The 288358-nt window shown below is 41.6% G+C and overlaps 6 protein-coding genes and 1 long non-coding RNA gene across 13 annotated transcripts in view; 5 read left to right on the forward strand and 2 right to left on the reverse strand.

The window, feature by feature from the left end:
• The first annotated feature begins 3444 nt into the window (after positions 1 to 3444).
• On the forward strand, positions 3445 to 6664 carry LOC117522556. Its single transcript, XR_004564242.1, has 2 exons — positions 3445 to 3490; positions 6543 to 6664. It is a non-coding gene; the product is annotated as an uncharacterized LOC117522556 (long non-coding RNA).
• A 12206-nt stretch (positions 6665 to 18870) lies between these two features.
• LOC117522555 lies at positions 18871 to 20854 on the forward strand. The gene is made up of 2 exons (XM_034183993.1): positions 18871 to 19388; positions 20374 to 20854. The coding sequence occupies exons 1-2, from the start codon at positions 19178 to 19180 to the stop codon at positions 20613 to 20615; spliced, it is 453 nt and encodes a 150-aa protein (XP_034039884.1). The 5' UTR covers positions 18871 to 19177; the 3' UTR covers positions 20616 to 20854.
• A 10565-nt stretch (positions 20855 to 31419) lies between these two features.
• Positions 31420 to 182221, forward strand: LOC117521821 (myomegalin-like). The gene is made up of 49 exons (XM_034183170.1): positions 31420 to 31649; positions 38494 to 38540; positions 38739 to 38806; positions 50041 to 50151; positions 86366 to 86442; positions 92892 to 93015; positions 93100 to 93257; positions 93340 to 93496; positions 95983 to 96036; positions 120494 to 120631; positions 121584 to 121703; positions 121796 to 121888; positions 121980 to 122204; positions 122279 to 122437; positions 122526 to 122627; positions 124256 to 124393; positions 124672 to 124851; positions 125037 to 125231; positions 125323 to 125514; positions 142290 to 142401; positions 142883 to 142968; positions 143063 to 143169; positions 146358 to 146500; positions 149859 to 149980; positions 150069 to 150244; positions 155910 to 156210; positions 156961 to 157174; positions 157260 to 157376; positions 158561 to 158826; positions 158917 to 159131; positions 159254 to 159371; positions 159482 to 159599; positions 159693 to 159747; positions 160395 to 160633; positions 160703 to 160798; positions 160920 to 161081; positions 162090 to 162257; positions 164134 to 164265; positions 164430 to 164546; positions 164622 to 164811; positions 164913 to 165034; positions 167319 to 167555; positions 167679 to 167780; positions 167939 to 168156; positions 169319 to 169462; positions 169567 to 169705; positions 171967 to 172013; positions 172303 to 172357; positions 181690 to 182221. Exons 1-49 carry the CDS (start codon positions 31615 to 31617, stop codon positions 181827 to 181829), a joined length of 6831 nt encoding a protein of 2276 aa, XP_034039061.1. The 5' UTR covers positions 31420 to 31614; the 3' UTR covers positions 181830 to 182221.
• A 7982-nt stretch (positions 182222 to 190203) lies between these two features.
• Positions 190204 to 214843, reverse strand: prkab2 (protein kinase, AMP-activated, beta 2 non-catalytic subunit). 3 transcript variants are annotated; one of them, XM_034182475.1, is made up of 8 exons: positions 214601 to 214843; positions 207957 to 208149; positions 207063 to 207227; positions 206767 to 206860; positions 198683 to 198797; positions 197308 to 197441; positions 195555 to 195623; positions 190204 to 191490 (listed from the first exon to the last, which is right to left on the reverse strand). In XM_034182475.1, the coding sequence occupies exons 2-8, from the start codon at positions 208127 to 208129 to the stop codon at positions 191413 to 191415; spliced, it is 828 nt and encodes a 275-aa protein (XP_034038366.1). In that variant the 5' UTR covers positions 208130 to 208149; positions 214601 to 214843; the 3' UTR covers positions 190204 to 191412. The 3 variants fall into 3 exon arrangements, with proteins under 3 accessions (XP_034038366.1, XP_034038367.1, XP_034038365.1); XM_034182476.1 differs by having other exon boundaries at positions 207063 to 207220; positions 207971 to 208146; positions 214601 to 214841; XM_034182474.1 differs by having other exon boundaries at positions 207957 to 208146; positions 214601 to 214841.
• A 4255-nt stretch (positions 214844 to 219098) lies between these two features.
• On the reverse strand, positions 219099 to 237779 carry LOC117521139 (calcium-binding mitochondrial carrier protein SCaMC-1-like). The gene is made up of 10 exons (XM_034182473.1): positions 237222 to 237779; positions 237012 to 237138; positions 231308 to 231395; positions 231083 to 231194; positions 226976 to 227134; positions 226742 to 226894; positions 226557 to 226664; positions 226274 to 226441; positions 222085 to 222235; positions 219099 to 219967 (listed from the first exon to the last, which is right to left on the reverse strand). The coding sequence occupies exons 1-10, from the start codon at positions 237396 to 237398 to the stop codon at positions 219786 to 219788; spliced, it is 1425 nt and encodes a 474-aa protein (XP_034038364.1). The 5' UTR covers positions 237399 to 237779; the 3' UTR covers positions 219099 to 219785.
• Positions 237780 to 241575: 3796 nt separating this feature from the next.
• Positions 241576 to 279421, forward strand: LOC117521152 (protein FAM102B-like). Of its 3 annotated transcripts, none has more exons than XM_034182495.1 (14): positions 241576 to 241766; positions 251385 to 251505; positions 251829 to 251858; positions 252258 to 252371; positions 252929 to 252975; positions 255080 to 255183; positions 263824 to 263919; positions 264156 to 264251; positions 273041 to 273136; positions 275261 to 275347; positions 276362 to 276563; positions 276682 to 276818; positions 278966 to 279029; positions 279227 to 279421. In XM_034182495.1, the coding sequence occupies exons 1-14, from the start codon at positions 241624 to 241626 to the stop codon at positions 279270 to 279272; spliced, it is 1383 nt and encodes a 460-aa protein (XP_034038386.1). In that variant the 5' UTR covers positions 241576 to 241623; the 3' UTR covers positions 279273 to 279421. The 3 variants fall into 3 exon arrangements, with proteins under 3 accessions (XP_034038386.1, XP_034038387.1, XP_034038388.1); XM_034182496.1 differs by having other exon boundaries at positions 241624 to 241766; positions 275264 to 275347; XM_034182497.1 differs by lacking the exon at positions 273041 to 273136 and having other exon boundaries at positions 241624 to 241766.
• A 3579-nt stretch (positions 279422 to 283000) lies between these two features.
• The window catches only part of prpf38b (pre-mRNA processing factor 38B), a 6778-nt gene continuing 1420 nt past the window's right edge, over positions 283001 to 288358 (forward strand). Inside the window, exons 1-6 of one of the 3 annotated variants that reach the window (XM_034182491.1) lie at positions 283001 to 283404; positions 284624 to 284692; positions 284913 to 285064; positions 285306 to 285379; positions 285913 to 285971; positions 287790 to 288025. In XM_034182491.1, the coding sequence (XP_034038382.1) occupies positions 283198 to 283404; positions 284624 to 284692; positions 284913 to 285064; positions 285306 to 285379; positions 285913 to 285971; positions 287790 to 288025 (797 nt within the window). In that variant the 5' untranslated portion in view covers positions 283001 to 283197. The remainder of the gene's footprint in view (positions 283405 to 284623; positions 284693 to 284912; positions 285065 to 285305; positions 285380 to 285912; positions 285972 to 287789; positions 288026 to 288358) is intronic. The other 2 variants (XM_034182493.1, XM_034182494.1) reach the window with 2 other exon arrangements.

Consider the following 288358-nt stretch of genomic DNA (forward strand, 5'->3'; position numbering starts at 1 on the left):
AATATATATTTTATGGCTTTATTTTGACACAAAATGCGCTCCTCTCAAAACATGATCCTGTGGATATAAACAAGAGCACCTTTTCTTCTTCTATGGCGTTTACTGGCAGCCAGGATCGTTATTGCTGCATTGCTGCCACCTTCTGCATAAGTCCGTTATAGCAGTATCTTTTCAATGAATCCAGTGTCTTTCACGTATTTAAAAAGCCAACACTTCCCCCTCTCACTTGACATTATAAATTAAATACTTCCTACATAAACTTCTTTCAGGCCTTACAATTGAGTTCCTTCAGTTTTTAATCTTTAACAGATAAACCATTAAAAAAATGATGAGATATCGTTTGTAAAATAAAATATTTTGAGGCAAAATTAAAGTACTATGCTAAATACTGTACAGCTATATTCACTGGTTATGATTTTTATTATTTATATTACAACTGGTGGCATTTGAAAGTGCTGCATTCTGGTGATGGCATTTCACAAGATGGCGTCTGTGTGGCGGCGTGCCGAATATCGACCCTTCGTCATGAAATTACATTATTCCTTTTGATGGCTTTAATTTTGTCATATCATCATTAAAATTGATACATAGGTCAAGCATGACAACCTCTTACAGGTCATAGGGGCATCGCCCATGGGCAGTGCAAAATGCCTCTATAGCACCCCCTTGAAAAATTCAAAAACCCCTCCCCATAGGGTTTTTTTTTTGGAGTAGGGAGATTAAAATTGGTACACATGTGTATCTTGCATAGACGTACAAAAAAGTCTCTTGCACCATTGGTCTACTCCAAACAGGAAGTCAGCCATTTTGAATTTTTGTGTAATTTTGGCATAATTTCCACACATTGTATTTGAACAAACTCCTCCTTGGGATTTTGTACAATGCACTTCAAATTTGTTTCAGATCATCCAGAGACCATACTGATCAAAAGTTATCAAATGCTTTTTTCTGTGTCAAAGGGTGTGGCCGCTATGGTGCTGCCATTTTGACCCATCGCTATGGAACATCAAGTCATGATAACTCCTTCATGCTTTGCCTGATTGACTTGAAAGTTCACATGTGTGATGAGGGTGGGCCCCTGTACGCACCTGCCCACATCTGGTCACAAGGGGATGTGTTGGCCCATGGAGGCGGTGGCGCGGACACGAGGGCCCGTATATGACTGCTTGCAGTCCTAGTTTAGAATTAAATCTGATGATGGTATTTTGCATTATTATGCGGTATTGATCTGGTGATGATCTTTTTTTACTTAAATTTTTAAGCTCCCAATTTTCTATAGGAATTCAAACTTCCTACGGGCACTGCAGTAGTCTTTATAAAACTCTTTAAAACCCTTTTGTCCTTTATGTGTTTATATGTTGTGGCTGAGCAGCATTTTTAAAGCAGGCGTAGGCCTGCTGATGTAACATTATCTTCTGTAACAAAGCAACTGAAGAGGATTATGGTGCTGTTCCCAAAGACACATGGAGACTAGTGGGAAGAGAGACAGAGAGGGAGGGGAGGACGATGTTAGTGAGTAGGCGCAGACTGAGTGGTGGATCACATACAGAGACCTGTCATCTACAGGGCAAACACGTTCTGATCGATTTTTGAACAACCCAGTCTGGCACCATGTGGCACCCCTTAATAATCGCCATTATGACTGTAAATACGTCTCTAACTCTTATCTACTGGACCTTTATTCTGGGTGATGCCTACTTAAGGTGGATGGCAGAGCCGGAAGACAAGCCAAAGAAGGTTGTCGCTCCAGCCTGAGGGGGTCAACGTCAACATGCACCAACCTCACCGAACGACTGGGTGGTGTTTTTGCTTATAGTAAAGGCAGTTCCTCTGGTAGTACTTTCTTCCTCTTCTTTTTGAGTCAGATTTTGCAATCTGAGCCACTTGAAAAATTTTAAACATTATTTATTTTATTTAAACCTTCAAACCAATGGATTGACAGCAGAGTCATTCTGACAGGTAACGGCTTCACTTTAGTGCATTCTAAGCTACTACATGTTTCATAATTTTATAATTAAACATTTTATAATTAAACTTATAAAAGTTTAATTTATCACTGAAGTGATAAAAGTTATTGTTTACTACTTAGTTTTAAAAAGAATAATTGTGTATATTTAAAAGTTTAAATGTTTATGCAAATGCTCACAAAATGTTAAAATATGTACTTAAACATGCAATCAAATATTGATTTTTTTTTTACTTGAATTTTTATCTAATTTCCAATATGTTTAAATATTTAGCAAGCTATTTATATAAATATTTAGGAAAATGTATAAATACAATGAAAACTGATGTGTCTAAATATTTAACTAGATATTTAGATTAATGTTAAATTGACTATTTAGCTAAACATTTACTTAAACAATCTGGTTTATAGATGTTCAGCAATGTTTTCAAGCCCAAATTGTCAATATTCACTTTTCTGACATTAACTATTTTAGCATGAAATATTAAGTACAATGTAAAAAAGTGATCTAAAAACATACTAGATGAGTATTTGCTAATTTATTAATTTTTTTATTTATTCATTTATTTAGCTTTTACAGTTATAGTATGGCATGGTTATGGTTAAATGTGAAAAAATTAACTATTATTATTATTATTATCATCATTATCATCATCATTAGTATTATGGAACATAATTTGAATATGTTAATTTACACATGGTGTCCCATAATTAAATGTGTTCAAATAAATTATGTATTTATCTGTGGCGACAGTTGAGATTATGAAAAATGAACACTATTTTGCTGACATGGCATAATGGTATTGCTGTAGTGACACAGTCATGTGCCAATCAAATCCTGTCAAGGATTACCAAAGAACACCTTGAAATTGACACTGTCAGGACATTTCCTCTCCTGACACACGTCACGAGACACGTTCAGGGATTTTTGTCTGCATCTATTTTGCTGTCACACTCTTCTCTTCTCTCTCTCTCTCTCTCTCTCTCTCTCTCTCTCTCTCTCTCTCTCTCTCTCTCTCTCTCTCTCTCTCTGTTTATCTATCTATCTACATCATCTTCGTAGATCTTTTGACATCTTTTTCCTCCTCTGAAGAGCATGGCACACGCCGCCTTCTACGGTCTCCATCCAGTTTCTTGGTTCATTCTTGTGATGAATGTTGCCATCACAGTCATGGAATGGAAGTTTCTGATTAAACAGTTTATCAACCTTCAGACTTCATCTAAAGAAACTGAATCCAGTGCCGAGAAGCAGTCGACACCCTGATCAAAACCTTAAAAATTATTATTGTTGCCTGACGTTTTGCATTTTTGAATAATCTGACGGCAGAATTTTCTTTTTTGTCTGCCAATTTGTAGCGAAAAACGCTGACGGTGGGTTATTGATTGCTCCAATTCTTTATTGGGAAAAGGAAATATTTTTGTATGAAACTGACTTTCTGCATGTGTTTTAGGATGATTCCAGAACTATGTGCACATCGTTGGAACCTGTGTATCAAAGGAATCATTTCAGATCTTGATTCTAAGGTAGGTAACGTTTTTTATGCTGTGTTCTAACAGTTCTTTGTGTGTGTCTGCAACGTCTTCATTATTTGACTGAGAAGTCAGAAAATGAGTTAGTTAATTAAAAGTAATGACTGAGAAATAAAAGGTTTAAGCTTAATCGTTAGGTAGACTTTGGGACACGGTTAACAGCAGACCATGTTACCATGCACAAAGGAAGAAAGAGACATGAAATGACATAAAATCTAGGGTAGAGATTGCCAGAAGGCACATGAGAGACTTTCAATACAGTTTAAGAGTTTTTTCTTACATTTTACATGCAGGACCTGAAGTCAAGTTGCTCGATGACCTCTCAGTGAAGCAGTGAGAGAATAACACCTGGACATGAACCAGTTCTGCATTTGCTTTTCTAATTACTTTTAGTCCATTAAAATAATGACCATCCCCTTGAAAGCAAATGTGCAGTGATGGACAGCTGAAATAACAAAAATGTTGACATCCAAACATATGGACCTGAATGTATGACATGACATTTGTAAAATATTTAAATAAACATTAACAACAGCTAAGTTTAATTCAAAGCCTGGGTAATATGTGAAACAACACCAGTTTAAATCCAGCAAGATCTGGTTTTACTGTAATATTTGTTTAACAAACAGAAGCAACCTGGTCACGGACCACTTTAAGCCTCTTTGGCGTATTATTCTCCTCATATCCTCACTCATATGTCTAATCCCTGCAGATGGAAAGCTGATAGAGGTCTGTGGCACACTCAATCCTATTAACTCTGTCTGTCCTATTTTCTGCCTTCCTCTGTCTCTCTCTACACCAAATGAGAAATGTGACCAAGAGCTCCAAGTTGAGACTAAAGATGAGGAGAAACTACACGTTTTTGGTGTCAGATGCTCTTTGTCCCATGAATTACATTTCTGAACCTTTATTCTATGGTTTCTCCTAAGACAGTTAAAAAATAACATAAAATAAATCCTTCATTACATTCCAGATATTGGTATTATCTTAAAGTACACCTGGTCTTTGAGCTTGTGTTAAACAAATTGGAACCCAGAGTCATTGTGGATTGTATAGCAGACAAGCTCAGGCTTTACATGTGTGAAATCACCCTACCCACAATGCACCTGCATAGTTGAAGACAATACCAAGAACAATTCAGGCAAGCCAATATTCATTAAAAAGGCGGGGGGAGGGGGGGTAAAACATACCTATGCTAGTGTCCAACACTCCTCTATTTACATCTCTGTTAACATTATTTTCTATCTTTCTTTTTAATTTTGATACACTTAAAAAAAAGAACCACTGTCTGAACAAGAAAAGTGATGTAACAATTTGCATAGATTTTTAAAAGTTATTTCAACTTAACCAGAGAAGTCTTGTGGCATTAACTCAGTAATGGCTAAGTTGAAATAACTTTTTAAAAAATCTATGCAAATTGTTATATCAATTTTTTTTTTCTCATTGAGACAGCAGTTCCTTTTTTAGAGTGTAGGTTTATTCCTTTGATTGCCTTCTTAACTCCTGACTGCTGGTCTTTATCTTCATCAATAACCTTTGTTTCTGTTTTACTACTGTGATCCAAATCCTGAACTTTGATCCTGACCACTCCTCTTTGATCACTGATCTTTGATCTTGAGCTTTCATCTTAATTGTCAATCTGTGATCATTCTCATGAGCTTTAATCCTGGTTTCTCTCTGTGATCTTGATATTTTATGCTGGTAACTTAACTTTGGCTGTTAACCTTTGATACTGAGCTTTGATCCTGATTGCAAATCTTTGAGCCCGATCACATATGTCTTATCTTTAAACCTCTCCAAGAAGTTCATGTCTGGCTGTCTTACTTTGAACTTGTAATGAGGATCACAAGAGTCAGGATTAAAGATAAAAAAAAAATCAAAGACAGGGTTTGAATCAAAGCAGTCAGGAACAAAGATCAAAGCTCTAACATTAAGAATCAAAGACAGGGCCTGCTCCTTGATCGGGATCAAAAGTGTCATGATAGACAGACACTCAAACAGCAAAATCTGTTTAGTAATATTTGGTATAGTAACATCTTAAGTTAGCATTTTCAACATTGTATTTTCATTGGATTTCAGTATACTGTTGGTCTTATCACTGTGGTGGAATGGAAACACGTCCAATGGGGCCTGGGTATAGGTTTAACACCCCCCTACACACACACACACACACACACACACACACACACACACACACACACACACACACACACACACACACACACACACACACACACACACACACACACACACACACACACACACACACACACAGTGGAGATCCTCAGTAGGATAAATAAAGAATGAATGAAAAGAAAACAACAAAATTTCAATGCCTTCTAATGTCCACTTACTCTCCCTCCTCCTCTTCGATGAACCTCTGTTACACCTCTTAGCAGTAACGTGTGTCATCGCCTGGTTATCAAAGAAACCTCCCAAAGTTACACTCCTCACACTCCAAACCCTGAGGAGAAACACACAGGTATGTCCCTCAGCAAGACGTCCAGAGAAGGAGATCTAGTTCGGAACTTCACACTGTTACTGTTTCAACACCGCAAGCTCCTCCAGCTGACCAAAAGGACCGAGAATGAGGCCTATTTTGTGGACTACGCCCCCCCTGCTCAAGATACCATCACTGTGCGGCATGACGTCTGCTATATCTTAATCGGAGTGGTGTTGGTTATAGCTGCAACTTACGCCATAGTGGGACACCTGATTAAAGATCTGATGCATGACCTCGCAGGTACCCACAGATTGGTGTTGTGAAGGAGCCGCTGTCTTGTTCTTGTCCCTCCCTTTTCTCATATTGTTGTGTCATGTTGGTGTTTCATCCGGTCATGTTTTCCATTTTGGGTGAATGTGCTGCATGACAGTATTTCCTTCACTTTTACCTGCTGCTCAGGTGACTCAACCTCCCCAACAGTGCCCCTGTTCACGTGAAAGTCATCAGCAGCCAGTGCATGTTACACAGCTGAAAAACACACAACGCAACACCACATTTTATTGAATTTCAATCTCATATTGTGTGTACTTATTTTCCTCACAGATTGGATTTTCGGTCCTAAATCAGTGGAGGATGATTTTGAGGAAGAGTTGGCAGGAAAAGAGCATCAAGTAAGTTTTTCCAGTAAATTGATGGACAGAGACAGCCTGAAGATGGAGAAAGAAGATAAAGGGCCACTGCCCGGGTTCCACTATGACGACAGTATCCGCTGTCCATCAACTCCTCCTCCACTGAGAAGCGCCATCTTTTCACATCAAAGAGAAAAGAGAACATCAGTTCATAGTGTGACCTTTTCTTGCCCTTACAGCACTTCTGTTTGACTTCTGCAGCATCAGAGGTTGTATATTTAAATTTAATTTAGTCACACCAGAAATCTGTGCATTTATTTATCCTATGTCTAATTTCAGGGCACTGATAAAGATCTTTTGCTGTAGTGATGCTTAAGTAAGGCATTTTTTTGTTTGTTTGTTTTATATGAAAAACAGTAGAAATGTTGCTCTGCATATGTGTACATTGCACATGTACAGTAGTGTAAAATCAGTTTTTATCTATTGTTTCTAATTAAAAATGAGATTTCTTCTTAAACAGCCCCACAGCTGCAAAGTAGGTGACTGTACATGTAAAAACTTGGACATGAAACAGCTTGTTTTAAATGGTTCTGACCTAAAGCTGCATTCACATGTCGGCAGTAAGCGGCAGACACTAAACCGGATGTTCCATTTTTTTCAATAAGAGGTTGATGGACAAATTCCTGGCTTTGACTGCGGCAGCTGTGCACTGCCACAGCACTTGCCATCAGAAGTTTAAATTTTCAACTTTTTCCGCTTACCTCAGAGACAAGGACAATCTGGACAATTTTTCAATGCTAACAATATAGAGAATCATCTCCACTCTAAGAAATGAAACACAAGGGTGTTAAATGTAATTAATACTCTTATTTTCAATATACTTGCAATTGTTAATTTTAGGGATTTAAGTAATAATGCTTCAATTGATGTAATTAATTTCAACTACAATACTGTTTTGCACTTAATTGACAGTGTTATGTGGAAAAAGTTACCTTAACTTTATCAATTCAATTCAACGTTTTATTTCTTAGAGTGTACAACAGAGTTTGTGTGATATTACAGAAAGGCCCTAATTTATAACATCATAAAAACTTAACTTTTTAAGCTGCCATCAGAGTCAGGGTTGTTTTAATATAACACCGTGATTAACACTAAAATGCTGTTGCATCTTTCAATTAAGCAAATTATTGTCCGTACTGTTAGAATCCTGTCTGATGTCCCCTGCTGGAGCTGTTGCCCCCGCGACCCGTTCCCAGATAAGCGGTTGAAGATGAATTATGAGTTACTGTTAGCATTGAAAAATGACATAAATTAACTTTCAGTATGTGTTGAAATGTGCCACCCTGACACTGGGACAGAAAGGTTTGATAGCTGAGGGTTCAGGTTCAGTCATTGAGTTGTGCACATGTTCAAAATTCAAGAGTCATTGTTTCATGCTGACTATGTTTTTCTGGAAAATAAGTTGTTCAGGTACCTTTAATTATGTAGTTGTTGCTGTATGCCACATCCTGTTTCAGTTGTTTGTAATGTCCATAGTCTTCACGACAAGAAATCCTTTTTTTTTGTTTGTTTTTGTTTTTTTGCTTGTTTTTTTGTTGCAGCTTACACCTCTAGTGAATGATAAATGCTGGTATGATTAACGCTGCACACAGCAAAATGTCACAGAAGCAGCATCTATCGTGGTGACTTCCACACTGTTAAAGTTGCACATTACTGTGACGACTGCACATAGATACTGAAAGCATCCGATCCAAACAAACACATCCTGATCACGACGTGATGTGTCGCTCCATGTGTGTTAGAATCATTGTGACATGGCATTGGCCTGTACAAATATGTATCAGCTTTAAACTGTCGGAACCACGAAACAACGTGTCTTTGCTTTGCTTGCATTGCTCAACATTGTGAGCATTAGCGATGTCACCAGCTTGTCCACATTGCACTTATTTTGAATTTCAGACAATATTTGTAGCAAATCAAACAGCTGAAAAGTAACAACTGCCTCTGCAGAGTTTTTTTAAATTTGAACTCAATATGAAATGAATTTGCATTAATAGCGTTTTCTCCATTATGAGCACAGCCACCACCCTACTCTTCACTGGGGGCACATACAAATTAATTATGGTGCAATTTCAAAGTTAAAAAACTGATGCTTTCTGTGTTCCACAACCTCCATGGTGTGCATCACATCCCTCCAAAAACACTGTCACAATACACCACATACACAATCAAGGGAGATATGTGCAAATATATTTTACCACAGACATTAAAATTTATGTCTTTGTAATATTTTGGCAACAAAGTGTGAAATCTGTTTTTAAGATACCCACTGGCTTAGTGGCATACATTATCTTACCAAAAAGGTGCATGACTGTGACACTTTTAACTGTTTGTGTTATTACTGGAACATGAACATGCCCATGTTGTCTGTCATTTAAATTAAAATCTGGTTGTTTTTTCCATTTCACACAGTCTCTCACAGTAATAGAAAACACCTTACAATAAATAAATCAGCATTACAGTGACAGAGAGCACTTTAATGTAATTAGAAATGACAGTGAGAGTACTGTCACAGTAAATCTGTGTATAATCTTTAAGATGAAATATTTATGAATAATGTATGAAAATGTCAATACTTTTACCACATTTTAATGTCCAACAGTCAAATCCTAAAGTGGCATAAGTTGAAATAACGTTTTGTAAAATTGCAGATGAATTGCAATTTCCATGAATTTCCCTCTTGCAATGGTTCATTTGTAACAGTTGTGTTCCTGTAGTGTGGAAAACAAAAAATATCTGCTCTGGTTTTGGATTAATCTTATTTTCCAGTAAACAACTGAGTACATGTGTCCTGTTGTGCCTTGTTTGCTTTCCTTAATCCATTTGACCTTTTCCTAATACCCGGTTATATCAGGGTCACTGACCCTTATGCGTAATCCCACAGTTTACTGTACATCAGACATATTACATCCAGCCCAACACTGATGGAAGGAGATTAGAAGTGCTTTTACAAAGCCTTCCATGCATCACAGGAGTTCAGCACATATTTATTTTAATTGAAGCTTTTAATGTTAAATATATGTGATTTAAATACGTACATTTGTTGCACATTATCAGAATGTGTCCAAATTACATAATATTCTTGTGCCACTCCCAATGAAACGCAGCCTCGTCCTCTGCACAGTTGGACTGGGCTTTCCTCCTTCACAGTAGTTTCTAACTGAGACACACAAGAAAATTATGTTATTTGGACATATTCTGATCATGTGCAACAGATGTACATATTTGTCCTATTTCCTTTTTGTGGACAAACAACACTGTGAATGCTTCAGTCAAATAAAAGCAATAGCTCAAATTAAAAAAATTTTACATGTTAATTTTTGTGCCATGAATTTAAATAAATCAGACCAATTGGTAACGCTTATGATGGACTGGAAAAATTAAAGCAGCAAAATGCAAGAAAACTATATGAGATTTGCTTTCCAGACAGGCAAAACTGTAAGTATAAAGTCAAATCTGAGAGTTTAACAATCCTGGAAGAGCCAAGTCTCAGACTCTCAGATCAAGTAAAATTGATTTGTGGAATCTGCAAAAGATTCTTCATTTACAATGTCCAGATATGTAAATTTGATTAAATCTGATCTCTTACAAAGACAACAAAGATGTTGCTATATAGAGGATGAATACTTGTGGAAATAATTTTATTTCCACTTCACTTTCACTTTGACATTCAAGTTTTTTGGGAGATTAGATTTCCAATTAAAGAATGTGAACAACAAAAGTTAAAATATAACACAATGCTGCAGCTGTTCAATTAATTATCAAGATCCTATTGTCTTACTTACAATTTGTACATTCAACTCAATTTAATTTTCATTTATTTTCACTTTATATAGCACCAAATCACAACAAAGTTGCCTCATGGCGCTAATGAATTTATTTAATCATTTATTTATTTAAAGGCATCTGCAGCTATACAGTCTTGGCAGAAGGGCATGCGTGTGTGTCTACATGAGCTTTTGACAAGAGCAGAAGTTAGCTTTGAGTTAGCGGACGTTAGTGTGCACGCTAACGTCAGCGAAATGTCTTCTAAATCACTTCAGAGGTGTTATTAGGTTCCAAAAACTGCGTTTCCAGTTTTAGAAGTGTTTATTTCTCTCTAGCGTTTACATAATATATTGTTGTGGGATGTGTCTAATGTGCTGTGTTTAGCTCAGTGAGTGTGTGTGTGTGTGTGTGTGTGTGTGTGTGTGTGTGTGTGTGTGTGTGTGTGTGTGTGTGTGTGTGTGTGTGTGTGTGTGTGTGTGTGTGTGTGTGAACGCGAGTGAGAGAGAACGAGTGCGTGCGCATGACCGTGGTGCACGCCGCTGAGAGTGGGACTCTGCAGAGCAGATGTGATGCATGTAACAGTGTATGTCTGTGGAGACGTTTGGTGACGGCGGTCGGGCAGGTAGCAGGGCTCATGCTGTATACAGTACAGTTCATAATTAAAGCAGCAACTCTTCAGCACAATACTGCCTGCTTTGTTTGTGCTGCACCACACAATAGCAGCGTGGAACGTTCGAGGGAGTTAACCCCGGAGGAAGAGCTGCCTTCGGCCCTGGAGGACGGATCTCCCGTGTCCCCCAACTAAAAGAGTTAGGAGACAGAAGCAGGAATGGTTAACAGTGGCGACCACGAAGGGACCCTCGTGCTGTTATGAGTGGTGAGCTTTAAAAAAAAAAAAAAAAAAACGACGATTAAAAGCCAAAGACAAGTGACTGAAATAGCTGTGTGGCTAAGCTAACAACAACATGGCGGCCACATGCTATCCTCCCGATGTTTACGGACAAGAAACCAACTTCTCAAACTTGTTCATGTCATTTACCAACGGTCAGGACAATGTACAAGGTACTGTGGAAGCTTATGAACGCACGACTGAGAGCAAATGTGAACATTATAACCCATTTCTGTGTGCTGAAAACGGCGCTAACACACATGCTAATGGAGAAGATTTGTTCGCACCGTCTGACAGTCCCGCTCAGTGTTCCCCCACTAATACCTTCTTCGAAGCTAACAGTCACCGCCACGGCCTTGTGGGAGTACCAGATGTCAATATGCCACTGTTTCCTCCTCCAGACATGTCATTAAAGGTGCATTATGCAGACACTAACCCTTTTGCTACTGCACACATGGACAGTTTTATACATAGTACACCAGCTACATCCAAACCAGAAGCAAAAGCAGTGCCCGTGTCCTATCCATGCATCTATCCAGCAAAGACTGTTAACTATGGACATTCTTCAGTAAGCCACCCCCGTCACTCAGCTCTACCTAAGAGCCGGCCCACGCCCTGTTTGCCTCCATTATCAGACAGCGATGAGGACTACGACCCCAAAGAGAGAGTCCCCACGCTACGCCCTGGCCAGTACGACGGCAGTACACCATGGAGAGAGTTTCTTCACAGATTTGAGAGCTGCGCTGAGGCAAACCACTGGTCAGCAAAGACAAAGGCCACCCAGCTAAAGTTCTGTCTTACTGGAGCTGCAGGCGCTATTGTCCACAGAAACCCTCGTTCATCCAAGTGGGACTACCGCTGCCTGCTGGAGGAACTCGAGACTGCATACGGCCCTTCTTCAGGTCATGCAGCGGCTGTGGCAGTGGAGCTGAGGCAAAGAGTATGTAAATCTGGCGAGGCTCTTCATGTTTTCAGAGATGACATTTATGGAAAAGTTGCTGTAGCTTATGGAGATTGGTCAGAGTCTGAACAAGATGCTATAGCTGTTGAGGTTTTCACAAATGGCTTGGGCGATGCAGAGCTAGTCCAAAGACTATTAGAAAAGCATCCAGCTACACTAGCCAGAGCATATGAAATAGCACACCGTCATGAAACCACAAAAAGGGCCGCATCCTATGTCACCAGCATGATGCAGCCAGGGGCCCGCAACACCCTTGAACGCAGACCTCGTGCTGCTGTTGTCAGAGAAATAGACAAAAATGAGACTGTACTTGCTTTTACACCTGCAGCCAGCCCCTCAACCAACCGCTTTGTCCCAAGCATCCCTGCTAAAACTCCAAAGCCACACAAAAACTTTTAAAAGGGCGAGATCCGCTGTCACAACTGTAAGGGTTGGGGTCACAAGCAGAGCCAGTGACCCACCTCTCCGAGAAACGTAAAGACTTTTGTTCCATGCACCAACCAAGAAAACTCCCAGACCGTTGTGCTCCACCTTAAAGAACAGAACTGTGAAATGAGCATCCACCTGCACATGTACGAGCTGGAGGTGTGTGCAGTCTTGGACAGTGGGGCGCGGAGGAGCGTGTTGCCCCTTCATCATTACAACGCCATTCATCCAGAGATGAGGCCTCCGCTTCAGTTATCCATCGTTGAGACCTTGGTCGGCGTGGGACCCGGAGATGTACCAGTACTTGGCGAAGCCAAAGTACCTGTCAGCATCAACAACCGTCAAATCGAAGTGGACTTTCTAGTGGCAGACACTGCGGGTCACGAAGTGCTGCTTGGTCACCCTTTCCTCACCCAAGCAGAGGCCCGTCTTGATTTCAGTAAGCACCGCATAGTTCTGTTTGGAGAGGAAGTGCCCTACTTTCACCCTGAGGCCATCCCAAAGTCGCACGCTGTGAGAGTAGCCAGGACTGTTGTGGTTGAGCCCGGACAAGAGTACCTCGTCAAGGACACTGTGCATTGTAACAAAGCTGCTCAGGGAGACATGATGCTTAGCCCCACAAAAGGTTTTGTTGAGAAGCATAAAGTGCTCATTGCCAGAGCCCTAGTTGACAATAAGCCCACTAATGTTGTTCCACTATGCCTCTTTAACCCTGGCAACAAGACTGTGACTATTAAAGAAGATGCTATTGCAGGCCTCCTCCAACCGGCTGAAATTGTGCCGCCACCCCGTGTCCCCACGGCGGCAGACCGTCCAGCCAGCTCCCTTGCAGTGCCAGAGCACCTCCAAGAACTTTATGCTCAGAGCTCCATTGACCTTAATGACTGTGAAAAACTTCAACTGTCTAACCTGTTATGTGCATATGAAAGTGTCTTTTCCAGGGGACCTGGGGACTTGGGCCAAACCAGCCTTGTGCAGCACGATATCATCACCCGGCCTGGGGCTCCAGTGAAGCAACGACCTCGTCGGATGGCTGGGGACAAGCAGCAGGATGCAGACCAGCAGATCCGTGAGAGCCTCCAAAGCGGCCTCGCCTCCTGCAGCCACAGCAGTTGGGCCTCACCGATCGTTATGGTTCATAAGTATGTATCACCTGTGTATTGATTAGAGGGCCCTCAACGACCGCAACATCACCGACGCGTACCCACTGCCCCGCATCCAAGACACCCTGGACACACTTGGCACTGCCAAATGGTTCAGCACCCTGGATCTTGCCTCAGGCTACTGGCAAGTCGAACTAACAACCAGAGCCCGGCGTGCTGCTGCCTTCTGTACGCAAAATGGACTATTTGAATGGAACATCATGCCATTTGGCTTATGTAACGCACCGGCGACGTTTCAACGCCTCATGGACCGCGTCCTAGCTGGCATGCAATGGGAGACCTGCCTCGTCTATCTGGATGACATCATCGTGCTGGCCAAGGACATGCCCCAGATGCTGCAGATGTTGCACCAAGTGTTCCAGAGACTTAAACAAGCAAACCTCAAACTTAAGCCAACCAAATGCTGCCTGTTTCGCTGCCAAGTCGCCTATCTAGGTCACATTGTGTCCGAGCGTGGTGTAGCCACCGACCCCAATAAGGTCCACAAAGTCCACACTTGGCCTACTCCCATGTCTGTCCAGCAGGTCAGACGTTTCGTTGGCCTCGCCTCCTACTACCGCAGGTTTGTGAAAGACTTTGCCTCGATTGCTGAACCGTTACACAACCTGACAAAGAAAAATGCACACTTTCAGTGGCACACAGAACACCAAGAAGCCTTTGACACACTCAAACACCGCCTTACCACCGCCCCTGTCTTAGGCTATCCGCTGGACCATGGTGAGATGATCCTGGACACCAACGCTAGTGACGCAGGCATCGGCGCCATCCTATCGCAAATGCAAGATGGTGCTGAACATGTGTTGGCATATGGCAGCCGCACACTCTAAGACTGAACAGAACTATTGCACTACAAGACAAGAGCTGCTCGCCATTGTAAATTTTACGTCACATTTCCGTCAGTATCTGCTTGGGCGATCCTTCAAGGTGTGTACTGACCACAGCAGTCTCCGTTGGCTAACCAAAATGAAAGAGCCAGAAGGTCAGTTAGCCCGGTGGCTTGAGAAGCCGGCGGAGTACGAGTTTGACATCCTTCACCGCCCAGGTCGTTTACACACTAATGCTGACAGCCTTTCTTGCAGGCCCTGCCGCCAATCCTGCCCTTGTAGCCTGCAGGAGCCCTCCTCACAGCAAAATGCTAAGAGTCACCAAGCAATTCAGTGTGATTTGGACTGCAACACCAGCTCCCTGTCATTGAGTCCGGTGGGGTTAGTGGCATGCCCTACAATCGCAGCTTTGAGTCCAGTGGGGGTAAGCGAAAACATTATTGCTACTGACACTTTAAAACAAACAGAGACAATCTATGTGACTGATACAAACGAGACTACACTGTTTCCCAGCTGGACTATGGATGAGTTGTGCCAGGCCCAAGCATCTGATCCAGACATTTCCCCTGTCAGATCCTGGTTAGAGGCCAGCAGTGAGCACCCCCCTTGGACTACCGTCACCCCATGCAGCCCAGCCACCAAAATGTACTGGAGTCAATGGAAAAGACTGTACTTCCGAGATGGAGTCCTGGTCCGTCGTTTTCATTGTTTGGACGACACACAGTTCGATCCACAAATTGTCCTGCCACGCAAAATGCAACCCGATGTTATGCGCCAATTGCATGAGGGGCCAGTAGGTGGACATTTTGGTATTGAACGGACTGTGGCCAGACTTCAAACCCGATACTACTGGTACCACATGAGGGAAGATGTCGCCCTCTGGTGCCAGACTTGTGCAAACTGTGCATGCAGAGCCCGACCCCACAAAACCCCTCAAGCGCCCATGGGAACTGTTAGGGTTGGAGCCCCCATGGAGCGCATTGCACTGGACATTATGGGCTGACTTAACGAGACATAACGCAAAAATTGTTATGTCCTTGTCATACAGGAATACTTCACTAAATGGACTGAAGTTTTTGCCATCCCTGATGAAAAAGCTGTGACAGTGGCACAGGTCGTTGCAACCGAATGGGTGTGTCATTTCGGAATGCCTCACTTGCTACACAGCGACCAAGGATGCAATTTTGAATCCGAGGTTTTTCAGGAAATGTGCCGTCTGTTTGGCATTGAGAAAACCCACACAACACCTTTCAGACCGCAGTCCAGCGGCCAAGTTGAACGTTTCATTGCCACTCTATAAAAGATTCTGGCCTCCACTGCGGAACGTTGTCACTGGGATTGGGACTTGATGATCCCATATGCAGTTATGGCCTACAGAGCGACCAAGCACAGTTCTACTGGCTTCATCCCTAACTACATGATGTTCGGATGCGAAATAAATGAGCCTGTGGACCTGGTTGCTGGTTTGCCCCCGGACTCTGACTGTGCACTTTCAGCCCCAGAGTTTGTACAACAAATGCGTGACTGGCTGGAACTGGCTCACAACATCACTCATGAAGCCCTGGGTGAGTCAGTCACACAGTGCTAAAAGACAATATGACAAAAACGCTTGCCACGCACAGTATAAAGTCGGAGATGCTGTGTGGTATCTGATCAAAGGAACTCGTCATGTCAGAAACAAAGTCAAAACGTTTCTCCCCTCCTATGAAGGACCTTTCTTTGTCATGGGACAGCTGGACGATCTGGTCTACAGGATCCAAAAGAGCCCAAGATCCAAAGTCAAAGTAGTCCACCATGACCAACTGAAATACTACCACAGCCATGAGCCCCTGGACAACACCTGGGTACTGGACCAAGCAAAAAACTGGACACCTTCTGAGATCCAGCCACCAGCCTTGGATGAAGACCCAGCATTCCAGGACCTCGGCCTGCACCACCTCTACTCTACTGCCTCCAGTGATGGCCCCAACAGTTCCCAGCCGTCTACTCCACCTGCCAATGACTCCAATGTCATCGGGTTGCTTTCATCCACTCCTTCCCATGTGATATTTGACCATGGTGGGGGTGTGGTGGAGGAGCCAGACCACCAGAGTCAGCCCGTGTTGCGTCCTGAACGTCAGCACAGGAGACCAAATCGGTATGGAGACTGAGTCACTGAGTAAGTCACTTTTGAAGTTAATATTTGCACTAGAGACGTTATAGTTTTATTGAGACTCTAGTCTTGTTTACAATGTTTTGCATTTTTGCTACAAAGCACTTTTTCATTGTAAAAAAAACAAAAAAAAACTGAAGAGACAATGTTTTATATTCTTGCAGTTCGTAACATTTGAATGCATTGTGATTATAAGACCAGTCAGTTATTCCCGATCGTCGTAGAAATGTAGCTTAATATGTAATGTACTCTTTTCCTAACAAGGTCATTGCATTTTTATATATATACTCACTTGTTCACTGTGTAATGAGCTAAAATTTATCACTGCTTAGACACTTGTGCTTACAGTTAAACCTACCTACTTTAATACTTACATTAGAATGTACTGGTTGGACACAGTTATCTCTTCACATATTTAGGCCTACATTAATAGAGATTGTGTGGTAACTTTTCTTTATAATATGGAATGGAATTATTGCTAATTGCCAGTCCATGGTGGGGGTAGTGTTGTGGGATGTGTCTAATGTGTTGTGTTTAGCTCAGTGAGTGTGTGTGTGTGTGAACGCGAGTGAGAGAGAGCGAGTGCGTGAGCGTGACTGTGGTGCGCGCCGCTGAGAGCGGGACTCGGCAGAGCAGATGTGATGCATGTAGCAGTGTGTCTGTGGAGAAGTTTGGTGACGGCGGTCGGGCAAGTAGCAGGGCTCATGATGTTGTGCCGCACCACACAATAGCAGCGTGGAACGTTCGAGGGAGTTAACCCCGGAGGAAGACCTGCCTTCGGCCCTGAAGGACGGATCTCCCCTGTGTCCCCCAACTAAAAGAGTTAGGAGACTGAAGCAGGAATGGTTAACAATGCGAGGTCTGTTAGAAAAGTATCGGACCTTTTTATTTTTTTCAAAAACCTGATGGATTTGAATCAGGTGTGCTTGCATGAGCAAACCTTGAACCTTCGTGCACATGCGTGATTTTTTTCACGCCTGTCGGTTGCGTCATTTGCTTGTAAGCAGCCTTTGTGTGAGGATGGGTGGAGTCTTTCGTCATTTTTTCTTTGCAAGGAAATGGCGGAACAACTGGAGCAGTGCGACTTCATCAAATTTTGCCAGAAACTGGGCCACAGCCAGGTGGAAACCATTCAGATTATTCAGACGGCTTTCAGTGACGATCCTCTGGGCATCACACAGATTAAGGAGTGGTACAACCGGTTTAAAGACGGCCGTACAACGGTGGAGAGCGAGCCGCGCTCCTGTCGGCCATCAACATGCTGAAATGACCAGATCATTTCCAAAGTGAACGCTGTGGACATGTGGGACCGTCGTGTGATTATCCGAGAAATTGCGGAAGAGGTGGACATCAGCACTTTTTCAGCACATTCCACTGTGAAAGAAAATTTTGCCATGAAAAGAGTGGCGGCGAAATTCATCGGCCGACCGACAGGCGTGAAAAAAATCACGCATGCGCACGAAGGTTCAAGGTTGGCTCATGCAAGCACATGTGATTCAAATCCATCAGGTTTTTGAAAAAAATAAAAAGGTCTGATACTTTTCTAACAGACCTCGTATGATAAAGGTGTTATATTTAGCCAAAAACGAAGCAAAGTTAGCAGCTAGCGACACCAGGAAGTGGCGTCACCATGCAAACGTCCGTGAGATCATAATATAAAAAAAGGAACAGAATGTGACATTTTAACCTGTTAAAATACCTTTTAAAATTGGTCAAGGTTAGCCAACTTTGAACTTGTCCAAGAATGCCCAAGAATGTTCCCTGTGAATTTGAAGACTCTGGCAACAAAAGGACTGGACTTATGCTGAGCACAGATGGACAGACGGATGGACACAAAGCCTTCACAATGGCCATATTTGATGGCCTCGGGTAAAAATGGAAGGCTTTGACAGATGGGTTTACACACAGACTGTAAAATACATACACAATGTACTGTGCATGCTGCACTATGCACCAGTTAAATACTCCCTCCCTGTCTGACCTTGACCTTGGGAAAGCTGCTGCAGCTAATCTGGTTTCCATCTGCGTAACACTTCAAGCAGACAAATATGAAGTTGTTGCAAGGAACCAAAATAAAACATTCAACAGTGAGAGAGCTCATTTAGGTTTGGAGTCTAAAGGCACCACTTATCTGCAGGATTTCTATCTTCTTGATGTAGGTAAAGTTACTGACATTTAATTTGCCAACTCAGAAGTTTTATTGAAGGTGTAAAATGTAGTCATTGTCTCATTTTTTAAATTTTTTTGCAGGATTTAAGACATTGAAATATTCAGTTTCGATGTTGCACAGTGTAGCCACCTGATGCTTTTGGGATTTGTACATAAAGGACTGTTAGAACATTCGGCAGACATCTGAAGACTCCCACATGGCAATGGACACACCAGTGGATCCTTTAAATGTGCGTTACAAAGAGGAAGATGGGACAGTCTTCTTTGAGAGCTATGTACCTCCTGCACGGGATGCAGTCCACCTGCCGACCTATGTCCTCTACCTGCTCATGGCTGTCTTCATCGTGCTGTTAGTTCTTTACGCCATCATCGGTCATCTTATCAAAGACCTCATCCATGACTTTGCAGGTGAGTTTCTGTGGCTTTTCACACATTTATACCAGGTAGACTGTAGAAATCTGTGTTGTAAATCATAATAGGTATGCGCCATTCCAATGTCACTATGGGTATGGATGCTGATGTGGATTTTGATACTGGTGATGATACTAATGTTATTTGGTATGATGGTGATCAGGCATAATACTCAAAGCTGTGTGCATATTGTAACACAACAATAAAATGCTGGGTTGATTTTAAACAGCCACATGGGAAAAAAAAAAGTTGAATAAAGCTGCTGACAGTATCTGCAAACTTTCTCAGTTTGCTCAACAATAAAAGCATTTTAAATTGTAGATGTTGTTGTGAAAATGTAGGCTTGTGAAAGTAAAGAATATAAAGAAAATACAGCTTCCTAAAGCTGTTTTCCCTTAAAAACCTTGTAAAAATTATTAAGCATGTCCCCAATTTTCTTAAGTGTTGCCACAGCAAAGCCAGTACGCCGGATCCCCTTCCTGATTATATACACGTCACACTATATTATTATAATGCATATGTTTATGACACACACACACACACAGGCTGCTGTTTGGATCCCAGTAACAATGCACAGAGATATAAATATTAAAATTAAAACTTGCACCAAAATCCCAGTGCGGCTCTGTGCTGCAGCGTCTGCGGTGACCTTGAACAAACAGGAGCCACTGAAAATCAAACAGTTATAACATTTTATGCGTCAGTTCCCTCCAGGTGCTCCGGCTTCTTCCCACTTCGACATGCAGGTTTGGTGAACTGGTGACTGAATTGTCCGTCGGTGTGAATGTGTTTGTCTGTGTATACCTGTAAGCCCTGTGACACACTGCCCGTCCAGGGTGTACCCAGCCTTTTGCCCATTGACCACTGGGACAGGCTCAACCCCTGTGACCCTTAAATGGAAGAACCAGGTTTAGAAAATGGGTAGATGGATGGCTACAGAGTTTAAAATGTTTTATTACTCACACTGTTTCTTGTATTGCAGACTGGTTGCTTGGAGAGCAACCCGAGGAGATAAAAGTGAATCTTTGCGAGGCCAAAGATAAGTTTGTAGCAGACTGGTGCCCAGAGACCTCCCCTGAATTAGAGGAGATGGCCCGAGTGGTGGAGAACAAGATGGCTGCTGAGGGACACATGAGGTCCCCGACCATATGGATCATCTCTGATGGCCTTGATCCACGGGCAATCAGGACAGGACCTCGTGTCGTATTTGGAAAGAGGACTTAGATGCATGAACAATAACAAAATGAAGAGAATCCACACTAAAGATTTCTTTCAGACCTCATATATCCTGTATGAACACTGAAATAACTGAAAGGACAGCAGCTAGAGTCACTCATAATGGTTCAGGGGTGAAGACATCTGAAACTACACTGTAACAATCATAGTTTTTTATAAGTGTATGTGAGAGAGGCAAAGACACAATGGTTTTATGACCACATCTAGTGTGTGTTGAGGTCATTACAACTCACAATCACAGCAGGATACAGTTAAAAAAAAAGATTGTGGCCCCTAAAACGTTTACACATTTTATTTTTTTATGACATCAGATTTTAAAAGTATTACAGTTTCTTAACATTACAATGCTACTTGTGTGCTACATTATAGTCCACCCTCCCCCCTTCTTTGTACATCCAAATAAAACAGCATTTATTTTTTTATAAGTTTTGATTATTTTGTTTGTCAATTAAGTGTGTTTTATTTAAGATGTGAACTTCTAATTTTGACAGCTTCAGAGCTGAAAATAAACCTCGTGTTGCCGTGTTTGATCTTTGGCGCCCCCTGATGGAGAACTAGCATCATCTCAGATTGACTCAACAGCAACAAACGTTTAATTTTAATTTAACCAGGTTAGTCCCATTGAGATCAAGACCTCTTTTGCAAGGGAGACCTGGACAGTAATAAAGTTTCCTATTGACCTAACCTGCAAACAAGGGGAGTGGGAAACGAACCCATGATATACTGTACTTGCTGTGAGGCAACAGTACTAACCACTAATCCACCGTTGTCACTCTGCAAATGAAGCTCAGACACCTTTCAGACTGATATCAAGGAAATACCTTTAAATTTAAAGGTCACAGCCTTCAATCATCATCAGTTCTGATCTACAACCTTTATTTATGTCAAAGCTGTTGTGTGGGCCATTATTTAATGCTTCGATCTTAAATATGATCAATCTATCTTTGTTAGTTGGCTATGTACCACAGGCTTTTAAGGTGGCAGTAATTAAACCATTACTTAAAAAGCCATCACTTGACCCAGCTATCTTAGCTAATTATAGGCCAATCTCCAACCTTCCTTTTCTCTCAAAAATTCTTGAAAGGGTAGTTGTAAAACAGCTAACTGATCATCTGCAGAGGAATGGTCTATTTGAAGAGTTTCAGTCAGGTTTTAGAATTCATCATAGTACAGAAACAGCATTAGTGAAGGTTACAAATGATCTTCTTATGGCCTCGGACAGTGGACTCATCTCTGTGCTTGTTCTGTTAGACCTCAGTGCTGCTTTTGATACTGTTGACCATAAAATTTTATTACAGAGATTAGAGCATGCCATAGGTATTAAAGGCACTGCGCTGCAGTGGTTTGAATCATATTTGTCTAATAGATTACAATTTGTTCATGTAAATGGGGAATCTTCTTCACAGACTAAAGTTAATTATGGAGTTCCACAAGGTTCTGTGCTAGGACCAATTTTATTCACTTTATACATGCTTCCTTTAGGCAGTATTATTAGACGGTATTGTTTAAATTTTCATTGTTACGCAGATGATATCCAGCTTTATCTATCCATGAAGCCAGAGGACACACACCAATTAGCTAAACTGCAGGATTGTCTTACAGACATAAAGATATGGATGACCTCTAATTTCCTGCTTTTAAACTCAGATAAAACTGAAGTTATTGTACTTGGCCCCACAAATCTTAGAAACATGGTGTCTAATCAGATCCTTACTCTGGATGGCATTACCCTGACCTCTAGTAATACTGTGAGAAATCTTGGAGTCATTTTTGATCAGGATATGTCATTCAAAGCGCATATTAAACAAATATGTAGGACTGCTTTTTTGCATTTACGCAATATCTCTAAAATTAGAAAGGTCTTGTCTCAGAGTGATGCTGAAAAACTAATTCATGCATTTATTTCCTCTAGGCTGGACTATTGTAATTCATTATTATCAGGTTGTCCTAAAAGTTCCCTAAAAAGCCTTCAGTTAATTCAAAATGCTGCAGCTAGAGTACTAACGGGTGTTGTGAAAGTGTATTGACACGGACCCACAACAGGGGGCGCAAATGAACGGCCAATAGATGAGCCAAAAAGTAACAATTTAATGTTGTGAAACGTGCACAACGAATATACAGACAATCTCAGAATATAATTACAGTCAAATCACAAAGGTGACGTGTGGGCAGGCTCGAGGATAGAAGACGTCTGTCCTGAGATGAACCGGAACCACACGATTTCCTCCGCCACCGAACCCAGAGAATACTGGAGCCGCCAAGTCCCGAATTCCCAGGTGATCACCGTCCCCGACTGTCGGATCTGGTACTGCTGGCGAGAACAAAGACAGTCAAGTGTGGGTGTGTATACACCCAGTAACAACAACGGTGGGAATGCCACCTCCACCTCTCACTCAATATGCTGATGTGTTTGCAGTGATCCCTCAGAGAAAAAGAGTGCCGTCCTGCACTCACTCAGCTTCCACAAAACAAGGGACCGGTACGCCTGCAAACACAATGTACAGATTACAGATAAACACAAAAAGGCTGAGGATATTACCTACAATGAAGTACGATATCTCGGCAACGAGGTGGAGATGACGTCTGGTCTTTATGGAGTGTGATGATGAAGAATGTGTGACAGCTGCCAGGAATTAATGAGTGACAGCTGTCACTCCCGGCTGTGTCCGTGGCGGCAGCGCCCTCTCGTGCCTGAAGCCCGCACTTCAGGCAGGGCGCCCTTTGGTGGTGGGCCAGCAGTACCTCTTCTGGCGGCCCACACAACAGGGACTAGAAGGAGAGAGCATATCTCACCCATATTGGCCTCTCTTCATTGGCTTCCTGTTAACTCTAGAATAGAATTTAAAATTCTTCTTCTTACTTATAAGGTTTTGAATAATCAGGTCCCATCTTATCTTAGGGACCTCATAGTACCATATCACCCCAATAGAGCGCTTTGCTCTCAGACTGCAGGCTTACTTGTAGTTCCTAGGGTTTGTAAGAGTAGAATGGGAGACAGAGCCTTCAGCTTTCAGGCTCCTCTCCTGTGGAACCAGCTCCCAATTCAGATCAGGGAGACAGACACCCTCTCTACTTTTAAGATTAGGCTTAAAACTTTCCTTTTTGCTAAAGCTTATAGTTAGGGCTGGATCAGGTGACCCTGAACCATCCCTTAGTTATGCTGCTATAGACGTAGACTGCTGGGGGGTTCCCACGATGCACTGTTTCTTTCTCTTTTGCTCTGTATGCACCACTCTGCATTTAATCATTAGTGATCGATCTCTGCTCCCCTCCACAGCATGTCTTTTTCCCGGTTCTCTCCCTCAGCCCCAACCAGTCCCAGCAGAAGACTGCCCCTCCCTGAGCCTGGTTCAGCTGGAGGTTTCTTCCTGTTAAAAGGGAGTTTTTCCTTCCCACTGTAGCCAAGTGCTTGCTCACAGGGGGTCGTTTTGACCGTTGGGGTTTTACATAATTATTGTATGGCTTTGCCTTACAATATAAGGCGCCTTGGGGCAACTGTTTGTTGTGATTTGGCGCTATATAAAAAAAAAATTGATTGAATTGATTGATTGGGCCGCCAGAAGAGGAGGTACTGCTGGCCCACCACCACCAGATGGCGCCCTGCTTGGAGTGCGGGCTTCAAGCACGAGAGGGCGTCGGAGCAACGGAGAGTGACAGCTGTCATTCATCATCAGCACCAGCTGTCACTCATTCACCACATCACCATAAAAGCCGGACTACAACTCCACCTCCCCGCCGAGAAATCAGCAACCAAGAGGTACTCTTCTCTGTGGTAATTTTCTCTGCTAACATAACTCTTCCTTGCAGCCGCTTGCCCTGTGGTGTTCTTATCGGAGCTGGAGAAGGGCGTGACCGCGACGACTTCGCATCACGCTCCATAGCAGATAAGTGGTTACACAGGAGCTGCATGAGTGTGTGATTGGAGGTGGAGGTGCTCCCTCCCAAAAAGAACATTGACTGTGAGTGGACTACTGAGTGTGCGGATTCACACTCACCTGGATTTTCTCTGTTCTCTGCCAGCAGTACCAGGGTCGACAGCCGAAGGCAGAGGCCACCTGGGGACTCGGGACTTGGCGGCTCCGGTGTTCTTCAGGCCCGCTGGTGGTGGAAGCTGTGTGGGAATCGGCTCTTCTCTCGCCAGAGGTCTTCTATCTTTGAGCCTGCCCACACGTCACCTGGTGTCTCATTGGCAATCCATATCTCTGTCTGTATTCCGTTGTGTGTTTTCACAACATTAAATTGTTACTGGTTGGCTTATCCATTGTCCGTTCCTTAGCGCCCCCTGTTGTGGGTCCGTGTCACGACACCTTCCCAATAGGATTTCTCGGCCAAGCGTCATGGATCCTGAGGGGCGTCAACCAGAGCTTGAACAGCCTATGGAAGAGCAAGAGGCGCAGGCATCAGCGGGAGGTGTGTTGAGTGATCTGCAGCATATCCTAACCGCCTTCACGGCTCGGTTGGATTTGGTGACCGAGCAGAATGTACTCCTTAATCGGAGGATGGAGGCTCTCACCGCCAGGGTGGAAGCGCGCGATCAAGGTGCTGCTGCAGTCCCTCCTCTCGCTGGTCCTGGGCCCGACACAGACATTCCACTGGTCGTTCAACGACCCCCCCCCCACCGTCCCCTGAAGCATACATAAGCCCTCCGGAACCGTACGGGGGCTGTGTCGAGACGTGCGCAGACTTCCTTATGCAGTGTTCGCTCGTTTTTGCACAGCGTCCAATCATGTACGCGACGGACGCTAGCCGGGTGGCTTATGTGATCAATTTGCTTCGAGGAGAGGCACGCACCTGGGCTACGGCACTCTGGGAGCAGAACTCACGGCTCCTAACATCTTACGCTGGGTTTGTGCGGGAGTTCAAACAGGTTTTTGATCATCCCAACAGGCGAGACTGCTTCGAGCGTGCTGCTGTCGATGAGACAGGGGTGCCGGAGTGCAGCTGCGTATGCAGTCAACTTCCGCATCGCGGCAGCGAGGTCCGGCTGGAATAACGTTGCGCTCAGCGCCGCCTTCATTAACGGACTGTCTCCAGTCCTGAAGGAGCATTTGCTGGCTAAGGAGGAACCGCGGGATTTCGATGGGCTTGTCGATTTGGTTATACGCTTAGACAATCGTTTGAATGAACACCGTCGGGAGCAGGCCGGGGGGCGTGGCCAGGCCCGAGCCGCCCCTCTCCCTTCTGGTTCCGAAAGGGTGTCGTCGTCCCCACGCTTCACTGCCAGAGAGCTCCGTGTGGCAACAGCTCCCCCTGCTGACGAAGCTATGGACACGAGCAGGGCCAAAATGAAAGTAAACATCAGACAAAGGAGGCTGGTCCGTGGGGAGTGTTTTTTTTGTGGCTCATGTGAGCACATGCAAAAGGACTGCCCCAAACGGTCAAACTACAACGCCCGTCCTTAGAAACTGGGCTAAGGGTGGGCCATAACACACACGCGTGAAAGCCCCGCAAATCTGCACGAATCCCAGTAACGATCCTGAGTGGGGATTTAACCCTTCACGCCCCAGCATTGGTAGACACGGGATCGGAAGGGAATCTGCTGGACAGCAGATGGGCAAAGGAAGTGGGGCTCCCTCTGGTGGCTCTGCCTTCACCTTTGAAGGTGCGGGCACTAGATGGCACCCTACTTCCATTAATCACACATCAGACACAGCCAGTGACCTTGGTTGTGTCTGGGAATCACAGGGAGGAGATCGTGTTTCACGTAACACCTTCTACCTCCCGAGTGATTTTAGGGTTCCCATGGATGGTGAAGCACAATCCCCGGATTGATTGGCCGTCTGGGGTTGTGACGCAGTGGAGCGAAACCTGCCACCGGGAGTGCTTAGGATCCTCGGTTCCACCCGGCATGACGGCTACTGAGGAGGTCAAAGTTCCCCCCAATCTGTCGGAGTACCACGATTTAGCTGACGTCTTCAGCAAAGATCTGGCACTCGCTCTTCCCCCGCACCGACCGTACGATTGTGCCATCGATTTGATCCCGGGCGTTGAGTACCCGTCCAGCAGGCTGTACAACCTCTCACGTCCGGAACGCGAATCAATGGAGACCTACATCCGGGACTCCTTAGCCGCCGGGCTGATCCGGAACTCCACATCCCCGATGGGTGCAGGTTTCTTTTTCGTGGGCAAAAAAGATGGCGGACTCTGTCCATGCATCGATTACAGAGGGCTGAACAAGATCACGGTTCGCAACCGATACCCGTTACCTCTGTTGGATTCAGTGTTCATGCCCCTGCATGGAGCCAAAATCTTCACTAAACTTGATCTTAGGAATGCGTACCACCTAGTTCGGATCCGGAAGGGAGACGAATGGAAGACGGCATTTAACACCCCGTTAGGTCACTTTGAGTACCTGGTCATGCCGTTCGGCCTCACTAACGCCCCCGCGACGTTCCAAGCTTTGGTAAATGACGTCTTGCAGGACTTCCTGCATCGGTTTGTCTTCGTATATCTGGATGATATACTCATCTTTTCTCCGGACCCTGAGACTCATGTCCAACATGTACGTCAGGTCCTACAGTGGTTGTTAGAGAACCGGTTGTTCGTGAAGGGCGAGAAGTGTGAGTTCCACCGCACTTCTTTGTCCTTCCTGGGGTTCATCATCTCCTCCAACTCCGTCGCCCCTGATCCGGCCAAGGTCGTGGCGGTGAGAGATTGGCCCCAACCAACAAGCCGAAGGAAGCTGCAACAGTTCCTCGGCTTTGCAAATTTTTACCGGAGGTTCATTAAGGGGTACAGTCAGGTAGTTAGCCCCCTGACTGCCCTGACCTCCACTAAAGTCCCCTTCACCTGGTCGGATCGGTGCGAAGCCGCGTTTAAGGAGTTGAAATGTCGGTTCTCGACTGCACCAGTTCTGGTGCAGCCTGACCCTGATTGCCAGTTTATTGTCGAAGTGGATGCCTCTGACTCGGGGATAGGAGCCGTGCTGTCCCAGGGCGGGGAGTCCAATAAGGTTCTCCATCCTTGTGCCTATTTTTCCCGCAGGTTGACCCCAGCTGAGCGCAACTATGACGTGGGCAATCGGGAACTCCTCGCGGTGAAGGAGGCTCTTGAAGAGTGGAGACACCTGTTGGAGGGAGCAGCGTTGCCCTTCACAGTTTTCACGGACCATCGGAACCTGGAGTACATCCGGACCGCCAAGCGGCTGAACCCCAGGCAAGCCCGCTGGTCTCTGTTCTTCGGGCGCTTTGACTTCCAGATAACATACCGCCCCAGGACTAAGAACCAACGATCGGACGCACTGTCCCGGGTGCACGAAGAGGAAGCCGAGGCTGAGCTGTCGGATCCAACCAAGACCATCATCCCCGAGTCCACTGTCATGGCCACCCTCACCTGGGACATGGAGAAGACCGTCCAGGAGGCCCTGGCAAGAAACCCGGAACCGGGGATCGGCCCTAAGAACTGATTGTACGTCCCACCAGAAGCCAGAGCTGCCGTCTTGGACTTCTGTCACGGATCCAAGCTCTCCTGTCATCCCGGGGTGCGTAGGACCGTGGCAGTTGTCCAGCAGCGCTTCTGGTGGGCGTCCCTGGAAGCCGACGTCCGGGACTACGTCCAGGCCTGTACCACCTGTGCCAGGGGCAAGGTGGACCATAGGAGGACCACGGGCCTCCTCCAGCCCCTGCCGGTGCCTCATCGCCCCTGGTCCCACATCGGTCTGGACTTCATCACGGGCCTCCCGCCGTCCCAGGGCAACACTGTCATCCTCACGATAGTGGACCGGTTCTCCAAGGTGGCCCACTTCGTGGCCCTCCCGAAGCTCCCGACGGCCCAGGAGACGGCAGACCTCCTGGTCCACCACGTCGTGCGTCTGCATGGGATACCGTCGGACGTCGTATCAGATCGTGGTCCCCAGTTCTCCTCGCAGGTCTGGAGGAGTTTCTGTAAGGAGCTGGGGGCCACCGTGAGTCTCTCGTCCGGGTACCACCCCCAGACAAACGGCCAGGCAGAACGGGCTAACCAGGAGCTGGAGCAGGCCCTTCGCTGCGTGACCTCCGTGCACCCGGCGGCCTGGAGTAACCATCTGGCCTGGATCGAGTATGCCCATAACAGCCAGGTCTCGTCTGCTACCGACCTCTCCCCGTTTGAGGCGTGTTTGGGGTACCAGCCCCCATTGTTCCCGCTTGTGGAGGGAGAGGTCGGAGTGCCCTCGGTCCAGGCCCACCTCAGGAGGTGCCGCCGGGTGTGGCGGACCGCCCGTTCTGCCCTGTTGAAGGCTCGGACGAGGGCCAAGGCCCATGCAGATCGCCGGCGTTCCCCGGCCCCTGCGTACGAGCCCGTGCAGGAGGTGTGGCTTTCTACCAAGGACATACCGCTCCACGTCGACTCACCAAAACTCAAGGACCGCTACATCGGACCGTTCCCCATCATCAAGGTCCTCAGCCCGTCCTCAGTGAAGCTGCAGCTGCCAGCTTCACTGCGGATCCACCCTGTCTTCCATGTGTCCTGTTTGAAACCCCGTCACACCTCTCCACTTTTCACCCCTGGACCTGCACCGCCTCCTGCCCGGATCATCGACGGGGAGCCGGCGTGGACCGTGCGTCGGCTCCTGGACGTCCGTCGGAAGGGCCGGGGGTTCCAATACCTGGTGGACTGGGAGGGGTACGGACCCGAAGAATGCTCCTGGGTGAAGAGGAGCTTCATCCTGGACCCGGACCTCCTGGCCGACTTCTACCGACGTCACCCGGATAAACCTGGTTGGGCGTCAGGAGGCGCCCGTTGAGGGGGGGGTCCTGTTGTGTGGGCCGCCAGAAGAGGAGGTACTGCTGGCCCACCACCACCAGATGGCGCCCTGCTTGGAGTGCGGGCTTCAAGCACGAGAGGGTGTCGGAGCAACGGAGAGTGACAGCTGTCATTCATCATCAGCACCAGCTGTCACTCATTCACCACATCACCATAAAAGCCGGACTACAACTCCACCTCCCCGCCGAGAAATCAGCAACCAAGAGGTACTCTTCTCTGTGGTAATTTTCTCTGCTAACATAACTCTTCCTTGCAGCCGCTTGCCCTGTGGTGTTCTTATCGGAGCTGGAGAAGGGCGTGACCGCGACGACTTCGCATCACGCTCCGTAGCAGATAAGTGGTTACACAGGAGCTGCACGAGTGTGTGATTGGAGGTGGAGGTGCTCCCTCCCAAAAAGAACATTGACTGTGAATGGACTACTGAGTGTGCGGATTCACACTCACCTGGATTTTCTCTGTTCTCTGCCAGCAGTACCAGGGTCGACAGCTGAAGGCAGAGGCCACCTGGGGACTCGGGACTTGGCGGCTCTGGTGTTCTTCAGGCCCACTGGTGGTGGAAGCTGTGTGGGAATCGGCTCTTCTCTCGCCAGAGGTCTTCTATCTTCGAGCCTGCCCACACGTCACCTGGTGTCTCATTGGCAATCCATATCTCTGTCTGTATTCCGTTGTGTGTTTTCACAACATTAAATTGTTACTGGTTGGCTTATCCATTGTCCGTTCCTTAGCGCCCCCTGTTGTGGGTCCGTGTCACGACACCTTCCCAACAAAAGCTTTGCTTTTAACACCTCCACTTGGTGTTTTCACTCGTGTGTGTTGTGTTGGTTGGATTATTTGGTTGATTGCCTCAGCCAAGGAGGTTATCTTTTCGGTCGCGTCCATTTGTTGGTTGGTTGATTGGTTGTTTGGTTGGTTTGTTAGCAAGATTACTCAAAAAAAATCCTCAACGGATTTCAATGAAATTCTTACCAGGGGTGTATCTTGGCCTAACTTAGAAGTCATTAAATTTTGGTAATGATCCGGAACACGATCTGGATCCAATAATTTTTTAAAGGATTCTTTATCATTGCAGGATAGGGCCAATTTCAACATTTTTGCATCTAACTTCATGAAGTCGGGTCACAAAGGCTGAACAAAAATTAAATTATGACACAACAATAATCTAGCATTTGTTTCTCCTCAATGAATAAACTTATTAGAAAATAAAAAAAACTTGTGTAGTTCATGCAGTTTCTCTTTATAAATACATTTGCAGAAGATCTAAGGGTTTAACCACTGAATCTGAAACATGACGGTAGATGCTTGAAACGATGTAGAATAAGTCTCTTTGCCAAAGGGTATTCCATGTGACGTCAGTGACCCTATGGCATTGGCGGAGGTTTGCGCTCTCCGAGTGCTTCTAGTTCTCATCTGTATTACTCAAAAAGCTAGGGCAAAGAAGGACCGAATTAAATGTTGGTGCTCAACCTCAATCCAGGGTGAGATAAAAGATTTAATACTGGGTTTATTTATCTGTCTAATTTATTTGCTTACTAAATTTTATTTATTTATTTTGCAATTTGCATGAACCTCAAAGTTACATGCATTGGAGCTCAAGTGACTGGCGGAGGTGTGTGCACTTTACGCAGTGCTCCTGTACTCTCCGTGAATGAATAACACGTGGTGATGACATTCTGAGTGTCTGCTCTGTTGCAAGCTCTGCTGTCTGAGGACACAAGCAGTGAGTCAACACACCACTATCTTTGTCATGTGATAAAATAACCAGAAGCCTGTGAAGCTCTGAATTCCAGGACCTCTCCGTGTGAATATAAACAGCCGCTGGAACACTGAAAATGCGCTCAAAAGTTAAAACAAAGGCAGGTGACGGTGAAATCACGTGATGTGCCGTAGGCTTACGTGATCAGTTTGATGCAGGACGCTGGAATATACATTTTCTTCCCTGAAAACTTTTATTTTGAAAATATTACGAATCTGATTGAGGTTTTGCGGAGCATTATTGTGAAGGAATGCGCGTATTGCCGTGGAGACAGCGTTATTATGGGGCTTTCCCTCTGTCCTCCTGCATTCATTCATTTATTTATTTATTTATTTCAAGGCGCGCACACTCACGCACCCTCTCCGATTCGCAGGCGCGCGATGCGTAACGGCGCAAACGAGATATCACTGTAGCTGGTAACGTGAAGAGGAAAGAAAAAAATGGACGGTTGATGTGGAAGCAGGATGCTCGTCTCCTGAAGGAACAGTCTATATGGATCGGAGCTCAACGTCACCGGAGCAAATCTGGTAAGGCAGCGGTACCGAACCGGGATGCGCACGTCGGACATCTGTGGGGGGAAAAAACGCAGCCAGCTGGTGCTGTCCGCGGTTTGAGTGCACGACAGCTTTTGCTGATGCGGTTATTTTAAATGCATGTCATAAAAAAAACCCTGCGCAGAGGGCTTTTTCACCACACGAGTGTTGGGGGTTTTTTAGCATCTATATTCCAGATTAAATTCGGACAAAGGAGATCAGCACACAAACTGTGATGGGCCTACACAATGGCAACTATTACAGGGACTAAATGTGGGACAGCAGGTCCAAGGAGAGTTTATAGGTCAACTAATTCACTATGCTATTTTGTATTTATGGTACAAGATGAAATTACCTGGGGGTTTTTTCAGTCAGAAGAGATAAGAGATGTCATCATTCTGAATAAATAAATAACAGGAAAAATGAGTTTGTTTAATATGAATGTGTTTGTTTGTTTTTTCCACCGTGCTGCTCAAAATTATCGGCATGCCTGATTTTTAAGTTCAGATTTTAAAAGATGATCAGACATAAGTTGCAGGGTTCTCACCAGGATTTTTTCACAGCATAGGGGGGAACATAGCCGCGCAGCGAGCGCTGCAGGCGCTATGCAGGAGGATCTGGGGGCACCTCTCAGAGAAAATTTTGAAATTTATAACCATTTGAAACACTATTATCTGCATTTTGAGCGCAACTTTGTGTTGCTAACTGGGATGTTAAATAATGTGCGACATGTCCTTTTAAAAAGGAAAAAAAACACACAAAAGTCCCCCTATGTAGGTTAAATCACAGCATAGGGATCCAAATCACAGCATAGGGGCCCACTATGCTCAATTGCGCTAGCGAGAACCCTGAGTTGTAAATGGAATATTACAATTAGAGTTAAGATGCATTTACACATAGGCAAGACACGTTACAAATGAAATATTTGCATCATTCTTGGCACATTCCTGACATTCTTAACGTGACTTAACGCATCTGAATAGGTTTCTTAATAGTGCATGTTGGTGCGTGATATTCGTGATTTTCGTGGAGCATGTTTTTGGCTGTCAAAAAATTTTCCATGAATGTCACGCACCACCCCATTTCGCCTCATGTCGTGGAGGTCGCAACTGAGCGTGTTGATCCATCTTGATTAGTGGTGATCCTTAACAGAGCATGTCAGCGTTCTTCTCTGATGTGCGCACAATTAAACCCTGCTGCACCGCATTCAGTTTCATTGCTGCAGTATGCTGAAGAAGGACAGTAATGCGAAGTTGGCAAAAAGGTTCATTCCAATGCTCCTCAGCACGCTCCTGCAGGTGTTCCACCTGCTGCATGTGCCTAATGTTTGGGAAAACAAGCGAGATAAGAGCCGTGTGAAGCCAAACGTGGCTCTCTACGTCTCCTCCTCCTCTCTGCGCTACTCCATGGCACAGAGCCCAACTAAGCATGCAATCACAAAGTTCTTCTGCTGCGGATTTTGAGGAGCAAACTGGAGTAATCTGAATTGTTCAGCAACTGACAGTTGGATAAATATGGGGGTGTGTGTAGAGACAATTCACCTCATTCAAACATGACAGAACTTAAGGATATGCTGTTACGCACGATAGCGCGCAATAGCACCCCACAACGCGGAACATTATTCTTGACCATGCCTAATGGTTCCTGATAATTCTCCAGCAACACGTCATTAATCGTAACGCGTGGTAATAGGTTGCAGCAATTCCTGAGGACACCTGCCACCTCTGTCCCGAATCATCACATTTGTGATCAGTGGCCAAGAATGTATACTTCGTGGCATTCATGGCTTGCCATCGTCATGTGTAAATGCAGCTTAACCGAGTGTCAGTCCGTGTGGGCGTTTGCCCCTGTTCACTGCCCGAAAAACAGCACACCATACCCGTTACTCTCTCCCTGCGGGTGGTGAGTCCACATGGAGGTGAGACCGTGTTGTTTCTTTGGACTGAGCCCAACCAAGTCCCATGGTTGTAGAACCAGCCACTCGGCACTCACCTGTGTGCTCCCGGCCCCCCAGGCCTGGCTCCAGGAGGATGCCCTGGTCTCCCGAAGCCTGGTGATGTGACTGAAACCCTGTGCATGTCCATTCATCATCGTTTGTCCCCTCTGGGTCAGAGGAGAGTTATTGCCCCAGATAGAGGAGTTCAGATATTCTGGGATCTTGTTCACCAGTGGGTGTAAGTTGGAGTGTGAGATCGATAGAAGGATTGGGGCAATATCTGATGTTTTACGGATGCTGTACCAGACCATCGTGGTGAAGAAGGAGCTGACCCAGAAGGTGAGGCTCTCAATTTACCAGTCAATCTATGTTCCTGTCCTCACCTATAGTCATGAATTTTGGGTCATGACCAAAAGAATAAGGTTACAGATACAAGTTGTGGAAATGAGATTCCTCCATCGGGTATCTGGGTTTAGACTCCTTAACTGGGTGAGAAGCTTGACTATCTGGGATGGACTCAAAGTACAGCGGAAAAGATGGTTTCACAGCAGTTCATGGACAACCTTACTGAGAATAATCTTTTTGAGCCACTGCAGTCTGCTTTTAGAAAATATCATTCCACAGAGACAGTTCTCACTAAAGTGGTAAATGATCTTCTGCTTGCAATGGATGCAGACACCACTACGGTTCTGGTGCTGTTAGATCTTAGTGCTGCATTTGATACCGTAGATCATCATATTCTACTCCATAGGCTGGAGAATCATTTTGGGATTACTGGAAATGTCCTTGCATGGTTGACATCATATGCGACCAGTTGACACTGTGTTTTGTACAATAACACTACCTCTAACCTTAATAACATGAAATGTGGGGTTCCACATGGGTCTGTCTTAGGCCCCCTGTTTTTCTCCATTTATATAGCACCCCTTGGGCACATATTACGGTGTTTTGGCATTACCTTTCATTGATATGTTGATGATACTCAGTTATACATGCCGATAACTGCTGGTAATCTCATCCACATAAAATCCTTAGAAGATTGCCTTGCATCAGTGAGAAGCTGGATGTCTAGCAACTTCCTACTTTTAAAGTCTGATAAGACTGAAATGATGGTTCTTGGTCCAATGAGGCATCTGCATCAATTTTACCAGCTGACGCTTAGCCTAGGCTTGTGTGTCATACATCACACTGACAAAGTGAGGAATCTTGGGGTAATTTTTGATCCTACATTGTCCTTTGACCTCTACATTAGAGATATTACGAGGACTGCTTTCTTCCACCTGCGAAATATAGCGAAGATTCATCCCATCCTGTCTGTGTCTGATGCTGAGGCCCTGATTCATGCATTTGTTTCTTCTAGACTGGACTACTGCAATGCTGTATTTTCTGGTTTACCGCAGTCCAGCATTAGGGGTCTCCAAATGGTTCAGAATGCTGCTGCTAGACTTTTGACAGGAAGCAGAAAGTTTGACCACATTCCACCCATTTTGGCATCGCTTCACTGGCTTCCTGTCCCTGTGAGATCAGATTTCAAGGTTCTGTTACTAACCTATAAATGTATTCACGGACTAGCCCCTCCCTACTTAGCTGACTTACTTAAACCCTACTTACCAACCCGGGCTTTGCATTATCAGGGTGCAGGACTACTTTGTGTCCCTAGGGTGAATAAAAAGTATGCAGGTCATAGAGCTTTCTCTTATCGTGCCCCTGTTGTGTGGAATGATCTCCCTGCATCAATAAAATAGTCAGACTTCCAAGTCCAGACTTAAGACGCACTTATTTTCCCTTTCGTATGGCTAGCATACTGGCATAGTATGTTACTATGCTTTTTACCCTTTTAAATTCATTTTATTAGTAAACGGAGCGGGCCGTGGCCTCAACTTTCTCTAAAGTCTGGGTCTTTTAGTGAAGCTTAGGGCTAGTGGCTGGTGATCACCTTAGTATTTCTTCTGCTTTTGTTGTTGCTAAATGCTGATAAATTATATTGTATTTGTTGTCTTTATGCAGCCCGATTCTGTTTTTTCTCTCTGTTTAAGGTGCAGCTCCATCCAGAGATGGGAGTGGGTGTTTTTCTTTTGCAGGCCTCCCGTCTTGTGCACCAGCATGGACTCCCAAAATCTCCCAAAATTTCCTGTATAATTTCCTGTATTGTCTATTGTGTCAGTAGCATGGCCCAAGCAGAGGGTCACCCCTTTGAGTCTGATCTACAGTAGTGTTCAGAATAATAGTAGTGCTATGTGACTAAAAAGATTAATCCAGGTTTTGAGTATATTTCTTATTATTACATGGGAAACAAGGTACCAGTAGATTCAGTAGATTCTCACAAATCCAACAAGACCAAGCATTCATGATATGCACACTCTTAAGGCTATGAAATTGGGCTATTAGTAAAAAAAAGTAGAAAAGGGGGTGTTCACAATAATAGTAGCATCTGCTGTTGACGCTACAAACTCAAAACTATTATGTTCAAACTGCTTTTTTAGCAATCCTGTGAATCGGGAGAAGACAGCCTTGACGTCTTTCACGGGCATCTCTCCCAGTCACTGGTTCAGATATATTGATGACACATGGGTTAAAATCAAGCAACAGGAAGTTGAGGACTTTACAGAACACAAAAACTCAGTGGACGCCAATATCAAGTTCACACGTGAGGATGCCAGAAACAACCATTTAGCCTTCTTGGACTGTGATGTTACGATTGGAAAGAATAGGCAGCTCCAGACAGGGGTTTACAGAAAACCAACTCACACTGACCAATATCTGCTCTTTGGCTCAAACCACCCCCTTGAACACAAGCTCGGGGTGATCAGGACGCTTCAACACAGAGCCCTACAGGTGCCCACAACTGCAGAGGGAAGGGCTAAAGAACAACAACTTGTCTGGAAAGCCCTCACAGTATGTACCCACGATGGTCCCTGGCCAAAGTGCAGAAGTCCCAGAGAACAAAGAGACCAGATAGACAGGAGACGGAGACAAGAAGAAGAGGAGTGTCTCTCCCTTATTTAGCAGGAGTAGAGGAAAAACTACAGAGGATCTTCAGACAGCACAAAATCCCAGTTTACTTTAAACCGGTCAACACCTTGAGACAGAAATTAGTTCACCCTAAGGACAGGATCCCTAGTTACAAACAGAGCAATGTAGTGTATTCTATCAGATGTCAGGAAAACTGTAACGAACACTACATAGGTGAGACTAAGCAACCTTTACACAAAAGGCTATACCAGCACCGCAGAGAGGGTGCCAGTGGACCTCAGTCTGCAGTTCATCTCCACCTTAAAGACACTAACCACACATTTGAGGACAAGGAAGTTAAAATATTAGCCAGAGAGAAGAAATGGTTTGAGAGGGGTCAAGGAGGCATTCTTTGTGAAACGTTTGAAACCCAGCCTTAACCGGGGAGGGGGTCTGAGACACGCTTTATCCCCTGTTTACAATGGGGTACTCAGGTCAAAGCAGTTTCAGTCTTTTGTTCATGTTAATGAGTCATTCACGTCATCAGCAGAGTCGTCAAGGGAGCCATCAGGAGAGGGACAGCTGCCCTGTCATTAGGAGGGTCCTAACTAGAGCACAATAGGTGCTAATTAGAGCTATTGTTTAGTCACTAGCCTATGTTTCTGTGTAGGCTCTCAGTTGTCCAGGTGGTTTCCATAGTAGAGAAGCTTGAATCTTCGACTGGACTGGGTTGCTTGACGCGAGGACGTTTCACTTCAAATCGCAGAAGCTTCCTCAGCTAAAATTCTTGCTCTGGTGGTCTGACTTCTGTCTTGACTCTTGTAGAGAAGAAAGTGATGGTTTACATAAAGGGGGTACTTACTTATTCACACAATCATTTTGGCTTTTAGATTTTTATTCCTTTTAATTCGTGATGTAGAGATTACACTGTGAGTTTAAGGGCATAATTTTAGAAATTTGAATATAGAAAGCCTGGGGGGGGGGGGGGGGGGGTTGTTTTGTTTTGTTTTTTGATGTCCTAAAAAATATCTGACATGTAAAAGCTCAAGCTCATATATATATATATATATATATATATATATATATATATATATATATATATATATATATATATATATATGAAAAATCTGTTTCTGCTCATTTTAGTTGGCAGTGTGAACACAGTGTTTATGAAATGTGTTGATCAAATGTGAACAGAATCATTCACACAAACATAACTGCAGCTTAGAAATATATATATATATATATATCTCAGGTCACTTCAAGTGGCAATGAGAATGTAGTTTTTATGAAATAAATTTCATCGTTGTCTGATTTCTGTCTGTGTCTTTACAGATCAGATACAGGTCACTTATATAAATGGAGCAAACACATGTATAAAAAAAAGAGCTACAAAAAAAGGAATCCAGGTAACATCAGCCTAAATTGTGAATGCAGCCTTAAATGCTGCTACAGTGTACACATATACATAAATCAAGAGCTGTGTGTGCACACAAATACAGTGTTCGCTTGAAACATGACCAAACCTGAGCGCCCACTCCCATGTGGTGCACTGTGATCACCACAGTACTGCAGCATGGGGACTGTTTGTCCACCTGGTGAACTTTAAAAGCTCTGGTATGCAGCAACTGTTTGTGAGCCAGCAGTAGCAGCTGCCAGGATCAGAATAACAAACACTGCAGCGTGCGTGACGCCCCGTGGCAGTGAGCAAAAGCTGAATCCGGCTGTGCTTTGTGTCATCATTATTGTAATTTGAAGTTCAATGAGCCTGTGAGGCTTTGACCCTTTGGAGCTCCTCCTATGGGACCCCCGATTCTCCTACAGAGGTGCAAATGAGATTATGGCTGTTTTTGTGAAAAAGCTTGTAGGGTCTTTTTCATCTCTATAAAGGCACTCAGGATTGCAAACAGTGACATGCTGATTGTGATTTATTTCTGTTTCATGGAACAGTGCTGCGGAAGAACAAACTCCAGCAAAGATCCCAGATCACATGACAGGTAGTCATCATTTTTTAGAGTACTTATATGATGCATGCTTTGTGGCATCTGCTTCTGAGTTGATAGCTTGCATTGTTAAGGATTTGTGTGTGTGTGTGTGTGGTGTGTGTGTGTGTGTGTGTGGTGTGTGTGTGTGTGTGTGTGTTGTGTGTGTGTGTGTGTGTGTGTGTGTGTGTGTGTGTGTGTGTTTCCTTTTAGATTTGTGTAGTGATGAAGAAGACAGCTCTCCTCCTCTTCAGCTTCACACACTCAAGCAGTTTGAACAGGTGATAGCTTTAATTTTACATTAAGAATAAACCTGGAGTGACCTAAATTACATATTATTCTTCACTATGACCAATAAATAATGTGAATAAATTAATATGCTCGTTTTTTCTTTAAAATAGGAGTGCAACAGTGACATCCTGTGCATCACAGCTGATTACACGATGGATACTTGAAACTTAGTGTCCTCTGTTGTGTATTAATTCATAAAATACTGCAGAGTGAAAGACGATGCTAGAAAATACCCTGGACCTTTCATGTGGTTAATGTCTGCCTCCAGCTTTTACTGCACATGTGCCTGAGTCACATTTCACAAGTACGAGGTCTGTCCATAAAGTATAGGTCCTTTTTATTTTTTTCAAAAACTATATGGATTTCATTCATATGTTTTTACGTCAGACATGCATGAACCCTCGTGCGCATGCGTGGGTTTTTCCACGCCTGTCGGTGACGTCATTCACCTGTGAGCACTCCTTGTGGGAGGAGTCGTCCAGCCCCTCGTCGGAATTCCTTTGTCTGAGAAGTTGCTGAGAGACTGGCGCTTTGTTTGATCAAAATTTTTTCTAAACTTGTGAGACACATCGAAGTGGACATGGTTCGAAAAATTAAGCTGGTTTTCAGTGAAAATTTTAACGGCTGATGAGAGATTTTGAGGTGATACTGTCGCTTTAAGGACTTCCCACGGTGCGAGACGTCGTGCAGCGCTCTCAGGCGGCGTCATCAGCCTGTTTCAAGCTGAAAACCTCCACATTTCAGGCTCTATTGATCCAGGACGTCGTGAGAGAACAGAGAAGTTTCAGAAGAAGTTGGTTTCAGCATTTTATCTGGATATTCCACTGTTAAAGGAGATTTTTTTAATGAAAGACGTGCGGACGGGTCCGCGTGTCGGAACGCAGCCGGCGTGGTGCGGCGGCACAGGAAAAACACCTCCGTGTTGATAACCATTTGTAAAATCCAGGCGGCTTTTGATGGCTTTCAGTGGAGTGAGTATATGAGAAATTGTTTAACAGCTGGACATGTTCCAACTTGTCCTTAAGGCTTCCAACAGAGGTGTTTTTAGAGCCACATATAGACAGACAAACACAACCTACACGCACCTACAGTCAATTTAAAGTTTCCAATCCACCTAACCTGCGTGTCTTTGCACCTGGTGGGAACCCACGCAAACACAGAAGGGCCCCAGGCGAGAAGCGACCCCATGATCTTCTTGCTGTGAGCCAACAATGCTAACTACTAAGCCACCTTGCTGCCGCAATGCAAAAATATGTGGGTAAGCATGTCAGATGACAAGTAATCAACATCCACAATTTGGTCCTGACATAGTTAAAACCCATATCTATAATAAACATTATATATTTTTTAAAGGGTTCAATGTTTTACCCATTTAAAGACTATCATCAAATTATTATTATTCATCAGTAAATGATTGGTCCTTGGCAGAAGTACACACTCTTTAACAGGGGTATTTAACTTGTCCCAGAAAGGGCCAAGAGGGTTACAACCACCCACTCCACCAGGTGATTTCGCTGATTAACTGATCAACAAAATCAAAATCAGCAACAGATGCAATATATTTAAAAAAGATAAGCAGTATTACTTTTAATTAATACTGTATTTCAAATCAATTTCAAATCAATTTTATTTATATAGCGCCAAATCACAACAAACAGTTGCCCCAAGGCGCTTTATATTGTAAGGCAAAGCCATACAATAATTATGGAAAAACCCCAACGGTCAAAACGACCCCCTGTGAGCAAGCATTTGGCAACAGTGGGAAGGAAAAACTCCCTTTTAACAGGAAGAAACCTCCAGCAGAACCAGGCTCAGGGAGGGGCAGTCTTCTGCTGGGACTGGTTGGGGCTGAGGGAGAGAACCGGGAAAAAGACATGCTGTGGAGGGGAGCAGAGATCAATCACTAATGATTAAATGCAGAGTGGTGCATACAGAGCAAAAAGAGAAAGAAACACTCAATGCATTATGGGAACCCCCCAGCAGTCTAAGTCTATAGCAGCATAACTAAGGGATGGTTCAGGGTCACCCGATCCAGCCCTAACTATAAGCTTTAGCAAAAAGGAAAGTTTTAAGCCTAATCTTAAAAGTAGAGAGGGTGTCTGTCTCCCTGATCCGAATTGGGAGCTGGTTCCACAGGAGAGGAGCCTGAAAGCTGAAGGCTCTGCCTCCCATTCTACTCTTACAAACCCTAGGAACTACAAGTAAGCCTGCAGTCTGAGAGCGAAGCGCTCTATTGGGGTGATATGGTACTATGAGGTCCCTAAGATAAGAAGGGACCTGACTATTCAAAACCTTATAAGTAAGAAGAAGAATTTTAAATTCTATTCTAGAATTAACAGGAAGCCAATGAAGAGAGGCCAATATGGGTGAGATATGCTCTCTCCTTCTAGTCCCCGTCAGTACTCTAGCTGCAGCATTTTGAATTAACTGAAGGCTTTTCAGGGAACTTTTAGGACAACCTGATAATAATGAATTACAATAGTCCAGCCTAGAGGAAATAAATGCATGAATTAGTTTTTCAGCATCACTCTGAGACAAGACCTTTCTAATTTTAGAGATATTGCGTAAATGCAAAAAAGCAGTCTTACATATTTGTTTAATATGCGCTTTTAATGACATATCCTGATCAAAAATGACTCCAAGATTTCTCACAGTATTACTAGAGGTCAGGGTAATGCCATCCAGAGTAAGGATCTGGTTAGACACCATGTTTCTAAGATTTGTGGGGCCAAGTACAATAACTTCAGTTTTATCTGAGTTTAAAAGCAGGAAATTAGAGGTCATCCATGTCCTTATGTCTGTAAGATAATCCTGCAGTTTAGCTAATTGGTGTGTGTCCTCTGGCTTCATGGATAGATAAAGCTGGGTATCATCTGCGTAACAATGAAAATTTAAGCAATGCTGTCTAATAATACTGCCTAAGGGAAGCATGTATAAAGTGAATAAAATTGGTCCTAGCACAGAACCTTGTGGAACTCCATAATTAACCTTAGTCTGTGAAGAAGATTCCCCATTTACATGAACAAATTGTAATCTGTTAGATAAATATGATTCAAACCACCGCAGCACAGTGCCTTTAATACCTATGGCATGCTCTAATCTCTGTAATAAAATTTTATGGTCAACAGTATCAAAAGCAGCACTGAGGTCTAACAGAACAAGCACAGAGATGAGTCCACTGTCTGAGGCCATAAGAAGATCATTTGTAACCTTCACTAATGCTGTTTCTGTACTATGATGAATTCTAAAACCTGACTGAAACTCTTCAAATAGACCATTCCTCTGCAGATGATCAGCTAGCTGTTTAACAACTACCCTTTCAAGAATTTTTGAGAGAAAAGGAAGGTTGGAGATTGGCCTATAATTAGCTAAGATAGCTGGGTCAAGTGATGGCTTTTTAAGTAATGGTTTAATTCCTGCCTACTTAAAAGCCTGTGGTACATAGCCAACTAATAAAGATAGATTGATCATATTTAAGATTGAAGCATTAAATAATGGTAGGGCTTCTTTGAGCAGACTGGTAGGAATGGGGTCTAATAGACATGTTGATGGTTTGGATGAAGTAACTAATGAAAATAACCCAGACAGAACAATCTGAGAGAAAGAGTCTAACCAAATACCGGCATCACTGAAAGCAGCCAAAGATAACGATACGTCTTTGGGATGGTTATGAGTAATTTTTTCTCTAATAGTTAAAATTTTATTAGCAAAGAAAGTCATGAAGTCATTACTAGTTAAAGTTAAAGGAATACTCGGCTCAATAGAGCTCTGACTCTTTGTCAGCCTGGCTACAGTGCTGAAAAGAAACCTGGGGTTGTTCTTATTTTCTTCAATTAGTGATGAGTAGTAAGATGTCCTAGCTTTACGGAGGGCTTTTTTTATAGAGCAACAGACTCTTTTTCCAGGCTTAGTGAAGATCTTCTAAATTAGTGAGACGCCATTTCCTCTCCAACTTACGGGTTATCTGCTTTAAGCTGCGAGTTTGTGAGTTATACCACAGAGTCAGGCACTTCTGATTTAAAGCTCTCTTTTTCAGAGGAGCTACAGCATCCAAAGTTGTCTTCAATGAGGATGTAAAACTATTGACGAGATACTCTATCTCACTTACAGAGTTTAGGTAGCTACTCTGCACTGTGTTGGTATATGGCATTAGGGAACATAAAGAAGGAAACATATCCTTAAACCTAGTTACAGCGCTTTCTGAAAGACTTCTAGTGTAATGAAACTTATTCCCCACTGCTGGGTAGTCCATCAGAGTAAATGTAAATGTTATTAAGAAATGATAAGACAGAAGGGAGTTTTCAGGGAATACTGTTAAGTCTTCAATTTCCATACCATAAGTCAGAACAAGATCTAAGATATGATTAAAGTGGTGGGTGGACTCATTTACATTTTGAGCAAAGCCAATTGAGTCTAATAATAGATTAAATGCAGTGTTGAGGCTGTCATTCTCAGCATCTGTGTGGATGTTAAAATCGCCTACTATAATTATCTTATCTGAGCTAAGCACTAAGTCAGACAAAAGTTCTGAAAATTCACAGAGAAACTCACAGTAGCGACCAGGTGGACGATAGATAACAACAAATAAAACTGGTTTTTGGGACTTCCAATTTGGATGGACAAGACTAAGAGTCAAGCTTTCAAATGAATTAAAGCTCTGTCTGGGTTTTTGATTAATTAATAAGCTGGAATGGAAGATTGCTGCTAATCCTCCGCCTCGGCCCGTGCTACGAGCGTTCTGGCAGTTAGTGTGACTCGGGGGTGTTGACTCATTTAAATTAACATAATCATCCTGCTGTAACCAGGTTTCTGTAAGGCAGAATAAATCAATATGTTGATCAATTATTATATCATTTACTAACAGGGACTTAGAAGAGAGAGACCTAATGTTTAATAGACCACATTTAACTGTTTTAGTCTGTGGTGCAGTTGAAGGTGCTATATTATTTTTTCTTTTTGAATTTTTATGCTTAAATAGATTTTTGCTGGTTATTGGTAGTCTGGGAGCAGGCACCGTCTCTACGGGGATGGGGTAATGAGGGGATGGCAGGAGGGAGAGAAGCTGCAGAGAGTTGTAAGACTACCAACTCGGCTTCCTGTCCCAACCCTGATAGTCACGGTTTGGAGGATTTAAGAAAATTGGGCCAGATTTCGAGAAATGAGAGCTGCTCCATCCAAAGTGGGATGGATGCCGTCTCTCCTAACAAGACCAGGTTTTCCCCAGCAGCTTTGCCAATTATCTATGAAGCCCACCTCATTTTTTGGACACCACTCAGACAGCCAGCAATTCAAGGAGAACATGCGGCTAAACAGTCACTCCCGGTCCGATTGGGGGAGGCCCAGAGAAAACTACAGAGTCCGACATTGTTTTTGCAAAGTTACACACTGAGTCAATGTGATTTTAGGGACCTCCGATTGGCGTAACCGGGTGTCATTACTGCCGACCGTGAATTACAATCTTAGCCAAATTTACGCTTAGCCTTAGCCGCAGTTTCAAATATTCCTTCAATGTCGCCTGCTCTGGCCGCCCGGAAGACAAGGGACTATGGTGCTGGTGTCGCTAACTTCACATTTCTCAAAACAGAGTTGCCAATAACCAGAGTTTGTTCCTCGGTGGGTGTGTCGCCGAGTTGGGAAAAACGGTTAGAAATGTGAACGGGTTGGCGGTGTACACGGGGCTTCTGTTTAGGGCTACGCTTCCTCTTCACAGTCACCCAGTCGGCCTGCTTTCCCAGCTGCTCAGGATCTGCCAGAGGGAAACTAATGGCGGCTAAGCTACCTTGGTCTGCACCGACTACAGGGGCCTGGCTAGCTGTAGAATTTTCCACGGTGCGGAGCCGAGTCTCCAATTCGCCCAGCCTGGCCTCCAAAGCTACGAATAGCTACACTTATTACAAGTACCATTACTGCTAAAGGAGGCCGAGGAATAACTAAACATTTCACACCCAGAGCAGAAAAGTGCGGGAGAGACAGGAGAAGCTGCCATGCTAAACCGGCTAAGAGCTAGTAGCTGCGCTAAGGTAGCGGATTCCTAAAAACACGCAAAGTAAATTACGTGTAAATAATTTAGAGGTGATTCAGCAAAGGGAGTGCTTTAGTTAAGGCACGATTTATACAGGTAATCTCATTGAGACACAAAGTCTCATCCTCAACAGAGACCTGAACTTGTTTTTGTCATAGTCACACACCAAATTCTTCAGAATTAGTTTTCTTCACAACCTCTAAATAATTGACATCAACACATCATGTGTACACATACAGTGGGGGAAATAAGTATTTGATCCACTGCCAATTTTGCAGGTTTTCCCACCAGAAAGAATGTAGAGATCTGTAATTTTTATCGTAGGTACACTTCAACTGTGAGAAACAGAATCTAAAAAAAACAAATCCAGAAAAATCACATTGTATGATTTTTAAATAATTAATTCGCAATTCATTGCATGAAATAAGTATTTGATCCCCCACCAACCAGCAAGAATTCTGGCTCACACAGACCTGTTAATTTTTCTTTAAGAAGCCCTCTTATTCTGCACTCTTTACCTGTATTAATTGCACCTGTTTGACCTTGTTACTTGCTACTTTGGAATCAACTCCACTTGCTGTGTTTAGAAGATGAGAACAACCCCAAGAAAACCATCCCAACCGTGAAGCATGGGGGTGGATTGTGGTTGATTTTACCGTAATTACTGTTATTATAGTGCAGGTCATAAAATGCTTGTCATGGAAATCAGGGAATCATTTGCCAAAATAATTTTGAGAAAAGGCTTTTTCCAATATATAGTAATTTCAATAAAAGCATCAGCTTAGGACAAACAATTAACTTTAATTCAGAGGACATATTGGGTTTATTGCTTATTACAGTATAAAAGTAAAGCTTATTAATTTTGAGTGTATACTCACCACACAACCATTTATCAAAACTGTAAACGGACAATATAAACCTACAATATAAACCATTTGTAACCATTTTTGGAAAGATTCTGCACCCTCTGATGGATATACAGAAATATGCAACCAAAAAAAAGAGAGAGTGATACCTCCACCTCTGCACACCTTGTACCCTGCACAGTTCAGACCAACGGATTTAAAATATGATGTATATTATGTGGCTTATATGAATCAGGAAGTACAAGAGATTAGTAAGGAAGAAGTGAGGGCTGCTATGAAGAGGATGAAGAGTGGAAAGGCAGTTGGTCCAGATGACATTCCATTGGAAGCATGGAAATGTCTAGGAGAGATGGCAGTAGAGTTTCTAACCAGATTGTTTAATAAAATCTTAGAAAGTGAGAGGATGCCTGAGGAGTGGAGACGAAGTGTGCTGATTCCTATTTTCAAGAACAAGGGTGATGTGCAGAGCTGCAGTAACTACAGAGGCATAAAGTTGATCAGCCACAGCATGAAGTTATGGGAAAGAGTAGTAGAAGCTAGGCTTAGAAAACAGGTGAAGATCTGTGAGCAGCAATATGGTTTCATGCCGAGAAAGAGCGCTACAGATGCAATGTTTGCTCTGAGAATACTGATGGAGAAGTACAGAGAAGGCCAGAAAGAGTTACATTGTGTGTTTGTGAACTTAGAAAAAGCCTATGATAGGGGCCAAGAGAAGAGCTGTGGTATTGTATGAGGAAGTCTGGAGTGGCAGAGAAGTATGTTAGGGAATTGCAGGACATGTACAAGAATAGTGTGACAGCGGTGAGATGCGCAGTAGGAATGACAGACTCATTCAAGGTGGAGGTAGGATTACACCAAGGATCAGCTCTGAGTCCTTTCTTGTTTGCAGTGGTGATGGACAGGTTGACGAATGAGATCAGACAGGAGTCCCCATGGACTATGATGTTTGCAGATGATATTATGATCTGTAGTGAGAGTAGAGAGCAAGTTGAGTCTAGTCTGGAGAGGTGGAGATATGCTTTGGAGAGAAGGGGAATGAAAGTCAGTAGAAGCAAGACTGAGTACATGTGTGTGAATGGGAGGGAGCCCAGTGGAATAGTGCAGTTACAAGGAGAAGAAGTGGTGAAAGTAGATGAGTTTAAATATTTGGGGTCAACTGTTCAAAGTAATGGAGAGTGTGGGAGAGAGGTGAAGAAGAGAGTGCAGACAGGGTAGTGTGGGTGGAGAAAGGTGGCAGGAGTGATTTGTGACCGAAGAATATCAGCAAGAGTGAAGGGGAAAGTTTACAAGACAGTAGTGAGACCAGCTATGTTGTACGGCTTAGAGACGGTGGCACTAACAAAAAGACAGGAGGCAGAGCTGGAGGTGGCAGAGCTGAAGATGTTGAGATTCTCTTTGGGAGTGACAAGAATGGACAAGATTAGGAATGAACATATCAGAAGGACAGCTTAGGTGGGACGGTTTGGAGACAAAGTCAGAGAGGCGAGATTGAGATGGTTTGGACATGTGCAGAGGAGGGACCCAGGGTATATAAGGAGAAGGATGCTGAGGATGGAGCCACCAGGCAGGAGGAGAAGAGGGAGGCCAAAGAGGAGGTTTATGGATGTGCTGAGAGAGGACATGCAGGTGGTTGGTGTGACAGAGGAAGATACAGAGGACAGGGTGAGATGGAAACGATTGATCTGCTGTGGCGACCCCTAACGGGAACAGCCAAAAGACAAAGAAGAAGAAGAAGAAGGAATGAGATTGATTTAATGTGGGTAACCAACAAAAGTCTCAACGAAGGACTTATTTCCAGAAGAGCCCACGGCACGTGTCTCTCACTCCTCCCCAGAACTGTTGTTAAGAGTGCCAGTTGGGAGCGTGGCTGCAATCGGGAAGTGAACCAAAATTGCTGGCGTCCCAGTCCAACGTACAAGCTGAAAGACAAAGAGAAGATGTGGTTTCATATGAAAGAGCTTAAAGAAAGTTTTATTTATTATTAATATAAAAATGGCATTCTCTGGACCACTGGGATAGCTGCAGCACCTCACAACCCTGGACTAGAACACGTGGGTTTGGAAATGGTTGGAAGAATCCTCTGTCCTGCAGTCCATCGAGGGTCAAGTTGCAAAAGCAGTCAGATAGTTCAAAAACAATCCTAATGACACCTAACGTTAGTAAGCTCGTTCAAACCCCTCCATGTGTTTTTTTTAGCACAGTTGCTGCTAGTGTGAGCATGCGGTGGTCACAGTGTGCAATAGCACAAAATGTATAGAACCAAATTTGCACGGTAAATGGAACAAAATGGCAAATGGTATGAATGATCCATATCACGTGACATATAAACCACCAATCAAATGACAAGGATCTGTTCAGGCGTTATATAATAGTTGTTATTCTGAAGGTCATCTTCAAAAACTCATCACAAATGCTCAGTTTGCTTTCTGAAAGACTCAAGTCACATTAGTGGATGTGTCACTTTTACACCATTCAAATCACAGTCCAACACACACACAAAAAAGACCCCAGTACACACATCTAATCTCACCTTACATTCAGATCAAATGCGTGCAGAGCTTTAAATCACGTATGATGTAGATTTAGAACCCACAAGATGAGCATGATGTCACCTCAGTTGGCTCACACATCTGCTCTGAATCATTAATTAACAGCCTGTAATGTGACACTTTAATGGGCAATCTCACTGAATACATCAAGACGAGCGATGAAAAAAGGGCGAGAGAATGGACATGTTGGGAGCACGTCATGAAAGAAATCCTGAAAATCTATTTTGGCCTTCAAAAGTTTCAAGGTTTCTGTTCACTTCTCAGTGCACTGCGTTCTGTTCACTCCTGTCTCTGAGGAACATTCTCTGCAATGTTCAGAACACCTCCCTATTAATACCAGTCAGAGCTTCCAACTCTCTGGTTTCATCCACCATTTCTTTGCCTATTTGTCCTGCTGCCATTAGCCCCTGTGACCTTATTTCCACAGACTACTTAGAATTTGTGCAAGAAATTATGGGATTGAGAATCCAAAGGAAAAAAAACATACTAGTTTGTCTGGTCAGTATATAAAGTACATTTTGCAGCAATCCAGAGTGTAATAACATTTTGCATGTGAAACCTTTTTGTGCACATACTCGCGCGTGCACACACACACATATATACACACACACACACACACACCAGCCACTTTATTAGGTACACCTTGCTAGTACAGGGTTGGACCCCCTTTGCCTCAGAATTGCCTTAATTCTTTGTGGCATAAATTCAAGAAGGTGTTGGAAACATTCCTCAGAGATGTTGGCCCATATTGACATGATGGCATCGCGCAGTCACCCATTCAACCAGTCTGTCCATTCTCCTTTGACCTCTTATTGGCATATCTTCTATTTTCCTGACCATTCTCTGAAACCCTAGAGATGACGGTGCCTGAAAATCCCAGTAGATCTGCAGTTCCTGAAATACTCAGACCAGCCCGTCTGGCACCAACAGCCATGCCACATTCAAAGTCACTTAAATCCCCTTTCTTCTCAATTCTGATGTTTGGTTCCACTTCAGCAAGTCATCTTCACCACGTCTAGATGCCTAAACGCACTGAGTTGCTACCATGTGATTAGCTGCTTAGATAGTCGTGTTAACAAGCAATTGAACAGGTGTACCTAATAAAATGGCCATGTGTGTATATGTACCGCTACCTTCAAATATTAAAATTTCCATAACTTGTTTTTGAGAACATAAAATTAAAAAATTAAAGTAACCAGTATTCAGTAGTATTCCCATTCCCATTATTGTTCCCGTGCACTGTGCACAGTTTCTCCACACAAACCTACCAAAGCCCCTCCTAGTGTCACTTTGTTACATTGGGGTGAGATTTCCCTCCACACCACTGCTTCTTCCCTCCCTCCCACCCTCCCCTGGCTGTCTGGGATTCCAGGGATGTCTCCTGTAAAATAAGCTCCTGTCCCGTCCTCCAGTAGTCCAGAGCTCAGCATGGAGCTCACATGGCCACATCTCTGAGTGCAGCGGGCTCTGACCTCCATACGGGCCGAAACGCTGTGTGCATGAAGTGTGTTAGATCAGGCGTATGTACGTTCCTAGATAGACTCCACGTGGACTCACAGAGGATGCCACTTTGTAAATAGTTTGCCTTGTTGCTGCGTCTGGGGCAGCACGATGATCTGCCGGAAGTAGCACAGCTAACGGTTACTGGACTCAAACACAAGGACCTTGCCGTGACGGCTGCTGTCCTTCAACATGGAATTCAAAGACAAATTTTCATTTTTTGACATGTCAGGTAGTATCGGTGCTCTTTGACAGTCATGTCTAACGGTTATCGAACTCTGTCGCAGCACCTGAATGACCTGAAAAAGGAAAACTTCAGCCTCAAGCTCCGCATCTACTTCCTGGAGGAGAGGATTCAGCAGAAGTACGAGGAGAGCAGTGAGGATGTTTACCGCACGGTGAGTAGAGGAGCTCGTGACTTGAGCAGATAAATCATTGCCACTGACAGCTGTTTGGAGATAGAGTGAAGAATTTGTCACTGAGAAGTTAATCAGAACAGCTTATTCGTGCCGATGCAGATGATAAGGCGTTCTTGCTGTCATCATCACACTGCTATTCTGGAAGGTTGATTTGATGAACCACTTCCTCTTTATGTTGATGTTCACCCAGCTCAGACCTGTGTGTGTGTGTGTGTGTGTGTGTGTGTGTGTGTGTGTGTGTGTGTGTGTGTGTGTGTGTGTGTGGTGTGTGTGTGTGTGTGTGTGTGGGTGTGTGTGTGTGTGTGTGTGTGTGTGTGTGTGTGTGTGTGTGTGTGTGTGTGTGATGATGCCACTGGATTTGTTATGGATTTTATGATAAGTTGTTCTCAGATTTGTTCTTCCACTCCCACTTTGAAAGGCATGTACCCCTTCTCACCAAAACATTTTCTTATTCATTAAATGACAGCAAAATTAGGGAAACAACAACAGAAAAACCCATTTTAAATTTTAATTCATTTTACATCAACACATTCAAAGAGCACCCCCCCCCCCCATCAGAAAGGTTCAAGAACTCACTTTGTCCATTATTATTTTGTTTACATGAGTCAGATCATTTTTGTTGTTGTTGTTGTTTTTGTTTTATTTTCCTGTAGCATTCAATTTTTTCCCATCTTGAAAAAAATCAATCTCTCCATTAGGCTGAAGTAAACTAAACAAACAAATTAATTAATAAACAAAATAAATAAATCAAATAATCAATGAATCAATTTTGCTTGCATGTTAGGCAGATTAGTGTTATTTTAATTTTTGATGTAGCATTCATCCCCTCCATCTGCAAAAAAAAAAAAAATCAACTCATGCATGAAGGCTGAAATCTGTCTGTCCAGGATAAACTCCCAAACTATAATATGTAGCCCTAAAAACTATACATATATATATTCTGAATCCTCATGACATGGGGAACAAACTGGTACCTTTTTTACAAAACCTGAACTGAAAATTACTCCCAAAATAGCCATTTATGTAAGACCATACAGTGTTGTACCATGTATGATAAACTCCCAAACTATAATATGTAGCCCTAAAAACTATATATATTCTGAATCCTCATGACATGGGGAACAAACTGGTACCATATTTTTTCAAAACCTGAACTGAAAATGACCCCCAAAATAGCCATTTATGTAACACCATACAGTGTTGTACCATGTATGATAAACTCCCAAACTATAATATGTAGCCCTAAATCTAAGTATATTCTGAATCCTCATGACATATGACATGGGGAACAAACTGGTACCATTTTTTAAAAAGTTAAACTAAAAATTACCCCCACAATAGCCATTTATGTGAGACCATACAGTGTTGTACCATGTGCAATAAACTCCCAAACTATAATATGTAGCCCTGAAAACTATATATATTCTGAATCCTCATGACATGGGGAACAAACTGGTATCATTTTTTTCAAAACCTGAAGTGAAAATGACCCCCAAAATAGCCGTTTATGTAACACCATACAGTGTTGTACCATGTGCTTTTCATGCTGCCACTTCTGTCTGTCTTTCTCTGTCTGGGATAAACTCCCAAACTATAATATGTAGCCCTAAAAACTATACGTATATATTCTGAATCCTCATGACATGGGGAACAAACTAGTACCATTTTTTTAAAAGTAGAACTGAAAATTACCCACAAAATAGCCGGCTGAGGGTATGACCAAGCAGATTCAAATTTCTAGTCCTGTATAGGTGATGGCCATCTCTGTTTATTTAATCCCTTTCTACAGCACACTCAGCACAGCATAGCCACAGCACACTCAGCAAAACAACAACATGCTTAGGCTGAGACTGTGGGTATGACCAGGCAGATTCATATTTCCAGCCCTGTATATGTGTTGGCCATCTGTGTTTATTTAATCCCTTTCTTCAGCTACTTTATGTTCTCAACTGTTAAGCACGTGACTGTCCTTTACAACCAGGTTTGCCTTCCTGTCTGAATACATTCATTTTATGTTTGTAAAATTGCAATGTAAAAACAGTGAAATACACCACTATCCCAATTTTGATTCATTGATATTTACATTTACTGTTACCTACCTTTTGTGTGTAATTTGGTTATAAATTTGATTGCAAAACAAAGTCTGCATGAAGGACTTCAAATGTGTTTGTCTTTTAACCAAGTATTTATAAGACATCAGCATTACAAAAACAAATGTTGGGCAATTGGTTTGATTAAACTGACTGGCATTTGGCATATGTCTAATAGAGGTTAACCCGGGCAGTGACGGGTACCCCAGCTAGTAACTTATGAATTAATTTTGCTTGTGTATGTGTGTGTGTGTGTGTGTGTGTGTGTGTGTGTGTGTGTGTGTGTGTGTGTGTGTGTGTGTGTGTGTGTGTGTGTGTGTGTGTGTGTGTGTGTGTGTGTGTGTGTGTGGTGTGTGTGTGGTGTGTGGTGTGTGTGTGTGTATACAACCCCTGGCAAAAACTATGGAATCACCGGCCTCGGAGGATGTTCATTCAGTTGTTTAATTTTGTACAAAAAAAGCAGATCACAGACATGACACAAAACTAAAGTCATTTCAAATGGCAACTTTCTGGCTTTAAGAAACACTATAAGAAATCAAGAAAAAAAGATTGTGGCAGTCAGTAACGGTTACTTTTTTAGACCAAGCAGAGGAAAAAAATATGGAATCACTCAATTCTGAGAAAAAAATTATGGAATCACCCTGTAAATTTTCATCCCCAAAACTAACACCTGCATCATATCAGATCTGCTCGTTAGTCTGCATCTAAAAAGGAGTGAACACACCTTGGAGAGCTGTTGCACCAAGTGGACTGACATGAATCATGGCTCCAACACGAGAGATGTCAATTGAAACAAAGGAGAGGATTATCAAACTCTTAAAAGAGAGTAAATCATCACGCAATGTTGCAAAAGATGTTGGTTGTTGACAGTCAGCTGTGTCTAAACTCTGGACCAAATACAAACAACATCAATCAATCAATCAATTTTTTTTATATAGCGCCAAATCACAACAAACAGTTGCCCCAAGGCGCTTTATATTGTAAGGCAAGGCCATACAATAATTATGTAAAACCCCAACGGTCAAAACGACCCCCTGTGAGCAAGCACTTGGCTACAGTGGGAAGGAAAAACTCCCTTTTAACAGGAAGAAACCTCCAGCAGAACCAGGCTCAGGGAGGGGCAGTCTTCTGCTGGGACTGGTTGGGGCTGAGGGAGAGAACCAGGAAAAAGACATGCTGTGGAGGGGAGCAGAGATCGATCACTAATGATTAAATGCAGAGTGGTGCATACAGAGCAAAAAGAGAAGAAACAGTGCATCATGGGAACCCCCCAGCAGTCTACGTCTATAGCAGCATAACTAAGGGATGGTTCAGGGTCACCTGATCCAGCCCTAACTATAAGCTTTAGCAAAAAGGAAAGTTTTAAGCCTAATCTTAAAAGTAGAGAGGGTGTCTGTCTCCCTGATCTGAATTGGGAGCTGGTTCCACAGGAGAGGAGCCTGAAAGCTGAAGGCTCTGCCTCCCATTCTACTCTTACAAACGCTAGGAACTACAAGTAAGCCTGCAGTCTGAGAGCGAAGCGCTCTATTGGGGTGATATGGTACTACGAGGTCCCTAAGATAAGATGGGACCTGATTATTCAAAACCTTATAAGTAAGAAGAAGAATTTTAAATTCTATTCTAGAATTAACAGGAAGCCAATGAAGAGAGGCCAATATGGGTGAGATATGCTCTCTCCTTCTAGTCCCCGTCAGTACTCTAGCTGCAGCATTTTGAATTAACTGAAGGCTTTTTAGGGAACTTTTAGGACAACCTGATAATAATGAATTACAATAGTCCAGCCTAGAGGAAATAAATGCATGAATTAGTTTTTCAGCATCACTCTGAGACAAGACCTTTCTGATTTTAGAGATATTGCGTAAATGCAAAAAAGCAGTCCTACATATTTGTTTAATATGCGCTTTGAATGACATATCCTGATCAAAAATGACTCCAAGATTTCTCACAGTATTACTAGAGGTCAGGGTAATGCCATCCACAGTAAGGATCTGGTTAGACACCATGTTTCTAAGATTTGTGGGGCCAAGTACAATAACTTCAGTTTTATCTGAGTTTAAAAGCAGGAAATTAGAGGTCATCCATGTCTTTATGTCTGTAAGACAATCCTGCAGTTTAGCTAATTGGTGTGTGTCCTCTGGCTTCATGGATAGATAAAGCTGGGTATCATCTGCGTAACAATGAAAATTTAAGCAATACCGTCTAATAATACTGCCTAAGGGAAGCATGTATAAAGTGAATAAAATTAGTCCTAGCACAGAACCTTGTGGAACTCCATAATTAACTTTAGTCTGTGAAGAAGATTCCCCATTTACATGAACAAATTGTAATCTATTAGACAAATATGATTCAAACCACCGCAGCGCAGTGCCTTTAATACCTATGGCATGCTCTAATCTCTGTAATAAAATTTTATGGTCAACAGTATCAAAAGCAGCACTGAGGTCTAACAGAACAAGCACAGAGATGAGTCCACTTTCTGAGGCCATAAGAAGATCATTTGTAACCTTTACTAATGCTGTTTCTGTACTATGATGAATTCTAAAACCTGACTGAAACTCTTCAAATAGACCATTCCTCTGCAGATGATCAGTTAGCTGTTTTACAACTACCCTTTCAAGAATTTTTGAGAGAAAAGGAAGGTTGGAGATTGGCCTATAATTATCTGAGATAGCTGGGTCAAGTGATGGCTTTTTAAGTAATGGTTTAATTACTGCCACCTTAAAAGCCTGTGGTACATAGCCAACTAACAAAGATAGATTGATCATATTTAAGATCGAAGCATTAAATAATGGTAGGGCTTCCTTGAGCAGCCTGGCAGGAATGGGGTCTAATAAACATGTTGATGGTTTGGATGAAGTAACTAATGAAAATAACTCAGACAGAACAATCAGAGAGAAAGAGTCTAACCAAATACCGGCATCACTGAAAGCAGCCAAAGATAACGATACGTCTTTGGGATGGTTATGAGTAATTTTTTCTCTAATAGTTAAAATTGTGTTAGCAAAGAAAGTCATGAAGTCATTACTAGTTAAAGTTAATGGAATACTCAGCTCAATAGAGCTCTGACTCTTTGTCAGCCTGGCTACAGTGCTGAAAAGAAACCTGGGGTTGTTCTTATTTTCTTCAATTAGTGATGAGTAGAAAGATGTCCTAGCTTTACGGAGGGCTTTTTTATAGAGCAACAGACTCTTTTTCCAGGCTAAGTGAAGATCTTCTAATTAGTGAGACACCATTTCCTCTCCAACTTACGGGTTATCTGCTTTAAGCTACGAGTTTGTGAGTTATACCACGGAGTCAGGCACTTCTGATTTAAAGCTCTCTTTTTCAGAGGAGCTACAGCATCCAAAGTTGTCTTCAATGAGGATGTAAAACTATTGACGAGATACTCTATCTCACTTACAGAGTTTAGGTAGCTACTCTGCACTGTGTTGGTATATGGCATTAGAGAACATAAAGAAGGAATCATATCCTTAAACCTAGTTACAGCGCTTTCTGAAAGACTTCTAGTGTAATGAAACTTATTCCCCACTGCTGGGTAGTCCATCAGAGTAAATGTAAATGTTATTAAGAAATGATCAGACAGAAGGGAGTTTTCAGGGAATACTGTTAAGTCTTCTATTTACATACCATAAGTCAAGACAAGATCTAAGATATGATTAAAGTGGTGGGTGGACTCATTTACATTTTGAGCAAAGCCAATAGAGTCTAATAATAGATTAAATGCAGTGTTGAGGCTGTCATTCTCAGCATCTGTGTGGATGTTAAAATCGCCCACTATAATTATCTTATCTGAGCTAAGCACTAAGTCAGACAAAAGGTCTGAAAATTCACAGAGAAACTCACAGTAACGACCAGGTGGACGATAGATAATAACAAATAAAACTGGTTTTTGGGACTTCCAATTTGGATGGACAAGACTAAGAGTCAAGCTTTCAAATGAATTAAAGCTCTGTCTGGGTTTTTGATTAATTAATAAGCTGGAATGGAAGATTGCTGCTAATCCTCCGCCTCGGCCCGTGCTACGAGCATTCTGACAGTTAGTGTGACTCGGGGGTGTTGACTCATTTAAACTAACATTGGCGGTGTACACGGGGCTTCTGTTTAGGGCTACGCTTCCTCCTCACAGTCACCCAGTCGGCCTGCTTTCCCGGCTGCTCGGGATCTGCCAGAGGGGAACTAACGGCGGCTAAGCTACCTTGGTCCGCACCGACTACAGGGGCCTGGCTAGCTGTAGAATTTTCCACGGTGCGGAGCCGAGTCTCCAATTCACCCAGCCTGGCCTCCAAAGCTACGAATAAGCTACACTTATTACAAGTACCGTTACTGCTAAAGGAGGCCGAGGAATAACTAAACATTTCACACCCAGAGCAGAAAAGTGCGGGAGAGACAGGAGAAGCCGCCATGCTAAATCGGCTAAGAGCTAGTAGCTACGCTAAGCTAGCGGATTCCTAAAAACATGCAAAGTGAATAATGTGTAAATAATTTAGAGGTGATTCAGCAGAAGGAGTGCTTTAGTTAAGGCACGTAAAGATTACACTGGGAAACAAATCGTAATCTAGATAACTAGATCAATCTAACTGCACAGATTAAACAGCTAACAGATACAGAAAAACACCGCTGTGCTCCGGAACAGGAAGTGATACAATACCGCAGTGAGAGCCAACCACCAGTAGAGGCAAGACATGGGAAGGTTGTTAAAGGCAAACATACTGGTAGACCAAGGAAGACATCAAAGCGTCAAGACAGAAAACCTAAAGCAATATGTCTCAAAAATTGAAAAATGTACAACAAAACAAATGAGGAACGAATGGGAGGAAACTGGAGTCAACGTCTGTGACCGAACTGTAAGAAACCGCCTAAAGGAAATGGGATTTACATACAGAAAAGCTAAATGAAAGTCATTATTAACACCTAAACAGAAAAAAACAAGGTTACAATGGTCTAAGGAAAAGCACTTGTGGACTGTGGATGACTGGATGAAAGTCATATTCAGTGATGAATCTCGAATCTGCATTGGGCAAGGTGATGATGCTGGAACTTTTGTTTGGTGCCTTTCCAATGAGATTTATAAAGATGACTGCCTGAAGAGAACATGTAAATTTCCACAGTCATTGATGATATGGGGCTGCATGTCAGGTAAAGGCACTGGGGAGATGGCTGTCATTATATCATCAATAAATGCACAAGTTTATGTTGATATTTTGGACAATTGAAAGGATGTTCGGGGATGTTGAAATCATTTTTCAAGATGATAATGCATCTTGCCATAGAGCAAAAACTGCAAAAACATTCCTTGCAAAAAGACACATAGGGTCAATGTCATGCCATAGGGTCAATGTCAATGAGCAGATCTGATTTGATGCAGGTGTTAATTTGGGGGATGAAAATTTATAGGGTGATTCCATCATTTTTTCCTCAGAATTGAGTGATTCCATATTTTTTTTCCTCTGCTTGGTCTAAAAACGTAACCGTTACTGACTGCCACAATCTTTTTTTTCTTGATTTCTTATAGTGTTTCTTAAAGCCAGAAAGTTGCCATTTGAAATGACTTTAGTTTTGTGTCATGTCTGTGATCTGCTTTTTTTCTACAAAATTAAACAACTGAATGAACATCCTCCGAGGCCGGTGATTCCATAATTTTTGCCAGGGGTTGTAAATATATATATATATACAGGAGGTCTATTAGAAAAGTATCCGACCTTATTATTTTTTTCAAAAACCATATGGATTTGAATCACGTGTGATTACATCAGACATGCTTGAACCCTCGTGGGCATGCAAGAGTTTTTTCACGCCTGTCGATTACGTCATTCGCCTGTGGGCAGTCTTTGAGTGAGGAGTCGCCCACCCTCTCTTCGATTTTTTCATTGTTTAGGAATGGCTCAGAGACTGCTGCTTTGTTTGATCAAAATTTTTTCAAAACTGTAAGGCACAACTGAGTGGACACCATTCGATAAATTCAGCTGGTTTTTGGTAAAAATTTTAACGGCTGATGAGAGATTTTGGTTTGGTAGTGTCGCTTTAAGGACGGCCCACAGCACCTGACGGCGATCTGCGCTTCGAGGCGGCAGCGTCTCGCCGTTTCAAGTTGAAAACTTCCACATTTCAGGCTCTGTTGACCCAGTAAGTCGTCAGAGAACAGAAAACTTTCAGAAGAAGTCGGCATGAGGAGTTTATTTGGACATTCCATTGTTAACAGACATTTTGTAATGAAAGAACATGCGGGCAGCGTCGCATGTCGGGCCGGACCCGACCGCGGGGGGTCGCGACAGGAAAAACACCTCTGTTGGAAACAAGCAAGCAAGCAAGCAAAGACCTGCTTTGCTTGCTTGCCTCTACTGGTGGTTGGCTCTCACTGCGGTATTGTATCACTTCCTGTTCCGGAGCACAGCAGTGTTTTTCTGTATCCGTTAGCTGTTTAATCTGCGCAGTTAGATTGATCTAGTTATCTAGATTACGATTTGTTTCACAGTGTAATCGTCACGTGCCTTAACTAAAGCACTCCTTCTGCTGAATCACCTCTAAATTATTTACACATTATTCACTTTGCGTGTTTTTAGGAATCCGCTAGCTTAGCGCAGCTACTAGCTCTTAGCCGATTTAGCATGGCGGCTTCTCCTGTCTCTCCCGCACTTTTCTGCTCTGGGTGTGAAATGTTTAGTTATTCCTCGGCCTCCTTTAGCAGTAACGGTACTTGTAATAAGTGTAGTTTATTCATAGCTTTGGAGGCCAGGCTGGGCGAATTGGAGACTCGGCTCCGCACCGTGGAAAATTCTACAGCTAGCCAGGCCCCTGTAGTCGGTGCGGACCAAGGTAGCTTAGCCGCCGTTAGTTCCCCTCTGGCAGATCCCGAGCAGCCGGGAAAGCAGGCCGACTGGGTGACTGTGAGGAGGAAGCGTAGCCCTAAACAGAAGCCCCGTGTACACCGCCAACCCGTTCACATTTCTAACCGTTTTTCCCCACTCGACGACACACCCGCCGAGGATCAAACTCTGGTTATTGGCGACTCTGTTTTGAGAAATGTGAAGTTAGCGACACCAGCAACCATAGTCAATTGTCTTCCGGGGGCCAGAGCAGGCGACATTGAAGGAAATTTGAAACTGCTGGCTAAGGCTAAGCGTAAATTTGGTAAGATTGTAATTCACGTTGGCAGTAATGACACCCGGTTACGCCAATCGGAGGTCACTAAAATTAACATTAAATCGGTGTGTAACTTTGCAAAAACAATGTCGGACTCTGTAGTTTTCTCTGGGCCCCTCCCCAATCGAACCGGGAGTGACATGTTTAGCCGCATGTTCTCCTTGAATTGCTGGCTGTCTGAGTGGTGTCCAAAAAATGAGGTGGGCTTCATAGATAATTGGCAAAGCTTCTGGGGAAAACCTGGTCTTGTTAGGAGAGACGGCATCCATCCCACTTTGGATGGAGCAGCTCTCATTTCTAGAAATCTGGCCAATTTTCTTAAATCCTCCAAACCGTGACTATCCAGGGTTGGGACCAGGAAGCAGAGTTGTAGTCTTACACACCTCTCTGCAGCTTCTCTCCCCTTGCCATCCCCTCATTACCCCATCCCCGTAGAGACGGTGTCTGCTCCCAGACCACCAATAACTAGCAAAAATCTATTTAAGCATAAAAATTCAAAAAGAAAAAATAATATAGCACCTTCAACTGCACCACAGACTAAAACAGTTAAATGTGGTCTATTAAACATTAGGTCTCTCTCTTCTAAGTCCCTGTTGGTAAATGATATAATAATTGATCAACATATTGATTTATTCTGCCTTACAGAAACCTGGTTACAGCAGGATGAATATGTTAGTTTAAATGAGTCAACACCCCCGAGTCACACTAACTGTCAGAATGCTCGTGGCACGGGCCGAGGCGCAGGATTAGCAGCAATCTTCCATTCCAGCTTATTAATTAATCAAAAACCCAGACAGAGCTGTAATTCATTTGAAAGCTTGACTCTTAGTCTTGTCCATCCAAATTGGAAGTCCCAAAAACCAGTTTTATTTGTTATTATCTATCGTCCACCTGGTCGTTACTGTGAGTTTCTCTGTGAATTTTCAGACCTTTTGTCTGACTTAGTGCTTAGCTCAGATAAGATAATTATAGTGGGCGATTTTAACATCCACACAGATGCTGAGAATGACAGCCTCAACACTGCATTTAATCTATTATTAGACTCTATTGGCTTTGCTCAAAATGTAAATGAGTCCACCCACCACTTTAATCATATCTTAGATCTTGTCTTGACTTATGGTATGTAAATAGAAGACTTAACAGTATTCCCTGAAAACTCCCTTCTGTCTGATCATTTCTTAATAACATTTACATTTACTCTGATGGACTACCCAGCAGTGGGGAATAAGTTTCATTACACTAGAAGTCTTTCAGAAAGTGCTGTAACTAGGTTTAAGGATATGATTCCTTCTTTATGTTCTCTAATGCCATATACCAACACAGTGCAGAGTAGCTACCTAAACTCTGTAAGTGAGATAGAGTATCTCGTCAATAGTTTTACATCCTCATTGAAGACAACTTTGGATGCTGTAGCTCCTCTGAAAAGAGAGCTTTAAATCAGAAGTGCCTGACTCCGTGGTATAACTCACAAACTCGTAGCTTAAAGCAGATAACCCGTAAGTTGGAGAGGAAATGGCGTCTCACTAATTTAGAAGATCTTCACTTAGCCTGGAAAAAGAGTCTGTTGCTCTATAAAAAAGCCCTCCGTAAAGCTAGGACATCTTTCTGCTCATCACTAATTGAAGAAAATAAGAACAACCCCAGGTTTCTTTTCAGCACTGTAGCCAGGCTGACAAAGAGTCAGAGCTCTGTTGAGCTGAGTATTCCATTAACTTTAACTAGTAATGACTTCATGTCTTTCTTTGCTAACAAAATTTTAACTATTAGAGAAAAAATTACTCATAACATCACAAAGACGTATCGTTATCTTTGGCTGCTTTCAGTGATGCCGGTATTTGGTTAGACTCTTTCTCTCCGATTGTTCTGTCTGAGTTATTTTCATTAGTTACTTCATCCAAACCATCAACATGTTTATTAGACCCCATTCCTACCAGGCTGCTCAAGGAAGTCTTACCATTATTTAATGCTTCAATCTTAAATATGATCAATCTATCTTTGTTAGTTGGCTATGTACCACAGGCTTTTAAGGTGGCAGTAATTAAACCATTACTTAAAAAGCCATCACTTGACCCAGCTATCTTAGCTAATTATAGGCCAATCTCCAACCTTCCTTTTCTCTCAAAAATTCTTGAAAGGGTAGTTGTAAAACAGCTAACTGATCATCTGCAGAGGAATGGTCTATTTGAAGAGTTTCAGTCAGGTTTTAGAATTCATCATAGTACAGAAACTGCATTAGTGAAGGTTACAAATGATCTTCTTATGGCCTCGGACAGTGGACTCATCTCTGTGCTTGTTCTGTTAGACCTCAGTGCTGCTTTTGATACTGTTGACCATAAACTTTTATTACAGAGATTAGAGCATGCCATAGGTATTAAAGGCACTGCGCTGCGGTGGTTTGAATCATATTTGTCTAATAGATTACAATTTGTTCATGTAAATGAGAATCGTCTTCACAGACTAAAGTTAATTATGGAGTTCCACAAGGTTCTGTGCTAGGACCAATTTTATTCACTTTAGACATGCTTCCCTTAGGCAGTATTATTAGACGGTATTGCTTACATTTTCATTGTTATGCAGATGATACCCAGCTTTATCTATCCATGAAGCCAGAGGACACACACCAATTAGCTAAACTGCAGGATTGTCTTACAGACATAAAGACATGGATGACCTCTAATTTCCTGCTTTTAAACTCAGATAAAACTGAAGTTATTGTACTTGGCCCCACAAATCTTAGAAACATGGTGTCTAACCAGATCCTTACTCTGGATGGCATTACCCTGACCTCTAGTAATACTGTGAGAAATCTTGGAGTCATTTTTGATCAGGATATGTCATTCAAAGCGCATATTAAACAAATATGTAGGACTGCTTTTTTGCATTTACGCAATATCTCTAAAATCAGAAAGGTCTTGTCTCAGAGTGATGCTGAAAAATTAATTCATGCATTTATTTCCTCTAGGCTGGACTATTGTAATTCATTATTATCAGGTTATCCTAAAAGTTCCCTAAAAAGCCTTCAGTTAATTCAAAATGCTGCAGCTAGAGTACTGACGGGGACTAGAAGGAGAGAGCATATCTCACCCATATTGGCCTCTCTTCATTGGCTTCCTGTTAATTCTAGAATAGAATTTAAAATTCTTCTTCTTACTTATAAGGTTTTGAATAATCAGGTCCCATCTTATCTTAGGGACCTCGTAGTACCATATCACCCCAATAGAGCGCTTTGCTCTCAGACTGCAGGCTTACTTGTAGTTCCTAGGGTTTGTAAGAGTAGAATGGGAGGCAGAGCCTTCAGCTTTCAGGCTCCTCTCCTGTGGAACCAGCTCCCAATTCAGATCAGGGAGACAGACACCCTCTCTACTTTTAAGATTAGGCTTAAAACTTTCCTTTTTGCTAAAGCTTATAGTTAGGGCTGGATCAGGTGACCCTGAACCATCCCTTAGTTATGCTGCTTTAGACGTAGACTGCTGGGGGGGTTCCCATGATGCACTGTTTCTTTCTCTTTTTGCTCTGTATGCACCACTCTGCATTTAATCATTAGTGATCGATCTCTGCTCCCCTCCACAGCATGTCTTTTTCCTGTTTCTCTCCCTCAGCCCCAACCAGTCCCAGCAGAAGACTGCCCCTCCCTGAGCCTGGTTCTGCTGGAGGTTTCTTCCTGTTAAAAGGGAGTTTTTCCTTCCCACTGTAGCCAAGTGCTTGCTCACACGGGGTCGTTTTGACCGTTGGGGTTTTACATAATTATTGTATGGCCTTGCCTTACAATATAAAGCGCCTTGGGGCAACTGTTTGTTGTGATTTGGTGCTATATAAAAAAATTGATTGATTGATTGAAGTTGGAACATGCCCAAGCTGTTAAACAATTTCTCAGTTACTCACTTGTTGAAAGCCATCAAAAGCCGCCTGAATTTTACAAATGGTTTTCAACACGGAGGTGTTTTTCCTGTGGCGGCGCACACAGATTCGCCGAGTCGTCACAGAAACGACTGCAAATTTGCGCGCACGTCTTTCATTACAAAATGTCCTTAAACAGTGGAATGTCCGCATAAAGTCCTCATGCTGGCCTCTTCTGAATCTTCTCTGTTCTTTCACGACATCCTGGGTGAATTAAGCCTTAAATTAGAATGTTTTCAGGTCGAAACAGGCCGACGACGGCGCCTGGAAGCGCTGCGCGACGTCCCGCTCCATGGGAAGTCCTTACACCGACAGAAACACCCCATAATCTCTCATCAGCCGTTAAACTTTTCACCGAAAACCAGCTTAATTTCTCGAATAGTGTCCACTTGTATATTCCTCACATGTCCAGAAAAAATGTTGATAAAGCAACGTGCGCCATCTCGAGCAGCGTGTGAAACAAAGGAATTCAGCTGAGAGGGTGGGACCACATCTCACTCAAGGCCTGCCCACAGGGAAATGACGTCACCGACACGCATGAAAAAACTCACGCATGTGCACGAGGGTTCAATCATGATTGGTGTAATCGCACGTCATTCAAATCCATATAGTTTTTTTTTTAAATAAAAAGGTAGGATACTTTTCTGATAGACCTCGTATATTGGTGGTGGGCCGTTATCGGCGTTAATGTGCTGCGATAATGTGAGACTCTTATCGTGCAATATAAAAAATATCGCCGTTACTCTATTCTCAAAGTTGGGCTGGGAGCTGGGTCTGTGCCTCAAAGCTTCGTTAACATTGTAGTACATATGCCAGGCCTGTGTGTGGCGCTGTAATGTCCCCAGAAAAACAAACAGAAGAAGAAGTAGCGCAAGCGCTAATCAAATTAGCTCAAAAGCTACAGCTTTCCAACGCAACAAACAGGGAAATAAAGTCTTTTAGGAAAAAGGCGGTCCACGCTGATCATCTAAAATAGCTTACTGTCCATTTAAAGCAAAGCAGTGTGTTTGTTTTTTTTGTTTTTAAACACAGTTTCGTCCGCTGACCGCTCTACGCGCGGCGGCCGGCTGCTGCCTCTCTCTGCCTGGTGTGAGCGGCTCAGCGCTGCCAGCTCTGTCCCGGCCACAGACAGTTTCTGGAAGAAGTCCACTCTTTCTTCTGGGTGACAGTCATTACTTAGGTAGCACGCATATTCTGAATGAGCCATTTTAATCTAGATTAATCTTGATTAATTTCAAGATTTCAGTGAGATTAATCTAGATTTTTTTTTAAAAAAGGCCACCGCGTCGTAATCCAGAATGGCCACAGGACACAAAATGACGTGACCGATACGTCACATGAAAGCCCTCTATAGCATACTTTGGTATGGAAGTAAATCTGTGCCATCAGAGTTTGAATTTGAATTTCTATGGTTGAATTTGTTTTGCATCAAAAATATTCAGCCTCAAAAACTTCAACCCCCCTCCCCAAAAAAATTCAACCTAAAAAAAAAAAATCAACCCCCAAAAAATTCTACTTAAAAAATTCAACCTCAAAAAATTCAACCTTTTTTAGATTGATTTTTTTTTTTTTTTTTTTTTTTTTAGGTTGAATTTTTTGGGGGTTTGAAGTTTTTGAGGCTGAATATTTTAATGCTAAACAAATTCAACCTTAGAAATTCATCTTCAAACTCCAATTTTGATACTAAAAACATTCAACCTTAAAAATTCTAATTCAAACTCTGATGGCACAGATTTACTTCCATACTTTGGTTTCCAGTTCAAAACCCAGTGTAATGTGGAGCTGCATCAGGAAGGGCATCCAGCATAAAACTTGTGCAAAATCAACATGCATATCCACCTTCGAACTGCTGTGGCGACCCCAAATGAAAGCAAGGGAGCAGCCAAAGGGACTTACTAGTGATAGCAAAAACATTTTAAATCATTATGCACTAATGCCATTTTAATTAAAAAAAAAAAAAAAAGATGAAATTTTCTCCACCAGACTCTATATGTAAGGTTGTATTTTTTACTTCTGTCTGTGTCCTGCTGTGGTTGCGTTTGTGTAACATACACATGCAAAAAGGTGACATAGTTCAGCTCTTGTGTATTTGTATGGCAACCAACACAAAACTGTAAATCCTAGTTATCAACAGCAATTTTTTATATTAAAAATTATCAATGCATGCACTGGCAGAATAAGACCTGAGGACCCTCATATTTACCCTCATATGCACATTTATTGCATACCAGCCGTCATGAAGTAAAATGAAACCACACCATACGGCTGTGCTGCAAGAGATCTCTTACTATTTGCAGCTTGACATTAAAGTGGAGACCACACTCTCATGACTCAATTCATTATTTAGGCAGGCAATAAAAATTGTAATGACAGCTACTTTTTCTAACTGATATATTGTTATTCATTAAGTTATCAATTCAGACTCTTATATTATTATAAGCCTTAGTGTTTTGTGTTAGACAAAACAATAACAAGTAATAAAATTTATTTGTGTTCAAAAATGAATTACATCATATATGTATCAGGTCTGGGTAACAGGTTTGGCCGGACGCAAATGCAGGACTCAGACAACAAGCTCTGTAGGTAAAAGAAGTTTACTGAAACAGTAAACGGGGTCCGGTACACAGTAAGGCAGTCCAACAAGAGTAACAAAACCAAGAACATCAGGCAAAGGCGTGGTTGAGGATACAGGCAGGTAGTAGAAGGACACGTGAGGCAATCAGGTAAAAAATACACAAATCAGAAGTGGAGAGAAGGCACTAGGCACATCAATATGGCAAAGGAGTAAGGCAAAATGAGGAGCTTAAATACACCCAGGTGATGAGGTGCAGATTGGGAGCAGGTGTGTGTGGAACACACCAGAAAGAGGGTGTGGCCAGAGAGAGGGAAACACCCACCACCAAGAGTCAGCAGAGACAGACAAGAGAGAAAGGGACAGACAGACCCAAGCAGGAAAAAAAAACCCCAGCAAGAGACTAAACATAACAGAAAGTAACAGAACAAACAACCAAAACAAAGAAATAAAAGCAAATAAAATCCTGACAATACGTAGGTGAAAACAAGAGACAGACAGGCAGAGAAAAAAAATAGCAACATGATGATAATAATAATAATAATAATTATAATAATACTAATAATAATAAAAAGCCCTGTAACCTGCTGACTTCTTTTTCACCTTTGAGATACATGCAGTGCACATGAAGATAAATCAAATCAAATCAAACTTTATTTGTATAGCACTTTACAACAGTAACCACTGAACCAAAGTGATTTACATGACTACATAAAATCAACAACAATAAAACAACAAAACAACCATCATAATAAGACACTACATACTAAAAGCAATCCTGAACAAATACGTTTTTACTTAGCTTTGAACAGAGACAAGGTACTGATCAAGCGCAACTCAAGGGGCAAAGAATTCCAAAGTCTAGACCCAGCCACAACAAAAGAGTGGCTGCTTTTGGTCGTAGGGACCTCCAGCTGATGCTGACCAGTGATATACGTAAAACAATTACAGGAACATTTACATTGTAACACATAATTTCTTTAAATATTAAAAAGAAAGAAAAGAGGAATAATTTTTTTTTATGTAACAGTGTTCGTGAGACTTTGTAGGACATATTGGGTGTTGAATTCTCTGTATTCTTTAATTAATTTGTGTTTTATTGACTTAATTGTAAAATTGATGATTACACAATAATCAACAGATTAATTTTGTGGTTCTTATTCTGATATTCTGCGGGGGAGGGTGCACTTGTACTGGGTGGAGGATATGAAAGCACTAAAGTTAAATTAATTTGTTAAATGGGGGAATAATTATGATGATGATCAGCAGGGTCCTAATTACAGCACCAGAGTCAGATGATGATTAAAATTTATTCAGACAGAAGGATAATGCACAGAAAAAACTGGTCATGCCAAAAGATATCCCTGTCAGAAAACTAAGAATTTAATTTAATATATTCATTCATTCATTTCTTCAGTGTGCACCTCTGTTTAGTCAAAGTCTAGCACCAAGACACATGTAGTCCATGTTCTTTATCATGTTGTTTTATCCAAATGCATTACAGCTAGATTTTCCTCATGTGTTATAAAAGTTGATGCATCAGAACTAAAACATGAAAACCAATGCACTAATCAATAACAGAAATAATTTGTTTCAGCGCCAAACAGCAAAATCGCTAGTGTTAATTCAACTCACAGAAACACTATTCCTGTTTGGTTCTTAGTTCAAGGCCATCCCCGCCCGTTCTCCATGTAATGTGGAGTTAGGTCAGAAAGGGCATCCAACAAACAGTTCCCCCTAAAAATTGTTCCCCCCTGCCTTCACTGTGCATGCATCATTTTGGAGCGTCAGCAGCAATAAAGCAATTATTGCCTCATTTCTGATTAAAATGGCCTAGTTTCTGCTTAAAACTGGCTTTAGAATGATTTAAGAGGTTTTACTTTGTCATCTGATGGTTAATAATCACATTATTCCCTTTGATCACTTTGGATGTAGAGAGTCAGACTCAGAGAGTCATACCCTGTCACACATTGCCGGAATCACCCAGTGGCGTCGGAATTATGAATCGGGGCACATCCGAAAAGTGTCGGATTTTAGTTCCAAAACATTCTGACAGCCATCTGCGGAAGTCGACACAGTTGGTCAAAATTGGCCAGCGGCCCTGCGTGTGATGCACATGCTCAAAACTCTCCGGGCACAGTCGAGATGGGACACCTATCCGACGGCGGTCCATCTGCAATTTACATATTCCGATGGCGCCAAAACGAGATCTGAAACAATTTGAGCGCATACATTGCAAAGCCTGCCGGCCTGACCTGCAGGTGCCACGTATAATAATGCCCCCCCAGAGCGCAAATGAACTGTTGAACTGTACAGTAGAGTTCAGAATAATAGTAGTGCTATATGACTAAAAAGATTAATCCAGGTTTTGAGTATATTTCTTATTGTTACATGGGAAACAAGGTACCAGTAGATTCTCACAAATCCAACAAGACCAAGCATTCATGATATGCACATTCTTAAGGCTATGAAATTGGGCTATTAGTAAAACAAAAGTAGAAAAGGGGGTGTTCACAATAATAGTAGCATCTGCTGTTGACACTACAATCTCAAAACTATTATGTTCAAACTGCTTTTTTAGCAATCCTGTGAATCACTAAACTAGTATTTGTTGGGAAAGTGTAGTGACACGGACCCACAACAGGGGGCGTAAATGAACGGACAATAGAAGGAGTTAAATTTGAACACTTTACTGTTGTGAATGCCACAACCACACACAGCAGATTATAGAATAAATACAAAGTCAATGGATAAAGGTGTCGTGTGGGCAGGCTCGACGATAGGAGAACCACACGATTTCCTCCACCACCGAACCCGAAGGATACTGGAGCCGCCAGGTCCCGAGTCCCCCAGGTGGCCACCGTCTCCGCGTGTCGGATCTGGTACTGCTGGCGAAGAGCAAAGACAGTCAAGTGTGGGTGTGTGTACACCCAGTAACAACAACGGTGGGAATTCCACCTCCACCTCTAACACACTCGTGCAGCTCCTGTCTCAAACACTTATCTGACGGAAAGCAGAGCGAAGCAGTCGCGGCCCACGCCGGTCCTCCGGGGAGACAGCTGCAACAATGTATCTACTGGAATCAATATTGGAATATTCAGGCTGAGAGTATTACCTCCGTAGGAGAACGATATCTCGGCAACGTGGTGGAGGTGTCATCCTGCTTTTATCCGGGGTGAAGTGTAGATGATCGGTGACAGCTGTCATAGTTGATGAGTGACAGCTGTCACCTCGGCTGTTCCTGTGAGGCGGCAGCGCCCTCTCGTGCCTGAAGCCCGCACTTCAGGCAGGGCGCCCTCTGGTGGTGGGCTAGCAGTACCTCCTCTTCTGGCGGCCCACACAACAGTATTTAGTTGTATAACCACAGTTTTTCATGATTTCTTCACATCTGTGAGGCATGGAGTCAACCAACTTGTGGCACCTTTCAGCTGTTATTCCACTCCAAGATTCTTTAACAACATTCCACAATTCATTCATATTTCTTGGTTTTGCTTCAGAAACAGCTTTTTTGATGTCACCCCAGAAGTTCTCAATTGTATTTAGGTCCGGGGATTGGGCAGACCACTCTAAAACATTAATTTTGTTGGTTTGGAACCAAGATTTTGCTTGTTTACTAGTGTGCTTGAGGTCATTGCCTTGTTGAAACACCCATTTCAAGGGCATGTCCTCTTCAGCATAAGGCAACATGACCTCTTCAAGTATTCTGACATATTCAAACTGATCCATAATACCTGGTATGCAATATATAGGCCCAACACCATAGTAGGAGAAACATGCCCATATCATGATGCTTGCACCACCATGCTTCACTGTCTTCACTGTGAACTGTGGCTTGAATTCAGAGTTTGGGGGTCATCTCACAAACTGTCTGCGGCCCTTGGACCCAAAAAGAACAATTTTACTCAAATAAGTCCACAAAATATTCCTCCATTTCTCTTTAAGCCAGTTGATGTGTGCTTTGGCAAATAGTAATCTCTTCTGCACATGTCTTTTATTTAACAGAGGGACTTTGTGGGGGATTCTTGCACATACATTAGCTTCACACAGGCGTCTTCTAACTGTCACAGCACTTACAGGTAACTCCAGACTGTCTTTGATCATCCTGGAGCTGATCAATGGGTGAGCCTTTGCCATTCTGGTTATTCTTCTATCCATTTTGATGGTTGTTTTCCGTTTTCTTCCACGTGTCTCTGTTTTGTTTTGCTTTAGGTTTTTTTGTCCATTTTAAAGCATTGGAGATCATTGTAGATGAACAGCCTATAATTTTTTGCACCTGCATATAAGTTTTCCCCTCTCCAATCAACTTTTTAATCAAACTACGCTGTTCTTCTGAAGGAATCGAAATTTCGTTTCTCACCTTCCCTCTGTGATTTCGACATTTCGACAATAAGGACAGAAAAGCGCACAAGTATTTACAGTTTCGCAATTAATGTAAACAATCAAACCACTATTTGGTCACCAATATTAATATGGGTATATAAATATATGGTAATTTAAAAAGTCATGGGGGTTTCTGTAATTCGGGCAAATTTGCTGTTGTCCCCCCAAATAGACCCCACCTCCTACGCCAGTGAAGCAGACAAACAGATTGAAGTTAAGTTGTACATGAGGTATATGAATTAGTGAGGGGTTTTTTTGTTTGTTTTTTTTTTTTTTTTTTTTTTTTTTTTTTTTTTTTTTGCAGGTTAAATTATTCATCAGTGTGATGGCCTGTGAAAAGAAACCATTTCGGTGTAGAGTAACAAATTACACATGTAGAAAGCTGAATCAATGCTGTTATGACCCCCCCCCCCCCCCCCCCCAAAAAAAAAAAAACACTGCAAGATTTGACAAAGTGTTAAAATAACACTTTCAGGGTCAAAATTCACTTTGGCTATGGATTTTAAACACTGCAGCTTTTGCAGCCCTACTAGTGACAGAGACTTACAAGAACCAAGAGTTCTTGTAACATCTGTGAAGTGTAACACAGTACAGACTGGCTGAGTCGGTTTGGGTCATAGTGTTCTCAGTGACTCTATTAATAGACTGAGCTTGACTACACTGATTTATGTATCTCATGTACACGTGTGTCTGTACTCCAAGAGCTTCTGATCTTTCTGCTTGTGTGTCCTTTTCATCGTTACGTGGGTTTGTCCACTGGCTTTCAGGTATTAATTTCCAGCCATGTCTATTGGGACACTGTATATATAATGCAGCATCATTTAAATATAAAGCATAAGTGCTTCTTAGGACTTTCTTACATGTAGATGTGGTGACAAGAGCAAAGCAGACGATGTTACTAAACGCTTGCAGTGTTTGGTTTTGTGTGTGACACAGTCGGTCTGTCAGTGTCGGTTAATTGCAGCTGTCTGCATCCTGCACCGCCTGCTTATTAGAGGATCTGTTGCTGAGGGCCAATGGGCCATGAGGGGCCAAAATAGCAGGTGCACTGTGATGATGGTTGTCTATATATAGAGCTGGTTTCGAGATGGGAAAATGAGTCTGTTACTGTAAGCTATATTATTAGACACACAGCAATACATCATGTGCTTTCACAGCTCATTATATTAAATATTAGAGTGTTTGAGTAAATAATTAATTATCTCTGCAGAGCGTATACCTGCTGTTAGGTGGCTACTGCATTACTTCGCTGTCAGAAGCGTTGTAAAAGACTTAAAGGTCTCAATCACATTTGTTAACATATCAAGAAGATTATGATATTTCCACTCATTTGCGTTCAGAAAAAATATTGATTGTTTTCTTGAACCTTGTTGGAGAGATTATGCATGGATGAGGGAATAAGCCAATACATAGTACAGAACGTTTGATTAAAGGGGTGACTACAGGAGATATTTTTCTTTCAATTTCTTTACCTGGACTAGGATTCCACTGCTGGCTGGGATGTGTGAGATGTACTGGGGAACTGTGGGAATTTGGAGCATGCTAAGGAATTAAGGGCTTGCCAGTTGCAGTCCATTTACTGAGACTCTGCTCTTCACCATTTGGATGCCCTTGTCATTGTGACCATTGGACTCTATTTGTATATGGTTACTGTACTGCAACATTTCAGTCTATGCATGTTTGACAAGTTTTTGTTGCGCTTTGATGTATCTGTACGAGGTCTGTTAGAAAAGTATCAGACCTTTTTATTTTTTGCAAAAACCTGATGGATCTGAATTACGTGTGCTTGTATGAGCAAACCTTGAACCTTCGTGCGCATGCATGAACTTTTTCACACCTGTCGATTGCATCATTTCCTGGCAAGCAGCCTTTGTGTGGGACGTGTGCAGTGCGCTCGGCGGATTTTCATTTCAAGGAAAAAGACGGAATGACTGGAGCAGCGGCGCATCAAATTTTGCCAGAAACTGAGCGACAGCCAGGTGGAAACCATTCGGATGATTCAGACGGCTTTTGGTGACGATGCTTTGGGCATCACACAGATTAAGGAGCAGTACAACCGGTTTAAAGACGTCCGCACAATGGTGGAGAGCGAACCACGCTCCGGTTGGCCATCGACATGCTGAAACGACCAGATCATTTCCAAAGTGAATGCTGTGGTGATGCGGGACCATCGTGTGACTATCCGAGAAATTGTGGAAGAGATGGACATGAGCACTTTTTCGGTACATTCCACTGTGACAGAAGATTTGGCCATGAAAAGAGTGGTGATGAAATTCATGCTGCTGCTGACGGCGGCGCAAAAGTGCCTTCGTGTTGAAGTCTCACAGGACATGCTGTGATATGCCCACCTCTTCCACAATTTCTCGGATAGTCACACGACTGAAAAGTCAGTACATTGGGCCTATACAGTGCAGACACTTAAAAACAATCAGCAAAATTTTATACTTAACACAAAAACCGACAGGGAGCCAGTGTAAGGTGCAGAGCACAGGGGTGATGTGCTCATGCTTCTTTGTTTTAGTCAAAAGGCGGGCTGCAGTATTCTGTACACTCTGCAGGCACTGTAGGCAGCGCTGGTCCAGCCCAACGTAGAGAGCATTACAATAATCCATACGTGACGTTATGAATGCACGGATAGCTCTTTCAAAATCAACTCGAGTAAAATAAGATTTTATTTTAGAAAGAGTCCTCAGCTGAAAAAAGCTGGCCCCGATGACAGAGCTGATGTGCTTATCAAATCTGAACATTGGGTAAACTATCACCCCTAGATTTTTTTACAAAAGGGCAGCAAAAAGTGGACAGAGGACCAATAACACTGTCTTGGCCTTGTGGAGGGTTACTTTGCCCAAACACTAAAATCTCAGTTTTATTTTTATTAAGATTCAGAAAGTTAGTTCTCATCCAGACTTGTACATCATTCAGACAGTCCTGTAGTATTTTTACAGCAGCCTGGGTATCACAGGAAGTTACAGGAAGGTAAATCTGAATGTCGTCTGCAAAACAATGAAAACAAACTTTGTGCTTTTTAAAAACAGGCCCAAGAGGGATCATGTACAAAGCAAAGAGAAGCGGTGCTAAAATTGAGCCCTGGGGCATGCCATATTTAAGAGGAGACACAGAGGAAGAGTACTGTCCTACATTAACAGAAAAACTTCTGTTTGAAAGATAGGACCGAAACCAATTTAGTGCTGAACCTTAATACCTATGTGCGTTTCGAGGTGATTTACAGGGACACTGTGGTTCACTGTGTCAGAGGCTGCAGGTAAATCTAAAAGCAGAAGAACAGCAGAATTCCCTGCATCAACAGTTAAAAGAAGGTCTTTAAAAACTTTTAAAAGGACTGTTTCAGTACTGTGTCTTAATTTAAAACTAAATTTAAACTTAATTTAAAAATGTTGTGACTGGACACGTCCAGACTGTCCGGTACGTGCAAGGGGTTTGTAATGGATATACATTGTGATGGGGTGGGACGTTTTGTCCGATGTGAGCGAAAATCCGTTATATAAAATCCAATATATACGGTGTTTATTACATGGAAAACCATACAAAAGCATTAGGACTATGAGTTCCCAATGACGGTTTAGGTGAGTTTTATTGTATTTGTGGTGAACGTATCGAATGTGGAGAGAAATTCACTTATCTCTCCACTCACCTTCACATCTCTGAAACCTTGGCCTCTGAGATTGAGAGATGCCTGGAAACAGCTTATGGAGCCATGAGGTCATTGGACAGAGGTGCCTGGCAGTGCCAGTTATCTCTGCAGGAGGATGACGATCCAAGCCTTTAGGGTCCACATGTTTCCAGTCTTCTCATACACTGTAAAAAATTCCAATTCGACTCAACTTAAAATAATTTGTAACCTCGCTGCCTTAAAATTTTGATTAAGGCTCGCAAATTATTTTAGGTAATTTGAACTCACAACATAGTGTCTCCAGCTTTAAAGACCAAGTTCACATGACTTATTGCTTTGTTCTGGTAAGTCTCTTTTATTAGTCAAATAATTAATATAATTTGCTAGCCTTAATCAAAATGTTAAGGCAGCGAGGTAACAAATTATTTTAAGTTAAGTCACCTTGGGATTTTTTTTTTTTTTTTTTTACAGCATGTATCAAAGGCTTACTCTTAACTGCAGCTGTCAGGGTTCGAATCTGACACAAATCCTGTGTTGAGAAAGGCCATCTTCAACTACTTTGTTTGAAAATAATAGACTACCAAGTAGAGTATAAAGTAAAACCAATTAATTTCTGAAACAATTTATTCAGTAAACATTCATTTCAAGTTATTCTTAAAACATCTTTTTAAATCATTAACATAACTAAAAACAGAACAAAACGACAGATTGTCTCTTACCACGTGTCAGTGTGTGGGTTGGGGATACACAGAGAGGGACCATCACAAGCAGCAAGAGCACTTGACTGCCATTCATTCTAAATGGACACTGGCATTATAGAGCACCTTGGCGCCCAGCGCCCTACAATGCCAGCGTCCATTGAGAATGAATGGCAGCCAACTGCTGTTGCTGATCATTACAGTCCCTGTCTGCATGTACAGTTACTGAGGCTGTGTGTGTGCCTGCAACTCCAGCATAAAACAAAACTTTGTACAAAACTAAAACTTTTCTTTCACATTCTTTGTAATTCTTTGAAAATGTACTGGAAACAGGTATGGCTTAACTAATGTGGAAATAGGTGGCTACTTTGTTGTGCAGAACATCTGTGTGTGTCATATGTGTAAACAGGACACTGAAAACATTCACCAAATAGTGTTAGAATACAAATGACAGGGCAGAACATCTCTACACTGTGTGCTGAAGCAATTTGTTGCGCAGTCCATGAGCCCGAGCAGAGTAGGTGCTTCCCCCAATGTCCATGATTACCTTCTGAATGACCTCGAAGGTGTACTTCAGTCCCTTAGGATAATCAATGGTGACACAGTAAAGTAGTCCAATCAGCATCGCAAAGCCGTTTGATACATCTCGCAACTCGCGCAAAACAGTGCGCTCCTGCAGGATTACTGCAACATCCACAATGTTCTGGGCTGTCATCTTCGCATTTTGCTCTGTGATGATCAGTAGGCCAACATCCACTCCTTTTATCACTGCTGGTGCCTCCATGGAGTCAGTGGTCTGAAGTGTAGCAGAACACAATGTGTATGTTGTATTATGTGTTCAAAAGGATTCTATTTGTTGATGGTGTAGTTCTGCAGAGTGCAGAGATAAAATTCTGTCCTTTAATCCACCATGAGGCATAGAAAATTCGCAATGCTGGATTACGGCAGTGGACGCATGGAGTGGATGCAGGCACGGGTTGACAAAGGGACTGTGCAGGGGCGGTGTTCTGAGCATGTGCGAAACCTGTCTACTTATTGGACAAGTTGGCCAGTCACATATTTCTGAGTTGACTGTACTATTTCACTCGTTGAATGGATCAAAACTTAACATTTCTAGTTGTCTCAACTTTTTGGCAAAATTTAGTTGACCTGAATCAAAAAAATAAGTTAAAGGAACTAAAAGCAAATTTTTTTTTTTTTTTTACAGTGTATGGTTTTGAGACTTGGGCACTCATCAACTTATCAAACTGTGCATAGAAATGGATCTAAATGCTGTCGCACAAACAAAATTTTGCATGTGTAAGCAGGCCCAGCGCCAGAAAAAAAATATTAAGGGGTTTATCACAGGGGGCGGGGTCGCCTTCCCCCAAAAAAGTGCGCACCGGAGGGTACGTGCCTCTGAGCGTGCGTAATGAATTGGGTGCGCTCCTAGAAAGCTCGTGTATTTAGGCTACACCATTGTAAGAGACTGACTAAGAGTAAAGAGTGATGACTATTTTTTTTAATTTATTTGAACATATAGACCCTCGGTCAAGTGATCTCCTGCATACCACAAAACCAAACCAACAACTGATCTGAGAAACGACACGAGACAGTAGATTAACCCCACATACAAGCGCAAACACAGCGCAATTGGGCTTGACAGTCACACAACGGGTCAAAGATAAACCTTTACAGTGGTCCCTTGTTTATCGCGGGAGTTACGTTCTAAAAATAGCCCGCAGTAGGCAAAATCCGCGAAGTAGTCAGCGTTATTTTTTACTATTATTATAGACGTTTTAAGGCTGTAAAACCCCTCTCTACACACTTTATACACTTTTCTCAAATAGGCATTAACATTTTCTCACTTTTCTCTCATGTGTAAACACTCTCAAAGTTCAAACCTTAGTAGAAAAATAAGACCAACTTGTTTTCAGGCCCAAACATTTGTTTGAGAAATAAAAATAGAACGTTTTCCTATAAATAATTATGATGGCTTTTAGAAGTAACGAATTTAATTTTAACGATCAACCTACGAGGTTGGACACATAAGAAATTATTAATAGTGACTGACCAGTATTTCACAGTTCCTCTGATCGCGCCTCTTCGTCGTGGTGCCACTCCGCTGAAGGCCTCCCTGCAGGTGTCTTTTTCCGAGTGAAGAACACAGTTATGGGTAGTTGTTGGCGCTCTTTTTTCTTCTGGGTGAGAAGATTCTTACAAACAGACACGCAGAACACAATGGGCCTCATGTATCAATGTTGTACACTTGTGGCGTAAATTTACGGCGTAAACTTGAAATACACCAAAGTCGCCGTGACATGTATCAAGCAGTGCGCACCTGCCCATTTCTGGCGTACGCCTGACGTGATCTTGATAAATGCGGCGGGTGGAAACGATCGTAATTATAATAAACACGCCCATAAATATTCAGACTCCGCTTCAGACACACCCTCATTTTACGACATGGAAGCCAGGAAGACGGCAAAGAAAAAGAACTTCACCAATCACGACGCGTGCCAATAGAGCGTCAAAAGCGGGCGTCGTATCAATTGTTTTGTAGTATATAATCAATAAAGTGTTACAGTGGTCCCTCATTAATCGCTGGAGTTAGATTCTAAAAAATAGCCCGAAATACGCAAAACCGCGACGTTAGGCAGCGTTATTTTTTACAATTATTATAGACGTTTCAAAGCTGTAAAACCCCTCACTACACAGTTTATACACTTTCTCAATCAGGCATGAACATTTTCTCACTTTTCTCTTTCTCTCGTGTGTAAACACTCTATATATAATTCTGATGGCATTTAGAACTAACGAATTAATTTTAACGCTCAACGAACGAGGTTGGACACATAAGAAATTATTAATAGTGACTGACCAGTATTTCACAGATTGCTCCTCTGCGTCCTGACACCGCGCCTTTTTCCACTCACACCTGGCTGCAGCAGGTGTCTGTTTCCGAGTGACAAACACAGTTATGAGTAGTTGTTGGCGTTCTTTTTTCTTCTGGGTGACAAGATTCTTATAAACAGATACGCAGAACACAGAACACTGTAAAAAAAAAAAAAGGCATGCAAAATTGGACTAAATACTCCGCGAGACTCCGAGGCCACAACAGGTGAACCGCGTTATTCTCTTTTCACATGTCAATAATTCTTGACGTGGATATTTGCTCGCTCAATTAATAAGACACGCCTAATCTGTCAGATTTCTTTATTTTTTAAATGTATTTCTGTATTTATTTTATTGTGACAACCGAATGGAGACGACAACACCTGATTGCAGCACGGGCGAATTAAGGGAATGACGAAACTACAGTTATTATCAATTTCATAGTCTAAAACGATCACACCACATAAAGTTAAGCTCACCGCTGCTCTGGCTCCAGGCTCGAAGTCTGGAGAAAAGGGCGAGCAGCGTTGTCTTTGCAGTCAGCGCTGTAGCCACGGATCGTGCTCCATAACAATCCCGCAAAAGCAGGATTTGTATTGATTATTATGTAGTATAATCAGGAAAGTGTTATTTATGTAACATATGCATTGATTTGTATAATGGCACTGTTTATCATGTTGATCATTTTCATTTTTATGTGGATTCCAGCGCTGGTTCATTTTGGTGTATAATTTACGCCACCTCTCGACCTGGTGTATATTTTCAGCGCAGCGTACGCCAACGACCACATTGATAAATGCCAAGTAGCACAGCCGTTTTGGCGTACACCCCATATACGCTCAAATATCGCTGTACGCAACTTTGATACATGAGGCCCAATGCGCGTACTCTCCCTTCGCGGTGCTGTGACCGGCCGGCTTGATGAGGACGCAGAACACAATGCGTTGTTAAAAAAAAAAAAAAGCATGCAAAATTGGACTAAAAAAATCCGCGAAACTGCGAGGCCACGAAAGGTGAACCGCGTTATAGCGAGGGACCACTATATTTACACCAATACATAACTTTTATCTTACCATAAAAGTCCATATCTTAACATAAAATTCTGTGTGGAAACTGCATGCTAGCCTACCTCAGAAGAGTTGAAGCCTTCGGTTGGATGCCGCGTTGAATCTTCTGAGAAGGACATCTCGCCACTCTCTGTTGAATTTCCTGGTTAGGTCATTCTCAAATGCCAGCCTTATTAAGTTCACCTTTCATTCATGCAGCATGCTGCGTCTGTGATCACTAGGCTTTTTCCACTCGTGTGCAAAATCTTAACACCCTCCCCAAGTGAGTCGTGCTACATGATCTGCCTTTTGGTTGGTGGACTTGACGAATCCCAGGAACTCCAGTTCTGACACTGCTTGAATAAATTGAGCATGCTTTAATTTGTCCACCTTGCCATAATCGCTGGACTCAGGATCCTTGCCCTCTGCCGCACTGACAAGCGCAACCCTCAACCTATCAAATCGCTTGAACACAGACACACGCCATATCCGTTTGTTTTAAAATTAATTACTTTAGTTAATTAATTTGGTTTATTTGTTAAATACGTGATATTATTGAATAACTAATATTTTGCTATATTTTCCAGTATTTCTTTTTCTTTCTTTTTTATTTTTATTTTTTGATAATGCTCACATCCGAGGGGGCGAGGTTGATGACGTGAGGGGGCGTCGCCCCCAAACGCCCCCTCGTGGCGCTGGGTCCGTGTGTAAGTACAAAAAATAAAATAATCTGAATTTATCAAACAGTTGCACACTGGTCGTACTCACATTAGTGATTGTCAGCTGTTGATAAATCCCGCATGTCGTAAACCACATGTGCGTGCAAGTTCCTCATCATTTGCATTCACAAATGCCCTCAGTTAACCATATATGGTAACAAAACATCCGTTTGTTGTTTGTGTTCTTTGCTTGAATAACGGAACACGAGCAAAGATACTTGTGTGTGATCACAGCAGTGAGACCATAAATGCAGAGAGTGGCAACACGAGGTGTCAACTATGAGTCCACCAGTAGTTTTGAACTCAAATATTCGTAACAACCATTCATTCATAGTGTCAAATGTTGTGTCTTAATTCAGACATCGCAATCACTTGTGGACATAGTTATGATAATCTTTAGCAAGATCTCCACAAAAAAAAAACAGCATAAAACTTTCCAGTTAACAGAATAACAAGACCATTATTTATCGTTACAGTTGTCTCAGAATCCTTTGTCCCCCTGTGACGTCACTGCACTGCTGTCTTCATTAAGATAAAATTTCTCCTAATGAAATTTGAGAAGCAAAAATAACGTGGGCCCATTTTTTAATATAAAATTACAGGAGGAAAACTACTTGATTCACGCCTTGTAGTAAAAAGTTGACATCGGGGTGCTTGTTGCTGAGATCAAAAGCTGCTGTTTAGTTCCCGTAGGTGTCTTTTGTAGGTTTTGACACCAATGAGGCAACACGTCTGTTTTTCACTCAAAATAATTACAAATTGTATACTTATTAATTTAAGGAAATAAAGAACGTATGCAGATGAGGTTGCAGGCTGTGACAGCAGCAATGCTTTCTTGTTGTAGATTCCCTGATCAACCACTATATGCTGTGTGTATGTGTGGTCAGAGCTGTGTGTGTAAATTCCACACTTTGCATAGAAAAAAAAATCTGTCTTTAAACTCTTTGGTGGATCACTGGCTGCTGCTGGAATGAGTGGTTGTCAAACGAATAGTTACTCTGAAAGACTCAAATGAACATTAGCTGCGGCATTCTGATCATATAGGGGAGGTGATGGTCTAGTGGTTAAGGTGTTGGGCTTGAGACCAGAAGATCCTGGGTTCAAATCCCCGTCTGACTGGAAAATCACTAAGGGCCCTTGGGCAAGGTCTTTAATCCCCTATTGCTCCCGGTGTGTAGTGAGCGCCTTGTATGGCAGCACCCTGACATCGGGGTGAATGTGAGGCATAATTGTAAAGTGCTTTGAGCGTCTGATGCAGATGGAAAAGCGCTATATAAATGCAGTCCATTTACCATTTATAACGTGCTTCTCTCATCATGCAGGTGTTGAGGACCCTAGGAAATGGAAAAAGCCAAGGAAACGCGCACATATCACTTGGCTGTGACAGATACTGTAGATGTCTAGCTCCAGGAAGTGGGGATGACTCTGCCTGGGTGTCTGAAAACGAGGACCTTGGGACGTTCTGCTGTGTGGAGTCAGTGTGGCTGGATGTCCACTGAGGCCGCTTTTACCAAGTGGTGTACCTGCTCAGGAGGACTCTGAGCTGAATGCCGCTAGGTGTGCAAGGTTTGAACTTAACCTGTTATGGTGCACAAGTCAGCGAGGTGTGAGAGCTGGTTTGGGACTTGGGGATCACTTGTTCTCTGGGAAGGTTTCAGCATGCAAGCAGTGAGCACGAACCACAGAAAACTGTCTAGCATGGCTTCTGGGACATGAAGACATCATTAGATTTGGCAGAAGGAGACAGTAAAGAACTTCAGAAAGAAAAGAAAAGACACATGAGAAGAAGGCAGAAATGAACATGAGCTGAATTGCAAGGATGAAGTTTGTAAAAACATTGAACTGACTTGAGTCCAGCAGACAGACAGATAAATCATCTGTCCCGTCTAAGGTCAGAATGGAAAGAATGAACCCCACTTTTTAAACCATCTGTCCCCGAGCTCAGCCCAAGAGCCCTGATTGGCCCTTAAATGCCCCTGGGGGCCCCTGCCAGGTAAACAAACCGGAGTTTAGCCTTTTGGCCTCAGGGATACATATTTGAGCTGCCCTGAATTTTCCAGGTCTAAATATAACAGCCACGGCAGAGAGGTCAGATGTTCTGTACCGCTGATACACAACACCAACCAACACCAACTCACACAGCAGTTGTGGAGAGAGCGCGGTGTTATAATCACATTTTAAAGAGAAAAAGATAAGGTTGGACGTATTGTATCTTATTCGCTATAAATACAGCAATAATTATTTTTAATGAAAGAAAGTCATGTAAAATATTTAATTGATCCACAGTTGAGCAGAACAGACAGTAACACTTTATCTCATTTACATTTACAACAGTAAAGATACTCATGTCCATATGAGATACTCATATCCACATGTTCCATTCCTGTTCTGCTGAATATTTTGTCCCTTATTTGGCCACTTTGTGAGCATCATGTTTCTTCTCACACTTGCTTGCTTAACTTGGTAGCAGACATTCACCTGAAGGTGGGCACTACATCCAGCAGGTGGCAGACACGTCTATAGGATATGACATAGGCCCCCCCAAAAAAAATAAATGAATGTTTTGTTTTTTATTGATGTGGTATATCAAAGTTAATGTCCATCAATGCAGGAGTCTCAAACCCTGCTCCTGAAGAGCACAAATTGTTGTGTGGGCCGCTGAAGAGGAGGTACTGCTGGCCCACCACCACCAGATGGCGCCCTGCTTGGAGTGCGGGCTCCAAGCAGGAGAGGGCGTTGGAGCCGCTGGAGGTGACAGCTGTCATCAATCAACACCAGCTGTCACCCATCACCACCACTATAAAGACCGGACTGCAACTCCACCTCCTCGCCCAGAAATCATCTACCATACAGGTAATTTTCTCTGCTGACTTAAACTTTGAGTATTAGTCTGATCTCTTTTTGCAGCCGTTTTCCTGTGGTGTGCCTTATCTGCGGAGTTGGCGTTTGGTGTGGACTGCGACGGCTTCGCCTCACACCCCACTCAGATAAGTGGTTAACTCAGGAGCTGCACGAGTGTGTGATTGGAGGTGGAGGTTCTCCCTCCTTAACTGAACACAGACTGTGGGATTACTGAGTGTGCGGACTCACACTCATCCAGAACTGTTTCTGCTTTCTGCCAGCAGTACCGGGTCTGACTGCTGAAGACAGTGGCCACCTGGGGCGCAGGGCTTGGCGGCTCCGGTGTTCTTCAGGTCCGTTGGTGGCGAGGCTTGTGTGGGTTCCGGCTTCTCTCTCACCGGACGTCTCCTATCTTCGAGCCTGCCACACGTCACCTTTTGTTGGATTGATATAACACATATTTGTATCTGTCTGTATCACGTTGTGCACCTTCACAACATTAAATTGTTACTTTTTGGCTATTCCATTGTCCCTTCATTAACGCCCCCTGTTGTGGGTCCGTGTCACGACACTTCCCCAACACAAATGATGTTCCAGCTAAGTAACCATGCATGTGTGGAGTCCAGTGCTCACAGGGCAGAGTTCTTTACTCACACCTGATTAATTTACTCTGGTGTTTCTCAGCTCTTGATTGGCTGAGCACACCTGATTGGCTTTATTAGTTGTGGGTGGAACAGAAAAAGTTCTAAAACATGTATGGCAAGTGATCTTCAGGAGCAGATTTGGAGACCCCTGGTCTTTTGACTTCATTGTCGTTGGCTACGTTTACATTCCATTAATATTCGGGATAAGGTCAATATTCCGGTTTCTGAATAACCTGTTTACATGCTTAAGCAGACAGAGTTACTCCTGTATACATGATCATTGGTATAATTTGGAATATCCCCATCTAAACAGCGACGCACGTCTTCCACTGGTGCTTGATTTGGTCTGGCGTTCGTGCAAATCCTGCTTCGCGTAACTTTTCGGCCACCTTCTTGTAAATGTCGCTATCTCGGTACTTTCTACCAATTTCAATTCAATTTCAATTTATTTTCATTTATATAGCGCCAAATCACAACAGAGTTGCCTCAAAGTGCTTCACACAGGTAAGGTCTAACGTTACCAACCCCCAGAGCAACAGTGGTAAGGAAAAACTCCCTCTGAGGAAGAAACCTCAAGCAGACCAGACTCAAAGGGGTGACTCTCTGCTTGGGCCATGCTACCAGCACAAATTACAAAACAATTCACAGAACAATTCATGGACGAATATACAAGAAATGCTGTTGGCGCACAGGACAGGAGGGTCGCCAATACAAATACAACTCAAATCTCTGGATGGAGCTGCACCTTAAACAGAGAGACAAAACAGAATCAGGCATCACAAAGACAAAAAAAAATACTGTATAATTTGCCAGCATTAAACAACAAGAAAAACAGAGAAATACTAAGGTGATTGCCGGCCACTAGCCCTAAACTTCAGTAAAAGACCCAGAATTTGGGTAAAGTTGAGGCCGCCGCCCGCTCCAATTACTAATAAAATGAATTAAAAGAGTAAAAAGCGTAAAACAAAACTGTACCAGTATGCTAGCCATATGAAAGGGAAAATAAGTGCGTCTTAAGTCTGGACTTGAAAGTCTCCACAGAATCTAACTGTTTTATTGATAGAGGGAGATCATTCCACAGAACAGGGGCACGATAAGAGAAAGCTCTGTGACCTGCAGACTTCTTATTCACCTTAGGGACACAAAGTAGTCCTGCACCCTGAGAACGTAAAGCCCAGGCCGGTATGTAAGGTTTAATTAGGTCAGCTAGGTAGGGAGGTGCCAGTCCATGAATAATTTTATAGGTTAGAAGCAGAACCTTAAAATCTGATCTCACTGGGACAGGAAGCCAGTGAAGGGATGCCAAAATGGGTGTAATGGTTGTACTTTCTGCTTTGTGTCAAAAGTCTGGCTGCAGCATTTTGAACCAAGTGGAGACCCCTAATGCTAGACTGCAGTAAACCATAAAATAGAACATTGCAGTACTGTCAATAAAAGACATTATATTCATGTCTTTCACGATACTAATGAAGTATTTGGTTTCCTCCTCGCTCCAAAAGTGTGAAGCTGTGCTGCCGCGTCTGGATTTCCCCATACTTGTTTACCTCTGCTTCTGTGGTGTCCGGTGGGTTGCGTGCGCTGCATACAAGTAGTTGCCGTACTCAAAAGACCAAGATTCCTTGCGGATAGGACATACGCAGAACACAAAATAATGTTCCTTTCTGTGGCGATATCCCAATGTACGTTTATATGACCTGATATTCGGGTTAGAAAAGGAATAACCCAGGGGTCATATTCGGGTTTTTAAAAACTGGAATTTGTGCATGTTCGGGTTTTCGCGGGTGTTTACATGGCCATGTGCAAACGGGTTATTGCTAATATTCCAGTTATGAATGGGTTATGAAAGGGTTATTGGCTGCATGTAAACGTAGTCAATATTACCTTTGTCACTGGTTGTTTGTCTGTTTGATTGTTTGTCTTTTAGCAGGATAACTCAAAAGGTAATGAACAGATTTCAATGAAATTTGGTGAGCAGAGAGATAATATTCCAGGAAATAAGTGATTCAGTTTTGCAGGTGATCCAGAATATATTCTGGAACTGAGAGTGTTCCAGAAGAGTGTTTAGCACATAGCAACGTTTAACTCAAAAGGTTGTGAGAAGATGTTGATGAAATTTGATGAGCAGATGAATAATATCCTAGAACTGAATTTGTTCTGGAACATATTTTGGCTCATGGATACAGAAGAAGTTTGAAACAATGTGTGGCTTTGGCAGAGGTATGTGCTCTCGGAGTTCCTTCTTGTGTTTCCCTTGGATTTGGTGCCATTTATTGTTTTTTAGCTATTGCTGACACACTCACTCACTCACCCAATCATTTATATTTTTGCTGTCCAAGCTGTAAACTCTTACCAGGTCAGGCAATAGTATCAGTGATGTTTAGTTTAGCCGGCAGCTTTCATGAATCACTGGTGTTTGGAACATGGCAGAGGAGCAGGAATATTTTGATCACTGTAGCATATCAGAAACAAATATTTGTGTGGTATGTAGAAATCACTCTGCTGTCCATCTGGTCATGTACTCACGAGTTTTGTAAGCACAATGCCTCTTAAACTGTTCATAGAATGGCATCACACCATATGAAGATATAGATGAAGGAAACTGATTCTGGTGCAGTGTCTTAAGGGAGACATATGTAACTGAACTTTTGTTTTGGTTTTGGTTTTTAATACATCATATTAAATCATACCTCAATTATATGTAGAGCTGTTGTTGACCAGTTTGTTAATTCAGGTATTTTATCACTACTACAACTGATGTACTGTCATCAACTAGTATGACAGAGCTGTGAATCACATATCACATATCTCGACGTCTGTTCAATCACAGTCTGACATCGATCAAAATAGCTTAATGCCTTGCTGTAGATGCATCATGGATACAGTAGAAGACGATGACGAGTGCATATGGTAGCTGTCTTAAGAGAAACTGATGATAATGTAAAGTACATCGCTGACCAGTTACCTGGCAACAGACAACTACAGAGATGCTGTATGATGGTAGAGGAGCTGCATTTCTGATGATTAATGTTATTCTATTATCTCAGGAAAACAGAAGAAAAAATCTACTTACTAAAAAATCTACCGTATCAAAATGTCACCAAGTTAAATAGTTTAAATAATGTATTTCTTCTTTAAAGTTGTATTTTAATGTTTAAATATTAATCATAACCTCCTATTTATTATAGTTCTTCAATATATTTAAAAAAATAAATTACTGGTTGTTTGGAGAAATTCAATGGCAATACCATTATTGAATATATGTATTCAAGTATTTGTGTGCAAAATATTTTTTACACCAAAGTTTAAAAAAATGAAGATAAAATTTAAAAAATAAACTTCTGGAATATTCTAAGACATTCTGAGAGAGAGAGAGAGAGAGAGAGAGAGAGAGAGAGAGAGAGAGCCCTGGTTGTAATTTTCAAATCCAAAAACAATGATACACTATGATTAGCCATTTTAAAATAATTTGATATTAATGATCACCAAATCATGTAACCGTGTGTATAGTCATTACACAAAGACACACTGATCCTCCATCACAGTAATCAAAGGTAATTTACATACAGTACTTTATATAATACTGCTGTGCTGATAATGACATTCATTGATTGGTTGAGTGATTGATTGGTGAACTTCTTTTCCTTTGTTCTTTTTGTTTCAGAACATTGAGCTGAAGGTGGAAGTTGAGAGCTTGAAGCAGGAGCTTCAGGAGAAACAGCAGCTTCTGGACAAAGCCCTGTAAGTACACACTTATTATTATTAATTATTATTATTATTATTATGGTACTGGGATAGACTTGTGTCCTGTCCAGGGTGCTCTTTGCCTCTTGCTCAATGACCCCTAGAATAGGCAGTAGCGCCCTGTGACACTTCGCTGGAATAATCAGATTCAGAAAATTGATGGTAGATGGATTATTATTATTATTATTATTATGACTATTATTAATATGGGGGAGCTTCAGGGGAGCATTAGCATGAGTAAAACCTTTCAGCTTCTGGGGGGAGCCCCCCCCCCCCGACACACACACACACACACACCACCTTTTTAACAATTTTTCTTTTTTTGATGTTCAGCTTCTGTGCCCATGTGCCCTGTGCTCATCATAAGGTAGTGCCCTCCAAAATTATTGGAACACTTGGCATTTCACACATTTTAATTTGTTTATGCCATTCAAATACAAGAAATATAAAAAATACAAAGAATAAAAATTTCTAAAATTATCTTCCTCAAACTCAAATTGAAAGCAAATCTGTAAAACTTGATAATACCTGTAATAATCAGTTTGATTTCCAGTTTTCTTCAGACAAGTCAGGGGATAGAAACATGAAGATTTCCAAGTCACTGATATGTCTTGGACTTTATTTACATCAATTATGAATAAATACAGAAGTTTCTTTCACCAAAACATCAAATCTAGGTTTGCATCTCAGATGTACTTTCTAGCAAATTGTAGCAGAACTATCGGGTCTTCTTTTTAAGAAAATCTTCCTCTACATCACTTCATCAGGAAGCTGTATTTTATATTTTTAATTAATTTATATCATGTTGTAGAAATTTGCTTTCAGTTGAGTTTAAGGTTGATAACTTTAGATTTATTTGTCTAAAGTTGTGTCACTGGTGTGTCACTCAGACAGCAAAATTAAGAGGTTATTTAATCAACAGCTGCCTGCTAGTTTAAAAATCACTGGAGACACACGCATATAAAAGGCAACCGAATTAAAGGTGAAATGCCACTTTTAACAACCTGGACCTCATTTCTGGCATAAAATACAGCTGTTTACTGAACAATATAACTTTGCTGTCATTATTAGTCCATGTTTCAAATGACGTGTTCAGTTCAAATCTGAGGCAAACATTTTTCTTCTTCTACTAAGGTGGATTAGAAATTTTGTCGTACACAGCACCAATTACTGGAAAGGAGGAACCTAGCAGTCAATATGACTCACTGATATCAAAATGCAGCTCTTTTCAACCAGATGTGCGGTGCCGTGACATGTCAATCATCTGTGTCCAATCTTATTTCAGGGGAGTCCACTGCAACCCTGGCTTCCACTCTAGCTCCACCCATTGAACTTGCCATGATCTCGTCTGTCAATCCAGGAAGTGTCGATCCAGGAAGTTTTTGAGATTTGACATTTTCTGTTTCACTGTGGACTCAAAATTTGGCACTTCCTGTTTGGGACTCCCTGTACTATGAGTGAGCTTCGTGTCACTTCACTCGTATTATCATTATTAATACTGTTGTTGTTGTTAAATTATAGAACCATTTTTAAGCTAAAATTAAATTTCACAAACTACTTAAATAATAAATATGAGCCTGCATTGCAGACTGTCAGCTTTAATATGAGGGTAATTACATCCATTATAGGTGATCAATATTGAATTACAGCTTCTTCTTTTGTTTTTATTTTACCAAAGGTCCCACGACCTGGTCCCAGATAAACGGTTGAAGATGAGATGTGATACCAAAGGTTTTTGGCTAGCTGACCACTAAGGTGTTCCATGACTAGCTGAGATATTTACCCAGAGTTTACAGTTTTTGAAGCTGACTAAGCTTTCTGATTAAACTTTAGCTTTAGTGACAAAGCAGAATCCGACACTGCGCTCTCTATGATGTGATTCTATTTGATGTCAGGACTGTGCACAGCCTTGTGTTTGCGTGGGTGTGCACATCATTTACCCTTTGCAAAGTCCCGTCTTAACTGTGCTAATATCTTTTACGGCTCAAATGTCACGCAGCAGCTGATTGAGAGGACACTGACAGCAGAGGTAAATACGCCGTCATGGAAATATGAGCATAGCTAAAAGTTAAACTCTAATGTGTTGCAACAGTCTTGTTGAGGATTATTGTAGATATGCTATAAAAATGTCGTTTAACTAAGCATCCGTGCAGCAATCATCAGTCCGACTGAAGTGCCCTAAAGCAAAAACACTGAAAGTGCTTTTGTGCTTTGAAATTCCTGGGGCATAAAAAAATATGCCCCTTTGTTCCCTTTCTGTTTCAAATGAATCACTGTTAAAAATATTGCAAAAACACTGCAAATAATAACCTTACAATAAACATTGTCATATATATATATATATATATATATATAGTGCAGTGGTACAGCTTCTATTCTACAGTGTACAGCAACAGCATGCACATAAAAACCAGCCATGTACGGAGAATTCTGCTGAGCCCAGCAGCCGAGAAAAGGTTGCTGTTGTTGTTTATTTATATGTATTGTGGAGAACTGAGATGCCTTTTATAGCTGATGCAGTCACCATAACCTGCAGATCTGAGGTGGATCTGCAGGTTAATTCGGTGCAGGTTTTACAGCAGATGCTCTTCCTGACCAACACCACATTACATGGAGAATGAGCAACCTTCCACACTGGAAACAAGCGCACTTAACCACTCGACCACCACCTCCTGTATGAAGCTAAATAACAGTAAAGCTGGTAATTACAGCATGATTTTTTTATTTCCTCAGTCAGTTTTTGTGAACATTATGTTGTCTCACTGCTCAACATTTAACAGGCTTTGCATGGTGACCTCTCTAAATTTGAGTGTTTTTTCTGTTTTGGGTGTCTGTGAAGAGACACATTTTAAATATTCTGGGATTATGAACAAGTGAATTGTTTTACCCAGCGTGTGTGAAGAATATATGAGAGTTTTGATCTGATTTTGAATCAGTTTGTTTGGTTGTTTGTGGGTCCAGCCAAGAAGAAAGTGATTTGATTTTGAGAAAAGGTCACAGACCAAGTTCAAAATTTTGGCACAATCCCTATATATGGGGGATACCTTCAAGAAATTATTGTAGGTACACCTGTGGTTATTATTAAACACTAATATGAATTCATACATCATATTTGATTTGTTGCATGACCTTTGACCCTGGGTCGCCTTGAACTGTCATTACTATTTAACTCAAATGGTTTGGAGCCAGTATGAACTAAACACAGTGTAACGCCTGAAGATAAAGTGGTTTAGTTTGGTAAAGAGTGGATCAAATGCCACACAGAATCATATATTAATGTGTCTCTGTGTCACAGAATGAATTTATATGACTCGGTCTGAGGACCAAGTACACATCAAAGACATTTATCCCTGAGACAGACAGTTGGGTGACTCGCCCTGTTTCAGAATATCCCAGTTATTTGAGCTGTTCCATGTGTTGGACAGAGTTAAAACCATATATAGAGAGGACCCAGAACAGGACTTGTGGCGACAGAGCGGCGTGTGCCATTCTGGGAGCAGGAATTCTGGGATACAGCTGATGACTGAATAAGTGATGTAGACAGAGGAAAGAACCTTACATCATTAGCTATATAATGCACTTTGAATGATAATGCAAACCAGCAACAGGCCTCAGAAATATCACGTTAGATAAAAGGTTAAAGTGTTTTCTGTTTTATGCAAAAATATCTATCCGACATCACAAGCTCCCACACAAGCAGAATTTTGGACACTTTGCATAATCTTGATTTTGATGTCAAATCACTATTACATCATCATGAATTGAAAGATAGTTGATCATCTGTGATTCTTTACTTTGTGTTTGCTTATCTCTTCAGCAGGATGAGTTTTCGGAAATAATACAAAAATACAGCGAGGGGTTATTTTATCAGGGTCAAGGGTCAAAACAAGTGCTTAAAGTCATTTTCAAGACAAATTTGGAATTGAAACAAATACAAACTTGATGTTGTTGAATACGTGGTCTATTAGATAATAAACCGACCCTTTTATTTATTTTTTTTTAAACTATATGGATTTGAATGACGTGCGATTACACCAATCATGCTTGAACCCTCGTGCGCATGCGTGAGTTTTTTCACGCGTGCCGGTGACGTCATTTCCCTGTGGGCAGGCCTTGAGTGAGATGTGGTCCCGCCCTCTCGGCTGAATTCCTTTGTTTCACACGCTGCTCGAGACGGCGCGCGTTGCTTTATCAAAATTTTTTCTGGACCTGTGAGGAATATCCGAGTGGACACTATTCGAGAAATTAAGCTGGTTTTCGGTGAAAAGTTTAACGGCTGATGAGAGATTATGGGGTGTTTCTGTCGGTGTAAGGACTTCCCACGCAGCAGGACGTCATGCAGCGCTTCCAGGCGCCGTCGTCGGCCTGTTTCGAGATGAAAACATCCTAATTTAAGGCTTAATTCACCCAGGACGTCGTGAGAGAACAGAGAAGATTCAGAAGAGGCCGGCATGAGGACTTTATGCGGACATTCCACTGTTTAAGGACATTTTGTAATGAAAGACGTGCGCGCAAATTCAATCTATGTGCGCCGCGACAGGAAAAACACCTCCGTGTTGAAAACCATTTGTAAAATTCAGGCGGCTTTTGATGGCTTTCAACAAGTGAGTAACTGAGAAATTGTTTAACAGCTTGGGCATGTTCCAACTTGCCCGTTAAGGTTTCCAACGGAGGTGTTTTTCCTGTCGCGACCCCCCGCGGTCGGGTCCGGCCCGACATGCGACTCTGCCTGCACGTTCTTTCATTACAAAATGTCCGTTAACAATGGAATGTCCGAATAAACTCCTCATGCCGACTTCTTCTGAAAGTTCTCTGTTCTCTGACGACTTACTGGGTCAACAGAGCCTGAAATGTGGAAGTTTTCAACTTGAAATGGCGAGACGCTGCCGCCTCGAAGCGCAGAACGCCGTCAGGCGCCGTGGGCCATCCTTACGGCGACACTTACAGACCAAAATCTCTCATCAGCCGTTAACATTTTTACTGAAAACCAGCTGAATTTATCGAATGGTGTCCACTCAGTTGTGCCTTACAGTTTTGAAAAAATTTTGATCAAACAAAGCAGCAGTCTCTGAGCCATTCCTAAACAATGAAAAAAATTGACGAGAGGGTGGGCCACTCCTCACTCAAAGACTGCCCACAGGCGAATGACGTAACCGACAGGCGTGAAAAAACTCTTGCATGACCACGAGGGTTCAAGCATGTCTGATGTAATCACACATGATTCAAATCCATATGGTTTTTGAAAAAAATAATAAGGTCGGATACTTTTCTAATAGACCTCGTAATTTGAAGGTGACATAAATGATTTTCCGCCATGAGAAGAACCAGCACAATTTCAGAACCTAAACAAGGCTTCCATCCTCGTCCCCTCCTCCTCACTGAGCAGAAGGAATGTCAGTTGGAGCCATTTAGCAGTTCTAATGACTATCCATGTGGGAGGAGTCATACATATGTTGTTTCTAGTACTTTATGACCATTGTCTTGGTAAGATGCATTTTTAGCCTCTCAATGTGATTTTTGGAAGAAATTCTGGAAAGTTGCTAATGTCAGCCATCTTGAATGCAGTAGCTATACAGGTCATATTGTTGTTGCTTAATAAATATGGGCAGGCTAATGGTTTCACAAGGTGGACATTAAACATTTAGGTGTGGCCATTTTGGCTATATGAAGTAGGGACAAGAAATTTGAGATAACACACACACACACACACACACAGGGAGTGTTGCTTCATTCTCTGCACAGAACTTCATTAAAGCCCAGATTCTGATATCCAGCCTTTGTGGGTATTTAATTAAGTTTACTGTAATTAAGAGTCAGTGTTTGTCTTTTTTCTACATTTAGATTGCTCCAATTGAAAGTTGGGGTCACTGAGTCGTTTTAGGACAAAATCTTGATTCATTAGCCTCTGTTGTTACTGAGTTAGCCATTAACATGGTTACACTTCAGCTTCTCAGAATATGTTCTATAATAGCCTCTAGGCAAATTATTTCAAACCACCAGCAATTTCTGAAATATGAAAATGTCTGCATGCACCTTCCAAAACTGGACACTACAGACTGTCATTGGTCAACATCAACCAGAACAGTGGGTGGAACTCTTTAAAACAAGATACTATGCTATAAAGGTGATTTAAATTTAACCAGGTTAGTCCCATTGAGATCAAGCAAGGGAGACCTGGGCAATTCTAAAGTTTCTAATTCACCTAAACTGCATGTCTTTAAATGTGGGAGGAACACAGGGAGAACATGCAAACTCCACACAGAAAGGCCACAGGTGGGAATCAATCCCATGACCTTTTTGCTGTGAGGCAACAGTGCTAACCACTAAGTCACCGTGCAGCTGTGATGGGTATATCACACTGTAGAGATATCTTTGTCCATACGTACCATTCTGAATAAGTTAATACATTTAATAATCAATGCTCATTTTGCTTTTTTCCTCTTTAGCAGCACAGCAGAGAGCTTGACCAACCACAATGAGGCAGAGCTGCAGAGACGGTGTCAGGAGAGACAGCAGGAAATCGACCACATGCAGCAAGTACTGGAGACCAAGATTCAGCTCCTGCAGGAGGTCGGTCTGCTTGCACCATGGTCTTGATAAACACTTGCACAGGAGCCCAAAGGTCAGGACTGTTTTGTTACGCATGTCTTTCAGGAGGCCCAGCTAGCACGCAGTGAGGCTGAGCGGATGGCCTCACTGGCTGGATCGCACTCTCACGCTTCCCTAATGTCCCTAGACACCCCCATGGAAGAACTCCCTCAGGACAGGAAGCCTCCCAGCATCTTTTCCCCATCCACCACCAACAAAGACAAGTACAAAACCTGGAGATACATCCTTAATCCAAGGCAAAGTAATCCACATCTGTGTGACTGTGTGGCCTCTGTCTGTGTCCAGGGTTATAGAGGAGCTGACTAAAGAGCTTTGCTCCAAGGAGGCCCTCGTTACCGAGCTGAGCGAAGAGAAGTCGGTGCTCACACTCAGGGTGGGAGAGCTGGAGGGACAAGTTCAGGAACTCTCTTCCTCTCTTCTACAGAAAGAGAAATACGTCGAGGTGAAGAAAGCATGGATTTATAGTTCTGCTGTAAATAAGGTCTAACATTCTCTGCACTCAAACCTAATAAAATGACAACCCAGCTGTTCCCAATGCCATACTACACCTTAACCTGGTGCATCGAATTTTCATGTTTTTGGATATTAGTGAACAGCATGAAAGCACATGTTAAAGTTATTTTAACCTTCAAGGGTTCACATCACACATCAATGGGTTTTTATGTTTCTTGACCCCTGAGGATGAACACTTTTTCACTATTCAGAGTAATGCTTGTAGATTGGAATCAACAGTGTTATGATCAACTCAGAGAAATGACTTCAACATTTCACACTGAGAATTTTAAAATAGACACTAAAACACACTAAAAATTTTATTTTTAGGACCATAACTTCCACCTGATGTAAAGCAGCATAATTCTATTAACTTGCCCGAAAACCTGTCACTAAAGTCTGCTTTCTAAATAGCAGAGCACTGTGCATTTGGCACACTCCAGCTCTTAAAGGGGATGACGGATGAGATGGATTTCTTGTTATGTCCAAAACACACCCTTGACTAATTTAGAGGATGCAACTAACTCCTTTGGGCTTTGCACCCTATTTTGCACTCAAACAACCTGACTTCTAAATATCAAAGTGGAGTTGGACGCACCCCTATTCCACCTGCACCACACGCTTTAAAGTGTGTGCTTTAGTTCTTTACGATATGGTCACAAATGTGAAATTTGAAAAGGTGAATTTAAAAAAATTGCAACAGAATTTTGTCAGTCTTTTTTTTTCAATTTGATTAAATACTGAGTGCATTTTTTTTTTTAAAAAGCAGCAGACCTTTTGAGAAACCTGATTACTGTTACGCTGGACCCAAAGATTACAGCATTTGCACTTCATCCACTAAAATGCCCACAGCAAAGCAACAGGTGGAAAAAAATAACATTATCTAAACATAACATTTCTAAAATAATTTGAAAAGAATATTCATTCATAATATGTACATGTGCATCAACCTACTTTAAAAAAGCACCATAGCATCAAGAGCATCTCAGCAGATTTCAGTTCAACATAATTAAACAAAACAATCAAATAAACTATAACATCCATCAATGGAAAAGAACAAAACATTGATAACTTCCCAACAAACATTTTGGAGAATTTATGATGGAAATAAAGGCAGATTTTTTTATAAACTATTTTGTCTTTGCAGATTTACACTGCAATGCATGATTCCATAAATATAACAAACAGTAGAAAATAATCAATTAATAATTAACTGATCAACATGGGGTTCAGTCATATATTGGTTCTCCCATAATAAATACATTTTATTAGCCTTTCATTAATTCTTGCTTTGTTTTACATGTATTTATAATGCCTGAGGTTTTGTGCAGCACTGTATGTGGCAGCATATGAGGGTGATTCTTAGACTATGGGCACTTATTATGTCCTTTGATCATATTGTATGAAAAACAGAAAAAAAAAAAGGGGAAATTTCACACTTTTATAGTTATCTTTACAATGAAAGTGTGTTAAGAAATTTGTTCTAGTAGTCTATGATTACTTTTTCACCTTTTTTCAGCATCATTATATGCAAATATTGCCGTTTTGTGCTTGTCCCACACCCAGACTTTTGATCTTCAATGATAAAAATGAATGGTAAAGAAACGTTTTTTCTAATGTTTTAAAATATCTCTGAATAAAATATCAGTAAAATAATCAAAACATAATTGGGGTATTCAATGTCATACAACTGTTGTGATTGTTTTAAACAAAATGTAGTTGTCCAATACTATTGCCGTAATTTCCACCACAACACTGTAATGTCCCTTTAAACAGTTTGTATGAAAGATTGTTTGGGTAGTTTCTATGGAGATAAACAGTGACATCAGAGTACATGTATATAGCACCAAATCACAACAAACAGTTGCCCCAAGGCGCTTTATATTGTAAGGCAATGGTGTGGTGGAAATTACATTTACAAGGCCAATAGTGCCCGTAGTTAAAGAATCACCCATGAACTGTTGGACCACCACGTGTTTCCTGGACAGATATCAGCTCTAAAAACTATATGTGACGTTCCTCTGCCGTATTTAAAACTTATTTGTGTAGATCACAACAGCTGCTGCTCTTACGAGCAGCACCTTTGACAAACATAGAAGCACAGAAACAATTAGCTGTACATGCTCAGAGAGCATGATCTTTATTCATTAACTTTCTGGATTGATAAGCTAAATTTTATTGATCCCACAATATGGAAAATCACAAGCTGTACAGTAGTAAAGAAAAAGGAAGAAAAAATATTTACATTGAAGAAAGGTGACTCAAGTATATAAAGTGTATAAGGTATAATGCCATGTTTGTTTGCTAAAGCTGATGTTTTTTCTTCCATCATAACTTATAAAATGTACTATAAATATGAGTTTATATTTGTAATTGTTTACTGTGTTGTACAAAGAACATGTTGCCTGACTCGTGCTGCTGGTTGTGTGCACGCAGTTCTATCAGGAAGAACTCAGCCATGAGAGGCTGCGCATCGAACAGGAGATGCAGGTATGTGAATCGGTTGATTTCAAGGTGAAAACAGACACATACAAAAAAAAAAAAAAAACAGCTCAAATTTGGCGAAATACTTTTTAAAACTAGAAGCACTCAGAGAGTGCAAACCTCCGCCAAGGCCATGGGGTCACTGACGCCATAACATCTACACGCCGTGGAATCATTGAACCTAAAAAAGTCTAACAATGATGTTTGCTCAGTAGTAAATAAAGTTTCATCTGCTGTGACTGGATAGCATGTATCCTTAGCGCTTGGCATCACAGTTTATTGCAACTTGCACCTTTCCCAGAAGCTACTGTCATCTGAGCACTGATATTGATATTACATGTGCTTATAGACAAAAACAAATAAGAGACAAAATTCAATTTATTATTCAACCAAACTGCAAATATATGAATTTTTTTAACACTTAAACACTTCTCTAAACAAGGCCATAGGGTCACTGACCCTAAAGAGATTCCCTCCTTGGCACAGTGATTTATTTATTTTTGTCTCTTTCTCTAAAATTGTATATAATAATCATTAGAATATTAATATATAAACAAAAATAAATTTAAGAAATATTACAATTTGAAAACAACTGCACCCGAACATGATGACAGCTGCAACTGCTTAATGCTAACTTTTAACATTGAAAATGCCATAGACATGCTAACGCGTTAGCATCGGGATCCGGATCTGGATCACCACTAAAATTTAATCACTTGTTCCTCTTGTCATTTACAACCACTCCACAAAATTTCATCAAAATCCGTTCAAAACTTTTTGAATTATCCTGCTGACAAACAGACAGACAAACAAACAAACGTGACCGAAAACATAACCTCCTTGGCGGAGGTAAAATTAATTACGATAACGTGTTATTCTGTAGTTTTCCACTGAGTGCCAGAGGACTGTCACAGTGAGCATCACACTCTTCCATCTGATGGAGAAATAATATGTGAGATTTTCATACAAGGAATTGCACAAAATGAAGAAAAAATAAATACATTTTTTCCAATATAATGAATAATTATTTAGTCTTGCCATGCAGTGGAGAGTGAGTACTGTAATGATCATGTCTGTCTGTGGTGATATCTTAAAAATGCAAAGACCAGTTTCAATCAAACTTATTGGGTCGTCTTGTCAAGGTCATAGGGTCTAGGTCAAATCAGAGGACATTGTCAAAAGAACATTAATCCCAGGAACTAATGAGATACATGGTTTTCTGCATAGATTTCTGCTCAGCTGGGCCTAACAAATGCATCAAACCTGTCATGCCAGTGACATCATGTGATGACATCAAGTGAAATGACAAATTTGAACAGCTTAGTCTTCATCAAAGATGTCAAACCATCCATGCACATATAGACATGTGTATTCATGCATTCCCATGCAACTGCTTAGGCTTCTTATGTCATTTCACATTATGTTAATATTACCTAAAATAATACAATTGCTGCATCAATGCTAATCTTTGTGGAATCAATGGATGCTCTGATTGTGGTGCTTGAGCAATCAGAGTGTCTGGGTTTGTGATTGTCCTGGATCAAAACTAAGATTCAGTATTTTAATGACCTTCCTGGATTCAACCATCACAAGTGTATATCTACATGTGGTGAAAAGTGTTGAACTTGAACAGACATTCACTTATCTCAGCAGAGACATACAGTAGTGTTCAGAATAATAGTAGCGCTATGTGACTAAAAAGATTAATCCAGGTTTTGAGTATATTTCTTATTGTTACATGGGAAACAAGGTACCAGTAGATTCAGTAGATTCTCACAAATCCAACAAGACCAAGCATTCATGATATGCACACTCTTAAGGCTATGAAATTGGGCTATTAGTAAAAAAAAAAAAGTAGAAAAGGGGGTGTTCACAATAATAGTAGTGTGGCATTCAGTCAGTGAGTTCGTCAATTTTGTGGAACAAACAGGTGTGAATCAGGTGTCCCCTATTTAAGGTTGAAGCCAGCACCTGTTGAACATGCTTTTCTCTTTGAAAGCCTGAGGAAAATGGGACGTTTAAGACATTGTTCAGAAGAACAGCGTAGTTTGATTAAAAAGTTGATTGGAGAGGGGAAAACTTATACGCAGGTGCAAAAAATTATAGGCTTTTCACCTACAATGATCTCCAATGCTTTAAAATGGACAAAAAAACCAGAGACGCGTGGAAGAAAATGGAAAACAACCATCAAAATGGATAGAAGAATAACCAGAATGGCAGAGGCTCACCAATTGATCAGCTCCAGGATGGTCAAAGACAGTCTGGAGTTACCTGTAAGTGCTGTGACAGTTAGAAGACGCCTGTGTGAAGCTAATTTATTTGCAAGAATCCCCCACAAAGTCCCTCTGTTAAATAAAAGACGTGCAGAAGAGGTTACAATTTGCCAAAGAACACATCGACTGGCCTAAAGAGAAATGGAGGAATATTTTGTGGACTGATGAGAGTAAAATTGTTCTTTTTGGGTCCAAGGGCCACAGACAGTTTGTGAGACGACCCCCAAACTCTGAATTCAAGCCACAGTTCACAGTGAAGACAGTGAAGCATGGTGGTCCAAGCATCATGACATGGGCATGTTTCTCCTACTATGGTGTTGGCCCTATATATCACATACCAGGTATCATGGATCAGTTTGGATATGTCAAAATACTTGAAGAGGTCATGTTGCCTTATGCTGAAGAGGACATGCCCTTGAAATGGGTGTTTCAACAAGACAATGACCCCAAGCACACTAGTAAACGAGCAAATTCTTGGTTCTAAACCAACAAAATAATGCCTCGCAGATGTGAAGAAATCATGAAAAACTGTAGTTATACAACTAAATACTAGTTTAGTGATTCACAGGAATGCCAGAAAAGCAGTTTGAACATAATAGTTTTGAGTTTGTAGTGTCAACAGCAGATGCTACTATTATTGTGAACACCCCCTTTTCTACTTTTTTTACTAATAGCCCAATTTCATAGCCTTAAGAGTGTGCGTACCATGAATGCTTGGTCTTGTTGGATTTGTGAGAATCTACTGAATCTACTGGTACCTTGTTTCCCATGTAACAATAAGAAATATACTCAAAACCTGGATTAATCTTTTTAGTCACATAGCACTACTATTATTCTGAACACTACTGTATGCGTTTCTGGGTTCTCTGCCGTTGAGATGGTGTGGCACCTGAGAAGAGCTTATGGATTCATGAGGTCACTGGATGGAGGTGTTTGGCCATGCCAGTGTCGTTGCAGTTGAACGACGGTCCAAGTCTTTGGGGTTCCCGGTGCTGCCTGTCTTGCTGGATGGTTGTGAGACTTGGACACCTAAGGCAACAACTGGCTGTATTTGGTACTAGGTCCCTTCAGAGGATCCTTGAGTACCACTGGAATAACTTTTTATCAAATGAGGAGTATCACTTGCACTGTGAGGGAGCATCCATTTTGGTGCTTCGGCCATGTGGCGCGTTCTCTGTGCATGATCCAGCATGCAGGTGCTTGAGTGGTGTTGAGAACCCCAGTAGCGAGATGGTTATATTAGAGATGTAGGGATGGATCAGTTGTCTGCCTGGGTGGTTGCCATCCAGAACCCAAAGTGGTTCCATGGTGTCATGAATACAGCAAAGCACAGCACCAGTGCATGATCCCAGACTTGACTTGTTGTATCAATGTAGTTGGTAGTGGCAAAGAACTGCAGAGGTTTGAATTCCTTGTTTATTTTTACAGCACAGTAACAACTACCTGCCCAATTTAAAAAAAAAAAAAAAAAACTTAAAATTTCAGCATGACTTCATAAACAGTAATTAAAAGCATTGCCAAATGTCTCTGTGGACTGACAAAAATACAAATACCATACCACAGTATATAAACAGAGATATCACGATGCCACATTTTTCATCATAACTGCAAAAAACAGTTGTCCAGACTGTTTTATTTTCACTACTGGCAAATGATGGATGTGTGTATTCCACTCAAGATAAAACACAGCACTGAGAGAACACAATGAAAAAGCTTGAGTGCAGAATTATGTGGTTTTTAAACCTGTTGGCTTCCAGAGAAAGAAGGTTTATCTCATAACACGGAGTGCCAGACTCTCGTTACATTTGCAGGCATTGACTGCAGGGACATCCCCAAGGACATTTCTCTGCTGATACATTATGATGACAAGTGCGTCCTCTGAAGCTCACTGTATCGACACAGTTTGGTGAATAATTAACGTTAGCACCACAGAGCAGTAGTCAGGACCACCGTTAGCTTTATCAGTACTGTATTGTGTGGTGTTGGTCATTGTTTGCTGCAGGGAGCATGAATGTGTTTTGTTACAACACTGACCTTCTCTTTTTGTTTTGAATTTGGTTTCACAGACATTTTTAACTTGCAAATTATGTTTGAATGAGGGATGCAAATGCACCCGCGAGCCAGGATTCACGCTCAGGTTTTACTGCATACATGTGTGTCTGTGTGGTGGAAGAAAACACTGATTGGGATTTTAAATCCTATATAGGCCTTAGGCTCATTGGTGCTGATGTTTAATCCCAGGTTCCATAGTGTAAAATAAATCGAGTCTACAACTCTCCCTAAACCAGTTAATTACATGTTGCTTCCTCAGACAAGGCCAGTACCCAGTTACAGCTGGGTGGACTGAAACAATGCAGATGAAGGGTTTTGTCGAAGGTTTTAGATAATCCATATACTAAAAAAGCATCCTTGAAACAAACCCATGGTCCCACATGTGTGAATAAACACATTTATAAGAATGGTGAGGATCATTCCCTAGAGTGCAGCTCAAAGAAATCTTCTAGAGGTTGTCTGGGGGATTAACTGGACGATGGTCACAGTGTGAAAGTGTGACCATCTATTTGCACCGCCAGGGAGCCAGAAACTGCAGTCTTCTCAGAAACAGACGGGCACAGCAACATGTACAACAAAGCTCTGTTTGTTTTATATTCACTCAAATCTCTGTTTACTATAAATGGAGTCAGCACCATGGAAACGTAAAAAAAAAAAAAACATATCAAACAATGTTTTGTTTCCAGCACATTTTGAAACAATATGTGAAAGGGAATGTTTACTTGATCTTTTCAAGAATTTTATTTTAATTACACATAAATGCAAAAAGGTGTCTAGCATCATTTCAGTTAAAGATATACTTCACTTAAAAACATTTGTGGTTACATCTTCATGGAGATTTCTATTTATTACTATTTTGTAAACTGTGACAAAACATAAGTTCAGGTTTCGTTTTATTATTATAATTTAACTTATGTCGGTGGCAGGTTTCCTTTCCTGAAATTTGACTTCATGATGAGCACAAACCAGATAAGCACAAATTTGAAAGTCCAATCACAGCCAAGTATGCAGATGAACACAAGGAGAAAAACCTCAAACAACAACCACTGTGGTTCCTGGAATTTCATACATGATTATAGATATTGTTTGCATGATGACAGATATAATGCAGACCAGCCAATTCTTCCTCTTGCGGTCACAGATCAAACCCTGCAATGATTAAAAGAATGTGACTCATGCTTCACAGGCCCACAATAGCTGGGTCAAATGCACAGCTGGATATTGTTGCTTTGCTTCCAAAATCCAGGCGAATGCACTCTCAAGTTGCTGGCATTATAATGTTTTACTTTGCCCCATGGAATCACACAGGAATGCACATTTTCTGATGCAAATGGTTCATTTTGTGAGAATTCTGAAACATTGTGTTATGGTTAGGGGTCCGGATGGGACCGGTACAGGTGCTGGACTCAAATGCTGGGAGCAACGATCCAGGACAGCGAGTAAGCGAAAAGAGATTTATTACAATACCAAACAAATAAACAAGAGTGCTGAGCTGATACAGGCCCACATGAAGTGGTGAAAATTTGGAGCTGCAATGCACATGGAGCCAGGCTTGTGAATTAGAGAACAGTTGGAATCCTGTAACAGTTGGAATCCTATGACTTGGAAAGTTCTTAGTGGTTCAATGACAGAGCTCATACAGTTCTTGGTACTAGTTCTTGAAAAAAGTTCAGGAATAGAGTTCTTGGAAATAGCTTCTAGAAAACAGCTCTTGGAATTAGTTCTTAGTCATGCACGGTCACTAACAGGTTCTCACAGACAAGCAGGAAGTTAGCTGAACGTTGGCAGAGCTAAGCGCTCTGAAGCTGAGAGCAGTGGTGGGCACAGTTCCGCTAATTATCGAAGCTAAATTTTTCATTATCGGGTTAGCTTTTTGGATAACTTTGAAAACCATTATCGGACCAATAATCTTCAAAAAAAGTTTGGTCTGATCATTTTTAGATCGCTAACATATTTTTGCAGGCATAGTGAATAAAGCTTTTACAGTTATAAACATTTGTTAAGTCTGATATCAATTATTTTAGTGTTTATCTGTTAAATGTTTTGTAACAGATAAACAGCTCTATTCTCTGTAAACGGGGAGAGCTGGTTTCAGGAGAAACCACTCTATCCTCTGCAGTCAGAGGGAAACTGGTCACAAGATAGTTACGCTTGACACCATACTAACTTACTGGTAATATCACCGAAGTCATCCAGATGCCTACAGTTTTAACTTATGGTTAAAATTTTAACCAAACTAATTTCGGCCATGTTATTTAAATTAACATCACTTCTGAAGTTTTACGTATAATGTGAAAATATCAGTTATGTTTTAGTTTTAAAGTATTGCATTAATTTTGAAGGTTTTAGTGTGGACATGCCTCGGCAGTGCTAGTGCATTATGGGTAAAAGTTCACAACAGGAGAAATGTATTTGAGATGCTCTGATCAGGCTCCAGATGGACAAAAGCATTAAACTCTTTGTATATTGTGCCTAAAACTCTCGTGAATATATTCTCTGGGTTTATAGATGTTATTGTGCTTGTCTTATGTAAAAATACCAGAAGACGCTCAGGTTGCTTCTCCATTATTTTCAGTTGGAATCATTGAGTTGCAATCGCTTCCTGTTTGCTCTTTAACATCGTGCTTATTGTCCTTTACAACACTGTTTGTCGGGTTTGTTCCAGAGTAATAAATATGTCTGAAATTCGGTTTGCGATTATTAAATTCCATGCAGATTAAATGTAGCAGACACGGAATATTTGTTTTGGCAAGTTTTCAGGGTCTCTACTGCCATCTACTGGCCAGTAGTGTTCATGGCATTATTCACCCTAAGTATTGAGATATCCCATAATCCTTTGTATGCCAGAGAGTTGTTGCAGCTTCTTGCTGCAGCTAAAGAAATAAAAATGTACATTCTGTTTGTATACGAGGTCTATTAGAAAAGAAAGCGACCTTTTTATTTTTTTTAAAAAACTATGGATTCGAATTTGCTGTGGCGCCACGCGATGAGCGGCTGGGTGCCGACGCGCGAATCCGTCCGCACGTCTTTCATTACAAAATCTCCTTTAACAGTGGAATGTCTGGATAAACTGCTGATCCCGAGCTCTTCTGAAACTTCTGTGTTCTCTCACGACATCCTGGGTCAACAGAGGATTAAATTTCGAAGTTTTCAGCTCGAAACAGGCTGACGACGGCGGCTCGGGGAGCGGCTCGGGGAGCGGCGCGCCGTCCGGCTCCGTGGGCAGTCCTTAAAGCGACAGTAACACTCCATAATCTCTCATCAGCCGTTAAAATTTTCACCGAAAACCGTCTGAATTTCTCGAATGGTGTCCACTTGGATGTGCCGTACATTTTCAGAAAAAATTTTGATCAAGCAAAGCGCCAGTCTCTCAGGAAGAAGTCAGACAAAGGAATTCTGACCAGGGGGTGGACCAGTGCTCACTCAAAGCCTGCCCACAGGCGAATGACGCAACCGACAGGCGTGAAAAAACTCACACATGCACACGAGGGTTCAAGCTTGTCTGACGCAATCACATGTGATTCAAATCCATATACAACCCCTGGCAAAATTTATGGAATCACCGGCCTCGGAGGATATTCATTCAGTTGTTTAATTTTGTAGAGAAAAAGCAGATCACAGACATGACACAAAACTAAAGTCATTTCAAATGGCAACTTTCTGGCTTTAAGAAACACTATAAGAACTCAAGAAAAAAAATTGTGGCAGTCAGTAATGGTTACTTTTTTAGACCAAGCAGAGGGAAAAAAATATGGACTCACTCAATTCTGAGGAATAAATTATGGAATCACCCTGTAAATTTTCATCCCCAAAACTAACACCTGCATCAAATCAGATCTGCTCATTAGTCTGCATCTAAAAAGGAGTGATCACACCTTGGAGAGCTGTTGCACCAAGTGGACTGACATGAATCATGGCTCCAACACGAGAGATGTCAATTGAAACAAAGGAGAGGATTATCAAACTCTTAAAAGAGGGTAAATCATCACGCAATGTTGCAAAAGATGTTGGTTGTTCACAGTCAGCTGTGTCTAAACTCTGGACCAAATACAAACAACATGGGAAGGTTGTTAAAGGCAAACATACTAGTAGACCAAGGAAGACATCAAAGCGTCAAGACAGAAAACTTAAAGCAATATGTCTCAAAAATAGAAAATGCACAACAAAACAAATGAGGAACGAATGGGAGGAAACTGGAGTCAACGTCTGTGACAGAACTGTAAGAAACCGCCTAAAGGAAATGGGATTTACATACAGAAAAGCTAAATGAAAGCCTTCATTAACACCTAAACAGAAAAAAAACAAGGTTACAATGGGCTAAGGAAAAGCAATCGTGGACTGTGGATGACTGGATGAAAGTCATTCAGTGATGAATCTCGAATCTGCATTGGGCAAGGTGATGATGCTGGAACTTTTGTTTGGTGCCGTTCTAATTAGATTTATAAAGATGACTGCCTGAAGAGAACATGTAAATTTCCACAGTCATTGATGATATGGGGCTGCATGTCAGGTAAAGGCACTGGGGAGATGGCTGTCATTACATCATCAATAAATGCACAAGTTTACGTTGATATTTTGGACACTTTTCTTATCCCATCAAGTGAAAGGATGTTTGGGGATGATGAAATCATTTTTCAAGATGATAATGCATCTTGCCATAGAGCAAAAACTGTGAAAACATTCCTTGCAAAAAGACACATAGGGTCAATGTCATGGCCTGCAAATAGTCCGGATCTTAATCCAATTGAAAATCTTTGGTGGAAGTTGAAGAAAATGGTCCATGACAAGGCTCCAACCTGCAAAGCTGATCTGGCAACAGCAATCAGAGAAAGTTGGAGCCAGATTGATGAAGAGTACTGTTTGTCACTCATTAAGTCCATGCCTCAGAGACTGCAAGCTGTTATAAAAGCCAGAGGTGGTGCAACAAAATACTAGTGATGTGTTGGAGCGTTCTTTTGTTTTTCATGATTCCATAATTTTTTCCTCAGAATTGAGTGAGTCCATATTTTTTCCCTCTGCTTGGTCTAAAAAAGTAACCGTTACTGACTGCCACAATTTTTTTCCTGATTTCTTATAGTGTTTCTTAAAGCCAGAAAGTTGCCATTTGAAATGACTTTAGTTTTGTGTCATGTCTATGATCTGCTTTTTTTCTACAAAATTAAACAACTGAATGAACATCCTCCGAGGCCGGTGATTCCATAATTTTTGCCAGGGGTTGTAGTTTTTGAAAAAATAAAAAGGTCGGTTTCTTTTCTAATAGACCTCGTAATGTTCATTTACAGTCATCGTGGATTCTCTCTGTGTTGTTTAAAAGTAGCAACTCTCTGGCGTGCAAAAAACCAAAAGACTCTGGTACGGAAAGGATTGTGGTTTAGGGTCTGAGCGTCTGGGGTCCAGTAGATGACAGTGTTCTATGCATTTTGACCCCCGTTATATCAGATGGTTGTCTAATCACAACTTGACTTTTGGTTTTTGCAAATGGCTTCTTTTTTTACATATGAATAAAATGGCATATTTTATAAAAGCACATTTATATGTAAATACCAACACACACGCCACATCACATTTGTTGGGAAAGTGTAGTGACATGGACCCACAACAGGGGGCGTAAATGAACGGACAATAGAAGGAGTTAAACTTGAACACTTTACTGTTGTGAATGCCACAACCACACACAGCAGATTATAGAATAATACAAAGTCAATGGATAAAGGTGTCGTGTGGGCAGGCTCGACGATAGGAGACGTCCGTCTAGAGAAGAACCGGAACCACACAATTTCCTCCGCCACCGAACCCGAAGGATACTGGAGCCGCCAGGTCCCAAGTCCCTCAGGTGGCCACCGTCTCCACGTGTCGGATCTGGTACTGCTGGCGAAGAGCAAAGACAGTCAAGTGTGGGTGTGTGTACACCCAGTAACAACAACGGTGGAAATTCCACCTCCACCTCAAATCACACACTCGTGCAGCTCCTGTTTAACCACTTATCAGGTTGGGGTGTGAGGCAAAGCTGTCGCTAATCACACCAAACGCCAATCCAGCTGATAAGGAAACACCACAGGAAAACGGCTGCAAAAAGAGCTCAGATTATGTGTCAGAGTAGACGACAGCTGAGAAGTTACCTCCGTAGAAGAACGATATCTCTGCGACGTGGTGGAGGTGTCATCCTGCTTTTATCCGAGATGAAGTGCAGATGATTGGTGTTCCTGTGAGGCAGCAGCGCCCTCTAGTGCCTGAAGGCCGCACTTCAGGCAGGGCGCCATCTGGTGGTGGGCCAGCAGTACCTCCTCTTCTGGCGGCCCACACAACAGGACCCCCCCCCTCAACGGGCGCCTCCTGGCGCCCAACCAGGCTTGTCCGGGTGGCGACGGTAGAAATCGGCCAGGAGGGCCGGGTCCAGGATGAAGCTCCTCTTCACCCAAGAGCGTTCTTCGGGTCCATACCCCTCCCAGTCCACCAAATACTGGAAACCCCGGCCCATTCGATGGACGTCCAGGAGCCGGCGCACTGTCCAAGCTGGCTCCCCGTAGATGATACGGGCAGGAGGCGGTGCCGGACCGGGTGTACAGAGGGGTGAGGTGTGATGTGGTTTCACTCTTGAAACGTGGAATACCGGATGGATCCGCAGTGAGGCCGGAAGTTGGAGCCTCACTGCGGCGGGACTGAGGACCTTGAGGATCTTGAAGGGCCCTATGTACCGGTCCTTCAGTTTGGGGGAATCCACCTGGAGGGGAATGTCCCTTGTGGATAGCCACACCTCCTGCCCGGGACGATATGCGGGGGCCGGGGACCGTCGACGGTCTGCATGGGTCTTTGACCTCGTCCGGGCCCTCAACAAGGCCGAACGGGCGGTGCGCCACACCCGACGGCATCTCCGCAGGTGGGCCTGGACCGAGGGTACACCGACCTCTCCCTCCACCACAGGAAACAAAGGGGGCTGATACCCCAGACACACCTCGAACGGGGAGAGGCCGGTGGCAGAGGACACTTGGCTGTTATGCGCATACTCGATCCAGGCCAGGTGTTCACTCCATGCCATCGGGATGTGCGATGTGGTACATTGCAGGCCTGCTCCAGCTCTTGGTTAGGCCCGTTCAGCCTGTCCGTTGGTCTGAGGGTGATACCCAGATGAGAGTGCTCACGGTGGCCCCCAGCTCCCGGCAGAAAACTTCTCCAACCTGCGAGGAAAACTGGGGACCACTATCTGAGACGATGTCTGTTGGTATCCCATGCAGACTTACGACATGGTGGACCAGGAGATCCGCTGTCTCCTGGGCCGACGGGAGCTTCGGGAGGGCCACGAAGTGGGCCGCCTTGGAAAACCGGTCCACTATCGTGAGGATGGTGGTGTGCCCCCAGGATGGCGGGAGGCCCGTGACGAAATCCAGACCAATGTGGGACCAAGGGCGATGAGGCACGGAAGCGGTTTGAAGGAGTCCCTGTGCCTTTTGGTGGTCCGCCTTGCCCCTGGCACAGGTGGTGCAGGCCTGGATGTAAGCCCGGACGTCAGTCTCCAGGGACGCCCACCAGAAGCGCTGCCGGACCACTGCCACGGTCCTACGCACCCCTGGGTGACAGGAGAGCTTGGACCCGTGACAGAAGTCCAGGATGGCAGCCCTGGCTTCTGGTGGGACGTAAAGTCTGTTCTTTGGCCCTGTTCCGGGATCCGGGCTCCGTGCCAGGGCCTCCCGGACGGTCTTCTCCATGTCCCAGGTAAGGGTGGCCACGATAGTGGACTCCGGTACGATGGGTTCCGGTGGATCCAACAGCTCGGTTTTGACTTCATGTTCATGCACCCGGGACAAGGCATCCGACCTCTGGTTCTTGGTCCCGGGACGGTAGGTGATTCGGAAGTCAAAACGCCCGAAGAACAGTGACCAGCGGGCTTGCCTGGGGTTCAGCCGCCTGGCGGTCCTGATATACTCCAGGTTCCGGTAGTCAGTAAAAACCGTGAATGGCACTGACGCTCCCTCCAACAGGTGTCTCCACTCCTCAAGAGCCTCTTTCACCGCTAGGAGTTCTCGATTGCCCACGTCATAGTTCCGTTCTGCTGGGGTCAACCTGCGGGAGAAATAGGCACACGGGGTGAAGAACCTTATCGTCTCTCCGCTCTGGGATAGCACGGCTCCTATCCCTGAGCAGAGGCGTCCACTTCAACCACAAACTGGCGACTGGGATCGGGCTGCACCAAGACGGGTGCAGTCGAGAAGCGCTGTTTCAACTCCCTGAATGCGGCATCGCACCGATCCGACCAGGTGAAGGGGACTTTTGGAGAGGTCAGGGCTGTCAGGGGGCTAACTACCTGACTATACCCCTTAATGAACCTCCTGTAAAAATTTGCAAAGCCGAGGAACTGTTGCAACTTCCTACGGCTCGTAGGTTGGGGCCAGTCTCTCACCGCCGTGACCTTGGCCGGATCCGGGGCGACGGAGTTGGAGGAGATTATGAACCCCAGGAAGGACAAAGAGGTGCGGTGGAACTCACACTTCTCGCCCTTCACAAACAGCCGGTTCTCCAACAACCGCTGCAGGACCTGACGTACATGCCGTACATGAGTCTCAGGGTCCGGAGAAAAAATGAGTATATTGTCCAGATATACGAAGACGAATCGGTGCAGGAAGTCCCGCAAGACGTCATTTACCAAAGCTTGGAACGTTGCGGGGGCGTTAGTGAGGCCGAACGGCATGACCAGGTACTCAAAATGACCTAACGGGGTGTTGAATGCCGTCTTCCACTCGTCTCCCTTCCGGACCCGAACTAGGTGATATGCGTTCCTAAGATCCAGCTTTGTGCATATTTTGGCTCCATGCAGGGGGGTGAACACGGAATCCAACAAAGGCAACGGGTATCGGTTGCGAACCGTGATCTCGTTCAGCCCCCGATAATCAATGCATGGACGAAGACTGCCATCTTTCTTGCCCACAAAAAAGAAACCTGCTCCCATCGGGGAGGTGGAGTTCCGGATCAGCCCGGCAGCTAAGGAGTCCCGGATGTAGGTCTCCATCGATTCGCGCTCAGGTCGTGAGAGGTTGTACAGCCTGCTGGACGGGAACTCCACGCCTGGAATCAAATCAATGGCGCAATCGTATGGACGGTGCGGGGGAAGGGTGAGTGCCCGATCCTTGCTGAAAATGTCAGCAAGATCGTGGTACTCAACCGGCACCACTGACCCTGTGTCTACCAGTGCTGGGGCCTGAAGGGTTAAGTCCCCGCTAAGGATTGTAACTGGGAGCCGTGTGGAAATATGTGTGTGTCCCACGTGAATTTCTTGGCCCACCCTAAGTCCAGTTTCTAGGGGCGGGCATTGGTGTTTAACCGTTCGGGGCAGTCTCTCAATTGGTGCTCAATTGAGCCGCAAACAAAACACGCCCCGCGGGGAAGCCTCCTCTGTCTATTCGGTGGTCTGAATGTGGCCCTGCTTGTGTCCATAGCTTCGTCAGCAGGGGCAGCTGTAGCCACACGGGGCGTAGAGGCCATGGAGCGTGGGAAGGGCGGACCTTTTTCGGACCCGGAAGGAAGAGGGACGGCGCGTGCCCGGCCACGCCCTTCGTCTCGTTCCCGACGGCGTTCCTCCAACCGATTGTCTAACCGTATAACAAGGTCGATAAGCCCATCTAATTCCCGCGGTTCATCCTTGGCCACCAGGTGCTCCTTCAAGACCGACGACAGTCCGTTTACGAAGGCGGCGCGGAGCGTTATTCCAGCCGCTTATGCAGTCGACTTCCGCATTGCGGCTGCGCTCCGGCGTCCCTGTCTCATTGACAGCAGCACAGTTGAAGCGGTCTCTCCCCTGTTAGGGTGATCAAACATGGTTTTGAACTCCCTCACAAACCCAGTGTACGTATGAAGGAGCCGTGAATTTTGCTCCCAAAGCGCCGTAGCCCAAGCGCGTGCCTCTCCTCGAAGCAGATTAATCACATAAGCTATTTTACTAGCATCAGATGCGTACATGACGGGACGTTGTGCAAAGACGAGCGAACACTGCATGAGAAAGTCCGCGCACGTCTCCACACAACCTCCGTACGGCTCTGGGGGGCTTATGTATGCTTCAGGGGATGGTGGGAGGGGTTGATGAACGACCACTGGAACATTTATATCCTGCACAGTGTCGGCAGGAGGAGGAGCCGCAGCAGCGCCCTGAGCGCTCGCTGCCACCTGTGCGGAGAGAGCCTCCACCCTGCGGTTCAGGAGGATGTTTTGCTCGGTCATCTGATCCAACCGAGCCGTAAAAGCGGTGAGGATGTGCTGCAACTCACCAATCACGCCTCCTGCAGACGCCTGTGCACCCTGCTCTCCCATTGGCCGTTCAATCGCTGGGTGACGCCCCTCGGAGTCCATGACGCTGGCCGAGATATCCTGTTGGGAAAGTGTAGTGACACGGACCCACAACAGGGCGCGTAAATGAACGGACAATAGAAGGAGTTAAACTTGAACACTTTACTGTTGTGAATGCCACAACCACACACAGCAGATTATAGAATAATACAAAGTCAATGGATAAAGGTGTCGTGTGGGCAGGCTCGACGATAGGAGACGTCCGTCTAGAGAAGAACCGGAACCACACGATTTCCTCCGCCACCGAACCCGAAGGATACTGGAGCCACCAGGTCCCGAGTCCCTCAGGTGGCCACCGTCTCCACGTGTCGGATCTGGTACTGCTGGCGAAGAGCAAAGACAGTCAAGTGTGGCTGTGTGTACACCCAGTAACAACAACGGTGGAAATTCCACCTCCACCTCAAATCACATACTCGTGCAGCTCCTGTTTAACCACTTATCTGGTTGGGGTGTGAGGCGAAGCTGTCGCTAATCACACCAAACGCCAATCCAGCTGATAAAGAAACACCACAGGAAAACGGCTGCGAAAAGAGCTCAGATTATGTGTCAGAGTAGACGACAGCTGAGAAGTTACCTCCGTAGAAGAACGATATCTCGGCGTCGTGGTGGAGGTGTCATCCTGCTTTTATCCGAGATGAAGTGCAGATGATTGGTGACAGCTGTCACAGTTGATGAATGACAGCTGTCACCTCGGCTGTTCCTGTGAGGCGGCAGCGCCCTCTAGTGCCTGAAGGCCGCACTTCAGGCAGGGCGCCCTCTGGTGGTGGGCCAGCAGTACCTCCTCTTCTGGCGGCCCACACAACAACATTAACACGTTGATTTTTACATAGAATGAATGAGTCAACCAATCAGTGTTGGCGGAGGCTCATTTACCCATAATCCTTTGGCATCTGTCTGTGTTTGTTACAAAACTTCAGAATTAGTGCATCATTAAAAATTAAAAGATGTTATATTTTAAGTTTTGTCCAAATGACAGAATTGACATTAATGGAGTTATTCGATCTAGATTCATTTTATTTTAAATCAAAACCATAAGTCAAAACTGCTTTATTTTCCAAGACCTCTGCCTTACGGTGGTACTGCTACATTCTGTTAAGGAATAATGGCTTCTTTTTTGTGTGTAGAGTTGAGCTTAGCTCCTCTCAACTGCTTCACTACTGCACAATATGTAGTAAACAGGAGTTTCCAGCAGTGGGCGGGGTGCACAGAGACAGAAGTGCTGAGTCACTGTTTGGGTTAGTGGTCACCTTTGATGCTACCAGAAGTGATTGTGGTGTTAAAACTTAAAATTGGCTTGTTAGTAGTTGCAAGTGTACCGGAGAGGATACTGAAAGTTATCGGTTAGTTGTAGCTTGCTATAAATTTTTGGTTGGTTTATCGGTTTAGCTTTATAAAAGATAACTTTTCAGTTAGCGGATTAGCTGTTATCGAAGCTAACTTTTTGCCAGAGAGATCAAAAGTGACGTAGTTGTGCAGGTAGCTGCGGAGCCAGGAGTCAGTGCAGCGTGGCAGCTGTGCAGAATAGTGTCTGGGAAAACCAGGAAAGACAACAGGCTGTAATATGGGAATTAGAGAGTTCGCCAGGTTACTTGGAAACAGTTCTTTCTTATGCACAGTCACAGGCAGGAATGTGTGAGAGCAGAATTCCACAGAACATGAAGGAACTTAACTGAAGCGTGGCAGAGCATTACACTCTGTAACTGCCATAGAATTCCAAGGTGACGTGGTGCAGATAGAGCCCGCTGGTAACGGTGGAACCGGGAGTTGATGCAGTGTGGAAACCGCGCCCGATCCTGTCTGGGAATCACGGATTGCTCTTGCTGGGTCACGGACTTGGACTTGGAACAGGAAGACTCTAGCTTCATGGAGAGGATCAGTCTCGGAAGACTCTGGCTTCATGGACAGGAATGGAGATGGAATATGGCTTCATGGCTTGGAGAGGAGCTAAAGGAATCCAGCAGTGAATGAGCTGACTTAAGTAACATGCTGCTAATGAGCCGCTCATGCACATCAGGTGTGTGGCGATGATGAGATGCAGGTGCTCCTCGGTTCAGCAGCGCACCCTGGAGGAGAAACAGATCGATGAACAACACACAAAAAGGACAGACAGGGCAAAGGACCCTAGACAAACCATGACACATTGAATTGTTTGATGAAGCTAATATTTAATTTAGTGTTTGAAGCTACGTTCTAACGTCCATGGATGCAGCTGAGAAGTTCACGGTTTAAAACCTTGTCATACTTTTGAAAACCTTAGAGGGTCTGAGAGGGTTCCATGATGAACCAGAATATTCCAACATTATGGTGTGGTCTTGTTTTACCCATAGCAAGAATTCCCGTTGTGAACACTCACATCCTTTGGTAATCCCTTGCATTCCCTTCAAGTTTGTAACATTGATGTGCATGCAATGACATCAGCGGGAGGTTTACCAGAAGCACATAGGTTGTGCTAAAGTTATATTACAGTTGTGCTTCAGTTGTTTTTACACACATCACATAATACAATCGTATGCTGATTTGTTGCGGTTATAGACTGTGACTGCATAATGCATATCTGAACATGAGAAAGGGGCTTCAGTTGTTGCCAAATTTTGAATGATTTTCTGAAGCAAATGCCTTGCTATATTTTGAATCAATTTATTATTCTGAATTTTATTTACTGTTTCAAGCAATTTGGAAAAAGTGGGTCTTAGCCAAAGAGTTTGTTTCATTTAGAGTGTTGATGCTTTGGGAATAGTGAATCTATTACTGATGTTAAATATTTATTTAATCTTTCAGTTACTTCAAAAGCATTTCATTATGTTCTAAGACAGTTGTTTCATTTTGTGTTTTGAACATTTTGAAACAATGAATTCTGAAACATGGTGTTATGCTTAGGGGTCTGAATTTTTCTGAAGTACCTGTTTCATTTACTGTTCCAAATCATTTTTTTAAGTGAGTCATTCTGAAGTAAATGTTTCATTCAGTGTTCTGAGCATTCTGAAATAATGAATCAGTGTCTGAAGTGAACGCATCAATTACAGAGAGTAATGAGTCATAACTGGTTTACTTCATATTTTCCAGAAATCTCATTCTGCCACCGCTATGTGGAATATTTCTACAGGAAGTGAAATCAGAAATCCACGTCCCTGTGTTCACAATCATGTGTGTGTATTACTGGCAGCTTTTGACATGGTTTATTTCAGTTTTATTGCAGCAGAAAATTGGGAAACTGTGGAAAGAAATACAAATGATAAGCCAATATGGCGGTTGCCAGCGAATTGTGACATGCATGCTATCAAGTCCTTTGTTGTCAATAATGAAGAAAATGTTGTTTTAGGCACTTTCAGCAGCTTATTCAGCAATCCATATGTGAAAAATGTATTGAATAAAAAAAAATACATGGATTAAGGTTCCTACATCATAAGCCAAGCTAGATTTAAGACAGCCACTGGTGCACAGGTATCACAGGGGAGGTCAAGACGACGGCAGAACCACAACAGAACTGAGACATACCTGGCTTTCGCTGGCTCACTGATTTTGTAGTCTTGTGTTTCAGATTCCACTTTGCATGTGGAATTCTACTGCCTGGATTCCCATCATGCTGAATTTGAAGGACTTCCTGCATAAAATGCATTGTGCATTAAACACATTCCCTGGTACTGCTTTAACCCACGCTGCAAACTCTTCCTTGAATTGCTCATTTTCATTACATTTATATTTCCTCAAGTGTCTCTGCTTTCCCGTGTCGCAGTCTGATCGGTCTCCCCCCATCTGATCGATCCACCTGCCTTCACTGCGCATGTGTCACTTTGGAGCGTTAGCAGCGATTAACAGATTATCGCCTCATTTCTGCTTAAAACTGCACTTTAGGATGACTTAAGAGGTTTTACTTTGCCATCTGATGGTTAATAATCGCATTATTGTCTTTAAACGGTTTGGGTGTACAGAGACTCAGACGCACCGGTGTCGCGGTCTGATCGGTACCCCCATCTTTTATTATGAAATACAGTGGTCCCTCGTTTATCGCGGGAGTTATGTTCTAAAAATAACCCGCAATAGGCGAAATCCACGAAGTTGTCAGCATTAGTTTTTACAATTATTATAGATGTTTTAAGGCTGTAAAACCCCTCACTACACACTTTATACACTTTTCTCAAACAGGCATTAACATTTTCTCATTTTTCTCTCTTGTGTAAATACTCAAAGTTCAAACCTTAGTAGAAAAATAAGTCCAGTATTATAGAATGAAACCAAAGATCAAAACCTGTTTTCAGGCCAAACATTTTTTTGAGAAATAAAAGAACGTTTTCCTATAAATAATTATGATGGCTTTTAGAACTAACAAATTTAATTTTAACTATCAACCTGCGAGGTTGGACACATAAGAAATTATTAATAGTGACTGACCAGTATTTCACAGTTCCTCTGACCGTGCGTCTTCGTCCTGGCGCTGCTCCGCTGTAGCGTCTTTTTCCACTGAGTGACACCTCGGTGCAGGTGTCTTTTTCCGAGTGAAGAACACAGTTATGGGTAGTTGTTGGTGCTCTTTTTTCTTCTGGGCGAGAAGATTATAAACAGACACACGCAGAACACAATGCGCGTGCTCTCCCTTTGCTGCCTCTGGTGTTTCCGTTGCGGGGTACGGATGCGGGCCCCGCAAAGAACCCAAGTCATTAAAAAGATGCAAACCTCTCTCAGTGGCCACAGAGCTCTGCGGCTGCGATTACCGAGACCATGCAGTGCTGCAGATTTTTCCGCAAGAAGTCGCGCTTACCGAGCCCGCAGACTCGGTAAGCACATCGGAGGCAGTGAGAGCAATCGCGGTGATGCCAACCGGTGCCGCGACCGGCCCGCCTGATAAGGATGCAGAACACAATGCACTGTTAAAAAAAAAAAAGAAGCATGCAAAATTGCACAAAAAAAAATCTGCGAAACTGCGAGGCCACGAAAGGTGAACTGCGTTATAGCGAGGGACCACTGTAATGCTGAATTTATGTGGAAATGATTGTTGTACAAAAGCTTCAGATATCTGTCGCTGAGATAGATGATGACTGGAGTGCAGTTTGAAGCAGAAACGTGCTCCGAAAGGACGCATGCGCAGTGAAGGCAGGGTGCACCAGTCAGACGGGGGACCGATCAGACCATGATACCGGCAACAAAAGAGATTTGTTTGTTTTTATTGTCATGACTTGTGCAGTGTTAAGTCTTTCACTGGATTATATTTTTTATTGTCATTTATTTTGACATTTTTATTTTCAATGTCACATGAGAACATGAATAAAATCCTTCTTCCTATGTATTGGCATTTTTGAGACTTCTGAAAGACTAATTTAAGACATTTTAATAATTAAGGGCTTATTTTTGATTAACATATTCGATGCTTTTTAAGACTTTTAAAGCATGTATGTCTTAAAGCAGCACTGGAGAGTATCTTTGGAAAATAATTCAACAATTTAATCAAATCTGTGAGCGTTGTGTGAGGATTTTGATGAGTAAACTAGTTCTGTGTGCGTAATTGAATGATTTGCTGTTTTTTCTTCTTTTTGAGTCTAATCACCGTCGCGTCCGACTAACAGTTTTTTCACCTGTTCGTTCAGGCGAACCGGACGCGTAGAAGTGCCGAGTTGAAGCGGGGGGGATCTCAGTGCTACTCTTCCCCTCACCCACCGAAAGAGCCACAGTGAAGCCGGGCTGGCTTTTGCATTAATATTGATGTTGGAACTTTAACCATTGTACCTATGTGGTAGGATTTTGTTGTGCAATAAATAGGGCCTTAGTGTGATTTCACCGGGCTCGTCCACCCCTCTGCTCTCTCAGAGTGGTGCGCTCCGCCACCGCAGGTCTGCTGCCACATCGTTGTTTCTGCCGGATATTTACAGGAAGGACGACGTAACCAGGCGTATCTTCCTCTGTCTCAGCTGAGACATAAATGAAGGCTCATTTTGGACGCCGGTGGGAGTCTCGGACGAGTGTCTATAAGGACGCCTGCTGCTCGTTTGTGTCCGGAGGCGGATTAAACAGAGAGACGCTGACGCCGCTCCTGTAGCCGGGGTGATGGTGCAGATGGGCACGCGCGCGCGCCCTGCTGATGGAAAATATCAAACATGCCAACCAGCGGTTTGATATCACATAAACCTGACTATTAGAGCCGGATGGTGAGACACAGTCGCCTTGTTGTTGCGTGTCTTTTGGGGTACGTGTCGTTTTCACGTTTCCCCTGCAAATGAGAGCTGATGGTGTTTTTTTTTTTTTTACTATACAGTCTTGGCCTTCCAAGAACCACATGTAGAACCAGCAGGTTTTTGTCTGCTTCATATTGTCTGTTGTTGAGTCACTGACTGTTGAAGGATTAACGTCATGACCTTTATCATTATGTGAAACCACGTAGTTTTTCTTCAGCATTCCTTACCCACGTGGCATCAGCATAATTAAGGCGTTCTGTCAGTTTTTGGATCATAGAAAGCCTGTGGAATGCTCAATCTCAAAATGAAGGAAACTTGTCGCATCTGTGGACGAGAGCTCTGTGGTAACCAGCGGCGATGGATCTTCCACCCTTCTTCCAAGCTCAACTTGCAGGTGCTGCTGTCTCACGCTCTTGGTCAGGAGCTCTCCCGGGATGGCAGAGGGGAGTTTGCCTGCTCTAAATGTACATTCATGCTGGACCGCATGTACCGCTTTGACACAGTGATCGCTCGTGTGGAGGCCCTGTCTATCAGAAGGCTGCAGCGCCTCTTGCAAGAGAAACACCGGCTGAGACAGAGCATCAGTGGTCTCTACCAGAAAACTAACTCAGAAGAAGATTGTGTAGGAGCATTGTCTGAGGGCGGAGGGCCAGGAGATGGAATGGTGGACATATCAGGTCTTACCCATGCTAAGTATTGTGCCCTTCTCCAGGAGGACTTAATCTATTCTTTGTACGAGTACTGGGCTGACGAGAGTCTGGACTGTCACCATCAACCCCAGTACTCTACTGGCCTTGGGTCAGAGGTTACTTTTGCAGGATCACAATGTGGTTTTCTTAGTACCCCAAGGAGGTGCCGGGGGTGCAGTTACTGGCGAGTAGCAGACTCTGATTATGAAGCAGTCTGCAAAGTGCCCCAGGAAAGTAGCACGGAGTATTTCCTGTGGGCCATCAACCAGATACTCAGCTAGTGTAATCGGAGGGAGTGTGGCAGGAGGAGGAGTTGTGGCGGAGAAGGAGACGGAAAAATGTAGATACAGAAAATCCCACTTCATCTTTAACTTGGTCCCTGGTTCTCAGGACCCCTCAAAGACATTGGACAGTGATCGCACTGTGGTTGACCGAACAAGTTCCAGCCATTCAGTGGCATCCTTGGAAGCCGCTACAGATTATATTCCACCCACAACCATGCCATACGAGCCTCTTAGCTCCCCTAGGGATCCAATAGATGAGGGAATATCTGAGTCCTTCTTCAAGGAGCATGTGGGGACCCCATATGACCAAGGATCACCAACACCCAGTCTGCCCCTAACTCACTATTTGCTGGAGATCTGTGGTATGTACCAGCCAGTTCAGAGCCCCAAAGGGAGCAAAATTCCCATTTTGCTCAAGCGGAGCTCCAGTAATGGAGGCATGAGGCTGGACTACACTGACTCTCTTTTGAGAATGTCTTATGGAGCACCAGATAAAGACAGAAACCACCCATACACCAATACCTGAGCTAGAGGACTCTCTGATCAGGCTCCATGTTGGAATTGATGAGGATCTGTATTTGTCAAACACAGAGGATTTATGGGAAGATGCGTATAAAGATTATCCTCAGCCACGCCCACATCTGCAGGTATAGCACCTGGATGGTGGTGTTTGAATAGAATGATGACAGACTGGAATTGCTAGCTTTGGTTTTGCTGTGCAGTTTGAGCGAACCAAACCAACAGGCTTTACAGTTTGACAAACAGGGTTGCCTTTCTGCAAAACTACTGTTCTGTCCATGTTTTGTCTTAATTAGCCACACAATCCACCAGATGTCAGTCAGTCCTGCTTCTCAGGAGCGTTCTTAAGAGGATGCGAGCAACTGTGGTGTGTGTCTATATTGTGCATATATGAGAGAATATTACATGAGCAGTCAAGTGTGGGTACGCTGTAAAACATGACCCAGGCTCAGATCATCAGATCGTGAAAACAGACATTTTTTAATAAACACAATTTAGTTCAATTCAATGGTTTTAAAATTAGGATTACAAATCACACACTGAATTTCTGGTTGTGAATTCAAATTAGGACACTGATGGTTTGAGGTTGTATCCTCTTATGCTGACCTGACGCAAGAACCAGTTCTCCAGACTGGTCTTTATAACTTACAAATTATGATTGCCACATAGGATTTTTTTATTTATTTTGTCAAGTATGTCATCTTACTTGTGTTGGAACTGTAAGATTATTTGTGTAACTAATTAATCATATTATTATTTTGATTAATAATTCTTTTTATTAGAATATTGATTATTTTCTGATTACCATTAGTTAATTTACCAGTAAATCATAACCATAGATTCTGCCAATAATGTTTAACCTCACATTCAACATATGAAAGATATAAAGTGCCAAAAAATTAAAAAGCCATCCACGGAGAAAAAAATGGAAGAAAATCTTGTATAGAGTTTTGCCACAAAAAGACAGAAAATTAAATCCTAAAATGTTTCATTCCTAACAGTTATATTCATTTTCAGTTAATCTGTTGATTATTCTCTGGATTAATCCATGAGTTGTTTGGTTGACAAAAGAAAATGGTGCATAACATTGATCAGTGATTCTCACAGTCCAAAATGCTTCCTCAACTTTCTTATTTTATCAACATCTTAAAGGTATCCAGTTTACTGTTAGAGATGGGGAGAAGCCCAGAAAATATTCATAAGAAGCTGAAGTCAGAATTTGGACAGACAGAACAATTAACTGATTTAACAAAATGATTTAATAACTGGTTAATTGTTGCAGCTCCAGCTTGTGATCTCAAATGTCAGGTTTATAGCACTGACTCATTAGTAGCTGTCTGCTGAAAAGATTTTGAAATGTCCAAAAACGACACCTATCTGCTTTCATGTGTTAACCTTTGTGGTAATTTTTGAGAAGGTTATTATTTTATAAATAGATTATCCTTTCATAATAAAAGCGTGATCTTGTATCTGGGGCTGCCAAGTAAACTAGGTTAGAAATGGGGCGACATTAAGACAGAGTGGCTCTACTACTGTCCTAGTTTCATTTTGAGGCCTTGAGGCAGAGTCATCCATGTAATGTCAGACCACCCTATTATCTCACTGTTTGCGGGCTATGAAGTAAAATAACTTATTTTTATGTGGCATTATGGAGGTGATGCGATGGGTGTTTGTTTCAGTTTGGCTCTATTATACTACCAATTGATCATCATTGATAATTGTATAGCCATGCTTCTTTTGGTGTTGGGGGGGAAACTGCTTAGTGGCACACTTGTGCTAACCCATCGTAGCTTCACTCATGCATAAGTCGCAGACACTCGTACACCCTTCATGAGGCTCTCAGCCCATCAGCGCTTAAAAAGAGAGCAGACTAGAATGAACAGGGTTTTTCACTGTGCATATAAATTGTATAGTTGGCTCACACAGCATTATCTTCCTCAAATGAGGCAGCCGCTGGAACTGGACAGATAACAAAGCCACTAAAGACATGAAGAGTTCATTGATTTTAAAAACACAGCTAGGTCATTCATTAAATAAATAACATCTTTAAAACAAAGATTTCAACACAATGGTTCATCACATATTAACAAGAGCCTTGCTATATATGTTGATGTTGTATTTTCATGATTTATTATTATTTGTTATAACAGAGTCTTGTTGAGGAGCAGCAGAGTCAGCTGAACCAGTATGAGTGTGCGGCCAGTCAGTGCGTCAGTGAGCTGCAAAAGGCCCAGCTCCAGGTGCAGTCCCTTCAGGCCAAGATCCATGAGAGTGAGGCCAATAACATGGTATGACACCTAAACATGCAGCATGATATATTAGCCTTACTCTGTAGAATTTCTACATGTTTGGTGAAGCTCGATGCATGTCTCAGTGCAGGTTTACCGCCTTTAGCATGTGAAAGATCACAAGTCTGATTTTTCCTGTTCAGTTGCATTGCATTTTTTTCTGGGCTGTGCACTGCTACCTGTGCTGGGAAAGGTGCTTGCAAGGATTATTCTTAACAGGATTCAGTCCCATTTACTAGCAACCACAGGAGTCTGGCTTCACACAGAACTCAACAATCAACCAGAACCTACTACTCATTGACCATAAGCACAAATATTGGAAGTACTTCTTTGCAGTCAATGTTAATTTTTGCTTTGTTTGTTTGGGGCGCTCTCTGGGACATCATCAGAATTTTAAGTATCCCCAACAAGTTGCTGGACATCACATTTGGCCTATACACAGGTACTGTGAGTCCAGAGATGTTTGGTGATGGTGATATCTTTGCAGGAGAATGTAATGCTCCAACATTTTAGGGCCCAGGTGCTGCCTGCATTTGTGTATGGTTGTGTGGTGATGACTGACTGTCTTTGGTACTAGGACTCTTCGAAAGATCCTTGGGTAAAGGTGGAATGACTTTGTGTCAAACAAATGGTTACTTCAGGAGACTCAGATGGGGAGTATCACTTGCATAGTGGGGAAATGTCAGCTGTGAGATTTTGCTGTGTGGTGCATTTGTCAGTGCCTCAGTGATGAGGAGCTCAATAACTGGAAAAGAACAAGGGGACACTCACATTTCAGGTGGCTGTGCCAGGTAAGGTTGGACCAGTTGTCTCACTGGGTGCTTGCCCTCCAGGAGCCAAGGCGGTTCCGTAGGGTGGCGAAAGCGTGGCACCAATACATGCTCTCAATGTTGACCTGTCCATGTTAAAGCTTATCTGAATGTCAGACAGTAACGTCTGTGTCCCTCTGCAGAAGGTACAGGAGAAGTTGGACGAGATGGAGTGTGAGCTGCGTTCACTCCGCCAGGCTTCTCACAGCCAGGAAAGAACCATTCAGGGCCTCACCGAGTCCATCAGCACCAAAGACAGCGAGGTGTGTGTTCATCTTTGTATTAGATAAATAGAAGAGTGGAGTGTTGCCTGTGTTACACGTATGACTGTATGTATGCACTATGGGTTTCCTAGGCTCAGGAGCTGTACCAGCTGATCCAAGGGCAGAACACCACTCTGTGTAAGCTGAAAGAACTGGTTCACCGTAACCAGCTTGCAAATTGTAAGGTGAGACTTGATGCACGTATAGTGGGGACCAATCTGTGTGAGTACCTTCACTGATCAGCGTTAACATATTGTCATTTTGTTCTCTCTCCAGTCTCCAGAGGGGGTCAGCGAGGCCTTGACACTTGCACATCTGCAGGGAGAGCTGGTGGGTGTGCAGAGCTCCCTGTTCTCCCTCAGCCTGGAGCTCGAGGCCAGCCAGAGGAGTCTGAGACAGAACCAAAGGCAGCAAGAAGACCTCGTTAGGTTCAAGGACAGACTCAACTCTGACCTGCAAGAGGCGCTGCAACACAAGGAGGTCACTGAGAAGCACAACCAGGTCGGTGTGGAGCAGATGACAATGTAGTGTTAAGCTCAGTACAGCGTGTGTGACCTCTGTGCTGTCTGACGCAGGACTTGCAGCGCGCACTTCAGAAAACCTGCACTGAACTCCAGGCGAAAGAAGGAGCCATGAAAGAGAGCGAGGCAGACAAATATAACATGGTGCAGGAAAAGGAGCGCACCATCGCACAGCTTGAACACTCCCTAAAGGACAAAGAGAGACAGCTGAAGGTATACAAAAAAAAAATCACTGCTCACTGTACATACATAAAGTGGACAACACACACAGTTTTCCTGTCTAAAAATCTTTTATCTTTAGGAGTACTCAGAGATGCTGGAGTCCACAGGACACTCCAAACCCAGAGATGTTCTACTGGAGAAGCTAAAAGAGCGCATTAAAGACAGAGACCGAGCGCTGGAGGTAAAGTTAAAATGTTTACACTCGAGTCCAGTAGAATGACAAATGAAAGGAGATTTGGAGGAATATGAAGAGAGCGAGCGCACAAAGGTCAAACCTCCCACGATTACTGAAGAGAAAAAGCTAATTTGAGAAACTAAACTTCAACTAAATTTGTTTTTAAATTTTAAAGAAAAAGTATACTTTTGTGATAGCGATGGCTCAGTGCCACAGTTTACTGATTAGTTGAAATACTTGCCGTCGAGTATAAATTCTATCTTTCGAAATTTTAATTACACTCAAAAAGTGACTCATTGGATGAACTCAATTCAATTATGTGCAGGATTTCCATCTAATAAATATATGTAGCCCCAACTGCATTATTTTCGTGTATACGCACACGTAGTTCGGCGAGTTAAGTCACTTGTTATAATCACTCCGCTCTGGTCGTCACCATAGCAACACGCAAATCAGTTGGCGCAGATCAGCTGTGTTTTGACAGGTGAATGACAGAAATGCGATAAAACATGGATTTCCAAGTGAATTTTAATATTTTTTGACCAAAATAAAACGTTTGAGGAATAGAAAGAGGAGGAGAGCAAATGAGAAGAACAGCAAAAGCAACGGCATAAAGATTTAACATCGGACGAACTGGACAAGATTGAAGATGGGAAAGAAGAGAACGATTCTATTCTTGCGGGCTGCCGGAGCGCTCCACATCAAAACAGCGAGCGTAGTTTCTGGACCTCTTGCCAGAGTTGGTCGTAGCTCCACAAAGCAGAGAGGGGGGCGGTGTGAGTGGCCCGCTGCATCGCTTACCGAGCCCGCAGACACAGTAAGCGCATCGGAGGCAAAATGTCTTGAGACTGGCATAAAATAGTCCCAAATACTTACGCATTTTTATCAAGTTCTGTTAACTTAAATAAATATTTTTGTGTTAGCTCACTGTGTGGGAGGATGGTATAAGCGGATTAAACAACTCGAAGCCGTGCATTATACGGTTTGAATGCACTTCGTGGAGTAACACCACTCCGCTTCGCATCGTGGTGTTTTAGACTCTGCTCATGCATTCAAACCGTATAATGCACGGCTTCTCGTTGTTTAATCCTTACTTAATTGGGAATACATATATTTATTAGTTGGAAATCCAATCCAATGAGCCACTTTTTTGAGTGTACTATGTAATTATTATGCTTTTACTATCATTAGTGTTACTATAATTACCATAATTATATTTTCTACAACCTGCATTATGTTTGAACAGTTTGTTGTCAAGGTATCTGGCATTTCAAAAACTAAATACATAACTTGTGCCAAATCAGCATGTGGATAACTACTGCATCCGGTGGAGTTGTGCATCAGGTCAAGTTGTGATATTTTTCTTCACATCAAAAAGTACTTATTAGCAGCTGCTTCTAAAGTTTAAAGTTTTTGATGTGGTCAGCTATTAGTTTGATCAGTAAGTGCACCGATGATGATGCACACAAGCAATGCTGAATTTTAACTGTATTTTGTGATTGCATGATTACAAAGAATGTTACTGAAAATGTTTGCAATTAACTTCCAAATGTATCGTTTAGTACAACTCGATTAATACCTGTGGAATAGTCGGAAATGGCAGCGCTTAGATTTTTCTGATGTCCTTCCGGCAGCATGCAGTTGATGACAAGTTCTGCTGTTTGGAGGAGCATGAGAGCCAGGTGAGGAGGCTGCAGGTGGCCCTTCGGGAGAAGGAGCGAGACCTGGAGAGACTGCGCTGCATCCTGTCCAGCAGCGAGGAGACCATCACGGTACACTTGAGCAGTCACAACATAAATCTCTGTGTCTTAGTGGGTACGGTGAATAGTCATATTTGTGCCTCGGGATACGACAGCCATCGGCAATCAAACAGTAACTATAAAGGGCATATTGAGATGTTTATTTATTTTATGGACTTGTCAGCACAAAGCACAGCACAAGAAAGCTATCATTATATTGCCTTTATTTATGAATTGTATAATTTTGTTGTGGGGGATTGTTTTGTCCTGGTAATATGTATAGATGTGATTGTGTACATGTCACTGGTCAGAGTCTGGATGCCTTGGCACGAGGTAAGGAGCTGGAGCTGGAACAGGCCGCGGAGGCCTACAGGAACCTCCAGTTTGTCAAACAGCAAAACGAAGAGAAGGAAAGAAACAGCCTGAGAGAGAAAGATGCCATCATCAGCCAGTTACAGGCAGCTCTGCAGAGGCACAGCCAGGAGAACAAGGTAGCGCCCTGCCCGCGCATTCATTTGTGTTTTTGTCATGTTGACTCTTAATTGTTTGCCACTGTTTGATTTGCAAAGCTCAAAACCAGTTCAACTGGAGAAACCCGTGTTAATTGTTTATAGTTGTGGAGATCCAGCAGGTGTGCTGAGGCAGTCTGTGTGTATGATGTTTTGTGTGTGTACAGGATTTGACAGCCACACTCACTGCCCAGGTTCAAGCTGGTCCCAGTGAAGTCATGGAGGAGCTCAAGGCTCGGTTGGCGCTTAAAGGGAAGCTCTTCCAGGAGCTGCTGTCAGATCGCAGCCGCCAGGCTAATGAACACCAAGCACAGGTCCAGGACCTGCTTAACACTCTCAGCTCCAAAGATCAGTATCTACAGGTAGAACACATTACTGATCTGAGATCTGTCCTACAGTGCCTGAAAAGCATTACCTGCTCAAACTCCCATGTTCTTCTTTGACTTCTCTCAGGATTACTCCTATAGGCTTTCCCAGGTGATCAGTGAGCGCACAAGCCAGGTGCAGGAGCTTCGCAAACAGCTGTCATTAAGAGATCGGGAGCTGTGCGAGCTGAAACGAGATAAGGAGCGGGAGGTGGGAAGAGATGTGGAGCATCTCCAGAATCTCCTCAAACAGAAGGAGAGCTTCATCAAGGTTCATCAGGTTTTCCTTTCATTTTCTCTCCTGCTCTGTCTGATGTGTACTTTACCTTGAAGGTACTGTGCATCCAGAAAGTATTCACAGCGCTTCACTTTTTCACATTTTGTTATATTACAGCCTTATTCTAAAATGATTAAAATTATTTTTTTCCTCAAAATTCTACACACAATACCCCATAATGACAATGTGGAAAAAGGTTTGTTTGTTTGTTTTTTTTGAGGGGGGGGATTTTTGCAAACATTCATGCTGCTTTGAAGGTTACACTGAGCACAGTGGCTTCCATCATCTGTAAATGGAAGAAGTTCAGATCCACCAGGACTCTTGCTAGAGCTCGCCGCCTGTCTAAACTGAATGATCGGGGTGACCAAGAACCTACAGTTGTGCTCAAACGTTTACATACCCTGGCAGAATTTTTACTTTTTTTTAGCCATTTTTAAGAGAATATGAATGACAACACAAACATTTTTTTTCCACTCATTGTTAGTGGTTGGATGAAGCCATTTATTGTCACACAACTGTGTTTCCTCTTTTTAAATCAAAACGACACGAGAACTACCCAAATGAACCTGATCAAAAGTTTACATACCCCTGTTCTTAATACAGTGTGTTGCCCCCTTTAACATCACTGACAGCTTGGAGTCTTTTGTGGTAGTTGTGGTCGAGGCTCTCTGATGGTAAAGCTGCCACTGAATACGTTTCAGACTTTATTTACATTAATTACAAAGAAATACAAAAAATGTCACTCTATGATAAATCTGCATGGAGTAAACAGTTCTCAAAAACTGAGTGACTGTGCAAGAAGGAGAAGAGTGAGGAAAGCCACCAAGACACCCAGACAACTGTCGCGGCTCGTCTTTTTGGTCTTCTCAGGATGTCGTCTTTTAGATAACACAAACTAATTGCAAGTGATATGCTAGAAAGAGGACACAACACTTTAGAATAATTCAGCCTTAAGCAAGATAAAATGCACAGAGTTTTTAAGTTTATTTAAGCCTTCGACACAAAGCTTAGACAAACTGAGTCCTCTAGAGAGACTGAATATGACAACCGCGCTCGTCTATTTATTGGAGACCCGCGGGCATCGCTCCTCCTTCGACTTTTTTATTTATTTCATTCCCAAGACATGGTTTTCTATTGGAAGCGTCCTCTAGTGAACCCTAAGCAGGTGTTAGGCCATTATTTCAATGTGACAAACGCTCCCATTAAAACATGAAGGATTTACAACTGATTTTTTTAAAAGACCTTCAGCCACAGGTGCAGCTGGCCTGAGGCCCCCTCCGCACGTGGCCTCAGCCACACGTGCAGCTGGCCTGAGGCCCCCGCACGTGGCCTGCGGGAAAGCACCTAAAAGACCTTGGAAAGCCCCTGACAGACTAAATGACTAATAGAGCCCTTTTTTTGGGTTGAACACCTGCTAGTTCAACCAGAGGACATACAGTTCGGATCAGGACACTTGATAGTTCATCACAGTTCAAATATGGACCTAAAAATTCTTCTACAGTCCCTCCTCTGGGACTCGAAAGAGTCCCATTACATCAACTATACTCTTGGGTTGTTTACTGACAAGACATCCTCATTTGTGCATTGCAATAAAAAAGAAAAACACATCACTCGAGTTACTGATAACTCTGGTGCGGATATGAATATCAGTGATACTTCACACGGTAAATATATTGCAGTGCAGGTGAACCTACATACTAAGGCACAAGGTGAGCAATTAGCTGGATTATATCAACACAAGGTGACATTCAAACATTGAGTTTTGGTGTAATTCAAGGCACTTAAAATGGCCACATAAAACAAGTTACATCAACCTCTTAATCATGGCAAAGTAAAGGCTTCACATTGACATCAGTGCAACCAATCATCTTCTGGCATCTATTGACTCACTCAACCAGAGGCTCCAACCCATTATACTTGGTTCTACATATTATTTTGTTAAAGCGTCACACATTTATTATTTAAATGCATCAAATAACCCCTACGTTACCACTATTTAGTCAACCAATCAAGAAACTATTCTAAGGTTAGCGCAGCTATGTCTAGTTAAATGATAAACACAATAAATGGTTTCCCTTCATGTCCGTCCTTAAGTCATTTGCCTTAGTCAATCATATAATGGTTTTCATTATAGGCCATTTCTCAACATTCTCCACTTTGTTTTTCTTCTTTTTCAGCTTGTTTTCTAATGCCCGTTTTGGCCAGACACCAAATTTAGGCAATGCATGTCTCTTGAGGCATGCTATAATTTAAGAAAAAGGGGTCCCTATGGTGCATCTTTACTACTAAATCTACAAACACGCCGTGTAAGGGTCCCCTTTTTATAACTTTGCAATGTGATATCTATGTGTATGCATTTAGCTTTATCTGTGTTACGCAGATGATGGTAAGGACAGACATTTACCCAACTTTCGTTACTAACATATATCCTTCTTTGTTTTTAGTTACACTCAGATTTCTGAAACCAGTCCGCAATTCAAACTCAAGAACCAAGATCATAGTCCGTGTTCAGTGCCATTACGTCAGTCCGCGCTCCTCAGCATTTACTCAGCATCTGAAGTTTTGGGAGAAGTTGGGGAACATGGGGAGGTTGGCCTTTCAGGGGTAGTGGGGGAAGGATCAGGAATTCTGGCTTTCAGACAGTCGTGCAGTTCTCTGATGGATCTTTCCAGCTCCTTGTGCTGCTTGGCCAGGTTGTACAGGGCCCCCAGAGAATTCTTGCCCACATTCAGGGTGGTGGTGGCCAGCCCTAGCTGTTCCCTTTCCATATGCTCCATCATGCAGGCTAGCATGTCCATACTAGACTGAAGACCACACAGTTGAGTATGGAGGCCCTCCTGAGCACAAGAGATGTTGGCATTGTCACGGTGTATCCTGAACAGGTATGCAGCTGTCTGACTTAGTTGTGGCATGATTTCCTCAAATAGCTCATGGGGAATGTGATTTGTGAGGGGCAGGAGCTGCTCCAAGGTTTTTGGAACAGACTCTTGTGGAAGACGAAGCTCTCGAACCAAGATTGCCATGTCCAGTGGGGTGACCATGACCAGATTAAGGTTGTGCAGTCCAGGGGACAGGAAGTACAAGGGGGAAGGCATTTCGTGTGTGGGGGGAGTATTGTTGATGTCGCACAGGCAAGTGGTTGGGACACTCTGGGCATTTAGTAGCCTGTACAAAGCTCCCTTCTGTCCTGGTGGGTGAGTTCAACTAAGGTCCACCCCTGCTGATCCTCCTCCAGAGGTACTGGGCTGATCAGAATATCTCTCCTGCCTTGGGGGTGGAAAGCTGGGGACAGGTCCTAGCAGTGAATTGGGTCTAGGATGCACTCGGGCAGTTGCTGCATATGGCCGACCTTGGCTGCCTCCCCTGGAGGGTATCGTTGCCACTGGCACATGTGACTGTCTCCATGGCATTTGCGGAAGGGGTGTGTTCCTGAGTCCAAAGGGTCCTTCAGGTGATGGTGGAGTCCTCGGGCCGACTCTTGCTGCAGGCAGATTCTGTGAAGCTGTCATCGCTAGGTGCTGGAACGATGAAGATCCTTCTGTTGCCAACTGGTTTAGCTGCTGGATGGATGGCGGCTGTGGCGACCAATCATGTCTCGACCATCCCTCCTGTATATCCTCTTCTCCGAACAGTTCTGAGAGTCCAATCAGACTTGATAGAGGCAGATCAGGCATAGGTCCCTGATCAGGGGAGTCTGGTCTCTCAGCCATACTCCTGTGTCCTAGTAATATACATATACGTTCATTATTACAGCTCCATGTCATTCTTTCAGATATTGTCTATCCTATCCCTCATTTTTGTGGGTGCATGTGTGTGAATGTAAATGTGCGTGCATGTCTTCTTCCTCGTCTACAATATCACCAAGCACGGTCCATCCCAGTCCTCCCTATCTGGGGTATACGCCACAATATTAGGGAGCTGGGGGCTGTCGGGGAGGATAATTGGTATTTCATCCATTTCCATATATTCTGGTTCTCTGTCTGTTTCATTTGTGCTTTCTTCTAGGGCTCGGATGGCTAACAGTGGGAGCTGTCCTACTGTGGATGAAATCAATTTGTTGACCAGAAATTTTATCAAGGGAATACCACAACATATTACCAGCAAGACCGCCACCCCTGTTAGTGCCAAGATTACACCTATCTGGTATAACCAGTCTTTCCATGATATCCACCCTCTCCTTAGAGTCCCAAACAGTGAAAACAGTGGGCCAATATTCATTCCATTCCCTACAATGTATCCAGAATCGTCAGTTTCATTTCTCCCTCCTATGGAGTTACTTAACAGTTCCTGTTGCATCTCTTCAAGTGTGATTAAGAGCTCTGTCAAATTTCCGTCTTCCCCTGTACGCATGGGAATAGCTGTGCAACATTCGGTGGCTTTGATCATAATACAAACTCCTTGTTCATCAGCCATCATCATCTCGATAGCTAATCTATTTTGCATTGTCATTAGCGAGGTGGCGTGCAGTTGTTCGGTTAAGGCTCCTACTGCTGCCAATGTCCAGTTCAGGTATCTTTGCTGATTATACCACAAGTAATTAATCCACTGCACCTCCTGGAACCTAGAATGGATTTTTGGAGTAACCCCAAACAGAGCCAATGCCCATCCCCATTTATCCGCATCTTCATCTGCTTTAACTCTGCTACTGTCTATGGCTTCTAACTGTCGGGGTATCCCTTCTGGTATCCTGTTTCTTACTGTGATGTTGTAGTCTGTTTTAAACGTCATTATTCCTCTTTTCTTACGAAGTTTCTGTGGCATGGGTTGTATTGAATTCGGCATTTCAATTACTGTTATTGCTCCTGTGAGCATCACAGGAGCACAAAGGCCTTTCCAATTCGGGGACAGCGATGACAGGAGTTTCCTTTTTTGTCCGCATATCCAAAAGATGTCAGCTAAGGGTACCGTTCCCTTAGCTAAATTTGGAGTAGATACCCATGAAGCATGGGTGAGATTCAGTCCAATTACCGACCCCCCTGTGGCCGGTACTATTTGTTCACACTGTATGCCTGCTGCTGGCAGGGTGTGACAGACGGTAATGTTCCATGCTGTTTTAGCCGGTTTGTATTCTTGCTGCTTTTGCATACACTGTATGTGGTGTTTTGGCTGGGTCGTCCCTACCTGCCAATCGCTTATGTATTGTGCTACTAAGCCTTTAGTTATACAGAATGGGTGTATCATCCCTTTCTCTATTTTAATCATAGGTGGAACGGTTCCTTCTGTACTTAGGGGCACTGGACAAAGTTTACTGTCGGCAGCATATTTTTCATCACCTACTGCCATTTTCATAACACATTGTGTATAGCATTCTGCTTGGTCTGAGTTATGTTGGGGACTCCTATAACAGTTGTTGATATCAGGTAGGGGTTTAGCCTGAGGTATCACACCTTTCCGGTGACAGGCTATGCAAGGCTTTTCACTGATCTGCCTAGCCGAAAATTTCAACCATTGGTAAAATAAATTGGTCTTCAACCCTTGTGTGCGGGCTAGGTCTGTACTGGGATCCCATCTTCCTAAGTGACTGCTTGTTTCTAGGCTTCTAATTGTCCTCTTTTTCCTTGGTTTGATTTTTACCCATTTTGTGGCTTCATGTACTGTAACAGTTACGTCTTGCTTGGTTTCCCTGCATCCTCTTTTATCACAAATTACCTCTATGTTGAGTGTTCCCTCCTCTTCACATTTGATGCTAATGGCTTCGTCTAATATGTAATCCCCCAGCTTTCCCTGTATTCCTATGTTCTTGTAGGCTTTTGATTTAATGTATACCAAATTATATGTTTTTCCTGTGTTTAGAATGCCTTGTTTAGCTGCTATTGCGGCCATGGCCACGGCACAGTCCGTTGTATGTTTTGGATGTCTATTTTCTCCCATACTGACCACCAGTAGTATTGTCAATCCCTTGAATAATTCCTTAATCATTGCTCTGATGACTGTTGAGATGTGCTACTAGATGTGCTACTAAGTGAGCCGTCACTAGATGAGCTGTCACTAGGGATGTGTGGTGTATCTGTGCTTTGTCTGGGTTGTACTTCCTGCGGTTCTTCTGTCGGTAAATCTACTGAGTTGCTGTCCGAGTCTGATGTCTCCTGTGGCCTGTCTATCTGTCGGTCTGTATTTCTGTCTGTCTGTTGGCCTGCGTCTCCAGTTGTCTCTGAGTCTGCATCTGAGTCTGTCGCTGCTCTATCTGGCAGGGATCCACTACTCTCTGAAGCTGTGCGTCGTCTTTGTTCAATCAGTCTCTGTGAGCGCCTTGGCCAGTGTTCGCCTGGCTGCAGGGAGGCGTGGCCTTCCCTCGGTGCTGCTGTAGGGTCTCTGGCTTCTCCTGCTTCCCCCCTTGGCCCGGCGGCTCTGCCAAGACGAGCTTGCCGAGGCCGCAGGGGCGCTGGGCCACCAACCCTACAGCAGTGGTTTAAATGAAACCAAGTGTCCTTACCGTCTACTTTGACTGCTGTACGTGAGGCAAGAATAACTTTGAAAGGACCTTCTCGGCGGGGCCTGTCCCACTTCTTTTTGAACACCTTAACGTAAACCAGATCACCAGGCTGGATGCTCTGATTTTCAAGTGGAATCTCTGCTTCTCTGTCTTCTGTAGCACCTTTGACCTGCAAAAAGATAGTTTTGTGTATTTGGGTTAACTGTCTCAGATAATTATGCCATTCGTCTTGTAGCTGCTCCAGCGATGGTCCTTTGTAGGGTCCTCTCAGGTATGGAATAGGCATCGGCCGACCTGTAAGAGCTTCAAATGGTGTCAAATGGGTTAGTCGGTTAGTTTGTGAGCGCATTGACAATAAAGCAAGCGGCAACGCATCCAGCCAGGTTAGTTTGCCATTGCTGTCTGCTATGATTTTTGCTAGTTTGTTCTTTAAAATGCCATTAGCCCGTTCCACTGCCCCATTTGATTGAGGGTGATAAACACACCCAAACTTCTGTTTGATACCCAATTGTTTGAATGTTTCTTGTGTAACCTTGGCTACAAAAGCCCTACCGTTGTCAGATGAGATAGTATCTGGAATGCCAAATCTTGGAAAGACATCTCGGCACAAGAATTTGGCTACCGTTTTATGGTCTTGATTTGCAGAGGCTACTGCCTCAATCCATCGGCTGAATCTGCATATCACTACCAAAACATATCTCATTCGTTTAACTCGATTTTCAGCTCCCATGTCTATGAAATCCATCATAAGATGTCTGAATGGCCCATCAGGGACCGGAATGTGGGCTAAAGGGGGCTGTGAATGATTTCCGGACATTGTACTGTGCACATACCTCACACTCATTCAACAAACGGTCCACTGTTGCTGCCATATATGGTGACCACCAGACAGCTTTTAGTTTGTTCATAATTTGGACTTGCGAACAATGATCGGGTCCGTGGGCCCAAATGATTGCATGTCGTAATAAATTGGTGGGTAACACAAAATGTCCATGACTACTGCGCCACAGCTTGTCCGCTGGCCCCTGACTGCGTGTCTCAATAGCGCCTCGTTTAACCCACATTCGTTTTTCTTCTCCACTGGCCCTACTTGAGCCACTATCAGTGCGTCAAGTGAAACCAGTGGGGCACAATCTTGGATGGTTAGCAGGGGAAACATATTTTCTCCTTGTGCTCCTTTGCGAGCTGCGTCATCTGCTAGATTGTTACCTTGAGCTATGATGTTATTATTCTTTTGATGACCTGCACATTTAATGATGGCTACCTCAGACGGTAATTGGAGAGCTTGTAACAGTTGGGAAATCGCTTCTCCATGAGTGACAGGGGTGCCATCTGCTCTCAGGAATCCCCTTTGTTTCCAAATGTTGGCATGTACATGACATACGCCATAAGCGTAGGCTGAGTCTGTGTAGATATTAACACGTTGATCTTTAGCTATCTGGCAAGCCATAGTTAAGGCTTTGGCTTTTGGCTCTCAAAAATTTCTCTGTCTCTGCCACACAGTTATGTGGAGTACCATCTAACGGTGTGGTCAATTTGGTGGCGGGATTCACCGTGTGACAACGTTGTATTGTTATTTCTGGAGCGGACAACACAACTTCATATCCAGTGCGTCTAGCTTGTGTTAAGACAAAACGTTGACTGGTTAGCAGGGCATGTAACTGATGCGACGTGTACAACGTTACTGCATGTCCCATGATTATGGATGATGCTTTTTGAAATGCAAAGGCAGCTGCTGCTAGACCCTGATAGCATGGTGGCAATCCTGTTTCAATGTTGTCAAGCTTTGTACTATAATAGGCCAATGGTTGTTTTCCTTCATTTGTTTCCTGCATTAGTACAGCACAAGCATATCCAGCTTTTTCAGTAACATACAAATGGAAAGGTTTCCCATAATCTGGGTTACCTAACGCGGGAGCAGATTGCATGTCTGTTTTTAGGGCCTCAAAAGCTCCCGTTGCCTGATCTGTCCAGACGAGGAGAGCTGCATTGCTTGTTTGCCCCACTGCTCTAATCATGGCACGCAAAGGTGCAGTTTTTATAGCATAATCACATATCCACGGCCGACTGTACCCTGCCATCCCAAGGAATGAAAGCATCTGTCCCACTGTTTGGGGTTTGGGAGCCTTGATTATAGCCTCCACTTGGCTTGGGGCTATACATCGCGTGGTCCCACACAACTGTCTTCCCAAGTATTCTACTTGTTGTTTGCAGAACTGCAATTTGTCCTTACTTACTTTATGACCTCCATCTGCCAATGCATGCAATACAATTAATGAATCTTTTTCACACTGTTCTTGAGTCTCTGATGCAATAAGGAGATCATCCATATATTGCACCAATGTACTGGGTATGTCAAGGTGTTGTAAATCTTCAGCCAGGACTTTGTTAAAGATGGCTGGGGACAGGTTCAGTCCCTGAGGTAGCCGTGTATACGTTAGCTGTTGTCCCAGAAATGTGAATGCAAACAAATGTTGTGAGTCTGGGTGCACAGGCACACTGAAATAGGCTGAACACAGATCGATTACCGTGTACCATTTTGCTCCAGCAGGGATGCTTGATAGTATAGTATGCGGATCAGGTACTATAGGTGCATCCATTTCTATAATTGCATTGATAGGACGCAGATCATGTACCAGCCGATACTCTTTGGTATTGTTTTTTAGGGATAGGAAAGATAGGAGTATTGCATGGGCTTGCAGTTTTTATTAGAACTCCAGCTGCCATTAGTCCCTTAATTACTGGTTTTATGCCTTCAATAGCCTGAGGTTTTAATGGATACTGCCTTTGGTGAGGCAGTTTTGCTCCCGGTTTTACTTTTATTTTTACTGGTAAGGCTGTTTTTACTAGTCCTACATCCGTTTTGCTTTTGGACCACACCACTGGTGGTATTTGCTCTAACAATTTCTCTTGTTGGGCCGATAACACCATCTGTCCCTCTGGTCTAGGATTGAGCTCCACTTTTTGAGCTATAGCCTCATCATTTACTTTTAAATTAATTCGTATAAACTGCTGGTCTTTTGACAGATGTACTTGTGGACTTTCCATGTTTTGCCATTCTTCAACTTCTGAGGCTGTCTTTACCATTGGACCTAGGTCATGGGATTCGTACTTTTCTGAGACTAAAAGGGTCACATGAGGCGTGGCATTTGGCACTTGATACCATTGTTGTTCAGCTGAAGTTAGCTTGACAGAAGCTGCGGCCCCTTGGGGGCCTAAATAAATTTCTGTGGTGGTTATGTGAAACAGCCGTTGATTCATCAATGCATCCCAGCAGCATGCATAGTCAGTTTGTTCTTGTTTGGCGTCGAACATCAGGGTGACATGTAAAGGTAAACTAGGTGTACATACTGCTTCATAGTGTTGTTCTGCCCAGGGCTTCCATTTTTCCCATTCCAGTTGAAGATTTGAATTTTCTGGTTGTAACTTCAGCCAGTATACCATGGGTTGCACAGGTCGGACCTTGTTTTCCATGTCCATAAGCACCATAATGTTGGCAAGTGCTTCGTCAGGAAAGTGTATTTGCAGTCCTTGATGGGTACACACTATCTGGGTTTGTAGCTTACATAAAATGTCTCTTCCCAGCAAATTCACAGGTGTATTTTGTGAGTATAACAGGGGTGCTTCAATTGTTTTTCCTGCAATCGTTACAGGAAGTGGGCGTGTAAACGGTATTATTTGAGTCTTCCCAGAGAAGCCGATGGTCTTAATTACAGACCCAGAGAGGGGGAGATGAGCGCCCATTTTCCCTATGCAAGAGTATGTTGCCCCTGTATCCACCATGAAAGGGAAATCTCTGTTTTGTATATTAACAGTGACGGTTGGCTCTTCCTTAGGTATCATCGAAATAGCCAATGCCACCGTTTCCCCCTCTGTCTTCTCTAGGCCCCCCTATTGCCAATAGGCAGAGGGTCCAACCCAAGGTCGGGCCGGACAATTTCTCATTCGATGTCCAGGTTGTCCACAGCTCCAACACTCATTAGAGGGTTGATCCCCTATTGGGGGTGTTGGTCCCATAGGCGGTCCCGCTTGACTGTTCCTGGGAGCTGAGTTTTGGAATCTGTTTCCAAATGAAGGTTGGCGAGATCCTCTTCGCCACCCTCCTCTTTGACCTTGAAAGTTCCGTGACTCTCCTCTCCACCCATGACTGTAGGTGGGTCCATTTCGGGTGTGCCAGTGCTATGGTAGTGATAGTGATGCTCCACTGGTGCTGAGACTTCTCCTGCAGCAGTGCTCCCTGCTGCTCCTTGGGGGCTCTGTGTGGCTGTTACCACAGGTGCCTGTATGGTGGCAGCAGTGTTTGCCGTAGGGCCTAGGCTTGCCGACTCAGAAGGAACAGGGGTCATCATTGGTGCCTGGGTCTTTGTTTTTTCTTTCTTGACTTTGGTTAGCTCTCCCAACTGCATCTGCACCAATTTTTTTTCGTCAGGGATTTTGCTGCATCTTCTTCTTTTTGTTTTTCTTTCTTGTAGATTTCAAGATGGTGACAAATATGCTCAGAGTATAAAGCCCAATTCATTTTCGATAGTCCCACGACTCCATCTAGGGCTTTCTGAACCTCATCTGGTAGAGCCTTTTTTACAGTTATTTTAAACAGGATTTCAGTTGCTGGAGAATGGTTCCATGCATTTCCTGTTTCCTCCGCCCATCTTTTCTGGAATCGGTGCAGGAACTTCTTTGGGCACTCTTCAGGTGTCCACTCCTCATCATCCAATTTAGAGGGATCCAAGACCTCAGGGTACTTTCTTCTCAGTCCTTCCCACATGGAGTTTCTATAGCGATTAAAGGGGACTTCATCATGTTGATTAGTGCCCATCATCTGTGTTAGTCCAACCTTTCCTGCTAATTCTTCAGTGTCATGTTTTCCCATGACATGCATTAGCAAGGCTTTTATGTCACCTAAAGACAAGGTTACCCCTGCAGTGCCTTCTTCTAAGGCAGTTATCCATCTCCCAGCTCCTTGGGTGATGTCTGGCAGCCTGTTGGCCAGCCCCACCATGTCTGTCCAGCTCCATGGGGTATACACATGATGACCATTTCTAACCACCAATGGGCATATGAGGTCTTCATCCTCCTCTTCTTCTGTGCGGACTCCATACTGTCTTCCAGATTGAGTGCGACTGACTGGTTCCAGGCAGTCCATCCAGTCGGTTATATTCTGTTCTAAAGCCGCTATGTCTTTGGCTACACATTGTTGTCTTTGCCTGAGTCGGGCCTCTTTTGCAGTCTCAATGATGATCTCACCAGAAATTTTTCGGGTGGGTGGCTCTATAATGTGATTCCCTTGATTGGGCGTCGATTGTTGTAATATTCTTCTTTCCTCGGCGTCCCTATGTCTTTGTATTCTTTCCTTCGCTAGCCGAAGTTGCTCAGCTAGTTCTTCATTATCTCTTCTGGCCAGATCCAGTGTGTCACAGAAGCTCTTGTGCCACTCTTCGGAGCCTCTATAGCCTGTGAAGGTCCAGTCGGCTGACTTATGGTGGGAGGGGACGGTTTTCAGTGGACCTTGATGTGCAGGCGGAGCCTTCAGGTCTCTCTCTTTATCCTCGTCTGCCTCCGTGTCACTGTTATTTGTGGCCTCCCCTGCTGGTCGTGGTGAGCGACCACTTACTTTCGGACTTGGAGACCTTGTATGATCCATTTGACAGACTGTCTCCTTGTGGCTCTCGAGCTTTTAGTGTCAGTGTGAATTTGCCCTCCACATCCATGCCTTGGTCCTCTTCACGAGTTCCTAATACAAATTGTCCAGCTGTCTTTCCCATATCATGACGTTTATAAGGGGGTGGCTCTGCTTCCCAGCTCGGTGCACTGGCTTTAGTCTCTTTGGATCTTTCCTCTGTCATTTTTTCTCTTTTCTGCTGTAGCCTCTGTGCTTCCTGCTTGAACAAGGCCAAAACTTCTTTTTCTTCAGTGCGTTTTTTTTTGTTGTTATTTACGTTCTTCTGCTGATCTTTAATTTCTTTTTTCTGTATTTCTACCGCAACTGCTTCACACATCACCGGATCAAATGATCCCTCCAAAGGCCATTGCCTGCCCCCATGTGACCTTTTGTGCCACTTTCTCATACATTGGTTGGCCTTAGTGCGTTTTCCTGGATATTTTCTTAGTACTAAGTCTAGCGGGGTACTTTCCCGACCTTGACCTTGAGAGTTACCCATGTAACCCTGACAAACGCTATGTGAGGTGTTTCTATGGTGTTCTGGTAGTCCCTCAGGGGCTGTCCTGATCCAGACCAATAACTTGCTGGCTGTAACACCTGTTTTGTATTTTAAACCCTTAAAAGGATTAAATTTCCAACTGTTATGCCCGTCTTCTTTTTCTTTAACTAAATATGAAAATTTACCTGTTTCCCACCGAACCTTCCTTGGGACCACAGTCAAAGTCAACCTAGGAAACAGTTCTTCACCTGGATCGGTTGGCAGTGTTATTAAATGATTTAATGGTATGCTAATTTCTTTATTAGGATCAGCACAAAGCAGCTCCAGCCACGGGGTTAAACCCTGATGCCACAGACGTCTTATCAGCAGCTCCCAATTAATTAGAGGGAATTGTTCTTTCTTTTGCTTCAGATTGATTACCTTAGTAATCTGCCATAATTTCTGATTGATCTCTTGTTCGTCCTGCCAATGTTCTGCTCCTACCCTGTCAAAATAGGTCCTTTCCAGCCAAAAATGTGTCCTGATTCCCTGGGTTTCGATGTCTCCGTCAGTCAAGTAATGTTCTGGGAGTATTATTTCATCATCACTTAAGTCTCCCATCAATGACTGTCCCAAGCATTGATCAGTCTGTCAGCTTTTTCACTATAATCTAAGCTTTAACTCTTTTGATTTATAACCAACTTTATTTATTTAATCCTCTTACAACCCTAACACTTCCTAATGTCTTTGCTCCCGACTTTCTTCTATTTTCCTTCTAATTTTTTAACTTTCTGCTTCTTCTTTCTTTTTCTGCTATGTTTGTTTATTAGTTTTCTCTCTTTGAAATAATATCTACCTTTTCTGTATTTACATAGCACTCTTCTGTCTTTTTCTTCACTGTCTCTGTTTCACACTTTACTCTCTGCCTGTCATGCACCTCCCAAGTCCTCCTGTTGGGTCTAAATACCTCCCCCTCGTACTCTTTCACATTAATCTTGTATGTCAGCCAGCCTGCAAGTTCTCACAGCTTTACACAGATTACTCTCCACTCTCCCACACACCAATCTTCAAAAGCTTTATACACAAAAATTATTAAAAACAACTTTCTATATATCTCTATCTAGACTTCTGCCACTTTTCACTCCGCGGCTTTAAACAACCTTTTTATTCACTTAACACCAATGTGTTCTGTTTAAGCATGTATCTCTTCTTCACGTTAGACAGCTTCTCCGGCGCTGTCAGCAACTTCATATATTACTTTTTTCAAGCCCTCTTTGAGCGTACAATATTTCATTTACTTCTACGCCTTACCGCGCCTCGCGTGCGTATCCTGTGCTTAATATATTATTTTCCACCAGCTCCTTTCTGAGCATACAATATTTCATTTACTTCTACGTCTTACCGCGCCTCGCGTGCGTATCCTGTGCTTAATATATTATTTTCACAAGCTCCTTTCTGAGCATACAATATTTCATTTATTTCTACGCCTTACCGCGCCTCGCGTGCGTATCCTGTGCCTTTCTGCACTTTCTTCTGCCTTTTTTTTTTTCACTTACTGAGCTCCTCGTGAGCTTAATGTGCCTTTGCACTGAAAATATTCTCTTTTTCTTTTCTTATAAAAAAACTGATATTACTGTGTACTTAATTACTTATTCTTCTCCCACGCCCCACAAGCGTGTATTTGGTGCCTTACTGCACTATTTTCTGCTTCATTAATTCTCATGTATTCTGCACTAACTCTCTATTTATTTTATTTTTTTATAGTTTTTCTCTTTTCTTAAAAAATGACGTCCTTTATTGAGCTCTTTTACTTACTGTCAGCTGTGCTTCTTTGCACTTTTCTCTTTAAATCTCTTTATCACGTACGGTATTTCTACTGCGCCCCCTCAGGCGCTTATCTTGTGCTTTCTCTGCACGTATTCTCTTGTTAAACTCTTTTTTCTCACTTATTTCACTTCAGTCTCTGTTAAACTCTTTAAATAACCTTGTATTACCTTGTATCTATGTCAGTATACTCCCCTAAATTAACCCCTACAGCGCATGCTATCAGCCGGCACGTTAGTAACGAATTTCAACAGCAATTATTCCCCAAGCATCCAGGTTAGTTCTCCACGCACTCTTTCCGCACCAGAGTTCATGAACATTCCTGAACTTTCACTCACATAGACATTCTTTTTCCCGGGAACACACACACCTTCTGAGCATTTTATCTACAAGGCCTGATAATTTTCAATCTTATCTTTTTTTAGTCTCTTATCAATTTTCTTAGTCCAGGTTCTTTTGGGTAAGAGGCAATTAAAAAATATCACCTGTCAACTTGGGCGGAAATCCCGACTCACTCCTCCAGATCGTGCAGAAATTATAAAAGGTTTCTGCTTACCTTTTAGTCGTGATCACTGTTATTTACGGTCTGGAGGGATGAGCTGGACTGCCCCAGGCTGCCGGAATGCCCCTGGACCCTCCTGGCTGGCTCGCCAAATTCTGTCGCGGCTCGTCTTTTTGGTCTTCTCAGGATGTCGTCTTTTAGATAACACAAACTAATTGCAAGTGATATGCTAGAAAGAGGACACAACACTTTAGAATAATTCAGCCTTAAGCAAGATAAAATGCACAGAGTTTTTAAGTTTATTTAAGCCTTCGACACAAAGCTTAGACAAACTGAGTCCTCTAGAGAGACTGAATATGACAACCGCGCTCGTCTATTTATTGGAGACCCGCGGGCATCGCTCCTCCTTCAACTTTTTTATTTATTTCATTCCCAAGACATGGTTTTCTATTGGAAGCGTCCTCTAGTGAACCCTAAGCAGGTGTTAGGCCATTATTTCAATGTGACAAACGCTCCCATTAAAACATGAAGGATTTACAACTGATTTTTTTAAAAGACCTTCAGCCACAGGTGCAGCTGGCCTGAGGCCCCCTCCGCACGTGGCCTCAGCCACACGTGCAGCTGGCCTGAGGCCCCCGCACGTGGCCTGCGGGAAAGCACCTAAAAGGCCTTGGAAAGCCCCTGACAGACTAAATGACTAATAGAGCCCTTTTTTTGGGTTGAACACCTGCTAGTTCAACCAGAGGACATACAGTTCGGATCAGGACACTTGATAGTTCATCACAGTTCAAATATGGACCTAAAAATTCTTCTACACAACCCAGAAGACGTTATAGGCTGACGTGGCTGTGATTGGAGAAATTATGCACAGTGCAAGCTTTGCATTTTGTATCACCAGTTATCCATCTTCATGATGACACATTATTAAGAAAAGGAGTATGTAAACTTTGGATCAGGGTCATTTGGGTAGTTCTCTTGTCATTTTAATTTTAAAAAAAGGAAACAGTTGTTTGACAATAAATGGCTTCACCCAACCACTAACCAAGAGTGGGGAAAAAAAAAGTTTTTGTGTTGTCATTCATATTCTCTTAAAAATGGCCAAAAAGGCAAAAATTCTGCCAGGGTATGTAAACTTTTGAGCACAACTGTATATGTTAGTGGCCAGACAGAAGCCACTTCTTAGTAAAAGGCACCTGAAGGACTCTCAGACCATGAGAAACAAAATTCTCTGGTCTGATGAGAACAAGATTGAACTCTTTGCTGTGAATGCCAGGCATCATGTTTGGAGGAAACCAGGCACCATCCATACAGTGAAGTATGATGGTGGCAGCATCATGCTGTGGGGATGTTTTTCAGAGGCAGGAACTGGGAGACGAGTCAGGATTGAGGGAAAGATGAATGCAGCAATGTACAGAGACATCCTGGATGAAAACCTGTTCCATCTGGGCTGAGCCAGAGCCCAGACCTGAATCCGATTGAACATCTCTGGAGAGACCTGAAAATGGCTGTGCACTGATGCTCCCCATCCAACCTGATGGAGCTTGAGAGGTGCTACAAAGAGGAATGGGCAAAACTGCCCAAAGAGAGGTGCACCAAGCTTGTGGCATCATATTGAAGAAGGCTGTAATTGCGGCCAAAGGTGCAACAAGGTATTGAGCAAAGGTGTGAAAACTTACGTACATGTGATTTCTTAGATTTTTATTTTTAATACATTTAAAAAAAAAACTTTTTTCACATTGTCATTATGGGGTATTGTGTGTAGTATTTTGAGGGAAAAAAAAATTTCATCCATTTTGGAATAAGGATGTGACAACAAAATGTGGAAAAATTGAAGCGCTGTGAATACTTTCCAGGCCTTAACACTGTAGGCTTGATTTGTCAGGAGCTGATGCAGAACCAGGAAGAACCCATGGAACCATCCTCAAAAGAGAGTGAGTCTGAGATTAAGACTCTCCGAGAAGAGCTGCAGTTAATGCTAAGGAAGGAGAAAGAGACACAGGTATGTGTGTCGAGTGTTGTGGCTCTCTCACAAATGCAACAAAAGCCCACAGTTATTTGGGGTAAACATACCATAAATAACCACGCTGCAATGAAGTTGCACAACTGCAGAGTTATCAAGCTTTAGAAATGTTAAAAAAAAGTTTAACTGCGAACTTTTCACCACTTAATGGCGGGGCTGTTGTCAGCCTGTGTCAGTGCCTGTTTGCCTGCAGTAAAGCACAAGCCAAAACAAAAAAGGCAGATAAAGGAAATGGCTAGTTGCTTTTTCTTTTGCAACATTGTATTTACAAACTGTTACACCATCACCAATTACTGCCTGCAGTAATATTGCGATGACATTGTGATCATGTGCGTTTTACACACACACACATACATACATACATATGTGAATTTGTTAACAATTTGTTGGTTTTACACGAGTGAAAAAAACATTAGGATGTGTAAAATGAGCAATCTGATATAATTTGTTCGCCCTGCAGGTGGAGCTCTCCACATTGCGGTCCTGTTTAACTCACCAACAGGCCAGAGGAGATTCCACTAAGGATAGCACTGACCACCAACATGTATGATTATTTCATTTTCTGCAGCTTTTTATGATGATTTGTTGATGTTATGCACTTTTCAAGTGTCTCCTTCCTCCTGATGCTGCCTTAGTGTGTGCTGGAGGAGCTTGTAGCTGAATACTACAAGCTGATTGAGGCGCTGAGGGCGGAGAAGAGATTATATCAGAATCTCACCCACATTCACTCCAAGAGTGACAGGTAGGGAAGCTTCACCCAGGATATGTGATAGCATATTTGTCTGCCTGGTTTCTGCTTCACGGCGACACGTGGCTTAAAACATTACCCACGCCATATCGATTCCACTTGCTAGGTTGCGTACCATTCGTAAAACAGCACAGATAGCTGTCATTTGACATAGAACCTTTTAACTGAATGGTATCCTTATTATAGCATTTGTCATGTTAGGGTGATACACTTAATACTCAGGGGGTTTTTTTTTTCTAAACTAGGGAACAACAGAGTGCCATTCCATTATTTAAATACTGATTTTTATTTGAATGCTCTGTTCTGTTTCTTTGATGACAAATGTTACATTTCTGCCAGTAGTGGTTCCATTATTTATCAAAAAGTAGATGAGCCCTCCAAAATTAGTATAATTTGGGGTTTTCAAAAAATATAGGTGTGAAATCTTTGCTTTGCTGTATAGCGGAACAAAGATTATTTGTTATTACTGTGTAATGACAAAGTTTTATGAATAAATCCATATATGATTTAAGACATCAGTGTGATGGGATTTTCTGCTCACTGTCACTAAGAGAAGAGAAATGAGAGATCCCATTAGATCAATTTCCCCTTTTTTATTCAATGTTCCCCCTATAATGACACAGACCTGGAAGCCTACCAGGCTTTTTTTTTTAATAATGCCAAAAAAAAGCAGCAACAGTATAACAAAAGATAATGCTATATATCTATTAATGTGGAAATCAGTGCTTCTGCAGTGTTCCTATCAACATAGCAATGTTAATGCTGTGATGATCAGAGCTCCCCCCGGTTGTGCTCTGTTCCACATTAGTGGAACACCTTTTAAAAACTTTTTGTTTTAGCTGGAACTCACTGTAAAGTCATTTTCACATCAAGGTTTAACAATCATGGAAATGTGATGAACGTGTGATTCTGTTGTGTGAACTGTTGGACTGTTGCACAGCACGCTCATTTACGCCTGATTGATTAAGTAAAGACACCCACAGATTTGTTAAATGTAAAATTGTTATATATATATATATATATATATATATATATATATTTGATTCATTAAGTGTTTCATCTATAGGGTTGGGTATCGAGAACCGGTTCTTCTCGAGTATCGTTAAGAAATGATTCGATCCACCGATATCAATAGCCTTTTTGCTTAACGATTCCCTTATCGGTCCTTCAAAGCAGCCGTTGTTTTTGAGGGTGTTTGTCGGGAAAATGATCATTCCTCTACGTTGATTACAGACCCTGCAGCGGGTCTGTTTCAGCGAGTCTGTAATCAACCATGTAAAGAACCATAGGACAGAAAGTATTGTGGACGTCTAAACCTTTCCCCATTAGCCTGCTAACATTAACCTTAGCACCTGTGTTAATCCTCGTGTACACAGAGGCACATATAGTGTAAAACAAGAATATACGAATGTGAAACCTTAATTCCTGAATCAGCAAATGGAATTTTTTTTACACCTGTTATTTATGGGATGAATCTACCATGTTTTCATTGCATTCAATGCCATCATTCTAACTGTGAGCATAAACACTTTGTCCATTCCTTTATCAAGAAGACAGAAAACGCACTTGGCGTGGACTTGAGACATGGCCACTGCAACATACAACTAATGCAAAATTCTGTGTTGTATTTGCTGATTTTACATCAACCATATCATACTGAATTAGGGCTGGGTATCGAGAACCGGTTCTTTTCGGGTATTGTTAAGAAATGATTCCACCAATATCAATAGTCTTTTTTGCTTAACGTTTCCTTTATCGGTCCTTCAGAGCGGCTGGTGTTTTTGAGGGTGTTTGTCGGGAAAATGATCATTTCTCCACGTTGATGGCAGACCCTGCAGCGGCTCTGTAATCAACCGGTTCTGCAGCGCGACACCACTTTGAAGTGAACCATTGAAGCAATGCTTCAATCCACTAGCTCGTTGGTTCTTTGATTTGCTGTTCTTCAGAAATGGCAAGTCCGCTTCTTAACCCCTCTCAAAGCCATTAAAATATCGTGAGTCACTTTTGTGTGGATTAAAGTCACTAACTGTGACTCATGTCTTGTTGCAGTCAAGAAACGAGAATCGTGCTCCATTCCGTTGGCACAGCTCCAAACACTGTGCTGCTCTTCGCCGAGACAGAGTCCGGTCGTAATTAAAAACTTCAAAACAAATTGGCGCTTTAAATAAAATGACACCTCTTACAAACGCTTTTTTTTCCCTCCCAAAATGAGATGTGCTGCATTCTTTATGAATTACATCCTGATGTTTAGCACAGCCAGCTGCAAGAGTTCAGCTCAGAGGTATGGAAAGATATTCATGCCAATAATGTCTGAAAGGAAATGCTTTTGACAATAACTACAGATTTTATTTCTATTTATGTCCAGAGATCAAGGATCCACCATGTAGAGTTTATTTATGTCCAGAGGTTAAGGATCCAGTGACCAATTTCATATTTATTTACTTTAAGACTCAATAAAATGTTGTTCAGTTTCAATTTAATTGGTTTATAAAGCGCCAAATCACAACAAAAGCCGTCTCAAGGCGCCTCACATAGAACAGTTCAACATAAAAAATTTAAATAAATAAATAAAATGTAAAAATTCAAATACATAATTAAAAACAGAAGTAAAAAAATAAAACAGATAAAAAAAATAAAACTATTCATAAGAAAGAATAAAAATAGGCTTTAAGTCTTGACTTAAAAATGTCCGCGGACTCCGACTGCCTCCCGGTCGCAGGAAGACTGTTGCAGAAAAAGCTCTTTGACCCGCTGACATAGAAAACCTGTAAAGCCTACTTTTAGTACGCAAAAAATTCACAGGAGGTATCGATAAGGGAATCGATAAGGAATCGGATCATAAGCGGAATCGATAATGGTATCTATCAAAAAAATCTTATCGATGCCCATCCCTGTTCATCTAGTTCTGATCTTTCAAAGAGCAGATTTGAAAACGAAGATGGGGTTGATCAAGTATGATGATTATTAAAGGGGACATAAATATTTTTTTTAAATATACTGTAGAATTAACAGTTTTGCATAATTGATTTTGTGACATGGCGTAACTCCAGTGGTGACTTTTATTCTGTTGTATCTCCCAGCTCAACTACATTTCAAACCAATAAACAGGCCTTAACTCAAAATAGAGTGAAATACTTTTTGTTCCAAAGCACATTATCTACCTCCTCTTTTCCATTTTACAGCAGTTCAGAGAAAATCCAGGCTTTGCACACTGAGCTCGATTCTGTTCAGGCACTACGCGGCCAGCTGGAGGAAGTCCTGGGCAGGACCAGAAGCATGTCCCTGATTGTGGAGAAAGCAGCTAAGAGGCAGCCTGACTTTGGAGGTGGGGATGGGCAGGGTCTAGCCTCCGGGCCTGCAGGGGGCACTGTCACTAATGATGATGTTGTGTCTGATCACAGCCCAGTGAGACTGTTTATGTGAGACGGAGCTGTCTGTAAGCAACAATGGCCTGTTTCATGTTTTAAGCAAAAAAAAAAAAAAATTGGCCTTGATACAATTCCACTTTTTAAAATGTCTGATTAAATTGTAAACCTGAGCCTCAGCCTTCAGACAGCTTCTTCCGAACAGCACAAGCACGACTCAAATTAACCACAGTGACATGTAATGTGTCTACGTGCGGCTCAGACTTTGATTTGTTTCTGTATATTGAGTGTGGTGTGTGAACATGTTTTAACATTGTTTTTGAAACCTGCCTGCGTATTTTGCTTTGCAGTGTGTTTGTTCTGTATTGCCATTTTATGTTTTGTCTCACCTGTCACTCTTCCAGCCTCACTGTTGCACTGAAGTCGCTGCGTTCATGCCTTACAGTGAAATGTTTTGCTGTCCATCATTTGTTTTGCACCATCGCTTCATGCAATGTGCAACTTTAATCCAAAGTGTGGGGCTTCAGCCTTCATACACAGTTTTATAATAAAGTTGCTGCTTTTCTCAAGTTTTTGACTAACAGATGTGACTCAGGTACGAATGATTGATGCAAGCTAGTGAATTTGAGATGACACTGATGATGGGATGAAAGCTTGTTTGTTTAAATTCAGTTCAGCTTTGCACTAACATACCACTTTAATTTTAAAATTATAATTAAAAGTAATTTTGCTGTCTGCACTATGCTCTCAATGAGACTGGAATGACATAATAATCATTGCCGATTATTTAATATTTTTGTGGGATTTGTGCACTGTTATGCCAACAAGATGAAAACCTTGTAATTTTTTTTTTTTTTTTTTTTTTTTTTTTTTGTATTCTAAATGTAACCAAAAATAAACATTATGGCTTTTTCTCAAAGGCACCTCTTATTGATTTCTCTTTATTGTCTAGAATTAAAAATTTGTCTCAAGCAACCCCAAATCTGCAATCCCCCACTTGCTCTTGTGTTTAATTCCATTCTTTTCCCAAAGACCAGCCTCGTGGTTTTTTTTGTTTGTTTGTTTGTTTGTTTTTGTCCATCTTTATCCAAGGAGAATATTAAAGTTTCCCCAAGACTGTTTGTTCACAACCACATGTGCACCTATTGTGATTGTTTTGCAATATTATTACAACTTTATTATCAAGATACTGCAATGTAGCGGCAGATTTTTAGGTTGTGTTTTTTTTTTTTTTTATCAAGTTCTAATATAAATATTTATCCCCAAATGTGGGCGCCTACATGAAATGGTGTATTACCAGATGTTTCCAAGTGTTGTTCATGTCTTCATTCCCTCATGCATGAGATGAGCATGGTTTTCACAGTTGCATGGTTGTTCTAATTTTAATATCCTGAGTGATATACTCCTTAAGAAGCAGGTAGCTGTGTGGAAGATGGCTGAAAATATGGAGACCTGGTTTCGATTCCTAGTTACAGTACTTGTCTGCATCACTGGACAAGATACTTCATCTGCATTGTGTCAGTCTACCCAGCTATAAATTGGTACTGGTCTTTGCTGGAGATGTAGCCTGTCACAGACTCTCATCTGCTTTTTGCTGCAGAATCTGGGGGATAAGTACAGGCACCAATGGGCCTCAGGGTCGATACAGGACTGACTATAATTCTAAACAAGAAGGCACACTGAGCTGAGCATCTCCCGAGGGTAATTTGTAGCATAGAATTCAGGTGCTTTTGCATTGGCTTGATTACTTTTGTAATTAAATTAGGGGATATTCACTGAAGTGTGTTTTTTTTGTGTGTGTGTGTTCCGATATTGATTTTGAAATGAAACCATCTGTTTCTGCTGACCTTACCACGCCACCACATTGGGATTTGGGAGAGTTGGCAGTTCTGCATTGGAAGGTTTATCATTTATGTACTCTCCAAACGTTTTAGGCATATTTAATGCATCATAAAAACATTAGAATGTATGAAAACCTGATTAAGTAAATGAAATGTGTGATGAATTTCAACTTTGATGATAATCAGTATGATAATTGGGTTACGTATGATTTTTCGGTATGTAAATCCCACCAGAGTAAAAATCGCAGGACCTCAAAACTATTTTAAGGACAACATGACTTAACGTATGTGTAATTGTGTTTTCTAATTATTTTAATGATGCATTTTCATTTGCAACTGTGTTTGGTCAGTACGCTTACAAATAAATTATTCATATTTAATATAAAAATATATAGCTCACATATTCATTTTTGTTGGAACAGATTTAGTGTTGAAACGCCAATAAAATGAGGTGGGGTGGGAGGGGCAACAAATACTACTTTAGTTATAACTCTGGTATGCCTAAAACGTTTGCACAATACTGCAGACTGTTTATTTGTGGCTGATTGGTTGGAGTAGTAATATGAAAAAAACCCAGTCCTGCCAGGAAATAATAAAATTACATAATCAGTACTCTGTTCAGTAAACTGGTCTTCAGATACCTTCACTGGATAAGTCCCATTCAGGTTTGTTGAAAATATGACAAATTTTGTTCAATTGATCACCGACACCAAATTCACATTGATCAAAAGTACCAGGCACCACATTCTGGCAGTTTCACACAATAAAAATGTTGCTGTTTATCGATACTAAACTTTCAAAAGGACTGAATACTCGTATATTCGAGGGTGGAGATATTTGCAGTAACCAGCCGTGCTTGGATGTTCCACGATTGCAAAATAACACTAGTATTAAGTTACATAGCTGTTGGTAAAGGCATGCACTGTTTACACATATGATTTACAACACTAATGTGCGTGTGTGTGTATAATATATATATATATATATATATATATATATATATATATATATATATATATATATATATATATATGCGCCTGTGTGTGTCTGTTGTGTATCATATGGGCCAGTTGTGAAACATAAATTCCTTTGACATTCCAACCCTATTACTGTCCTTTGAACCTCGGCTTCCTGGCAAAAAGCCAGCATGCATCTGCATATTTTCGAAAGTGCACACAGCAAAAGAACTGCTGTTTGAATTTAGGCACATACTTATTTGTAGAAGTCATCACAGAACCAACGCTCTGTGTCATGTGATCGCACACACTGACTCAGACCACCTTTGGCCGGTCTGCACCATATGACATAACATTTCCCGTTAAGTCCCATGACTTCCACAGAGACACGTGTAACAACAACTGAGGACAGTGAGAGATGTAAAAAAAAACAAAAAACAAGACAATTCAACTCTGGGTTGAGACATCTGTAAAAGAAGAACAGAAAGTATATTGTCCTTAAATAGCTGTTGTGCTTCCAGATGTGAGCACAGATGAAGAGGAGGGAGATGATGAAGGTGGCAGCAGTGAGGAGTTCACGGACAGCATAGAGGAGGAGGAGGGAGAGGATAAAGTAGCTGCCAGGTGTCTGGCACACATTCAGGTAAAATACCACCATATTCCACACTGGAATTCTATCCAAACAACTTTTTATGAGCGAAGTTCAACAACAATCTGTCTTCTAACTTCAGAAATCTAGAAAAACCTACAGTTGTGTGCAAGATGGGTCGGCGGTCCTCGCCCAGCAAGCTGACGGGGAGCAGCACATAGAGCAACTACAGGGGGCAAAGAAGACAGTTGAAGGTGAACTTGGCACAATCGGGTCCCAACTAGAGAGGGATGGATATGCTTCCGTTGCTCAAATGAGGTACGTTTATTGGTGTTGTGGATATCTCGCAAAAGAATGAATCAGAAGCGGAAGCAAGTCACCATCAAGTCATGAAACTACAAGTCTCAAGTCAGTTGTCAACACTTGACTTGGGACTTGCAGTTTCATGACTTGAGAGTGACCTAGGATGGTCTCCCATTACTAATTTTTGATAACCAATTGTCTACAATTTCAGAAGAAGAAGAAAAGACTCCCAATCGGGGCCTGAAGTTGGGTGTAATCAGTGGTAAAGGTAGAGTTGTAGAACATTGTGAGAAATTGGGAAAGTTTTAAACAGGTTGGAAAAAGTTGTGATAAACTGTGATCCAAAAAAGTGAGCAATCAGATTGAATGGGTGCAGATCGAGGGTACTATTCTATCAAAATAGTTGGAAGTGGAGAGAGAATCCTGTGTGGCATCCCTCCCTCTAACCTGAAGCAACTCACCATTAACCGGGCTGAGTGGCGCTCACTATGCCACAGGGCTGTGCAGACGTTTGAGGCCAACTGCACTCAACATCATAAAGAATGCTGCACTCACAAGCAAGGCATGGAATACCCTCCCCAGGAAGGATTGTCCTTCCTGGGAAGGGTATTCCATGCTGTACCTGTGGGAAATGCTGTGTTTCCAACTTTTGGCTCCAAAGCCATCAAAGGAGACACCCTCGTTCTGAATTTCCTGGAGAGAGGGAGAGAGACACCCGCAAACAAAGTTGAAAGTGGACAATCGAGTACAATATGCAGTAATCGGTATTTAGCGTTCTCTGAGCACATGCCTCCTTCTGATCCTCCTCTGCAACATGAAACCAATCAAAAGCATGTTGTGCTCTTCAACAGAAGACAGTTTTGAGATTTATCAGAAGTTTTAGCTTTTTGGAAAAGTTAAAGTTAAAACGCACGGGCAGTTTGCACAGAAACACTTGTATGATGGCCCCTGTAGTCGGTGCGGACCAAGGTAGCTTAGCCGCCGTTAGTTCCCCCCTGGCAGATCCCGGGCAGTCGGGAAAGCAGGCTGACTGGGTGACTGTGAGGAGGAAGCGTAGCCCTAAACAGAAGCCCCGTGTACACCGTCAACCCGTTCACATCTCTAACCGTTTTTCCCCACTCGACGATACACTCGCCGAGGATCAAACTCTGGTTATTGGCGACTCTGTTTTGAGAAATGTGAAGTTAGCGACACCAGCAACCATTGTCAATTGTCTTCCGGGGGCCAGAGCAGGCGACATCGAAGGACATTTGAAATTGCTGGCTAAGGCTAAGCGTAAATTTGGTAAGATTGTAATTTACATCGGCAGTAATGACACTCGGTTACGCCAATCGGAGGTCACTAAAATTAACATTAAATCGGTGTGTAACTTTGCAAAAACAATGTCGGACTCTGTTGTTTTCTCTGGGCCCCTCCCCAATCAGACCGGGAGTGACATGTTTAGCCGCATGTTCTCCTTGAATTGCTGGCTGTCTGAGTGGTGTCCAAAAAATGAGCTGGGCTTCATTGATAATTGGCAAAGCTTCTGGGGAAAACCTGGTCTTGTTAGGAGAGACGGCATCCATCCCACTTTGGATGGAGCAGCTCTCATTTCTAGAAATCTGGCCAATTTTCTTGGATCCTCCAAACTGTGACTGTCCAGCGTTGGGACCAGGAGGCAGAGCTGTGGTCTTATACACCTCTCTGCAGCTTCCTCCCCCTGCCATCCCCTCATTACCCCATCCCCGTAGAGACGGTGCCTGCTCCCAGACCACCAATAACCAGCAAAAATCTATTTAAGCATAAAAATTCAAAAAGAAAAAATAATATAGCACCTTCAATTGCACCACAGACTAAAACAGTTAAATGTGGTCTATTAAACATTAGGTCTCTCTCTTCTAAGTCCCTGTTGGTAAATGATATAATAATTGATCAACGTATTGATTTATTCTGCCTTACAGAAACCTGGTTACAGCAGGATGAATATGTTAGTTTAAATGAGTCAACACCCCCGAGTCACACTAACTGTCAGAATGCTCGTAGCACGGGCCGGGGCGGAGGATTAGCAGCAATCTTCCATTCCAGCTTATTAATTAATCAAAAACCTAGACAGAGCTTTAATTCATTTGAAAGCTTGTCTCTTAGTCTTGTCCATCCAAATTGGAAGTCCCAAAAACCAGTTTTATTTGTTATTATCTATCATCCACCTGGTCGTTACTGTGAGTTTGTCTGTGAATTTTCAGACCTTTTGTCTGACTTAGTGCTTAGCTCAGATAAGATAATTATAGTGGGCGATTTTAACATCCACACAGATGCTGAGAATGACAGCCTCAACACTGCATTTAATCTATTATTAGACTCTATTGGCTTTGCTCAAAAAGTAAATGAGTCCACCCACCACTTTAATCATATCTTAGATCTTGTTCTGACTTATGGTATGGAAATAGAAGACTTAACAGTATTCCCTGAAAACTCCCTTCTGTCTGATCATTTTTTAATAACATTTACATTTACCCTGATGGACTACCCTGCAGTGGGGAATAAGTTTCATTACACTAGAAGTCTTTCAGAAAGCGCTGTAACTAGGTTTAAGGATATGATTCCTTCTTTATGTTCTCTAATGTCATATACCAACACAGAGCAGAGTAGCTACCTAAACTCTGTAAGGGAGTTAGAGTATCTCGTCAATAGTTTTACATCCTCATTGAAGACAACTTTGGATGCTGTAGCTCCTCTGAAAAATAGAGCTTTAAATCAGAAGTGTCTGACTCCGTGGTATAACTCACAAACTCGTAGCTTAAAGCAGATAACCTGTAAGTTGGAGAGGAAATGGCGTCTCACTAATTTAGAAGATCTTCACTTAGCCTGGAAAAAGAGTTTGTTGCTCTATAAAAAAGCCCTCCGTAAAGCTAGGACATCTTTCTACTCATCACTAATTGAAAAAAATAAGAACAACCCCAGGTTTCTTTTCAGCACTGTAGCCAGGCTGACAAAGAGTCAGAGCTCTATTGAGCTGAGTATTCCATTAACTTTAACTAGTAATGACTTCATGACTTTCTTTGCTAACAAAATTTTGACTATTAGAGAAAAAATTACTCATAACCATCCCAAAGATGTATCGTTATCTTTGGCTGCTTTCAGTGATGCCGGTATTTGGTTAGACGCTTTCTCTCCGATTGTTCTGTCTGAGTTATTTTCATTAGTTACTTCATCCAAACCATCAACATGTTTATTAGACCCCATTCCTGCCAGGCTGCTCAAGGAAGTCCTACCATTATTTAATGCTTCAATCTTAAATATGATCAATCTATCTTTGTTAGTTGGTTATGTACCACAGGCTTTTAAGGTGGCAGTAATTAAACCATTACTTAAAAAGCCATCACTTGACCCAGCTATCTTAGCTAATTATAGGCCAATCTCCAACCTTCCTTTTCTCTCAAAGATTCTTGAGAGGGTAGTTGTAAAACAGCTAACTGATCACCTGCAGAGGAATGGTCTATTTGAAGAGTTTCAGTCAGGTTTTAGAATTCATCATAGTACAGAAACAGAATTAGTGAAGGTTACAAATGATCTTCTTATGGCTTTGGACAGTGGACTTATCTCTGTGCTTGTTCTGTTGGACCTCAGTGCTGCTTTTGATACTGTTGACCATAAAATTTTATTACAGAGATTAGAGCATGTCATAGGTATTAAAGGCACTGCGCTGCGGTGGTTTGAATCATATTTGTCTAATAGATTACAGTTTGTTCATGTAAATGGGGAATCTTCTTCACAGACTAAAGTTAATTATGGAGTTCCACAAGGTTCTGTGCTAGGACCAATTTTATTCACTTTATACATGCTTCCCTTAGGCAGTATTATTAGACGGTATTGCTTAAATTTTCATTGTTACGCAGATGATACCCAGCTTTATCTATCCATGAAGCCAGAGGATACACACCAATTAGCTAAACTGCAGGATTGTCTTACAGACATAAAGACATGGATGACCTCTAATTTCCTGCTTTTAAACTCAGATAAAACTGAAGTTATTGTACTTGGCCCCACAAATCTTAGAAGCATGGTGTCTAACCAGATCTTTACTCTGGATGGCATTTCCCTGATCTCTAGTAATACTGTGAGAAATCTTGGAGTCATTTTTGATCAGGATATGTCATTCAAAGCGCATATTAAACAAATATGTAGGACTGCCTTTTTGCATTTACGCAATATCTCTAAAATCAGAAAGGTCTTGTCTCAGAGTGATGCTGAAAAACTAATTCATGCATTTATTTCCTCTAGGCTGGACTATTGTAATTCATTATTATCAGGTTGTCCTAAAAGTTCCCTAAAAAGCCTTCAGTTGGTTCAGAATGCTGCAGCTAGAGTACTGACGGGGACTAGCAGGAGAGAGCATATCTCACCCGTGTTGGCCTCTCTTCATTGGCTTCCTGTTAATTCTAGAATAGAATTTAAAATTCTTCTTCTTACTTATAAGGTTTTGAATAATCAGGTCCCATCTTATCTTAGGGACCTCGTAGTACCATATTACCCCATTAGGGCGCTTCGCTCTCAGACTGCAGGCTTACTTGTAGTTCCTAGGGTTTGTAAGAGTAGAATGGGAGGCAGAGCCTTCAGCTTTCAGGCTCCTCTCCTGTGGAACCAGCTCCCAATTCAGATCAGGGAGACAGACACCCTCTCTACTTTTAAGATTAGGCTTAAAACTTTCCTTTTCGCTAAGGCTTATAGTTAGGGCTGGATCAGGTGACCCTGGACCATCCCTTGGTTATGCTGCTTTAGACGTAGACTGTGGGGGGGTTCCCATGATGCACTGTTTCTTTCTCTTTTTGCTCCGTATGCATCACTCTGCATTTAATCATTAGTGATCGATCTCTGCCCCCCTCCACAGCATGTCTTTTTCCTGGTTCTTTCCCTCAGCCCCAACCAGTCTCAGCAGAAGACTGCCCCTCCCTGAGCCTGGTTCTGCTGGAGGTGTCTTCCTGTCAAAAGGGAGTTTTTCCTTCCCACTGTAGCCAAGTGCTTGCTCATAGGGGGTCGTTTTGACCGTTGGGGTTTTTCATAATTATTGTATGGCCTTGCCTTACAATATAGAGCGCCTTGGGGCAACTGTTTGTTGTGATTTGGCGCTATATAAAAAAAAAGTTGATTGATTGATTGATGGGAGTCATCCATAATCAGGTGTAATCGAAAATAATCATTTCCTATGATATGTAATTGGATATAAAATAGTAAGTAACAGTAAGAACTGCTGTTACATACAAATTTTGGTTTTGCCAGCTTCCTCAATTTTGAAATTGGGGCCAAATACTGGTAATGGGGGACAGGCTTTACTGTCACCTCATGTCATGCTTGGACTTTAATTTAAAAAAAAAAAAATCTCAAAGTATGAAGTTTTCATACAGATGTGGGTGAATGTGTCAATCTAGTAAAAATTAATGGCTATAGGTAGTTGATAGAGGTCAAAGGGTTAGAATGTAGGCTGAGGTTAATGTGGCTGAAGCACCTCGTGCACGTCAGATTCACTTGATATTAACAAAAATGCAGAAAAAAATTGCTTCACAGTGTTGGCAAAAGTCTAAATGGGTTCATGAGTCTGCATGGGTTCTTTCTTCACTAATGGCCCACCCCTCCACCCAGTCGCATTGTTTGTCTGCAACTTGGGACCTTTTTTCTTCCACTTGTCTTTCCTTTCATCTTCACTTAGGAGAGCACTGCAGAGGCTGCAGCAGGAGAACAATAATCTGAAAGAAAGTCGAGAAAGAGCTGCAGTTCTCCACAGGAAGGAGAATCACAGCAATCTGAACCGTGAAGAAGATGAGGAGCAGGAGCACCTTGAAGAAGAAGAGGAGGAAGAAGAAAAAGCAGCTCCATTACAAGCGGGAAAGCGTGGGCCTCCGTCTGTACGCCTAAGTGATGAGCCGGGGAAGAGACACTGCACAAGGCCCAGCTCCCTGGACCTGAGCACGCTGGCTGCACGCCGTTACAGACATCACGCTGAGCTGGTACGAGTTAAACTCAGAACGTGCAACATTTGCTCCTTCAACTATTAATTACATTTAGTATGTGATAGTGTAAACAAACAAACACACTCATCTTCAACTGCTTACTTCTATTAAAGGTCACGGGGGGCTGGAGGCTTCCCCCCACATCCAAAGACATGCAGGTTAGGTGGATTGGAAACTTTAAATTGCCTGTAGGTGTGCGTGTGTTTGTGTGAATGTGTTTGTCTATATGTGGCCCTGCAACAAACTAGCATCCTGTCCAGGGTGTACCCCACCTTGTGTTTCAGCAGAAAAAGAAACGTGTGGTTTCTCAGAAAAAGAAAAAATCTTTTCTTCTTTTGTGTTTCAACAGAAAAAGAAGCATGTGGTTCCTCAGAAAAAGACTGCGTTGTAGCAACAAAAAACACACACACACCAAACTTTATTACAAGCTTTTTATAGAGAACAACCATACAGTTTCTTGAATACTGCTCACCAACAACTGCAACCTCAAAATGGCAAACCCGCCTGTTTTATACTATTAGGAGCAAGCTCCCCCTGCTGGTCTCCTTTGGACACCACATGAACACACACACACACACACACACACACACACACACACACCCTTAATTAGAGTAAGCGGTTGAAGATGAGTGAGTGAGTGAATAACTGCAGAAAAAGTAGATTTAGTTTTCACTTGTTCGATTCTACCCAGGACTGCTGTACCTTAATGCCCTTCTGTGTTTGTCCTTGGCCATGTTGCCTTTGAAGGAGGAGGAGGAGGAGGAGACTGGCAGGAGCAGCAGTGATGTGGGAGCGCTCTGGCAGCATAGAGAGGAGGGTTTGTGTGAGCAGGCAGCCCGCCTGCGCTCTGATCTGGCTCTGAGTCACCAGGAGAACAGAGAACTGCAGGAGAGGCTGATGGTGTCTGAGGCCACGGTGCACGCTCAGGCTGAGCAACTGAAGGACTACAGGGACCTTCTCAGTGAGTCACGCCCTGAAACATGCTCAGATCCTTAAACCACACAGTTTGTTTTTACACATTCGGGTCATGTCTTCCTTCTTAACAGCTGAGACATCAGTCCAGCAGGCCAGTAAGCAGGTGCAGGTGGATCTCCAGGATCTGGGTTATGAGACTTGTGGTCGCAGTGAGAACGAAGCTGAGAGAGAAGACGCCAGCAGCCCAGGTGACAAACAGCAATGCAAGCTTTTCCTTTTCTTCTTTCATGTCTTGTGTTCATGTTTACCTCCGCCAAGGAGGTTGTGTTTTCATTATTGTTTGTTTGTCAGCAGAATATCACAAAAGTACTTAATGGACTTCTGTGAAATTTTGTGAAGAATTGGAGCTTGGGTCAAGGAAGAGTTGAATAAATTTTAGGTGGATCTGGATCAAGAGGTGGATGTTATTTTGGTCTTCAGCTTTAATTTTTGATCCTGAAACTGTTTGGCTCTTTCATCTTTGATCCTGTTTCCTTTGATCCTGTAAACAGGATGATGATTAGTTCAGCAATCAGGATCAAAGGTCAGAATCCACTTCTTGATCCTGCTTCCTGATCACAGATCAAAGACAGGGTCAGAGTCATGATGAGGATATTGACTTTGATTTTTGTTAAAGCAAATACAGGCTAACAACACCAGAAATACAACCTCCTTTGCAAGTTTAAAAAAAATCTGTGATCAGGATCAAAGCTCAGCAAAGATAAGTGACCATGAGAAAAGATCAGAATCAGGATCAAGGATTAGCAATCAAAGATGACTGACCATGAGCAAAGATCAGAATTAGGATCACAGATAAGCAGTCAGAATCAAAGATGAGAGATCATCATCCAAGAACCTTTGAGAAAAAGATATTCCTTGGAACTCTTCTTCAACTGAGAAAATGTCAACAGAGGACTATTTTTCTGTGCTCTAGATGCTCTTCTAGATACTGTTGTCATTTTTTTTCTTGTATCTTCCTTCTCCATTCATTACATTTAATTAGATTCCATTCATGCATTTGTTAATTTCGCTCATTTGTTCAGGCCTTTGATGTAACCAGGAGAACAGAGTCTGTGAGGGATTGTTTTGTCTCAATGTCCTTCCCGAGTTGTGAGAATCAAGGTCTGAAAGAACTCTGGCCAAGTTTCATGTGTCCATAAATTATCTTCCTCTTGGGGAATAAAAAAAGAGCATGTTGTCTCCAGGAGGGTTCTTTTGTCTTTTGTTTTTTATGTCCCGTCATTTTTGGTCTGTGTATTTGTTAGGTGACAAACATTTAATTAATTACAAAAGACCACAAAGAGGCTGCAGTTTTTGCATTTTTGGCATTTCTGAGTCCATTGTGTTTGATCAACAAAAATTTCAGACAATATTTCTTGGTTTTGTCCACCAGAGTTTGATGACCTGGAGATGTGCACATCGCTGTCACAGCAACACCACTCTGAGGTTGTGGGCAGCGGTTGGTGCAGCAGCAGCTGCAAAGGTCTCCGAGGTGCTTATGAAATGGACGATGTGTCCGCTTCTCTCCAGCATCTGGTCCAGGACCTCCGGTCACAGCTGAGCGGCTGCCATAAGGTGATCCGTGGGCTACATCTGCGTGTCCGTTCCCTTTCTGCTACCAGCGACTACGCTTCCAGCCTGGAGCGCACCCCGCGCAAGGTAACCAATAGTCACTGCTGCCTGGGAAAGTTATTTTCTGCACAGTACAAGAAATAAGATACATTTTTTAAAAAAATCCTGGTTTTTCAGGTGAACTGGGCTTTTGAGGCACCTCCAAACCCTAGCAGTGTAGAAGATGATGAGGGCTGGATGTCTGACAGTCAAGGAATTCACTTTGTGTCCAAACCCAGCAGGGAGCTGCAAGAACTAATGACAAGAGTGACTTCACTGGAGGCTCAACTGAAGAACAGCAGGTTGGAGGATAAAAACCAGACAGAAGAGGGGAAATGTGCCACATGGCCGGGGTGAGCAGGCAAAGTGATTCCACAGTCCTCATGGAACCGTTATTTATAATCATTGACCACACCGGCATGGGACTGTTTAGTCATGAAGACTTCCCTTAACACTGTGGTTCCTTTCTTTACAGAAAGTACAACTCTCTGATCCAGGCACAAGCTCGTGACCTTTCCCACCTGAGGCAGAGGATGAGGGAGGGACAAAGAATCTGTCATATCCTCACACAGCACCTGGCTGATACCACCAAGGTAAACCCCCACCCTATCAGCCCACGAGTTATATTTCCCAAATTGTTTCCGCATTTGACATTATGGAACTGATCAGTTTTCCACATGTTTAATTTCTCATCAATACACAGGCTTTTGAGGAGCTGCTGAGAGCCAATGATATCGATTATTACATGGGCCAAAGTTTTAGAGAGCAGCTGGCACAGAGCACCGCCCTGGCACAAAGAGTGGGCACCAAGATCAGTGGACGTAAGACACAGCTTACGCTCATGTGTTCATTTCAGGGGTTTTTAATCTGCCTTAAAATGATCTACTTACTGTTCCAATGTTTCATTTCCGAAGGAGACCGTGCCGAGAGTTATGATGACCACGCCGGTCATGAACTGCTTGCCCTTAGGTGAGTCACGGGGGGTGTTCTCTGGCCTTCCCATCATGCATTTAGATAGATCAGATGACTACAGTTCAAGACAAGTCAAGATATATTTACAAAGAATGGTGATTCCAAAGTGTGAGCCACCGCCCCCTGGTGTTTTGTGAAGGTACTGCAGTTAGGTTCCCCCTCGGTTGGTCGTGACTCCTGCAGGTCAGCATCACAGGTCATTAAACTTAAATTTAAATAAAAAATAATAGCAATAATACAAAAAAGCTCTTTGATTTTCACTTTAGTAATCAGTAACTCCAAAACATTCAGTCATAAATAGTCCAAACTATACCTTTTTGGAATCATTATGATCAGACAAATAATGTGGTGTAGTTTTCAACATGATTGGAGCATTTTTAAAATTTTGACCCCTGTGTAATTCTTTTTTGACCCCTATAGCTCAATAGAGGTCAGCTTAAGGATGGCTCCATAACTGAAAATAAACATTAGTTAATTTGGAATATGTGTGCCAAATTCTATGCTTTTATCACAAAATGAATAATTGTTTTGCTGTGCCGCCCCACTACCTCTTTAACCCGTGCTCCACCCCGGCACCAGGTTTTCTGAAAATCATAATGATTGTACTAAATAAATGACAATGATATGATGTTGTGTATGCACAGGCTGAGCAAGGAGCTTCAGCACAAAGATAAAATCATCGAGTCCCTCCAAACGAAGCTGCAGCAGCGTTCAGAGACGACATCCAGTTGCCAGGCTCTGTCTGAGACCACCGACCAATCAGACAGAACCTCGCTGGTGTCCGATGAGTGTCGAACCAATGAAGATCTGGAGCTTGTCTCTGATGTAGAATACCAGGAGCTTCAGCCTGGACGTGCCTCACAGCGAGACGGTATGACTAAAGGTATTTTTTTATTCACTGCTCCTCTCTGAGAAATGCCTCTATCCTTTCACCTTCCACCCCTTCTTTTAGCCCGTCCATCTATCCATTCTCCACCTGGCCTCAAGTCTTCCAGCAGCTGTCCAAACATGCTTTGCTCAGTCCCTGCAGGTTTGACCACACCCACAGGTACGGCGAACGTGAACTGTAGAGCACCTCAGCATCAGGCTCTGCTCATCTCATTCCTCTCTTGTTTTTCCTCCTCCTCCGCCTCCTCCATGTGCTGGCACCTCCTGTGTCTCCTCTCCAGCCCTTCTCACTCAGCCTGTCTCCTCCTCCCTTTCTGTCTTCCCCGGCCCTGATGTTTGGGGTAAAGCAGTGGTTTGTGAACCCAGACCCAGGGCTCTGTCTGTCAACACTGTTCGCCAAGAGCTGGACAAGCTGTACACACAGATCAATGAGCAGGAGAGGGGTGAGGGAGTGCATGCCGTGTGCCAAATCCAGCCTTAAACTGTCAATTAAAGTCATCACAAACCTGCTTATGTTGGTAGTTATATTTTTAAAAGGGCAGTCAGTCTGTTGTGCAGCCAGCGCCTCACTTGCAAAGATTCAGTTTTGCATTAACCCTCAAGCAGCCGAGTGGAGTCATTTATGATCCTGGGCATATATTTTTGTGCACCATTTTTTCTCATTTTAATCGAAAAAAGTTTCCTACCATGAACTTGTGCATCTATTTGTCCAGCATTTGTTCAGAGACATTTACAAGGATCGCCCAATCTGTGAGGCAAGTATAAGCCAAACTTGCATGGGGTAACTTATGACCCCCCAGGAAGATCTATGAGATTTTTGGCATCTTAGCTTCAGATGGTATTGTAATTTGCCAACTCTAATCATATTTTACCGTTAAATGGTAAATGGACTGCATTTATATAGCGCTTTTCCGTCTGCATCAGAGAATCAAAGCGCTTTACAAACAATGCCTCACATTCACCCCGATGTGAGGGTGCTGCCATACAAGATACTCACTACACACCGGGAGCAACTAGGGGATTAAGGACCTTGCCCAAGGGCCCTTAGTGATTTTCCGGTCAGGCTGGGATTTGAACTGTGGATCCTCTGGTTCATGCTGAACCACTAGACCATCACCTCCCCTCCATTTTACTGTTTGGCAGGGAAGCTCGGCCAACAGACACAGAATAGCAAGATTTACAGCTGCACAAGCACTGAGACTGATTCTTGATGTCCAGAGTGAGGATGAAAAGGATGACGGACAAAAATATTAGAGAGTGAATTACATATGAAGAACCCTAAATCAATCATTTATATTCCAATTTGTATTCCAATATAAATTCAAGGTGTCATAAATAACCCACTTGGTCATATTAGTTACTAAAATAGCTTGGTTTCTTGAGTGTTAACCTGCTTTACGCGTCATTTGAATGTTGTCACAGCATTCTTCAATGTGTGTTTGTGGTTACAGAATTTGCAGTTCCCCAAGGAAAGGCGGTGCTCACATGCTCAGGTGGTACCCCCAACCAGAGTGATCTCCCCAACTATAGCCAGCTATCCCATCATGCCTTTCAACAATACCAGCTGGGTGGTGCTCTTGAAGGACACTCTCTGAAATCAGACTCGGGGATAACGACAGGTGGGTAGTTTGTGGGAAATCCACACTGTGGCCTCTAGGTCGCTTGTCTAAGTTTTTGAGACAGCAGGAAATGGCCATGCAAGCTTGACATCACGCTGATCTGTCACCATCAACACAGAAATAAAACCGGTTACATGTCTGCATGCACAAAATTGCAAAGTGCTCAGCATAGCAGTGGTTAACACACGGGCCTCGTGATAATGAGGTTGTGGGTTCAGTTCCATTCTGTGTGGAGTTTGTCTGTGCACTGGCTGGCAATGTGGTTGGATTATAATTAAAGGTATAGGGCCACTTTAATTTCACTAAAACAACAAAATTTAATTTCTACTGAAATGAAGAGAACATATTTATCTGGGGGAATTCCGTAATAAATATTTTCTTCAATTTCAATTTCAGTTTATATAGCACCAAATCAGAACAAAGCTGCATCAAGGCGCTTCACACAAGTAAGGTCTAACCTTACCGACCTCTAGAGTAAGGACACAGGTGACAGTGGTAAGGAAAAACTCCCTCTGATGATACTGAGGAAGAAACCTCAAGCAGACCAGACTCAGGGGGGTGTTTTTAACACTGTCTACAGTTATCTTTGTCTTGTATTTATCTCTAAATACAAGACAATAAAATTTAACAAATTTGATATAATGGCTTTATTTATATTGTTAATTATTATTATTATTATTATTAAAGAAGTTATTAAAACATGTTTAACTTAACTTTCGTTATTTATTTATTTATTCTGTTATCAATTTGCTTCTTCAGGTATGTTTGGCTTTTAATTGGTAATACATTTTTATCCCACACTGGCTGAAGGTCCGAAGGGGAATTATGTCATGGTGATTTCCGTCCGCCTGTCTGTTTGTCCAACATCAACTGTCTGACATCAACTCTTCTCACTTTTTTAGGAGGAATTTTGTGAAACTTGGTACAAGTCTTTGTAATAGGTTGGTAATATGCATAATTTCATATTGTTCCAGTTGGGCCCATTTTACCAGAGTTATGGCCATTGATTACAAAGCTAGACAGTCAGTTTCATGAGTGGCTGCCTGCATTCTGTAATGAACACCTCTCACATTTTTAGTAGGAATTTTGGGAAACTTGGTACAATTTCTTGTTATCGGGTGGTAATATGCATATTTTAATATCTTTTGAGTTGGGCTCATTTTTCCAGAGTTATGGACCTTGATTAACAAAGCTAGACTCCATCAGTTTCTTGCTTTAGGTGCCTGCATTCTGAAATCAACTCACAAACTTTTAGATGGAATTTCATTTAACTGGGTACAACTCCTTGTTATAGACTGATAATACACATATTGTAATATTGTACAAGATTGACACATTTTGACAGAGCAATGGCCCTTGATTAACAAACCTAGACACTGCTAGTTTCGTGAGTTGGTGCCTCCATTCTGAAATCAAGTTATTTTATGGAGGAATTACGTGAAACGTAGTACAATTCGTTAAAATGTTATCAGAATGTATTAGGCACTTGTACCAAAGCAGGAGCGGGGGATATTGTGCTCTCAGAGCACTCTTGGTTAAGTGTTTGTTTCATTGAAAATTTGAAATATTGAACATTTTTCAATGTTAAATTTTATTTTAACTTGACTCTTAAAATGTTGATAGAACTTTATTTAAACTGATTTATTCTGTTATCAGTTTTGTTTCTTTATAGCTGACTGTCATTTTGCTTTTTATTATTAGTATTATTATTATTATTTAATTTTAAATGTGTTTTCTATACTCAAGGAATTATTTATTCATTTAGTTTTCAATTTATTTATTTATTTTTTTGTTTGTAATATGAAATATTCACATGCCGTGGCATGTTGAGATGGGATGGAGCTGAATTATACTGAGTAAAGCCATTTGTCTGTAGGGGTAAATTTGATTGAGGAGCACCTACAGGAGGTCAGATGTCTTCGTCAGCGTCTGGAGGAATCCATTAGGACAAACGAGAGCCTTCGCCAGCAGCTGGAAAAGAGACTGTCTAACACTGGGTGTGATGGAGGTATTGAAATCACTCACACACACACACACACACATACACACACACACACACACACACACACACACACACACACACACACACACACACACACACAAACAAACATACACACTCACACAGCTTTGCATACTCTGTGTGGTGGTCATTGGTTTTGTTTTTTCCTCCAGGTTCGCCAACTAATATCTACATTCAAGGGCTGCACACGGTCAACCAGCTGTCAAATGAGATCAGAGTCCTGAAAGAACAAAATCTGGGGCTACAGTCCCGCCTACAGGCCAGCGCAGGTACTGAACCTATAAGAGCAAATGCTGACTGTGGTCAAGTTGTACAGACCTGTTTGCACTTTGCTTATCCCTCAGACACGCGCGAGGAGCTTTTGCAGCTACGGGAGTCAGTGTTTACGGCGCACACCCGCCTGAAGCAGGCAGAACTAGAGGCACAGCAGTGGAAGGAAGAGCTGAGACGACTTCAGGCTCACAGTCAGGAACAGGAACAGCAGATACACACATTAAGGCAGGAACGACAGGCCGGCCAGGAGAAAACCAACAGGTTAGTGTTCTCTGTGTGTGTGTGTGTGTGTGTGTGTGTATGCACAATCAATGGCTGTGTGTGGCCTGTCGGCTGACTGCTGTGTGCACGTGCATTTCCAGACTCCAACACCAGTTGTCTCTACTGCAGCAGCAGCTATGTGAGAGCAGGGAGTTCATTCACTCCCTGCAGAGTGAACTACAAGTTTATGATCGCTTTTGTTCCAACACAAAGGCCAGCAAAGGTCAGTTCACTTTTAAACAGCAAAATGAAAATGAAGTGAATCATAGTCTCCAGATCTGAACCAACTTTAACACCAATGGGAGATTTTAGATCAGCGTGTTACAGCGCTCTCCACCAGCATCACCAAAACATCAAATGAGGGAATATCTTTGGAAAAAAAAATGGTGTTCCATCCCTGCAGTAGACATCCGGAGACTCCGCAGAATCAATGCCAAGATGTAATGAATTTGTGGGGGCCCACCACGTTTGTTAATAAGACACTTTTTGGTGGTTTTCCTTGAAATTGTCACCCATTTGTAAGAATATCATGGCAACACAAACATCTTTTTTCCCCTTGTGAACATTAGGGATGGTAATTTTTAAGTTATCAATGTCAGTGCCATTATCATGCCAGAAGTGACATCATGACTGAGTATCAAAAACCGGTTCCTATGAAGAATCGTTAAGAAATTATTTGATCCACCGGCATCAATAGCCTTTTTTTTTTTTTTACAATTCCCTTATCTTCAGTTAACATTACGCTGGAGCAGCTGTTGTTTTTGAGGGTGTTTAGCTGGAAAATGATCATTTCTTTACGTTGATTGCAGATCAGTTTGAAGCAACAAAGCAGTGCTGTGACGCGCTGCTTCACTGCTTTTCAGAAGCGGCAGGTCCACAATTTCTTCATTAAGCCCCCTCAAAGCCATTTAAAGACGTCAATCGTGAGTCACCTTTGTGCGGATTAAAGTCACTAACTGGGATTCTTGTCTTGTTGCGGGCAAGAAACGAGAATTGTCCTCCATTCTGTTCCTGTTTTGCACCACCCAGCTGCACAGCTCCAAACGCACAGCTCTTTGGTTGGAATTAATAACTTCAAAGCAAATCGCCATTTTAAATCAACTGACAGCTCTTTCCAAAGGTTGTAATACAGACAACAAACTACAACAGACCAAAACCATTTTTTCTCCCAAAAGACATCTTCCATTCTTTATGAATTACATTTATGCTGACTTGCAGCGCAGCATGCTGCAAAAGCTCAGCTCAGAGGCTGTGGAGTTAAATTTGTCTCATTAATATCTGAAAATAAATGCCTTTGAGAAAAATTACAGATTTTGTTTATTTCTATTTATGTCGAGAGATCTAGGATCCCCCATGTACAGATTTAATTAATTTTTATTTATGTCCAGAGATCAAGGAGCCAGTGACCAATTTCATATTTATTTACTTTAAGACTCAATAAAATGTTGTTGACATAGAAAACCTGTAAAGCCTACTTTTAGTACACAGAAATCTAACAAGAGGTATTGATACGGTAATCGATAAAAAATCAGATTGATAAGCAGAATCGATAATGGCATTGCTATCGATAAAATCTTATCAATACCCATCCATAATCAGGACATTTATGTTTATACAACATAGAAGTGCCAAAACAACATGCTGGCATTGATGAGAGGAATTGCTAATGTCTGAGGCATACAATTCCAATGGACTGAACAATTTGGAATTGGTTCTCAACTGGAACTGGCTCCTGAACTCCATCCCTGGTGAGTTATTATCAATATTTGATAGGCAGTTGATGCTTACATTATAGGTACCCTGCAGCGGGTAGATGAATTACATTTTTGGGGGCTTTTTTTGTACGCATATCTGAATAGAGACAAGTCCTATTGACATCCACTGGTACCAGTGCTTACCCTGGGTTCCTTACATGAAGCATATGTGAGCCTACAGTTCTCCCTGCACAGAACACCAGTTCATTGTAGGTTACTTCCCCAACCAAGGCCAGTACCCATTTACAACTGGGTTCACTGGGACAATGCAGATGAAGTGAACTGTCCAAGGACACAGATAGGTAGCAGATCTGACAATCAAACCTTGGTCTACATATTGGTAGTAAACTCTTTATTCCCTGAAATACCTTTTTGTTCTTGTGAACACAATTCAGTATCTTATTAACAAAACTTGCTTACACCATCTGTACATCCAGGGGAGTTGATGAATCAATTACATTTTAGTGTGTTTGGTGTATATACTTTATAAGAAAAGTGATTTTAGGATAAATTTGGGCATAATATGGTGACAAAAAAATAAGATAGTTTAAGGTGCTAAACTGCATACTAGTAATCATTCCAACACCTATAACTCAAGAATGAACAGACTTATGTGTTAAGCCACCGTGTTATTAAGCCCCCCAGTTATTCAGAAATTAGCAAATGTAACTGTAGTTGCTTCACACCCCAAAGTGTTCTTGAGTAGAAATATGTCCAGCTGTGCTTCCAAATAGTTGTACATGTTGTTCTCAGGATACCTGTGTGACCTGCCAGGCCTACCAGTGGAGCTTGGGGAGTTACTTGAGGAGGTGAGGAGCCTGCGAGCTCAGTTGCAGAACAGCGTCCAGGAGAACAGTGCTCTGAAGCAGCTGGAGCTCCACAAACAGCTCGAGCAGAAACTGGGTGTGGCTTGTCCTCGGACACCCGCCCTGTCTGCCCTCACCGCCAGCCCTCAGCGAGACAACTTCTACAGACGACAGCTGCTGCACGGTGAGAGTTCACACAAACACTGTACTAATGTGTAAGTAGATACAAGGTGAGGCTCAGTGCAGCATGTGGTGGATTGCAGTGTGCGCTTTGCTAGCTTGGGTTTTGCATCTGTGTGCTCCATAGATCCAGCTCCGTCTCCGCCGGTCAGAGACATTGGTTTGTTTAACTGTGGGTCTCCCGGTCCTCCCTACTCAGACCTGGAGGACAACCACAGCACTGCCAATGGTGTGACTTAAACTGCACCAGATGACTGCATGTTAATCTGACCTTCATTTGCAACTATTAATTGTAACTTTTAAACAAAGCAAGCAAGTTATTATTTCAAAGTCTTTCCGAGATCCCTTTGGGCTCTTTGTTTCTAACTCCCTCTCTCCAACCATCAGAGACCCTGGACCCTCATTCTGAGCTGGAGGGGGAAGCTCCAGATGGGTCGTTTGCAAATCGCAACGGCCGCCATACCATCGGTCACGTGGATGACTTCACTGCACTACAGCAGCAAGTCTTAGAGGGTCGGGGCCTCGTGCAGCGCATGGAGACAACCCTTCAGGCCTGCCTGGGTCCACCACTGCTGGAAGAGAGCCAGAAACAGAGCAGTAACCTGGTGAGACGCTGAACAAGATGTCCTCCAAAAGTAACATTTCTGATCAAAGCAACAACAACAGATCAGACTCACTCACTCATCACTCGCTTACTCCGATTAAGGAGGGGCTGGAGTCAGTCCCAGCAGTCATAGGGTGTGAAGCGGGGTACACTCTGGACAGGACGCCGTCTGTCACAGGGCCACATATAGACAAACAAACACATTCACACATACCGACAGTTCAAAGATTCCAGTCCACCTAACCTGCATGTCTTTGGATGTGGGAGGAAGCCGGAGCACCTGGAAGGAACCCACACAAACACGGAGAGAACATGCAAACTCCACATAAAAAGGCCACAGATGGGAATCGATCCCATGACCTTCTTGCTGTGAGGCAACAGTGCTAACCAAAAATCCACTGTGTGCCCCAGGTCAAACTCGTGATGGTATAAACACCAGCGTGTAACTCTCAAATCAAATCAAATCAACTTTATTCATCCGTTAGGAACTTCATTTGCAGCGAAAGCGCCAGAGCAGAGACAAATAGAACATAAATCATGTCCGTTCACAGATTCCAATCCAAAGTTCATGAGTTCCATAAATACATTCAAAACAGTAAATAGATTAAAAACAAAGGTCAATCATATTAGCCCTCAGCTTCAGTTTAGTGTAGCAATCAGCTGTTTAACAGGCGAATGGAGGTGGGGAGGAAGCTGGAGGTGGCCCTCTTTGTCCTCAGTGGGAGCGACCTGTACCTGCGCCCTGAGGATGCAAGGTGTGAGAGGGGTCAGTAGAGATCTGGTTGCCTTTCCTCAGGACTCTGGTGTTGTAGATGGGGTGAGTGACTGCTGTTCCCGACCAATGACTTTGCTGCTAATTTTGATCATTTTATTAAGAGTGTTGCGATGAGTGAGAGTAAGTGAACCAAACCAGGCGGTGATGTTGAATGGGAGGATTCAATGAAACATTTATAAAAAATAAAAATAAAAAAATAAAAAAACAGTGAGAATGAACTGGTGAACCTGAAGTTTTCGGAGCTTACAGAGGAATAAAGAGGCGCTGTTGGCACTTTGAAAAAATGTGTTCAGTATTGCGTTGAAATGTAAATTTATGGTTGATTATGGAGCCGAGATATTTATATGAATGGACCTTTTTGATTATTTCATTGTTGACCTCTGTGCAGGTTCTGGATTATGGATGTGTGAAGAGTCTTCTGTCCAACACCAGAACTCTGAGACAGATCTTGGAGGAGGCGATGGCTCTGTTGAAGATGTTCTGGAGGGCAGCTTTGCCCAGCAGTGATCACTCCATCCAAAACGTGAAGAAGGTTTGGACTACAGTGCTGTGTTGCATGTCTGGTCTGGTATTTGAAAGTCACAGGTTAAATAACGTTGCTGAGCCATGCTAACGTATTTCACTGTATGTGTGTAGGAGCAGTGTATGCAGGAGGAGATCTTGTCTCTGAAATTGCGTGTGTCAGAGCAGGAGGAGGTTCTAAAGGGAACCATTCAAAGACTGAGGAGCACCAGCCGCACCAAGGAGAGCATGGAGCACTTCATCGTTAACCAGCGTGAGTGTGTGTGTGAGTGAGTGAAAAGAAAAAGAACACTAGTAGTTTGTGCCAAAGAGACAGACTCCTCACCTGGCACAAAGCAACACACAACACAGTGCAAGCGTCACTCCTTGTGTAGAACAGACGCAGTTGTCATTTTCATGCCCAGTGCCCCACATTGTGTACATCAGGTCCGGTCTAGAAGCTTACTCTTGTGCCGCACATTGCCACATCCACCACACTATGGAACTGCCTTGCGTCCTGGATGGCACACAACCAGTCCATCCTTACATCTCAAAACCATCTATCTTCTGCAGCCAAGTGAAATGTGGGCATCCTCTTGGTCTTCTCCAGCTGCTCTGGTCCTCAACACTAGCTGGGTTTGCTTTACAGATTTATGCAAAAGTTCAGTGATATGATATTTTCACAATGTCAAGAAAAAACAAATACAAAATGACAGCGTTTCCATTGAGAAAACGCTTCATTCCAGCAAGGCTCTCACTACAATTGTATTTCCAGTACACTGAAAAAAGAGAATGTTTGAACCAACTTAAAAAAGTGTTACAATTTGTAAAAACCTGAATGAATTAAGTTGTTTGAACTTAAGTTTGAAAGTTAAATCAACTCTAACTTACAAACTTAAGTTCAAACAACTTAATTCATTCAGGTTTACAAATTGTAACACTTTTAAGTTGGTTCAAACATTCTCTTTTTTTCAGTGTAGTCTGGATGATGGATAGATACGTCCCACTAAATATTTCCATTTTGTTTGTTTTTTTAATCCAACACTGCCATAATGTCATCTGTGAATGGGTGGTGGCCAAGTGGTTAGTGCGCATGGTTTCAGTGCAGAAGGTTCCTGGTTCAAACCCCTCCCACATTTCTCCACGTAATTGTTGCATTGTGTCAGGAAGGGCATCTGCCGTAAAATTTGTGACAAATCAATATGCAGATCCACCTTGGATCTGCTGTGGTGATCCCGAGTGAAAACAAGGGAACAGCCGAAGGGCTTAGAGCATTAAACAACCACTCAGTCTCTTCTTCTGTCATGTATTTTAGAACATCATGTGATGCTTTCTGTACATCATGTGACCTACAATAGTAAAAAAAAGTGTTTCCATTGCAGTTTTTCCAAAACAATCTTTTTTCAAATTGCATGAAAACCGCCTAATGCAAATGTAAAAACTTTTTTGCAAATTTGAGTTTTTTCGAAATGCATGTATTTCCATTAAGAATATTTTCAATTTGCTACTTCAAATTGCACAGTTTGGAGGGTAATGGAAGCCCGCCTACTGAGCCACCTGTATGCTCATTGTTGTAAGTAGCAAGTGGAATTGTTTTTGTTGATATGGCCATGGGTGTGTTGATCATAATATGAGGTGAGGGCAGGTGCAATGTTGGTGAACTGCTGTTATGTAGAAAGACAGGGGTGGTCACAGTGTCCAAGTGCAGTGAAGATAGGGGTGCTATCTCCACTTAGTGGCACATGAAGTAGATCAGGAGGTCGGAGGAGGAAGTGTTGTGGAATGAGACGCTCACATGCTTCACCTCAGGGAGCAGTGGTGGATAAATGTTGCTCTCATAAATGATCCATTCTTATGAAATAACACTTTGCATGCAGATACATTTCTTCAGCAGAAAACCTCTCACTTCTGTGTGCACTGTCAAAATAACAGTGCACCAGATGGGGGCACACTTGTGTATTTTAAAGGGAATGACAGAAGTGCAGTGTGGAAGATAGAGTCCTTAGTGAGACGCACATAGTCTTAATCATTGACACCGATAAACCCACTATTTCACAACAACATCTTAACAGTAACACATCACATTTTTTCACCAACAAACATTTTGGAGCCAGTACATATTAAACATGGCAAAATGGTTGTGAGCTAGTGAAGGAAAAACTGGTTAAATTTTGGATAGAAATGATCAAATACAAGGCCACACAGAACCATGTATCATTTACCACTGAACCACAAAGAGTTAGGCGCGTGCCCAACTGGCAACATTTTTGATGCAAAACATAATCGGATACTCAGTCTGGGTCTAACATCAGGTGTATGCAATGGTAGAAGTAGTGTTGTAGAACACTGTGAGTGATTGGGAAATTTTCAACATGTTTAAAAAACCTCATAAAACCTGAACTTAGGATACATTGTGATGCAAAACACTTAACAGTTAGATGTAATATGTACAGAGCCAGGGTAATATTTTGCAAAAAAAAAAAAAGTAGACATTCTGACAGTCTGTAATCTCTGTTTATTTTTTATTTTTTACAGTGTCTAGGACTCGTGATGTGCTGAAGAAGGCGAGAGCAAACCTGGAGGTAAACAATCACAGCCAGTTATTTAAAAATGCAAGTCACATCGTTTCCGGCCTAACTGCCAGAATGATCAACCTCAGTCACATTGTCTGTGTTCAGATTCTCACTAAACATACTCTGTAGTACACATAGAGTACACTGTAGTGTTTATCCATAATGTATCCTGTCAAATCTCTGGTGTCCTGGCTGTAGTCTTTGCTATTTATTTCATATATTTTTATTCCTTTTAATGCCTGTGTTATTTGTTCCTTCCGCCTGCGTTGTCTTTTCCCTCTTCTTTCAACCCCCCCAGAAGAATGAGCTGAGACTTTCCTCTTTAAGCCCCTCCTCTTCCTCTCCTTACACCGGTAATTGTCTGACATCTTGTGACCTTGTACACAGTTAAATGTTGTCCCAGAAATGTGATTTTAATCATTTAACTGTTCCCACTGGTTGAATTGTGCCACTATATTGATATTGGCACCTCTGTATTCTGGGGCAGCGTTTACCTCTGTGTGGATTTGTTTGTTGTGGTTATCATCACGCCACTGCTTTACCATCTCATCTAACAGCATCTTGGTTTAACTTTTTTTTTTGCGCAAAATAAAACTGAGTTTATAATTCAGTCTTCATCCTGTGGGTGACAAGAACCACACAGTAGGAAGATCTGGGGTTCAAAGCCCACCTACACCCCAGTTTTCTTGTACATCTGAAGTTGCATCAGGAAGGGCATTTGGTGTAAAATTTGTGCCAAATCAAGATGCCACAGAGTTTCCTGTGTAGAACCGCTGTGGCAATGGCAAACCAAAAAGGAGAGAAACCAAAAGCATTTTGAATTCAGTCTTTATCATTTCCGAGCACAACCTCATTCTGCAACTACTGAAGCCAGTCGTACACGACCTGATGATGCAATAAGAATGTGTGTTACTGCAGGATCATATAAAAATGTACAGTGCATCCAGAAAGTATACACAGAGCTTCGTTTTTTTGTTTTGTTTTGGTTTTTTTTTCACATTTTGTTGTTACAGCCTTATTCCAAAATGGAGTAAATTATTTATTTTCCCTCACAATTCTATTCACAACGTCCCATAATGACAACATGAAAAAAGGTTGTTTTTTTTGGCAAATTTATAAAAAAACAAAAAAAACAACTAAGAAATCACTCGTACATAAGTATTCACACCATTTGCTCAATACTTTGTTGAAGAACCTTTGGCAGCAATTACAGGCTCAAGTCTTTTTGAATATGATGTCACAAGCTTGGTGCATGTATCTTTGACCAGTTTTGTCCATTCCTCTTTGCAGCACCTCTTAAGCTCCATCAGGTTGGATGGGGAGCGTCGGTGCACAGCCATTTTCAGATCTTTCCAGAGATGTTCAATCAAACTCAGGTCTGGTCTCTCGCTGGGCCACTCAGGGACATTCACAGAGTTGTCCTGAAGCCACTCCTTTGATATCTTGGCTGTGTGCTTAGGGTCATTGTCCTGCTGAAAGATGAACCATCGCCCCAGTCTGAGGTCAAGAGCGCTCTGGAGCAGGTTTTCATCCAGGATGTCTTTGTACATTACTGCATTCATATTTCCCTCAATCCTGACTAGTTTCCCAGTTCCTGCCGACAGGGATTTTGGGCTCCATGAAAAGAAATCTTACTGGGCCATCCCCTATATTATTTAGTCAGTATTATAATTGTATTGGGGCCTCTCTGGGCCCCTGTCAGTCATGAGCGCCTACAATCCTTCTCCTTATTCTCACCTTTTTGGCATCCCTGGCTGCCTCTGAAAAACATTCCCACAGCATGATGCTGCCACCACCATGGTTCACTGTAGGGATGGTGACTGGTTTCCTACAAACATGACATCTGTCATTCACACCAAAGAGTTCAATCTTTGTCTCATCAGAGCAGAGAATGTTGTTTCTCGTGGTCTGAGAGTCCTTCAGGTGCCTTTTGACAAACTCCAGCTGGGCTGCCATGTGCCTTTTACTAAGGAGTGGCTTCCATCTGGCCACTCTACCATACAGGCCTGATTGATGGATTGCTGCAGAGATGGTTATCCTTCTGGGGGATCTCCTCTCTCCACAGAGAAATGCTGGAGCTCTAACAGAGTGGCCATCAGGTTCTTGGTCACCTCCCTGACTAACACCCTTCTCCCCAGATCGCTCAGTTCAGATGGGCGGTCAGCTCTAAGAAGAATCCTGGTGGATCTGAACTTCTTCCATTTACAGATAATACAGGCCACTGTGCTCCTTGGGACCTTTCAAAGCAACAGAAATGTTTCTGTACCTTCCCCAAATTTGACTATCGAGATAATCCTGTCTCAGAGGTCTACAGACAATTCCTTTGACTTCATGCTTGGTTTGTGCTCTGACATGCACTGTTAACTGTGGGACCTTATATGTAGACAGGTGTGTGTCTTTCTAAATCATGTCCAATCAACTGAATTTACCAGGTGGACTTCAAATAAGCTCTAGAAACATCTCAAGGATAATCAGTGGAAACAGGATGTACCTGAGCTCAATTTTGAGCTTCATGGCAAAGGCTGTGAATACTTCAATCAATCAATCAATCAATTTTTTTATATAGCGCCAAATCACAACAAACAGTTGCCCCAAGGCGCTTTATATTGTAAGGCAAGGCCATACAATAATTATGTAAAACCCCAACGGTCAAAACGACCCCCCTGTGAGCAAGTACTTGGCTACAGTGGGAAGGAAAAACTCCCTTTTAACAGGAAGGAACCTCCAGCAGAACCAGGCTCAGGGAGGGGCAGTCTTCTGCTGGGACTGGTTGGGGCTGAGGGAGAGAACCAGGAAAAAGAGAAAAAGAGTGGTGCATACAGAGCAAAAAGAGAAAGAAACAGTGCATCATGGGAACCCCCCAGCAGCGTACGTCTATAGCAGCATAACTAAGGGATGGTTCAGGGTCACCTGATCCAGCCCTAACTATAAGCTTTAGCAAAAAGGAAAGTTTTAAGCCTAATCTTAAAAGTAGAGAGGGTGTCTGTCTCCCTGATCTGAATTGGGAGCTGGTTCCACAGGAGAGGAGCCTGAAAGCTGAAGGCTCTGCCTCCCATTCTACTCTTACAAACCCTAGGAACTACAAGTAAGCCTGCAGTCTGAGAGCGAAGCGCTCTATTGGGGTGATATGGTACTACGAGGTCCCTAAGATAAGATGGGACCTGATTATTCAAAACCTTATAAGTAAGAAGAAGAATTTTAAATTCTATTCTAGAATTAACAGGAAGCCAATGAAGAGAGGCCAATATGGGTGAGATATGCTCTCTCCTTCTAGTCTCCGTCAGTACTCTAGCTGCAGCATTTTGAATTAACTGAAGGCTTTTTAGGGAACTTTTAGGACAACCTGATAATAATGAATTACAATAGTCCAGCCTAGAGGAAATAAATGCATGAATTAGTTTTTCAGCATCACTCTGAGACAAGACCTTTCTGATTTTAGAGATATTGCGTAAATGCAAAAAAGCAGTCCTACATATTTGTTTAATATGCGCTTTGAATGACATATCCTGATCAAAAATGACTCCAAGATTTCTCACAGTATTACTAGAGGTCAGGGTAATGCCATCCAGAGTAAGGATCTGGTTAGACACCATGTTTCTAAGATTTGTGGGGCCAAGTACAATAACTTCAGTTTTATCTGAGTTTAAAAGCAGGAAATTAGAGGTCATCCATGTCTTTATGTCTGTAAGACAATCCTGCAGTTTAGCTAATTGGTGTGTGTCCTCTGGCTTCATGGATAGATAAAGCTGGGTATCATCTGCGTAACAATGAAAATTTAAGCAATACCGTCTAATAATACTGCCTAAGGGAAGCATGTATAAAGTGAATAAAATTGGTCCTAGCACAGAACCTTGTGGAACTCCATAATTAACTTTAGTCTGTGAAGAAGATTCCCCATTTACATGAACAAATTGTAATCTATTAGACAAATATGATTCAAACCACCGCAGCGCAGTGCCTTTAATACCTATGGCATGCTCTAATCTCTGTAATAAAATTTTATGGTCAACAGTATCAAAAGCAGCACTGAGGTCTAACAGAACAAGCACAGAGATGAGTCCACTGTCCGAGGCCATAAGAAGATCATTTGTAACCTTCACTAATGCCGTTTCTGTACTATGATGAATTCTAAAACCTGACTGAAACTCTTCAAATAGACCATTCCTCTGCAGATGATCAGTTAGCTGTTTTACAACTACCCTTTCAAGAATTTTTGAGAGAAAAGGAAGGTTGGAGATTGGCCTATAATTAGCTAAGATAGCTGGGTCAAGTGATGGCTTTTTAAGTAATGGTTTAATTACTGCCACCTTAAAAGCCTGTGGTACATAGCCAACTAACAAAGATAGATTGATCATATTTAAGATCGAAGCATTAAATAATGGTAGGGCTTCCTTGAGCAGCCTGGTAGGAATGGGGTCTAATAAACATGTTGATGGTTTGGATGAAGTAACTAATGAAAATAACTCAGACAGAACAATCGGAGAGAAAGAGTCTAACCAAATACCGGCATCACTGAAAGCAGCCAAAGATAATGATACGTCTTTGGGATGGTTATGAGTAATTTTTTCTCTAATAGTTAAAATTTTGTTAGCAAAGAAAGTCATGAAGTCATTACTAGTTAAAGTTAATGGAATACTCAGCTCAATAGAGCTCTGACTCTTTGTCAGCCTGGCTACAGTGCTGAAAAGAAACCTGGGGTTGTTCTTATTTTCTTCAATTAGTGATGAGTAGAAAGATGTCCTAGCTTTACGGAGGGCTTTTTTATAGAGCAACAGACTCTTTTTCCAGGCTAAGTGAAGATCTTCTAAATTAGTGAGACGCCATTTCCTCTCCAACTTACGGGTTATCTGCTTTAAGCTACGAGTTTGTGAGTTATACCACCGAGTCAGGCACTTCTGATTTAAAGCTCTCTTTTTTAGAGGAGCTACAGCATCCAAAGTTGTCTTCAATGAGGATGTAAAACTATTGACGAGATACTCTATCTCACTTACAGAGTTTAGGTAGCTACTCTGCACTGTGTTGGTATATGGCATTAGAGAACATAAAGAAGGAATCATATCCTTAAACCTAGTTACAGCGCTTTCTGAAAGACTTCTAGTGTAATGAAACTTATTCCCCACTGCTGGGTAGTCCATCAGAGTAAATGTAAATGTTATTAAGAAATGATCAGACAGAAGGGAGTTTTCAGGGAATACTGTTAAGTCTTCTATTTCCATACCATAAGTCAGAACAAGATCTAAGATATGATTAAAGTGGTGGGTGGACTCATTTACTTTTTGAGCAAAGCCAATAGAGTCTAATAATAGATTAAATGCAGTGTTAAGGCTGTCATTCTCAGCATCTGTGTGGATGTTAAAATCGCCCACTATAATTATCTTATCTGAGCTAAGCACTAAGTCAGACAAAAGGTCTGAAAATTCACAGAGAAACTCACAGTAACGACCAGGTGGACGATAGATAATAACAAATAAAACTGGTTTTTGGGACTTCCAATTTGGATCGACAAGACTAAGAGTCAAGCTTTCAAATGAATTAAAGCTCTGTCTGGGTTTTTGATTCATTAATAAGCTGGAATGGAAGATTGCTGCTAATCCTCCGCCCCGGCCCGTGCTACGAGCATTCTGACAGTTAGTGTGACTCGGGGGTGTTGACTCATTTAAACTAACATATTCATCCTGCTGTAACCAGGTTTCTGTAAGGCAGAATAAATCAATATGTTGATCAGTTATTATATCATTTACCAACAGGGACTTAGAAGAGAGAGACCTAATGTTTAATAGACCACATTTAACTGTTTTAGTCTGTGGTGCAGTTGAAGGTGCTATATTATTTTTTCTTTTTGAATTTTTATGCTTAAATAGATTTTTGCTGGTTATTGGTAGTCTGGGAGCAGGCACCGTCTCTACGGGGATGGGGTAATGAGGGGATGGCAGGGGGAGAGAAGCTGCAGAGAGGTGTGTAAGACTACAACTCTGCTTCCTGGTCCCAACCCTGGATAGTCACGGTTTGGGGGATTTAAGAAAATTGGCCAGATTTCTAGAAATGAGAGCTGCTCCATCCAAAGTGGGATGGATGCCGTCTCTCCTAACAAGACCAGGTTTTCCCCAGAAGCTTTGCCAATTATCTATGAAGCCCACCTCATTTTTTGGACACCACTAGACAGCCAGCAATTCAAGGAGAACATGCGACTAAACATGTCACTCCCGGTCCGATTGGGGAGGGGCCCAGAGAAAACTACAGAGTCCGACATTGTTTTTGCAAAGTTACACACCGATTTAATGTTAATTTTAGTGACCTCCGATTGGCGTAACCGGGTGTCATTACTGCCGACGTGAATTACAATCTTACCAAATTTACACTTAGCCTTAGCCAGCAGTTTCAAATTTCCTTCAATGTCGCCTGCTCTGGCCCCCGGAAGACAATTGACTATGGTTGCTGGTGTCGCTAACTTCACATTTCGCAACACAGAGTCGCCAATAACCAGAGTTTGATCCTCGGCGGGTGTCGTCGAGTGGGGAAAAACGGTTAGAGATGTGAACGGGTTGGCGGTGTACACGGGGCTTCTGTTTAGGGCTACACTTCCTCCTCACAGTCACCCAGTCAGCCTGCTTTCCCGGCTGCTCGGGATCTGCCAGGGGGGAACTAACGGCGGCTAAGCTACCTTGGTCCGCACCGACTACAGGGGCCTGGCTAGCTGTAGAATTTTCCACGGTGCGGAGCCGAGTCTCCAATTCGCCCAGCCTGGCCTCCAAAGCTACGAATAAGCTACACTTATTACAAGTACCGTTACTGCTAAAGGAGGCCGAGGAATAACTAAACATTTCACACCCAGAGCAGAAAAGTGCGGGAGAGACAGGAGAAGCCGCCATGCTAAACCGGCTAAGAGCTAGTAGCTACGCTAAGCTAGCGGATTCCTAAAAACACGCAAAGTGAATAATGTGTAAATAATTTAGAGGTGATTCAGCAGAAGGAGTGCTTTAGTTAAGGCACGTAAAGATTACACTGGGAAACAAATCATAATCTAGATAACTAGATCAATCTAACTGTGCAGATTAAACAGCTAACAGATACAGAAAAACACCGCTGTGCTCCGGAACAGGAAGTGATACAATACCGCAGTGAGAGCCAACCACCAGTGTTAAGTACATGTGATTTCTTAGTTTTTTGTTTTTAATAAATTTGCAAAAAAAAAAAAAACTTTTTTCACATTGTTGCTATGGGGTATTGTGTGTAGAATTTTGAGGAAAAAATTAATTTCATCCATTTTGGAATAAGGCTGTAACATTAAAAAATGTGGAAAAAGTGAAGCGCTGTGAATACTTTCTGGATGCAGCATGAACAGACCAAGTGTGGCAGGAATGGGCATCTTGGTGACACACCACCATAATGCAACAGTTCATGAATGTTTAAAGGTTTTGGCATGCAGCCAATTATTGCATTAGGTGCACTGAACGATGTTACATAGATGTTATTACAAGTACAGGCACATATACAGCATTGCACGGGCAGACAACACACACAGCTCCACATGACATCACACATATAATAACACACTCGCACCTCCGCTGTTGTTATCGATCCACCAGATTCCCATAATGAATATGAGAGATGGAGATGTTTCTGCTGTTAAAATCATGAACAGGAGCAGCCGAGAAAAAAAGGAAAAAAAATATTTGCATCCAGAATAGACCAGTAACATGCATATATCATCTGCAAGTTCACATGGTGTCTAGGAGGCACACACGACGCTCTCAAATTTAGACAGTAAAAGAAAACTAAAAGAAATGCACAACATAATATTCAGCCCCATATTTTGATGAACTTATGTACACAACATAAATACTTAAGTCATTTTAGGCGTGCATTGGCCAAGTTATTTTAAAAGGTGAGTTGCTGCCTTACATAGATGGTTCTGTGTGCAATAAATGTAATTCCTTGTTTGTTATTATCCACATAAACACCCAGTAATAGCATCTGCCACGCACAGTGTCACAGTTTCGTTTTTGTAGTATTTTGAGAGCTGAACTAACGGTGGCCTCATTACATATTTGTTCCTCCGCACTGCAGAGTTCTGCATTGGCTACAGATGGGGCAAAGTACCATCTGCTGCTCACAGTGCACAGCTCCTGGTCTTCCTTTGCTGCACAGATAGAGGCACACACTGTAATGTTTACACTGTGTTCTGCAGTTATTCTGCAAAACATTCCTGCATTACAATGATGTGGCACTATCACATCGTGTCATCCTGTAGTTTTGCATAGCCAGATGTAATTATTGAATACAACTGTCTTAAAATTAGCTGACTGAAAAAGTCCTTGGCTTCTTCCTGAATCCACAGTACTGACACCACATTGCATGTGTCCATGCACAAAGATTCACCATAGCTTTGTTTACATCTTTTGCCTTCTGCATCAACAGTTATCATATTATTCGGTACTTCAGCATTTTCCATAATCCCCCTGGTGGCCCCCTGTGCGTCCCAGAATGCACTGCGGCGTCAGCAGAGTTCCACTGTCTCACATCGCATGTAAACAATGGCAAAGCGAGGATGTGGATGGTGTTTATTTAGTTTAGTTCATGGGTGATTATGATGATGACACATTCTCCCAAGTTGAGAGGGTTATCTAGAGGACCTGTGATGGGCTTCTGCTGTGCCCCAATATCTTATTGTTCATACTTCACGAGGTGTGTTTACACCAGGGGTCACCAACCCTGTTCGTGGAGGACACCTGCCCTGCATGTTTTGTAACTATCCCTGCTCCACTCCCAAGCAATTAACTCCATTAGGTGTGTTCAGCCAGTCAAGAGTTAGAAAACACCACTTTTATAAAATCAGGTGTGACTTGAGTAGGTAGACGTGGAATACGTGCAGGGCAGGTGCTCTCCGGGAACAGGGTTGGTGACCCCTGGTTTACACTCTGAGTGCTGAGCTCCTGACACCAGAACTCTGCTGAAACTGACCTCTCGCATGAGTCACGGACTGCGAGACAGCGCGAGATTCACAACTGCAAAACAGCGAATACACCTTTACAGCAAGCCAATATGGGTCTTCTTAGATACAGATCTGGAAGTTTGCAGCCAGAAATACCCCAGAAACCCTGAGGCGACGCATCCATCTAAAAAAAATAAAGTTTAACCAATATCCTACTTCTGTGCCCATTCATACCAAACATATTTAACTGAAAAAAAGGTAAAACAAAGGGAAAAGACAAACTCAAAAACATCTGAAAAAAATAGAGCCCAGGTTGAAACATCCTTTAGTTCCCCTTTAAAACTACTTCTTACAGCAGTGTTAATTAGGTAACACTTTACTTGAAGGTATCGTCATAATAGTGACACGATACTGTCATAACTGTTACGTGACACAGTCATGACAGTGTCATAAACATTATCTCAATGTCATAAACATTTATGACTGCTGTCATTAAGTGTCATTTGGTTATAATGACAAGTTGGCATACAACCCAAGACGAAAAGGCCAAAGACAACTTCTGGTCATGTCATTTTGATTAAAGTCAAGTTGTTATAATCAAGATAACCCAAAAAATGTCAACAGTTATAACAGTGGCATGTTACTATTATGACAATACCTTCAAGTAAAGTGTTAGCGTTATTTATTATAATGTTTCACCTCACTAGCAGTTGTCAAATGAAATCAGCAATCTGTTTTTGTTTTTAAATCCAGTTGCGGACTCAGGTGGTGCTGCCAGAGACCCAATTACTGATCACAGTTCCTTGAAGACCAGCATCTCTCCCGGAGTCACCGTGGCTACAGCCCGTCAGCGCGTGGCAGCGAGGAAGCGCAGCAGCCAATGTCTGCTTTAGACTTCATCTTTTTAAAAGCCAGCCTCAATGCCGTCACATCTGACCTCTGACACAGCTGAGACCCCCATCGCAGCCATCCTCCCCTCCACCTGTGCAATTGCTTACACCGCCTCTGTGCACAGTGATAATGTGCACCTCTGAGCCTTCTCCCTCTGCCCAGTCTCCTGTGCTCCCCTTGGCCACATGCATTATTGTCTTTGAGTGAGCCGGTCAGCAGATTGCCTTGTGGTGTGTGAGTCAGAAGAAAGTGAAAGAAATGTGCCCGCCGTGGATTCAGTGATGTGCATCCTGCTAATGGAGCTGGTTGAAGTTGCTCCTGGAGACAGATGTGTCTTCTTAAATCTGGTTACAGTTTGATTCCAGGGGTTTGATGTCAGAATCGTCTTAGGTCATTACAAGTGTAGCAAGATGAAGTCCAGATTGAAAAGACATTCGAGCTAGCTTGGCTAACGGGTAATTCCCCTTTGGCTGGCCTGGTAGAGTTCTAGTCTTTAGTTCGAGCAGTCCGGGTTTCGATCCCACCGCCATCCCGGCCACAAAGGTTGTCCGGTCACAATTGGCGTTGTCGGCAGGATGTGGGTAGTCATAGAACATGCTTAAATGCACCTGTGACTTCGGGATGAAGTCAAAAATGGTGGGGAGATATGTAGCAAGAAGGTCCTCTGATCACAATGGGATCTCGAACCCCGGACTGCTCAAACTAAAGACCAGAACTCTACCAGGTCAGCCAAAGGGGAATTCCCCGTTAGCCAAGCTAGCTCGAATGTCTTTTCAATCCGGACTTCATCTTGCTACACAAGGATAAAGAGCAAGTTGAGAACATGACCTAATATGGAAAGTTTTTGCAGCAAATCCTCAGATCTGTATCTAAGAGCACTTTGCTTGAGAAAGAAATGAGTGTTCATGCATGTGTAATCATGGTTTGTGAGAGGATTTACACACACACACACATATACACACACTTATGTGTGATTGAATATACTTCACTCAAAGACAACAAACTCTGAACTTTGCCACAGAAATGCAACTTCACGTGGAAGTGCAACGTCACGTGGCACTTGTATTACTGAATAGCAGATGCAATGCAAAGAACAATGATAGCCACAGTGGAGAAATGTATGGAGATTTTTACTGCTAAAATAGTTGTTTTCAAGCTGGAAAGACATTTTAAAATGGTCTATTAGTCATCAGCCAAGGGTTATTCAGCAGAAAGAAAGCCAGGGAGAACGATTTATTTTAGTCAGGATCTTTATTTTTTGGCATTTACGTGCTGATCTTGGAAGAAAAGATGGATTATCTGTTGCCCAAATCAACATCTGACTGACAGGCTCTTAAAGAATGAAGTTTAATGTGTCTCAGCGTGATTGTTAGTGTTCAGGCCCATGAGGCTTTGATGTTGCCAGGTTTGTGCCATAATGTATTTTTTGCACTGTGCATTATCTGAAAAAAGTGTATTAATATGAAAACATTCAGACAACATGATATAAAAACCAAGGAGATAAATCAGCAAACGTGGAACTTTGTTGATGAAATGCTGAAAGCCTTTTTTCTGCCTGGTTGTGATTTGTGAGCAGGCGTTCAAAAGAAACAAAAAACAAAAACGTTTCAGCATAAGGTGACAAAATGGAACTAGGCAAAACGCGTATTCAAGCTCCTCCATAGGAGGTCTCACACGAGCATGTGCAATAATGATGTTTCTTCAGTAATGATGCGGCACCACCTTATGTTCTGTGTCACAATATTCGGAACACATGCAGTATACGATTGTACTTTCTTCTGGAGTGCTGATGCATGACCGAGATTGTCAACTCAAACCTAAAGAACAGGTGATTGCCTACGCTTGCCAAAGTTTGAGCTTTGAACTCTTTGCTTTGACTTGCCTTAACCATGTGAATGACAAAACCAACGACAGCCGGGACACCGATGGGTAGACAATCTGCTTTTTACCCAGAGGGCCTCTTGAACCACAGACAGTAACCGTTAGACAACTGGTTCAGTTTTTTCCTGATTGTTTGACAGGAATTATTTTCTTCTATGGACCAAACCTCATTAAAATTTAAAGGCCTATGCTATTGCCTTTGTTATTTCTATTGGCTCAAACTGTCTTTGCATTCCCATGGCAATGGCAGTGTATAAGTTTATTCAGATGATACAAACTTTGGCAGGCTACTGGTGGGACTATTGTTCTGTACTTCATCCGGTACCATGTTGAGTTCAACCTCACCTGTTTTTTGTTGGTTTCTTGTTGTATATTAGCCATTTTATGCTGTAAATAACCACCTTTTTGCATGCTATATCACATCCAGCATTTGCTTTTTGCAAAGTTGAATATCTGGGTAGCTGTGCAATATAATTTTTATTTTGATGTTAAACATCATTGTATTATGAATGTTTGCTACTTTATGTGCAGTGAATCTCAGTTAGCCCCAATTAGCCATGTAAGATTTGTTTAAGACGTCACAAATGCTGCCTTCATGTGACGTCACTGATCACAACATTGTACATCTATAACAAAACTCTGGTTTGCTTGCCTTTAAATTTTGCAAAAGCGACTTTAGTTTGCTCTGATTTGTAGAAACAGTTTGGAAATTGTGCTCGTGTCCCCAGTATCTGCAGGTCTTAGGTCTTTTTCTGTTGGTTTTGGTTTTTTGCACTAGTCTTCAGAAAACCCCAAAAGTTGTCAAGTATTTCAACTAAAATTCAAAGTTGAATATTTGTTTTGAAACTAAAGCTGTTCAAAGGAAAAGTGAGCCAACGATTGAAGTTTGTGGAACACTGGATTCGCACTTCACAGGGCACCTTGTTTGAGTGGAAATGAAGCCTTTTTTGCTGTTTGTTTATGTAAAAAAAAAAAAATAAGTAAAAGGACTCGAACAGCAATTTGGAGCAATGCTTTAATGGATTTGAGTTGCGTATGTATATAGTGCTAGTTGGGCAGGTGTGCAGTTGGAGTTTGCGCATAATGAAGTAGGATGCCGATTCAGGACTCATACGGATCCTGTTTCTGATGACCGTTACAGTGTGTTGTTTGGCAAAAGTATTATAAATGAATGTTTGTGCGACAGAACAAATAAATGATTGTAAAAAACGTTTACTTCTATTAAATGCCCTCCTCACACCCACACAACTGTCTAGTACACGGGCCAAGCATGTTTTCAGAAGCAATTAAGGTGATTAGAGAACAGTTAACAGCAGAGCCTCAGCAGACCATAAGGCTGGATTGTAAGCATCTATGCTCACAGCCACTTTATTCGGTACACCTTCTTAGTACCGGGTTGGACCCTCTTTTTCCCTTCAGAACTGCCTTAATTCTTTGTAACATAGATTCAACAAGGTGTTGGAAACATTCCTCAGAGATGTTGGTCCATATTGACATGAAGGCATCACGCGGTTGCCCATTCAACCAGTCTGCCCATTCTTCTCAGACATCAACAAGGCATTTTCATCCAGACGACTGCCGCTCACTGGATATCTTCTCTTTTTCAGACCATTCTCTGTAAACCCTAGAGATGGTTTTGCATGAAAGACGTAACAAGCAGGGTTGAGGAGGCTGAGCAGTGACTGATGTGGAAGAGTTCAATACAGATGTCAATTATCCAAGGAAGCCCGCTCACGCAGGATCAACATACGTATCCATGGGAGAGGGGGAAGATGGGAACAACGTGTAGAAGTTTATAGAGAACTTTATAAAGATATTACGGTAGGCATACAGCACCGCCACTGAGCTCCAACCTCATATCCATCGTAATATTTGTGGCATATAGCACAAAGGATTTAGTGCTTCGCTCTGTGTGGAGTAAAAAAGAGATACAGCTAAATGAAGACGTGTCTATTTCGACCAAGACTATGACACTAATATTCTCGCTAAACGCAAAGCATACATATAACCCCATCAGGAGGATTTTAAAAGAGAAGGGGCTTCGCTTTCAGACTCTGTATCCATCCAGACTCTGCGTGTTTCTGCGTGCAGCACCTAACAACTTTTTTACATACCCGAGAGAGTGTCTTTCCTCTGAAAAGAATGAAGCATCATGTTTGACGTAGTTCTGGGATATAATATGCTTTCTCCAAGTATGCTGCCATGACGGGCAAAGGAAGGCGGGCAGCACCGCGAGGAGCCCCCTGGGACTCTATGGAGTCTCCTCTCAATTTCGAAGGAACTTACACCTCATATATGGAAATCACGTATGTTATTGGTTCAGGTATGTTGTTCTTTTGTTTTACAGACCCATGTTTGTTTGTCAGAGCAGAAGTTAAGAGGTGCATTGTAACATCAGCTAAAGTCATCTTGACAATTTTATTAAAAAAAACTGACTTGGAACCTGCTAAATTTTGAAATTACTAAGTGATTAAGAAGCAATCATTTATTTATTTATTTAATTAAAGTAACAAAAATATGTAGTGCCCCTTTCAGAATTGAAATGTTAACAGAAAAACAAACAAAAAAGTGACTTAGACATGAGTTGTGTCGAAAACACCTCCCAAACGGATGTGGGGCCAAAAGAAATTTGCAACAGATGTGTTCTCTTTTTTTATTTGCAAACAGGTAAAACCTTGTACAATAGAGCTGAACACTGGATCTGCAAAGCATTTTAAAGAAACATGAAAATGCTGTAAAATACAAGTTTTGGTTACAGCCATAAAACACCTTGTTCATATCCACTAGAAACTCTGTGGACAAACTGCAGCATGGCTAGACTTAACATTCATTAAATACTTCCAGAGTGTGTAGTAGCACACGAAGAGGATTTATGAATGCTTTATGAATGAATTCTAGAGTGTATCAACCGTATCCGGTGTGGTAAGTGCAGCTCCATAAACCAAAATACTGGAAGGAGCAAAAGAAGAAGAAGAAAAAAAAAAACCAAATCTTTCACATCATTCAAAGTCACCTCAAAACTCAGATTGGATAAATTATGAATAATGCAAGAGTAAAACTTGTGAAACATCAAATTCAGAGCACCCCTCCTACACGATTAATGCACAGATAAATAAATGATCAGTCTATCAAATTCACATGCATACATACAAAGCACACCTTTTACAGAATATTAAAAAATAAAAAAATAATAATAATAATGCAGGCTGGATTCTCTGCTCCATTTTCAGAACATATTGGCTGCATAGTTAAAAGCTTGTCAACACGCCTGCTTACAGTAAAGACAGTAAAGTGCACGCAAAAGTACAGTATTTGAAAATAAAGGCAACAGCAGAGCTCCACATCAACCTGCAGTTTAAACCTCTGTTCCACATCTATACAGAAAATCTGATTTAATATATGTTAGACGCCCTATGACTGCTGGGATAGGCACCCCCCACCCCAGCCCCTTAATTGGAGTAAGCAGGTCTCAAAAATGGATGGATATATCTGTTAGCCTCCTGACTGAGTGTTGGAGCTTTACAAATTGTTTATGGTAATGAATAATATGGAGATCAGATACTGTTCGCTGCTGTGTCTTAAGAAAACCCAATGTTTCGAGCTCATCTTAAAATTCTGTTCATTGTTCAGGACTTTATTGCACTTTATGATAAAGTAGTGCCCTTTCTAGCAGCTACACCCCCTCCAGCTCAACGTTCCTCAGAAAAGCTGAAAAATTAATCTGTACAAAGCAAATTTAGAATTTAGTTTAGGAAAAACAAAAACCAAAAGGGACTTATCGAGGCTTGTCATATGCCCACCTGTAAATATTTCAGCCTTCATCACATGCACACAAATAAGACAGAGGAAAATAAAAACTACCTGGAAGCAAGTTAGAACTGTAAGAAATTCTGCCTCATCCAAGTACAGAACAGTTAAAGGCAGCATGTGCAAAAACACGTAAAATGTAAAATTACAACCCTAAAATCAAAGTTGAGATAAAATGAATTGAAATGAAGTTGACCACACAAAAAATTAAATATCTATGGTTCATACCGTCTACAATGAAACGCATCAAAATAAATGTAAGAATTGCTGTGGATTTTATTTTTTTATTTGCATGTCCCATACAGTTCTAACTTTTTTTGACTGGGGTTTGCAAGAAAACAAAATGAATAAAAACAATTCACAAAAGGGATAAAAGTTCATCAGGAGGAGAGCAGAGTGACTTCCTTCTTTGCTGTGGATCAGTGCACTGACAGCAGAAATAGAGACCAAAAACATCTGGGGGGAGTAATATTTAGCAGAGACCAACTTTGGTATTATGGGGGTGCCTTTGGGGTCTGGGCTCTTCCAAAAAGGTCACTGTATTTCTTCAGATATATTCTTTCCCTGACAAAACTGAAATACCTTTACAGCTTTAATTAAAATTAAGTTGCACAGTTGGCAATAAGAGAGTCAAGACTTTATGAAAATAAAGCACAAAACAGTGACGGTTTGCATTTAGAAAACAATTAATGAGAGAAATGGGGAGCTCAGAAGAGCCTAATTGAAAACTACCATGTCCGCATTGTTATATTTTCCAAACTTTAACTCACTCTGCTTTTTTTTTTTTTTTTTTAACTTGTTTGGCTGGTCCTGCAACTTACATTTTGAAATGACATATATCAAAAACTGCATGATCATCTACAGCCACAAGATGGTAATGTCTACATGCATTACAAGCTGCTCCTGTATACAGACCTAAATAAAGTACTGTTTGATCTACACTCAGGAGCAGAAGATGGTGATAACACTATGTAACACAGTTTTTGTTCCTGGCTTCTAAGTGTTATATTTCAACTGCTTATGTCTAAAGTCTATGGAAAAATGACTACATTCAGCACAAACTTTGATTTTATTTTTTTTTAACGTTCTAGAAAGTTCTAAAAGTTTCTAGATAATTCTGGAAACTTCTAGAAAATTCTGGGCAGTTCTAGCAGTTAAACAATATTCTAGAAGACTACTCAGTAGTAGTGAAGGCGAATCGAGAATATTCTTGAAAACAGACAAATTTCAAAATATCATTGTCCTGATCACAGAAGCAAAGTTTCTGTGGAATAACAGCTATTTTCTATTTATTTAAGGCATAACAGGTTAGGAAAACACACTGTGTACCCAGGAACAAAACAAAAGTAAAAATGTTACATAGTGTAATGCACCATTAAGCTGGATGCCAACCTCTGTAAAAAAAAAAAAAAAAGGTTGCAGAGAATGAGCAACAATAATAAACCATGCTCTCAAACTGAAAGACCACAATCTTGAATGAAGATAGGGAAAAATCTTTATTAAGGCCCTGAATAAAACATAGGGAATTCCCTTCACACTACTTGATTTGTTTGCACTTTGTGACACAGCCAGAACTGCAACAAGGAGGACGGCCAGGCTAAGGTAAGGCTGTCTATCATGTTTAAATGTACAGTCATTTTCAAAAAGGTATATATATATTCAGTGATGTAAAAGTGCACTTATAGCTCCACATTGACATTTTCATCTGTTCAGTGGTGACAAGAAGTCTTGGGTTATTTGTACCTTGTATTATTACATTAATAAGCCCATGAGCTTCTGCTTGCTAACATGGTATCATTATAAGTACATGAAGTAAGATGAATTTAATCACTGCATGATGTTGCAAGAAGCAGTAGCACCATGTTTCAAGAAGAAATGCAGCTTATAAAGTGATGACTTTTTTCCTTTTCATGACACATTTGGATAGATGCAAATGTGTTGCGACAGCCTGGAAAATATGGTATACAAATGGCAGGTAGTTACAGTACAATGATGAACTTGTACTGTAGTTATGTAGAGACAGTTTGGTGGGGTAGACAGTGTAGGGTAGTCAGGTTATTCTAGGAGTCATATGCATAAATATGCATGATCTGTATACTTTCAGGAACTCAGAAGTTCCCATATGCATGTATACTTCCCTGTCATAGCTCTTTAATGAAAGACAAAATTGTTAATTATACACGCAATAAACATTATGTGCGGTAAACCAAATGCTCTCCATCAAAGTTGATTCCCTGTTCTTTTTTTTTTTTTTTTGTTCTAGCAATGACGATGAATTGACCCCAGTGTAGCACACCTAAATCTATACGGTGGACAGTACCTCAGCAGTAAAGCAACCTTTCTACCATAAGGGGTTGTATGAAAGCATGGTTACAGGTTTGCATTTTCATGTAGTACTTGCTGTTAATTCCCACACTTTAAGAAATGTTTGTACATAGTTTATGGGCATTTCCCTTCTCTCACACTATTGATAAAACAGAGCCCAGGTTTTGTCATTCCGTTGCCCAAAAATTATTTGGTGAAGTAGTTTGACAGAGGTTTCAATGCCATCTACTGTTGAAGTTTCAAACTGCAAGCAAACCTTGCCCTTCCGTTACATATGATCATGTACTTATGACCAAGCTCATTTATCATGAATACAGATGAGGTAACTGAAGTGGCACTGCTGTGCTGATTATGAACCTTTTCAGACTTTGGGTTACTAAGCTAGCTGGTTTTATTTTACAACAGTTCAGCAATGTCTGCAGTATGTCCCTTCGGCTGCCCCCTCTTGTTTTCACTTGGGGTCACCACAGCAGATCTGAGGTGGATCTGCATATTGACTTGGCACACGTTTTACACTGGCTGACATTACTAACACAACTCCACATCTCATAGAGAATGGGTAGGGGTGACCTTGCACCAGGGATCTTCCAAACTGGAAACAAGTGCACTGTTTGGCCATCATTCAGCAATGAATGAAGACTAACACACATTCAGCAAACGAGACACCACAAAATTATAAACAAAACGGTAAAGTGAGCTGGAGGAGGAACACTCAAGTCCATGTTGTTAGCCACACAAACATCAATGGCTCCACCATACAGGGAAAGGCACTATGAAGCATGCAGCCAACACGAACATAGACTTTTCTGAGTGTTCTGACCCACATGTTTTTTGAGGACACAATTACAGGGTACTGGATGAGTTGCAATCTGAAAAATCAATCATGGAGTTTTAAAAACTTTCAATCCATAAAAGTGTGATATAATTTTAAATGAAACAGTTAATCCACACCAATAATCCTCAAAATTCCTCTTTAAAGAATTAGAAATGAACAAGAACTTTCAATTTGGGGAGGTGGTAGTCTCAGAGTTTGGGGGGGGGGGGGGGGTGTCTAACCAGAGGATCCTCCATCAGACAGGAAAAACAGTCAGGTCCTTATTTGATCTGGGCGTGAAGCCGAGCACCTTGCATGGCATCTCACTAACACCGATATATGAATGTGAGACATCAATATAAAGCACTATGAGCACTCTTCATACAAATGCCCTATAGAATTGCAGTTAATGAGGAGTACAATTTCTTTCTGTGGGGTCTGTTCACTCACACTGCACCCTCATTAAACAAAATAAAAAACTCTTTACAGGCAAACATGCATAGAAACAGGTTGATGCAAACAGTCAGATACACAGTGATTTTGTCAGTCTCTTTGTCTGTCAGAGTGTGGTGTTCACATCTGCCACTACAGTCTGTTCAGAGCTCTATGTGGAGGAAAGTGCACTCTTTAAAATGGAGCCACACTCACATCTCACCTGTAAACTTGTTTCATTGCATCAACTGGCCAAACGTGATTTTAAAACTGCAAAATACAAGCATGCTACTCTCTGAAAGCACTGTACAGCACCCCGCTGAGGTTTAGATCGGCTTGTACAGCAGAGAGGTAACATACTTCTTCTTATATCTGTGGGTTGCACTCAACACCATCACTCCATCCTGCACATACAGAAAACAAACAAACAAACAAAAAAAAGACAGAAACAAGCTGCTGTGAGTACAATTTAAATCCGCCGGTATATGTATATACACGAGATGCCCACCATTTGTGAAAGTAACAACTTGTCCTAAGAGAATAATCCAAATGCATTTTTGAACAGTTATGAGAGGTTTGATATTTTTGGCATTATAATATGGCTTGTTGAATGACTGGCTAAGACAGCTCTTGCATTTGAAACATCTGTAAATTCAGGAGACTGAAGTTCTTGTTTGTTCTCCACACATCAGCGATTATGACTGTCACACCAAAAATTCTAAAAGGGTATCAAGCTTTACTATAGGTCTCAAACAATCACTTTCATGCATTCATTCTGTCCAGTTAACAAGTGCAGGGGGCTGCAAGCTCATCCCAGTGAATAGAGAACCAGTGATGGGGTGCAGCCTGTACCTGTCCAACAGAAGGTGAACACGTACAGTCAACTGTTTATCATCACGTCTATGGCCGAGGTTTGAGCATCTAGATGATGTCTATTCAAAGACAGGATCAACATTTCCAACACTTTTATTTAAAAAAAAAAATCACATTTTTTTGTTAATAAACCTTCCAAAAACAAACCAAACCAAGAGATGAATCACTTCATAACCTCATTGAAGAAGGTAATATGTGGGTATGCTGTAATTTAACCACATTTGTGAAAACCAAGTCAGCCCAGTCACCTATAAAATGCCTGTAAAGGAAGTGGTACATACAACTGGAAGGCTCCACTATGAGGTCCCGTTTCACATTCTCTATTGATCAATAATGATGACCCACACGATGCTCCAACCTTTCAACTTTAAAAAAAAAAAAAAAAAAACCCTCTCCAAGAACCGGCACATCTCTGGAGTTCACGTGTTAGAAAATACATTCTTCACTTTCCACATTCCAACACTCCAACAAAATACAACTGTCCCAGAGTACAAAACAAACTCTGGGCATTGGCCCTAAAGTCAAAGACAGCCCATTAGTTTAAAAAACAAACTAACAAACATTCCAAGTAGGTTCTTGGCTAGTTTAAATCAGTGTTCCATTTATTTTGAAATGTTTACAAACTACTTTACAACTGTTACAGAAATAGCTAGTTAAACATAGATTTAAATCTCTTTTAAAGTGGCTTCAAATCCTCACATTTGGAAAGCTGGAACAAGTCCATTTTAGGCATCTTGCCTTGATGAAGCATCTACGTTGCTGCATCTGCTACCTCGTAGAACCACACAGCATCTCAAATGGCAGCTGCCCCGGTAGATGAACAGTTCAGTCCCATTCCCCAAAGGCAGCCACCTACTTGGAGCAGCTAGGTGATGTCTGACTTTTCCTCACAATGCAGCAAGTGTGACTCATCTGGGTCTCCTTATATCACAGCATATTTAACACAAAGTCATTTGCGCGCAGGGGTCTCCAACCCTACTCCTGGAGAGCACCAGCCCTGCACATTTTATGTCTACCTGCTCTACTATGTGTGTGTGGTTTTAAGTGAACACACCTGGCTGGGTTAATTAGCTGTGCGTTGAAGCAGGGAAAGTTAGATACAAGCAGAATAGGTGCTCTCCATGAGTAGCAATACCCAAAAATCTTCCAGAGTCCTAGTACTAATGGCACCTGGATGCTTCCTTAGATCACAACCGGGAGCACCACGATTCTAAACACTTAGCCCTTCATCCACATGCAGCAATATCAACGTCACTACCCACATGTATCCAACAATGCCATGTCAGATTAATCTATTGTACAACCCCAATTTCAATGAAGTTGGAACATTGTGTGAAATGTAAATAAAAACAGAATACAATGATTTGCAAATCCTCTTCATCCTATATTCAATTGAATACACCACAAACACAAGATATTTAATGTTCAAACTGATAAACTTTTTTGTTTTTGTGCAAATATCTGCTCATTTTGAAATGAATGCCTACAACACGTTTCAAAAAAGCTGGGACAGGGGCAACAATGCTCAAGAACACCTGTTTGGAACAATCCACAGGTGAAGAGGTTAATTGGAAACAGGTGAGTGTCATGATTGGGTATAAAAGGAGCATCCCCAAAAGGCTCAGCCATTCACAAGCAAAGATGGGGCAAGGATCACCACATTGTGAACAACTGTGTGAAAAAAATAGTCCAAAAGTTTAAGAACAATGTTTCTCAACGTTCAATTGCAATGAATTTAAGGATTCCATCATCTACATCTACAGATTCAGAGAATCCGAAGAATCCTTTGATCCCCCGGTTGGCACTACAATACAAACCGACATCATTGTGTAAAGGATCTTACCGCGTGGGCTCAGGAACACTTCAGAAAACCATTGTCAGTTAACACAGTTCGTCTCTACATCTACAAGTGCAAGTTAAAACTCTACTATGCAAAGCAAAAGCCATACATCAACAACATCCAGAAACGCCGCCACCTTCTCTGGGCCTGAGCTCATTTGAAATGGACAGACACAAAGTGGAAAAGTGTGCTGTGGTCTGATGAGTCCACATTTCAAATTGGTTTTGCAAATCATGGACGTCGTGTCCTCCGGACAAAGAGGAAAAAGACCAGCTAGACTGTTACCAGCGCAAAGTTCGAAAGCCAGCATCTGTGATGGTATGGGGGCATGTTAGTGCCCATGGCATGGGCAACTTACACATCTGTGATGGCACCATCAATGCTGAAAGGTACATCCAGGTTTTGGAGCAACACATGCTGCCATCCAAGCAACGTCTTTTTCAGGGACGTCCCTGCTTATTTCAGCAAGACAATGCCAAGCCACATTCTGCACGTGTTACAACAGCGTGGCTTCACAGTAAAAGAGTGCAGGTACTATCTGCAGTCCAGACCTGTCGCCCATTGAAAATGTGTGGCGCATTCTGAAGTGCAAAATACGACAACGGAGACCCCGGACTGTTGAACAACTGAAGTCGAACATCAAGCAAGAATGGGAAAGAATTCCACCTACAAAGCTTCAACAATTAGTGTCCTCAGTTCCCAAATGCTTATTGAGTGTTGTTAGAAGGAAAGGTGATGTAACACAGTGGTAAACATACCACTGTCCCAGCTTTTTTGAAATGTGTTGCAGGCATCCGTTTCAAAATGAACAAATATTTGCATGAAAACAATAAAGTTTCAGTTTTAACATTAGCAATCTTGTCTTTGTGGTGTATTCAGTTGAATATAGGTTGAAGAGGATTTGCAAATCACTGTATTCTGTTTTTATTTACATTTTACACAACGTCCCAACTTCATTGGAATTGGGGTTATAAGAAAATGTATGTTTTTTAATCATTATGGGGTTATAAAAAATATCAGAAAAACATATACCTTTTATTTTTGTGTGATTGTAAGTATTGTGAATATATCATGTTAATACTTGCATTTTCATTTGACTGCTCACTGCTGAAGCTTCATGTGAAAGTGTAAACTTATCTCAAAAGAGAGAAGACCTCAAGGTCTGGCCTTGGGTAAATAACTGGGCAGCTGTGGTTGAGACACTCTCACGGGGGAGAGAAGCATTTTTAGATATGACTGGTTGAAAAATGTTGCTAGGTAACCACCATCCATGTTATCCCTGAACTGTATATAAACTTGAAAACTTTCAACATGCCTTCAGTGGAAGGAAATACAATGTAGTGTATTGTCCACTCCCGCGGTATTAATAAAGACTTCAATTGAAGCAAGAAGTCTTACTCTCTGCCTCTAGTCACAGTCAGAAAGAGTGACAGAATGTTTCTGACATCCATTATCAAAAACATTGTTTTATGTACATCATCTGTGTCAGTATGAACTTATTCTACAAATTTAAAGGTCACTGGATCACCTTTGCTCAGATAAATAGCAACAATAAAAAAAAGAAAAAATTGTATCCAATATGTGCATCTCATGTTGAATGAAGGTATCCAAAACAATAATACTTAAGCTTAAAGGAATTGGTATAATATTTTCAGCCCACAGTGAAGTGCCATCCTCAAATCATCAGACATTTTATGTAGGACCAGTTACATCTGGAAATTGTGGGAAGCATTTAAGTGATTCCAGTGAGCGCACCTTTATAGAAAGAGCATACAGGTGGTTCAGCATGACGTGGTTTGGCTCAGGCAGCAGGGCAGGGTCACACTACCAAAGGAGACAGAGGGTAAAATGTATTTACAAAAAAAAAAAGACATCAAACACAAGCTTGGGGAAAAGATAGCATAAAGTAACTTAAATACAACCCCTGGCAAAAATTATGGAATCACCGGCCTCGGAGGATGTTCATTCAGTTGTTTAATTTTGTAGAAAAAAAGCAGATCACAAACATGACACAAAACTAAAGTCATTTCAAATGGCAACTTTCTGGCTTTAAGAAACACTATAAGAAATCAGGAAAAAAAAATTGTGGCAGTCAGTAACGGTTACTTTTTTAGACCAAGCAGAGGGAAAAAACTATGGACTCACTCAATTCTGAGGAATAAATTATGGAATCATGAAAAACAAAAGAATGCTCCAACACATCACTAGTATTTTGTTGCACCACCTCTGGCTTTTATAACAGCTTGCAGTCTCTGAGGCATGGACTTAATGAGTGACAAACAGTACTCTTCATTAATCTGGCTCCAACTTTCTCTGATTGTTGTTGCCAGATCAGCTCTGCAGGTTGGAGCCTTGTCATGGACCATTTTCTTCAACTTCCACCAAAGATTTTCAATTGGATTAAGATCCGGACTATTTGCAGGCCATGACATTGACCCTATGTGTCTTTTTGCAAGGAATGTTTTCACAGTGTTTGCTCTATGGCAAGATGCATTATCATCTTGAAAAATGATTTCATCATCCCCAAACATCCTTTCAATTGATGGGATAAGAAAAGTGTCCAAAATATCAACGTAAACTTGTGCATTTATTGATGATGTAATGACAGCCATCTCCCCAGTGGTTTTACCTGACATGCAGCCCCATATCATCAATGACTGTGGAAATTTACATGTTCTCTTCAGGCAGTCATCTTTATAAATCTCATTGGAACGGCACCAAACAAACGTTCCAGCATCATCACTTTGCCCAATGCAGATTCGAGATTCATCACTGAATATGACTTTCATCCAGTCATCCACAGTCCACGATTGCTTTTCCTTAGCCCACTGTACCCTTGTTTTTTTCTGTTTAGGTGTTAACATTAAGTTTTCTGTCTTGACGCTTTGATGTCTTCCTTGGTCTACCAGTATGTTTGCCTTTAACAACCTTCCCATGTTGTTTGTATTTGGTCCAGAGTTTAGACACAGCTGACTGTGAACAACCAACATCTTTTGCAGCACTGCGTGATGATTTATCCTCTTTTAAGAGTTTGATAATCCTCTCCTTTGTTTCAATTGACATCTCTCGTGTTGAAGCCATGATTCATGTCAGTCCACTTGGTGCAACAGCTCTCCAAGGTGTGATCACTCCTTTTTAGATGCAGACTAACGAGCAGATCTGATTTGATGCAGGTGTTAGTTTTGGGGATGAAAATTTACAGGGTGATTCCATAATTTATTCCTCAGAATTGAGTGAGTCCATATTTTTTTCCCTCTGCTTGGTCTAAAAAAGTAACCGTTACTGACTGCCACAATTTTTTTTCCTGATTTCTTATAGTGTTTGTTAAAGCCAGAAAGTTGCCATTTGAAATGACTTTAGTTTTGTGTCATGTCTGTGATCTGCTTTTTTTCTACAAAATTAAACAACTGAATGAACATCCTCCGAGGCCGGTGATTCCATAATTTTTGCCAGGGGTTGTACAAGAAGTTAAAAGGTGCAACAACAACAAAAAAATGGAGAAACTGACAGATATGTTGGTGTCCTTGTTGAGGATAACTTGAAGGAGGTGAGGGGGGAGTATGGGCGGGGCCTTAAAATGTTCCCTAGGTTTGATGCTGTACTGCTCCTGCCCGTACGGCCCTGGAGGGGAGCTGGACAGATCTGTGAACACACAACAGTCTCAATCGCAATACTGGTACAACATCAACAATTAAAAAGAAAAAAAACAAAAAGTGGTGTAAAACTTGTGCCAAATAAAGGAAGCCAAAACAATAGGGCAGCGCAGTCTCATTTAGGGGGGGCGGGCGCTTAAGGGGTAAAATGACGCATACGATGTAATTTCTCTACTTTCGGGGTACAAACCACAGAATTTTCAATGGGGTTTTGGGCAAATTGTATGCAAACAAAGTGAAAATGCAAAGAAAACGTGACAATGTGGTGGAAAAGTGGACGTGTTGCGGTTTGTTTATGACCCAGAGCACAAACGTGTCGAGGCAGTTTTGCAGGCGAGAGAATGGAGCTACTCATTTCAGCTCAGCTTGGTGTATAAATCTCGTTGTTCCAGGCAGTGAGAGCTGTCAGCTGGCTAATAGAAGCAAATTAGACACAAAACAAAACCAGCTGATTTCAATAAACAATCAATGCAGCCCAAGCTTGTTTTCATCCTGCAGCCAGTCGCTGCTTCGGATTCGCCACTTTGCTGGAAGTGATGTGTCTCCGTGGCAACCCAAACTGTGTATATATTAAATGGAGGTTCCCGTAAGTGGTCAAATCCTGCAATATCACGGAGGGTTCAAACAAGACTACGGTCTCCTACTACTACTTTTCACACAATTCTAGACTGTCCAAGTAACAGACCTTCAAAACAACAAAAAGCAGCATCAGTGCACAGAACACTCACCCAAAAACTCTGTTTCAACACCAACTGTAGATCACTGTTGAGATTTGTTTGCCTTAATTTTATAACTCCCATAGTTACCAGAGCTTTGAGTCACATAGTTGTACCAAAGTTGTTGATAGTCTGTAATGTTATGGCTGACTGAGCAGCTACAATGTGGTAATTATAGGGACAAGTAAACATTTTACTTGATAACTACAAGTAAAATGTTTATAGTAACACGTATTAGGAGGTTATAGTCTGGGTTAAGGCTTCCCAAGGCAGAATAATCAACCAATACACAACAGCTGTCCCTGGTCTGTGGCGGTACCAAGTGTCTCCCAAGCACTTTTATACGAATAACGACAATGTGACAGAGTGGGTTCCTGCTGAAACAGTACCATCAACTATACTGTGGCCAATTCAGGCTCATCACCAGAGGCCACCGACTAACAAGCAGAAGAATTACAATGTGGCTATATCATAATTAATGAAAAGAAATAGAAGAGTCTGGATGCAGGCTGACCTGATGTGTCTGAGCACTCCAGAGAGTCGACCTGCAGGGCATCGAACACCTCAAAATCAGACTTTTTCACCTGGATCAAGTTGTTGATGGTGCCAAGTTGACTGGTTACCACAGGCTGAAAGAGAGAAACAATCACGTGTAATTTCCAGGCATTTTTGGAGCTACCATATACAGTACAGATGTAAGGACACGCCCCGCCCCTCCCAAGACTTTCACATACTTACATAACAATGACGTAATTGTGGATATTTTGACACAATTGTCAGGAGAAATTAAGTGGCAGAGGTGGTGGCCAAGTGGTTAGTGCACTTGGTTTCAGTGTGGAAGGTTCCCAGTTCAAAACTATGACATTTCGCCATGTAATTCACTGCGGTATTGTATCACTTCCTGTTCCGGAGCACAGCGGTGTTTTTCTGTATCTGTTAGCTGTTTAATCTGCGCAGTTAGATTGATCTAGTTATCTAGATTACGATTTGTTTCCCAGTGTAATCTTTACGTGCCTTAACTAAAGCACTCCTTCTGCTGAATCACCTCTAAATTATTTACACATTATTCACTTTGCGTGTTTTTAGGAATCCGCTAGCTTAGCGTAGCTACTAGCTCTTAGCCGATTTAGCATGGCGGCTTCTCCTGTCTCTCCCGCACTTTTCTGCTCTGGGTGTGAAATGTTTAGTTATTCCTCGGCCTCCTTTAGCAGTAATGGTACTTGTAATAAGTGTAGCTTATTCGTAGCTTTGGAGGCCAGGCTGGGCGAATTGGAGACTCGGCTCCGCACCGTGGAAAATTCTACAGCTAGCAAGGCCCCTGTAGTCGGTGCGGACCAAGGTAGCTTAGCCGCCGTTAGTTCCCCCCTGGCAGATCCCGAGCAGCCGGGAAAGCAGGCCGACTGGGTGACTGTGAGGAGGAAGCGTAGCCCTAAACAGAAGCCCCGTGTACACCGCCAACCCGTTCACATCTCTAACCGTTTTTCCCCACTCGACGACACACCCGCCGAGGATCAAACTCTGGTTATTGGCGACTCTGTTTTGAGAAATGTGAAGTTAGCGACACCAGCAACCATAGTCAATTGTCTTCCGGGGGCCAGAGCAGGCGACATTGAAGGAAATTTGAAACTGCTGGCTAAGGCTAAGCGTAAATTTGGTAAGATTGTAATTCACGTCGGCAGTAATGACACCCGGTTACGCCAATCGGAGGTCACTAAAATTAACATTAAATCGGTGTGTAACTTTGCAAAAACAATGTCGGACTTTGTAGTTTTCTCTGGGCCCCTCCCCAATCGGACCGGGAGTGACATGTTTAGCCGCATGTTCTCCTTGAATTGCTGGCTGTCTGAGTGGTGTCCAAAAAATGAGGTGGGCTTCATAGATAATTGGCAAAGCTTCTGGGGAAAACCTGGTCTTGTTAGGAGAGACGGCATCCATCCCACTTTGGATGGAGCAGCTCTCATTTCTAGAAATCTGGCCAATTTTCTTAAATCCTCCAAACCGTGACTATCCAGGGTTGGGACCAGGAAGCAGAGTTGTAGTCTTACACACCTCTCTGCAGCTTCTCTCCCCCTGCCATCCCCTCATTACCCCATCCCCGTAGAGACGGTGCCTGCTCCCAGACTACCAATAACCAGCAAAAATCTATTTAAGCATAAAAATTCAAAAAGAAAAAATAATATAGCACCTTCAACTGCACCACAGACTAAAACAGTTAAATGTGGTCTATTAAACATTAGGTCTCTCTCTTCTAAGTCCCTGTTGGTAAATGATATAATAATTGATCAACATATTGATTTATTCTGCCTAACAGAAACCTGGTTACAGCAGGATGAATATGTTAGTTTAAATGAGTCAACACCCCCGAGTCACACTAACTGTCAGAATGCTCGTAGCACGGGCCGGGGTGGAGGATTAGCAGCAATCTTCCATTCCAGCTTATTAATTAATCCAAAACCCAGACAGAGCTTTAATTCATTTGAAAGCTTGTCTCTTAGTCTTGTCCATCCAAATTGGAAGTCCCAAAAACCAGTTTTATTTGTTATTATCTATCGTCCACCTGGTCGTTACTGTGAGTTTCTCTGTGAATTTTCAGACCTTTTGTCTGACTTAGTGCTTAGCTCAGATAAGATAATTATAGTGGGCGATTTTAACATCCACACAGATGCTGAGAATGACAGCCTCAACACTGCATTTAATCTATTATTAGACTCTATTGGCTTTGCTCAAAAAGTAAATGAGTCCACCCACCACTTTAATCATATCTTAGATCTTGTTCTGACTTATGGTATGGAAATAGAAGACTTAACAGTATTCCCTGAAAACTCCCTTCTGTCTGATCATTTCTTAATAACATTTACATTTACTCTGATGGACTACCCAGCAGTGGGGAATAAGTTTCATTACACTAGAAGTCTTTCAGAAAGCGCTGTAACTAGGTTTAAGGATATGATTCCTTCTTTATGTTCTCTAATGCCATATACCAACACAGTGCAGAGTAGCTACCTAAACTCTGTAAGGGAGATAGAGTATCTCGTCAATAGTTTTACATCCTCATTGAAGACAACTTTGGATGCTGTAGCTCCTCTGAAAAAGAGAGCTTTAAATCAGAAGTGTCTGACTCCGTGGTATAACTCACAAACTCGTAGCTTAAAGCAGATAACCCGTAAGTTGGAGAGGAAATGGCGTCTCACTAATTTAGAAGATCTTCACTTAGCCTGGAAAAAGAGTCTGTTGCTCTATAAAAAAGCCCTCCGTAAAGCTAGGACATCTTTCTACTCATCACTAATTGAAGAAAATAAGAACAACCCCAGGTTTCTTTTCAGCACTGTAGCCAGGCTGACAAAGAGTCAGAGCTCTATTGAGCTGAGTATTCCATTAACTTTAACTAGTAATGACTTCATGACTTTCTTTGCTAACAAAATTTTAACTATTAGAGAAAAAATTACTCATAACCATCCCAAAGACGTATCGTTATCTTTGGCTGCTTTCAGTGATGCCGGTATTTGGTTAGACTCTTTCTCTCCGATTGTTCTGTCTGAGTTATTCTCATTAGTTACTTCATCCAAACCATCAACATGTTTATTAGACCCCATTCCTACCAGGCTGCTCAAGGAAGCCCTACCATTATTTAATGCTTCGATCTTAAATATGATCAATCTATCTTTGTTAGTTGGCTATGTACCACAGGCTTTTAAGGTGGCAGTAATTAAACCATTACTTAAAAAGCCATCACTTGACCCAGCTATCTTAGCTAATTATAGGCCAATCTCCAACCTTCCTTTTCTCTCAAAAATTCTTGAAAGGGTAGTTGTAAAACAGCTAACTGATCATCTGCAGAGGAATGGTCTATTTGAAGAGTTTCAGTCAGGTTTTAGAATTCATCATAGTACAGAAACGGCATTAGTGAAGGTTACAAATGATCTTCTTATGGCCTCGGACAGTGGACTCATCTCTGTGCTTGTTCTGTTAGACCTCAGTGCTGCTTTTGATACTGTTGACCATAAAATTTTATTACAGAGATTAGAGCATGCCATAGGTATTAAAGGCACTGCGCTGCGGTGGTTTGAATCATATTTGTCTAATAGATTACAATTTGTTCATGTAAATGGGGAATCTTCTTCACAGACTAAAGTTAATTATGGAGTTCCACAAGGTTCTGTGCTAGGACCAATTTTATTTACTTTATACATGCTTCCCTTAGGCAGTATTATTAGACGGTATTGCTTAAATTTTCATTGTTACGCAGATGATACCCAGCTTTATCTATCCATGAAGCCAGAGGACACACACCAATTAGCTAAACTGCAGGATTGTCTTACAGACATAAAGACATGGATGACCTCTAATTTCCTGCTTTTAAACTCAGATAAAACTGAAGTTATTGTACTTGGCCCCACAAATCTTAGAAACATGGTGTCTAACCAGATCCTTACTCTGGATGGCATTACCCTGACCTCTAGTAATACTGTGAGAAATCTTGGAGTCATTTTTGATCAGGATATGTCATTCAAAGCGCATATTAAACAAATATGTAGGACTGCTTTTTTGCATTTACGCAATATCTCTAAAATCAGAAAGGTCTTGTCTCAGAGTGATGCTGAAAAACTAATTCATGCATTTATTTCCTCTAGGCTGGACTATTGTAATTCATTATTATCAGGTTGTCCTAAAAGTTCCCTAAAAAGCCTTCAGTTAATTCAAAATGCTGCAGCTAGAGTACTGACGGGGACTAGAAGGAGAGAGCATATCTCACCCATATTGGCCTCTCTTCATTGGCTTCCTGTTAATTCTAGAATAGAATTTAAAATTCTTCTTCTTACTTATAAGGTTTTGAATAATCAGGTCCCGTCTTATCTTAGGGACCTCGTAGTACCATATCACCCCAATAGAGCGCTTCGCTCTCAGACTGCAGGCTTACTTGTAGTTCCTAGGGTTTGTAAGAGTAGAATGGGAGGCAGAGCCTTCAGCTTTCAGGCTCCTCTCCTGTGGAACCAGCTCCCAATTCAGATCAGGGAGACAGACACCCTCTCTACTTTTAAGATTAGGCTTAAAACTTTCCTTTTTGCTAAAGCTTATAGTTAGGGCTGGATCAGGTGACCCTGAACCATCCCTTAGTTATGCTGCTATAGACGTAGACTGCTGGGGGGTTCCCATGATGCACTGTTTCTTTCTCTTTTTGCTCTGTATGCACCACTCTGCATTTAATCATTAGTGATTGATCTCTGCTCCCCTCCACAGCATGTCTTTTTCTTGGTTCTCTCCCTCAGCCCCAACCAGTCCCAGCAGAAGACTGCCCCTCCCTGAGCCTGGTTCTGCTGGAGGTTTCTTCCTGTTAAAAGGGAGTTTTTCCTTCCCACTGTAGCCAAGTGCTTGCTCACAGGGGGTCGTTTTGACCGTTGGGGTTTTACATAATTATTGTATGGCCTTGCCTTACAATATAAAGCGCCTTGGGGCAACTGTTTGTTGTGATTTGGCGCTATATAAAAAAATTGATTGATTGATTGATTAATGTGGAGTTGTGTCAGGAAGGGCATCCGGTGGAAAACTTGTGCCAAATCAATATGCAGATGTGCCTCGGATGTGCTGTGGAAACCCCGAGTGAAAACAAGGGAGCAGCCGAATGAACTTACTATCAGGAGAAATGAAAGTCGAGGTCATGTACAATGTAACAAGTTCCTTATTTTGCTCAACAAATTCTATGGGGGAGAAGACAGCCAAATAATTAAGGGTTTATTCAGTAAGTAGAGCTACAGTCGGGTCCATAACTATTTGGACAGTGGCAATTTTTGCACTTCTGCCTCTGAAAACCATCACAATGGCTTAAAGAAGCAGTCAAGATGACAATGTGCTTGCAGTGTCGACTTTTAACTTTAATTCAAGAGGAGTAACAAAAGTATCACATTAACCATTTAGAATTTCCAGTTATTTTTTTATACAAAAAGCCCCTCCATTTCTCATAAGCCATAACTAATAGGACAAACTAAATGTAAGTTTCATTGTTTGTACTAATGACCACTTTTACAACCAGTTTTCTTTAGAGACGTCAGGGGATGGGTACAGGAACATTTTCAAGTCACTGACTATGTCTTGGACTTATGTACATCACTCATTAAGAAATACAAACAGAATTGTACATTAGGTCTGTCTGGAATTGGCAGTTCTCAAACTGAGTGACTGTCCAAGAAGCAGATGATTGAGGGAAGCCACCAAGACACCCATGACAACTCTAAAGTTATAGGCTTCTGTGTCTGTAAAAAGCTCTGAGTGCAACACCAGTCCCAGTTTCATGGTGGAGTGGAATAGAACAAAAATATTTATATATACACTCATATTTTCTGGACTCTCAACATGTTAAAAAGCATCATGGAAAGTGGTGGGGAGGACATACGAGTGTAGACTCGTATGTCTACACATTGCAATGCAGGATAATTGGCATTTACGTTTGAAACATACATTTCCCAATAGGGGTGTCGGAAAAAAAATCGATTCACGTCCGAATCGCGATTCTTATTTATTACGATTCTGAATCGATCCAAAATGTCCAAGAATCGACTTTTAAAAAGTATTTTTTTAAACATTTTCTTGCTTACTCGCTGCGTGTACTGTTTGTTAGGCAACGGCTTCTGTACTACAGCGTCCCCGCGAAGTGGGGGGGGGGGGTCCAGCGTGCTTCAAACACTCGTGAGCTGCAGAGTTCAGTGGCTGTAGCTTAGCAATGGCAGACAAAAAGCTAATTCAGCCAGCACTGTCTTTGCTGAAGGCAAATGTTTGGGCGCATTTTGGATTTTATTATTTGCTGCTTGACAAATAAGGAGCTTGACATGACTTATGCAGTGTGCAAAATGAAAGTCAAGTACTTCGGAAACACTTCAAATCCGCAAGCCCACATGCTACGCCATCACCCGGAGCTAAAAGAAGCGGAGCAGCGGTCTCTGCCAACTACGACTACTGACCAGCGCTTCGCTAAACTGCCAGCCAACTCTGAACGAGCAAAGCAGATAAGTAAATTTACATCTAGAAACACTTGATTAACCTTGTAAAGCTGCATTTTCTTAAACATAAACATTTTTTAAGTAATATAACTATTTCTCAGAGCTCTCTGAATCGAAAATCGATTCTGGATCGAATCGTCACCCCAAGAATCGGAATCGAATTGAATCGTGAGTTGTTGTACGATTCACATCCCTATTTCCCAAGAATTCAAGAAAAAACAATTTGTAACAATTTGGAAAGACTACTCCATCACACACTAGCCTAAATAACATGGGATAAATGTCATTAATGTTGTGTTTCTTGTTTCCACTGTACTAAAAATGTACCCAACCATAATATGTGTACCATTACACCCCAATTTTTGACATAACGGTCTCTGTGGAATATAAGTCACAGGACCTACTAAACTGGTAAAGAAAAAAAGAGTGACTTATATTCTGTAAAATACAATAAAGCAAAATTTAATATGCATATTTATTGGCAGTATACCCCTGTCATTTCTGGCAGACCTCAGGGTTTATGCGCACACCCTTGTGTCTTGAAAATTTAACTGAAGCAGCTTGTTGTGGCAACTCGGCTTTACACAGTTTCAGGCATTGAACAGTAGCCAACAAACTGCTGTGTGCTCATCATGACAAAACAATAACAGGATTCACCTTAAAGAACCACAGTTTTATACCTTTTTAAAATAATGATTTGCCGTCAGTAAATAACACAGACATCTGGTGTGTAACAGGTATTATTGAGGATTTTCAATGCCATCATCAGCAAGGGATTATTTCATAAGACATTTACAGTGCAAAATATATCCCCAATACTGTATATATTCCTGGAGGAAGGAGGTGAGGATCACTGATTCAACAAGAGTCATCAGGAGATGACATATCCCCCAGTCCCCATAAATCAGGAATACCAAGTATTACTGATCACCCAAGTATGCTAAATATGAATGTAATTTGTCAACTGTTTTTTTAGATATCGCGCTAACAAGGGTAACAATGACAATATCTTGGATATCTCACTGTAATCTTGAAATTGACCTCAAGGTCACCGTAATCACCTCATGTTGGAGGATCACCCAAGTACACCCTTATGATAAATATGAATGAAATTGGTCAATTGGCTCTTGAGATATTGTGTTAAATGATCACCCTATATCCCCCCGCATTTCATAGCGATGATAATCAATGGAGGAAAGCAATGCTCAACTTTTTCTATGTTGACAGGTGTCAAAATCTGTCAAATAGATGTCAGATTCTGACATCTAACACCTTCTATCAAAAGCTCTCACTGCTAGCTTGACAGGTTTGGCTGAGTTTTTTCATGCTGTGGTTATCAATCGTAGTTTTAATGATTAAAATCTGAAATGTAAAACTCACCACCAGGAATTTTATCATGGTTCTACCATAAAACCAGTAACCTTTTCAACCATATATGGCAGTGAAGGTTGAAGCAAGAGAGTAGAATGTTGTGGATGACAGTGTTAAACAATATTACAGAGGTTGAGAATGAGGAGGATGTTAACAAGCGTAACACAAACATCAGTCAGTGATGTGAGGTTGATAAAATGACAGAAATAAATAAAAAGCAATGACACTGACATACCTCTGAAGGATCATGGAGCCACTGTCCATCGACAAAAAACTTGTATTGGTGCTCTCCTTCTGGCAAGTCCAAGATTGCTACAAAATCATTATGGCTTTTGAATGAAGAATATGAACAAAGTATTAGTATAATAAACACCATGAATGTGCGTCAGTAAAAGCTCTACAACTGGCACACATAGCTCCAGAAAGTGTTAAGAAGGGAGAAAGAAGGGATTAAGGAAAGGCAGGCTGGGGGGGCTGATGTACTGACAACTACTGCAAGCCTGACTGCAAAATAAAAGTATATATATTTACCTTTTATTTAGCGGTATCTTGGTGGTCCAGTTATTGAAGGAACCGGCTATGTAGACATCCTTCCCGCCTCCGGCCCAGCGGATAACAGTAGGTCGAGCCTGAGGATTGGTCTTTAGTAAATCATCCAAGCCTGGAGTGAATTCTTTGTCAGCTGATGCCTGCAAACAAAGCAAATGACACAACAGAAACTCATTTCTCATGCTGTCTGCTTTGATTTCTTCTGACAAGAGCAGCTTGCTTGTGATTATTTCACCAAAGACAAAAAATAAACACAACCAGCAATTGCAAATTCATCAAAAGTGTGCTGGCTGCTGCTGATGCACTCATCTAAGAAATCTCCCAAAATACTATGCACACAGACACAAAAGAGCCACTGCTGTGTAAGAAAGACAAAGGATCACAAGGTCACATATCTTTGGTTCAATATAATCAACAAGACAACATTACTACAACCATAGGAATGGGTGGAGTACTGTGCAAACACAATCTTTTGCATAGCAATGTATACAATTAGGAGGAAATATAATGCTGACATTTTCATTTCATTTTAACCGAGTCATCTCACACAAGATTAGAGCTTTTCATAGACACTACATTTGTCTGCACAGATTATAAACACCATACTAACAATTATTTTGAGTGTACAACAAAACCCTTTTCCAATACTGCTGTTTTTAGGACTGGCACAGAACATGTTTTATCAGCAACATTTTGATGATGTTGGTGTGATCTCAGAATAGGGAACAAACAAATAAATAATTAAAATTTGCATATCAGCATACGGTGTTATCAATAGGATTTTATTGGATCCCCCCACCCCTCCTTTTCTTTCATAGCTCTGATGCCGTCAAAGTTACCCAGAAATGTGACTTATATCTTAAAACGTTTCGGCAATATTCCAGCAGTACCTTGGACTCAGTTCCATGTGTGTTGAAGATGTTGGGATCATCTGTACTGTCCATCATCTTACTACTGGGTTCTTGGTCTTTCTGACTGCCGCTGCTGTCTGAGCGTTGAGCTTTGGCTCCATGGCGATCTCCAGAAACCCTGTCACTTGTGTTGCCCATAACACCTCCCTACAGTGCTGCTGGACACAAAAACAATTACATACATGCTGTGGCAAAACCCATTACTTACAGAATTTAGTTTTTTTATGTCTGTAAGACAAGCATACAAAACAGACTGCGAGGAACAGCACATTTCGTTTCCTGCTTTCTAAGTTACATACGACTGGCAACAATATGTGAACCTAAATGACTCAAATTTCAGCAAGACAGTATCTTGGATACCCAGAGCACGTCTGCCTTGCTGTTTCTAGTTTTGCAATAATTTTCTCCTAGTTTATGTAAGACGCATGTAACAAATATCAACTGCAAAAAAAATGATACTAAACAGAAAGCTTGCTATTCAAAACACACTCAAATAGATAAGAAAATTAGAACAGATGGTAGTGAATATGAAACAGGGTGTGAAAAGAATGTGAGAAGGTTAAAAACTACAAAGCAAGCAGAAGCTCTATAGACAAATGCCTGGAATACACCCACTGTAAAAGGTAGTTAAATCATGCAAAAACTGCAATTAATTTAAAATAGGTAAATTAAACCAGAACAATTGCCAATCAGTAACTTCTATGATATTAACCTACTGCAATAACAATAGCTAACAAGCAGACATTGCCAGTTGACAAAGAATGGTAACAGGCAGGCCCCCTCACACCTTCAATGTTTCTCATGGATCCACTGTGAGTGAGTGACCAAGCGTGCATCTTTTTCAAAAGTGAAAGCAGGTGCTCAAAGTGCCTTAAGACTCATTTATGCTCCATTTATGTATGAAAAAAATCAATCTTGTCGAAAGAATTTTATCCATCACTTTCATGTCATTTTAGCTTAGGACTGGAATTAAGCAACACATCCACTAGAGGGCACTACACAGGGCCAAAGATTTCTGACATCAAACATGGCAACATTCAAGGAGGCTATAATCAGTGGTGGGCACAGATAACCAAAAAATTAACTTCAATAACAGATACTCAGATAACTGAAAACTTATCTTCGATAAAGATAAAACAATAAACCACCCAAAAATGTATCGGAAGTTACAGATAACCGATAACAGATAAATTCCAATATTGTATCTGATACATTTGCAACTACTAGTAAAACAAATTTAAGTTTTAATGCCACAATAACTTCTACTAATATTAAAAGTAACAACAGACCCACACACTGAGACCACACTTTTGTCTTTGAACATTCTGCCCCTGCTGGAAGCTCTTGTTTACTACAGAGCTCCCAACACAGAGGCACCCTGAGAGCAGCCATAAAGCCAGCTCTCTATCAATTACAACACTCCGGTCAGGCGGAGGTCTTGAAAAATAAAGTCATGCTGACTTATGGTTATGATTTATAAATAACATTAATACCGATAGAATAACTCCATTAATGTCAATTCTGTCATTTGTACAAAGTTAAAATATAGCATATATCTTTTAATGTTGAATAATGCACTAATTCTGAGGTTTTGTAACAAACACAGACAAATCACAAAGGATTCTGGGTAAAAGTGCCTCTGCTAAACACTGATTGGTTCAGTCATTCATGATGTAAGCCAACATGTTAATGTGACATCTGTCGTGTGTTGGTGTTCATTTTTTTATTTGTAAAAATAGGCATTTTTACGGAGCCCTGGAAGTGTCATCGCAAAATGTTTTGCATGTGGAGAGAATGTGCGCACGTTTTATGATGTAAAATGTGCTTTACACTGTGCGAGATGGTTTTTCATGCAGGAATTTTTTGGACCGAGTTTCAGGTTAATCGCGCGTCCTGCATCGTGTAGTGTACAAACATGGAGTAACAAGCTGCATTTAACATCTCAGGACCACCTCCTGATCGCCGATCGTATGGTCCAATGAAAATCTAACCTGTTTGATATTATTCTGGTCGGCCGTCGTGAGGTTATCCTCCTGCTGAAAAGCTACAAGCATCCAACCGCTCGCACTGTGCCTGTGCAAACACTGCAGAGCTGTCTTGTAATGTTATTATTATTTTTTTTTTTTTTTGCTGTTGTTTTGTTTTGTTTTTAAACTTCATTTGCAAAAAAAAAAAAGCCATTTGCAAAGCCAAAAAGTTGATTTGACAATCATCTGATATAACCGGGGTCAAAACAAATACAACACTGCCTTCTACTGGTTCCCAGACGCTTAGTACTTAGGGCGAATACTGCCATGAACACTACTGGCCAGTAGATGGCAGTAGAGGCCTTGAAAACAAAATTCCAGATAATCCCTGTCTGCTACATTTAAAATGCGTGGAATTTAACAAACGCAAATACAATAACAACGTCTATAAACCCAGAGAATATATTCAAGAGAGTTTTAGGCACTAGAGTTTAATGCTGTTGTCCGTGGAGCCTGAACAGAGTGTCTGAAATGCATTTGTCCTGTCGTGAACGTGTGATTACATCATCCTACCCATAATGCACTGCTGGGCTCAGCATGTGCTCACAAAACCTTAACAATTAGCACATTACTTTAAAACTAAAACATATATCTGATATTTTCACTTTATAAAACTTCAGACATGACAGTAATTTTAAATAACTTTGAACCATAAGTTAAAAATGTATGCCTCTGGATGACTTAGGTGATATTGCCAGCATATCGGTATGGTGTTAAAGGAAAGCTAGAGATGCTTTTCATAAAAACAGCTCTCTTCTGTTTGCAGAGGGTATAACTGTATATCTGTTACAAAACTTTTAACAGGTAGATGCTGAACTGATTTTAAATTTTAGAAATGCTTGTTGCTGTTAAGCTTTGTTTATCTGTCTAAAAGTTATCGGACAAAAGTTAATCGGAAGATAATTGGTCCGATAATGGTTTTTAAAGTTATCTAAAAAGATAATCCAATAATGAAAACTTTATCTTCGATAATTATCTGTTATCGGATTATCAGAACTGTGCCCACCACTGGCTATAATAATGTATCACAACAGAAGAAGAACAAAACAGTAGGTAGCAGTGAAGATGGAGGTGATCTGTCAGGCCATTCCATACTTCACAACAAGGTTATACATATAGAAGAAGTAGGTCCTGTGCAGGCCCACTGGTGTCGGTGCTTGGGCAACACAGTGGTTAGCACTCTTGCCTCACAGTAAGAAGGTCTGGGGTTCCACACATACCCAGTTCCTTTCTGTGTGGAATTTTCATGTTCTCCCAGTTTCTGTGCGAGTTTTCCCCGAGTACTTCAATTTAACGTCACTTTCAAAAACATGCTTATTAGGGTCTGCTCCAAGGCAGCGTCTCAACATCTAGATTTGGTCCCCACTTGACAGACTGCAACTGGTCACTGCTCTTAGTGGTTGAATTGTGTTTAATTGTAATTGGGGTGTGTTAAATACAGAAGACCAATTCTGTTTTATGTATTCATATATGCACAATGACAATAAAACTCCTTAAAATATACCTATAAATGATACGCCAATATGATTGGATAAAACACTAAAGAATAAATAGCAATAGACCCTTTTCGCGGACAGGTAATATTTTTCATACCACCTGAGTAATCAGCCAATCTGGACAGTGGAGCGGCACCATGACGAACAGGCGCGGTCAAAGGAACTGTGAAATACTGGTGGGTCACTATTAATAATTTCTTATATGTCCAACCTCGTAGGTTGATCGTTAAAATTAAATTTGTTAGTTCTAAAAGCCATCATAATTATTTATAGGAAAACATTCTATTTTTTTTCTACTAAGGTTTGAACTTTGAGTGTTTACACAGGAGAGAGAAGTGAGAAAATGTTAACGCCTGTTTGAGAAAAGTGTATAAAGTGTGTAGTGAGGGGTTTTACAGCCTTAAAACATCTATAATAATTGTAAAAAATAACGCTGACTACTTCATGGATTTCACCTATCGCGGGTTATTTTTAGAACGTAACTCCCACAATAAACGAGGGACCACTGTATATGATAAAATCGTTATCAAGTTGTTCACCAATGAATATGGCTTTTTACACCCTTCAGAAAACCATACAACATTTATCATTTATAGGTATATGGTTTTCTTCAGGGTGTATAAAGCCATATTCATTGGTGAACAACTTGAAAACTGATATTATTATTATTACTAATATTCCCCGGATTCTGTAATATGAAATGGATGTAATCTGTTACGTTCATTAAATCATGGATGACTGCCATATTATTTATCAATAACATGGCATAAATATGATAAACATATTTATCAAGAAAATTTATTGAAAACTTATACTGATAAACAGAGCAATCCGGGATTTCTGACATCCACCAATTTTGATCTGAAACAACTCCAAAATTTAATGGAGTCTTGATGCCCTAATATTTATCTGTGGTGAAATTTTTGTCAAAATCCGTACAGTAGTTTTGACGTAATCCTGCTAATGGTTAGACAGACAAATAAATAAACACAGCTGATTTAATTACGTCCTTGGAGGACGTAAAATTGCAGGTGCTGAATGCAGAGTTTTGACTGCTCTTCACACTCCCTTCCTCCCTTGCACTTCCTGACTCCCAACTTCAGACTTCTCTTTTATTGGAGTCCACACCCCCCTTTCCCTATCTTCAGACTCAGAGATGTGTGTTCAGAGGAAGATAACTTATCTCTGAAGATTATGAAAAACAGCTTAGTTTATCCCATCCTGTCTATGAAACAGTCTGCTTTCTTATTGCTAATGTGAACATTCCATTAAGGGCATGACACATACCACCGACTCTGCAACTTTTTGTGCAGACGGCACAGCTTTTGCAAGGTTGCACGGCAATTGTTACATAACATACCTATGATAATCTATGACTTCCCAGAGATGGGACACCAGTCAATTACAGAATATTGAAAATTGAATTCAGGTGTTCATATTGATAGCTAGCATGACCAAATGTCCTGTTTTCTATTTGTACTGACCTTGGCGATGTTTTCACAGAGAAAAACCACCCCTCAAGGTTATATTGCCTGGATACCGACCTTGAAAATAATTTAATCCTAAACCATTCCAGACAAAATAGTTTTCAAAGCTTCTAGGCACTTGAGTGAGGTTTAGAGTCTTGTTCCAATACCAGGCATACTAGCATTAATATATGTGTGGCCAAGTCAATTAGCATGCACACTCGGCACAATGCCGGCTGGCATGAAAACAGTCAAGCCAGGGTGGATTAGTGCAGTTTAATTTGATGTGGTTTTCTTTTTTACATTGTAGCCACTGTGTCAATTCAACAACAAATAACTCGCATTATACATACATATATGGTATGTATAATGTATAATGCTATACATTGGATCTCTATGGTATCACAAGACGCCAGCCATGTTTTCATGCCAGTGAGTCACTTGACATCCAAGGAAAGTGAAAGTGACGTTGCTGTGACCCACAGAATAAATGTAGGGGTTTTTTTTTGGGGGGGGGGGGGTGTCAAGGAATTCATTTAAGACAACAAATTAATGCTAAAAAATAAATTAATTCATGATAGTGGGATTTTTGTGAAAATTTTTACTTTAAAAAAATGGCCACCACAAAAACAAAGATTTGTCATATCTTCATTTATATTATAGCTTTTGTATGATCTTGGTGTCTAAATGTAGGGATTTGGGGTCAAGGAATTCAATTAAGAGAACCAGTTAAAGACGTAACAACACATTTTCATGATAGCAGGACATTGTGTGAAAAATATTAATTTTCAATTACTTCCGACCATGGAATATTCTTTTCAATTCACTAAACCAACAATCCCTGAAGACAGAGCTGACCTAATCCTTAACTACTGGAACTTTAAGTACATGTTATTTCAACTTGAGGTAGTAAATTCACATAGTAAATACTTAGTGCAAGAGATGTATTCACCACAGCTTATCGATAAAAATGACATCCAAATGACAAAATGGTTATTTTTCCATATTAAGCATGTGAAAATCAAGCAAAATATGGAACCATTTTGCCTGGATTTCTGGTTGCATCCAGAAATCACACACACAAATGTAAAAATAAAATAAAATAAAAAAGCACAACCACACACACACAATAAAGTAAAGAATAAATAAAATAAAAAATCCCTGACACAAATACAGCATAACAAAACACCACATATTTGAAAAGCTGAAAACAGTCAAACTTGGAAATTTTCTCTTTGATAAATGTTTTAATGATTTATGTGAAACAGCTCCATGGCAGCAGCAGTCTGTCACCGCCCACTTTTACAGCTCGCCGACACAAACAGCAACAAGTCCACCAAACTAACACAACAAATCATGTACACCGCAGTTAAAAACATGCAGGATGTCAAGAATAACTACAGCACAATAACCTACAAGGGTCTCCTCTCTAGCAGAGTCAGCTGTGTCCACAAATCAGGAAAATACGTATATTTAGCTGTTCGCTGACAGCTGCTAGCTGAGTTTGTAGCTAATCACTAGCCAGAGCAGCACCATGTCGTAAATAACGTGTCAGTCACAACAACGTGGCTAAAACAACATTCGTTCAATATACGGTCAGGACTGAACGAACAAACTCACCAAAGCCAGCTGATGGAATTAGTTTGTTTTTAGCAGAGCGTCTGTCTCACGCCTGCCTCAAGCTAGCAGTGCTGATTTCACCAGCGCTCAAATTACGGCATATACGGTTGTTGTTGTTGTCCTCCTTCTTCCGCCAGGAATTGTCAGATTTTCCTTTGTGCAGTACTCCCCAAAATGCTAAACAAAGGCTCCCTTGCTTGATCACTTCTACCGCAGTCCAAAAGTAGAATTTTACAAGGCCACAAAACTAGGCACGTTTACGAAGAAGAAAAACGCTAGAGCGGACATTGAGATCCTTTCCGCGATAATGTGGACAGCCATCTTGGGAGAGTATTTGCCATGATTTTGTGATCCACAGCACTGATTCTAATAACACCAAGAATCGCCAGATAAATTTTATCGCACAAAACCCATCATCTGGTGGTTGTGCAAATACCACAAAATAATATGAACCATAGGTTCCATTGAGATGTTTGGCAATCATTTAAGAGCAAACACAGTGTAGTGCACCAGTAAAGAGATTCCAGAAGGAGATGGTATTTAAATGTATTCTCTTTAAAGTAACAATAACCGGTATTTTCATAAACCGTTCCTAACCCCAGTCTCTAAAAAACTTTATTTTGAAATAAAATGTGTAACCATCAATCGCTGTATTATGTTACTTGTACATTGTAAAATTTTCAATCAAAAATGTAGTTATATTTTTGTAACTGAAGTGCATCTATCTATCTATCTTTTTGTACTATCTGTACAATTGTTTTATCACACAATAAATGTTATGTTATCTAACCCATTTGATAAGTTATGTGATGAAATACTGTATTAACAATGAAAATGAGTCAGAGCTTTGCCTTTTTGAGTGACAGCAGCTGACAAACCATCTTACTGGGCCACTGGTTCATGTCATTCATAACCCCCACTTCAGAACTATACCAATTTGTTTACAAGGCCAACAGTTCAACAGAGGATACCGTGACTGCTGCTCTCCATACCGCTGACCCACCTGGAGCAACAGTGTAATTATGTCTGTCTTCTCTTCGTGGATTATAGTTCAGCATTCAACACCATCCTCCCCCATGGCTTCATGAGGAAACTGCTGAACCTCGGTCTACCTCATTCCACATGTCTTTGGATTAAGGACTTTCTGTCAGATTGTGCACAGAGTCAAGATTGGCCCTCACGTATCCACAGCTCTCACACTCAGCACTGGTTCCCCTCAAGGCTGTGTGCTGAGCCCACTGCTAGTCACCCTCTACACCTCTGACTGCACCTGTATCCACACGAGCAACACCTTCATTAAGTATGCAGATGACACCACAGTGTAGGCTGTATCACTGGAGGAGATGAGTCCGCCTACTGGGATGAGGTGGAACAGCTGAATGTGTGGTGCAGAGAAAATAACCTGCCCCTGAACACATCCAAAACCAAGGCGCTAATCACAGACTTCAGGAGAAACAAAACAGACATTCAGCCCATTATCATTGGGGGACCTGTGTGGAAGGGGTCAGGGACTTATGTTTCCTGGGAGTCCACATACATGAGAAACTGACCTGGGACAGGAACACCACACACTTGGTAAAGAAAGCACAGCAAACACTCCACTTCCTGAGAATCCCCAGGAAAAATAACACAAACCAGAGATAGCTCGTGTCTTGTTACTGCTCCACCATGGCACATCCTCACATACTGTCACTGTACATGGTTGGCCAGCTGCACAGTGGAAAACAGGAAGGACCTCCAGAGGGTTACCAAAATAGCAGAGACCACTGGGTGCCCTCTACCTACACTTGAAGCCCTTCATGGCTCTTATGGTCTCAGGAGCGCAACACCATCCTAAAGGACTCATCCCACCACGGGCCACTCTCTGTTTGAGCTGCTGCCGTCAGGCAGATGGTGCAGGACCATTAAAGCAAGTACAAATAGATTGAAAAACAGTTTCTGCCCAACTGCTGTTAGAGCTTTGAATGCTACTGGAACTAAATAGCCAGGTCACATGCCACACTTGAAGTCAGTGCAATATTTGTTAATGTGCACTATCCACTGCCACTGAAATATCCAGTTTAATACATACTTTTCTCTTTTTCTATATGTAATCTCTTTTTTCTTCTTCTTCTTCTTCGTCTTTCGGCTGTTCCCGTTAGGGGTCGCCACAGCAGATCAATCGTTTCCATCTCACCCTGTCCTCTGTATCTTCCTCTGTCACACCAACCACCTGCATGTCCTCTCTCAGCACATCCATGAACCTCCTCTTTGGTCTCCCTCTTCTCCTCCTGCCTGGTGGCTCCATCCTCAGCATCCTTCTCCCTATATACCCTGGGTCCCTGCTGCTATGTTATTTATTTTGTTTTTAATTTGCGCTCTGGACATGCCTATTTCATTCTGTTAAATTTTATGGTAATTTTCCTTTCTTCCCTGGACCTTTCAAGTCTGCGTGTGCCGTGTGGTTTCCTCAGATTTAGATTTGCACTGGAAAGCAACTTTACCTTTTGTTGTACTTATTACAGTGACAATAAAGAACCTGTATCTGTTTCTGTGTATCTGCTGTGTTGGTAGTGTGATTTGAGATTTACTGACCTTTTCCCTTTCCAACTCTTTTAACTGCCTTTGCATACAACATTTCCTCCTTTATCAGTCAAACCTGACATCTCAGGGCCTCTCAGCCTCCATATGCAACGATGTGTTCACCTCCCACAGCTACAACCTCACACTTTCCAAATTCAAGCTCTCCCCCACACCAAGCACATCTCTTTGCACACTGAAGCTATTGAAGCATCAACATGTAAGGTTTTTGGATACTCCAAAATAACAGCCAATTATCTGTCAAGAAGAACAAACTTTTTTCCAACAAAACACTTTGTGCCATCTTAAAATGGTGATAATAAAATCCTTTTCAGATGTATTTGAAAAGAAGATATTGTTTGTGGCCAAAAATATCCCAAAGGTTGATGACACAGAGACATGAACATCACTGCCAAGACTAGAGCACCGCCAACAGTTTCCAGCTCCACAAATTTGTACTTGGGAAAAAATGTTCAAAGTCCTGTCAGAAGTGGCTTTTCATAAGCTACAATATAATACAAAATAGAGATCTTTTCCATGTTCAAATCAAATATCCGCTAAATCCACAACACAGATCAGATGTGGATCAAACTTAGTCTATTCATTGAGAGTGCCAGTTTGCACCTCACTGTCACAAGTGAGAGTGATTGAGGCACTTTTGACTGAGATATAATGTAAAATATACATTAAATTTAAATAGCCACAAAATCTGTAATCTGGATCCTTTGTCAGGTGATAGTGAGTGCCAGTCTGCACCTCACTTTCAAATATGAGTGATTGAGATATAATGTAAAATATACATTAATTGGGGGGTTTCAATGCCCAATTTAAATGGCCACAAAATCCGTAATCTGGATCAAACTTTGTCAGTCGATAAAGGACACCATCCTACACCATGCTCTCACATATGAAAGAAATGTGACCTTTTTTGACAGAGATATGATTTTTTGAAAATTCATTCGGTGTTAAAGGGTAGGGATTTTTCCAATTTTTCCTGACTTTGACCTTGAAAATTGAATCAGTTCTTGCCTATCAGGATATGAATCTTCAGTAAAAATGTCATAAAGACATATGAAAAATTGCGGGCTCCAGGCTGTTCACAAACAAACAGGGGCGATAAAACCTCCAACTTCATAGGTGGAGATAACAAGGTTCGATCCTTTCACCACATAGGGATACACTTTTGATGGCCACGTTCAGGAAGTCATTGTGAGCCTGGATGTTAGTCTTGATCTAAGATAATCACAAATCCAGACACTCCAACTCCTCACTTGGCTTGGCAAGGGCCACAAGTTGATTTAGACTTGGACAAAATTTTGAAAATACCCTTTTAATACAACCAGAATTCCTACACTGCTGCAAAGTGCGAACACAATTAGATTAATTATGAAACCTATGGGATTGATCCTGATGACCAAAATCCCAATATCAGCTGACCAAATCACAAACTGTGAAGCCAACGTGATCACGTTCTCAGCTTCAGTCTGATACTGCTGCATCCTTCAACCCCACTGAGGATTTTTAGAGCTGCTAGTCTGCTACGAGACCTACAGTGAAGAAAAAGAACTATTAAATGTCCTTAACTGATGAGGGACAGTAAAACCCACCAATGACACACATCACATATTAGCTGATGTGTCCAGTGAGGTCCAGTAGATGGCGGTGTTGCTGCAGTGCTGGACTTGGGGAAAAAAAACTATGTTTATAACTAATCTAACAAATACCCTTTTTGAGGTTTCAGCATGTTTGCATTTGCTACCATCATAGCCAAACCAGTTTACTGTCGTTTGACCTGTATGAATTTAACGTACATACTTTACCGCTCAAATGAACAAGATATGAAGCATAACAGGACCCTTGTTTGATTTATGTGTGTGTGTGTGGTGGATTTGATCTGTTCAAACATGTCCAACTATTTCAGTTCAACAGCATGTTACTCCACTTTTCTTCACACTGGTGACATAACACTGGCATTTAATCCTATAAATAATAAAAACAGATACAGCATCATTCATACATATACTTAAAAAAAAAAAACAGGCAAGATGTCCATACATTTCACATCCAGTGACTGTAAGGCACATTAATATTATCAAATTACATGCAGAAGATAAACAAGTCATTTTGATATTGCACAATGTTTTCATGCACACAACAATCCAGTGTTCAAAAGTATAGATTTTTGACAGTGCTAATTTTTAGCTTACACCAGCTTATCAGGTGTTTCTGATCATGTAAGGTGCCCCCCAAAAAACACACACACTCATCAAGCTTTTTAATTTCAATGAACAGAAACAGTGTCTTCTGATCACTTTTAAAGCATTGATAAAAAATAAATTATATAAACCTTGTGTATTTTCACCCTTACATTTATATAATTACAGTCATTTCTTTGTATCAAGTATAGTTTGGGAGTGTTACATTTCACAGTAGGAATAAAACTGAAACATGCTTACCATGCAAATAAAAAAGAGAAAAAAAACAGCGCTGTAAGACACTCATTTTTCTTCATGGCATATGTAGTTTTCCATGCACTCAGTGTTCGCACCAGCTGATGGAAGTCATAACATGTCCTCCTGTTCTCTTGGTGTGGTGGCAAGAACGCAGAATAAAAAAATTCTCAGTATCATTTGCAGATTCCTAGGCCAGTCTTCATGTACTCATAAACCACATAACTTATGCTCACAGCAGGAATGACTTTCATGAAGTTTGGCATAATGCCCCGGTACAGTCCAAAAAATCCATCTTTGGCTACAATTTTCTTCATTAGTGCGCTCATGGCGGGCTGGTCTGATGTATCCAGGGAAGCTGGAAAGAAGAACAAAGCCTGAAAACTCGAAAATATCAAAGTCGATTAACATCTACCTACCGAATGTTGTGGACATTAAGTCAGTTTTTTTTTTAACTTGTTTTGCTGTGCCAGGAGCTTATATTTCAAAGCAACTTATATACTGAAAAAATACTACGTGTGGACACAAGCAGTAGTGGGCACAGCTAACCAAAAAGTTAGCTTTGATAACAGCTAATGGAAAAGTTATCTTTTATAAAGCTAAACCAATAAACCACACAAAAATTTTATCGGAAGCTACAGCTAACCGATAACTGATAACTCTCAGTATTGCTTCCAATACACTTGCAACTACTAACAAGCTGATTTTGAGTTTTAACACCACAGTCACTTCTGGTAGCATCAAATGCCACCACAAACCCAAACGAGTCAGCACTTCTGTCTTTGAACACCCTGCCCACTGCTGGAAGCTCCTGTTTACTATATATTTCGCAGCAGTAAAGCAATTGAGAGGAGCAGCAAAGCTCAACTCTCTACTCAATAGCAGTATCTCCATGAGGCAGAGGTCTTGGAAAATAAAGCAGTGCTGACTTATGGTTTTCATTTATAAATAAAATTAATACCAACAAAATAACTCCATTAATGTCAATTCTGTCATTTGTACAAAGTTAAAATGTAACATATATCTTTTAATTTTAAATAATGCACTAATTCTGAAGTTTTGTAACAAACACAGACAGATGCCAAAGGGATTATGAGTAAATGAGCCTCCGCTAACACTGATTGGTTGACTCATTCATTCTATGTAAAAATCAACACATTAATGTGAGGTGTGTATGTTGGTGTTTACATATAAATATGCTTTTGTAAAATATGCCTTTTTTATTTATAATAAAAAAAGCCATTTGCAAAAAGCCAAAAAGTCAAGTTGTTATTTGACAACCGTCTGATATCAACGGGGTCAAAATAAATAGAACACTGCCATCTACTATCTACTGGTGCCCAGGCGCTCATACTGCCATGAACATTACTGGCTAGTAGATGGCAGTAGAGACCGTGAAAACTTGCCAAAGCAAAATTACAGGTAATCCATGTCTGCTACGTTTAAATTGCGTGGAATTTAATAAACGCAAACTGAATTTCGGACATCTTATATATACTACTCTGGAACAAAGACGACAGACAGTGTTTGACATAAACAGGACTCTAAAGAGCAAACAGGAATCGATTGCAGTGATTCCAACTGAAAATAATGGAGAAGCAAACTGGGCTTCTGGCATTTTTACATAAAACAAACAATAACAATGTCTATAAACCCAGAGAATATATTCACAAGAGTTTTAGGCACAATATACAAAGAGTTTAATGCTGTTGTCCGTGTGGAGCCTGATCAGATCATCTCAAATGCATTTCTTCTGTCGTGAATGTACTGAGATTACCCATAATGCACCTGGGCACAGCATGTCCACACTAAAATGTTCAAAATTAGTGCATCACTTTAAAACTAAAACATATATCTGATATTTTCACTTCATAAAACTTCAGGCGTGACGTTAATTTAAATAACTTGTCTGAAATTACTTTGGTTAAAATTTTAACCATAAGTTAAAACTGTATGCCTCTGGATGACTTGGGTGATATAGCCAGCATATCAGTATGGGGTCACAAGAAATGAGCCCTCCCCCACCCCAACCACCCCTTTTCTTTGACCGGTTCTCCTTTGCCTGCAGACAATAGAGCGGTTTCTTCTGGAACCAGCTCTCCTCTCCTCTTTGTAGAGAATAGACCTGCACGTCTACTACAAAACATTTAACAGGTAGGTACTCAACTGATTTTAGACTTAATAAATGTTTGTAACTGTTGAGCTTTGTTCACCACGCCTGCAAAAATATGTTAGTGGTCTAAAAATTATTGGACCAAAACGTATCGGAAGATAATTCGTCAGATGATGGTTTTCAAAGTTATCTGAAAAACTAATCCAATAATGAAAACATTCGATAATTAGAGGTTAGCGGATTAACTGAACTGTGCCCACCACTGCAGTGATGACAGAAGGCAAACATCAATGATCTTAAGGGACAACCAAGAGAGAAGCGAGATTTGCTATCAGTATTACTAAATGTCTGAAGAAGCGTACCTTGTGCCTGCATCCGTGTGCGTACAAGTGCGAGTGGATAGCTAGCCAGCTGGCCACAGGTACTCGAGATTGTCCCACAGCCGAGCAACACCAGGACTCCAGGGTTGGCTGAATCTTTGGTGTGGTACGACAACCAGGTGTTCTTCAGACTCTGTGATACAAAAAGGAAAGAGTTGTTAATGAAAAGTGTAATATTTTGCATCAGCATTTGTGTGTGTGCGTTCCTACTTTCCATGATGAACTGTTCACTGGTGGTGTTTGGGACGTATATGAAGCATATTACACATATTCATTTAATAAGTTAATCAGATTACATAAGGCCCCACAAAAAAAAAAAAAAAAATACTTTATCATCCTTGACATCAGAAAACAAATGGTGAGGGAAGGCAGATTTTTTGTTTTTATTTTTCTTAGAAACAGGTACATACGTCATTTCAAACCTGAAAAACGACATACAGAACCTGCATACCAAGTGAGGAACTGAAAATATCAGCTGTTTGTAAAATAAATCTTGCTTCCACATTGAATACAGTCAGCGTACTGCACGCTAGCAGCGTGATGAACAACCGTACTGCCTGTGAGTGAGACGCAGCAACTGACTGTGTGGTTGTTAATAACAACAAACAGCAAGTTCCGGGACCGGCTCGGTAAACTTCACCCGTCTTTGCCCAAAGTATATTCACCACCTAGCAGATGTGCTGGTTCTTGCATTAGCTGTACTGCCATCAATGAAATTTGCAAAAAAAAAAAAAAAAAAAAAAAATTTGATGCGGGCCGATTTTGGCATGCGGGCAGGGATGATAAACTAATGTTTTTTATGGGGCCTAATACTATGAAATAGATTGTCACAGTGAACCATTTTTAAAGTAATAATTGTATAAATCACAAAGGAGAGTTGTGGTGAAATCAGTGTAATTGTGTGTTCATGTAAACGGAGCATGGTACAAGTAGACAGCCTCTGCTACTTTGTCCTCATGCACGGTTAGGGGGGAAATTGTCCCAAATCATAAAGTGTGCAATTGAAATCCTACAAAACTATTCTCCAAATACAATGAAAAACTCCAAACTGAAGACCTGAAGACCCAATTACCCCCCCACACACACACACCAACCAACTGGTGCTGTCTTGGACATCTGCGTGGACTTAATAACTCTCAAAAATTTGATGTTCCACTGTATTGTTAAAAATGGTTTTATTAGTATGACCTAAGCAGAGGGTCACCTCTTTGAGTCTCGAGAGAGTTTTTTTCTTACCACTGTCGCCTGTGTGCTTGCTCTAGGGGTTAGTAAGGTTAGACCTTACTTGCGTGAAGCGCCTTGAGGCAATTTTGCTGTGATTTGGCGCTATATAACTGAAATGAAAAATCAAACTCTGCATGTGGGTCCGATTTAGGCCAATGTCCTTTACTTCTAAAAATGCAATCAAATTCTGGAGCCAAATATAAAAAAGAGCGACTCTGCCTGTTGCCATTACAAAGCCCTCTGCCTGTCATCAATACCTGAACATAGAAGGCCCATCAGGAAACTAGCCCTGAGGCTGGCTGACCTCTCACCATCTGACACGGCAAAACTCAGCCAGCCTGAGCGCAGCAACAGGATCAGTGACAAAATTAGATCAAACCAACTTCTAACTAAAGAAAAATGCACCACTTAGTGGAACAATGCAACACACTTAAAACACAAATTACAAACATATTTGGCGTTAGACAATATACAACCCCTGGCAAAAATTATGGAATCACCGGCCTCAGAGGATGTTCATTCAGTTGTTTAATTTTGTAGAAAAAAAGCAGATCACAGACATGACACAAAACTAAAGTCATTTCAAATGGCAACTTTCTGGCTTTAAGAAACACTATAAGAAATCAAGAAAAAAAGATTGTGGCAGTCAATAACGGTTACTTTTTTAGACCAAGCAGAGGAAAAAAATATGGAATCACTCAATTCTGAGGAAAAAATTATGGAATCACCCTGTAAATTTTCATCCCCCAAATTAACACCTGCATCAAATCAGATCTGCTCATTGACATTGACCCTATGCCATGACATTGACCCTATGTGTCTTTTTGCAAGGAATGTTTTTGCAGTTTTTGCTCTATGGCAAGATGCATTATCAACTTGAAAAATGATTTCATCATCCCCAAACATCCTTTCAATTGTCCAAAATATCAACATAAACTTGTGCATTTATTGATGATGTAATGACAGCCATCTCCCCAGTGCCTTTACCTGACATGCAGCCCCATATCATCAATGACTGTGGAAATTTACATGTTCTCTTCAGGCAGTCATCTTTATAAATCTCATTGGAAAGGCACCAAACAAAAGTTCCAGCATCATCACCTTGCCCAATGCAGATTTGAGATTCATCACTGAATATGACTTTCATCCAGTCATCCACAGTCCACAATTGCTTTTCCTTAGCCCATTGTAACCTTGTTTTTTTCTGTTTAGGTGTTAATGATGCCTTTCGTTTAGCTTTTCTGTATGTAAATCCCATTTCCTTTAGGCGGTTTCTTACAGTTCGGTCACAGACGTTGACTCCAGTTTCCTCCCATTCGTTCCTCATTTGTTTTGTTGTACATTTGTCGATTTTTGAGACATATTGCTTTAAGTTTTCTGTCTTGACGCTTTGTCTTCCTTGGTCTACCAGTATGTTTGCCTTTAACAACCTTCCCATGTTGTTTGTATTTGGTCCAGAGTTTAGACACAGCTGACTGTGAACAACCAACATCCTTTGCAACATTGTGTGATGATTTACTCTCTTTTAAGAGTTTGATAATCCTCTCCTTTGTTTCAATTGACATCTCTCGTGTTGGAGCCATGATTCATGTCAGTCCACTTGGTGCAACAGCTCTCCAAGGTGTGTTCACTCCTTTTTAGATGCAGACTAACGAGCAGATCTAATATGATGCAGGTGTTAGTTTTGGGGATGAAAATTTACAGGGTGATTCCATAATTCTTTCCTCAGAATTGAGTGATTCCATATTTTTTTCCTCTGCTTGGTCTAAAAAAGTAACCGTTACTGACTGCCACAATCTTTTTTTCTTGATTTCTTATAGTGTTTCTTAAAGCCAGAAAGTTGCCATTTGAAATGACTTTAGTTTTGTGTCATGTCTGTGATCTGCTTTTTTTCTACAGAATTAAACAACTGAATGAACATCCTCCGAGGCCGGTGATTCCATAATTTTTGCCAGGGGTTGTACTGTGGCAGACTAATTAACTACAGTAACAAACCCAAACCTGAGAAAAACACTGACAAAGTACAGACTGAGTGACCAATCTGAGACATCCAGAAGGGCAGACACAAGCACACCGGTTTTCCCTGAGAGGACAGACTGTGTGTCCACTGTGATGAAGGAGATGCAGAAACAGCATCACACTTTCCTAAAAACATGTTTTTAAAAAACGGAACTATCACAGCAGAATTCTTTCCAAAATTTGAAAAATAAATTGCCCCAAATTCCAAAATTTTCCAGACAATGAGAAAGTGCCCTTTGTTCTAGGAGAAAAGAAAGAATGTGTATTGTTTCCTGCCAGATATGTCCCTGCCTGCCATAGCAAAAGAAACCAGTGGGACACAAATACATAGAAATGATATTATATATTGTTCTATATTACATACCATATATTACTCAATCTCCATTTTTTTGTTTCCTTACATTAATAATTGTAAGTAGCACTAGCATCTTTTCTTATTCTAATTATGAAAATCTATTTTTTTTAATTGAACAATATTGTCCTTATATTAATTCAATAATGTAAAACTTATTTAATTTACCTATTTCATTAGTATATTTTATCAACTTATGCTTATATTGTCATCATTGCGTTCATTCATTAATTGCCTTGAATATTGTTGCTGTGCATTGCTCACACTTACAAATGCTAATAAAGCTGACTGTGTACGTAGTGTTTTCCTTGTGCCGCCCTGAACACACTGAGCTGAGCACAGGTGGGGTCAAGGTGGATAGGAGACCCACTGAGCTTCGACGGGGGACGATTTTTGCCAAGCGTCATTCCACTCTGAAAGCAACGTTATCCTTGTCTACCCTTCATAAAATGATCCAATCGTGGCTAAAAACCATAACCTGATCCAAACCCTGACTTTTCTGTGATCTGTTGCTCCCCTATTTATCATGTAACCATATGAGGTTTTCAAAGTGGACTCTAATGGGAAGCAGCATGCCTCATAAACAGCGAGGTCGATCCCAGCATAGGGGATGATGCCCAGTAAGTTTGGAATGTAGCCCTTGTAGAAAGCCTTGACACCCTCCTTCTGCAGGATCTTCTTGGCACAGTCGAACATTCCTGAAAACTGGCCAGTTTTCCGCAAAGCCAGTCTCGTTTTCAACACCTTATGACGAAAACAGTACAAAAAGAAAAATTTATATCTGAAATGTTCCATGCTGATTAAAGTATTTGATGCATATTGTCAGTTTAAGGTGGGAGAGATACTGCAGGCGTCGAACCTCCATTGGGTAGATGGCTGTTTGTGCTGTGGCCCCGGCCAGAGAACCTGCAATAAACCTCTTATGCGTCTCAGTCTTTTTGCCCTCTGATGACAGCAGCTTCTTATACTGCAACACAAAATCCAAAATAAACCCCAAACACCCTCCAGATCTGGATTGTTAAAGCACAGGAAGCACAGTCTTACTTGCTCATATGCCATGAATTTAATGGCTGTTTCAGGGGCGATCTTTATCACATTGATTCCGTTGCCCCTCCACAGAGACGTTACACCCCCCTCGATGATCATCTGCCTGAGGCCCCCAATCAAGTTAATCCGGTTTGTCTTTGAAGAGTGAACCTGTGCGACATATAAAGAATGATTAGGGGTTAGCTCTGCATGAATCTCCTACGCCAACTTTCCTGTTTTCGTCTCATTTACCTGCATGAAGATTTTAATCCTGTCCAGAGGGGCGGTACCCGTGCGAGAGACGGCCCCCGCTGCCGCGCCTGCAACAAGCTGCTTCCACCAGATGCCTGAACTCTTCTCCTCTTCTGTGAATTCATCAGGGATGGTCAGACTGTCACCGATGTCCAACACCTGGTGAGGACATAAGCAGAGTTATGGACATGTCTACTGCTTCATACGATTACTCACGAGTCTATTTATGGGTACTAGCTAAAGTTCACTACAATACACAATATGTTTGACTTTGAGAGCGATAAGGAACTTTCTCAGGAAAGCACACTGCACCATGTGGTCAAACATGTGACCCATAAAGGCCGGAGGCCACTTCGTGCTTGTGGTTTTGAGGTAAACGTCCACAGTGCTGCAGTTTACCAGTGAAAGACTAGCGACAGAACAACAAACACACGTGGTTTTAACCTGAAACTACAACACATTAACAGCAAAACACACTTTTTTTGTGTCACACATTTGTGTGTGTCCATTTGACTTTTGAAAAAACAATGACTTAATAACATTTGCCTCTATAACTGAAGACATTCAATACTTCCACTGCAGGTAACCCTTTGGGAGGTAGATGACCTGATTAGATTTTAGTACGCTTTGGTGCATGTGTCTGAATATTAATGAGGACAAAGTCATTTTTTTCTAACACCCATTACAGTATTCCAGAATGTTTTATGATTAACACATTATGATAAAAAGATTATAACAAATAGTCTTTTTTAAAACACTGCTCAAACTGTCTGATTCCAGCTTCTTAAATATGAATATATTCTGGTTTCATTACACCTCACTGATAATAATGTGAGTATCTTTGGGTTGTGGAAAAAAAAAGTAAAAAATATGTGAGGATGACATCTTGACCTTTGGGAAACTGATCGACAGGGTTGGGCGATATGACATAAAATTAATATCAAGGCGTAATATCACGGCATGACTCGTGTTGCACTATATGACCCGTAGAATAATTTTCTTATTTATGCAAAGAGGTTAACCTGAAATATTTTCATTTTTAAAGCTGCTAATTCAAAGTTCAAATCTGATGAAAAACTTCATGAATAACATTTTTTTTTTCTTACCAGTTTACATTTACCAAATCCATGGCTGTGTTTAATTAATTTTTAAGCCATAAATGAGCAGAGGTGGCAAATCCAGCTTCAGAAAGTAAAAACCCTCCCATGTGTTGATTCTACCTGTGCACCTAAAACAGGTGATCTCAATAATTAGCTCATCCACCTGCCTGAAGAGCTGAACTAATTGCAATCAGCTGGTTTAGTGGGAAGATGGAACAAATGTGTGGCTGGACTTTTACTTTCTGAAGCTGGATTTGACACGTCTGGAAATGAGGCTGCAGCGCAACGGTCCACTGGTTTACACAACAGAATCCCAGTTTATCTTTAATATTTCCATGACTGCTAATTTGTTTCTTCATGTGAAAACGATTTAATAGCCATTTACATCTATAAGCACAGCAATTACCAGTGTTTTCACTCACATGTAGACTTCAGCAAAACAGAAATAAAGAAAAAAAAAAGGCGCATTTGTCATCACAGGCTCAGTGCTGCAGTGGTGATCTGAGCTGTGGAAGAGCCAAAATGACTACTGATTTCTAAATTAATGAATACTTGGCATTATTCTCTGAATGTTATTTTTTTTTTTTCATCATTAAGGAATATTTCTGTCTTGGTGAGGTTTCCCATTGGCCATCGCATTATTGAAGATATTGCACAACCCATGTCATGGTGCCCCATTACACTAGTGATGACTATGACAGTCTACCGCCCACCTCTACTCATAATTTCATAATTTTCTCACATTTTTCTCACATGGCCCAAACATCTAACTGATTGAGAAAATAATCAATACATTAATCAATAATGAAAATAATCGTTAGTTGTAGGCCTAATTTACATCTATATACTAAGAAACAACTGTATGTGTGTATATGTCCCTTTTCTGTCCAAACGGCACCTCGGAATTGAGCCAAAATTGGCACATGCATACTTTGACATATGGGGAGTGACAGAGGATATTGAGCACTTTAGTAGTAGTAATAATAGTCGTGAAGGGGAGAGACACTTTTGTACTGCATCATCAGCAAGTGTGCTAATAGGTTGGTGCCATACTTTTTTTTTTACTTTTTCCATTCAACTTCTTACATCTTCATTTTTAGCATTAACAGTAGCAGTAACATATTAGTAATAGTAGTAGTAGTAATCAGGGCTGTGAAATGAAAATTGTGAAATCCGAGGAAAATTTGCAGGGGGTCTTGGGGTTGCAGCTCCCCAGGAGCCGGGGTGTAGGGCCCTGTGGGGCCACAGAATTAAATTTTTATCTAATGATACTTTTTCAGCATCTCCTGGAAGAACAAATCTCAAAATTAGTGGATATTTCAATGATCCTACATTCAACCTTTTATTTGACCTGTCAATGATGATGCTGAAATAACAGAATATGACATGGAAGTAACCTGGAATGATTTTCCTTTTAATTGTAAACCAAATTATGCATTAACTCAGAACAATTAAACTACATGAACTTTATGAAGAATGAAAAGACTGTTACAGCATTTAAAAAACCACAGCTAAAGGTTGTAGAATATTTGGAAAAATCATGGTAAAATATCATTAACATGCCTTATAGTAAAAACTCACTTATATTGTGTAAATTCATGCAGCCTAAATCCATTCAAAGCCACAATGTCTTTTTTACAATGAAAGAAAGTCTAGATTAGTGACAAAAGTCACATAATCTAAAATCCTGTTTGAACAGCAGAATGTTTATTTTCCAGGGAGAGAAAAATTCTTACCGTGTTTCCTGAGAGGGCACAGTTCACTTTTCCCGTTTCTTTTATCTTTCAGGTGTGTTGATGAAGCCAGCGACGATTCCATGGATTCTTGTCCTTATAAGACTTTTTCAAACTATCTTTCTCGCCATCTTCTCTCTGTGCGACGTCGCTCCGTGACACAGACATGCTGCACAAATCTTCTTTTAAAAACTTGAAAGCTCTAAAAGTTTGGAATATCCACATGCTAAGTTTAGCTTAAGCGTCGCACAGGAGCCACACAGCGTCACCGCAGCAACCAACCAGCCCTGCTTTACGACAACTGTCGTAACAGCTACGCTTTGAGTGGCATTTTTCCTCCGCGAAACTCTGCAGATCCGAGGAAACTGATTTGTATCTGTAACACACAGATCAGTGTCCGCTGACTTATAAAACTTACACGATGTCGTAAAAAAGAGAACGCTTTGTGATAAGCATTTAAAAAAAACTCAGTGATGTTCACGATTAAAGAGTACATCACTAACACCCCACCACCCCTCCCCATGATGAAATCCGTAGAATCCCGCGGATCCGCGGAGTTTTCACAGCCCTGAGTAATAGCAGCATTCTCTTCTTTAGGCAGCTTTAGCTGCACCCTAACAGTTCTGTGGAATCCGGGATAGGTGGGAGGTGATAGCTTTGTTGGTGAAGATGACGTTTTCATTTGAGTCTCTAAATCAAACCCACCCTGGGGCAGAGCTAGTGTAAAGATAATTACGGCGTTGATTTTGTAACAGAAGATTTTAAACAAAACTTGAATTGCTTAATGTTCCACCATGTTTAAGGAACACTCAGGTGCCTCTTGTTTCACTAAAATCTGTGCAAAGAAAATGTCACATGACTAACTGCTAATAACTACACTAGTTTCTATCATGTTCACTTTTTATAAATGTCTATTTATAATAACTGTGAACCCACTGAACCTTGTCTCGCATGCCTGGGCTTGAACTGACAAACAAATCCAATGTTTTTCTAAAAGCAAGAAAGTATTTAGCTGTGAAGAATGTAGTGGGGTAACAATTTAAACAAGGAGTAGTGCAAAGATGTTCTGTTATTTTACAAATATATGGCTTGCAACAGCAGTTTCATCTGGTTTTGTCACCTAAATGTTCATTACAGAGAATATCTTTGATACATGTATTGTTCTTGCAGATCCATATTATTTGACACAAATGAACTATAGTGCATGTGGCATGTTGCTCTGTGATGGTGTCTATATGCACCCCCAGTGTAAAATGTGTGTGCACGTCCAGTACCACAGAGTGTTTCCAGTAGCGTATGATCTCTTCCAGGTTTTGGGCAGGACACAGCAAGAAGTGTTCCCTCCATTCGTTCCAGTCCACCATCATGGTGCCATCAATGTCCATGCTAAACAGGCAAATATTACATATGAACTGATATCTTAGTGCATCATCCATGATGAGTTCTCAAATTACAATTTTTTTTGACCACATTGTTAATTGATAAACTGAGTATCAAACCTTTGTAATATTTTCAGTGCATCTTCTGTGGAAACATCCATGCCCAGTTCTGCAAGGGACTGCTGGATCTCTGAGGCATCAATGTGCCCTAACATCATAAAAAAGATAAAACATAAGCATATCAACTGTCACTAAGTGGCTTTGTCTCTTAACTTTTTATTGTTTCATTTCATAAATAATACTGCACGGTAGTTCATAAAATGCATTTGTATATTTGCAACTGGTACATTTTTGTTGTCATTTTGAACAATTTTACAACTGCTTCAAGTGCATTTAACTGTATTTCCTTCCTTTGTCTATCTTAACAGATGAATATTAAATATATTATTTGCCGGAATGATTTGATTTGCTTGTTTATTATGTGTCTGTACATTTGAGTGATTTTGGAATTTTCATTTGTTGCAGTGTTTTAAAATGTTATTTTTATGAAGCCTTCCAACATTGTGGCTTGATGCCACATTGTCAGATGTCCATTTGTTTTTCAGTGTCTCTGCATTTAACAAGTATTTCACTTTGTAGGGAAGATCGCTGAGTGGATAAGTTGCTGGCCTGCCAATTAGTGTAAGCTCATTTGTCATGAAATAAAAATTTGTGTATTTTATTTTAGTTTATTGGTAAAAGCAAAAACTCACCTGATTCTGTTAGAATATGATTTAGAATTTAAAAAAATAGGGTGCCATTTTTATTTTTTTCATGTTATAATGCCCTGAAATCCAAGATGGCTTCCATGATACCCAAAGTGTAGTTGTCACAAAGCCAATATCCCATGTATAGATGTTTCTGGATGTTGTGTTTTCACTTGCAACAACAAAACAAGCCAACTCAGCCACATGGGTTGTGCAGCCAGTGCATTCTAATTGCTGGTCCCAAGCCCAGATAAATGAGGAGGGTAGAAGGAGCCAAGGCATTAACCTAAAGTTGATCAAATCTCAGCTCTCAGTGCAAAAATAATGACTCCTCCCAGTCCTTTCACTTTGACCACTCATCAATACAAAATACAGATTAAGCAGTGTGAAAGACAATCTGTTTGTACCCTTATAATAAAAAATTATGTTTCAAGTTTGTGTCAAAAGCAAAATGTTATCTGCATATAAGGACATCTTATGTTGCCCTCCATGCCTGAACGAGCCTTTAATACTTGCAGCTACCATGAGTGCTGCTGCACAGCTCAGTGAATAGTGTGAAAAGTACCGGACTGAAGGGACTCAACATACAGAAAAGATAAGATAAGATAATCTTTTAACAGTCCCACGACGGGGAAATTTACATTGTTACAGCAGCACGGGGACAGTCACAGAACAACAGTGCAAATAAAGAAGAAAAATAATTACCAAAATACAGAAGTGAATTTCTATGCAGAATAACAATATATATAGAGTAGAATAGATTACACTATACACAAGCAGAAAGAATGTTTCACAATATAGCATGAGTGTTCAAGTGATATACACAAGTGTAGAAGTTTTACTGCACAGAGTGTGCAGTATTATTGCAAATGGCTGAAAATTTGTTACTTAACGATATTAGTGATTTGAGTGATCTGAGTGGTCTACTGGAAACATTTCCTGGTTGTGGAGTCTGACAGCAGTAGGAAGGAAGGACCTTTGTCACTCCTTCACACACTTTGAGTGGAGCAGCCTGTCACTGAAGGAGCTTTCTAGTGCTTTCAGGGTGTCACTCATGGGGTGAGAGACATTCTCCAGCAGGGATGACAACTTAGCCATCATCCTCCTTTCTCCCACCTGCTGCACTGAGTCAATGGGACTTCCCAGGTCAGAGCTGGCCTTCACCCATTCACACACACATGCACACTCACACATCTATGTCAGGGTGTTGCCATGCAAGGCACTCACTACACACCAGAAGCAACTTGGGGATTAAGGACCTTGCCCAAGGGCCCTTAGTAATTTTTCAGTAAACTGGGGTTTCAACTGAGGATCCTCTGGTCTCAAGCCCAACGCTTAACCACTAGACCATCACCTCCCCATGAGTAAATTACGCTGACCACATACCTAAACCCAAACATTTCAAGAGGATTCCATTAAAACGACAAAACATAATAGTGCAGCAGATAACAGAATATTTACAGAGGAATCCTTCAAACGGTGATACGAGCACCAAATTTGGCAAACGTACACCTTAGATATTACTCTTTTGAGAAAAGCGACGGGCCACTTGAATTTTCAATAGGCGGCCACATAGGGTTCAATTAAAGAATTACATGGGGTCAAAATATAAAAATTCCAGTCATATTGAAAATTATACCACATTATTTGTCTAATTGTAAAGATTCCAAAAAGGTATAGTTTGGAATATCTATAATTGAATTCTATAGAGTTATGGGGTAAAAACAACAAGAATGGTGACAAAGTTCAGTTTAAGTTTGTACAGGGGTCAAAAGTTAGAGTTCCTCCAATTTTGTTCAAAGGTGATGCAAATTATTGGTTGAGTGAATAAGGTTTCAAAAAGGAATAGTTTGCACCATGTATCATGCTTAGTTATCACGTTACGGGGTAACATATGTCACATGTCATAGAATTCAATGGATGTCAACATTATTTGTCCTTTACTTTAGAGACCAAACATTCAGCACAGTCAAAGCTATTCCATTTATTAATCCAAGTAGCTCAATCAACAATTTGCACCATTTTTACTAAAGTTGGAGCAACTTTAACTTTTGACCTCTGTACAAACTGAAACTGACCTTTGTCACCATTCTTAAGGTTTTTACCCCATAACATTCAGTCACAGATAGTCCAAACTACACTTTTTTTGGAATCTTTATGATCAGACAAATAATGTGGTATAATTTTCAATATGATTGGAGCATTTTTATATTTTAACCCCTGTGTAATTCTTCAACTGACCCCTACGTGGCCGCCTATTGAAAATTCAAGTGGCCCGTCATTTTTTCAAAAGAGCAATATATAAGGAGAATTTGTGCTGGATTTGGTGCTTGTATCACCATGTGAAGTATTGTTTCAGTTATTTGCTGCACTATAAGGGACGCAATAAATGTCCAAACACCGTCCTAAAGACAATCTGCCCTTCACAACCCTACTTCATCCGAGAGTATGACAAGAGTATTCCATGAGTACCTTACAGACCAAATTAATCAGACTGACACGTCTGAATATTCAGTGGGTTAGAACTTTATCTTTAATTGAAAATAGTACAGAAAAGAATTATCCAGTTGCATTTCTACATAAATATTCAGTTGCTTTCAGTATTGCCATTTTTATAGACATCTGTTTATGTTTAAAAAAAAACCCCAAAACTTTTGTCTTAAAACATACAGTAAAGCTTATTAACAAAAATGTCTCATTTACAGTGAGGTGATGCGTACCAAAATAAATAATAAAATGATTTCTAATGCGATTTTAAAAGCAGCCTTCTAAAAAAAAAAATAGCTATTTCAGGTTTAAATCAGGTCCTCAGGACATGAAGAGGAATGTAATGTTATCAATGCTGGTTGCTGTTATCAGTGGAATACCACAAGGGAACGTCCTTGGACTGGTGTTTTCATCATAGTTGTGAATGATACGATTGAAGCTGTCCATTGTATGATTCAGATGTTTGGTGACAATACCAAAATTTTCAGCAAGATCATGAACACTGCAGACAGAATCCAGCTCCTAGAGGACCTAACTACGCTTGAAGAGTGGTCATGAAACTTGCTCCTGAAATTCACTGCTGACAAGTGTAAAGTAATGCACCTCAGCAATCTTTTAAACGAGTTCAAATATGTGATGATGAAAGACGACAACCCGGTTGAACGCAAACAAACCAACCCTAGGTGTCTATATTGATCCATCGCTGATGTTTAGCTTTCATGGCAAACAACAGGTCAATAAAGCAAACAATTTCTGAGGACTAATCAGAAGATCATATGCATACATTGATGGAAAATCACTCCTGAAGCTGTTTACAGCACTAGTATGCCCCATCTCGACTAATGATGTCTCCCTGCCCCAAGAGGTGATAGTAATAATAATAATAAATTTGATTTATAATGCACTTTACATTTACAATGAATCTCAAAGTGCTACAGCAATTAAAATGAAAGATTGATAAAAACAGAAACAAAAGCAGGCAGATTATTAAAACAATCATTAAAACAATAGGGGAAGCAAAAATTCAAAAATCAATTAAAACATCGGGTAAAAAGAAAAGTTTTAAAGGCCCTTTTTAAAAGATTCCACAGTCTGAGGTGCCCTCAGATGAAGAGGCAGGGCATTCCACAGTTGAGGGACTGCGTGGAAGAAGGCACAGTCTCCTATGGTGCGGGATCAAGTCCTAGGAGTGAGAAGAAGGTGGGTGTTGGAGGAGTGAAGAGAACATGCAGGATAGTGAGGGTTGAGGAGTTCTGTGAGGTATCATGAGGCGTTACCGTATAAACAAGTAAGCAGTGAAATTTTGTATGTGTTCTGGGCAGAAATGGGAAGCCAATGAAGATGGGAGTGATGTGCTCATGCTTATGCACTCTCATCAGGATCCTGGCGGCGCTGTTCTGGACATACCGAAGTCTTTGTATAATCTTGCCAGGAATCCCAATGAGAAGTGCGTTGCAGTAGTCCAGTCTGGAGGAGACAAAGGCATGGATGAGCTTTTCGGAATCGGAAAGGGAGAGTGTGGGGCTAAGTTTAGCTATAAAAATTAGGTTTTACAAATGTGTTTTATATGGGATTCAAAGGTGAGTTGTGGATCAAAAACGACACCAAGGTTGGTGACTGTAGTGGAAAGAGCAATATTTTAACCAGAAAAAGCAATGCTGAGGATTTTGTGTTGTTGAATTTGATAAACAGTGCCAATTTGGATTGCTTCAATTTTTGAACTGTTAAGATGGACAACATTTTGCCACATCCAAGATTTAATCTCCTCCAGACAGGCTGTGAGAGTGGAAAGAGGGTTAGCTAGAGGAGAAGAAACAGAGAGTGATGGAGATGGAGCAAAAGCAGATGGGGTATCAGACACACTGCCACCCAGCCTCAGATACAACTGAGTATCGTCAGCGTAACAATGGAATGAGACCCCATAACTGCTGATGATGCATCCAAGTGGCACCATATACAGATTAAATAGAAGGGGTCCCAGGACTGATCCCTGAGGCACCCCACAAGAGACAGGATGGCTCAATGATCTGGCACGCCCAATGGAGACTAATTCCGATCTCTCTGACGGATAAGATTGAAACCAATCCAGGGCAGTGCCAGTGAGCCCTACAAGGTGCTGTCGTCGGTGGAGCAGGATAGCATGTAGCCCCTACACTGAATGCCTTTCAGTCTAGACTGGACTAATACTGGTCTGGGTTCTGGTTCGGCCTCCAGTCTCTATACGATTTCCATAAACCTGAAGGTAACCACTTAGATCAGCCAAGTCTTCCAACATGCTTTAGGCATAACCTTAGAAGAAGAGGATATCTATACATGACTGGAAATTTGGGGCCTACGTGAATGTATATACATAAACAATATGGACTTATGGACACTTTATTAATATTATTCACCTATCCATGTATTTCCAACCACTAATCTTGCTGAAGGTTACAGCTGGGTCACAACTGTTAACAACAAAAATAAGAATCATTTCAATAAATTGACCAATTTTAGCAGGCTGCTTATTTTTCACAGCCATGGCTGCTTGTTTCTCTGGTGACGTCTGGCAACACTGTCACGTGTGAAACGTACTACTTCTCCTTGCTTACCGTCATTGTTTCTGTCCAGACTCTTGAATGTCAGCAACAGCTTCTTCTCGTGCTCTTTCAGATATTTCGTGAACTCGTTAAAGTCGAGTTTTCCGTCTTTATCTTTGTCACCGGAGAACACAATTTTCTGCGGAGACAAACGGTCGGTGAGTGTTTAGGGAGGGTTTGGTGCACCGGCCACATCCTGACGCTAGGAGGCGTTTTATCTACCTGAGCAGCACCCTGACGGTATATTCCCATCGCCTTGAGTCCGGCGCGTAATTCGGCGACGTCCACTTTCCCGTCTTTGTTGGTGTCGAGCCTGTCGAACAGGTCCTGGTAGGATCTCTGACTGTCGGCGTCCCAGCACCGCGCTTTCAGGAGTAAAACCGTCCGTATCGTCTGCATGGCTGCAGCTCGGCGAAGAAGGCGATCGAGCCCCCCTTTATAAAAATGTGATGCAGTTATCCAAATTACTCATGAAATCTGATTACATCCAAATATGCACGCGGGAAATCGTGTTCCGTTATTCTGCAGCTTGACCCATGTATTTGTGGAGAACTGCAGTGACGTTGGGTGGGGCGATGGACGCGACGTCAGCGGGGCGTAGATTTTTTTTTTTTTTTGCGGAAAAGGTAGCGTACAAAAACCTATACGATCTATGACCAAAAACTCAGACGTAGCGAATTTGATTTCCGTAATACACTTCCAAGAGTGGAACTTGTCTTTCGCTGCTTTGCCGTTGTTGTTCAAAGTGATCTGTCATGTGATCGCGCGCTGCAGAGGAAAAAAAAAAAAAAATTCCTCACAGCGCAACGCCACTATTTGGACACTAGAGGGCGGTGTGTGCCTGTCCAGGAAGACCGTGGCTTTGCAGGGACCCCAACCTGATTTACAACCTGCGATCCGCGAGTTTGGACAAAATAATCCAAAAACGGCTGGAAGAATTTCATGCAGACTTAGTAGAAATATTACTGGAATACATATGTAGAGGTGATTAGATTTTGGAGCAGTTTGGACAAAAGTCAACCTCAAAGGAAACACGTTCTAAAAACATTTTTGTGTGTGTGTGTGTGTGTGTGAATCTCAACAACCAAAACAAGTAAAACTTGGTGGGAATATAAGTAGGATAGATACTGAGAGGTGATTAGATTTTGGAAAAGGTTTTTGTTGTTGTTGTTGTTGTTTGTTTTTGTTTTTTATATAATTTCAACAACCACAAAGCCTCGATGGATGATCTAAAAAGTACATATTGGTCAGCAAATTATTTGTGATTAATTGATATGAATGACCTTTATAAATTAAATCACACAGATGTTATATATGTATCCTTTATTTAACCAGGTAAAAGCCTCGTTGAGATTAAAAAGCTCTTTTCCAACAACATGGTCACAAATAGACATAAAATCACAACATCCAGTGAGTATGTGATACAGGTACAGTTTCTAAAGCAGCATCATAAAAACATTTAAAAGCTGTCATATTGACCAAGTGAGTTTTCCTCTTGATCCCCTCATAATTGACTTTAACTCCCCCAGACGGATCAGTTCTGACAATTTTTGTTCAGTTTGTAAGTTATTCCATGTGGAAGGAGCAGCATTTTTTTTTCCAAGTTCTTTTCTCACTCTTGGGACTACCATCAGTAGAATAGAATGAGAGTGAAGGCCATGTTGATTTTGTTTTCTATACACATGTAGGTCGACAGATAAGGAGGAACTATGCCAAGAACAGTTTTATATATAACTAACAAAGTAGCTGTTCTTTGGACGGTGAAGGAAGAGTGTACTGATCGTGAGTCACTGACCCAGGAAACTGCAGCAGTATACTGAGACAACATATTAGCTTCCAAAAGAAAGCTTTCAAAGCATTTTGAAGTAGCAGCTGTAACTTATTTAAGAAGGTTAAACTTCATCTTTTTTTAGTGTAATGAAAATGGATATAACTTTTAATTTTTTCCAATTATGTTATGAAGTTGTCAATAAAATGTATCTATCACAACACCAGGTGGCAGTAAAAGACATTTGCAGCAGTAACAGCGCCACCTAGTGTATACTGAAGTATGATAGGAATTATAATAAATTATAAGAATGCACGAAATTCAAGGCAAGACTTTAAAGAAAGTGTAATTAAATACATGCTGACATTTGTTTGCAATAATTAAGAAGCAATGCTTTCACAAAACTATACTGTTTTTATGCATTTTTTTGGGGGGGGATACAGACAAAAAAGCAGTGCTCATACATGGAAGCTGGGCGACATCGCCATCTGCCGGAAATTGACGGTATATCAGAAATCATTGGTTCGAATTAACAGCAAAAAGTGGGAAATTAAGGGGATTTGTGAAAAAGACATGATGTGCATTCGTACCTACAGAGGATATGGGGAGATCGAGATACAGATGATGTATGAGGTGAGCAGATCCAGAGAACATTGAGGATAAAAAATGGGACCTGTATGCTTAGTATACAGATAGATAGTACAGAATATAGAAGATCAACCAATGAGAGAACCTGCATAACCAGAGGTACAGTTAATTAGTACTATCAAACAAAATACAACGATGTGTGCGATTTCCGCAGTCATAAAATGCTAAGCACACAGTATGTAATTTCCTGAGGTACTGATCAGGGACATTAAAAAACAATAAATCACCATAATCCAGCAGAGGTTTAAAAAAATTGCTGATATCAAGTACTGTCTTGTCTTGAGGGAGAAATTGTGTCTGTTCCTAAAGCAGACACCCAATTTGACCTTCAACTTGGAGACAAAGTTTTCAATGTGTGTTTTGAAAGAGATATTGTGATCAGTGTTATATGATGAAGTCATACATTACAGACATATGCATATTTACTTGTACATTTATATTGTGTGTAGAGCATGTAGGGTATGCATTGGCCTTCTGGTGCCTTTCATTTTTTATTCTTTTTAATTATTATGAAAACACAACTTTTACTTTGCTGTTTTAAAAATTGAGGCAAATAAACATTTGATACACTGTCGATTTTGCAAGTTTTCCCACCTACAAAGAATGGAGAGGTCTGTAATTTTTATCGTAGGTACACTTCAATTGTGAGAGACAGAATCTAAAAAATAAATTCAGAAAATCACATTGTATGATTCTTAAATAATCAGTTTGCATTTTATTGCATGAAATAAGTATTTGATCACCTACCAACCAGCAAGAATTCTGGCTCTCACAGTCCTGTTATTGTTTCTTTAAGAAGCCCTCTTATTCTGCACTCTTTACCTGTATTAATGGCACCTGTTTGAACTTGTTACCTGCATAAAAGACACCTGTCACATTCCAACCTATCCACCATGAGCAATCAATCAATCAATCAATCAATTTTTTTATATAGCGCCAAATCACAACAAACAGTTGCCCCAAGGCGCTTTATATTGTAAGGCAAGGCCATACAATAATTATGTAAGACCAAAGAGTTGTCTATGGACACCAGGGATGAAATTGTAGACCTTCACAAGGCTGAGATGGGCTACAGGACAACACGCAAGCAACTTGGTGAGAAGGCAACAACTGTTGGCATAATTATTAGAAAATAGAAGAAACACAAGATGACTGTCAATCTTTCTCAGTCTGAGGCACCATGCAAGGTCTTGCTTCATGGGGTAAGGATGATTTTGAGAAAGCCCAGAACTACACAGGAGGACCTTGTCAATGACCTGAAGAGAGCTGGGACCACAGTCACAAAGATTACATTAGTAACACACTACGCCGTCATGGTTTTAAATCATGGAGAGAACATCTCTGAAGAGATCTGAAAATGGCTGCGCACCAGTGCTCCCCTTCCAACCTGATGGAGCTTGAGAGGTACTGTAAAAAGGAATGGGCAAAACTGCCCAAAGATGGGTGTGCCAAGCTTGTGCCATCATATTCAAGAAGATTTGAGGCTGTAATTGCTGCCAAAGGTGCATCAACAAAGTACTGAGCAAAGGCTGTGAATACCTATGTACATGCGATTTCTTAAGTTTCATATATATATATATATATATGTGTGTGTGTAAATTTGCAAAAATTAAAAAGGGGTGTTGTGAGTAGAATTTTGAGGGGAAAAATAAATTTTCTCCATTTTGGAATAAGGCTGGAATTAAAATTAATTTTCTCCATTTTGGAATAAGGCTGGAATAAATAAATAATGTTACAACTCCACTGTAACTGTAGACTAGTTGCAATATGTTCATCGACAAACTATACAATTATCTCCTATTTGATGCAGTTCGACCATATAAAATTCGGTATATTTTTCAGTCAGTTGTTTTCTTTCTCCTTTAGTCACCTGACAATTGTGAAATAGACTGTTCTGTTTTGCTCACTTACGTAGTCCTTTGTGATTGTAATAATATTATGACTTCCTTGAAGAGACTTTCATTGTATTGGATACAGAAAATTATACTGTCAATGTGGAACTTATTATATTGTCTTATTTTATTATTATTTTCTTTTTTGTAACTGTTGTGCCGACGTTTATTGAAATGTAGGCATGTTTGTTAATAAAATGTGTTATTTAAAAAAAAAAAACTGACGTCATCAGTCAGGGCGGTAACTACGGAGATTTTGAACGGTTAGCGTTCAACGATCCTCACTTTGTCTTGACTATTTATTAGACTGAACGTCATGGCATTCAGTCTTGTAAAAAAAAGATTTAAATTTAAAGTAGATTTCGACCTGGAGGACCTTTCGTCGGTACCTTTAGTCAATGGCCTTTTATTCTGTAAAGTTCGTCTTCGCGATGGAGCGTTGGTCGGACGTTCTTCTCGGTAAGATTTCTGTTTATAGCAACGCTTTAGCTACATAGCTAAAAAGTTGAGTGAAAGTAGTTTCTAATTATAATGTTTCAGCAGGACTTCACTTTTATTTGGACTTCCGTAACTGACATAGTTGCTTGTTGAGGTGTTTAATATGTGTCCAGGCTGTATGCTGAATTTGAAATGGTCTAAGTAGCTAACAAAATAACCACATTTGTTTTCTCCTTTTTTCCCTACTTTTCTATTCGAAAAGGTGGCAGTTGGTGTTGGAACAACAACAAGGAAAGACAGAATATCGTTTTTAATTAAAAAGCTAAGGTGTAATGTTCAATCACATCTATATGCTTTTGCTGCCGTCTGTTTGTGTGTGTATAAAAATTAGGGATGGGTCCGATCCTGGATCGGTATTGGGTTCCAATACCGAAGTAATTCATGTATCGGAAAATACCGATCCAACCCGCAATATTTTCCGATACTGAGCCACTGTGAATCCTCTCAACTGCTGTTGTTTGCTCTCTGTTTGTTTACCGACCAGCGGGGGGAGTCTGAAGCTGGGCTGTTTGAGAGAGCTCTCTTATCTCTTATGCAGTGTTCTAGCTGCGGTTAGCAGCAAATTTCTGCCCTGTTCTTGGGTTCAAATTGTCTGGTCATCGAGCATGGATTTTCCGAAAAATTAACTGAATTGTTGCTAAAAATTTGTGTTAAAAAGTTAGCCACTTCACTGTCCCGAGGCTGTAAAACTCCAGCTCAGTGTACAGCTGAGGAGGAGAAGCTGAACAGAGATTCTGTCTGCTGAAAGGGAAAAAGTCTCCATTAAAATCCTGCATGAGCGTCGATGATACATTTATTTTACAGTTGAAAGGCTTCTTCTTTCCCAAAAAGTTCGAAGTTTGCACAGCACGAAAACCGCTGTTTTCGAGAGGAAGAAAAAGAGAGAGATGGAGGGAGAGACAAAGTGAGTGAGAGGGAGAGAGACAGACAGAGAGAGTGCTGTCTTTTCTCTTTAAGTCTATAAAATAAGACTATAAAAAAGTCTATTAAAAAATAAAAGTACTTAATTCTTTCACCAAAACATCAATTCTGGGCTTTCATCTTAGATACACCTTCTGGCAAATTGTAGCTCAACTTTCAGGTCTCCTTTCGATATCCCAATTCAGGTATCGGGATTGAATCAGAAGTGAAAAATTGTGGATCGTGCATCCCTAGTAAAAAATTAAAAGCACCTGCTTGCAGTAGAATGCATAAAAAACAAAAAGCTCTGCATCTGTGCAACTGGGGGGCAGCTGACATTTGCCGTTTGGTATGCTTATGCATTTTGGGTCAAGGATGAAGGGTGCTTTAACGGAATCAATCAATCAATCAATTTTATTTATATAGCGCCAAATCACAACAAACAGTTGCCCCAAGGCGCTTTATATTGTAAGGCAAGGCCATACAATAATTACGTAAAAACCCCAACGGTCAAAACGACCCCCTGTGAGCAAGCACTTGGCGACAGTGGGAAGGAAAAACTCCCTTTTAACAGGAAGAAACCTCCAGCAGAACCAGGCTCAGGGAGGGGCAGTCTTCTGCTGGGACTGGTTGGGGCTGAGGGAGAGGAAAAAGACATGCTGTGGAGGGGAGCAGAGATCAGTCACTAATGATTAAATGCAGAGTGGTGCATACAGAGCAAAAAGAGAAAAACACTCAGTGCATCATGGGAACCCCCCAGCAGTCTAAGTCTATAGCAGCATAACTAAGGGATGGTTCAGGGTCACCTGATCCAGCCCTAACTATAAGCTTTAGCAAAAAGGAACGTTTTAAGCCTAATCTTAAAAGTAGAGAGGGTGTCTGTCTCCCTGATCTGAATTGGGAGCTGGTTCCACAGGAGAGGAGCCTGAAAGCTGAAGGCTCTGCCTCCCATTCTACTCTTACAAACCCTAGGAACTACAAGTAAGCCTTCAGTCTGAGAGCGAAGCGCTCTGTTGGGGTGATATGGTACTATGAGGTCCCTAAGATAAGATGGGACCTGATTATTCAAAACCTTATAAGTAAGAAGAAGAATTTTAAATTCTATTCTAGAATTAACAGGAAGTCAATGAAGAGAGGCCAATATGGGTAAGATATGCTCTCTCCTTCTAGTCCCCGTTAGTACTCTAGCTGCAGCATTTTGAATTAACTGAAGGCTTTTCAGGGAACTTTTAGGACAACCTGATAATAATTACAATAGTCCAGCCTAGAGGAAATAAATGCATGAATTAGTTTTTCAGCATCACTCTGAGACAAGACCTTTCTAATTTTAGAGATATTGCGCAAATGCAAAAAAGCAGTCCTACATATTTGTTTAATATGCGCATTGAATGACATATCCTGATCAAAAATGACTCCAAGATTTCTCACAGTATTACTAGAGGTCAGGGTAATGCCATCCAGAGTAAGGATCTGGTTAGACACCATGTTTCTAAGATTTGTGGGGCCAAGTACAATAACTTCAGTTTTATCTGAGTTTAAAAGCAGGAAATAGAGGTCATCCATGTCTTTATGTCTGTAAGACAATCCTGCAGTTTAGCTAATTGGTGTGTGTCCTCTGGCTTCATGGATAGATAAAGCTGGGTATCATCTGCGTAACAATGAAAATTTAAGCAATGCCGTCTAATAATGCTGCCTAAGGGAAGCATGTATAAAGTGAATAAAATTGGTCCTAGCACAGAACCTTGTGGAACTCCATAATTAACCTTAGTCTGTGAAGAAGATTCCCCATTTACATGAACAAATTGTAATCTATTGGATAAATATGATTCAAACCACTGCAGTGCAGTGCCTTTAATACCTATGGCATGCTCTAATCTCTGTAATAAAATTTTATGGTCAACAGTATCAAAAGCAGCACTGAGGTCTAACAGAACAAGCACAGAGATGAGTCCACTGTCTGAGGCCATAAGAAGATCATTTGTAACCTTCTCTAATGCTGTTTCTGTACTATGATGAATTCTAAAACCTGACTGAAACTCTTCAAATAGACCATTGAATCTTGATAGGCCTAATATTTTGGGAGAAATTACTTATATTAGTTGACGTTGCTAATTACGTTCTGGACTACACGCCATTCCAGCAGGGGGCATTAAATCATCTTTATATTAAAAGCATGAGTGCGTGCATGTGTGGTTTTATTTAGTCATTTCAATGTAAGTACATAATATAATTGTAAATACATGGATGACACAAGAAAGTGAAAACACTTATTTCCATTGTAGTCCATTTAAAAATCAAACGACAAAATAGAAGTAATAATAAAATATAACTAGAAGCACTCAGAGTGCAAACCTCCGCCAAGGCCATGGGGTCACTGACGCCATAACATCTACACGCCGTGGAATCATTGAACCTAAAAAAGTCTAACAATGATGTTTGCTCAGTAGTAAAAAAAAAAGTTTCATCTGCTGTGACTGGATAGCATGTATCCTTAGCGCTTGGCATCACAGTTTATTGCAACTTGCACCTTTCCCAGAAGCTACTGTCATCTGAGCACTGATATTGATATTGCATGTGCTTATAGACAAAAACAAGAGACAAAATTCAATTTTATTATTCAACTAAACTGCAAATATATGACTTTTTTAACATTTATGAAACACTTCTCTAAACAAGGCCATAGGTCACTGACCCTAAAGAGATTCCCTCCTTGGCACAGTGATCTATTTCTTTTTGCCTCTTTCTCTAAAATTGTATAATCATTAGATTATTAATATATAAACAAAAATAAATTTAAGAAATATTACAATTTGAAAACAAATGCACCCAAACGTGATGACAGCTGCAACTGCTTAATGCTAACTTTTAACATTGAAAATGCCATAGACATGCTAACATGTTAGCATCGGGATCTGGATCGTGATCCGGATCACGACTAAAATTTAATCACTTGTTCCTCTTGTCATTTTTAACCACTCCACAAAATTTCATCAAAATCTGTTCAAAACTTTTTGAGTTATCCTGCTGACAGACAAACAAACAAACACGACCGAAAACATAACCTCCTTGGCGGAGGTAATAATACTGATATTAATAATAGTGTGTATATGATAAGCAGCACTGAGGTCTAACAGAACAATTTATAAATACATTAAGATAGTAAATTAACATTACAAAATTACATAGGCTAATTAACAGGAAATAAAAGGGTTGAGTCCGTCTTCTAAAAATTAATGTCTAAGGTTCTTAAAACATTCTGGACTCACACACCATTCCAGCTCATACAAGCTTTGCTTAATTTATTACCACCCTTGAAAAATGTCAGTTACCTATTTTATAGACACTACCCAATGGACCCACGGGCAACACGCTAGTATAGGCTTAACTATTTGAACAGATGCAGTCTTTGTTCTATCAGCGATTATTTGTAACTTTTTTTCACCAGGTACCTTAATATTTCAGTTGCAGTCCGATTGGACAGTGAGTCTGTAAACCACAATAGTGGAACTGAAATAAAAGTCAAGCTGTGCTTACAGTGTAGATGTCCATCGTTACTTTAAAGGGTTTAAGAAAAATATCACATAAACCATTTTAGAATTATGGGCATTTATGTGCATATACTGTACACATATATTGGATTATTGAATGGTAAAATTGCCTTGAGTAAGCAGTTCTCAAGAACTGAGTGACCTGTCAAGAAGGAGACTAAAAAGTTACCAAAACACCCATGGCAACACTGAAGGTGTTATAGGCTTCTGGGGCTGTGACTGGAGAAGCTATGCATTATGTCGCATTGTTTCATGGTGGAGAGGAACTGAGAAGGATTTTCTGAAAAGGAAAATGTGCAATTTTACCTACAGTATACCAGAATGTACATCAGCAAGTTTAGGTGAGATTTGTTCCATTTTCTTCTGTGAGCATGCTTCTCTGTTCCAATACAACTAGTTTTGCGGCATAGCAAAACAGTTGTTCGTTTTGTGATACAAGCATGGAATTTGGCACACATATTCTAAATTAATGAATACTTATTTTCAGATATGGAGCCATGCTGGAGCTGACCTCTAATGAGCTACAGTGGTCAATAAAGAATTACATAGTTGTCAAAATTTTAAAATGCTGCAGTCATGTTGAAAACTATACGATATTTGTCTGTTCATAATGATTCTAAAAAGGTATAGTTTGGACTGTCTATGACTGAATGTTCTGGAGGTATGGGGTAAATACAGCAAAAATGGTGACAAAGATCAGTTTCAGTTTGTACAGGGGTCAAAAGTTAAAGTTGCTCCAATTTTGATAAAAACTGATGCATATTATTGGTTGAAATAAAAGGATTAATAAATGGAATAGTTTTGACTGTGTTGAATGTTTGGTCTCCAAAGAAAAGTTCAAACAAGGTAGACGTCCATTGATTCTATGACGTATGACATATGTTACCCTGTAACATAACTAAGCATGACATATGGTGAAAACTATTCCTTTTTAAACCCCTGCATGATATCACAGGATCTGACCACCTACCATTGGTTGTGCAACATAAATACAGTATTACTTCACACAAAAAATGGTGTCCTGTTTTGTTTTCGGCTGAAATCACGAAGCAGTCATGAAAAGTGCAGGTTTTTTCAGTTCCTAGTGGAGAAAGGAAGACGAGGCAAATGGGAGAGATCGTGTCGGTAAGTGTTAGCCTGCACACCTAGCCAGAGTAGCTGCGGTGTCTCGCCTACACAACCGCCTTGACATGTTTTAGCTCCGGGTCATGAACAAACTGCAATGCATAACCGCTTTCCTCCGCATCGTCACTTTTTCTTTGAATTTTCACTTTGTTTACAGTGTAATTTGCCCAAAAACTCAAGAGAAAGTGCCATTTTTCTGGTGGGAACAGATGAGGGCTGTCCCCGGTTCTACGATTGTTGCATCATATTTTAACTCTTTAGCGCCTGCCTTCAAACGAGACTGCGCTGCCCAGCTGCAACCCCCCTTCCCGCTTATTGTTGCGAAAATTAGTTCATTAGTTTTGGAATGTTCTTACCAACAAATGGATACGAGCAAAATATACTCAACAAAATATAAACGCAACACTTTTGGTTTTGCTCCCATTTTGTATGAGATGAACTCAAAGATCTAAAACTTTTTCCACATACACAATATCACCATTTCCCTCAAATATTGTTCACAAACCAGTCTAAATCTGTGATAGTGAGCACTTCTCCGTTGCTGCGATAATCCATCCCACCTCACAGGTGTGCCATATCAGGATGCTGATTAGACACCATGATTAGTGCACAGGTGTGCCTTAGACTGCCCACAATAAAAGGCCACTCTGAAAGGTGCAGTTTTGTTTTATTGGGGGGGATACCAGTCAGTATCTGGTGTGACCACCATTTGCCTCATGCAGTGCAACACATCTCCTTCGCATCATCCGTGAAGAGAACACCTCTCCAACGTGCCAAACGCCAGCGAATGTGAGCATTTGCCCACTCAAGTCGGTTACGACGACGAACTGGAGTCAGGTCGAGACCCCGATGAGGACGACGAGCATGCAGATGAGCTTCCCTGAGACGGTTTCTGACAGTTTGTGCAGAAATTCTTTGGTTATGCAAACCGATTGTTTCAGCAGCTGTCCGAGTGGCTGGTCTCAGACGATCTTGGAGGTAAACATGCTGGATGTGGAGGTCCTGGGCTGGTGTGGTTACATGTGGTCTGCGGTTGTGAGGCTGGTTGGATGTACTGCCAAATTCTCTGAAACGACTTTGGAGACGGCTTATGGTAGAGACATGAACATTCAATACACGAGCAACAGCTCTGGTTGACATTCCTGCTGTCAGCATGCCAACTGCATGTTCCCTCAAATCTTGCGACATCTGTGGCATTGTGCTGTGTGATAAAACTGCACCTTTCAGAGTGGCCTTTTATTGTGGGCAGTCTAAGGCACACCTGTGCACTAATCATGGTGTCTAATCAGCATCCTGATATGGCACACCTGTGAGGTGGGATGGATTATCTCAGCAAAGGAGAAGTGCTCACTATCACAGATTTAGACTGGTTTATGAACAATATTTGAGAGAAATGGTGATATTGTGTATGTGGAAAAAGTTTTAGATCTTTGAGTTCATCTCATACAAAATGGGAGCAAAACCAAAAGTGTTGCATTTATATTTTTGTTGAGTGTATATAACATCCTTTTCAGAGGTAAAGGCAATTTACAGACTGCTTCAAAGACTGCATTATAGAACACATCAAGACCATGCCTCCTTATGTTTTTGCTGAGTTTTATAAAGAATTTATGTCTCAATTTGTGTATTAATTTTTTATGAAATTGAAGATAAACTGATGAATGAAAGGAAAATTCATTTCAAAACAGCATATGTTGTCAATCCCCTTAGGCTCTCTTCTGTATGACTCATGATCATAGATGAGTCACTCTGGAAAAAACCAAACCTTGCTTTTTCACTATGGCAACTGGCCATTTCTTTAAAACAAAAAAGCCACAAACAGCATTTGTAGTTGGCCCAACTGCAACTTTTTCCTCTTTTCTCACACAGATTTTTTGATAATCTTGTTTTTTCAGATATGTTAAAAGCAATTCACAGAACATTTTAAGATCATCAAACAATACTATTGTGTTTCAAAAGTCTTGGAACAAACACTGAAAGTTTGTTGACCAGTCATCCAATTTTTGCAGTCTGTAAATTGTGTGGTGGTACTGATTTCTTCAGTTCAGTAGTCATACAGTTGTGTTCAAAATAGCAGTGTGAGTAAAAGTGAGTAAAGCTCAAAAATCCTTATAATAACTTTTATTTCCATAGACGCAAATGCATTGGGAACACTTGTGGGGAAAATTATGAAAAAAAACTATAAATTTGTATTTTACAGAAAGTGAGGAAAAAGGAATATCGGGCTGTTCAAAAAAATATTAGTGTCTACATTTTTCTTTACAAACTCAAACATTTACTGTATAAACTGAAAAATGTTTGCAGATTTAGCTTTCTTGTGAGTCCCCAACAATGGGAGTTTGCGGAGGCTTCTTGCCTCTTCTTCTTCTAATTATTACAGTACTCACAGGTAACTTTAGACCACCTGTGATCACCTTGGAGCTGGTCATTTGCTGAGTCTTTGCCATTCTGGTTGTTCTTTGATTGATTTGAATGGCAGTTTTTTTCTGGTTTTGGTTGGTTTAAGCATTTGAGTTCATTTTAGCTGAGCAGCCTATAATTTTCTGTCTTTCTTTATATGTTTTCCTCTCTCCAATCAACCTTTTAATCAAAGTATGCTGTTCTGAACAATGTCTGGAATGATCCATTTTACTAATTTTCTGAGATAAATGCACTAGAACCATGTACAGCATTTGCTGCCTTTGTCCTTAAATAAGGGCCTTCTGTTTTTGTTTTTCACATAAAGAAAAATGCAAACAGTGAATTTTAGAAAATGTCATTTTTGTATTTGAAAGGGCATAAACAAATTAAAAGGTGTGAAATACCAAGTGTTCCACGTTTTGGAGGGCACTCGTATATAAGGCCTTTGACAAGATAGCGTCCACAAAATTTCTGAAGCTCTGCCCTCTAGTGGCCACAGTTACAATCAAAGTGTGCTTAGTGCAAACCTTGTTCATGGTCCAAGTTTAACCTTGACATGCAGAGTCTTTCTGAAAATAACACATACTGTACACAGGGTTTCCAAGACTCAGCTTCCTGGTGGCCACAATTTGACTCAAAATCTACCCAATGGTGAACATGTTTGAGGTTTTAGTGAGGTGACCTTGTGTACCAAGCTTCACATTGATACGTTAAGTCTTTGAGATATTACATATATATCAATGACATGCATGCACAGATAGATACATACATTGAGTCAAGCAGTGCCTAAAACCACTCCGCCTTTGGCAGATGCAGATTAAAATATGTACAGTTATATTCCCAATTCTACCTTTTATATACCTCATTAGTGTGGGCTACATGTTTGTGATTTATGGTATATGAGGATAAAATCTTCAAAATAGATGCAATTGTCACCTGTCACAATACATGTGACTTGCCATACATTAAGTTATATTTCAATATTATTGCATTGGATGATTCCATTCACATTTCATATTGTACTTTCTAATAACATTAAAGAACTGCAGGAAAAATTGAGAAATTTTCAGGATAGGTGGATTTAAACCCCCCACACACACACAAAATAGCACGGCTTCTTTGCTAAAGTAGTTTATACCTTGCACAAGTTCACAGTTAGGCTCAGTTGTGTGCGTTTGGATAAGTATTGGTATTGTTAATGGACAACATCCATCCATACATTTTCTTCCGCTTTATCCGGAGTCGGGTCGCGGGGGCAGCAGCTCAAGCAAAGCCGCCCAGACCTCCCGATCCATTAACATGTTATCCATGTTAATGGATAACATGTTGCATCCATTTCGGCCAACATTAAGAAATAGTACAAGAGTGAATACATCACTTGTTTATGTACTTTATAAGAAATGTGTGCACTAACTCAAGGCCTAATGCTTTCCTTTTCATCTTTGATGGTTTGGGACATTGTGTGTCATATAGTCTGTGGAAATTTTCAGAAAAAACATCTGACACCATTTGTGAACAATGACACGTAACGATAATAATCAGCATCATCTTTCAGTATGCTACCATGTGTTTTGGTCTGTACTTTTTTAATGTGCTTCTCTCACAGGAACCCTGTTCAAGATAACTGTGTACGCTGGAATAAAAAATTCTCATTTATGTGCAAGATGACTGCCAATGCTAAGACAGGTGTACTCGATCCCTGTGTGTGTCGAGTTTCTGTGCGTAAGGTACAGTATTTATTTATTTGGCCATCAAGTTTCCGTTAGTTGATATTAAGTGCACACATATTTTGGCTGTTGTTCTAGAACAGAGTGCAAGTAGTTCAGGGAGACTTGAATGTGATGTGGCAAGAAAGTATTTATGTACAAAAGATAAGACATATTGTTAATTTGTAACCACAGTTCAGCAGGCAGTTCATTTTTTAAACTGTAGTCATACAAAAGATTTATTTTTTTTATGCTATGTGTAAAATGCTAAGCATTTATTTGTGAAAATATGTTACTATTAACAAAAGTTCATGGAAACTCATGAGTTTTGTTTTGTTTTTCAGGAAATGAAGGGTGGAAAAACATTTGTAAAGGTATATTTATTATTATTTGAAGTTTGTAATCTGGCTTCTATTCTATTCATTCTTATAAAATTCACATAGGCCAGGTGGATTTTCTGGCCCTGGACAGATTTTATGTGTTCATTTTGTTTTTTTTGTTTGTTGTTTGTTTGTTTGTTTTTTTTACTTCTAGTTTTCAGCTTTGGTTAGTCATTGCAAGAAGTTAATTAAAATCTTTGCTGTGTTAAACAATACCCTAAATAAGATTAAAGCTGTTTTCTCAAGTGTCACAGGTGCTAGGTGATATATTCTTTCATTTAAATAAACATAGTTGTTGGAATTATACAATTCATGTTCAATAGAAATTGTACTGAGACACTTGGCATTTACAGTTGCTCACTTTACTGATTGAACCCTTGTGTATGTGTGTAGCTGGGCTATGCTGACCTGAATCTGTCTGAGTTTGCTGGATCTGGTGTCACGACAAGGCGATGCCTCCTAGAAGGATATACTAAGAACACCAGACAGGACAACTCAATTCTTAAGGTATGGTTGAAAGGGTTTGCCAATGAAGCCTCTAGTACACCAGCATAGTCTTGATTGAGTCCAAAACTTTATTTCTAACATGCTACCAAAGTGTAGGTTGCAGAATTAATACAGTACAAAATTGGATAAATATAGTACATTGTGAGTATTGATGAACTAAACATCTTTGTGACCTCTGGCGGGATATGGGGTGTGTCTCAATTTAGCGGCTGTACGCCTCTAAACTCAGGCTTCAGGCCTTCAGAGACAGCGAAGGCTGGAGCAAAACATTCTGAAATGAGATGGTCTCATCCATAGAACATTTTGCGATTGAGTCATTAGCTTATCCTGCCCCTACCCCTGTTGCCTGACAACTTTTACAGCCGCACGTAACAAACTTATGTTGAGTGTGTTACCCATTGTTTAGTAGTTCAATATGGAGACTCATCTTATTGCACATACTTATAATCTAGAGTAATAGATTTCCCCAAATTTTCTTCTAAACATGAGCAAGTGTCAGTACAAGATACTGTACTAGCTAGCTAAAGCTGATGTGAGTGTTGTTTTTTGTGTTGCAGGTTGTTATCACCACTAAACTTGTGTCTGGAGACCCCTGTTTTAAAACGTAAGAACTGGCCGATTCCACAAAATACACTGCATTTTTTCTTGCATTTTTTCAAGGGTGGTAATAAATTGTGCAAAGTTTCTGTAATGAGCTGGAATGGTGTGTGATTCCAGAATGTTTTTTGAACCTTGGACATTAGACCTCAACAGGTTTAGAAGAAGAACTCAACCCTTTTATTTAATATTAATTACGTAATTTTTCATGTTAGCTTACTCTCTTAATGTATTTCTAAATTGTTTAGGTTCTTGTTATCATATACACACTGTTATTGTTATTATCATTAGTATTATTATTTTATTTTTACTTCTGTTTTGTCATTTGAGTTTTAAATGGATCATAATGAAAATAAGTGTTTTCATTTTCTTGTGTCATCCATGTATTTTTATCGTATTTACAATTATATTATGTACTTACTAAATAAAATCACGCACTTACACTTTTAATATATAGATGATTTACTGCCCCCTGCTGGATTGTCGTGTGTCTCCAGAATGTAAATATCAGTGTCCATTGTTCAGTGTTGTTAGCTAATATATATAGGTTCTCTAAAAATATTAGTCCTGTCAGTGTTTGGTTTTGGCGCTATTCATTCGTGACCCAAATGGCAAATCTCAGCTCTCCCCAGTTTGTGTGTGGTTAAAATTGCATTCACTCACAGCTGTTTGTCTTTTCTGCATTCTGCTATACATAGGTACTTTTAATTTGACAAACAGATGGTTGGAGGACAACATTAAAAACACTACACATTTCACTCATGGTGCCAACATTACATTTAACTCACTTGTGGTAAGAGCAACATAACTAAACCAATTTAATAACATTTAAAATCCCAAACTCCTATGGTGCATTGCAGCACAAGGTCCATTGTTTATTGGTTAGCACAAATTGCTAATTTCTACAAAAATATTTGTCATATTAACTTTCCGTTTTCGCAGCATTCATCCACAGAAGAAATACTTTTCATCACATCCTTTCTATCACCAAAGTGATCTGTCTTGACTCTTCCACAAACACTTCACGTTACCTTGTGTATGTGTTCCTGAGATCTAAACAGACAGTTAATAACGTCACCCAGACACTAAATTGCACAACTTCAGTTGTAACAAGATACATCATCAGCTAAACCCAGTGAGTATATTTTCTGGGAAAACTTGATGAAAATGTAGTTTGAAAACGTGATGTAACAGCGCATACTGGCAGAGTCACGTTTGTCTCAGTCTTCCTCCAGCAGACTCTCACCGAATTCTTTCATGTTCCGCTCCAACTTTATAATAATAGAGACTGCTGCCAAGGAAACGTCAGGATTGTAAAAGTGTGGTTGGCCTAGTCATTCATCCCACACTGTGTTAGTCATTTAGGGGGATGGTTTTTACGTCCGCCAAGGATGTAATATATTCATCATCGTTTATTTATTAATTTATTTGTCTGTTTGTCTGCCTGGCTTTTAGCATGACTACATCAAAACTACAGCACAGATTTTGACAGAATTTGCACCACAGATAGATATTAGTCCATGGAAGAAGCCACTGAATTTTGGAGGTGATCCGGATTCTGGATCAAGATTTCTCTTTATAGGCTTTGAAGGATTATGCCAAAACTACTTCACAGATTCTCACCAAATTTGCACCACAGATAGATATTAGGGCATGGAAGACCACTAAATTTTGGAGGGGATCTGCATCTGGATTGGTGGATGTCAGAAATCTGATTGCTCTTGTTTTATTTTGTTTTGTTTTTACAAGAGAGCTCAGTGGAATGCCCCACGTGACAATATTTTACACCTTTTTTTTAATAGCTGTCACTATTGTTTGTCCTTAATTTATCATTGCTCAGTAGTACAGGTCTGTGTGTTTAATTTAAAATAAGGCAAATTGAAAAAGATTGTTTCAGTTACTTTTTATCTGTGTATATTAGTTGTACACACAGACTTTCCAGGCATTCCTAAACTTTAGTGCACTCTACTTGACTTTGGAGTGTTTTAACCATCAATAATAGTCAATGGACGAAGTCTGATCACCGCCCTTATAAATAAAAATGTTGACAGTATGTTATTAACACTCAATGCCTTTCTTGCTCCTTAATAACTTTGCTGTGTTTCATACAGTCCCCCATCTACAACCATGAGCCTGGCCATGCCACAGCCCGACGCAGAGTGCCTCCTTGAGGAGAGAAAGGGAGGAGATCCTACTGTTGCTCATTCTGTGGCTGGTAAAAACACAAAGATAAGACTTTAGGCTTCAACATGCATGATTCTTCATTTTGTGGTCATTCCTAACACTTTCAGAAGCATTGTTTCAGTTTGGTTGTTGAGTGAGTGGTGGCTTAACTCCCCGATTGATGGTGACCATTCAAGTGTGCTTCCCTGCACAAGATGTTGAACCACAACTTTTCTTAACTTTGGGGCACATAATTCCCATATTGAGGCCACACAAATATGGAACAAGATGTTGAGAAAGAAGGAGGCTCAGTTAACAAAAGCTAAGCAAGCTTAAAGGATTTCTGTTTTTAGAGTATATATTTTAAGAGACTCTACTGTCTTTCTATTAGCAGCATACAATGTTAAGAGCCCCTTCACACATAGCACAAATGGGTAGGAATCGGGGTGAAACAGCCCAAATGAGCAAACCCCAAAAACATCAAGCCGACATTGGGAGGGACACACGGTCGGGCTGATCCCACTGCGACAGTTTCAAACACAGTGCGAGCAGCTGGAGCGTATGGAACCACAATTCACCACTGATGTGGAGGGAAACCTGCGTCAGTCACAGTCAGAGCTGCGTGTCGTCAGAGCGAGCTGCAAAAAGTTTGTACCTGAGTTTTCAGAGGTGGTGTTTGTAGTTGCCATCTGCCACGCCGGTGTTTGCCAACCCGGACAGTGGGAATACCACCTCAACCGGCAACTTAGCCCCGCGACTGGACAGCAACAACGTCCGAGGCCCGCTCAATGTGGTGAATTCACTGAGGCCGCGCGCTGCGTCATTAGAGCCGCGCGTCACGAGTGCCGCTTCCCCGAGGCCTCGTGCAGCCACCGCGGATCCATCAGCGCGGAAACACCGAGGCCGCGCGGCACCAGCGCAGTGCAGATCCATCCCGGTGACAAACAACGCAGGCTGTTAACATCGGCGATCGACAAGCTGCTCATAAGCCGACCATGGGGCCTAAGAAGGTTCTGACAGCGGAGGAAGGTGACGATATTAAAAAATCTCTGGACTTTCTATCAGAGGAGATTTCTGTTGTGAAGCAGCAACAGAAATCAATCATGGATCTGGTGGAGGAGGTGAAGGCATTACGGCTCCAGAATGCCGAGAAAGACCGGCATCTGGTGCAGCTGGAAAATAGAGTGGCTGAATTGGAGCAGTACACCAGAATTAACGACGTCATCATCACAGGTTTTCATATCAAACCACGGTCCTACGCACGGGCGGTAACAGATGAGAGCGGAGGGGAGCCCAGTGAACAGGAGGTCAGCTCTGTGGAAAAACAGGTTGCTGATTTCCTCCTATCTAAAGGTATAGAAATGGATTTAAATAACATTGAAGCGTGCCACCCTCTGCCCCGGAGAAATGACGGTGATAAACGAACCGTCATCATGAGATTCATCAACAGAAAACACAAAACAGCACTGTTAAAACAAGGAAGAAAACTGAAAGGGACAAACGTATTCATCAATGAACATCTCACCAAACGGAATGCCGACATCGCCAGGAAAGCACGCTTCTTAAAGAAACAGGGAAAAATCCAGCACACATGGACTTCAAACTGTAAAATATTCATCAAACTGAACGGATCACCAGAACAAGCAAAAGTCATGGCAATAAGGAACATCGAGGAGCTGGACAAATATGAACAATAGTGTTTCTTAAAGCGAGGATCTGGACAAATATGACCAATAAGGTATGAGGACACAAACACATCACAACACCATGACACAGACCAGAGGAACCTATTCATCTACTACCTATTCATCTACATCTGGAGACAAGAAGGATATAACTCAAAGGATTGCTGATCATGGAAAAGTAGAACTGAGAACATTTAAATACACAGACCACAATGTACTGGACTTGGAGCACGATATAGACCCGGACAATAATTTCTTCTCAAATATCAATGACAGTTGTTGCTATTATACAGATGAACAGTTTAATCGGATCATTAGAACGGATAACAAATTATCAATAATCCATTTTAACAGCAGAAGTCTATATGCAAACTTTAACAACATTAAAGAATATTTAAGTCAGTTTAAAAAAATATTTAACATAATTGCTATATCAGAAACATGGATCAATGAAGATAAAGGAATGGATTTTGAACTGGATGGATATGAATTTAATTGTGTAAACAGAAAAAATAAGAGTGGAGGAGGAGTGGCTGTGTATGTGGATAAGAACATGGATTATAAAATAGTAGACAATATGACAACTGTGATTGATAACTTATTAGAATGTATAACTATTGAAATATGTGAAGAAAAAAGCAAAAATGTATTAGTCAGCTGTATATATAGAGCACCAGGATCTAGTATTGAAACATTCACTGACTGTATGGGAAAAATGTTCTCAAAAACTAATCAAAAAACTGTTCATTTGTGGTGACTTAAATATTGATCTGCTCAATCCAAATAAGCATAAAATAACAGATGAATTTATCAGTATAATGTACAGTATGAGTTTATATCCAAAAATCACCAGGCCAAGCAGAATTACATCCCATAGTGCCACCTTAATTGATAATATATTCAGCAATGATATTGAGAATAACACTGTGAGTGGATTATTAATCAATGACATTAGTGATCATCTACCAGTTTTCATCGTTTATAATAGAAACCATCGGCGGAATCAGCCAGAGGAGAAAATAAAATACAGGCGAGTGCGGACAGAGGAAAACATGAACACGCTAAAGAAGGATTTACAGGCGCAAAACTGGGAAAAGGTATACAGTGAAAGTGATGTTGATAGTGCATATGAAACTTTTTTACAAATATTTACATCATTATATGATAAAAATTGTCCAATTAAACAAGACTACAGAAAACAAAAAATCCAAGCTCGACCATGGATGACGAAAGGGTTACGAAATGCATGTAATAAGAAAAATACACTGTATAGAGAATTCATAAAACTAAAGACTAAAGAGGCAGAAAATAGATATAAGAAATACAAAAATAGATTAACTAATATTATACGGGTATGTAGGAAGGAATATTATAGTAACATATTATATAATAACAAAAACAATATTAAAGGAATATGGGATATATTAAATAGCATTATCAAAATGGTAATAAAAAACAGAGTTACCCTCAGTATTTCATTGATAATAATGTCAAGAAGGAAAATAAGGATGAGGTAGTCAACGGTTTTAATAATTTTTTTGTAAATATTGGACCAAGCTTGGCAGAAAAAATTCCCGATTCCCAATCTGAGGATTGGGATAATAATCTTATAGAAAGAAATCCCTGTTCAATGTTCCTCACAGCAGTGGATGGAAATGAAATTATAGACATTGTGAATAATTGTAAATATAAAACATCTACCGATTTAAATGAAATTGATATGGTGGTGGTAAAACAGGTCATTGAATGGATTGTAGAACCATTAACATACATCTGTAACTTATCATTTCAAACCGGTAAATTTCCCAATCAAATGAAAATAGCTAAGGTTGTGCCGCTGTATAAGACTGGGGATAGACACCACTTCACAAATTATAGACCTGTTTCTTTGCTTCCACAATTTTCCAAATTATTAGAAAAGTTATTCAATAATAGATTAGACAAATTCATAAATAAACATAAATTACTTACTGATAGTCAATATGGATTCAGAGCACATAGTTCAACATCACTTGCATTAATAGAATCAGTTGAGGAGATTACAAACGCCATAGACCACAAATTACATTCAGTTGGAATATTTATAGACCTTAAAAAGGCTTTTGATACAATTAATCATGACATATTAATCAATAAACTTGAACAGTATGGGATTAGGGGGTTGGTGTTGCACTGGGTGAGAAGCTACTTAAGTAACAGAAAACAGTTTGTGAAGTTGGGGGAATATACATCATCATGCTTGGACAATGCTTGTGGCGTCCCACAGGGGTCAGTATTGGGTCCAAAACTGTTTCTAATTTATATAAATGATATTGTCAATGTTTCCAAAATATTAAAATTAGTATTATTTGCAGATGACACAAGCATTTTTTGTTCAGGGGGGGATTTGCAGGAGTTACTGAGGAGGATCAGTATAGAAATGGGAAAATTGAAAATATGGTTTGACAGAAACAAATTATCATTAAACTTAAGTAAAACAAAATACATGTTATTTGGCTATTGTAATACAGACATACAGGTTCAGTTACAAGTCGAGGGGGTAGATATTGAAAGGGTACATGAAAATAAGTTTCTGGGGGTGATAATAGATGATAAGATAAACTGGAAGACTCATATAAAACATATACAAAGTAAACTGTCAAGAAGCATTTCAGTTCTAAACAAAGCGAAACATATTCTGGACCACAACTCACTCCGCATTCTTTACTGCTCACTGGTTTTACCATATTTACAGTACTGTGCAGAGGTATGGGGTAATACTTATAAAGGTACAACACAATCACTATCAGTAATGCAGAAAAGAGCTATAAGAATTATTCATAATACTGGCTATAGAGATCATACAAATCCACTATTTTTACAATCCAAATTCTTAAAATTCACAGACTTGGTTCATTTTCAAACAGTACAAATTGTGTATAAAGCAATAAACAATTTACTTCCAGCAAATATTAAAATATGTTTTTTAACAGATCAGGGGATTACAGTCTGAGGGGGAAATTTAATTTAAAGCATCAGTGGGCACGAACAACATTAAAAGGTTTCTGTATTTCTGTCTGTGGGGTGAGGATGTGGAACAGATTGGGAGTGGGGCTCAAGCAATGTCCAAGCATGAACCAGTTCAAACAGCGGTACAAAATATGTTTTTTTCTGGGTATAGGGAGGAGGAAGGGTAATGAGGGTTAGGGTGTTTTTGTTTTTTGCTTCGGCTTGTAAATATATAGTATTTTGTATGTAAGTAGGTATGTGAAGGTGTATATTTATGTTTGTGTATATATATGTGTATATATGTATATATGTGTATGTATGTTGATGTGTGTATGTATATATATATGTATGTATATGTATATATATATATATTGATATCGGTTTAGGTGTGTAGGAATCTATGTGTATATGTGGCAAAGGGTATTACTGGTTGTGGGGAAGAAGGGGTAGGGATAAATAAGCTGATGCTTCACCCTACCCCTTTTCGGACATGTTGGGTACACAGTAGGAACTTTTTTGTTGTTGTCTTTACTGATCTATCTTGTAATTGTTGTTGTATCAAATGTTCGAAATAAACAGTTTTCATTCATTCATTCATTCATTCATTCAAACCTGGAGCTTGCCTCCACATCGTGCTGCTGATGTGGAGGGAAAAAAAACAGCTGGAGCTTGTGGAACCACATCGTGTCGCTGATGTGGAGGAAGAAAAAAAACACCTGGAGCTTGTGGAACCACATTGTACCGCTGATGTGGAGAAAAAAAAAATAGCTGGAGTTTGTGGAACCACATCGTGCTGCTGATGTGGAGGGGAAAAAAAATAACCAGCTGGAATGTGTGGAACCACATCGTGCTGCTGATGTGGAGGGGAAAAAAAATAACCAGCTGGAATGTGTGGAACCACATCGTGCTGCTGATGTGGAGGGGAAAAAAAATAACCAGCTGGAATGTGTGGAACCACATCGCACCTCTGATGTGGAAAAAAAATAACCAGCTGGAACGTGTGGAACCACAGCACACTGCTGATGTGGACCAAAAAAAACCACACACCAATTTAAAAAAAAAACACCGCATTGTCCAATATTTAATCCCTCTTATCGAGCAGACAGTACACACATGATCCCTCTGTGCCTCTGTATATGACCCATGGACACAGACATACAGTCATGAAATGACATGAATGAAGCAGTGCGCTCTCATTGTGTCTTATGTCCAGTCTGGTAAAAAATAATTACTACAGTCACCAGACACTGATAGATTAAAGATTGGTGTTTTAATTCGTGAAAAATCACTGGGTTGATATAAATAAAAGGGGACCCAATACAGAACCCTGTGGTTAAATAAAAGATAAATGCCACCCGCAGGAGTCAAACCTGCGATTTACAAAAGCTCTGATTATCAAACAGACAAACTTTACCACTGCGCTACAATCGCTGTCTTATAACAGGAGTCCTGACGCGCAAATTCCTCCGCATGTCTTTTCATGCCAAAAAAGTGCTGATGTCAAACTCTTCTGCCATTTCTGTGGTAGTCAGACGACGTCCCGGATCAACAAAGCGTTTACTTTGGAAATGAACGGCACATTCCACTGTTACAGGAGCTTTTTTTTGTCATGAAAAGACGTGCGGAGGAATTCGCGCATCGGGACGGAGGCGCAGGGCACAGAACAAAAAGCAATGCTGTGATGAAGCCTCACAGGACATGTTGTGGCATGCCCAGCTTGTCCACAATTTCTCAGATAGTCACACGACTGAAAAGCCACCGAAAGCTGTCTGAATCTTCCTAATGGTGCAAGAGCTGGGCATGTTAGGGCTTGTCCTGTGAGACCAACATGGAGGTGCTTTTGTCCCGCGCCATGAGCGGCTCCATGGCGAATTCCTCCGCTCCTCTTTCCATTACAAAAACTCCTGTAACAGTGGAATGTGCCGAAAAAGTGCTATGTCCAGCTGTCTTGCCATTTCTCTGGTAGTCAGACGACGTCCCGGATCAACAAAGCATTCACTTTGGAAATGATCTGGTCGTTTGAGCCTGCCGATCGGTGCGCCATTCGCCACTGTGGGCTGTCTTTAATCCAGTTGTAATTGTCCTTAATATGTGTGATCCCCATAAGATCTTCACCGAAAGCCATCTGAATTTTCCAAATGGTTTCCAACTGGCTGTCTCTCACACTTTCTGAAAAAGTTTTGATGAAGCAAAGCGGCAGTCGATCAGCCAATTTCCTGACAATGAAAATCCGCCAAGGGGGCTGGACCACTCCTCCCACAAGGGGTGCTCACAGGCGAATGACGCAACCGACAGGCGTGGAAAAAACTCACGCATGCGCACGAAGGTTCAAGCTGGGCTGATGCAATCACACATGATTCAAATCCATATAGATTTTGCAAAAAATAAAAAGGTCCGTTACTTTTCTAACAGACCTCGTGTGTATGTGTGTGTGTGTGTGTGTGTGTATATATATATATATATATATATATATATATATATATATATATATATATATATATATATATATATATACGAGGTCTGTTAGAAAAGTATCGGACTTTTTTATTTTTTGCAAAAATCTGATTTGAATCACGTGTGCTTGCATGAGCAAACCTTGAACCTTCGTGCGCATGCGTGAATGTTTTCACGCCTGTCGAATGCATCTTTTTCTGGTAAGCAGCCTTTGTGTGAGGACATGTGTAGTGCGCTCGGCGGATTTTTATTTCAAGGAAAAAGACGGAACGACTGGAGCAGCGCCATCAAATTTTGCCAGAAACTGGGCGACAGCCAGGTGGAAACCATTCGTAAGATTCAGACGGCTTTCGGTGACGATCCTGTGGGCATCACACAGATTAAGGAGCACTACAACCAGTTTAAAGATGTCCGTACAAAGGTGGAGAGTGAGCCACGCTCCGATCGGCCATCAACATGCTGAAATGACCAGATCATTTCCAAAGTGAATGCTGTGGTGATGCAGGACCGTCGTGTGACTATCCGAGAAATTGCGGAAGAGGTGGACATCAGCACTTTTTCGGTACATTCCACTGTAGAAGATTTCCACTGTAGAAGACAGAAGATTTGGCCATGAAAAGAGTGGCTGTGAAATTCCTGCTGCTTCTGACGGCGGAGCAAAAGCGCCTCCGTGTTGAAGTCTCACAGGACATGCTGTGACATGCCCACCTCTTCCACAATTTCTCGGATAGTCCCACGACTGAAAAGTCACCGAAAGCCGTCTGAATCATCCGAATGGTTTCCACCTGGCTGTCGCCCAGTTTCTGGCAAAATTTAATGCGGCGCTGCTCCAGTCGTTCCGTCTTTTTCCTTGAAATGAAAATCTGCCGAGTGCACTGCACATGTCCTCACATAAAGGCTGCTTACCAGAAAATGATGCAATCGACAGGCGTGAAAAAGTTCACACGTGCACAAAGGTTCAAGGTTTGCTCATGCAAGCACATGTGATTCAAATCCATCAGGTTTTTGTAAAAAATAAAAAGGTCTGATACTTTTCTAACAGACCTCGTATGTGTGTATATATATATATATATACACACACACACACAGAGCATGTCATGCAAGTGTGCTCCCCCCACACCCACCATATGTGTTGGGGTGGGGGAAGCAGGAGGTGGAGCACAAAACATGCATGCCACATGTGTTGCGGGGGGGCTGCGTGACGCGCACACATGCGATGCATACGCACGCCACGTGTGTTGCTTTTTTGCAACGTCACACTCGTGGGGGCTCACTGCTCACTATTTTCCTGCTGACGGAGCAAATGGCCCCACATTTTCTAAGCCGCTGGTGTGTGCGAATAGTTGTAGCGACAGGTATACGAGGCATTGTAGACGGCTCTGATTTTTCACAAATGGCATGCAATTCCTCCTTCATGCTCATTCGGCTTCAATCATGTTATATGTGAAGGGGCCCTAAGCTTTGTTTAATGTTCTCAAAGATTTTACACTTTGCATATGTTTAACAGCTTAGTTGCTGGAAAAACAGCCCTGTTTGTTTTGTTTGTTTGTTTGTTTTCCATTTAGCAACCCAAGCACAATCCACAACGGTTCCAGAGGAGTTGCAAGGTCATGGTCATTGTATGCCTGTCAACTGTGCTGTTCGGGGATCACAATTCTCAGGTATCACACACTCAGAAGTCCCTTTCTGCTGAAACACTTGCAGTCTTACAACTGTACATTCCCCACTTTCAAAGGGGATGCTTTGTTCCTTTTTTTTCCCCATAAACTGAACACAGTAGATTTGAGATGAAGTGATTAATATGAGAAGGATGTTCTTAAACATCTTGCAGTTTGTATTTTAACACTTCAATTGTAAGAAGAAGAATAAAATTGATATCTTGTTTTGTTCCATTTAGCAACTTTGGGAAAGTCAGCATCAGCCCCAGGGGAGCTGCGAGGCCACGGTCACTCTGCATCACCATGCTATGCTAATTGGCGCGCAAAAATATCTGGTAACACAAATACAAAATTTGCTATTCATTTAAGCAGAGTTCATTTGCTGGTTTGATTGACAGCTTTTTTTTTGCTTTTTAATTTGTTCTAAGGTGATTATAACTTGAAATATCCCCAAACATTGACCTCTCAAAACCATTGATAAATGGTTGTTTACGATAAATAAATAAAAAAGAAGCCAAAATATTTCAGTTTCTAGATTACACATTTTAAGAAACTTGCACTGTGTTTTTGTTAGCAGTATGTGTACTGTATTTTCTGGACTATAATGTGAATTAGTATTATTTGCATCTGTCAAAGTATGTCATAAAAATAAATAAAAAACATGTATGTATAGTTGTGTTCAAAATAGTAGCAGTGTTTATAAAAAGGCTGCAAAGCTCAAAATCCTAAAAATACTTTTATTTCCATACACACAATTGCATTGGGAACACTGCACATTCTATTCCAAATCAAAACATGAAGAAAAATTTCTTACAGAAAGTGAAGAAAAAGGAATATTAGGCTATTCAAAAAATAGCAGTGTCTGCATTTTTCTTTACAAACTCAAACATTTACTTTATAAACTAAAAAATGCTTGAAGATTTAGTTTGCCTATGAATCACTGAACTAATATTTAGTTGTATAACCATTGTTTCTGAGAACTGCTTCACATCTGTGTTGCATGGATTCAACCAACTTCTGGCACCTGTGATCAAGTATTTCAGCCCAGGACAATTGGACTACATTCCACAATTCCTCTGCATTTCTTGGTTTTGCCTCAGATATTTTCTATTGGATTAAGGTCCCAGGATCGGGCTGGCCACTCCATAATGTTAATCGTGTTGGTCTGGAACCAAGATGATGCTCACTTGCTGGTTTGTTTGGGGTCACTTCTTGTCGAAACACCCATTCCAAGGGCATGTCTTCTATGGTATAAGGCAACATTGTTGTGTGGGCTGCTGAAGAGGAGGTACTGCTGGCCCACCACCACCAGATGGCGCCCTGCTTGGAGTGCGGGCTTCAAGCACGAGAGGGCGCCGGAGCCACTGGGAGTGACAGCTGTCGCTCTTCATCAGCACCAGCTGTCACTCATTCAACCCATCACCATCACCATAAAGGCCGGACTGCAACTCCACCTCCTCGCCGAGAAATCATCTACCATACAGGTACTTTCTCTGCTGAATTTAAACTGAGTCATAGTCTGATTTCTTTTGCAGCCATTTTCCTGTGGTGTTTCCTTATCTGCTGGATTGGCGTTTGGTGTGATTAGCGACGGCTTCGCCTCACACCCCAACCAGATAAGTGGTTAAACAGGAGCTGCACGAGTGTGTGATTGGAGGTGGAGGTGCTCCCTCCTTACTGAACACAGACTGTGGGATTACTGAGTGTGCGTACTCACACTCATCAAACTGTTTCTGTTCTCTGCCAGCAGTACCGGGTCTGACTGCTGAAGACAGTGGCCACCTGGGGCGCAGGGCTTGGCGGCTCCAGTGTTCTTCAGATCTGTTGGTGGTGGAAGCTGTGTGGGATCCGGCTCTTCTATCACCAGACGTCTTCTATCTTCGAGCCTGCCACACGCCACCTTTTGTATGATTGACATTCCGCAATATTGTTATTGTCTGTACTTCGTTGTGCGCTTCACAACATTAAATTGTTACTTTTTGGCTTATCCATTGTCCGTTCATTAACGCCCCCCTGTTGTGGGTCCATGTCACGACACCTTCCCAGCAGGATTTCTCGGCCAGCGTCATGGATCCCGAGGGTCGTCAACCATCGCTTGAACAGCCAATGGAAGAGCGAGGTGCACAGGCGCCAGCAGGAGGCGTGTTAGGTGAGCTGCAGCACATCTTAACCGCCTTTACTGCTCGGTTGGACTTAGTTACCGAGCAGAGCATTGTTCTCAATCGAAGGATGGAGGCTCTCACCGCCCAGGTGGAAGCGCATGCTCAGGGCGCTGCTGCAGCACCTCCTCCTGCTGACTGAATGCCAGAGACAGACATTCCACTGGTCGTTCAACGAACCCCCCCACCGTCCCCTGAAGCATACATAAGCCCTCTGGAGCCGTACGGAGGCTGTGTGGAGATGTGCGCGAACTTCTTGATGCAGTGCTCGCTCGTCTTTTCACAGCGTCCCGTCATGTACGCGTCAGACGCTAGCCGGGTGGCTTACGTTATAAATTTGCTTCGAGGAGAGGCACGCGCCTGGGTTACGGCGCTCTGGGAGCAGAATTCACGGCTCCTAACGGTTTACACTGAGTTTGTGAGGGAGTTCCGACAGGTGTTCGACCACCCTCATAGAGGCGAGACCGCTTCAAGCATGCTGCTGTTGCTAAGACAGGGGTGCCGAAGCGCAGCGAAGTATGCAGTCGACTTCCACATCGCGGCAGCGCGAGCCGGCTGGAATGCTGTTGCGCTCCGCGCCGCCTTTGTAAACAGACTGTCTCTGGTCCTTAAGGAGCACCTGGTGGCGAAGGACGAGCCGCGGGATTTAGACGGGCTTATCGACCTGGTTATACGGTTAGACAACCGATTAACAGAACACCGACGGGAGCGAGACGAAGGGCGTGGTCAGGCACAAGCCGTCCCTCTTCCTCCCGGGTCCGAAAGGGAGCCGACTTCCCCACGCTCCACAGCCAGGGCTCTCCACGTGACGACAGCTCCCCCTGCTGATGTTGCTATGGAAACGAGCAGGGCCAAAAAGCGATCAGATCAGAGACAAAGGAGGCTGATCCGTGGAGAGTGTTTTCTCTGCAGCTCAACCGAGCACATACAGAGAGAGTGCCCCAAACGGTCAAAACAGCAGCACTCATCCTTAGAGACTGGGCTAAGGGTGGGTCACAATACCCATGCGGGGAAACCCCGAAAATCTGCACGTATCCCAGTTACGATCCTGAGTGGGGATCTAACCCTTCACGCCCCAGCACTGGTGGACACGGGGTCGGAGGGGAATCTGCTGGACAGCAGATGGGCAAAGGAGGTTGGGCTCCCTCTAGTGGCCTTACCGTCACCATTGTCGGTGCGGGCACTAGATGGCACCCTTCTTCCACTAATCACACACCAGACACAGCCCGTGACTTTGGTTGTTTCTGGGAATCACAGGGAGGAGATTGTGTTTTATGTAACACCTTCTACCTCCCGAGTGATTTTGGGTTTTCCATGGGTGTTAAAACACAATCCCCGGATTGATTGGCCGTCTGGGGTTGTGGTTCAGTGGAGCAAAACCTGCCACCGGGAGTGTTTAGGATCCTCGGTTCCACCCGGTGTGACAGGTAAGGAGGAGGTTTTAGTCCCCCCCAATCTGGCGGCGGTGCCGGCCGAGTACCATGACCTTGCTGACATCTTCAGCAAGGATCTGGCACTCACGCTGCCCCCACACCATCCGTACGATTGCGCCATTGATTTGATACCGGGCGCTGAGTACCCATACAGCAGGCTGTACAACCTCTCTCGTCCGGAACGCGAATCAATGGAGACCTACATCCGCAACTCGTTAGCTGCCGGGTTGATCCGGAACTCCTCCCCGATGGGTGCTGGTTTCTTTTTTGTGGGCAAGAAGGGCGGCGGACTCCGTCCATGCATTGATTACAGAGGGCTAAACGAGATCACGGTTCGCAACCGATACCCGTTACCTCTGTTGGATTCAGTGTTTACGCCCTTGCATGGAGCCCAAATTTTTACAAAATTGGATCTTAGGAATGCTTATCACCTGGTTCGGATCCGGGAGGGAGATGATTGGAAGACGGCATTTAACACCCCGTTAGGTCACTTTGAGTACCTGGTCATGCCGTTCGGCCTCACCAATGCGCCCGCGACGTTCCAAGCATTGGTTAATGATGTCTTGCGGGACTTCCTGCATCGGTTTGTCTTCGTATATCTAGACGATATACTCATCTTTTCTCCGGATCCTGAGACCCATGTCAAGCATGTACGTCAGGTCCTACAGCGGTTGTTGGAGAACCGGCTATTTGTGAAGGGCGAGAAGTGCGAGTTTCACCGCTCTTCTTTGTCCTTCCTGGGGGTTCATAATCTCCTCCAACTCCGTCGCCCCTGATCCGGCCAAGGTTGCGGCGGTGAGAGATTGGCCCCAACCAACAAACCGTAGGAAACTGCAACAGTTCCTCGGCTTTGCGAATTTCTACAGGAGGTTCATTAAGGGCTACAGTCAGATAGTTAGCCCCCTGACAGCCCTGACCTCCACTAAGGTCCCCTTCACCTGGTCGGATCGGTGCGAAGCCGCGTTTAGGGAGTTGAAGTGCCGGTTCTCGTCTGCACCAGTTCTGGTGCAGCCTGATCCTACTCGCCAGTTCACAGTGGAGGTGGATGCCTCTGACTCGGGGATAGGAGCCGTGCTGTCCCAGAGCGGGGAGTCCGATAAGGTTCTCCACCCTTGTGCCTATTTTTCCCGCAGGTTGACCCCGGCTGAGAGGAATTACGACGTCGGCAATCGGGAACTCCTTGCGGTGAAGGAGGCTCTTGAAGAGTGGAGACACCTGTTGGAGGGAGCGACGGTGCCCTTCACGGTTTTCACGGACCATCGGAACCTGGAGTACATCCGGACCGCCAAGCGGCTAAACCCCAGGCAAGCCTGCTGGTCACTGTTCTTCGGGCGCTTTGACTTCCAGATTACATACCGCCCCGGGACCAAGAATCAACGGTCGGATGCCCTGTCCCAGGTGCATGAAGAGGAGGCCAAGGCCGAGTTGTCAGACCCCATAGAGACCATCATCCCCGAGTTCACTGTCGTGGCCACTCTCACCTGGGACGTGGAGAAGACCGTCTGGGAGGCCCTGACACGGAACCCGGACCCAGGGACCGGCCCGAAGGACAAACTGTACGTCCCACCAGAGGCCAGAGCTGCGGTTTTTTACTTCTGTCATGGTTCCAAGCTCTCCTGTCATCCCGGGGTGCGCAGAACCATGGCAGTGGTCCAGCAGCGCTTCTGGTGGGTGTCTATGGAGGCCGACGTCCGGGACTACGTCCAGGCCTGTACCACCTGTGCCAGGGGCAAGGCTGACCATAAGAGGACTTCAGGACTCCTCCAGCCCCTACCGGTACCTCAGGAGTTTCTGCAGGGAACTGGGTGCCACCGTGAGTCTCTCGTCCGGGTATCACCCTCAGACAAACGGACAGGCAGAGCGGGCCAACCAGGAGCTGGAGCAGACCCTCCGTTGTGTTACCTCCACACACCCGACGGCCTGGAGTGAACATCTGGCCTGGATTGAGTACACCCACAACAGCCAAGTGTCGTCAGCCACCGGCCTCTCCCCGTTTGAGGTGTGTTTGGGGTACCAGCCCCCATTGTTTCCACTTGTGGAGGGAGAGGTCGGTGTGCCCTCGGTCCAGGCCCACCTCAGGAGGTGCCGCCGGGTGTGGCGGACTGCCCTGTTGAAGGCCCGGATGAGGGCCAAGGCCCATGCAGACCGCCGGCATTCCCTGGCCCCTTCATACCAGCCCAGGCAGGAGGTGTGGCTTTCAACCAAGGACATACCACTCCAGGTCGAGTCTCAGAAACTGAAGGACCGCTTCATCGGACCATTTACAATCCTCAAAGTCCTCAGTCCTGCTGCGGTGAAGCTGAAGCTGCCGGCTTCACTGCGGATCCATCCTGTCTTCCATGTGTCGCGCATCAAACCTCACCATATTTCACCCCTCTGTACCCCCAGACCGGCGCCGTCTCCTGCCCGGATCATTGACGGGGAGCCGGCTTGGACCGTGCGCCGGCTCCTGGACGTCCGTCGGAAGGGCCGGGGGTTCCAGTATCTGGTGGACTGGGAGGGGTATGGACCCGAAGAACGCTCCTGGTTGAAGAGGAGCTTCATCCTGGACCCGGCCCTCCTGGCCGACTTCTACCGGCGGCACCCGGACAAGCCTGGTCGGGCGCCAGGAGGCGCCCGTTGAGGGGGGGGTCCTGTTGTGTGGGCCGCTGAAGAGGAGGTACTGCTGGCCCACCACCACCAGATGGCGCCCTGCTTGGAGTGCGGGCTTCAAGCACGAGAGGGCGCCGGAGCCACTTGGAGTGACAGCTGTTGCTCTTCATCAGCACCAGCTGTCACTCATTCAACCCATCACCATAAAGGCCGGACTGCAACTCCACCTCCTCGCCGAGAAATCATCTACCATACAGGTACTTTCTCTGCTGAATTTAAACTGAGTCATAGTCTGATCTCTTTTGCAGCCGTTTTCCTGTGGTGTTTCCTTATCTGCTGGATTGGCGTTTGGTGTGATTAGTGACGGCTTCGCCTCACACCCCAACCAGATAAGTGGTTAAACAGGAGCTGCACGAGTGTGTGATTGGAGGTGGAGGTGCTCCCTCCTTACTGAACACAGACTGTGGGATTACTGAGTGTGCGTACTCACACTCATCAAACTGTTTCTGTTCTCTGCCAGCAGTACCGGGTCTGACTGCTGAAGACAGTGGCCACCTGGGGCGCAGGGCTTGGCGGCTCCGGTGTTCTTCAGATCCGTTGGTGGTGGAAGCTGTGTGGGTTCCAGCTCTTCTATCACCAGACGTCTTCTATCTTCGAGCCTGCCACACGCCACCTTTTGTATGATTGACATTCCGCAATATTGTTATTGTCTGTACTTCGTTGTGCGCTTCACAACATTAAATTGTTACTTTTTGGCTTATCCATTGTCCGTTCATTAACGCCCCCCTGTTGTGGGTCCGTGTCACGACACCTTCTCAACAAACATGACCTCTTCAAGTATTTTGATGTATTCAAACTGATCCATGATCACTGGTATGCGATAAATAGGCCCGACACCATAGTATGAGAAACATCCCCATATCATGATGCTTGCTTCACTGTCTTCACAATGTACTGTGGCTTGAATTCAGTTTTGGGAGGTCATCTGACAAACTGTCTGTGGCCCCTAGACACAAAAAGAACAGTCTGGCTTTCATCAGTCCACAAAATGTTGCGCCATTTCTCTTTTGGCCAGTCAGTGTGATTGGCAAATTGTAACGTCTTCAGCACGTGTTGTTTTTTCAATAATGGGACTTTGTGGGGGAGTCTTGACCATAACTTGACTTCACATAGGCGTCTTGTAATTATTACAGTAGTCACACATTACTTTAGGCCTAATTCTGGCTGTTCTTTGATCCATTCAAGTGATGGTTTTCCATTTTCTTCCACATCTTTCTGGTTTTGGTTGCCATTTCAAAGCATTTGAGATCATTTTAGCTGAGCAGCCTGTCTTTTTAATCAAATGCAGACACTGCTATTTATGTATTTATTTCTCAACAGCCTAATATTATTTTTTTTCTTCACTTTCTTCACTTCAGGTGACCCTGAACCATCCCTTAGTTATGCTGCTATAGACGTAGACTGCTGGGGGGTTCCCATGATGCACTGTTTCTTTCTCTTTTTGCTCTGTATGCACCACTCTGCATTTAATCATTAGTGATCGATCTCTGCTCCCCTCCACAGCATGTCTTTTTCCTGGTTCTCTCCCTCAGCCCCAACCAGTCCCAGCAGAAGACTGCCCCTCCCTGAGCCTGGTTCTGCTGGAGGTTTCTTCCTGTTAAAAGGGAGTTTTTCCTTCCCACTGTAGCCAAGTGCTTGCTCACAGGGGGTCGTTTTGACCGTTGGGGTTTTACATAATTATTGTATGGCCTTGCCTTACAATATAAAGCGCCTTGGGGCAACTGTTTGTTGTGATTTGGCGCTATATAAAAAAATTGATTGATTGATTGACTTTCTGTAAAGTATTAACAGATTTGATTAGTTTTTCTTCATGTTTTGGTTTTGAATAGAATGCACAGTGTTCCCAATGCATTTGCATGTATGAGCTGTTATTAGAATTTTGAGCTTAGTGGTTAGTGCTCTTGGTTTCAGTGCAGAAGGTTCCCGGTTCAAATACCACACCTGCCACATTTCTCCTTGTAATGTGGAGTTGTGTCAGGAAGGGCATGCGGCATCAAACTTGTGCCAAATCAACATGCAGATCCACATTGGATCTGCTGTAGCGAGTAAACCCCAAGTGAACATAAGGGAGCAGCTGAAGGGACTTACTTTTTTAAACACACTGCTACTATTTGGAACACAGCTGTAAGTTGCATCAGTCAAAAGGTTGCATTTATTTTTGAATTTTGGTGCTATTGCCTCATGCGGCAAGAAGCAAAATTAATTTAATCAGCACTTTATTTACTTAGTTATAATTTATAATGCAGAAACCACATTAGCGAACAGAAGCTAACCAGTTAATTAATGTTATTGTACCTTACCACGCACAAAAAACTAAAGAGTAAGATGCCTCTTGTGGCCACTGTACAGATCAAAACATCTGTTCAGAGCTAAACGTGTGTATGTTGAAATCACTAAATGTAATTAAACATTTCAAAACTCCTATACATTTTTAAAACTTAATAGTTAGTCACTTTTTAACTAGCTGCCTTGTTTGTTGCTGTTCTCACCCTACACAGTCCAAAGAAGTGGAATGCCGAGTAGTATGGAAGTTATAGTCCCTCTTATTCAAGAGCGGGGTCTTCCAGTTTGAGAGTATGATTTATTAATCTCACTCATTCTCGAAAACCCAGCATGTTCTTCACATTCAGATCTTATTTTACGGTGGCTGGCTTCCATTTTAATGGTGTATTGCTACAAACGTCTGCTCCTGAGTGTGGATCACAGCACGTCTTTCAGCTCAGTGTGCAGGAACAAGTTGTCACTCATAGGATGTCAATGACTTATAGTTTTGAAAATACAGTATATGGTATGAATTTTCAACAAAATCTTGGAATTTGCATGTTGAACAGTTTAGTTATGAAAAAATGACAAAGGGTGAGCTTGTCTTGTTCCATTTAGCAACTCTAAGAAAGACAGAATCTGCACCAGGGGCACTGAGAGGCCGTCGTCACTTTAAATCATCCAGCTATGGTAATCAGCAATCAGAAATCTCAGGTACCACACATGAAAGAGCCTTTCCATTTAAACACAGGCAACTTCACAACTGTATAATTCTTACACTGTCTCCTCAGAAGATACTGGAATAATGAGGCCAGTTTTCATTCACTGAACATGAGCCCAGTTTTTTGTGACATCATGAATATTTGAACACCATATGTGTTTGTGGGGTAACACAAGTCCAAGTTTAGTTCCATTTGTTTGGACGGTTTTTCCTTCAGTGGGTTTTCCTTGAACTCTTCATTTTATCACTGGTCAGAATTTAGTTATTTTAGAATGTAGTAGAAATGAGGGAAAAGTCTGGTGTTTTCAAACTTTTCATCAGTTGTACAACAGCATTTTCATACAGTCCCCTGTAAAAGTATTTGTGCAATAAGGCCAATTCAGCGGTTTAGCTATACACTGAAAATATTTGGATTTGAAATTTTTTATTATTTTTGAGAAGACAGGTTAGAATGTAAAGGCCCCTTCACACATAACACGACTGAGGCAGAATTGCGCACGGAGGAGGAGACAAATGCAACTCATGACAAATCTGAACCACCTCATACAGCTGTCGCTATTCACCATTCACGCACACCAGCAGCCGAAAGACAGCGAGTGCTCTGCACGTGCTCATTCGACCCCCCCCTCTCGGCAGGTGTCAGCCAGATTCCAGGAGTCGCACACAAACTTCCAACACCACTCGCTGCACACTTAGAAAAGGGCTGTGTTTTCCTAGTACAAGAGGAGAGAGCAGGTGACCATGTTCGAGCTGTCTGTGAAAATTGTCTGAGTGCAACACAAGTGTGGCATCACCTAGCAAAGCACATGGACATGAGTGCCGAATCCCCCCCACGCACACCATGGATCCAACATTTTCAGCTGTGGCTGAGTTTCACAGAGTCTGGTCACTGTCCAGCGCCAGCGGAGCAGGCTGATGTCACTTCCACCACGTAAATTGTAGTTTACATGACAGACAGGAGGAGTGGAGATTAAATAAAACTAATAAGGGTGAAAGTGTGAACTCATTCATTTGTGATCGCATTGCTGATACGCTTTGCTGTAGACACACATCGCCTGTCAGCTGACCACCTGCTGTCAGTTGGACGTGACCGTGGCCGCAAGGCGTTAGATTACAAACACAGACATCAGACAGATGCAGGACAAACACACAATAATTCATGCATAAAATAAAAATCACAGCATCAAGGTACAGAGAGTGAACCTGTTTTTCAGTGAGCTGACAAGGTCCACAGACAAAGGTGGGCATGTCCCCCTGTGACGTGCAGCTGTTCAGATATCTGTGCTCGCAAGTTGCAAGTGGGGAACACCTGTCGTGGCTTGTAGGATATGAACTTTGACATGAGGCATGGATGTTGGCATGCTGTCCTGACGTGGAAATACATTAAAGCACATATCTCTTCAGCTGACCGCCGCGTCAGCCCACCGCAACGCTGGTGAATATCTTGCCATGCTGAGAATCGCCATGAGGTGCGTGTCACTGTGGGATTCCTCCACATTATAATAATTAAAACGCATATCACATTTGCAACACAGTCGCCAGCAGATCAGTGCACGCTGGACACACCATGCCAGCCGATGTGTTCATGTCATGGGTGCCGAATCAGGTAATTACTGTTCTCCCATACAAGGGATACAAGGGATTACTGTCTAATTATTGTTCTCCCATCCGCATCATTTTGTTACTTCCTGGTGTATGACTAGGCGGAGTCTAACTCCGCTCTTTATAACAGCAGTTGGGGTTTTTTTTATATTTTGCTCCGCTGCTGTGTGTGCGACTTTCCATGTGCTCACACTGTGTTCGTGTGCATGAACACGAGTATGCACAATACTGTCACCGCGGTATCGTCTGTCCGACCATGCATCCCTCCTGACAGCAGGTGGAATGTTTCGCGGTTTCCCATTTCGTTTTTGGTTCACAGATTTTCTTCCGGTTTCTGCATCTTTCGTGTTGTGTGAAGGGACCCTAAGCTATGACTTCCTTTTATTTACATCTAGAAGTTAACTACGTTGTTTGTTTAATATGGTGGAAACAAAAAACAAAACTTGCATTTGCCGTTTTATCATCTTTGTTGCAAGAAAATTTGCCAAGTTGATAATTTATTTTCTTTCATTTAGCAGCTGTTGGAAAGTCATCCTCAGTTCCAGAAAAGTTGCAGGGCTGTAGACCATCCAGCTCTGCTAGTCAACAGTCATACATCTCGGGTAACACTCTCTTTCTCATTTCAGTTTGTTTTTGCTCTACACTGAACTCATTTGGGTTTGAGATTAAACGATGATCATAAGAATACTGTTTTGATTTTCATATTCTATTTATTGATATTGATTTAAGGGAGGTGATGGTCTACTGGTTAAGCTATTGGGCTTGAGACCAGAGGATCCTTGGTTCAAATCCCAGCCTGACTGGAAAAACATTAAGGGCCCTTGGGCAAGGTCCTTAATCCCTAGTTGCTTCTGGTGTGTAGTGAGCACCTTGTGTGGCAGCACTCTGACATTGGGGTGAATGTGAGGCATTATTGTAAAATGCTTTGAGCGTCTGATGTGTGTGTGTGTGTGTGTGTGTATGTGTAAAGTATGCTGGGTGCCAAAAAAGAAAATAGGTCGTCTACAGAGTAGAATGCAAGCACTTTTGGTGCATGTCCAAATACACTTTGAGATGGGAAATACCTGTGCAAACCCCGGAGCTGTTCACAAAAGGGTTGTACTTACCATATTTATTATTTATGGACTTGTAGTTGAACATGATGTTATGTTTCTGTCATCAGTTGTTTTGCTTGGTCAGCACTTTTTATGTCTGTTGTTCAGTACACCAGTGGTTTCTTTCTTTTTCAAGACGCTCCTAGTTGTTGTACTGGCTATTTAAGCTGTTTCTGCATTGAGTCTTCTCAGGTGTAGAATACCTTGCTCTTCTCTCATAGACATTTCTCTGGTCTTCATGCTTTTTTTGACATCTGCAGTATTAAATGGGCAACACTAAGGCTAATGTCAAGAGTAGACATTCAGAGCTGTGCAATGTTTAAACAATCAGTCTGATAGGGCACACAAGTAATGGGTTCGTAAGGTTCTTATCTTCATCTTTTGATTGTAAACTGATATGTTTAGTGTATCAAAACCGAATTGATCGTACTTGCTGTTCTAAAACTTAAAAAAAAAAAAAAACTTAGAAAAGAAAATTCATAACTAAAACCTTTTACATAATGTTATTTTCTTGTGTTGTAGGTTACAGCTCAGATAATTCGCAGTACTTCAGTATGACAGATTTGAGCCTTCAGAAGAGCCTGTCTGTAAATTCAGACTCTACAGGTATTGGCAGCATCTTGGAACCAGGTGAACTTCACTGGGAAAACAAGTCAATATCGCCGGTATTTACCACCTGTCTCGACACAGTGGAGTGGCTCCCACCACTGAACAACCTCCCAAGGTATTACCCTGAATTATACCGCCCTCGAGTCTCACACTAGCATCAGAAACAGGTCTTTGGCAACAAACCTGAGGCACAACAGACTGCAGTGTTTTCTTGTTTTGTGTTTCTGTCTTAGACAACCATTAAAGCAGAACTCTGTGGAGAATCAGCTGCAGCGATTTAATGCCACCAGGGTTGATGCAGATGACATTATAGAAAAAATCTTTCAGAGCCAAGATTTCAGCCATAGTGTCCTGGACTCCAGTGCAGAAGGTTTGTATGATTTGTGATTTACTTGTTGGACTTGTAAGGATGGGCATCAAAATCATTAGCTGGCCTGCTAAGTGGATGCAACAATTCCCTTCCATGTCTTCATTAACCCAAAAGCTACATTTTGCCAATAAAAAAAACTTCAAATAATATTCACAGAGCTCAGTATACTTTGTGACTGCAGTCACCCTGCCTTCTTAACCAAAACATTTATGTGGAGAAAAGTTGTTTTCTACATGAACAGCATCACTGATGTTGTGCACAGTATTTGTTTGTGTTTTGGCCAGTGTTCTATGAAGGACTTCACGGGTCATTTTGATTATTGAGCTCAAAATATAGAACTATATCATACGTGTTATGTTGGTAACAGCCATTTTCTTAATGTTCAGGATAGAGATGTGCGTTGTGAACCTGTTCCAAATGTTTTCGGTCCATTGCAATCACACAGTTGTGTTAAAAAAAAAAAAAAAAAAAAAAAAAGTGTTTAAAAAAGTGTGTAAAGCTCAAAATCCTTATAGTAGCTTTTATTTTCATCCATGCAAATGCATTGGAAACACTGCACATTCTATTCCAAATCAAAACATGAAGAAAAATGCATCAAATTTGTTATTAATTTACAGAAAATTAAGAAAAAAGGAATATTAGGTAGTTTAAAAAAATACCGGTATCTGCGTTTTTCTTTACAAACATAAACATTTTAATGTATAAACTAAAAAAAAAGCTTATAGTTTTATCTTTCTTGTGAATCACTGAACTAATATTTAGTTGTATAACCACTGTTTCTGAGAACTGCTTCACATCTGTTTTGCATGGAGCTGACCAATTTCTGGCACCTGTGAACAAGTAATCCAGCCCAGGACAATTGGACTACATTCCACGGTTCCTCTGCAATTTTTGGTTTTGCCTCAGAAACAGCATTTTTGATGCCACCCCAAAAGTTGTCTATTAAATTAAGGTCCCAGTATTGGGCTAGCCACTCCATAACATTAAACTTGTTGGTCTGGAACCAAGATGCTCCTCACCTGTCACTTGCTGGTGTATTTGTGGTCATTGTCTTGTTGAAATGGGTATTTTCTCTTTGGCCTAAGGTAACATGACCTCTTCAAGTATTTTGATGTGTTCAAAAAATGATGTGTTCCATGATCCCTATTATGCTATTAATAGGCAAACCACCATAGTATGAGAAATATCCCTATATCGTTATGCTTGCACCACAATGCTTCACTGTTTTCATAGTGTACTGTGGCTTGTACTGTACTTGTGGCTCAGTTTTGGGGGGGTTGTTTGACAAACTATTTACAGCTCCTAGACCCAAAAAGAGCTTGGCTTTGAGCTTTACTCACTTTTTTAACACACTACTAGTATTTTGAACACAACTGTATGCTTCAAATGGTATAATTTCCTGCTTGTTTTTTGACTGTTCCAATATTACAAAACCTTTTTGATGTCACGTCTAGTGTCATAAGGCCACACTCTGCATCTAGTAACTTGGAAACTGCCTGCAGCAATCCTGAAAACCTCTACAGGCCCACATTTTTTCACACAAAATTGATCAGGCATTGATAACGGAATTGATAAAGAACTAGACCAATAGACAAAATCAGTAATGGCATTGATCGATAAAAATGTTATCAGGACCTGAAAAAGGAGACAGACTATTTTGAACGTGTGTTTTCAGAGCGGTGCCAGTGGCCTAATTTTATTTTTATATGCTATTAAAATCAACTTTTACTTGAAACAGTCGTCAGACGTCATAGCTAACAACATGACAGCTTTTATTATCCCTAATGTAATTCATTTTCCTTTCCAGTGAAAAGTACTTTGTGATGCATTCATTTTAATCAAACTGGGACATTGCACACATCTTTAAAAAAAATGACTATGGTTGATAATTTTTAGAAAGTGGTTGCCAGTAATGTAACATGTTCTACTGCACTCAGATTTCAACATGCCCGGTATACACCTAGTAACTACAGTACCTCCACCCCTGTTCTTCTATGACATCTTAAGTCTTACCATCTGTTTTATAAATTTATCCAATCAACGGCCATTTATTTTTAGACTTCCAAGAAAGAAAGTGTGAGCTATTTCCAGAGCTGGGCTGTGAACTTTGGTTCCAGTTATCCTTATTTGTTGTTTGTTTACTGCAGAGGAGGGCCTCAGTTTGTTTGTTGGTCCCGGTGGGAGAACAGCCCTGGGAACTCAGCGTAGAGGGTGAGCATGATGATGTAACTACACATTAATTTGGAAAACAATGTTCAAAGGTCTGCCAATGTGTGAAATGGTGCTACTGATAAAACCTGACCACATGAACTCTGTAGCTGTGTCTGTAGTCCACACTCCACAGCTGGATCACATAACCCTCCTGGCTGTGTGTCGTGTAACACACGGTGGTATTTAATATCTTTCAGGGTTGCAGCTGGGGCTTTTGAGCAGGTGGTGATCAAGCATGAATGAGGAGCATTTAGCGCGTATAAAGGGCCACAACAGACAGAACTGATGACCTCATCAACAATCATTCCCTTCTTCAAACACTCCCACTGCACTGCTTCTCACCTGCTGCGTCTACGGACCAGGAAGGCCCTCTAGTGGTGCCTGCATTAATTTAAAAGCTTGACATTAATTTAAAAACCTTGACATGTATTTTGTTTTTGCATATGTTTTTGCATATGTTCCATTTTATATCTAGTTTTTAAAGACACTTTATAAAATAAATTGGTGGTACTTGAGGTGATGAAGGCTATAATAATATATTAACAAAACAGACGTTAAGTTGTTACTATGAAGGCATTTCTCTTCTAGACTTTAAAACGACTGTGTGCAATGATGCAGACTTTTTGTGACAACTTTGGGTGTTTGTTTCAGCAGTTCTGTATATCTACAAAAATAAAAAATTGTTTTTCTGTTTGTATAATTAAGTACATTGTTTTCACCCCTCCTTTTCTAAATGTACCAACATCAACTGAATTTAATCTTTGCTGGTTCAGAATTTTGTTGCTTATTAAGGAAAATGTATTGATACTCATACAGTGTGTTATGTGGGGGGTGTAATGCCATGAAAGGTACCAGACTCAGGGATTGGGGGGGGATGCAGAACGCCAGGAGAAATCAAAGTTATTAGGGAAAATTCAAATCTTTATTTCATGGGGAGGCCGCTTCACACATAAATCTTTTTTTTTTTCTTCAATTAATGTACAAAAAAAAAAAAATCACTCCCTCTGGATAGAAAGCCCAGGTTTCATAAAGTCAGTGGTTCAGTACAAAAAATACTCTTCAGTTGTATCTTCATTAATTTCATTTACAGTAAAGGGTACTTTCTTTTATGTCACTCCAGCCCCAGTGTTTGTTCCTTTCACACACTCCTCTTGTCTCTTGTATGTCCCTCATATTCTGTTTTCCCAGCTCTCCACCCCTGTTAAACACTTGCGCCTGTCCTCCGGGGTGTGATGCATGTTGGGAGATGTAGTCTTCCCCTTGGTGGCTCTTGTGGGAGCATGCAGATGTTTGGAGCAGGGAAAGTGGCATCTCTGTACCACCTAAACCCCAGGTGTTGCCACAGGGGGGAACACATTTAATTTATACACATTTTAAGTCTGGTCTGTGAAGAAATAAAACATACATTCTGAATATTTGTCCCCACTCATTTAATAACAGTCAGGCATAAATGAAAATTGAACTATTTTCAGCGCATAAGGTTGTGCAATGCCATTTTCAGTTGTAGTTTTAAAAAAATAAAGTCTCAGATGACATCAATGGGGGAGCAAAAAGGGACATGTGTAAATGTTTTTAAATGCATGAATTTTTAATGTTTACTAATTATCAATCTACTGAAATGGGCAGTGGAAAATTTACATGTATAAATTTACACAGATTAGAGTGGTACAAAAATTGAGATGTTTTCATCTGGTGAAATTGGCACACTTTTGGGGGGAGGGGGGGCGGGCGTTGCAAACATTTACACTTGAACAAAAATAGTCAAATGTGTGACCACCTTTGCAATTTCCTGTCACCCTATAGAAAATCATAGATGGATGCAAAGTTCAACACTGGTGGATTTTCATATAGAGAAAGCTTCACCTACAGTAGTGTTCAGAATAATAGTAGTGCTATGTGACTATAAAGATTAATCCAGGTTTTGAGTATATTTCTTATTGTTATATGGGAAACAAGGTACCAGTAGATTGAGAAGATTCTCACAAATCCAACAAGACCAAGCATTCATGATACGCACACTCTTAAGGCTATGAAATTGGGCTATTAGTAAAAAAAAAAGTAGAAAAGGCGGTGTTCACAATAATAGTAGTGTGGCATTCAGTCAGTGAGTTCGTCAATTTTGTGGAACAAACAGGTGTGAATCAGGTGTCCCCTATGTAAGGATACAGCCAGCACTTGTTGAACATGCTTTTCTCTTTGAAAGCCTGAGGAAAATGGGACGTTCAAGACATTGTTCAGAAGAACAGCGTAGTTTGATTAAAAAGTTGATTGGAGAGGGGAAAACTTATACACAGGTGCAAAAAATGATAGGCTGTTCATCGACAATGATCTCCAATGCTTTAAAATGGACAAAAAAAAAAACACGCATGGAAGAAAATGGAAAACAACTATCACAATGGATAGAAGAATAACCAGAATGACAAAGGCTCACCCATTGATCAGCTCCAGGATGATCAAAGACAGTCTAACTGTAAGTGCTGTGACAGAAGACACCTGTGTGAAGCGAATTTATTTGCAAGAATCTCCCGCAAAGTCCCTCTGTTAAATAAAAGACGTGCAGAAGAGGTTACAATTTGCCAAAGAACACATCAACTGGCCTAAAGAGAAATGGAGGAATATTTTGTGGACTGATGAGAGTGAAATTGTTCTTTTGGGTCCAAGGGCCGCAGACAGTTTGTGAGATGACCCCCAAACTCTGAATTCAAGCCACAGTTCACAGTGAAGACAGTGAAGCATGGTGGTGCAAGCATCATGATATGGGCATGTTTCTCCTACTATGGTGTTGGGCCTATATATCACATACCAGGTATCATGGATCAGTTTGGATACTTGAGGTCATGTTGCCTTATGCTGAAGAGGACATGCCCTTGAAATGGGTGTTTCAACAAGACAATGACCCAAAGCACACTAGTAAACGAGCAAAATCATGGTTCCAAACCAACAAAATTAATGCCTCGCAGATGTGAAGAAATGAAAAACTGTGGTTATACAACTAAATACTAGTTTAGTGATTCACAGGATTGCTAAAAAAGCAGTTTGAACATAATAGTTTTGAGTTTGTAGCGTCAACAGCAGATGCTACTATTATTGTGAACACCGCCTTTTCTACTTTTTTTTTTTTTTACTAATAGCCCAATTTCATAGAGTGTGCATATCATGAATGCTTGGTCTTGTTGGATTTGTGAGAATCTACTGGTACCTTGTTTCCCATGTAACAATAAGAAATATACTCAAAACCTGGATTAGTCTTTTTAGTCACATAGCACTACTATTCTGAACACTACTGTACCTCTCCCTTCCCCTGTCATTATACCGGTGTATCCATGACAGTGTAGAAAGATTATTTTTAATAAAACCTGTCACTTTCCAGTTTCACTGAATATGTCCGCAGTTAATTTACAGCAATCATAAAAAATACAAACTGTATGGTATTGTATGATAAATCTGTAGTAGGCGGCTCCCAAGAGCGACCATGTAAGCAGGCTGTAAGCCACCAAGTCACCCATGACTACTCTGAAGGCGTTATAGGTTTCTCTATTTGTGATTTGAGAAACTGCAGTGCAACTTTTATCTGTTGTACAGCCCCATGGTGGAGTGGCACAGAAAAAGATTTTCATTCAAGAACATAGAACATAGATCGATTATAGGCCTGATCTCCTGAACGCCTTCTGACAAACTGGGTGCAGCTGTATCTGGTGATGCAACAGCCAAAAATTGCACTATGAACATGAGTTGGCTTCTCTTATAATTATATTCTTATTACACAATCACTCAGTTTGGGAGAACAACCCACTCCAAAGAAAACTGCGTGAGGATTTATATAAAAACGATGAATCCCTACAGCTCTCATTCATTAGATCATAATAATAACCTGCTTTGCAGTGTGTATGGGCTCCGGGACAGTAGGTGGCGATAAAGTTGTTTACTTTTAGAAACCAGGCCACCTTTAAACATCACAAAGGAAGAAGAATCGTTTTTCCACTTCCGGTTCCATCTCGGTGTCGCTCTTCAGCTGTAAATACGGCGGGAAGTTATAGTCAGTTTAGCCGGTCATTATTAAGACTTCAAGAACCCAGTTTGTTAACGACTTGTAAATCATTAATTTTGATGGCAGTGTAACGGAGAAGCCGGTAGCATTGAATTCGAGTGGGCGCCGTGGGACTCGCTGATGATGGCTAACGTCGGGCTGGTAGCGCAGGCCGTTAGCAAGCCTGCGCCAGGAAAACACGGCAATGTTTTACCGCTGTGGGGCAACGAAAAGACTATGAATCTCAATCCAATGATTCTCACTAATGTGCTATCCTCGCCCTATTTCAAAGTTCAGCTGTATGAGCTAAAGACGTATCACGAAGTTGTGGACGAAATCTATTTCAAGGTAACATTTTCAAAGGCTAACTAGCAAGGAGGCTAACACTACACTGTTACAAAAAGCTAGCGTGTTAGCAGCTGGACTGAGATGAAAACTGGGATTTGGTTTAGTAACGTGTTGATGTGGTCATTTATGTATGTGCTGTGCACAAGTCTTAACTAGTTCTGTATTTTTTCTTTTTTGGTGAATGTTTTTTGGTATGTTCGTGAAAGACAAAAATAAAACTAGATAAAGTTAATGTTATGTATTTGTTAAATATTGACAAGGAAATTTTCTGCTTTTCAGTTTTCCATTTATGCTGTGCCATTGTTTTGTAGTTACACTTAACTGTTAAGCAGTGTTAAAGTGGGTAGGAATACGTTATTACTCTGTGTGTAAATGCCTCCTCTAGGGCTGCAACTAACATTTTCAGTTGTTTGGTCTATAAAATGTCAATTACTGTGAAAAATGCTGATCAGTGTTATCCATAGCCGAAGAGTCATTCATTCTGTCATCCTGAGCCTACCCCACTACTTACAGGGCATGAGGCGGGGCTACATCCTGGACAGAAAGCTGTCTATTGCAGGGCCACATATAGATAGGCAAACTCATTAGAGCCCAAGATGATGCCATCATATGTCTTGTTTTATCCACTGCCCAAAGATATTCAGTTTACTGCCAGATGGGACAAAAGCATCTAGTAAAATAAGCCAGAAAATATTCACATTTAAGTACGAGTAGTTGACCATATGGTTAGTGTCCTTGGTTTCAGTGCAGAAGGTTCCTGCTTCAAATCCCACCCCTGCCACATTCCTCCATGTAATGTGGAGTTGCATCAGGAAGAACATCCGGCGTAAAACGTGTGCCAAATCAACGTGTAGCTCCACCTTGAAATTGTTTGTGGTGCAAAGGAGCAGCCACAGGGACTTTTAAGTAGCTGACCTCAAAGAATTTTTTTAATGGCTCAAAACAGTTATGTAATCAATTATCAGAATAGCTGTTGATTAATTCTATTGTTGCAGCTTTAGTCTACACATCTTGGAGGGTTTTTTTTTAAGTGGCACTGGACACAGGTGCACACTATTATCACACTATTGAGTAGTCAACTGTGTGTTTAACATTTTCCCATGTCTGACTGGTGCATTGTAACTTTTTGTAATGTAATGAATCCTTTTTGCCACCTGACATAACACTGTAATTACAGCACTATTTTAGAAGTTCCTTGAGATTTTCTGTGTGTATACAGGTAACTCATGTTGAGCCTTGGGAAAAAGGAAGCAGAAAGACCGCAGGCCAGACGGGAATGTGCGGAGGGGTAAGTTAGAAGTACGTGCTTTTTATATTCTGTATTTTTCCTTTTAATTATTAAGTCCTGCTCTGACCTATACTAAGAAAAAATAGTAAAATGCAGTTGAAAAAGTTTGTATGGTTCACTGGTACTTGGAACCTCCTTTTCTCACATCATGCTGTTGTCACAGCTTTAATAATGTGAAAAGTACTTCCTGATATTAACTGTACATCTTAATTCCTTCCAGGTACGCGGGGTTGGGACTGGTGGAATTGTATCGACTGCTTTCTGTCTCCTGTACAAGCTGTTTACACTCAAGCTGACTCGTAAACAGTTGATGGGTCTAATCACACACACCGACTCTCCTTACATCAGAGCACTTGGCTTCATGTACATAAGGTATAAAATAGACTTGACAAATATTATGTTGCCATTTTTAATACATGATCATATTATCTGAAGTTCTTTTAAAATCTAATGTTCCTGTAGTAGTTTTTACTCGCTTGAAAGGTTGTACAGAAAAAAAGTATGTGAACTATTTGTATGTAGATGAACAGTTAAAAGCTTTGTCATATGAGAGCATAGTTCAATCAGCTGTAATGTTGATACTACAGTCTTTATTGTGTTTGTTCTCAATCAGATATACTCAGCCCCCAACAGATTTGATTGACTGGTATGATGGCTTCTTGGATGATGACGAGGTATGTCACCTGGGTAATAATTAATTTTTTTCCCCCACCATTAATACACATTGACTTCATACAACTTAAAAGTGACCATTCCCATATTGTGATGCTCATAGCTGATTTTTCACCTTTGCCTTCATTTGGCTTAATTGTCCACAGTTTTGTCCTTTAAACCTAAATAGCTAGGTTACTTGTTCACTGCTGTGCTGCTGGTTTTTTACCAGGGTAAGTACTATATGATGCTGAGTAAATCTTTGAGTCAAATGTGATGTCACAGCATGCCCTGTATTTTTGACATTATTCTACCAGGACTTGTTGCACAAAGCTAAATTTATATCTATAAATTACAGTCTTCTATTCCTTATCCTTTCTTTCTTTCTCTGCATTTTGCCCTTTACATCCTTGTACAAATAAATAATCTTCCTTCCATGTTTATTAGAAATGTAATTTGGCCTCACAGGCTGTGCAACCAGCCCTCCTTTCATGTTCTGTTGCATTATATTTGAGTTGAACATATGAAATTTTGACCCAACTGGTTAATTCCCCTGTTTTTTCCTTCAGATGCCCATTGTGCAGCAGGTGAATTGGATATTGTATCTCAGCACTGTTGGTTTGTGTGTGTGAGTGCAAAGCAGATGTTCTCTATCATATGAATTGATAACATTTCAACTGGGGTGCACTTAATCTGCTTATTCAAATCTGTGTTTACACTGTGGGCAAATTGATCCTCCTCACAAACTTTTCATTAATAGTTCGTGGGAGGGTGCAGACTGATGAAGGAATCTGACACAGTGTGCCTGTGGCACCATGGGGACACTGTTATTTGATACAGTTCTTCTTTCTCTTTATTATGATCTGTAATCACTTTAAAGATTTGTTATAAACATGGAATGTGAACGAAAGTGTGAGGGTCTTACATTTTTAATAATAAACGTGAATAATTACTTCACTTTTAAGCTCACTTTGTAAATACAGAGTCCAGGAACCAGTTTAGATCAGGTGAATTTGTTATGATTCATTCTTGGAGTTATGTCCATAAATGTATTTACATTCAAAATGGATGAATGGTGTATGAATCACATTTATTATATTTATGTATCATTTTAACGGGCAAAGGTGCTGTTGAGCTGGTCGACTGCTTTTTGTTATTTGTGGGCTCACAGTTCCTCTTTTTTTGCAAGATTGTTCTAAATCATTGATTTGGCTCCACCCAGTGATATATCTGTGATAGACTTGCTTCATCATTTGAAAGGTATTTGGACCTTGTGTTAGCAGTTAACCCATCAACTCTTGACCTTGGCTGAACAGTTAATTGTGACATTGCATGGTGCTCACTTTAAAAGTGGTAGTAGTGACCTTAATCATCTCTGCTCAAAGCTAAGTCTAGTATCACAATTCCAAAACCAACTTGGTGTCAGACCTGAAATTTCACAAACAGTTTTGAACAAATGCAACTAAAACCAGATGAATTTGAAGCCTATGTGTTGATAGATTAATTTGCCTCTCTGTGAGGGAGTTTGCCTTGGTGGGTGTTCCTGCCATGTTGCTGTTTTTCAAGCTTCTCCACACCCAATCAAATAATGTAACTGCTTGCTGAACAGAAATATTCTCTCAGGAAAATGATGCAAATTCAACTTCATCTTCTATGAGTGCATAATACTTTACTTTTATGAAACTGTACATAATATATACAACCCCAATTCCAATGAAGTTGGGACGTTGTGTGAAATGTAAATATAAACAGAATACAATGATTTGCAAATCCTCTTCAACCTATATTCGGTTGAATACACCACAAAGACAAGATATTTAATGTTCATACTGATCAACTTTATTGTTTTTGTGCAAATAATTTGCTCATTTTGAAATGGATGCCTGCAACATGTTTCAAAAAAGCTGGGACAGTGGTATGTTTACCACTGTGTTACATCACCTTTCCTTCTAACAACACTCAATAAGCGTTTGGGAACTGAGGACCTTGGTTATGATGTGTTTAACACTATGGTCTGTCTACACTTGGTACAAAAACTGAAATTGTGTAGGGTGTTTGATTAAAAACAGTGGGGGACACACAGCTTTAACAACAACAAACATCTAGTTCCTACACCATTTACCAGGTTTGGATGTAAATAACCTCCAATTAAATTTGCACTTTTAGAGGATGTTAACTGCTGGGTTTTTAGATCCAGTGTATTGTTGGACAGGTTATGTAAATACTGTCCAGATATTTATGGACCTGGCTTTTATTTGGCATTCGTACAATGAAAGACACTTTGGGGTCAGAGATTAAGCTAGATGAACAGAGGTGAAGGCTCAGTACTTGGTCATCACAAATTGCTTTTTGAACACGAGTAAGAAAAGTAATTTATTTTGAACAAATGTCTTCGGGCAGTGTGCTGATCGAGTTCCTGTGGTTCTCTCCTCCCCTTTGTTTGTAGGAACTGGATGTGAAGGCAGGAGGTGGATGTGTGATGACGATTGGAGAAATGCTGCGCTCCTTCCTGACCAAACTGGAATGGTTCTCCACTCTGTTCCCTCGTATTCCTGTGCCTGTGCAGAAAATTATTGACCAGCAGATAAAGGCGAGGCCGCGTAAGGCTGCTCAGAAAGAGACGCCGGATGATGAGGCAGCCAGCACAGATGCAGGAAGGCAGTGGGAGCGCCACCGCTCAAGGTAACAAAATGTTCCAGCTGTTGTCACGTTTCAGTGTGGATGATTTTCCTGAGGTGTAGATCTTAACAAGCTCAATTTGTTAATGCTGATAAATCAATTGAATATAAATCTTTACTCTCTTTCTCTCTTTTATTTTGAATGTTATTTGTAATAAATTGCTCACTACATCGGACTCACTCAGGCTAGTTTCATTGCATGTTTAAGTCAGAATGCCTGTTGTAATTGAGAAATGTGACGTAGAAAAGAAAAGTCCCCACATCGGTCAGGTGTTGGTGCTGCCTAACCTCAGGAGGTCTAATTGCCTCTAAGATTTAAAAAAAAAAAAAAAAACTG

Source organism: Thalassophryne amazonica, chromosome 12 (genome assembly GCF_902500255.1).
Source record: "Thalassophryne amazonica chromosome 12, fThaAma1.1, whole genome shotgun sequence".
Lineage (NCBI taxonomy): Eukaryota > Metazoa > Chordata > Actinopteri > Batrachoidiformes > Batrachoididae > Thalassophryne > Thalassophryne amazonica.

Excerpts from the sequence above, each read along its gene's own strand:
- LOC117522555 (XM_034183993.1), top strand. The coding sequence starts at position 19,178 with ATGGCAATGGACACACCAGTGGATCCTTTAAATGTGCGTTACAAAGAG. Across the intron at positions 19,389-20,373 it reads CCTCATCCATGACTTTGCAG|ACTGGTTGCTTGGAGAGCAA; the intron begins GTGAGTTTCTGT and ends CTTGTATTGCAG.
- LOC117521821 (XM_034183170.1), top strand. The coding sequence starts at position 31,615 with ATGGATCGGAGCTCAACGTCACCGGAGCAAATCTG. Across the intron at positions 50,152-86,365 it reads GTGAGGATGTTTACCGCACG|AACATTGAGCTGAAGGTGGA; the intron begins GTGAGTAGAGGA and ends TTTTTGTTTCAG. Across the intron at positions 121,889-121,979 it reads ACCAGCTTGCAAATTGTAAG|TCTCCAGAGGGGGTCAGCGA; the intron begins GTGAGACTTGAT and ends TTCTCTCTCCAG.
- prkab2 (XM_034182475.1), bottom strand. The coding sequence starts at position 208,129 with ATGGGCAACACAAGTGACAGGGTTTCTGGAGATCGCCATGGAGCCAAA. Across the intron at positions 207,228-207,956 it reads TCCAAGGTACTGCTGGAATA|TTTGCAGGCATCAGCTGACA; the intron begins TTGCCGAAACGT and ends TCATTTGCTTTG. Across the intron at positions 198,798-206,766 it reads GGCTCCATGATCCTTCAGAG|CCTGTGGTAACCAGTCAACT; the intron begins GTATGTCAGTGT and ends TCTCTCTTTCAG.
- LOC117521139 (XM_034182473.1), bottom strand. The coding sequence starts at position 237,398 with ATGCAGACGATACGGACGGTTTTACTCCTGAAAGCGCGGTGCTGGGAC. Across the intron at positions 227,135-231,082 it reads GCTACTGGAAACACTCTGTG|GTGTTGGACATCGGTGACAG; the intron begins GTACTGGACGTG and ends TGTCCTCACCAG. Across the intron at positions 219,968-222,084 it reads CACACGGATGCAGGCACAAG|CTTCCCTGGATACATCAGAC; the intron begins GTACGCTTCTTC and ends TCTTCTTTCCAG.
- LOC117521152 (XM_034182495.1), top strand. The coding sequence starts at position 241,624 with ATGGCATTCAGTCTTGTAAAAAAAAGATTTAAATTTAAAGTAGATTTC. Across the intron at positions 241,767-251,384 it reads TTGGTCGGACGTTCTTCTCG|GAACCCTGTTCAAGATAACT; the intron begins GTAAGATTTCTG and ends CTTCTCTCACAG. Across the intron at positions 276,819-278,965 it reads CCTGGACTCCAGTGCAGAAG|AGGAGGGCCTCAGTTTGTTT; the intron begins GTTTGTATGATT and ends TGTTTACTGCAG.